Source organism: Canis lupus, chromosome 37 (genome assembly GCF_003254725.2).
Source record: "Canis lupus dingo isolate Sandy chromosome 37, ASM325472v2, whole genome shotgun sequence".
NCBI classification, from domain to species: domain Eukaryota; kingdom Metazoa; phylum Chordata; class Mammalia; order Carnivora; family Canidae; genus Canis; species Canis lupus.
The window spans coordinates 14,907,462-15,195,819 of record NC_064279.1 but is presented as its reverse complement, the minus strand read 5'-3'; the positions used below and the strand labels follow the sequence as shown (position 1 = coordinate 15,195,819).

At 41.7% G+C, this 288,358-nt stretch overlaps 5 protein-coding genes, 2 non-coding genes and 2 pseudogenes across 35 annotated transcripts; 3 read left to right on the top strand and 6 right to left on the bottom strand.

The window, feature by feature from the left end:
• Positions 1-71,888: 71,888 nt before the first annotated feature.
• Positions 71,889-122,167, top strand: CMKLR2 (chemerin chemokine-like receptor 2). Of its 23 annotated transcripts, none has more exons than XM_035710931.2 (5): positions 71,889-72,190; positions 76,730-76,863; positions 97,038-97,114; positions 110,535-110,607; positions 119,877-122,167. In XM_035710931.2, exon 5 carries the CDS (start codon positions 119,903-119,905, stop codon positions 120,968-120,970), a length of 1,068 nt encoding a protein of 355 aa, XP_035566824.1. In that variant the 5' UTR covers positions 71,889-72,190; positions 76,730-76,863; positions 97,038-97,114; positions 110,535-110,607; positions 119,877-119,902; the 3' UTR covers positions 120,971-122,167. The 23 variants fall into 23 exon arrangements, with proteins under 23 accessions (XP_035566824.1, XP_048962427.1, XP_035566830.1 ...); XM_049106470.1 differs by lacking the exon at positions 76,730-76,863 and adding an exon at positions 105,635-105,733 and having other exon boundaries at positions 71,968-72,190; XM_035710937.2 differs by lacking the exon at positions 76,730-76,863 and adding an exon at positions 103,121-103,146 and having other exon boundaries at positions 71,968-72,190.
• Positions 81,586-86,710, bottom strand: LOC125754474 (60S ribosomal protein L36a-like; annotated as a pseudogene).
• An 8,887-nt stretch (positions 122,168-131,054) lies between the features above and the next one.
• EEF1B2 (eukaryotic translation elongation factor 1 beta 2) lies at positions 131,055-134,022 on the bottom strand. The gene is made up of 7 exons (XM_025442285.2): positions 133,884-134,022; positions 133,500-133,648; positions 132,999-133,121; positions 132,243-132,369; positions 131,908-131,974; positions 131,366-131,491; positions 131,055-131,255 (listed from the first exon to the last, which is right to left on the bottom strand). Exons 2-7 carry the CDS (start codon positions 133,577-133,579, stop codon positions 131,101-131,103), a joined length of 678 nt encoding a protein of 225 aa, XP_025298070.1. The 5' UTR covers positions 133,580-133,648; positions 133,884-134,022; the 3' UTR covers positions 131,055-131,100.
• On the bottom strand, positions 131,630-131,762 carry LOC112656829 (small nucleolar RNA SNORA41). The gene has a single exon (XR_003134693.1). It is a non-coding gene; the product is annotated as a small nucleolar RNA SNORA41 (small nucleolar RNA).
• LOC112656828 (small nucleolar RNA SNORD51) lies at positions 132,054-132,131 on the bottom strand. The gene has a single exon (XR_003134692.1). It is a non-coding gene; the product is annotated as a small nucleolar RNA SNORD51 (small nucleolar RNA).
• Positions 134,022-167,028, top strand: NDUFS1 (NADH:ubiquinone oxidoreductase core subunit S1). Of its 4 annotated transcripts, XM_035710929.2 has the most exons (20): positions 134,076-134,238; positions 134,318-134,398; positions 136,991-137,055; positions 137,744-137,835; positions 140,155-140,262; positions 141,171-141,247; positions 141,838-141,919; positions 142,010-142,140; positions 142,591-142,776; positions 145,089-145,223; positions 145,841-145,955; positions 146,909-147,054; positions 148,106-148,234; positions 149,505-149,634; positions 152,670-152,830; positions 158,705-158,859; positions 161,410-161,585; positions 162,344-162,478; positions 162,573-162,645; positions 164,681-167,028. In XM_035710929.2, the coding sequence occupies exons 3-20, from the start codon at positions 136,995-136,997 to the stop codon at positions 164,770-164,772; spliced, it is 2,184 nt and encodes a 727-aa protein (XP_035566822.1). In that variant the 5' UTR covers positions 134,076-134,238; positions 134,318-134,398; positions 136,991-136,994; the 3' UTR covers positions 164,773-167,028. The 4 variants fall into 4 exon arrangements, with proteins under 4 accessions (XP_025298067.1, XP_035566822.1, XP_035566823.1 ...); XM_025442282.3 differs by lacking the exon at positions 134,318-134,398 and having other exon boundaries at positions 134,022-134,238; XM_049106465.1 differs by lacking the exon at positions 134,076-134,238 and having other exon boundaries at positions 134,245-134,398.
• A 4,461-nt stretch (positions 167,029-171,489) lies between these two features.
• LOC118353500 (uncharacterized) lies at positions 171,490-204,264 on the bottom strand. The gene is made up of 5 exons (XM_049106454.1): positions 204,256-204,264; positions 198,992-199,093; positions 198,528-198,904; positions 198,020-198,190; positions 171,490-171,786 (listed from the first exon to the last, which is right to left on the bottom strand). Exons 1-4 carry the CDS (start codon positions 204,262-204,264, stop codon positions 198,040-198,042), a joined length of 639 nt encoding a protein of 212 aa, XP_048962411.1. The 3' UTR covers positions 171,490-171,786; positions 198,020-198,039.
• Positions 199,035-266,288, top strand: INO80D (INO80 complex subunit D). 4 transcript variants are annotated; one of them, XM_035710928.2, is made up of 11 exons: positions 199,063-199,178; positions 217,327-217,419; positions 217,525-217,771; positions 222,190-222,941; positions 229,623-229,731; positions 238,817-239,041; positions 244,614-244,723; positions 246,528-246,661; positions 251,212-251,429; positions 252,145-252,302; positions 254,186-266,288. In XM_035710928.2, exons 3-11 carry the CDS (start codon positions 217,554-217,556, stop codon positions 255,349-255,351), a joined length of 3,090 nt encoding a protein of 1,029 aa, XP_035566821.1. In that variant the 5' UTR covers positions 199,063-199,178; positions 217,327-217,419; positions 217,525-217,553; the 3' UTR covers positions 255,352-266,288. The 4 variants fall into 4 exon arrangements, with proteins under 4 accessions (XP_048962421.1, XP_035566821.1, XP_025297906.1 ...); XM_025442121.3 differs by lacking the exon at positions 199,063-199,178 and adding an exon at positions 199,206-199,328; XM_025442122.3 differs by lacking the exon at positions 199,063-199,178 and adding an exon at positions 199,733-200,040.
• A 21,289-nt stretch (positions 266,289-287,577) lies between these two features.
• LOC112656800 (trafficking protein particle complex subunit 2-like) lies at positions 287,578-288,332 on the bottom strand (annotated as a pseudogene).
• Positions 288,333-288,358: the final 26 nt, after the last annotated feature.

The following is a 288,358-nucleotide window of genomic DNA, read 5'->3' as shown; positions in this document are numbered from 1 at the left end:
CTAATCATCAAGGAAATGCATATCAAAACCTCAGAGATACCTTATCTCACAGTATCAGGATGGCCACTATCAAGAGAACAAACAAATGACAATTGCTCCGGGAGATGGAATGGAGAATGAGGAACACAAGACACTGTTGGTATGAATGTGAATTGCGTATGCCTCCCCCACAGAAAATAGCTTAGAAGTTACTAAAAAAAATATTAAAAGAGAAAATATCACGTGATCCAGGAATTCCACTTGTTGTTGTTTTTTTTAAGATTTTATTTATTCATAGGCACAGAGAGAGAGGGGCAGAGACACAGGCAGAGGGAGAAGCAGGCTCCATGCAGAGAGCCCGATGTGGGACTCGATCCTGGGTCTCCAAGATCACACCCCAGGCTGCAGGCGGCGCCAAACCGCTGCGCCACTGGGGCTGCCCCAGGAATTCCACTTGTATTATCCAGAAATCATGTCGAAAACTTGTTATGACCCCCTTGTTCATCATGACATTGTTCACAATTGCCAAGATGTGGGACTACCCCAAAAGTCAATTGCCAGATGAATGGAGAGACAATGGGGTGTATACACACACAATGCAATAATATGCGCCATCAGGAAAAAAAAAAACTTTTCACTACTACAGCATGAATGCATATCAAGGACATTTCGCTTAGTAAAACAAACCAGTCACAAGAAAGATAAATCTGTTATTCCTACTTGAATAAAGTATGTGGTGTTATTGGTTGGTTCACCAGTGCAGAGAATGGTGCCAAGGTATGGGGGTGCCTTGGTATAGTATACAACAGGGTGCCACATTAAAAGGAAAGTACATTCAATGACACTTGTTAAAAATGGTAACGTAGTTTTCAGTTAGGAGCACAGCAATAGGTATTAGGGACCTCTGCTCTTGGGCTTGACGCCGGGCAAAGACGGGACCCAGCACTGATTACAGCAAAATCAAGTGTACAATTGTTTCTTTGTTTTTAGTTTTTTGGGGTTTTTTTTTCAGCCTGTGTGTGACTATAGCCAGAGAGGATAGAGGACAATGGATTGAACAAAAATCCGAAGAGAAAATGTTGAGGATAAAGAGGGTCCTGGATGAGCCTCCTCCGAGGATTCATGCTAAAGACTGGACAGGCGATCTGACCTCCGCGGAGGATGGTAAGGCTGACAAACCCCATCATTATCAGAAGAGGACGAGGCAGGTTCTGGGTAAAAAGACAGCAAGGTGGGAGTTAACAGTCCATTTGACAAGGGGGTGCGCAGAGAGCCTAAGAGAAGGTTCAGGAGCCGGACCTACTATGAGGAACAAAGTATCCTCCCTATCCCACTGCATCCGAAAGGCCTGGCAAGTGGTGCAAGGTATGCGCAGGGGAACAGCCACAGGACGGTCCCGAGGTAGGCCCGTGATTTGCGGACCGAGGTACGATGCCGCCTCAGGAACCACTTAGGGGCGCGCGTGCTGCGCTGTGCACCCCACTGCTCACGGAGCCACAGGCGGCTGGGGGATGCGGTGTCACCCAGGCTCCCGCTGCGGAGCATCGCGCTGCCCCTGTTCCAGGAAAGGAAAGGAGGATCCATGATGCTCATTCAACATGGAAATGCAGACTGTCGTCAGCATTAGGATAGGGACCCTCCATGGTGTGGGGAAGCCTGAGACCGAATCCAAATACAGCGTGACAAGTGTGCATTGGAGACAAGTTGCTGGTGAGGACTGCTCGTGGAAATTACAAGAGGAAATATTGGTGTAAAAGCATTGGGGCTAAACCCATCTAACAAGAGCCCTGGAGAACACAGAAGGGGGTGACCAAATATCACCTGGGAGATGGGGAGGCAGGAGGATCCTGATTGTGTACTCAGGGTGCCCAGTAATGGAAATTTTGGTGAAAATAAATTAGCAGGGTTCCCTCATACTCAATTTACCAAAAAAGTGCACACACGAACCCTAGTTGAAATTCTAGGAATGTGAATAAAGTGTAGTGAGGTAAAGAACCCTTGTCACCAAGACTACCTTGGGACAGGGCTGCGGTGCAGTAAGGAGAACCATCCGGATGTGGTGCCACCCACCAACCCTAGATGTGGTACCCAGGAGGGGACAGTATGGTGCTGACGGAGGGAGACAGGGAAGGCGCCCCCCCGTAATGCCAGGTCAGGAGCTGGGGTTCAGAACAGGAGTGCATTCCAGAGCTACCTGTTATGCACAGAACTCTCTGAAGATAAAAAATTATAATGACCCTTGTTAAGATGGTTAAGAAGGGCTTTATTTAGGCCCTTTGCTATCCATATAGGGAACCTCTGCCACTGAGATTTGAAACTGGGAAAGATATTAGGCTCACTTCCAAGTACATCCTGCACAGTTGTGACTACAGAACTCCAACATACACAGGGTTTCATTTAAGCCACCGAGCATGTGGCAATTTGTCACACAGTAATAGAAAACTATTAAAGTGGTCAATGTGAAATCCATTAGTATATTTATTACACAAGCCATACGCAAATATTGCCCTTATAAATTTTTGAAAAACAGACAAAAGTATCTACAACACATTTTAAGACATGTGCACATCAAGGGAAGCAATCAACTGAGTAAAGGCGGCTCACACAATGGTTGTCACCCAAAACTACTCAACATAGGATCCTAAAGAGACCCTTGGACCCCCATTTTCCTCACAACATTGTTTCCATAAGTTCAAGCCCCACACTGAATGTGGAGCCTACTTAATAAAAAGACTCTTGCCCATTATTTCCTTTCCTTCACATGCCTGCTGTCTATGACAGGCACTTCCCCAGTGGATCCTCAGCAAAAATTTTTTTTCTTTTTTAAAAGATTTTATTTATTTATTCATGAGAAATGGAGAGAGAGAGAGAGAGGCAGAGACACAGGCAGAGGGAGAAGCAGGCTCCATGCAGGGAGCCCGATGTGGGACTTGATCCTGGGTCTCCAGGATCACGCCCTGGACCGAAGAAGCTGGTGCTAAATCACTGGGCCACCCAGGTTGGCCCTCTGGCAAATGTTACTAAGGGGCTTTGAAATTTCAAAAAGTTTTTCCTTCAGGGCATCATGTTTGTGTCTGTCTCTGTGTTTGTATCTACACAAAACAAGTCTGAGGACTTTTTCAGAACAAATTGGTGAGGTGAGCAGGTAATTTGCACCTGCTGGACATGATACACCAGGGGACTTCGTGTTCTCTTCACTGTACCCAGCAGCCAGGGCCACCACCTAATGGGCACCCCTCCTTGTTGGCATGATTGCTGCTTGATAGAAGCTGCATTTGGTCCCTTTTTTCCAGGTATTACCATGATTTCTCAGCCTAAAATTCGGGAGTTCAAAAAGGCCGATGCTTGCTGAGCAGTTATATACAGAACCACACACCAAGACCTTAAAATAGTGTCTCCTATGCAGCACACAGAGTGCCATCAAGGGGCCCAGTAGGCTAGAGCGTCACGTCAGGAATCATATTGCATTCTTTTCTGGCCACACTGGTATGAAGACAGAAATTATTACTGGGACAAAAAAAGAAAACTTCATAAACTGGTGGAAATTGTACCACAACTCCCACACAACCAATTGGTGAAACTTGTAAACCAAATGGGAATACAAATTATCTTCACGCAATCAGAAATGAAAACACACACACAAAAATGAAAAAGTCTCATAAGAGTTTGTAAGCTACGGCAAAAGCAGCTCTCAGAGGACATTTATACTAAGAACGACTACAGTAGGTATAAGGAACGATCTTAAATCACAACCTACTTTAAGCACAAGAAGAATAGTTAGGACAATTTACTGTATCAAAGATTAATTGTAGGAAGGAAATAATATGGATGGAGCAGAAATCAAGGAAATCTAGATAGAAAGACAATAGAAAGACCAATGGAAAAATGCTCCCTTTAATAAAGATAAACAAAACTGACAATTTTGTTAGACTGCCCAAGACAAAATGACGGAGGAGTCCAACTAATACCATCAGGAATGAAAGAGGAGACATTCCAGCTCCTACATAAGAGTACAAAGCACCAGAAGACACTACCACAATAGTTGCGTGCCAACAAACAGGAAAGCCTGGGGGAAAGTGGTTAAAATCATAAGTTTGTGCATCTCCTTTACCTTGCTTGCTCAGGCCTTCCGGACAAATCCTCCAGGCAGACGCGGGCCCCTCAGTGCCCTCTCCACCCCTGCCTGCGGACCCTGCAGGCTGCTGCCCTGCCAGCTCGGCAGCCTCTCCTGTTTTAGGGGACCATGGGCAGAAAATAAACTTCTTGCTTGGGGGTAATTTTATCCCGTCTCTGTTCTTCTTTCTTTCTGCTTAAAACAATAGCAGGCTCTGTATAAAGAACAACAGGCCTGCAGGCACGTGGATCATCCCACAGACTGGAGGACACGCAGCCCGGGACTGCTCGGGGTCACACACTGGACCCAACAGGAGTGACCATCACCTGAAGGCAGCGCTGCTTGTACCTCCCTCCTGCTTGAGGGTGACCACACAGTGTCCTCTACTGTCCAGTGCGGTCATGACTCCCAGACCAAAATTGGAGAGATAAGAAAGTGGGGTCCCCTTACACTGCCCCAAAGAGTGATGTGATTAGGGTCTAACCCCACAGAGCCCCACTTGGGACCTGCAGGGAAACCAAATACAGCCGAGTGAGGTGCCGCAAGGGTGCCGCCAGTGACCGCTTATGGGGCTCAGGACAGCGTCATGCTGCGTCATGCTGCACCTGGCTGCTCCTCTTGCCTCCATTGAGCCATTGGAAGGAAGAAAATGTTCCGTGACACGTTGAGGATAGTAAGGCGGAGATACTATGATCATAGAAATGGTACCGGGTCCCCTCTAACTGGAACGACACTTCGGGAAGGGAGCACCCTTCACCCCAACTGCAATGAGAGTTATTGCTAAGGATCAGGGTTATAAGGGGGATCGGAAATCCTAAAAGGAAACAGGGGGATTCTGGAAACATGAACCCAACAAGATTCTTGCTAGAAATAGGATGGGGCAATCAGACGTGGAAGATAGGGTTCTGCTCAAAGCTGACACAGCAGGGTTCTTCAAAAAACAGATTTGGAGGGCACACGGGAGTGGCTCAGTGTGTTCTGGCCGTGACTCAGCTCCCAACTCTCGGGTCTAGGATCCAACCTGCTCCGAGCTCAGCAGGAGCCTGTGGAGACTCCCTAGATCCGCCCTCCGCACCCTCGCCCGCGGACACCAGCTCTCTACCTACTACTACACCGTGAGCTAGAGACCCATCCTGCCAAGGAGGTGCGCTGATGAGCCCTGGAGAAAGTTCAGGAGGCCGAGGTAAGGCAAACCGAAAACTCCGTCCCAAGGTGGCCAAGGCCTCCGCCCCAAGGTGCCGGGGGGTGGGGGTGGGGGTGGGGGTGGGGGGGTGCCACACAGGTAGGACCCCACCTGGAGTGAGCGGCACAGTCTCCCCGACGGTGCACAATGCACAGGATGGTGCTTCGTGCGGAGCGGCACTCCTCTGTCGCACACGGGGCCACTTCCCAGGAAACAGGGTCATTGACACTTGTTGGATGATATTCATACTTTATGGGGGACCCGGGCAGTAACTATAGGGAACTCTCACTTAGGAATTCATGATCTAAGAAGGCCCTAGCTCAGTTCTACACACACCCTGGGCAATTGTGACTCCAGACCTTCAACTAACACATCAGCTTCCTCTCGCCCCTTCGTTAGTGCCAACTTTGATCACAGCAACAACAAAATTACAGTAACCCACGGGAAATCAATTAGTGTATTTATCACACAAGCAATAAACAAAGATTGCCGGGATACATTTAAAAAATTGACCTATGATGCCAATATCAACCATTAAGACCTTTGCACTTCATTCAAGAGTCAACGGAGTAAGGGGCAACGTGCACAAAATGAGAACAGATTCCAAATCCTAGAGGTGTAAAGAGGTTCCTTTCCGCATGTCTCAGGAACGTGTGCAACTCAAAAAGATCCACACAGGTAACCTCGCACCACACGCGTGACACGATTATTTGAGCGTCCAAGTCTTGATTTTGGCTCAGGTCATTTTCTCAGAGTCTTGAATTCAAGCATAGAGATGGTCTCTGTGCTCCGCGAGCACCTGCTTGACATTCCTTCTCCTCCTTTTGCCGCTCCTCCAGTTCTCTGTCTCTGTCTCTCTCACTCTCTCTGTCTCACTATAAAATAAATTAGTCTTGTAAAAAGAAAGAGTCTCAAACTACAGACAGAAAATTCAATAGATATTTCTCCGAAGAAGGAATATAGTTTGCCAACAAGCATATGAACAAAGGTCCAGTATCATGATATATCAGGAAAATACACAGGAAAACCACAATGATATATGACCACACGTGTCTCAGGATGGCCCCATCAACAGAACAAGAAAACAGTTATTGCGGAGGGGACCTGTGCGGGGATGCAGAGCTAGGATCATGAGACCACTGCTCCAGGGAATGTGAACTGTGGACCCCTCCCTGCTGGAAAAGAGGTTAGAAGTTAATCAAAAATATGAAAAGAGGGCAGCCCGGGTGGCTCAGTGTTTTAGCACCCCCAGGGCCTGATCCTAGAGACCCAGGATCCAGTCCCATGTTGGGTTCCTGCATGGAGCCTATTTCTCCCTCTGCTAGTGTCTCTGCCTCTGTGTGTGTGTGTCTCTCTCTCATGAATAAATAAATAAAATCTTAAAAAATATATATGAAAAGAGGGAATACCCAGTAAAGTCAAAGAATCCTACTCGTGGAAGTATCCAGAACTACTAAAAGTAGTGTCTGAATCTTATTTGGACCTTATTGATCACACAATTGTTCACAGTAACAAGAGATGGAGCTATCCCAAAAGTCAATTACTGGATGAAAAGAGAGGAAATACAGTGAATACATACAACGCAACACGATGTAGCCTTCAAGAAAAAAAAAAAACAAACAACTGTTCACCTACTATGGCATGAATGCACATTTTACTTAGCAAAGAACATTTTGCTTAGCAAAATAAACCAGAGACAAGAAAGAGAAAACCGTATGTCCCACTTGTATAAAGTGTGATGCTCTGGGGGGTTTGCTAATCTAGAGAATGTCGCCAAGGTGGGGTTGACCCGAAATACGGTGTTCCACAAAGTGAACGGGTTAAAGGGAAACTTACTTCAATGACGTTTGTCAACAGAGGGACTGTGGCTTTCACTGAAGAGCACCCAGTAGGTACAGGGACCTCGAATACTGGGCTTTACCCTGGGGAAGGACAGGACTCAATGCTGAGTATAGCAAGACCAGGTGTGCACATTTCTTTTGACCATGTGTGCAATTGTAGCCAAAGAGCAGGATAGCGGACAGGGGACTGATCCAAAATCCTAAGAGGTGGGGATACCTGGGTGGCGCAGCGGTTTGGCACATGCCTTTGGCCCAGGGCGTGATCCTGGAGACCCCGGATCGAATCCCACGTCGGGCTCCCTGCATGGAGCCTGCTTCTCCCTCTGCCTATGTCTCTGCCTCTCTCTCTCTCTCTCTCTATGACTATCATAAATAAATAAAAATTTAAAAAAAAAGAAAAAAAAGAAAATCCTAAGAGGTGACATCAAAGGTAGAAATGGTTCTACATGAGCCTCCTGGGGAGAGTCATGCCAAGATGGCTCAGGGGTTATCATCTCCGTGGAGGATGGTAAGGTTGACAAACCACATCAATATCAGAAGTGGACGGTGCAGGTTCAGAGCAAAAAGAGTCAGCAAGGTGGGAGATAAAAATTCCACTTGACACGGAGGTGCACAGAGAACCTAAGAGAAGGTTCAGGAGCCTGACCTAGTATGAGGAGCAAGATCCATCCCTATGTCACAGCACCTGAAAGGCCTGGCAAGTGGTGCAAGGGGTGCGCTGCGGAACAGCTGCAGGACGGTCCTGAGGTAGGCCCGTGACTTGCGGACCGAGGTACGATGCCGCCTCGGGAACCACTTAGGGGCGCGCGTGTGGCGCTGTGCACCCCGCTGCTCACGGAGAATTGGATAACCGCGGGTCCAGCAAACTATACATATGGCCACACGGGAATGAAAAGATCGTCACCATCACCGATCATCAGAAAGATGCGCAACAAAGCTCCCACCTGTGTTCTCTTCTATAATAAAGTCTATAAAAATAATTAAAGAAACGAAATTGACAATTTTCGTTAAGCGGATCAAGAGAAAAGAGGGTCGCCTCCAATGACTACCATCAGGGATGAAGGAGGAGACGTCTCCTCTCCCACCAGAGGAGTACAGAGCAGGGGACCCTGGTGGCCCAGCCGGTGAGTGTCTGCCTCTAGCTCAGGGTGAGATCCCGGGTCCCGGATCCATCCCACATCAGGCTCCCTGAAGGAAGCGTGCTTCTCTCTCTGCCTATGGCTCTGCCTCACTCTCTGTATCTCTGATGAATAAATAACTAAGTCAAAAAAAAAATAAAAGAAAAATGAGTACAAATCACCAGGAGACGCTACAACAATTTCCCACCAGCAGAGAGAACGGCCTAGAAGAAGCAGTTAGATCACAGGTGTGTGCATCTCTTACCTCCCATTATTCATCCTTCTCTGCAAATCCTCCAGACAGGCTCTGGCCCCACAGTGCCCTCTCCCCTCTGCCTGCCGACCTTGGGGGCTGACACCCCGCCAGCCCAGCACCTCTGCTACTTTAGGGCACTGTGAGCTTCCTTCGACCTCTTCCTTGGAGGCAATCGTATCCCCTCTGGGATCCAATCTCTCTGCCCAAAACATTTGTAGGCCCCACGTGTCCGACAACTGCCTGTAGCCATGGGGCTCATCCCACAGAGCCGAGGACTCACACGCTGGGAGTGCTGGGGCTGTCGGAGGGGACCCCACAGCAGAGGCCCCCACTAAAAGGCAGCGCTCCCCGCAGCCCCTCCTGCGTGATGGCTCTTGCACGGTGGGGCCTACTGTCCCTGGGAGCAACATTCTGGGCTAAAGAGGGGAGCAAGGAGAGGGGACACCCTGACCGCCGCCTCCTACAGTGCTTGAGTGATGCCAAGCCCCGCAGAGCCCCGCGTGGCCCAGGGAGCCTGAGCCCGCCGTGTGCGGGGTCCAAGGGGGCTGCCTTGATGCCCCTGAGTCCAGGACACAGGCGTCGCACTGGCCACTGCTGTGCCTCCACTGAGCCACCTCGGAGTGTCTGTGACACTGCGAGGGCGGTTGGTGACCCCGGGGGGGGGGGGACAACGGGGACCCTCCACCCGGCTGTCGAGCGGGAGGGGGCAGCAGGACTCAACGACCCTTCCCTCCAACCGCAGCGCAGCAGCGGGTATTTATGTCTGCAAAACCCAGGGACCCAGAGGGACCCGACATCCTCGGAGGAAACAGGGGGATTCTGGAAACAGCCACCCACCGAGATTCTTGCTAGAAATAGGACGGGGAGATTAGACGTGGAAGATGGGGTGCTGCTCAAAGCTGACCCAGAGGGTTCTTCATATAGCTCAGTTTTGGGGAGCATGGGAGCGGCTCAGTGTGTTCTGGCCGAGGCTCAGCTCCCAACTCTCGGATCTAGGATCCAACCCGCTCCGAGCTCAGCGGGAACCTGTGGAGAGACTCCCTCGCTCCGCCCTCCGCACCCTCGCCCGCGGACATCAGCTCTCTACTTATTACTACACCCTGAGTTAGAGACCCATCTTGCCAAGGAGGTGTGCTGGTGAGCCCGGAGAAAGTTCAGGAGACTGAGGTAAGACAAACCAAAAACTTGATCCCGAGGTGGCCAAGGTGCAGGCCTGCGCCCCAAGGTGCCGGAAGTGCCACACAGGTAGGACCCCACCTGGAGTGAGTGGCATGGTCTCCCCAACAAGGCACAATGCACAGGATGGTGCTTCATGCAGAGCGGCGCTCCTCTGTCACACGCAAGGCCACTTCCCAGGAAACAGGGCACTGAGGCTTGTTGGATGATACTCAGACTTTATGGGGGACCCGGGCAGTAAGTATGGGGAACTCTCACTTAGGAATTCATGATCTAAGAAGGCCCTAGCTCAGTTCTACACACACCCTGGGCAATTGTGACTCCAGACCTTCAACTAACACATCAGCTTCCTCTCGCCCCTTCGTTAGCGCCAACTTCGATAACAGAAACAACAAAATTACAGTAACCCACGGGAAATCAATTAGTGTATTTATCACCAAGCCATACACAAAGATTGTCGGGACACATTGTAAAATTGACCTATGATGCCAATATCAACCATTAAGACCTTTGCAGTATATTCAAGAATCAACATAGTGAGGGGCAACTTACACAAAATGAGAATAGATTGCAAATCCTAGAGGTGTAAAGAGGTTCCTTTTCACATGTTTCAGGAACGTGTGCAACAAAAAGGATTCAGACAGGTAACCTCGCGCCACAGTCGTGACACAATTAGTTGAGCATCCAAGACTTGATTTTGGCTCAGGTCATTTTCTCAGAGTCTTTAATTCAAGCGTAGAGATGGTCTCTATGCTCTGCGAGCACCTGCTTGAAATGTTTGTCTTCTTCTCCTATGGTCGCTCCTCCAGTTTCTGTCTCTCTCTCACTCTCTCTGTCTCTCTATAAAATAAAATAGTCTTGTAAAAGAAAGAGTCTCAGTAATCTACGAACAGAAAATTCAATAGATATTTTCCAAAGAAGGCATACAGTAGGCCAGCAAGCATATGAGAATACATCCAACATCCCGATTCATCAGGGAAATGCACTGGAAAACCACAAAAATATATGACCACACGTGCATCAGAATGGCCCTATCAACAGAACAAGAAAAAGACAATTATTGCAGAGGAGACCTGTGCTGGGATGCAGAGCTAGGATCATGACACCACTGCTCCAGGGAATGTGAATTGTGGACCCCTCCCTGCTGGAAAAGAATTTAAAAGCTGAACCAAAAATATGAAAAGAGGGAATACCCAGGAAAGTCCAGGAATGCCACTCATGGAACTATCCAGAACTACTAAACGTAGTATCGGAAACCTATTTGGACCTTTATTGAGCACACAGTTGTTCTCATTTACAAGAGAGGGAGCGATCCCAAAAGTCAATCACTGGATGAAAGACAGAAAATACAGGGAACACATACAATGCAGTAGGATGGAAACGACAAGAAAAAAAAACTGTTCACCTACCATGCATGAATACACATGAAAGACATTTTGCTCAGCAATATAACCCAGTCACAAGAAAGAGCAATCCGTACGTCCCACTTGTATAAAGTGTGATGCTCTGGGGGTTTGCTAATACAGAGGATGTCGCCAAGGTGTGGTTCGCCCGCAATATGGTAGTCATTGGAGGCGACCCTCTTTTCTCTTGATCCGCTTAACGAAAATTGTCAATTTCGTTTATCTTTAATTATTTTTATAGACTTTATTATAGAAGAGAACACAGGTGGGAGCTTTGTTGCACATCTTTCTGATGATCGGTGATGGTGACGATCTTTTCATTCCCGTGTGGCCATATGTATAGTTTGCTGGACCCGCGGTTATCCAATTCTCCGTGAGCAGCGGGGTGCACAGCGCCACACGCGCGCCCCTAAGTGGTTCCCGAGGCGGCATCGTACCTCGGTCCGCAAGTCACGGGACTACCTCGGGACCGTCCTGCAGCTGTTCCCCTGCACGTACTTTGCACCACTTTCCACAGAGAGACCCGGTGAAAGGGAAGTTATTTCAGTGACGCTTGTTAACAGAGGGACTGCGGCTTTCACTGAGAGCACCCAGTAGGTACAGGGACCTCGACTACTGGGCTTTACCCTGGGGAAGGACAGGACTCAATGCTGAGTATAGGAAGACCAAGTGTGCACATTTCTTTTGACCATGTGTGCAATTGTAGCCAAAGAGCAGGATAGCGGACAGGGGACTGATCCAAAATCCTAAGAGGTGACATCAAAGGTAGAAAGGGTTCTACATGAGCCTCCTGGGGAGAGTCATGTAGATGGAGTGTTATCATCTCCATGGAGGATGGTAAGGTTGACAAACCACATCAATATCAGAAGTGGACGGTGCAGGTTCTGGGCAAAACGAGTCAGCAAGGTGGGAGATAAATTGCACTTGACACGGAGGTACACAAAGAACCTAAGAGAAGGTTCAGGAGCCTGACCTAGCTATAGGAGCAAGATCCATCCCTATGTCACAGCACCTGAAAGGCCTGGCAAGTGGTGCAAGGGGTGCGCTGCGGAACAGCAGCAGGACGGTCCCGAGGTAGGCCCGTGACTTGCGGACCGAGGTACGATGCCGCCTCGGGAACCACTTAGGGGCGCGTGTGCGGCGCTGTGCACCCCGCTGCTCACGGAGAATTGGATAACCGCGGGTCCAGCAAACTATACATATGGCCACACGGGAATGAAAAGATCATCACCATCACCGATCATCAGAAAGATGCACAACAAAGCTCCCACCTGTGTTCTCTTCTATAATAAAGTCTATAAAAATAATTAAAGATAAACGAAATTGACAATTTTCGTTAAGCGGATCAAGAGAAAAGAGGGTCGCCTCCGATGACTACCATCAGGGATGAAGGAGGAGACGTCTCCTCTCCCATCAGAGGAGTACAGAGCAGGGGACCCTGGGTGGCCCAGCGGGTGAGTGTCTGCCTCTAGCTCAAGTTGAGATCCTGGGGTCCCGGATCCACCCCACATCAGGCTCACTGCATGGAGCCTGCTTCTCCCTCCAAGGACAACGGCACTGCCTCACTCTCTGTATCTCTGATGAATAAATAAATAAGTCTCAACAAAATAAAAGGAAACGAGTACAAATCACCAGGAGACACTACAACATTTTCCTGCCAGCAGAGAGAAGGGCCTAGAAGAAGCAGTTAGATCACAGGTGTGTGCATCTCTTACCTCCCATTACTCCTCCTTCCCTGCAATTCCTCCAGACAGGCTCTGGCCCCACAGTGCCCTCTCCCTTCTGCCTGCCGACCTTGGGGGCTGACACCCCGCCAGCCCAGCACCTCTGCTACTTTAGGGGACCCCGAGCATCCCCCGACCTCTTCCTTGTAGGCAATCTTTATCCCGTCTGTGCTCCTCTCTCTGTCTGCCCAAAACATTTGTCGGCCCCACTTGTTGTACCACTGCCTGCAGCCAAGGGGATCATCCCACAGAAACGAGGACGCACACGCTGGGAGTGCTGGGGCTGTCGGAGGGGACCCCACAGCAGAGGCCCCCACCAAAGGGCAGCGCTGCCCGCAGCCCCTCCTGTGTGATGGCTCTTGCACGGTGGGGCCTACTGTCCACGGGGGGCGACATTCCGGGCTAAAGAGGGGAGCAAGGAGAGGGGACACCCTGACCGCCGCCTCTTACAGCGCTGGAGTGATGCCAAGCCCCGCAGAGCCCCGCGTGGCACGGGGAGCCTGAGCCCACCATGTGCGGGGCCCAAGGGGGTGCCTTGACGCCCCAGGGTCCAGGACACAGGGGTCGCACTGGTCATGGCTGTGCCTCCGCTGAGCCACCTCGGAGTGTCTGTGACGCTGCGAGTGCGGTTGGTGACCCCGGGCGGGGGGGGGGGGGGGGGACAACGTGGACCCTCCACCCGGCTGTCATGCGGGAGGGGGCAGCAGGGCGCAACGACCCTTCCCTCCAACCGCAGTGCAGCAGCGGGTATTTATGGCTGCAAAACTCGGGGACCAGAGGGATCCGACATCCTCGGAGGAAACAGGGGGATTCTGGAAACAGCCACCCACCGAGATTCTTGCTAGAAATAGGACGGGGAGACCAGACATGGAGGATGGAGTGCTGCTCAAAGCTGACCCAGAAGTTCTTCAAAAAACAGGATTTGGGGGGCACGGGAGTGGCTCAGTGTGTTCTGGCCCCGACTTAGCTCCCAACTCTCGGATCTAGGATCCAACCGCTCTGAGCTCAGCAGGAGCCTGTGGAGACTCCCTCGCTCCGCCCTCCGCACCCTCGCCCGCGGACACCAGCTCTCTACCTACTACTACCCCCTGAGCTAGAGACCCATCCTGCTAAGGAGGTGCGCTGGTGAGCCCGGAGAAACTTCAGGAGGCCGAGGTAAGGCAAACCCAAAACATGGTCCCCAGATGGCCAAGGCCTGCGCCCCAAGGTGCCACACAGGTAGGACCCCACCTGGAGTGAGTGGCATGGTCTCCCCGACAGGGCACAATGCACAGGATAGTGCTTCGTGCAGAGCGGCGCTCCTCTGTCGCACGCGGGGCCACTTCCCAGGAAACAGGGTCATTGACGCTTTGGATGATATTCATACTTTATGGGGGACCCGGGCAATAACTATGGGGAACTCTCACTTAGGAATTCATGATCTAAGAAGGCCCTAGCTCAGCTCTACACATACCCTCAGCAATTGTGACTCCAGACCTTCAACTAACACATCAGCTTCCTCTCGCCCCTATGTTAGTACCAACTTCAATCACAGCATCATCAAAATTACAGTAACCCACGGGGAATCAATCAGTGTATTTATCACACAAGCCATACACAAAGATTGTCGGGACACATCGTAAAACTGACCTATGATGCCAATATCAACCATTAAGACCTTTGCAGTATATTCAAGAATCAACGGAGTAAGGGGCAACTTGCACAAAATGAGAATGGTTTCCAAATCCTAGAGGTGTAAAGAGGTTCCTTTCCACGTGTTTCAGGAACGTGTGCAACTCAAAAAGATCCACACAAGTAACCTCGCGCCACACACGTGACACGATTAGTTGAGTGTCCAAGTCTTGATTTTGGCTCAGGTCATTTTCTCAGAGTCTTGAATGCAAGTGTGGAGATGGTCTCTGTGCTCCGTGAGGACCTGCTTGAAATGTTTGTCTTCTTCTCCTTTTGCCTCTCCTCCAGTTCTCTGTCTCTCTCTCTCTCTCTCTCTCTCTGTCTCTCTATAAAATAAAATAGTCTTGTAAAAAGAAAGAGTCTCAATAAACTACAAACAGAAAATTCAATAGATATTTTCCAAGAAGGCATTCAATTGGCTAGCAAGCATATGGAAATAATCCAACATCCCGATTCATCAGGGAAATGCACTGGAAAACCACAACAATATATGACCACACGTGCATCAGAATGACCCCATTAACAAAACAAGAAAATGACAATTATTGCGGAGGGGACCTGTGCAGGGATGGTGAGCTGGAACATGAGAACCCTGCTCCAGGGAACGTGAATTGTGGACCCCTCCCTGCTGGAAAAGAGGTGAGAAGTTTAATCAAAAATATGAAAAGAGAGAATTACCAGGAAAGTCCAGGAATTCTGCTCATGGAATTATCCAGAACTACTAAACTAGTATCTGAAACTCATTTGGACCCTTATGGATCACACAATTCGCACTTTAACAAGAGATGGAGCTATCCCAAAAGTCAATTACTGGATGAAAGACAGAAAATACAGTTGAATATATACAATGCACTAGCATGGAGTCTTCAAGAAAAGAAAAAAGAAAACTTTCACCTACTATGGTATGATTTTTCTCAGCAATATAACCCAGTCACAAGAAAGAGCAATCCGTACGTCCCACTTGTATAAAGTATGATGCTGTTGGGGGGTTTGCTAACGCAGAGGATGTCGCCAAGGTGGGATTGACCCGCAATACGGTTTTCCACAGAGTGGACCAGTGAAAGGAAAAGTATTTCAGTGACGCTTGTCAACAGAGGGACTGCAGCTTTCACTGAGAGCACCCAGTAGGTACAGGGACTACTGGGCTTTACCCTGGGGAAGGACGGGACTCAATGCTGAATATAGCAAGACCAAGTGTGCACATTTCTTTTGATCATGTGTGCAACTGTAGCCAAAGAGCAGGACAGAGGACAGGGGACTGATCGAAAATCCTAAGAGGAGACATCAAAGGTAGAAAGGGTTCTACATGAGTCTCCTGAGGGGAGTCATGCCAAAGATAGCTCAGGGGTATGACCTTCGTGGAAGACGGTAAGGTTGACAAGCCTCATCAGATATCAGAAGTGGACGGTGCAGGCTCTGGGCAAAAAGACTCAGCAAGGTGGGAGTTAACAGTCCATTTGACAAGGACGTGCACAGAGAGCCTAAGAGAAGTTCAGGGGCCTGACCTACTATGAGGAACAAGATATGACACATTCATACTGCACTTGAAAGGCCTGGAAAGTGGTGCAAGGTATTCGCAGGAAACAGCCGCAGGACGGTCCCCAGGTAGGCTCGTGACATGCGGACCGAGATACGATGCCACCTCGGGAGCCACTAGGGGCACTTGTGCGGCCTTAAGATATACAGTTGGCCAGCACGCTCTGCTGCTCACAGAGCCCCATGCAGCTGAGGAGATGCGATGTCACTCGGGCTCCGGCTGCAGAACTTCGCGCTGCCCCTGTTCCAGGAAAGGAAAGGAAGATTCTATGATCCTTGTTAAATATCAGAATGCAGATTGTCTTTTTTTTTTTTCCAGACTTTCTTTAGCATTAGGGTAGGAGTCTCTCCAGCTGGGACCTCATGGTGCGGGGCAGCCTGGATCCACATCCAAATGCAGCTTGCCAAGTGTGCATGCATGGGAGGCAAGGAGCCCGTGTGGACTGCTCCGGGTATTACGAGAGGAAATACCACTGTAAAGGGCATTAGTGTTATAACCATCTAACAAGAGCCCTGGAGAACACAGAAGGGGGGACCAAATATCACCTGAGCGATGCAGAGGCAGGAGGATCCTGATGGTGTCCTCAGATATGGACACTTGGTGTAAGTAACTTAGCAGGGGTCCCTCGTAGTTAGTTTACAAGAAACTTGCACGCATGAACCCTAGTTTTTGTTTTAGGAACGTGAATACCGTGTTGAGGTAAAGAATATTGTCACCTACACTACCTTGGTACAGGGCGGTGGCGCGGTAAGGAGAACGACCCGTGTGGTGCCACCTACCGACGGGAGTGGTCCATAGGCGCCGCACGGGGCTGAGGGAGGGAGCCAGGGAGGGCGCCCCACATAAGTCCGGGTCAGGTCTCAAGGTTCAGAGCAGCAGTGCATTCCAGAGCTACTTGTTAGGCACCGAACACTCTGAAGATAAATACATATATATTTTACTTATTTATTCATGAGCGCTACGGAGAGAGAGGAAGGGATTTTCAGAGGCAGAAGCAGGCTCTCTGGGGGGGTCCTGATGTGGGACGCAATCCCGGGACGCTGGGATATCATCCTAAACCAAAGACAGTTGCTCAAACCCTGGGCCACCCTGGCGTCCCCATATATGACATTTCTTAGGACGGGACGAGATGCTTTATTCAGGCCCTTTGCAATACACATAGGGACCTCTGCCACTGGGACTGCAAACGTAGGAAGAGACTGGGATCACCTCCAAATACATCCTGCGCAGTTGTGACTATGAACCTCGAACAGAAAAGGTTATCATTTAGGCCACTCGGTGCGTGCCAATGTGTTAGACACTAATAATAATCGATCACGGTAATCGATGTGAAATCCATTAATGTATTTAAATCACAAGCCATAGACAAACACTGGTCTTACGCAGTTTTGAAAATAGACAAAGGTGTCTACAACAAATTTTAAAACATCTGGACGTTAAAGGAGTCAATCAACTGAGTAAAGGCAACTCATAGAATGGATGTTAGTAACTGCAAGTCACACCGCTGATGGGACGCCTCCATCCCGCACATTTCGGGAACCTCTACCCGACCACATGACAACAAGTCACCTGAGAAAATAGGAGCAGTGCATTCCATATCCTATGTTCAAAAAAGGTATACATATGGCCAACGTGTATGAAAATATCGTCAACATCACCGATAATCAGAGGGATGCACCTCAAAACCCCGGCTTGTGCTCTCTCTCTCTCTCTCTCTAATAAATAAATAAAATCTTTTAAAAAATAAATAAAGATAAATGAAATTGACATTTTCGTTAAACACATCAAGACAAAAAGAGGGTGGACTCCAATTACTACCATCAGGAATGAAGGAGGAGACATTTCCTCTCCGACCATAGGAGTACGAGCGCGGGACACCTGGGTGGCTCAGCGGTTGAGCGTCTGCCTTCAGCCCAAGATGAGATCCTGGAGTCCCCGGATCAAGTCCCACATCGGATTCCCTGCATGGAGCCTGCTTCTCTCTCTCTGCCTATTTCGCTTCCATTCTCTCTCTCTCTCTCTCTCTCTCTCTCTCTCTCTCTGCATATCTCTTGAAAAAATAAATAAAACCTTAAAAAAAGTTAACGACCAATCTTTCCAAGAACGTACGCTGATGAGTTCTGGAGAAAGTTCAGGAGGCAGAGGTAAGGCAAAACGAAAACGCGGTCCCGAGGTGGCCGAGGCCTGCGCCCCAAGGTGCCCGGGGTCACTGCACAGGTAGGACTCCATCTGGGGTGAGCGGCACAGTCTCCCGATGGTGCACAATGCACGGGATGGTGCTTCGTGCAGAGCGGCGCTCCTCTGACGCACCGGTGCCACTTCCCAGGAAACGAAGTCACTTGATGCTTGTTGGATGATATTCAGACTTTATGGGGGATCCGGGCAATAACTATAGGGAACTCTCAGTTTGGAATTCATAGATCTAAGAAGGCCCTAGCTCAATTCTACACACACCCTGGGCAATTGTGACTCCAGACATTCAACTAAAATATGAGTTTCTTCCTGCCCCAATGTACTGCCAACTTCTATCACAGTAATAACAAAATTACAGTAATCCATGGGAAATCAATTAGTGTATTTATGACACAAGCAATACACACAGATTGCTGGGACACATTTGAAAAATTGACTTATGATGACAATATCAACCATTAAGAACTTTGCTCTTCATTCTAGAATCAACGGAGTAAGGGGCAACTTACACAAAATAAGAAGGGGTGAGATGACAAATCCTAGAGATGTAAAGGGGTTCCTTTCCAGCATATTTCAGGAACGTGTGCAACTCTACTATATCAAAAGAAATATGCCCAGGCCACTGGGGGGGCTCAATCAGTTGAGACTCCAAGTCTTGATTTTGGCTCAGATCCTTTTCTCATGGTCCTGAGTTCCAGCACTGAGATGGCCCCTGTGCTCAGCGAGGACCTGCTTGAAATTCCTTCTCTTCCTCTCCTTTTCCTACTACTCTGGACCTAAGTCTTTCTCTCACTCTCTCTGTCTCTCTATAAAATAAATTAGTCTTGTAAAAAGAAAGAGTCTCAATAAACTACAAACAGAAAATTCAATAGATATTTTCCCAAAAAGGTATACAGTTAGGCCAGCAAGCATATGAAAAAACGTCCATCATCACGATTCATCAGGGAAATGCACTGGAAAACCACAATGATATGTGACCACACGTGCATCAGAATGGCCCCATCAACAAAACAAGAAAAAGACAATTAGTGCAGAGGGGACCTGTGCAGGGATGCAGAGCTCGGACCATGAGAACCCTGCTTCAGGGAAGGTGAATTGTGGACCCCTCACTGCTGGAGAAGAGTATTGAAGTTAAACCAAAAATATGAAAAGAGGGAATACCCAGGAAAGACCCAGGAATCCCACTCGTACAATTATCCACAACTATTAAAAGTAGTATCTGAAACCTATTTGGATCATTGAGATTCACATAATGTTCACATTACAAAGAGATGGAGCTATCCCAAAAATGAATTGCTGGATGAAAGAAAGAAAATACAGTGAACACATACAATGCAGTTACAGACAGCCTTCAAGGAAAAGAAAAAAAAAAGCTGTTTACATCCCATGGCATGAATGCACACAAAGGACATTTTGCTCAGCAATATAACCCATGTCACAAGAAAGAGCAATCCGTATGTCCCACTTGTATAAAGTATGATGCTCTGGGGGGTTTGCTAACACGGAGGATGTCGCCAAGGTGTGGTTGACCCACAATACGGTTTTCCACAGAGAGAACCGGAGAAAGGGAAAGTTATTTCAATGACGCTGGTTAACAGAGTGACCGCGGCTTTCACTGAAGAGCACCCAGAAGGTACAGGGACCTCGACTACTGGGCTTTACCTGGGGAAGGACGGGACTCAATGCTGAGTATAGCAAGACCGAGTGTGCACATTTCTTTTGACCATGTGTGCAATTGTAGCCAAAGATCAGGAGAGAGGACGGAGGACTGATCGAAAATCCTAAAAGGGGACACCAATGATAGAAAGGCTTCTACATAAGTCTCCTGGGGGGAGTCATGCTAAAGATGGCTCGGGGTTATGACCTCCGTGGCAGATGGTAAGGTTGACAAACCCCACCAGATATCAGAAATGGACGGTGCAGGCTCTGGGCAGACCAACTCGGCAAGGTGGGAGTTAACAGTCCATTTGACAAGGACGTGCACAGAGAGCCTAAGAGAAGGTTCACGAGCCTGACCTAGTATGAGGAACAAGAATCAACCCTATCCCACTGCACCCGAAGGCCTGGAAAGTGGTGCAAGGTACGCGCAGGGGAACAGCAGCAGGACGGTCCCGAGGTAGGCCCGTGACTTGCGGACCGAGGTACGATGCCGCCTCGGGAACCACTTAGGGGCGCGCGTGCTGCGCTGTGCACCCCGCTGCTCACGGGGCCCCACGCGGCTGGGGAGATGGGGTGTCACATGGCTCCCGCTGCAGAGCATCGGGCTGCCCCTGCTCCAGGAAAGGAAAGGAGGGTCCCGTGATGCTTGTTAAATATTGGAATGCAGACTTCCTTTAGCATTAGGACAGGGGTCCCTCCAGCTGGGACCTCATGGTGCAGGGCAGCCTGGATCCACATCCAAATGCAGCGTGCCACGTGTGCAAGGGAGGCAAGGAGCCCGTGTGGACTGCTCCGGGTATTACGAGAGGAAATACCACTGTAGAGGGCATTAGTGTTATAACCATCTAACAAGGGCCCTGGAGAACACAGAAGGGGGGACCGAATATCACCTGAGCGATGCAGAGGCAGGAGGATCCTGATGGTGTCCTCAGATATGGACACTTGGTGTAAGTAACTTAGCAGGGGTCCCTCGTAGTTAGTTTACAAGAAACTTGCACGCATGAACCCTAGTTTTTGTTTTAGGAACGTGAATACCGTGTTGAGGTAAAGAATATTGTCACCTACACTACCTTGGTACAGGGCGGTGGCGCGGTAAGGAGAACGACCCGTGTGGTGCCACCTACCGACGGGAGTGGTCCATAGGCACCGCACGGGGCTGAGGGAGGGAGCCAGGGCGCCCCACGTAAGTCCGTGGCAGGACTCAAGGTTCAGAGCAGCAGTGCATTCCAGAGCTACTTGTTAGGCACCGAACACTCTGAAGATAAATACATATATATTTTACTTATTTATTCATGAGCGCTACGGAGAGAGAGGAAGAGATTTTCAGAGGCAGAAGCAGGCTCTCTGGGGGCGTCCTGATGTGGGACGCAATCCCGGGACGCTGGGATATCATCCTAAACCAAAGACAGTTGCTCAAACCTTGGGCCACCCTGGCGTCCCCATATATGACATTTCTTAGGACGGGATGAGATGCTTTATTCAGGCCCTTTGCAATACACATAGGGACCTCTGCCACTGGGACTGCAAACGTAGGAAGAGACTGGGATCACCTCCAAATACATCCTGCGCAGTTGTGACTATGAACCTCGAACAGAAAAGGTTATCATTTAGGCCACTCGGTGTGTGCCAACGTGTTAGACATTAATAATAATCGATCACGGTAATCGATGTGAAATCCATTAATGTATTTAAATCACAAGCCATAGACAAACACTGGTCTTACGCAGTTTTGAAAATAGACAAAGGTGTCTACAACAAATTTTAAAACATCTGGACGTCAAAGGAGTCAATCAACTGAGTAAAGGCAACTCATAGAATGGATGTTAGTAACTGCAAGTCACACCGCTGATGGGACGCCTCCATCCCGCACATTTCGGGAACCTCTACCCGACCAGATGATAACAAGTCACCTGAGAAAATAGGAGCAGTGCATTCCATATCCTGTGTTCAAAAAAGGTACATATATGGGGCAGCCCCGGTGGCGTGGCAGTTTAGCACTGCCTGCTGCCCAGGGCATGATCCCGGAGACCCTGGATCGAGTCCCAGGTCAGGCTCTCTGCATGAAGCCTGCTTCTCCCTCTGCCTGTGTCTCTGCCTCTCTCTCTCTCTGCATCTCTATGAATAAATAAATAAAACTTTTTTTAAAAAAAGGTTTACATATGGCCACAACGTGTATGAAAAGATCGTCAACATCACCGATCATTTGAGAGATGCACATCAAAAGCCCCGCTTGTGCTCTCTCTCTAATAAATAAATAAAATATTTTATTTTTTTAACAAAATCTTTTAAAAAATAAAGATAAATGCAATTGACAATTTTCATTTAAAAGGATCAAGAGAAAAAGAAGGTCGACTCCAATTAATAATATCAAGAATGAAGGAGGAGACATTTCACCTCCTACCATAGGAGTACAGAGAGCAGAACACCTGGGTCGCTCAGCGATTGAACATTTGCAGTCAGCGCAGGGTGTGATCCTGGAGACACGGAATCGAGTCCCACATCAGGCTCCCTGCATGGAGCCTGCTTTTCCGTCTGCCTTTGTCTCTGCATCTCTTTCTCTCTGCAAATCTCATAAAAAAATAAATAAAATCTTTAAAATAACGACCCAGCAGGGTTCATCATACAACTCAATTTTGGGGGCGCACGGGAGTGGCTCAGTGTGTTCTGGCCGTGACTCAGCTCCCAACTCTCGGATCTAGGATCCAACCCGCTCTGAGCTCAGCGGGAGCCTGTGGAGACTCCCTCGCTCCGCCCTCCGCACCCTCGCCCGCGGACACCAGCTCTCTACCTACTACTACACCGTGAGCTAGAGACCCATCCTGCCAAGGAGGTGCGCTGATGAGCCCTGGAGAAAGTTCAGGAGGCCGAGGTAAGGCAAACCGAAAAGTTGGTCCTGAGGTGGCCAAGGCGCAGGCCTGCGCCCCAAGGAGCCCGGGGTGCCACACAGGTAGGACCCCACCTGGAGTGAGCGGCACAGTCTCCCCGACGGTGCACCACAATGCACAGGATGGTGCTTCGTGCAGAGCAGCGCTCCTCTGTCGCACACGGGACCACTTCCCAGGAAACAGGGTCACTGATGCTTGTTGGATGATACTCAGACTGTATGGGGGACCAGGACAGTAACTATAGGGAACTCTCACTTAGGAATTCATGATCTAAGAAGGCCCTAGCTCAGTTCTACACACACCCTGGGCAATTGTGACTCCAGACCTTCAACTAACACATCAGCTTCCTCTCACCCCTTCGTTAGTGCCAACTTTGATCACAGCAACAACAAAATTACAGTAACCCACGGGAAATCAATCAGTGTATTTATCACACAAGCCATACACAAACATTGCCGGGACACATTGTAAAATTGGCCTATGATGCCAGTATCAACCATTAAGATCCTTACACTTCATTCAAGAATCAACGGAGTGAGGGGCAACTTACACAAAATGAGAATAGATTGCAAATCCTAGAGGTGTAAAGAGGTTCCTTTCCACATGTCTCAGGAACGTGTGCAACTCAAAAAGATCCACACGCGTGACACAATTAGTTGAGTGTCCAAGTCTTGATTTGTCAGGTCATTTTCTCAGAGTCTTGAATTCAAGTGTAGAGATGGTCTCTGTGCTCCGTGAGGACCTGCTTGAAATGTTTCTCTTCCTCTCCTTTGGCGCTCCTCAGTTCTTTCTCTCTCTTTCTAAAATAAATAAGTTTTGGGCATCTGAGTAGCTCAGTTGGTTAAGGCCTGCCTTTGGCTCAGGTCATGATGCTGTGTCCTGGGTTCGAGCCCCATGTCTGGCTTCCTGCTCAGCAGAGAATCTGCTTCTCCCTCTCCCTCTGCCTCTCCCCATGCTTATGCTCTCTCTGTCTCTGTCTCTCTTTCTCTTTCTCTCTCATAAATAAATAAATAAATAAATAAATAAATAAATAAATAAAATATTTTTAAAAATTAAAATAAAATAAATAGGTATTTAAAAAAGAAAACAGCCTCATTAAGCTACAAAATGAAGGTTCAGTAGATATATCTCCAAAGAAAGTATACAAAATGCCCGAACCATATGAAAAAAAAAATGCCCAACATCACTATTCATCAGGGAAATGCAGAGGAAAACCACAATGATACGTGATGACACATGTCTCAGGATGGCCCCATCAACAGAACAAGAAAACAACAATTACTGCAGAGGAGATCTGTGCGGAGATGGAGAGCTAGGAACGCGAGATCACTGCTCCAGGGAATGTGAATTGTGGACCCCTCCCTGCTAGAAAAGACTATAGAAGTTGAATCAAAAATATGAAAAGAGGGAATATCCAGGAAAGATCCAGGAATCCCACTCGTGGAATTATCCAGAACTATTAAAAGTAGTGTCTGAAACCTATTTTGACCCTTGAGGTTCACACAATTGTTGACATTACCAAGAGATGGAGCTATTGCAAGAATCAATCGCTGGATGAATGGAGAGGGAAAATACAGTGAATACATACAATGCAATAGCATGCAGCCTTCAAGAAAAAAAAAAAACAAAACTGTTCACCTACCATGCCATGAACGCCCATGAAGGACTTTTTGCTCAGCAATATAACCCCGTCACAAGAAAGAGCAATCCGTACGTCCCACTTGTATAATGTATGATGCTCTGGGGGGTTTGCTAACGCACAGGATGTCGCCAAGGTGGGATTGACCCGCAATACGGTTTTCCACAGAGTGGACCGGTGAAAGGGAAAGTATTTCAGTGACGCTTGTCAACAGAGGGACTGCAGCTTTCACTGAAGACCCCCCAGTAGGTACAGGGACTATTGGGCTTTACTCTGGGGAAGGACGGGACTCAATGCTGAATATAGCAAGACCAAGTGTGCACATTTCTTTCGACCATGTGCGCAATTGTAGCCAAAGAGCAGGATAGCGGACAGGGGACTGATCGAAAATCCTAAGAGGAACCATCAAAGGTAGAAAGGGTTCTTCTTCTACATGAGCCTCCTGGGAGGAGTCATGCCAAAGATAGCTCAGCGGGGTATGACCTCCGTGGCAGATGGTAAGGTTGACAAACCCCATCATTATCAGAAGTGGACGGTGCAGGCTCTGGGCAAAACGACTCAGCAAGGTGGGAGTTAACAGTCCATTTGACAAGGGGTGCACAGAGAGCCTAAGAGAAGGTTCAGGAGCCGGACCTAGTATGAGGAACAAGAATCAACCCTATCCCACTGCACCCGAAGGCCTGGAAAGTGGTGCAAGGTATGTGCAGGGGAACAGCTGCAGGACGGTCCCGAGGTAGGCTCGTGACTTGTGGACCGAGGTACCGAGGTACGATGCTACCTCGGGAACCACTTAGGGGCGTGCGTGCTGCGCTGTGCACCCCGCTGCTCACGGAGCCCCACACGGCTGGGGAGATGCGGTGTCACATGGCTCCCGCTGCAGAGCATCGCGCTGCCCCTGCTCCAGGAAAGGAAAGGCGGATCCCGTGATGCTCCTTCAACATGGGGATACAGACTTTCTTCAGGACCTCACCATTAGTATAGGGACCCTTCCAACTGGGACCTCATGTTGCGGGACAGCCTGGGACTGAATCCAAATGCCCCGTGGCAAGCGTGCATTGGAGACAAGGAGCCTGTGTGGACTCTGCATGGATAGTTCTAAGAGGAAACATCAGGGTAAAAGGCAAGTGGCTAAACCCATCTAACAAGAGCCCTGGAGAACACGGAAGGGAGGACCGAATATCACCTGGGAGATGCAGAGGCAGGAGGATCCTGATGGTGTCCTCAGATATGGACACTTGGTGAAAATAATTAACAGGGGTCCCTCGTAGTCAGTTTACAAAAAATTGCAGACATGAACCCTAGATGTAGTTTTAGGAACGTGAATACAGTGTAGTGAGGTAAAGAACACTGTCACCTAGACTACCTTGGTACAGGGCGGTGGGGCGGTAAGGAGAACGACCCCATGTGGTGCCACCTACTGATGGGAGTGGTCCATAGGCGCGGCACGGGGCTGAGGGAGGGAGCCAGGGAGGGCGCCCCACGTAAGCCCCAGGCAGGACTCGAGGCTCAGAGCAGCAGTGCATTTCAGAGCTACGTGTTAGGCACCGAACTCTATTAAGATTAAAAAAAAAAATATGTACGTACGACCTTTCTTTTTTGAAAATGATTTTATTTATTTATTCATGACTGACATGGAGAGAGCGAAGGAGATATTCAAAGGGAGAGGCAGGCTCTCTGGGGGGTCCTGATTGGGACTCAATCCCAGGAACCTGGGATATCATCCTGAGCCAAAAACAGATGCTCAAACCCTGGGCCACCAGGTGTCCCCATATATGATATTTCTGAGGACGGGACGAGATGCTTTATTCAGGTCCTTTGCAATACATATAGGGACCTCTGCCACTGGGACTTCAAACTTAGAAGAGACTGGGATCACCTCCAAATACATCCTGCGCAGTTGAGACTACAAAACTCGAAAAAAAGGGTATTATTTAAGCCACTTGGTATGTGCCAATTTGTTACACATTAATAATAGTCTATTACAGTAATCAACAGGCCATACAGAAATATTGCCCTCATACAGTTTTGAAAAATAGACAAAGGTATCTACAACAAATTTTATGACAGCACATTTCAGGAACCTCTATACTCAACCAGATTATAACAAATCACCTGAAATATTAGGAGCAGAGCATTGGATAACCCTGTGTCCAAAAGGTATGAATATGGCCAACACAAACACATGTATGAAAAGTTCAAGAGGTTGCCAACATCACCGATCATCAGAGAGATGCACATCAAACCCCCTAATTTGTGCTCTCTAATAAATTAATAAAATCTTTAAAAAATAAGTAAAGATAAATGAAATTGATAATTAAAGTTATCAAGACAAAAGGAGGAAGGACTCCAATCAGTACAATCAGGAATGAAAGAGGAGACAGTTCAGCTCCTACCATTGGAGTACAAAGCACCAGAAGACACTACAGCAATTTCACGCCAGCAAAGAGAACAGCCTAGAAGAAGCAGTTAGATTATAATTTTTTGCAACTCTTTATCTAAATTCTACACTCCTTCCCAACAAATCCTCCAGACAGGCTCTGGCCCCACAGTGCCCTCTCCCCCTCTGCCTGCTGACCTTGGGGGCTGGTACCCTCCAGCCCAGCACCTCTCCTACTTTAGGGGACCGCGAGCATACCTCCAACTTCTTCCTTCATGGCAATCTATTTCCTGTCTGTGCTCCTCTCTCTCTCTGCCCAAAACATTTGTAGGCCCCATTTGTCAGACAATTGCCTGCAGGCATGGGGATCGTCCCACAGAGCTGAGGACTCCCATCCCTGGACTGCTCAGGCTCACAGAGGGGACTGATAGCAGAGGCCACCCCCTAGAGGGCAACTTAATGGCTACCACACTGTCACTATGGCCTTAGGTGTGGCCACAATTCCCCAGGAGCAAATGGGGAGCTGGGAAAGTGGGATCCCCCTATGCTGCCTCAAAGAGTGTTGTGAATCGTGACAAGCCCCGCAGAGCTCTACAGGGGACTCACAGGAGACCCTAACATGGCCTAATGGGGTGCCACGAGGGGGCCACCTGGGAGCGCTTATGGGAATGAGGACAGCATCGCGGTGCACTCTGGCTGCCTATGGGGAACCACTGCAAGGAAAAAGAACATTCCGTGATGCTTGTTAGGATTTTAAGGTGGGCATACTCGGATCCTAGCAATAGATACAAGGACCTTTCAATGGGAATGTCACTTTGAGAAGGAAGTGCCCTTCACTCCATCTACAGCCCGGGCAAGTGGGATTTATGGCTTAAGAGCAGGGTTACTGAGAGGGGACCGAAAATTACTAGGAGGAATCAAGGGGGGATTCTGGTTAAACCAACGAAAAGGATTCTTGAGCAGAAAACAGGTAGGGAGATCAGATGTGGATGCGGGCGTGTGGTCAAAGCTGTCCCAGCATGCTCCTTGCTAAAACTAGACTTTACAAGGACATGCACAGGTAAGTAAGCCCGGGATGAAGTTCAGGAGACTGACCAAAGTAAGGCAAACCAAAATATGCTGTAACAGAGGAGGTGAAGGTATTGTGTGCAGCAGAGTGCATGAGGTGCTAAGGGTGCTGGGGAGGAAGGATACCACATAGTGTGAGTTGCATGCTCCCCCTCCCCCCACTGCTGCGCACAATGCAGAGTTTGGTGCTAAGTGCAGTGCGGAAGTACAATGTCGATAAAGTGCCACTTTAGAGGAAACATATTTGCTGAAAAAATTCATTCTTTAATTTTTTTAAGTACTCTCTACACCCAATCAGGGCTCGAACTCATGGCCAGGAAACCAACAGTGGTTCCATGGACCAAGATGCCCAGGTGCCCAGCTGACACTTGTTAAGATAATAAGTAAGGGATTAGTCAGGACCTCACCAATTGGTATGTGGACCTCTTCATTTGGGATTTGAGATTAAGGGAGAGTCTCGGCTCAGCTGAAAATACAGCCTACACAATTCTGACTACAAAACTTGAACAAATGAGTTCCCTTTATGCCATAGTTTGTGGCAATTTGTTACACAGCAATATAAAACCATTACACTGGGCAGCCCCGGTGGTGCAGCGGTTTAGTGCCGCCTGCAGCCCAGGGCATGATCCTAGAGACCCTGGATGGAGTCGCACGTCAGGCTCTCTGCATGGAGCCTGCTTCTCCCTCTGCCTGTGTCTCTGCCTCTCTCTCTCTCTCTCTCTCTGCGTCTCTATGAATAAATAAAATCTTTAAAAAAAATTAAAAAATAAAACCATTATACTAATAAATGTGAAATCAATTATTATACTTATTGTGTAAAAAATACACAATGTATTGTTCTTATAAAATTTTTTAAAGATTTTATATATTAGAAGGAGAGAGATAGCTAGAAAGCACGAGGTGGGTAGGAGCCCGATACAGGGCTGGATTCCAAGGTCCTGGGATCATGACCTGAGCCAAAGGCAGACACTTAACCAACTGAGCCACCTAGGCATCCTTCTTTTTTTTTTTTTTTAAGATTTTATTTATTTATTCATGAGAGGCACAGAGATAAAGGCAGAGACATAGGCAAAGGGAGAAGCAGGCCTCCCACAAGGAGCCTGATGTGGGACTTGATCCCAGGACCCCAGGATCATGCCCTGAGCCAAAGGCAGACACTCAACCGCTGAGCCACACAGGCGTCCCCCAGGTACCCTTCTTATAAATTTTTTGAAAAAATTGATTTATGAGACTACATCAAACTCTGAAACTTTTGCATTATCACAAGAAGCAATCAATAGAGTAAAAGGCAACTTACTAGCATGGGAGATAATAATTGTAAATCATATAAGATCATAAGGGATTTTGTTTTGTTTTTAAATATTTATTTACTTGAGAGAGAAAGACAAAACAAGAGCTATGAGAGGTAAGGGGCAGAGGGAGAGACGGTCTTAGGCAGACTCCCTGCTAAGCATGGAGCCCTGAGACCATGACCTGATCCCAAACCAAGATCTGATGCTTAACCAACTGTGCCACCCAGGCACCCCTAAGGCGTTTTTTTCCTATCTTTTTCTTTTCTTTTCTTTTTTTTAAGATTTTATTTATTTATTTGGAGAAAGAGAGCTATCCAGAGACAGCAGATAGGAGGGAGGGGCAGAGAGAGAAGCAGGCCCCTGCTAAGCAGAGAGCTTGAATCAGGACTCGATCCCATCCTGGGATGCTGGACTCATGACCTGAGCAGAAAGTGGACACTTAATGAACTAAGCCACACAGGTGCCCCGAGTGTTGTTTTGTGTTTTGTTTTGTTTTGTTTTTCATCCAGCATATTTCAGGAACCTTTACAAGTAAAAAACAAACCAAACAAAACAAGTAACGTGATTAAATTGCCATTTGCAATGACATGGATGGAGCTAGAGAGTATATATGCTAAGCAAAATGATTAGAAAAAGACAAACACTGTATGATTTCACTTGTATGTGGAGTTTAAGAAACAAAACAACCAAGCAAAGGGGGGAAAAGAGAGAGAAGCAAACCAAGACACAGACTCTTACCTATACAGAACAAACCTGCAGTTGCCAGAGGAGAGTGGGGTGAGGGGGAAGCGTGAAATAGGTGATGGGGATTAAGGAAGGAGCGCATTCGTCATGATGAGCCTGGATGAAAGCCCTGGATCACCACATGGTACACCCGGAAACTAACACTACGCTATATGCTAACCAACTGGAATTTAAATAAAAACTTGAGGAGCCCAGGTGGTGCAGCGGTTTAGCGCCCCCTTCAGCCCAGGGCCTGATCCTGGAGACCCCGGATCAAGTCCCACATCAGGCTCCCGGCATGGAGCCTGCTTCTCCCTCTGCCTGTGTCTCTGCCTCTCTCTCTCTGTGTCTCTCATGAATAAATACAATTTTTTAAATAAATAAATAAATAAATAAATAAATAAATAAATAAATAAATAAATACTTGAGGAAAAAACCCAAATAATGTGACTAAAATATGGGCAGAAGGGGGACTCCTAGGTGGCTCAGTCATGATATTGTCCAGCTCTTGGTTATGGCTCAGTTCATGGTCTTGGGTCGTGGGATCAAGCCCTGCATTGGGCTCTACACTCAGTGCAGATTCTGCTTGTCCCTCTCCCTACTCATGAACTCTCTCTCTCAAATAAATAAAATAAAATAAAATAAAATAAAATAAAATAAAATCTTTGGGACACCTGGGTGGCTCAGTCCATTAAGCATCTGGCTTCAGCTCAGGTCATGATCTCAGAATCTTGGGATGAAGCCCCACATCGGGCTCCCTGTTCCGTCGGGAGCCGGCTTCTCCCCCTCCCTCTGCTGTTCCCCTGCTCCTGCTCTCTCTCTCAAATAAATAAATAAAATCTTTAAAACAAATAAGTAAGATAAAATAAAATCTTTTTAAACAGATATAAGCAGAAGATTGGCTAAACATTTCTACAAAAAAGGTATAAATATAGCCAACGAGTAAATGAAAAGATAGTCAACATGAGGTGCCTGTCTGACTCAGTGTGGGACTCTCGAACTCAGGGTTGGGAGTTCAAGCCCCGTGTTTGGAGTGGAGCCTACTTTTAAAAAATTAAAAATTTGGGATCCCTGGGTGGCTCAGTGGTTGAGCATCTGCCTTCGGTTCAGGGTGTGATCCCGGGATCCTAGGACCCATCGGACTCCCTGCATGGAGCCTGCTTCTCTCTCTGCCAATGTTTCTGCTTGTCTCTTTGTGTCTCTCATGAATAAATAAATAAATAAATTAATTAATTAATTAAAATCTTTTTTAAAAAATTAAAAATGTAAAAATGTTTTTAAAAATGGTCAGCATCACTAGTTATCAGGAAAATGCATATCAAAAGCACAATGAGGGGCACCTGAGTGGCTCAGTGGTTGAGCATCTGCCTTTGGCTCAAGTAGTGATCCCGGGTCCTGGGATCAAGTCCCACATCGGGTTTACTGCAGGGAGCCTACTTCTCAGTCTGCCTGTGTCTCTGCCTCTCTGTGTTTTTCATGAATAAATAAATACAATCTTAAAAAAAAAAAGAAAAGCACAATGATACAAGGATAGCCATTATCAAAAGAGCAGGAAATTATGCTTGTTGCAAGGAAATGGAGTTGGAATACCAGGGCACTGCAGTGTGGATGTAAATAGTGCCCATAATAGAAAACAGTATGGAGGTGACTCAAAAATATAAAAAGAGAGAATGTCATATGATCCTGCAATCCCACGTTGGTATTCATCCAAAATACTCAACATAGGATCTCAAAGAGACATTTGGATCCCTATGTTCTTTGCAACATTATTAATGATTCCAGGAAGTGCACCAATCCAAATGTCCATCACTAGACGAATGGACAGGGAAAACCAGGTGTGTACATACAATGGAATATTACATAGCCTTAAGAAAAAATCTTGTCACATGCTACTGTGTGAACGGACATCAAGATTATGCTAAAAGAAATAAGCCAGTAACAAAAATGACAAATCTTGTATTATCTCAGTGCTATGAAATACCAAAAGTCGTGAAAACCATGGAAACAAAAGTAGAAGGGAGGGAATACTAGTGTTTGTTGGTTATAGGACTACAGCATGAAAAATTTTAGAGAGCCGTTGAACAGCAATGAAAATATACCTAACTCTGACTAACCAAATGCCTAAAAATACTTAAGATGGTACATTTAATGCCATGTACTTTTTACACAATGAAAAAATATCCTTTTTAAAGAAAGAAAAGCCTAAAGGACATAGAGTGATGAGATGACTAACTCTAAGACTGCATCATGGGCTCCACGCTATAGCTTAGTGCCATGGAGAAGAAGCAAGTAGCCACCGGAACATGAATCCTAAGATTCAGGATTTATTAAGAGATCTTCAGACTCTGTGAGATGAAATTTTACAGGAGAACCGTGCTTAGCCTACAGTGAGCCAAAAGTTTTTAAATTCTCTGATAAGTTCATATTTCTTGCCTACCTTGCTTTACTCATTCTCTCCCAAAAAAACCTTCATTAAGATTCCCACCAGCAATTCCCTTCTCTCTCTCTCTGCCTGCTGATCTCGCAGGCTACTTTCCTGGTTGCTCTGCAGAGCCCGCAATGCTTCCAGCCCATGATTATAGTAAAAATATTCTTCCTTCACGACAATTATTTTCACGTCTGTGTCTCTGTTTCTGCTCAAAACAAGTCCAGGGTACATTATTAGAACAATTGGTGCAGTCAGCAGGTGGGTTCCCCAGAAGGAGATGATAAGCCCTTGGACTGCTTGGACTCACCAACTGGACCGAACAGCTGCGGCCACAGCCTAAGGGGCACCACTGGTTGTTGGCACACTTGCTGCTTAATAGCTAGTGCATTTGTTGTTTTTGTCGGGTAGTGCCAAAAAATTACTAGCAGGAGAAAAATTGGAAAATTCATGAACATGTGGAAAATAAACCACAACTCCAGAACAATCAATGGGTCAAAGAGGAAATCAAAAGGGAAATCACAAAGCACCTTGAGACAAATGAAAATAAAAATGCAACATAGCAAAGCTTATGAGATACAGCAAAAGCAGTTCCAAGAGGGGCACTTCTAACACTAAATGCCTGTTGGGAAAAAAGAAAGATCCCAAATAAGCAACCTAACTTTAATCTGAGGAACAACAGAGAGAGGAACACCCTGAGCCCAGAGTTAACAGAGGAAAGAAACAATACAGATTTGAAGAGGTCGGTGAAGTAGAGACTAGAAAGACAACAGAAAAAAAAAATCAACAAAATTAGAGTTGATGTTTTGAAAAGAGACAAAATGGGTAAAATTTTTTGCTAAACTAACAGAAAAAAAGAGGCAGGCCTCAAAATCAGAAATGAAAAAGAAGTCAGTATCACCAACATGAGTGAAATTCAGAGGATTATAAGAGACTATTAAAACAATGGCATGTCAACAAATTGGATACCTTAAAAATTGGATAAATTATAAATGTGTACTCCTTGCTTACCTGCTTCGCACATTTCTTCCCAAGAAAAACTTCCACAAATGCTCCCAGCGACAGTTCTCCTTCCTCTCTCTCTGCCTGCTGGACGTTTCTCTGGTCACCCAGTATGGCCTGCCAGGGTCTCCTGCCATGGTCCTAGGGCACCATGAGTATAACAGAAAACTTCTTCTTTCTATTGCGATCATTTTGGTGTTTGTGTGTTTTACTATTTCTCCTCAATACAAGTCCAGAGCACGTTTTTAGAACAATTGGCGTTGCAAGCAGATGGACAGGACAAATCTATCCTGGACTGCGTGGGCTCATCCACTGGACCTACGAGCAGGGGCCACTGCCTAGGGGCCCCCGCTGGTCATTAGCACCCTTGTCACTTGATGGCTAGTGCATTGTGTCGATTTTTACGGAGTATTGCCATCATTTCCCAGCCTAAAACTCCGAAGCTCCAAACGCTGACGGCGGGAGCTACTATGCAGACTGCCCCTTAGGGTGCCCCCCCCACCTGTGGCCCACCCCCACACCCCCACACCCCCATCCTGCGCTGAGATCTGAATAAGGTGCCGGGAACATTGTCACACGTGGTGCTGAGGCTACAGTGTCCGAAGTCTGAGTGTGTAGGGGTGCTCAATATTTTCTCCACTCTGTGTGCTCCCAGGAGGACTTGAAAAACCTACTTTCCACTTCCTTTTTCTGAGTCAAGTATCAGCCTCCGCAGAGAGGTGAGGGAGTGCCCTCCCCCACCCCCCCACCCCCTTCCTTCAAGCATCTGGAAGATTGCTGTGCGGCTGGGCGGGTCTCTTCAGGAATTCAAGCCTGCTGTGGTCAAGATTGGTGCTCCAACCCAGCAGTGTAAAAGGGGGTTTGTTTATGGAGAAATAAAGACACTCTCAAACAAAAATGGAGAGAGTTCGTTGCTAGTAGACCTGCCTGCAAAAATTGTTAAAAGTTTTCTTTAGAGGAAGGCCTGCATGGCTTCTTCTGTAGAGCATGGGACCCTTGATCTCAAGGTTGCGAGCTGATGCACAGAGTACTCAAAAATAAAATCTTAAAAAAAGAGGTTTTCTTTAGAGAGAGAGAAAATATATATAGCTAGAAACTCAACAGATAGAGACACCTTGGTTGTTCAGTGGTTGCGAATCTACCTTTGGTTCAGGTCGTGATCCCGGGGTCCTGGGATTGAGTTTCACATCGCGCTCCCCAAGGGAAGCCTGCTTCTCCCTCTGCCTGTGTCTCTGCCTCTTTCTCCCTGTCTCTTATGAATGAATAAATAAAGTCTTAAAAAAAAAAAACTCAGAGATAAACATAAAGAGAGGAAAAACATGAAAGGAGTAGTGAAGGTAAAATAAAAACTTTTATTTTTCTTATTCATAATAGAAGTCACAGATAACAGTTTGCTCCCAATATTAATATCAACAATGTATTAATGTATGTGTGCTTATGCATATATTCTGACTGCATATGTGTGTGTGTGTATATATATATACATATATGTGCTTATTTATGTATATATAAGTGAAATGAATGACAGCAATGATACAAAGGACAAAAAGGAATAATTAGGACTCTTTTTTGCTTTTGTAAGATACTTTGTTTTGTAAGATACCAACTATCCCTGGAGTTGTATGGGGTTTTGGGGAAGTGGACTTGGATTTGTTGTAAATGTTTATTGCAGACTTTAGGGCAATCATTAAAAACTCTTTTAAAGATCACTTTTTTTTTTTTTAATTTATTTATTCATGAGAGACACAGGCAGAGGGAGAAGCAGGCTCCATGCAGGGAGCCCAACATGGGACTTGATCCCAGGTCTCCAGGATCACACCCCGGGCTGAAGGCGGTGCTAAACCGCTGAACCACCAGGGCTGCCCAAAGATCACTTTTCAAAGAACTCTTATTTATTTGACACACAAGAGAACAAAAGCAGGGGGAGTGGTGAGCAGAGGGAGAGGGAGAGACAGAGGGAGAGGCAGAGGGAGAGGGAGAGGCAGAGGGAGAAAGAGAAGCAGGTTCCCCTGCTGAGCAAGGAGTCCCATGCTGGATTTGATCCCAGGATCCTGGGATCATGACCTGAGCTGAATGGAGGTGCTTAACCAACTGAGCCACCCAGGTACCCCAAACCTTTTTTTTTCTTTTTCCCCAAACCTTTTTAAAAAAGAAATCAAGTGAGTGAAAAAATCAAGCTAGATACTGAAATTTACTTGAATTTGCAAAAAAAAAAAAGCTACAGAGCATCTATCTTTGGAGCTGTCTATGAGAATAAACATGTCTCTGTACATAACAGATCTGAAATAGTTATTGAATGAGTAAATAAAAACTCAGTCTGAATGAAAAGTTCACATGATCGCTTGCCATTCTTGTTCTAAAATGTTTGATAATTTTAATTCTCCTCCACTCTCTTCCCACCTTGGTTAACCCCTTCCTACTGTGCATTCAGTAGCTGGTGTACTTTCTTGCTTTTATCTGAACAATTATATGTAATACAGCATCCCAGAAACAAACTTCGTTCTATGAAAGGACTAATCCAGTTAAACTTCTCGCAAGAAAAAGCTATGCTTAATTAACTGATTAATTTAAATTTTAAAAACCGGAGCATCTGGTTTGCTCAGTCGGCAGAGCACAAGACTCCTGATCTCAGGGCTGTGAGTTCAAGTCCCGATTTGGGCATAGAGATCACTTAAAAAATAAATTAATAAATACTATTTTTTTAAAAAGTGAATGAATGGAGAAAAATATACCAGTTAACCCTACCAAAAGAAAACAAGGATAGCTATACTTATTTTAGACAGAATGGGCTTCAAAGTAAGAGAATTTATCAGGAATAAAGGAGGGCACTAGAGGTCAATTCTCCAAGAAAATATAACAACCCTTAACGAGTATGCACCCAACAACAGGACGTCAAACTATGTAAGGCAAAAATTAATACAACAACAAAGAAAAATCAATGAATCCACTATCATAGTTGGAGACTTCAGCACCCCTCCATCAGACATGGACGGATTCAATAGGCAGAAAATCAGTATGGATGTGATTGAACTCAACAACATCATCAATCAGCTGGATATAATCAACATCTATAGACGACTTCATCCAACAACAGCAGCAACATTCTCCTCCAGCTCACAGAAAGCATTGACCAAGAGAAACCACATTCTGAGCTATAAAACTACCCTAAACACTTCAAAGAATAGGAATTATGTAGTGTCTACTCTCAGACCACAATGGAATTAAACTGGAAATCAATTACAAAGATAACTGGAAAATTACACACCATGGGGAGATTAAAAAATACACTCCTAGCCTTTCTGTGCTATTCAGAGTGAGGGCTCCACACAGCATTGCTCTGGATTTCCATTATAACATAGAGGGAAACATTCACAAAGTCTGGAGCTTTGCTGTCCTGCAGATACAGGAGGAGGGTGTCCTCAAATTCCTTGCAGAGCAAACCCACTTGAGGCACCTACCACAACTTCCAATTGGAACAGTATCTCTACAACAGGGAAAGTGAGCATCTTCATCAAAAATCTGAAGAGAACTTGAGAGAAGCTTCTGCTGGCAGCTTGTGCCATTGAAAACTCAGCTGATGTCAGAATCCTATCACCCAGGAATACTGGTCAGTGGGCTGTGCTGAAGTTTGCTGCTATCCTGGAGCCGCTCCTATTGCTGGCTGTTTCACTTCTGGAACCTTCACTCACCAGATCCAGGAAGCCTTCTGGGAGCCAGAACTTATGGAGGTTACCGATTCCAGGGCTGAACACCAGCCTCTCACAGAGGTGTCTTTTTTTTTTTTTTTTTATATTTATTTATTTATTTTAGAGAAAGTGGAGAGAGAGGGAGGGGCAGAGGGAGAGAGAGAATCCTAAAGTAGATCCCCCACTGAGCACGGAGCTGGCTGAGGGGCCCACTCTCACCACCCTGAGATCACTACCTGAGCAGAAACCAAGAGCCTGACGCTCAACCAACTGCGCCACCCAGGCGCCCAGTCACCGAGGTGTCTTATGTACACCTGTCTACCACTGCTCTGTGGAACTCCTCTGAGCTAAGTAGTGTTGCCACCTCTTACAAACTACAGAGCTCACTCCACAGGTCTGATGTGGTAAATGCTGACCCAGGAAATTCCATGCACATGTGGCGCCACCTCCTGTGAATGCCCATGGGACATCTTGCCTGATCTCTAGTTCTACAGAGATCCTGAAGAGATTGGAAAGGAAGAGCAGGCCTCTGCTGAAAAGGCTGGGACCTAGGAGAAATTTCTGAGTGGAAAGATTGCTCCAGGTCCCGAATTTACTGCTCTTCAACCTAAGGTCACAGATGAGTCTTGAGGTGCCCTCCGTGGCTGGTTAGCAGTTCCCTGCCGAAGACTGGAGGGTTCAGCCGGCCACTGAAGCCTCGTCTGCAGCTCCCACTGCTCTGCCTGGGTCAGAACAGCCACTGAGTGCACTTCATCTGTTCTTCCACAGACTCTTAAACAGAAAATGGAAATAAGGTGGACAGAAAATCAACTTTTTAAATGTAAAACCAAAACCAAAACCCAAACCAAAAACCCCTCATTTCTAAATAGCACATGGGTCAAAGAAGAAATCTCAAGAGAAATTTCAAAATATCTTGAACTAAAGAAAATGAAAACCACAACGTACCAAAATTTGTGAGATGTAGTGAGAGCAGAGCTTAGAGAGAAATGTGTATAATTGAATGCATAAATTAGAAAGAAAGATCTAAAATCAGTGATCAAAGTTTCCACCTTAGGGATCCCTGGGTGGCGCAGCAGTTTGGTGCCTGCCTTTGGCCCAGAGCGCGATCCTGGAGACCCGGGATCGAATCCCACGTCGGGCTCCCGGTGCATGGAGCCTGCTTCTCCCTCTGCCTGTGTCTCTGCCTCTCTCTCTCTCTCTCTCTCTCTGTGACTACCATAAATAAATAAAAAAAAATTTTAAAAAAAAAAAAAAAACAAAGTTTCCACCTTAGAAAACTAGAAAAAGTAGAGCAAATTAAATCCAAAGTAAGCTAGAGAAGATAATCATAAGAATTAGATCAGAAATCAATGAATATGGGATCAGGAAATCAGTATAGTTGGAGTCCAAATCCAGGTATAAATGACTTCAAAACTGCCCTACTCTATGTGCAGTATGTTTTTTTTTTTTTTTTTTTATGTGCAGTATGTTAAAGATGATTTGAGTCAAACTCAGGACTAGTGCTCTTTACCAATTTTGAAGGCTGGATGCTTTACTTATACAGCAAAATCTACCACTTGAGCCTCATTAGTGGCATTTCTGCTCTAATGTCTACGTGCCTGTGCACATCTAGAAAATCATGGGGTGCTTCTTGCCAGAAATATGTACGCAGAAGGCAATGAAGAGACTTCTGGGAGAAAATTGATCCTAATGAGGAAAGGAGCAGAGATGATGAGGTTTGTCAAATTACAGAGACTTAGTCCTTCACAAGAGAAGGAACCTGAGGAGGCTGGAAGTACTAGGAGACAGGGCTTTGATAAAAGCCCAAGATTTGGCACATGAGTAGCCCTGGTTTCCTACCATACCCCTAACAGACATAGAGAGGCAGCATTCTCTCCACTTGCTGCCTCACACAGACCAGACCTTTCTGCTCCTTGGAGACTGCCTGTTTGTGGGTTACAGAAAGGCTCACATCCTGGCCCAGAATGGCAGTTGTACCTGGAGGAGAGCCTATGCCTAGGATATGGAGGCAGAGGAGAAACTAGTTGCTGGAGAAAGGTCAGCAGTTCTGAGCCAAAGTGGTGGTTTTCAGAAAAGATAGCCCGGAGTAGGAGAGGGAGACCATGGCTAAAGCCATGTTTAAATTAATTAGTTTGGTTGTTAAGCAAATGTCAACACCCTTGGCCACGCCATGAAGTGGAGCTGGGCTTCTGCTCCATTGAGGAAGGGGGCCAGTAAAACCCACAAAAAATACATCCATTACATCACTTATTATTCACAATAATCCCACTCCACTTTGTAGATTTATAAAACGAAATGAGGCTCAAAGAAGATCAAGAACTTGTCAAATTCATACAAAATTTTTAAAATTACATGAAGTCTGTCAGGCTCCCTGCAAGGAGCCTGCTTCTCCCTCTGCCTGTGTCTCTGCTTCTCTCTTTCTCTCTCTCTCTTTGTCTCTCATGAATAAATAAATAAAATCTTTAAAAAAAAATTACATGAAGTCACATCAGCAACACGGAGAAGTAAGAAGCCCTGGAACCTCCTTTCCCCCAAAACACACTGGTTCATCAATAATTCCCTTCGTGAGAAATCAGAAACAAGTGGAAAGGCTCCCACCCCTTGAGACAATAGAGCCACACTCCTCAAAGCTGGGGGGGAGATTCAGGACACCCTCTTGCCAGGACATTGCCCCCTGTACAGTGCCATATGATCAGAAAGAAACCCCATAACTCCCCGATTTGGCCAACTCTCAAGCCTCCCAAAGACTAGCTTCTGTCTGCCAATCTTGAGGCTCTGACCAGTCCAGCACAATCTAGAGTCCCAGGAGAGAGTAGAGGTGGCATCCTGGGCTGGAAAACATGGTAACTCCTGTCTCAGTCCAATCAGGCTGCTGTCGCAGAATGCCATATACTGGCTGGCTTATAAACAACAAAAATGTATTTCTCACAGTTCTGGAAGCTGGGCAGTCCAGATCAAGGTGCTAGCCAATTAGGTGTCTGATGAAGCGCATTTCCTGGTTCTTGGATGGTCATCTTTTCTCCATGTTATCACATCTCAGAGATGGGGCAGAGGAAGTCTCTGGTGCAACTTTTATAAGGGCACTAACGCCATTAATGAGGGTTCAGGCTTTATGATCTAATCACCTCCCAAAGTTCCACCTCCAAGTACCATCTCATTGGGAGTTAGGTTTCAACATATGAATCTGGGGAGGCCACAAGCATTCTGCCTCTGGACCCCAAAGATCCATATCTTTACCAAATGTCAGCCTAAAAATCTAAGTCCGAAGTTTTCTCTAAATACCATCTAAGTCAGCCTGAAGCAAATTCCTCTCCAACTGTGAACCTGTGAGATCAAACATGTTGAATGCTTCCAAAATACAATGGTGAGACTAGCATAGATAGGGTAGACATTCTCATTCAAAAAGGGAGTAATAGGAAAGAAGTAAGGAGTGATGGTTTCCAAGGAAGTTCAAAATCCAAGAGGGCAAACAACATTAAAACTCAAGGCTCAGGGATCCCTGGGTGGCTCAGCGGTTTAGTGCCTGCCTTCAAACAGGGCGTGATCCTGGAGACCCGGGATTAAGTCCCATATCCAGCTTCCTGCATGGAGCCTGCTTCTCCCTCTGCCTGTATCTCTGCCTCTTTCTGTGTGTCTCCCATAAATAAATTAATAAAATCTTAAAAAAAAAAAAAAACTCAAGGCTCATTGGACACCTGAGCGGCTCAGTGGTTGAGCATCTGCCTTTAGCTCAGGTCATGACCCTGAGATGGAGTCCCACATCAGGCTCCCTGCAGGGAGCCTACTTCTCCTCCCTCCCTCTGTGTCTCTGTCTCTGTCTCTCTCTCTCTTTCTCTCAATGTGTCTCTCATGAATTAATAAATAAAATCTTGACAAAACAAACAAACAAAACGCAGGTCTCATGAACAATCTTTGGCTCCATGCTCTACTCACCAGGCCAACTGGGAAGGTGGTCCCACCTTCTGGATCTACTGGAGTGATAGTCATGCCTTATCAGGAAATAAATAAAATAGACACTGGAAAGACAATAAAAAATTAGAATGAAACTAAGGTTGGGGCTTAAAAAAAATTGACCAGCCTTTAGCTAGATTAACCAAGAAAAAGAGAGGACTCAAAGATATAGATGAAACAAGAGACATTGCAACTAATACCACAGAAATACAAAGGATCTTAAGAAGTGACTAGAACAATTATATGTCAACAAAGTGGATAATCTAGGAGAAATGGATAAATTCCTATAAAAATGCAATCAAGATTGAATCACGATAAAATCAAAACCTGAACAACTAATAACAACTAAGGTGATTGAAGCAATAATCCCTACCCTTCCAATGAAGACAAGCACAAACCAAATAGTTTCACTGCTGAATTCTACCAAATATCTAAAGAAGAATTAAAACCAATCCTTCTTAAACTCCCCCAAAAATTTGAAGAAAAAACACTCCCAAACTCATTTAATGAGGCCAGCATTTAATGGTACCAGCATATGATACCAAAGCAGCCAGTTCTCACTGTGAGAAAAAAAACTAGAGGCCAATATCCTGATGAATATAGATGTAAAAATTCTCAACAAAATGCTACTAAACCAAATTTAACTGCACATTAAAGGAATCCTACACTAGGATCAAGTGGATTTTATCTTTAGGATAAAAGGGCATTTCAACATATGCAAATCAGTTAACATGATACACCATATTAATAAAATGAAGGATAAAAATCATATTACCCTCTCAATAGAGAAAAAAATTCACAAATATTCTACACATTTTCATGATAAAAACTCTTAAAAATTGGGTATGGAATGAACATATTTCAACATAATAAAGGCCAATGTATGACAAACCCACAGCTAACATCATACTCAACAGTGAGAGGTTTTCTCAAATATCAGGAACAAGACAAGAGTGCCTACTCTTGCCACTCCTATTCAGCGTAGTACTAGAAGTCCTGTCCAGAGAAATGAGACAAAATAAAAAGATAGATGACAGATAGATAGATAAATCAATGGCATCCAGATCAGAAAGAAAGAAGTAAGATTGTCTCTTTTTGCAGAGGTCTTATATATAAAACCATAAAGATGCCACTGAAAAAAACCATCAGAACTAATCAACAAATTCAGTAAAGTTGCATGATACAAAATCAATGTGCAAAAATTTGATTCTATTTCTATACATTAACGATGAAATACCTGAAAGAAAAATAAACAGCTCCATTTACAATAGAATCAAAAAGAAAAAAATTTTTTAAAAAGAATAAAATAGTTATGAATAAATTTAACCAAAGAGGTGAAAAAGCTATACAATGGAAGCAAGATAGATGGTAGAAGAATTGAGAAAAAAAGCCCAAATCAATGGGAAACATCCCATGTTCATAGATAGAAAGAAATAATATTATTAAAATGTCCATACTACCTAAAATCATTTACAATTTTAATTTATTTTTTAAGATTTTATTTTGTTTTAGGGGCAACTGGGTGGCTTAGTCAGTTAAGCATCCGACTCTTGGTTTCCACACAGGTCATGATCTCAGAGTCATGATATCAAGCCCCAAGTCAGGCTCTGGGCTCAGGGTGGAGTCTCCTTGGGGTTCTCTCTCTCTCCCTCTGCCCTTCCCCCTAGTCACACTCTAAATAAATAGGTTTTTTTTTTTCTTTTTAAATAGGCTCCACATCAAGCATGGAGCCTAATGTGGGACTTGAACTCATGACCCGGAGATCCAGACCTGAGCTGAAATCAAGAGTCAGATGTTTAACCAGCTGAGCCACCCAAATGCCTCTTTTAGATTTTGTTTTTAAGTAATCTCTGCACCCAACGTAGGGCTTTAACTTACAATCCCAAGATCAAGAATCACATGTTCTACCAAGTGAGCCAGCTAGGCACCCCCAAAATCATCTAAAAATTCAATTAAATCCCTATCAAAATTCCAATGTTGTTTCTTACAGGGTAAGCAATCCTAAAATTCATATGGAACAAAAGACCTTGAAGAGCCAAGGCAATCTTGAGAAAGAACAAACCTGAAGGCATCACGCTGCCTGATTTCAAACTATGCCACAAAGCTGTGATAATCATATGGTACTGGCATAAAAACTGATACATAGACCAATAGAATAAATTCAAGAGCCCTGGAATCAATCCAGGCATATATGGTCAAGTTATAATATTTAACAATGGAGTCAAGAACTGAATGGGGAAAAGACAATCCCTTTCAAGCTTTTTTTTGAAAGATTTTATTATTCATGAAAGATACACAGAAAGAGGCAGAGACATACGCAGAGGGGAGAAGCAGGCTCCATGCAGGAAGCGCAATGTGGGACTCAATCCCAGAACTCTGGGATCATGCCCTGAGCCAAAGGCAGATAGATGCTCAACTGCTGAGCCCAGAAAAAAAAAAAGCTCCTTGACTTTGGTCTTGGATATGACACCAAAAGCACAACCAAGAGAAGCAGAAATAAACAAATGGGACTAACATCAAACTAAAAAGATTCTGCACAGCAAAAGAAACAATCAATAGAATTAAAAGGTAACCTATGGGATGGGAGAAAGTATTTGCAAACCATCACTCTGATAAAGGGTTAATATCCAAAATATATTAGGAACTCCCACAGTTCAATAGCAAAAGAAACAAATAACCTGATTTTAAAATGAGCAAAGGACTTGAATAGACACTTCTCCAAAGAAAGGCATACAAATGGACAACAAGTATATGAAAAGATACCCAACATCAACAAGTATATAAAAAGATGCTCAATCATCACAAATCAAAGCCACATTAAAATATCACCTCACATCTCTCTCAGACTGGCTATTATCAAAATAAAAGAAGATAACAAGTGTTGGCAAGAATTTGGAGAAATTGGAAACCTTGGCTACTGTCAAATGATGCGATCACTATGGTAAAGAGTATGGATGCTCCTCAAAAAATTAAAAATAGAACTACCATATGATCCAGTAATCCCACTTCATGTTTATATCCAAGAACTGAAATCAAGATCTTTTTTTTTTAAGATTTTATTTCTTTATTCATGAAAGACATACACAGAGAGGCAGAGACATAGGCAGAGGGAGAAGCAGGCTCCTCACAGGGAGCCCAATTTAGGACTCAATCCTGGGACTCCCGGATCATAACCCGAGCTGAAGGCAGATGCTCAACCACTGAGCCACCCAGGCATCCCTGAAGTCAAGATCTTGAAGAGCTACGTGCACCCCCATGTTCACTGCAGCATTATTCACAATAGTCAGATATGGAAACAAGTTAAATGTTCATTGACAGATGAATAGGTAAAGAAATGTGGTATATACATACAAAGAAATTTTTTTTTTAAGATTTTATTTACTTATTCATGAGAGACACAGAGAGGCAGAGACACAGGCAGAGGTTGCCCGATGTGGGACTTGATCCTGGGACCCCGGGTCACCACCAGAACCAAAGGCAGATGCTCAACTGCTGAACCACCCAGGCGTCGTCCCCAAATTTTTTTTTCAGTATTAAAAAAAGAAGGAAAAAAAAAAAAGAAGACTCATAATATGTAACAGCATGAATGAGCCTGGAGAACATTGTGCCATGTGAAATAATTCTTTTACAGAAGGACAAATACTATAATTCCAATTATATGAGGTATCTAAAACCGTTAAATTTATAGAATCAGAGGGTAGAATGGTAGTTGCTAGGGCTGGGGACAGGCAGGGATGTGAGTTGTTGTTCAATAGAAAAAGTTTAATTTATATAAGGTAAGTTCTGAGATCTGCTGTACAACATAGTGCCTATAGTTAACAATACCGTATTGTGCACTTAAAAGTGGGGTAAATGTCATATCAAATGTTTTGATCACACAAAAAAGGCCTGGGGCATGAGGAAACTTAGAGGTAATGGGTATGTTTGTTACCTTTATTATGGTGCATAGATGTATTCGTATGTCCAAACTCATCAAATTATATATATTAAATATATGCAGTTTTTTGTATATCAATTACACCTCAATAAATCTGTCTCTAAAAAAAATTCAGAGTGGAGCATCTGGGTGGTCAGTGGTTGAGCATCTGCCTTCAGCCCAGGGCGTGATCCTGGAGACCCGGGATCAAGTCCCAAGTCGGGCTCCCTCCGCCTGTGTCTCTCTGCTGCTCTCTTTCTGTGTCTCTCATGAATAAATAACTAAAATCTTTTTTATGTACTACTGAGAAAAAGAATTCTACTTTCTGTGTGCTTTATTTTGCATCAAATTAATGAAAACTTAACATGAATAATACTGAAGACTGGGAAGAATGATAGAAAGAGAAGCATTCTCATATAATGCTAGTGTCAAGCCTTCCTGAAGGGGAATTTCATGGTGTATATAAAACTTAAGGTTGAAGATACCTTTCGATCAAGAAATTCCACTTCTGAGACCTAGGTAAAAGCATTTACACACGCATGCGCTGAGAAATTTATGCTGGTGTTTTTTTTTTCTAAAACATTGCAATAGGAAAAACTATAGGGGCTCCTGGTGGCACAGCCAGTTAAGCATCTGACTCTTAGTTTTGGCTCAGGTCCTGATCTCAGGGTCACGATCTCAGGCTCATGAGATGGAGCTCCGCGACAGGCTCCCTGCTCAGTGGAGAGTAGGCTTGCCATTCTCTCTCCCTCTGCTCTCCCTCCTACTTGCTCTCTCCCTCTCAGATAAATAAAAAGTTATTTTTCTTTTTTTAAGATTTTATTTATTTATTTGAGAGAGAGAGAGAAAGCATCGGGGGAGGAGCAGAGGGAGAAGGAGAAGCCGACTCCACTCTGAGCACAGAGCCAGACAAGGGACTTGATCCCACAACCCTAAGACGATGACCTGAGCTGAAATTAAGAGTTGGACACTCAACCTACTGAGCCACCCAGGCGCCCAATAAAAAAAAAAAAAAAAAAAATCTTAAAAAAAAAAACCTGTAAAGTCTCTAAATTATTTCAGTAAGAAAATTGACAACCCCCTCCACCTAAAATTGTGATGTACTCATACCATAGGACACTATCCAACCATTGAAGAGAACCAGGTAAACTCAAGGGTCAGCAAATTTGTTATGTGGCCTGTTTTGTGTAGCCTCTAAGCTAAGAAGGTTTTTCATAGTTTCTAATGATTGTTAAAACAAACAATAATAACAACAAAAAAGAAGTGACAGAGAATACATGTGGCCCATAAAGGCCTAAAATTATTACTATCTGGCCCTTAGATCTTTATGTTCTGACATGGAAAGATTTCCAAGCAAAGTTATAAGCTGCTGTTACCATACACATGTTTTTTTGCTGTTGTTGTTGTTTTTTACCTCAGATATGTGTGTACCTACATGGAGCGATACATGTCCAGGCAAAAGATTAGGCGGACACAAGGTAAACTGGTGTCAGTGGTTTCCTCTGAGAAATAAGGTGGGAACTGAGGTGAACATTCACATTTTATTCTACAAATTTCTGTGTTGTTTTATCTTCTACAAGGTGAATATATTCATGTATTACTTTTATAATTTAAAATAATAAAAAGAGGGGCACTGGATGGCTCCGTCAGTTGAGCGTCTGCCTTCCGCTCGGGTCAAGATCCCAGGGGCCTGGGATCCCAGGGTCCCACGCTCCTGCTGAGCAGGGAGCCTGTCTGCTTCTCCCTCTGCCTCTCCTCTCGCTTGTGTTCTCTTTCTCTCTCTCTCAAATAAGCAAATAAAATCTTTAAAAATAAATAAAATAATAAAAAGATAACAATATCTTGACAAAACATACTAGAGTGCATATAGCAGAGTAGTGCTCAGTATACATTCCAATGTCTTTCTAGTGTGCCCTCCTATATGAGACAATAAAAAGATTAAAGAAAAAAAAATCCCACATTTTCCAAACCCCCTTGCAGCTAAAGCCCTGGATATGATTTAGATGAGTCAAATCAGGTCATGAGGTAAAAGCCCTGCTTTTATTCTTTCTATGTTTCTGTCTTAAAAATGATCACAGGGATCCCTGGGTGGCGCAGCGGTTTGGCGCCTGCCTTTGGCCCAGGGCGCGATCCTGGAGACCCCGAATCGAATCCCACGTCGGGCTCCCGGTGCACGGAGCCTGCTTCTCCCTCTGCCTGTGTCTCTGCCTCTCTCTCTCTCTCTCTCTCTGTGTGACTATCATTAAAAAAAAAAAAAAAAAAAGATCACAAAGGGGGCATTTGGGTGGCTCAATCAGTTAAGTGTCCACCTCCTAGTTTTGGTTCAGGTCATGATCTCATCAGGCTCTGTACTCAGGAGGGAGCCTGCTTAAGATTCTCACTCTCCTTCTCTCTCTCCCCCTGCTTGTGTGCCCCTCTCTCTAATAAATGAATAATAAAATCTTAAAAATAAATAAAATAAAATAATAAAATGGTTGCAAACGTATGTGTTTTTTCTCCAGACACATTAACAAAGGTCCCAGCATCCAGGCTCTGCTGTCAAAAAGCAGGATTTAGGGGCACCTGGGTGGCTCTGTGGTTGAGCATCTGCCTTTGGCTTAGGTCATGATCCTGGGGTCCTGGGATGGAGTCCAGTATCAGGTTCCCCACAGGGAGCCTGCTTCTCTCTCTGCCTTGTCTCTGCCTCTCTCTGTGTCTCTCAAGAATAAATAAAATAGGGATCCCTGGGTGGCGCAGCGGTTTTGGCGCCTGTCTTTGGCCCAGGGCGCGATCCTGGAGACCCGGGATCAAATCCCACGTCGGGCTCCCCGTGCATGGAGCCTGCTTCTCCCTCTGCCTGTGTCTCTGCCTCTCTCTCTCTCTCTCTCTCTGTGTGTGTGTGACTATCATAAATAAATAAAAATTAAAAAAAAAAATCTTTAAAAAAAAAAAAAGAATAAATAAAATATTTAAAAGAAACCAAAGCCAAACAGGTTTTACTATCACAGGTACGGTGTGGCTCTGAAGCTGGTAGTTGTGGAGACAGGTGTGTATTCAGGATGCCTTCCTGTCTGAAGTAATGATGGTACGACTTCATGGCAATCATTGTGGCAGCTTCCCAGTTTAGTAAATGGCTTCCTGACTAGAACCTGCAGCCACTTCCTCGGTGTCCTGGTTCTACAGTGTGGCTTTGAGATTCCTTTCTAAACGTTCAACGTAGAACCTGTTTCTTCAGTCCTCCAAATTGTGACTACTTTTCTACTCAAATCAGCTGGAGTAGATTCTGTGCTCTATCGGTGAACCCCAATCATTACAGCAGCTTTTCTATATCCCATAAAAAAGGGTTCTGAGAGTAAAGACGGAATTCCAGGGAGGTCACATATGTTCATAACGTCCTCACAGCAACGTATGAGGTAGGATTTCCATTTTAGAGAAAAGAAAACACGCAAAAAGGAAGAAGTTATCGGGTTAAGGTCATATGATTATTAAGTAGCACAATTGGAATTTGATCCCATTACCATATGAGTACAAAACCCATGCTTTCCATACATACAATAGCATGTAAGTCTCCTTGGCAGTCATGATTCTCAGGCTCACTAGGAGGTGGTGGTGATGCTTGTTGCTGTTATCATGATTGTTTTAAGTACAAATCCGTGCAAGAATAGTAACGGGACAGAGGTTGCATGTAGGTAGCTATATATGATTCATGGTATTTCTCTTCTTAAAGCACACCAATAGTTTTTAGTCTTCTAGGGGTCAGATGCCCAAATGAAACTACAAATTCTTTCTTATTTTATTTATATTTCCTTTTCATTATTTATTATTTTTTTCATTATTATTTTTTTAAAGATTTTATTTATTCATAAGAGACACAGGGAGAGAGAGAGAGAGAGACAGGCAGAGACATAGGTAGAGGGAGAAGCAGGCTCCAGGCTCCATGCAGGGAGCCCAATGTGGGACTCGATCCTGGGATTCCAGGATCACACCCTGAGCCAAGACGCTCAACTGCTGAGCCACCCAGGCATCCCTATATTTCTTTTTTTTATTGTTTAATAATCTCTATGTCCAACGTGGGGCTTGAAGCTCACGACCCCAAGATCAAGAGTTGCATGCTCCATTGACTGAGCCAAGTGCCCCTTAATACAAATCCTTTTTTTGAGAAAAAGTTTGCATCCAGTTTTAGGGAGGTTATGTTCCCACATTAAGAACACAGTCAATAAATGTGATTTCTTTGAGTTTCGGTGAGTTCTAAGATTCTCAGAGCTTGCATGGTCTTAGAGTAGCTCTGCATGAATTTGATTCCTTTAAAGAATTAAGTCCCACTATCTCTTTCTTCTGTGGCACTTGGACTTCCAAGGTTCTACCTAAGTTCAAGTATGATGGAGCTCTAGTCTCCTGTTAATACCTCTCATCCTGCTTTGCTTGGTGGGGAAATATCTCTTCGTGTCGGGTTCATCCTGGATGTATCTTTGTGTATCCACTCAGCCAAATGGGGTAATTTAGAGTACATGAGGGGAAAAATCACAGCTGTCTTAGTATCACGCATCATTCTCCAGGCCACACAAGCCAAAGCAGACCTGATCTAAAAGGATAGTCTCGATTCTACTCTCTCCAATGCTGTGAAAATTCCAGCCCTCCCTCGAATTTCTCCCAAAGGGTACTGCTCAGCTCTGGTGGGTGCCCTCAATGTGTATCCTTGAAGCAAGCCTCCCTATGCCTCCCTCAGCAGTTACATGGGGTGCCAGGGCCTCGGAAGCTACCGTGATGTTGCAGCACCTGATGTCCTCTCTGCTCTCACCTCGTGAGTCACTGTGTCCACCACCTGTTCCAGTGGCACCCGATGAGGAGAAACATCCTTTCGGGTGGGAAGTAACCATAGTTAAAGCCAGTTTAAAGCAGTGACTTCTGCCTTTCAAGGGGCCTTGTCTGTGCCCAGCGCCTATCTAGAGACAAAGGAATGTCTTCTCTGCCTCTTTCTACACACACAGACACTGGTGGGGGAGAGAGGAAAAGCAAGACTGAGATTTCAACGCACAGCATCTCTAGGTTGCTAAGCTGCGTGTTACCAAGTAGGTGGTGCATTGCTTTAGCGGAGGTATGAATGCGACATCCGCTGCAATAAGAAAGCCTTGAAGAATAAAGAGAGGTTAGGAAATTTAAATTGGTGGCAAGGCAGGAAAATACAGAGAGTGGGTGTCTTGGCTTACATTTTCCCCAAAAGCAGCCCCTGGGGAGGGGCGTAGGTGCAGGCAGATTATTTGGGAGGTGTTGCTAGGAAGCAGGAGAGAAGGCGGGAGTGAAGCGGGAGCCAGTGAAAGACATGCTAATGAGGGCATTGGCGGTGGGCAAGTTTGGCTCAGGCCTGCCAGGGACCCCTGAGGAGCTGTGCAGAGCTGCCCAGAACTGCCCCACTGCAGGACTGGAAAGCTGGGGCACTCAGCTACCTGTGTCTGCCCCTCATCAGTTGGGGGTTGGCACCAGTGCATTAACCCCCCAGTCCTGGGCCTGAGAAGGCCTTGCAGGCGGCGAGGCATTCAGGGCCTGGAGGTGGAGCACGGGGGCCTGCTTGGGAACTGGCCACCAGAGTGGACGGTGCCCGGGGAGGGCGAGGGGAGCAAGAGTCAGAGGCAGCCCTGGGTGGGGGGGGGAACCAGCCCGTGTGAAGTCAAAAGAGCAGGCTGCTGGGCCACCTAGGGGCTCAGGGGTTGAGCACCTGCCTTTGACTCAGGAGCGTGACCCCGGGGTCCTGGGATGGAGTCCCACATCAGGTTCCCCGCAGGAAGCCTGCCTCTCCCTCTGCCTGTGTCTCTGCCTCTCTGTCTCTCATGAATAAATAAATAAAATCTGGAAGAAAAAAAAAAAGGGGGCAGGTGGCCTCAGATGAGGCTTCAGAGCAGTTTTTTCTCCTGACCCTCCGCGAGTCTTACAGAGGTTAGGAATGGGACAGCTCTTTCCATTTTTCACTTGAAGTCTATATTGCAGCTCCTTCTCCTCCCTGGGACTTGGGGGTGCAGCCCAGGGAGGACAACCTGGGGGGCAGACACCCACCACCATCCTCAGAAGCCCCTGTCCTCCAACACTTGCCCGCTCCCTGTCGTTGAACCAAATCAGTGAATGCATTTCTTTCCATGAGGCTCCTAATGCAGAAAGACCAGCCTCCTGGCACAGGTCAGCCCCCTCTCACCCCCAGATGAGGCCACAGTCAGTGGGCATCCAGGATAAACTGCTGAGGAGGGATCCCTGCCACCTGCCTGCACACCTGCCTGCGGCCAGGGCTCAGCCCCCAGCCCGGGGGGGGGGGGGGGGGGGGGGGGGCGGGGGGGAGGTGATGTGGCGGGGGAGGCTACGGCCCCCATCCACTGTCAGGGCTCAGAGAGCCCTGCAGCGAGCCAGCAGAGCTGCTTTTCTATCCACTGGAAAATATTTCTAAGACAAAGCCTGGTCCTCCGCAGCATTAGCTAGGATTTTGTGCCACGGGCGACTTAATCACATTCCTGCACAGTGGGCTCCACGGGGGAAAGCTGGCAAGGGTTGCTAAGCTACGGCTGCAGCGCCTGAATGACGGCAGCAAGCATAGGGCAGGTCACAAATTCCAGATCCCGCCTGAAGATGGGGAAGGAGGTCCTAATATTCCATCCCGCTTGGTTCTCAGAGTTTCCAGGCCTGGACTGGGTCAGATTTTCCAATCTTTCCTTTCGTTAATCGTGTTCTCTGAAGGCTTACCAAGTCCTCTCTGGGCTTCCTAAAATTTGGAGCCCCTCGTCCTGCAATTGCTTTCATTGTTGTGAAACGACATGTAAAAACCTTCTGTGAAAGCAGAACAGCTGTGCAGGTACTCAAGGAACAGATACAGCAGTTCCCGGAGTCCCCAAACAAAAGTCAACAATGACCTGTCACCGCTCCTGCCGCAGGAGACACAGGGATTGAGAATGCACCGTGGCCGACTTGCACTCCTCCCTGGTGGAGTTGTCTCCAAGTCTCCCTGAGAAAAACTGCTCTCAGGATCCATTAAGCATCCTTCATATTTCATATATATGAAATATATATTTTTTATATATGAAAAAGTGTCCTGTGGGATACCTGGCTGGCTCAATCCATGCAGCATGCAACTCTTGATCTCAGGGTCATGAGTTCAAATCCCACCTTGGAGACATAGAATTTACTTTAAAAAAGTGTATTCCTAAGTCAGATGGGCTGAGTTCTGCTACAACAACAAATAACCCCAAAATGTCAGTGGCTTGAAACAGGAAAGGTTCAGGGGTACCTGGGTGGGTCAGTGTTTGAGCGTCTGCCTTCTGCTCAAGTTGTGATCCCAGGGTCCTGGGAGTGAATCCCACATTGGGCTCCCTGCAGGGAGCCTGCTGCTCCCTCTGCCTGTGTCTCTGCCTCTCTCTGTGTGTGTCTCTCATGAATAAATAAATAAATAAAAATTTTAAATGAATAAATAAATAATCATTAAAAAAAGAAAGATTCAGGGTCGCCTGGGTAGCTCAGTCAGCCCCGCCCCCCAATCTGCCTTTGACTCAAGTCATGATTCCAGGGTCCTGGGATCCAAGCCCACACCCACCTTGGGCTCCCTGCTCAGTGAGGAGCCTGCTTCTCTTTCTCCCTCTGCCCCTCCCCCTCTCATTCATGCGCATGTGCGTGCATGTTTGTGTGTGTGTGTGCATGTCTCCTCTCTTTCTCTCTCTCTTTCTCAAATAAATTCTTTTTAAAAAAAGAGTAAAAGTTCATTCCTCTCTCTCACTACACGTCCACCCTACCTTGGCTGGAAGCTATGCTCCAAGTTTACTTCCTCTGGGACCCAGGGGGCAAGAGCACACACCTTTCTGATTATTACCTGTTTCTGGAAGAAGAAAAGAGAGAGCATGGTATTGTGGACCGAATTATGAAAGAAAGAAATAAAAGAGAGATCCTCTGTTCCTGCTTTTTTTTATTTTAAAGGTTTATTTATTTATTTATGATAGACATAGAGAGAGAGAGAGGCAGAGACACAGGAGGGAGAAGCAGGCTCCATGCAGGAAGCCCGACGTGGGACTCGATCCTGGGACTCCAGGATCGCGCCCTGGGCCAAAGACAGGCGCCAAACCACTGAGCCACCCAGGGATCCCCTCCTCTGTTCCTTCTTATAGCACTGATTTAAATTAAAAAAAAAAAAAAGGCAGAAAAAAAAAAGGCCGCAAACCAACCTTTCTGAAATCCCACTAGTTACTATTACTCTTACAACCACTATTATCATTTCTATCAGTATCTTTCTAGCTCTTTAAAAATAAATCTCACTACCTCAGCTTTCAAAGCCCTGCCTCATTAATTAAATCCCAAATTATCTGGTCTGGATCTTCTTCTTTTTTTTTTTTTCTTTTAAAGATTTTATTTATTTATTCATGAGAGACAGAGAGAGAGAGAGACAGGCAGAGACACAGGCAGAGGGAAAAGCAGGCTCCATGCAGGGAGCCCAATGCAGGACTGGATCCCAGGATCCCAGGATCACAAGCCAAAGGTAGGCATTAAACCGCTGAGCCACCCAGGGATCCCCTGGTCTGGATCTTCTTAAGGTTGCCAATGACTTCCTTATTGCTTAAACCAAAGAACACTTTTCCTATTGTGCCCTACTAGCCACCTCTGAGGCATTCCGCTTGACCTCCCCCTCCTCTTTAAATCTCTTAGTTTAGCATTGGGATGCTGAAGTCTTTTAAATACTCAGGTATCATGAGATTGAAACTGTAAGGACTTCACCATGCACCGAAAACTAGCATAACAATACTTTTCTATTATTGTCCTTTTACTCACTACTAACGTGACATTTTTGATATAACCACCTTTGTCATACCTGATAAAATTAGTAAGGATTCTTTTTACTTATCTAATATCCAGGGCATATTAAAATGTATCTGATTGTCAAAAAAGCAGTCAGGATTCAAATAAGGTCCACACATTTTTTGAGGTTATGATGTCCCTTAAATCTCTTTTATTTTGTAATAGCTTTCCTTACGCCTTTCTTCCTCACACTTACAGATTTGTTGGCAAATCATTTATCCTTTAGAAGTGTTCCACATTTTGAACGTGGCTGATTGCTCTCTCATAATATCATTTAAATTTTTCTCCATCCCTTGCATTTCCTGGAAAGCGCTGGTTAGACCTAGAGGTCTATATCTTAGACAAGATTATTCCATAGGTGATGCTGGGCCAACATCTCTACTAACTAACTCTAGACTGCAGCTTATTTTTTAAAAAAAGATTTTATTTATTTATTCATGAGAGAGAGAGACACACACAGGCAGAGGGAGAAGCAGGCTCCATGCAGGGAGCCCAATGCAGGACTCGATCCCGGGTCTCCAGGATCATGCCCTGAGCTGAAGGCAGACGCTCAACCACTGAGCCACCCAGGCACCCTCTAGACTGCAATTTAAAGCTTCTTGAAGTTCTTAAATTATATTCCATAAGGATGTGCAGGCAAAATACTGTATTTTAAAGTCTCTTAAAGTACTGTACCTTTTTTTCTCTGTGTGGCTGTGCTACCAATTTGATATATAGTTAGGTTCATTAGTTTTAATTTTCTTTCAATTTTCTTTTAGTCAACTCTATGCCCAATGTGAACTCACCACCCCAAGATCAAGAGTCGCATGCCCTGTCAACTGAGTCAGCAGGCACCGCAATTTGTTTTAAATTTTTAAGGATTGTCCTTAAAGGAAACCAGAATATGTCACCCCAATATACGCCATGTGGACATATTGAGTAATTTGGATTAAAGGCATTTAAGAGGGGCAGCCTGGGTGGCTCAGTGGTTTAGCGCTGCCTTCAGCCGGTGGCCTGATCCTGGAGACCTGGGGTCAAGTCCCGCGTTGGGCTCCCTGCATGGAGCCTGCTTCTCCCTCTGCCTGTGTCTCTGCCTCTCTCTCTGTGTCTCTCATGAATACATAAATAAAATCTTAAAAAAAAAGGCATTTAAGAAAGAGCCTGTACAAGAAAACATTCTGACCCTCCTAATGTTCTCCTGAAAGCAGGAGATCTATCTCTCATGTGAAAGATGCCCTTCCTGTGCCAGGAGAAGGGAAGACTTTTTTTTTTTTTTTTTTAAGATTTTATTTATGTATTCATGAGAGACACAGAGAGAGAGCCAGAGACACAGGCAGAGGGAGAAGCAGGCTCCATGCAGGGAGCCCGTCGTGGGGCTCCATCCCAGGTCTCCAGGATCGTGCTGAAGGCAGGCGCTAAACCACTGAGACACCCAGGCTGCCCAAGGGAAGACATTCTTACCAGAAACAGGGAATTTGGGGCCAAGTGATCTGTACAAACAAATCTTGTTAAACTAACTCTTATCTTCCTTGTTTATTCTTCACCATTTCCCACCCTTAGCCCAAACCCTTTGTCTTGCCAGTTTCTCACAAACGTCTACTCTTGTGGTCTAAAAGATATAAAAATCTCTTGCTCTGGCCACATCCAGTCTTCATTCCCTTGTGAAGGCTTCCATGTAAGTGTAAAAACTTACTAAATTTTATACTTTGTCTTGCTAATCTTTCAGGATTATGTCAGTTTAATTCTTGGACCCAGCTAGAGAGCCAAAGAGGATAGAGAATTTTTCCTCCTTTAATATTCTTTTCATTTGATTCAATTCCATTCATTATCAAAAACAAATATAGTCATTAACAGAGATTCTTTGCTCAAACTTTAGTCAAACTCCAAAACTTCTCTTAGGCCCATCTGTGTGCTTCCTTATAAAATCTGGTATTAGCAAGAACCCTGCTAAGTCAGCCTAGTGAGAGTCCCTCATTCTTCATGGGAAGGATCCAAACCACTATTTGTCTAATATATCCCATAATTTACCCTTTGGATGGTGAGTCAGGCTGGGTAGACCATATTAAGGAATTGAGAGGTAGACTTAGGAATGACCAAGCAGCAGCTATCTTGGTGTTTCCAAAGTCCATCTAAGTGAATTAAACATCGCCTTTTTCCTATCCAATTCTTTCTTTCTTTCTTTCTTTCTTTCTTTCTTTCTTTCTTTCTTTCTTTCTTTCTTTCATTTTTAAGATTTTGTTTTTTGGGGGGATACCTGGGCGACTCAGCAGTTGAGTGTCTGCTTTCAATTCAGGGCGTGATCCTGGAGTCCTGGGATCAAGTCCTGCATCTGGCTCCCTGCATGGAGCCTGCTTCTCCCTCTGCCCGTGTCTCTGCCTCTCTCTCTTTCTGTGTCTTTCATGAATAAACATTTTATTTTATTTATTTTATTTTATATTTTAATTTTTTTAATTTAATTTAATTTTATTTATTCATGAGAGACACAGAGAGAGAGGCAGAGACACAGGCAGAGGGAGAAGCAGGCTCCAAGCAGGGAGCCTGATGTGGGACTCGATCTCAGGACCCCAGGATCACAACCTAAGCCAAAGGCAGATGTTCAACTGCTGAGCCACCCAGGTGCCTTATCGAATTCTTTCTGAGACTAAAGTTGTTCTTTGGGCCTTGCAAATCTCTTTATAACTTCCCTAGGAGTCATCCCAAAGAAGTTCTCTCCTTTAAGGAGGGTGAATAATCCCAGCAAGGGTCTAGAGCCTTGAAATGGGACCTAGGGCCATAGTCTCAAGGCTTGGAAACTGCACGGGTTTCTCAAATGGTTGGAGAAGAGTTTGTTAGTTTCACATATATATTAGCTATTTATCATGGTGGAGAATTCTCCTAAGTTGCCTGACCAGGATTCTTGCTAAAACTGGCTTCTACAAAGAAGAATTCTTATTGAGGAGAAGGTTCAGGGAAGCCTGAGTAAAGTTTGGTCAAGCAAAGAACCTTTGTCAATATACACACATATACATACTTATACACATACCCTGTCTTACTCAAAACTTAACACACCCTGATGCATTTCTGGGCCCTTTTTTTTTTTAATTTTTATTTATTTATTTACGATAGACACACACGCACAGAGAGAGAGAGAGAGAGAGAGGGGCAGACAGAGACACAGGCAGAGAGAGAAGCAGGCTCCATGCACCGGCAGCCCGATGTGAGATTCGATCCCGGGTCTCCAGGATCGTGCCCTGAGCCAAAGGCAGGCGCCAAACTGCTGCACCACCCAGGGATCCCCCTGGGCCCATTTTTTTTAAGATTTTATTTATTCATGAAAGACGCAGAGAGAGAGGCAGAGATAATCAGAGGGGGAATCATGCTCTTTCTAGGGGGAAAGCCTGATGCAGGATTTGAACCCAGGACCCCGGGATCATGCCCTGAGCCAAAGGCAGATGCTCAACCACAGAGCCACCCAGGCATCCCTGGACCCATCTTTTTGTAGTTGAATCTATCTTGCTGAACACTCTGTCAGTATATAGAAATACCCTTTTCACCTGCAGAAGACTCCATTGTGCAGAAGTAGCATCATCTCTTTGCTTTAGGTGTGTCCCGTTATTTAGATATACCTATATGCATAGCATTGAGTTAGCTTCTAAAATGTCACCAAATGATTTATAGTTTTAGAATGTGGTTACCAATTCTACGCTATGTATGTATGACCTTTCTATGAATGACTGCCATAGAAAATGTTTCCTTCCACTTCAATTAGGTCATAGTTTGGATAAGCAAGGCAGAGTGCTGGGAAAGCAGTCATCTTATCCTCTATGTGTTTTGCACATCATCTTGGACACTGTGGCTGCGCAATAAGATGCCTTAGGACCCTGCCAAGAATTCTCGGAGCAACCTCTCTCCAAAGTCCAGCGAGACTAAACTTAAGATGAGATAAATATACATTGTCTGGGAGTTGTCTCTGACGTTTTATTGCTCTTTGACAGCTTAACTAAAAACAAGTTAATGCTAAAATAGCTTGGGCCGATACAAAAATGCTCCCCAGCACATGAATTATGAGCTCACTCAGAGCTCTTGGTAGTGATACCCACCTGAAGGCCTCAAAGTCACCCATTTAGCCACATTGACTGCCACAGGTTCAGGTGTAGGTCCCTGTGTGTGTTTCCACCCCTCAAAACTCCACACAGAGCTGCTGAGTTTATTCCGATTCTGTGTTGTGAGTTATAGTTGTAAAACCAGCAACTAGGAGTAGAGAATCAGGAAATGATGAGCTGAGCCATCAAGACTGGGCACAGCTGCACTCTTCCAAATATACATCCTACCTGACATAATCAGTTTAGAACTTAGAGATAGGGTATAATTATATGATTTCCCTCATATCCCACAAAAAACATCAGGAGATTACGAGTTTTTGCCTGGCCCTCTCCGTAAATAGAGATTATTTCTTTTGTGCTTCCAGTCTTATGAGGAAAATCCACTGACTCTCCTTAAAGTCTTGACTTCTCAATCACTTTTGAGCTGAGATCCTCCTGAATAATGAATTCATCAGTCAACGAGTTTAGGAAAATAATAATAATATAGAATGTCAACTGATGAGCTATAAAATTGATCATCCTTGGTTTCTATTCCAAGGACAAAGCACAATTTTTGTCTAGTTTTCTTTCATGATAGCCCTGTAGTGTCAGCTCCTATAAGCCAAATAATCACTACATGCCAGGGACTATATTAGATAAGTCAGTTTATGTGCTTTTTTACAACAACACTGTGAGGTAGAATCTCAGTGAGTTAGGTGTTTTGTTTGTTTCACAAACAAACTTACCCCGGTTACCTTATTTAATGAGACTTTGTTATAATTACCTTGAATGACGAAGGTGTCATCATTTTTCAAGGAGTCTAATACGGTGTGGTATATGTGAGTCACAATTTGGTTTCATAACATATAACAACAAACTCAAAGTAATAGTGGCCTAAAATTCATTAAAGGCTTAGATCTCTTAAGAAACAGTGAGTTTGGGGGTAGAATGTTTTCGGCTTCACTTTAGCGCCTCAAGAATTTCAAGGCTGAGATCTCCAGGATTTTAGAGTTTTTCTAGCTTCTCCCCTGCACTTCTCATTCCTTTATAGTTCCAAAAAGCTGCAGAAGCTTCAGTCATCTTTTGACCTTCCAAGGCATACCTCCAAAGCAGAGCCAGCTTTCCTTGAAACCCCAGCCAACGTTTTTCCACATAAATCGTAGTGGCCATTCTCAGTTTCAGTGGAAGCTGTGAAACGTAGTGTTTTATCTGGATACGTTGCTGTCCTAAATAAAACTGTGGTTCTGATGATGAGAAAAAAGGAAGGAATGGATTTTGAGGAGGCAGTCATCGTCACTGCTACAAAGAGAATAGGTGGTAATAGCACCTCATCAACAGATAATAGAACTGGAAAGTACCTTGAGCAATTCAGGACAAGTAATACTGACACAAAGATTTATGGAGACCTCACTCTTTTTTTTTTTTTTTTTTTTTGGAGACCTCACTCTTTATGTGCTTTACATTTACTGTCTTATGGAAACCTCACAACAACACTATGATGTAGGTAATGCCATTATCATTCTCCAGATAAGAAAACCAGGACTTGGAGAATTTCAGAAACTTGCCTAAAGCCAATCAGTCAGTGGGAAAGCAGCCAGAGCTAGAATCCAGGTTCCCCTAAAGCCCAGCTACTGCAGTCAGTATGTGGTGGTTTCCCCTCTTGACCTGAACCAAGTGACTAATCACAAAATCCAGAATCTCTGTTCTAGGAGCAGAGACCACTCTCAGAAAACATGTGGCCAACACCCCTCTCAGGACACTTTATCTCAAAGTGCAACGTTACTTAACCAATCTGACCCTGCTTTTACTGCCAGCGAATTATTTCGTCAACCCTGCTTCCCTATCGTTTGGCCCATAGGTGCCCTGCTCTTTGCATTCATCACCCTTATGTGTATTGGTACCATAATGACTTGGGGGAAGTTTTCCAGGTAAGTTTCCAAGTGTGACATTTACTGCAACACTTTGATAACTGAAATGACAGGAAAGAAAATAAAATATTAACTATGCTCTTTAAAATGCCATAAATTTGTATTCATTGGCGAGTGTTCCTGGACTCTAACTGAAGCTATAAACTTGCAACTCTGTTGCTAACTGACTCTGGAGGATGCAGGAGAAGCTTTCATTTTTCCACCTAATATGCTTATAATTCAACAAAATTTCTTCTCACTTTGCTTCCTGGACCTCATAAAATTTAAATGGAAATATTAAATGGTTTAATAACTGGGCAACACCAAATAGCATGCTTGGCGTGACTTAGCATTTTTAAAATACAGGAGTCTCATTATATTAAATGTGTCTCATTATTGTAATTATGCTGCTACAAATGTAGTGGATAACACATCACATCATTATTTAATTTTATGGAAAAGCTTTCTAAGTTATTTGTTGACAGAAAAAAGTACCAGATTCTGTTTCTATTTGTTTAAATTGCAGCCTGTGTTACGGTTTTTTTCCCCCTGTGCTAGGGTTTTATATTTCACTGCAGTATTTCATAAAGTGTGCTTATCTTTGGGATCCAGACTGATGGTGCTTTGAGGGAATTGCTTTGAAGACAGCATCACAACTCTTGTGTTCTAGGACGGCAATAAAATTGTCACTTTTAAAATGCTTTAAAGAACATCTGTGATATTATGCAGTCATTAAAAATATGTTCTGGGGGGCCCATGGGTGGCTCAGTGCATTAAGCACTGACTCTTGATCTCAGCTCAGGTCTTGGTCTCAGGGTGTTGAGTTCAAGCCCTGTATTAAGGGTAGGGATCACTTACAAGAATTAATTAATTAATTAATTAATTAAAGTATAGAAATATGCTAAAATATCATGAATTTGGTTCTCTAAATTGTGGCTATTGAGATTATTTTATTTTATTTTATTTTTTTTTTTTTTTAATTTTCTTTTATTTATTTTTGATAGTCACACAGAGAGAGAGAGAGAAAGATGCAGAGACACAGGCAGAGGGAGAAGCAGGCTCCATGCACCGGGAGCCCGACGTGGGACTCGATCCCTGGTCTCCAGGATCGCGCCCTGGTCCAAAGGCAGGCGCTAAACCGCTGCTGCCACCCAGGGATCCCTATTTTATTTTATTTTTTGAGATGATTTTAATTATCATTTTGTGCTCTGTTCTATTTTCTGAAAATTCTATGATAAGCTTGCTACTGTTTAAAAAGATTTATTTATTTATTTGAAAGAGAGAAAGCATGCACACAGGGAGGGGGGTTGGGGGGAGACAGAAGGAGAGGGAAAGAGAAAAGGAAAGAAGCAGACTCCTAGCTGAGCACAGAGCCTGCCAGCCACCAGCTGTGGGGATCCAATTCATGACCCTGAGATCATGACCAAAGCCGAAATCTAGAGTCAGACACTCAACCAACTGAGCCACCCAGGCTCCCCAGCATTCTACTTTTTTAATTTAAAAAAGTTAATTAGGGATCCCTGGGTGGCGCAGCGGTTTAGCGCCTGCCTTTGGCCCAGGGCGTGATCCTGGAGACCCAGGATCGAATCCCACGTCGGGCTCCCGGTGCATGGAGCCTGCTTCTCCCTCTGCCTATGTCTCTGCCTCTCTCTCTCTCTGTGTGACTATCATAAATAAATAAAAATTAAAAAAATAAATAAATAAAATAAAAATAAAAAAGTTAATTAGTTTGGTAGTTACTTTGAATGGGCAGGTGGAAGATGATTTTGGGGTGACATTGACTACAGAGCAATAAAGCCTAAAAAAAGCAGCTGATACCTCATTTCATGGACAGTTTCAGTCCAAGGATACCAAGCATCCTCAAAGACTGTGGTAAAAATAATGGCCTGGACTCCTTTCTGGCCTCTCTAGGAATTTTACCTGGACCTCCACCTCTCCCAGCAAATCAGGTTGTTCCTGGCAGGACCTGCTCACATTGTTCTTTCTATGCACATTATTGTTGACGTTGGCTCCCCTGCTCCTCACTCTGCCTTTCTTCATGCTGGAGACTTAGCCTGAGGTTCCTTCTCTGCCTAATCTGTCCATTGAAATGTTTTTTCGAAAAAATCTTTTTAAAGTAATCTCTACACCCTATGTAGGGTTTGAAATCATGACCCCAAGGTCAAGAGTTGTATGCTTTACCGACTGAGCCAGCCAGGCACCTCTTTTTGAAATGTCTTTTAAAAATTCAGTATGATGGGATGCCTGGGTGGCTCAGCAGTTAAGCGTCTGCCTTTGGCTCAGGGTGTGATCCCGGAGTCCTGGGATTGAGTCCCACATCGGGCTCCCTGCATGGAGCCTGTTTCTCCTTCTGCCTGTGTCTCTGCCTCTCTCCCTGTGCCTCTCATGAATAGATAAATAAAATCTTTAAAATAAATAAATAAAATCTTATAAAACAATAAAAATAAAAATTCAGTATGAAACCAGGAGTTCTTCTCTAATGGGTATAGAGTTGCACATTTGGAAGATTTAAAAGTTATTTTCCACTACTGGGTATTTAACCAAAGAAAATGAAAACACAAATTTGGAAAGATACACCCACCCCTTTGCTTATTGCTGCATTACTTATAATAGCCAAGATATGGGAGCAACCCAAGTGTCCATCGATAAGGAAGATGTGGTACATATATACAATGGAAAATTACTCAGCCATAAAAAAGAATGGATGTGATCTTCATCATTTGTAACTACATGGATGGACCTGAGGTTATTATGCTCAGTGAAATAACTCAGACAGAGAAAGAAAAATTCCATCTGATCTCACTTACATGTGGAATCTAAAAAACAAAACAAATGAACAAACAAAAGCAGAAACAGACCCATAAATATGGGGAGAACTGATGGTTGCCAGAGGGGAGGGAGTTGAGAAGATGGTCAGGAAGGGGTGAAGGGGAGTGGGAGGTAGAGGCCATGCCATAATTCCAGTTATGGAATGAGTGAGTCATGGGGATGAAAGAGACAGCATAGGGAATATAGTCAATGGGACTGTCATAGTGTTGCATAGTGACAGTTGGGAGCTACACTGGAGCTGAGCAGAGCATATGCAGACTTGTTGAATCACTATAGAATAACCCCAGTGATTCTGAACACATCTTGCTGAGTCTGTGAGGTTATTGAAATTTATGCCACCCCCAAATATGCCACTTTGGCCTACGGATTATTTTGGCCTAAAGGCAATTAAGAAACAGCAGACCTAAAAAAATCTTCTTCTGCCTCAAAGCAGGGCCCAAATTCCCTTTGTAAAGGTCGCCAACTTCTCATTTATAAAGGTTATCACCCCGTCGTGGAGCAGGAGGAGGAGAATGCCTCTTATCACTAGTGATGGTACTGACTTGAGTATGTCTCAGTCCCTTCAGGCTGCTGTAAGAAAATATCACAGCCTGCACAGTGTACAAACAATGGAAATTTATTGCTCACAGCTCTGGGGGCTGGGATGTCCAAGGTAGGTGCTGACATGGTCGTGTTCTGGTGAGTGCCCTCTTCCTGGCTCGCAGCTGGCACTTTCTCCCTGTGTCCTCATGCAGTGGAAGGAGCAAGGGGGCTCTCTGAAGCTCTCTTATAAGACCACTAATCCCATTCATGAGGGCCCCACCTCATAACCCAATAACCTCTCAAAGGCCCCCCTCTGCTAATACTAATGCTTTGGGGGGTGAGGACTTAACAGGTGAGTCTTGGCAGGGACACAAACATCCAGACCCCAGCACTTAATGAACGCCCTATCTACCATATATTTCCCAGTCGGCTGCCCCCAATTTATCACCCCTAGAAGCCCACCTCCACCTCTTGTTTTGTCCATCACTTCTCAACAATGTAACACCCTTTGTTAAAGATTTTATTTATTTATTTATTTATTTATTTATTTATTTATTTATTTATTTATGAGAGAGCAGCAGAGTGAGCAAGCATGAGCAGGAGGGAGGGGCAGAGGGAAGGGGAGAAGCAGACTACCTGCTGAGCAGGGAGCCCAAAGCAAGACTTGATTCCAAGACTCTGGGGTCATGACCTGAGCCAAAGGCAGATGCTTAACTGACTGAGTCACCCAGACACCCGTAACACCCTTTGTTAAAATGGTATAGAAGTTCCCAGGCCTGATTACTTTTTCTTTTTTTCTTTTTTTAAAGATTTTCTTTTTCTTTTTCTTTTTTTTTTTTTTTAAGATTTTATTTATGTATTTGAGAGAGAGTGAGCGAGAGCAAGACAGCACAAGCAGGGAGGGGGGAGGGCAGAGGGAGAGGAAGAAGCAGACTCTTCACTGAGTGGGGAGCCTGATGCTGGGCTTGATCTCAGGACTCTAGCTAGGATTGTGACCTGAGCTGAAGGCAGACACCCGAATGACTGAGCCACCCAGGTGCTCCTAAGATTTCCTTTCTTTATTTTAGAGAGAGATAGAGAGAGAGCACAGAGGGAGAAGGAAAGAGAGAAACCCAAGCGGAGTCTGAGCCAAGTGCAGAACCCAACACAGGGCTTAATCCCAGGACCCTGAGATCATGACTTGAGCCGAAATCAAGAGTTGGCTGCTTAACCAACAGAGCCACGGGGGTGCCCCTGCTTCTTTCTATAGCTAACTAACAGTTTGACTCTACACCCTTGGTTGCAGTCTGGTATAATAATATTTTATGCAAATAATTGTCCAATAACAAGGCTCAGGATGTGCTACCTCTAAATACGGCACCTTGACATATTGAATATTTTAATCATAAAGAGATTTCAGAAAGAGCATGTGCAGGAAGAAGCTTCTGACCTTCTCCTGAAGCTGTCCTAAACCCCTCATGTGAGAGATGCCCTCCCTACTACACCTGAGGAAAAGAGCATCCTTATGTCCATGAGGAATTTGAACAAACAGGCCTGGCTATTCCCCCAGTTTATACACTTAGCTCATACCCTTCTTTGCCCTATACATTTTTTCACAAATTTTCATTCTTCACCAAACCTGGCATAAAACACTCTTCAGGGACACCTGCGTGGCTCAGCGGTTGAGCATCTGCCTTCAGCATAGGGCGAGATCCTGGAGTCTTGGGATTGAGTCCCACATCAGGCTCCCTGCATGGGGGCCTGCTTCTCTCTCTGTCTCTGTCTCTCTCTCTCTGTGTGTGTCTCTCATGAATAAATAAACAAAATCTTTAAAAACAAAACAAAAAACACTTCAGGTCTTTGTTTCCTTATGAAAGCTTCCATGTCATATAAAACTTATATTAAATAAATCTGTATGTTTTTCTCTTGTTAATCTGTCTTTTCTTACAAGGGCTCCACCTAAAGGGATAGGAGAAAAAGATACTTTTCCTCTCCTACGGCAATTAATAATTGAGTTTTATTTATTTATTTTTAAAGATTTTATTTATTTATTCATGGGAGAGACACAGAGAGAGGCAGAGACACAGGCAGAGGGAGAAGCAGGCTCCATGCAGGGAGCCCGATGAGGGACTCAATCCCAGGACTCTGGGATCACATCCCCAGCCAAAGGCAGATGCTCAACCATGGAGCCACCTGGGCGTCCCAATAATTGAATTTTAATGAAACTAATCTGTCTACAGAAGGTACAATTAAATCACGTCATTGCTGTAATGCTTTTTACTTCTTGAATCAATCTTTTAAAAATTGTTTTAAAACGATGTTTCTAATGTCTTATTTATTTTTAAGGTTTTATTTTTAAGTAATCTCTCTGCCCAATGTGGGGCTCAAACTTGTAACTCTGACATCAAGAGTCACATGCTCTGGGCAGCCTGGTGGCTCAGCGGTTTAGCGCCGCCTTCAGCCCACCCAGGGCGTGATCCTGGAGTCCCAGGATGGAGTCTCGCGTCAGGCTCCCTGCATGGAAGCTGCTTCTCCCTCTGCCTGTGCCTCTGCCTCTCTCTGTCTCTCATGAATTAATAAATAAAATGTTAAAAAAAAAAAAAAAGGGTCACATGCTCCAGGGACTGAGCCAGCCAGATGCCCCTTAAAACAATTTTTAAAAATGATTTTCAAGGGGTTCCTGGGTGGCTCAATTGGTTAAAAAAGAAAAATGATCTTTTTTTAAGATTATATTTATTTATTTGAAAGAGTGAATGAGAGAGAGAGAGAGAGAGAGAGCATGAGGGGCAGGGAGGGAGAGAGAGAAGCAGACTCCCCCACATGAGGCTCATCCCAGGATCCTGGGATCATGACCTGAACCCAAAAGCAGATGCTTAACTGAGTCACCCAAGCACCCCTAAAAAAAAGATTTTCAGTTTTATAAATATTACCCAAATTCAGTAAAAAAAAAAGTTTGTGAACTAAAATATACATTTGCCAAATAAAATATAGCTCACCTTGCAGCTCTCTTTTTGTCTTAGTGTTTCACATTTTAAATATAGTGAAAAACTCCAAGTCGTACCATGGAATGAAGAAATTGAAATGATTTAAGTTCCATTTCTACATTTTTACCTTGTACTTTTGCTGCGTTTCAAATCTATAGTTTAGATATAAGCATTTGTAGTATCACAGTGGGGAAATACGAACTACCAATGATTTGGAACCATTACCAACTTAATCTCAAAAGAAAGCAGAACCGAGTGCACACATGGCACTGGGGCGTCTCTCTAATAAGGAGTTTTTTCAATTAACTTCCATGTAAACGACATTGTCTATTAAAAAATAAGTAACAAAATTAATTTCATGTTTCATGTAAAACACCTTGTAAAATAGTATGTATGTGTATATACTTATAATCATATAATATTTTATATATATATATATAAAATTAAAACTCATAGTTTCCAAAGCTACTGTTTAGACCTTAAGCCAACAAAAGACTTTTTGAGGGGAGGAGTATTTCATCACTGACCTTGTTTAGAATTGCTGGCACATGGTGATCGCACAGAAAAGCAGAAGGGCTTTAATTGGTTTTATTATTGTTTTTAAATTCCCTACAGACAGTGCACTCCTTTATTGCCTGCACCTGGGCAGATGGCGCCCCAATGCACCTCCTTTGGCATACCGCTGTTCCATAGTTAAGATGGTTAAAGTTGGTTTTGTTAATTTAATCATATGTTGATAATGCATTCAGGTTTTACCAGGGAAATGCAGAGGATTCATTTTTTATTAAAAAAAAGAACAACCCAAAATTTCTCATATAATAAAAATGACTGCCCAATGACTTCTCTTTGTGTACTCAGTGTTCTTAAATTGAAGAAATTCAACAGGAAAAGAATTAGAAAGAAGCACCAGGGTTGAAAGGGCAAATTCCTGGAAGGTCAGACGGACTATTGTCCCTGAGTCAGGAGGGCAGAGGAGAAGGGGATGGACCTGGAGGCAATACCCTGCCAAAAGTGAGCTGACGGTCCTGGGAGCAGCCACTACTCAACTGTATCCTTTTGGGACCCAGGCCCTATTGTTACCCAGATCTGTCCATTTTTTTTCATGAGGAGATGATAATAAGGATGGCTATGTAAGATCTCCTGATTTTTAAATGATGGAAATTAATTCAAACTCTAGAAAACACTGTGCAGCGCAAACAAAACACGTCTCCAGCTGCAGTACGCCCCTAGGCTACCAATTTCCTAATGAAAAATGCAAATAGTGATTGAACCAGTTACAGAAGTCGAGAAAATAGGCTTTATTCTCTGATCCTTTTCCTTTCCCAAAATGTGACATTTTAGAAAAATACAGATGTACTTACATCATACCCATAATCAGCAGTTTAACGAGAAAAGTAGCATAATTAGAGTAGATAGTTGGGAGTGGCCTGAATTCCCAGAGCAGTCCTTTCTCTTGAATGAGGACCAACGATGGTGTCACCCAGATGCCTGTTGACTAAGTGATATACAGCAGATTTATTTAACCACTGGCAAACCACATTTCTTTTTCCAGGGCAATAAGCTAAAAGGTTATTTACTTCCCTTGGTTACAGAAAGAGGAAATAACTTCTTCCAAGAATAGGGTGGCTGCGACCAGTTCAGCCAGAGAAATTATTAACCATGAAGATGACAGAGAGCGCAGAGCCCCTGAGCGTGGGCCCCCTGGCCTCCCAGCAGCCGAGGGCACAGGTACCTTTGGGGAGGTGTTGGCTCTGCCCTCCAAAAGCTCTCCAGGCCCCCCCCAAACATCTGAGATTTGTACTTAAGAAAACCAGTCTAAATCTGTCTATGGAGATCTCATTTGATGTGGCATTTGCCATATTAAAGGAGAAGGTTTATTCAAATTAGCGATAACAATAGAAGCCCTTCGCCACATTTCCACGGGTAATTAGAGCTTTGTGTATTTTAATTAAAAAGATGTATAGCTAAATCCTCTAACAGACTTCCTGAGCATCATCAAGGCTCTGTTCCGGCAGGGGCCATACAGAATTAAAAGCAAGAATTTGGAGAAGGGCTTTGTCCTCAATGGCCTTTCACAATTGTCTGCTTCAAGTGGCCTGCAAGCTGCCCTGTCCGGCCAGGTTAGCCCAGCTCCTCCGTGTGACCTCCCAGGGCCGCGGTCTGCGCCTGTGCCTCCGTTCAGTGTCTAGGAAAAGCTTTGCATGGTTCCGGCCTCACTGTTCAACCCAATAAAGGCCCCAGAGTTTAATCTCTTCCACTGAAGAGACAGGCCTCAGAAGGGCACTTACACAAAGAGTCGTCTCCCTGTATGACAAGAGGGGAAAAAAAGAAAAGAAAAGAAGTGAAGTTCTCCCATTGTTCACAAATCAGCTTCTTTTTTTTTTTTTATTTTTTTAATCAGCTTCTTTAATAAGAAAATGTCTGCTTGTTTATTACCTCTTTCCCAGGGTTCTAGGCTGAATTCTTCCTTTCCTTTTTTTTCTTTTAAATAAAAAAGATTTGAGATGGTCATTAACGAAAAAAATCAATGTGACCTGGCTGTATTTTCCCAATAAACTATTTCTGAAAGTTCTATCATCAGAGAATCTGGGTGTTTGGGGCAAGTAAGCTATTTTAACAACAAACAAGAAAGGAAAAGAATAATGATCTTGATCATATCAACAGACAGGAGGCCAAGCTGCTGACCCCAATTTTTTTTCTGGTGAGGTTGTTGGGGGAAGAGGTGATGACCATCTTAAAATTGCCCAATCCATTCTATTAGAGCTTCACTAGATTAATGCAAAGGTTTTCCTTTAAAATGCCATCTCTTCCAAAGAATGATTCTCTAACTGAGAATGCAAATGGTGAAATTGCAACCATCAGTGAAGAAAAGCTACTCTTGGAAAGAAACATGCCGTTACCCAAAACAATATGATAGAAGCACTGTACAGGGTAGCGGGGGGAGGGAGGGGGTGGGGGGGGGTGGGGGGGTGGGGGGGTTGGCGGGAGGGTGCTCAGTGGTTTAGCAACATCTTTAGCCCAGGGCCTGATCCTGGAGACCCGGGATCAAGTCCCATGTCAGGCTCCCTGCATAGAGCCTGCTTCTCCCTCTGCCCGTTTCTCCCTCTGCCCGTGTCTCTGCCTCTCTCTCAGGAATAAATAAAAATAAAATCTTTTAAAGAAAAAAAAGAAGCACTGTACATCTCCTCCCCTGGGTCCAGTTGGCCCTATAGGCCTGCTTAGGCACACATGCCTCTCCCAAGGGAACCCTTGAAGTCCTAGCCCCAAAAGACCTCAGAAAATTTGCAATGATTTAGAAAGTGATGGAACTGGGATGCCTAGTGGCTCATTGTTTGAGCATCTGCTTTCTGCTCAGGGCATGATCCTTGAGTCTGGGGATCAAGTCCCACATCAGGCTTGCTGCAGGGAACTTGCTTCTCCCTCTGCCTGTGTCTCTGCCTCTCTCTCTGTCTCTCATGAATAAATAAATAAAATCTTTAAAAATAAATAAAGAAAGAAATAAAATCTTAGAAGAAGAAAAAAGAAAGTGGTGGAACTATCCTAAAATCCTCTTATCTGGCAGATAGGAGGATTTTATCTGCCTTTTCCTCCCATTCACTCAATTCTGGAAACATCTCTTCTCATAGAGAGACAGATAGTCTAATGGTTAAGTCTTTCTCTCTCTCTCTCTCTTTTTAAAGATTTATTTATTTATTCATGAGAGACACAGACTGAGAGAGAAAGAGGCAGAGACACAGGCAGAGGGAAAAGCAGGCTCCATGCAGGGAGCCCGACGTGGGACTGGATCCTGAGTCTTCAGGATCACACCCTGGCTGAAGGCGGCGCTTAACCGCTGAGCCACCCGGGCTGCCCAAACTACTCTTGCTTAGTACCTAGTAAATGCTTGCTATCATTTCTCCCTTCTTCTTCTTTCCCTCTCCTTTGCTACTCAGTGCTTCCTGCTCAACTGCCAAAAAATAGAGTCAAAACTATATGGAGCAACCAGAACTTTCCGGAAATTCGCCCAAAAATGTCTTTTTGTGGATGAAATTGTGCTTTGGTGTGATTATAGGAGGTTACAGATGACTGTGAGCAAATATTAATATTGCTGATACAAAGGAGTGGGAACTGGTGCCTAGATACGAGTCTCCAGCAGAGAGCTCGGGCCACGACCTCCTCCTCCTCCTACCATATATATGCTCAGATCATACTGAAAAGAAATATGCAAAGATTATTAATTGTGGTTATTTTCTGTGGAATCTAGGGATGGGGGCAAGTGTGAGAGAGTGTATGTCCTTATGGGGCTGAGGGATATTTGTGTTTTTGTTTAGGTTTTTATTTATTTATTCATGAGAGAACAGAGAGAGGCAGAGACACAGGCAGAGAGAGAAGCAGGTTCCCCACGGGAAGCCAGATGCAGGACTCGATCCTGGGACCTTGGGGTCACAACCTGAGCCAAAGGCAGATGCTCAACCACTCAGCCACCCAGGCACTCGGGATATTTGTATTTTGGAAAGACTTGGACACACGACCCCCAGACCCCCAGGGTTAATGTGATATGCTCCCACCCCACCTCACCCCCCCACACAAGAATTATTACTACTTTAGATTTTCTAGACTTGGTCTTGTAGGGGAGGAAAAAAAATTTTCCCTCTACCTTTCACTGTTCTTGGCTAGGATTTCTTCCTGCTAAAAAGCAACAACAACAAAAGATTAGCAGGAGGAGGGAAAAAAAAAAACCCTATTTTAGTTATGTACAGATAGGAGCCCCACTTGAGTATGAGACTCAAAAAACCCCAGAAGATTGAGGATTACATACCATCCAGAGCTAAGGAAAGGGATGGGGTCTGGGGCCCAAAGCAGGGGAAGGCCATTCACCGGAAGGCAATTCACAGGAAGGTGAGAAGAGGAAATGTTTGGTAAACAAAGGCTGCCTTGCCCAGCAGATAAATCTCTCAGGTGAAAAGTCATCTCTGGCAGTAGCTCTTCCTGCTACAGGCCGCCTTTCTAATGTAAATTTCTTTCATAAATATAGATTTCCCTTACAAAAGGGTAACCTGTATTCTGTTTTCAGAGCTTCTTCAGTGTCTGCAGTGTCTTAAAAATAATCAGCTCAAAATAATCCTTATGCCAAAGAGGCGTATTTTGGGGTGGCGTTTTCTGCTACCTTTCAGTCAAATAGAAAAATCGGGGCAGCCCTGGTGGCTCAGCGGTTTAGCGCCACCTTCAGCCCAGGCCCTGATCCTGGAGACCCAGGATCGAGTCCCACGTCAGGCTCCCTCTCTCTCTGTGTCTCTCATTAATAAATTAATAAAATCTTAAAAAAAGAAAGAAAGAAAGAAAGAAAGAAAAGTCGTGTGCCTCTCTAGGAGTTCACCTAACAATGGTCAATTAGCTGGCCTAACGATGTTTTATGACTTAATAATGTTCAATGTCCAATATCACATGATAGAGCTGATGTTTAGAGCTTACAAAAAAAAAAAAAAAAAAAAAAAAGCAAGTGAGCTCTGCAGGGGAAGCTAACCACGTCCAGGCTTGCCTACCTTCAGCCTCCGAGTCTCTCATGCTCTGAATTTCTGAATTCTGAGCCCTGCCTCAGAGAACACAGATGTGCTCACATCTGCCGAGACCACAGACGGAGAGGAGGGATAAAGAGAATGAAATAAAAAGCAACCCCTTAAGTTCCCCAGATCCTAAAGAGTTCTCTCGCAACCTACCTAGGCAAAGAAATAAAAACTCAGACACCTAATTAACGTGTGATCGCAATTCTTCACCCTCAGAAGCACACGGAAACCCATTAAGTAAAATCCCTCTCTCCTAACGAGCCCTACAGAGTTGGCCGTGCAACTGAAGAGCTCTCCTTTGACATTCCAAGGTTCTTTTCATTCCCTCGTTGGAAAGAAATTTAACTTGACTTTTCATAAGCAAAAGCCCCCCAAACAAAGGAAGGATTGGTGCCTCCCTCATCACTTTTCAGCCTGCGGCACTGCAGCCAATAGCAGGGATCCCCTATTCAAGCAACAAACCTCAGTTACCCACACATGCACGCCGAGCAAAAAGAATTAATTTGGGCAGTATGTTCACTGCTTCCTTTTCTCCTGGAATACGTGATGAATTTTTATGGAGGGTGGTGGAGGAAGGGAAGGACCACATTCAAATGAAACCCAACATCCCTCTCCTACAGTGTCATTTCGAAGGCCAGATAAAAGCCAAATGAGGAGGCTGGGAACGAGTGCACGACGTAGCCGTTCTGCAAACCACCCTCCGTTCCCTTCTGGAGCCGGGAGGTCACACCCAGGCATCAGAATAGCTTCTCTCCTCAAAGTAAATTAACTGGTAAGTGCCTTCTTGTTTGTTTTCCTCCGACTGACACACTCGCAGCTGACCTGATGAGGATTTTCTGCAGATGATTTATTTACAAAACAGTATTTTGACTAACCACCAGCTGGCAAACAAGAAAAAGGACTCCTGATCGCTTAGGAAAAGCCCTACAAGCCGATTCGTTTCTGTTCCCTGGCCCAGGGCTTCGGGAAGGTCCTAACCCGGTTTGCTCGGGCTGCCGATGAAAACAGAAAGGGGGGACCAGGAGGAGGTTGCTGGGCTAAGGGGGTGGGGGGAGGGCCCAAACAACTTTCAGTAATTCCCTCTGCTTTTACCTAGGAAATTACAGCTCATAAATGCGGATTTTAAGTAGTTGTGACTCAGAAATAATCAAACATCATTTGTGGAAAGGCCACTTAGGGAAAACTAGTAGGAGGAAATGGTGCTCTCAGATGAAAATTGATTTTGCCCTCCTTAGATGACAAGGTAGGGAAAAAGTTCTAAATGGAGCTATAATGTGGTTTGGTTGGTTTTTTTTTTTTTCCCTCTCTTTTAAAGATGAATAGCTCGTGGTTTGTCAAAGCAAACATTTCTTTGTTGTTGCTGCATTTTTGAAATCTCATAATCAATTGCCTGTGAGAATAATTGGTACCTAGGCTCTCCTAATGAAGGACAAATGGCTAAATGCGGGGAAATCGCTGGCAGAAAAGGTTCAGCGAACTTGATTGTTCTTGGGGGAGGCAGAGAGCTGTGAGCCCCAATGGCTTTCTGTCTAATAGCTGATCCTTCCCTCTAAGTGAAAGCTAATGAAAACCAAATGAAAAGTTGATAACTTTCATCAGCAATTATTCTTTCAAATTGGCCTTTTTCACTTAAAACCAACTCATTCGTCCAAGCTTCTACAAACTTGTTGCTTAATGGATCCGCCACTATTTTTTGGTTTGTTTTTGAGGGGTTGCGGGGGAGGGAGGGGGAGAAAAAAAGGGCCAAGGGGCCTTCCTCTGGGTCTCCAATTCTAGTTCAGGTCATTCCTCTGACTGAATGAATGCTCATCACGTTTGCACATCTTCCAGACACTAAATGCTAAATGCTTTGTCAGTTTTTTTCACTGCCTTTTTTATGGTTTCACCTGAGACCTCAGGCATTTAATTTATAACAGAATGTCACATATTTTCTGTGTGACTTTACCACTAATTGTCATCTGTCTGAGACAGATATTTAAGTCACATTCCCTTTGTGAAGGCCACAGCAGTCAGAGATGCCCCCATGGAAGTAATTTTAAAAGGAGAAAAGCTTTATGCTCAATTTTTTCCCCAAATTATTCATAATTTTTTAAAAATCAGAAGCAATCAAATATCCAATGGTAGGAGGCTAGTGAAGGAGCTTCTTATGTAGCATCTCAATGAAATATTTTGCAGTCATTGGAATATTATATTTTGGAGGATTATGTAACATCACGGATGAGTGCTTATAATATTAACAATGATTATAATTAGCAAAAAAGTAAATGCAGTTGAGAAAACTGAAGAAAATGCAAAAAAAAAAACTGAAATAGTTGTGTTAAGCCAAAAGTGAGTTTATGATGTGCTGATGGTGAGCTGATGGTATGTTAGGGAAAGAAAAACTTCCCTCTATCCTCTTAGGTTCAGTTCTGAAGGTCTGCAAATTAAACTGACTAGAGACAGATTAGTAAGCAAAAACATCAAATTTAGTCACATATTTTTATGAACCTTTATAGGGAGTTCAGAGAAAAATGTGACTCAAAGAGATGGTTAGAATTTGAGGTTTATATATCATCTTCATAAAAGAAGGGGAAAAGAAGAAAGGACATTTATGGGAAAACAAATGACTTTTTTTTAAGATTTTATTTATTTGTTCATGAGAGACACACAGAGAGGCAGAGACATAGGCAGAGGGAGAAGCAGGCTCCTCACAGGGAACCCATTACAGGCCTCTATCCTAAGACCCCGGGATCAACTACCAGAGCCAAAGGTAGATGCTCAACCACGGAGCCACCCAGGTGCCCTGAAAACAAATGACTTTTTGAGAAGATAAATGGGCTCTTAAAAGAATAGATGCGACTGTGTCTGTTTGGTGTGGTGTGAAGACTTCTCACCTCTGGTGAAGAGTCAGTCTTCCCTGATTGCTCTCCAGGAGGGGCTTTATGACAATTGCATTATTTGGGGGCCTCAAATGCCTTCTGCTCAAAATAATTTTTATGCCACACTGGTGTATGCTAGACCCTTTATGTGATATATCTTCTTTTTCCCCTAAACTTTCTCTAATAATCTATTACTTTCATCATTTAAAACTTCATCATATTGAAAATTCCTATTTTTTTCTTCAGTCTTCAATTTTCATAAAAACCACAAAATTTAAATCCTTTGATTTCATGGGGGCTCTTTAGGTCTAATTCACCTGGTTTCTTTGGTGACATTAACTTTGGAAAAGGTTTCTGCCTCATAAAACTTCTAATGAAAGTAGTGAAAGCCAAGAGTACAATAAAAACGGATAGCATAAAACTTGATAGAAAAAAACATAACTCGTTAAAAGAAGATTGCTAACAGCATTCTCTTAAATCAGACAATGTCCAAATACGCTTCAAATCTATTATTGCACTAAGTCTTCACACTTGATATTTTGATTTTTTTAATTTCATTTAAATTCAATTAATTAACATTTAATGTATTATTGGCTTCAGAGGTAGAGGTCCGTGATTCATCAGTCTTATATAATACTCAGTGCTCATTACATCACGTGTTCTTTTTATTTATTTATTTATTTATTTTAAGATTCTATTTACTTATTCATAGAGGCAGAGAGAGAGAGAGGCCGAGACACAGGCGGAGTGAGAAGCAGGCTCCCGACGTGGGACTCGATCCCAGGCCTCCAGGATCACGCCCCGGGCTGCAGGCGGCGCTAAACCACTGCGCCACTGGGGCTGCCCCCATGTGCTCTCTTTAATGTTCATCACCCACTTACAGTGTCACCCTACTCCCTTACCCTCTAGGGAATATTTTTATTTTGCTGTCACTCCAGAGCTCCAATACCAACTCTCCTTTTAGCTTGTTTCATTGCTTGAGGCAAAACAAACTCTGGACCTCAGTTTCCTTTTCTTCAAAATAAACCAGATAGGCTAGGTTTTCTTCCAATACTACAATCCACCTCCCTCCCCCCACTTTTTTTTTTTTTTTTAGAGTAGGCTCTGCACCCCACATGGAGCTTGAACTCACAACAGTGAGATCAAGACCTGAGCTGAGATCAAGAGTCAGATACTTAACTGACTGAGCCACCCAAACACCCTGTATTCCTTCCTCCCTTCTTAAACCTCTGGTTAAGGCATTGCTCAATGTGACATATTTACTGGATACCTAGCACATATGGTAGGTAGCTAATAAATACTAGTTGATGGGACTCCTGGGTGGCTCAGCGGTTAAGCATCTGTCTTTTTGGCTCAGGGCATGATTCTGAGGTCCTGGGATCCAGTCCCACATCAGGCTCCCTGCATGGCACCTGCTTCTCCCTCTCTCTGCCCTCTCTCTCTCTTATGAATAAATAAATAAAATTTTAAAAAATTACTAGTTGAGACAACTCTTTCATTCAGACTATTTTTTCATATTCTTCAATTATTATAGTATGTTTTCATTATTCCATTGATACTCCAATAAGATGAAAAATGTTCTTCGCTGTTAAAGACAACAGTGTTGGTTGGAACAAAGTATACATGACTCAGGCACAAACATTTTGTTAGAAATCATGCAGTTGTCCTTTCAGCCAAAGTAATATATTGGTCAGATGATTAATTAGAAGGTGGAGGCCAGATGTTAAATAGGGCCTGACTTTGCCTGTGGAAGAGTTTCTTTCCATGAAGGGAACTAACCAAGGGGAGCGCCAACTATCTGATCTTGGCCTCATTGGCCCTTGCTCATTGTTAAAACAATCATCAACTAGCCCGTGGGAACTTGAGTATATGAAATACTGCATAGGGCAGCTCTCTGCAGGACGTGTGCAAGTAAAGACTTGGTTTGTGATAAAAGAATTCACCAAATCAAATAAATAAGGTGTGTTAGGACTTTTTGGATGGTTTAAATATTCTTTTTGTTTAAATATTCTCAGTTTCACCTTCGTGGGGAAGATGGAAGTCGGGGGGACACCTATCTGGCTCAGCTTGTAGAGCATGAAACTCTTTGTTTTTTTAATTTTTAAAAAGATTTTATTTGTTTGTTTATTTATTTATTTATTTATTTAAGAGAGAGACAGCGCATGCACAAGAGTTGGGAGGGGAAGGACAGAGGGAGATGGGGGGGGAGGGGAGCGGAACATGCAGACTCAACGCTGAACATGTTGCCAAGATCTTAATTTCAAGGTTGTAAGTTTGAGCCCCACATTGGTTATAGAGATTACTTTAAAGAAATAAAAATCTTAAGAAAAAGATGAGGTTTGGAAATTTTGTTTATTTATTTGGAAGTCTATTATTTTTCATTTTGTTGGGGGGAAAGGAGTTATTTTTTTAATCATTCACTAAGAGAAGCTGCCTGTACATGTCCTATTCAGTCAAGCAGATACCGACAGGACCCTCGGCTCCAGTGGTAGAAGAGGACACAAGAATTTTAAAGGAAGATCCCTCCCCTCTGAAAGCTTAAAGATGTGCTGCCTTGGGGACAGAATGAAATTATTAAACTAAAAAGGTTTGTTTGTTATGTTTTCAGTAATCTGTATGTTCAATGGGGCTTGAACTCACAACCCTGAGATCAAGAGGCATACTCTCTGCTGACTGAGGCAGCCAGGTGCACTAAACTAAAAAGGTTTAGAAGTTTGGAGTGCCTACAGAGGTGGGGCTTACGAAAGGGAAGGGAGGATGTGAACAGGAGTACGCAAGTTAACACTCATGGAGGAAGTGAGACAGTGGGAGAGGTGGGTACCCATGTACCATCATAAGCCAAAGTGAGATGACAAGATTTGGACCTGACTAACTGATGGGTTGACCCACCAGAAGTCCTCCTCAGCCTGAGGAGTTTGTAGAATAACTTGTTGGGAGGGAGGAGCACAGACCTTGGACCCCCAAGAGGAGAAAGGGCATGGAGCTGCATGCAAGTTTTTCTTGCATGCAAGAAAAACAAAGAGCTGTTTTGGGATTTCCTCTACGAAAAAAAAAATATCCATGAAAGAGAATTCTCCATTCCACTTCATCCTGAACCTCTACCCAGCCTTGACTGGGCAAATAGCCCGGTGTCCTGGCAGCGCACGATGGGAGTTGTGATGCCCAGGGGTCCAAACTTGTACACAAACACATATAATTCACCTCCTGGAGGCCCCGGAAATACTTTTTGGTGAACTCTTCTCAAGTGTGATGTACGTATTGGACAAACACAGTACATGTTACATCTGCCAATGGAGACACCCCCAATGAACCCTGAATTAAAACTAAATACTACCCCATTTGCGCCCACTGTCAACTGGGGAAATTTTCAGGTTACCATAGATATATATTTATATAATACTTAATGTTTTTCAGTGCTCTTTTCAGCAGTACTGCTGACTACTATCCTTAGGAATCCACATCTAACTCAATTCTGCGTTGAAGGTGTTCTCACTTAAGTCCTGAAAACCTGTATTACCAGTGTGGCTGAGCTGTATGAAGTATTTCAGAGTTTAACCATTCCAGTAATACAGACGGTCTCAAAGTCAGACTAACCCAACTAGGACCAGGAAATTCCCAAGCAGACTTTGTTTGGTGTGTACTTTTTATTTTTTTAATTAAAAAATATTTTATTTATTTCTTTTCTTTTTAAAGATTTTATTTATTTATTCATGAGGGACACAAAGAGAGAGAGAGAGAGAGAGAGAGGCAGAGACACAGGCAGAGGGAGAAGCAGGCTCCAAGCTGGGAGCCTGATGCGGTACTCAATCCCGGGTCTCCAGGATCACACCCTGGGCCAAAGGCAGCACTAAACCGCTGAGCCACCCAGGCTGCCCCTTATTTATTTCTTTATTTGACAGAGAGAGAGAGAGAGAGCATGAGAGGGAGGGGAAGAAGCAGACTCCCTGCTCAGTGGGGAGCCCAACATAGGGCTCGATCCTGGGTCTCTGGGCTCATGACCTGAGCCAAAGGCAGGTGCTTAACTTACTGTGCTACCCCGGGACCTCTATACTTTTATTTTTTATTTATTTAAGATTTTATTTTTTTAAGTCCTCCCTACACCCAATATGGGGCTTGGATTCACAGTGCCTGAGATCAAGAGTCACACACTCTGCTGACTGGGGCACCCAGGTGCTCCTGGAGCGTACTTTTTACTTTTTCTTTAAAGATTTTTTTTTTTTTTTAATTTATGATAGTCACAGAGAGAGAGAGAGAGAGAGAGAGAGAGGCAGAGACACAGGCAGAGGGAGAAGCAGGCTCCATGCACCGGGAGCCCGATGTGGGATTCGATCCTGGGTCTCCAGGATCGCGCCCTAGGCCAAAGGCAGGCGCCAAACCGCTGCGCCACCCAGGGATCCCTCTTTAAAGATTTTTATTTATTTATTCATGAGAGACATAGAGAGAGAGGTGGAGAAGCAGGCTCCATGCAGGGAACCCGATGCAGGACTTGATCCTGGGACTCCAGGGTCACACCCTGAGCCAAAGGCAGGCTCTCAACCACTGAACCACCCAGGCATCCCTGGAGTGTACTTTTTAAACTGAAGTTGGAAGTAGAGTAGGAAGTGGATTCAGGCCCATCAGTGGGTTAGGCAGACATTTTAGAACATGAAAAACAGGAGGCCCTGTGGGTATTACTGTCAAAAAGGCAATCTCATGATTAGAAATTTCCGAGTGAGATGAATGAAGCCAAGAAAGTAACTCATTTCATAAAGTTTAACACACAAAGAATTCAATGAGGAGAGGTCAGAGCGTTCCCTCAGGCGTCAGGCAAACAGATTTTACTCTTGCTTAAAATGGCTTCCAGGGTTACTCTCTGAAGCTCTCATTTCTTTTTATGCTCCCCCCCCCCCAAAAAAAAAGAGTTATTAAAGAACTGTCTACGGTCAACCAGTCATCTAGTATAATAACTGAATCAGTTGAGTTTAATTTTGCCATTTCAAATGTTTTGCATAGCTGCGTGTGACAGACCTCGCTATCAACAAGAAGGGATCATCACAAACACATGTGATGTAATCATTGCAAAAGTGTTTGAGGAACACTTGGGGTACGTCAGGGCTTGGGATAAAGGCAGAGTTGCTATTTAAAAGGGAGGACTTCATGGAAAGCCAAGTGTAATAAATGTTTGGGGTTGAATTTTCACTAAGTCTGCACTGTCCCTAATGGCATGAAAAATGATTTGGAGATAGAGTTGGATCCCTGGAGCTAGAACAAAGTGCTCATAGATATGACATCCTTAATCTTTCATAAAACCTTCTCTATGACGGTTTAGAATGATAAACTTCGTTTGAGTAGAAAAAACATGTGGTAACGGAGTATCCTGCTTAATTTTATAGTTAAGGGTTGACATCGATTTTTTAAAAATTAGGTTATACCCTATTAAAAGCGCTGTTATTTGACTTGATCATTTTTGACCTAACAAAATGGAAGTTTCCTATGCTTTAAGAAAAAATATGGATTACTAATTTAATAAAAAAACAGTAAGATATTTATATGTAAGTACTTGTTTTGTTATATAAATATTTGTGTGTTTTACTTATATATGATACAGTTTATTATATTTAACATTAAAACCATAGTAAACATACTATAGTTTTGATGACTAAGAAAGAACTTTCTCCTTCATTCACTAAACTTTTATTGAGCACATATTATATATTTTCTGCCCTCTGCTCTGTACTTGAGACATAGAATGAGTAAAGCATAATCCTTGCCCTTGAGGCCCTCACACTTTAGTAACGGAGGTAAACACGTCCATGGATAATTACTAAAGAAAGGTGTGTACAAGGGTTAAGAAGGAAGTCTCTGAAGCCAGACAGACCCAGAAGTGGTCTGTTTTTGACTCTTTAAGATTTTTTTTATTTGGGATGCTGGGTGGCCCAGTGGTTGGGTAGCTGCCTTCGGCTCAGGTCATGATCCCAGAATCCCGGGATCGGGTCCCGCATCAGGATCCTCAGCATCCTCACAGGAACCTGCTTCTCCCTCTGTCCTGTGTGTGTGTCTCATGAATAAGTAAATAAATCTTTTAAAAAATGTATTTATTTATTCATGATAGACACACAGAGAGAGGCAGAGACATAGGCAGAGGGAGAAGCAGGCTCCCCCAGAATTCGATCCCAGGACCCCAGGATCATGACGTGAGCCAAAGAAGACAGACGCTCAACCGCTGAGCCACCCAGGTGCCCCAGACCCAGAAGTCTTGTTTGAGTTTCAGCACGATTGCTAAATACCCAACCTTTCTTTGCCTCCTGGAAATAATAATAGTACCTCGCAGGGTTGTTGTGAGAATTAAATGTGAAAATGCACGTAAAATTCCTTAGTATTGTGTTGTACTTAACAAGGATGTGGGAAATGTTAGGTATTGCTGTAATGTGTTAAATGCTATTATATAATTAGGCATGCCTGGGATTTCTTCCTTTTGCATGTGGTTAAGTGAACTGGTTTTAATTATGAGTAATACATGATTAGACAACCATGATGGTAAAGAGTGAACCAGTTTGCTCTTGGTAAGATTTTAGAGGAAAATTTCATCACCTTTTCCTGGAAGTAAGACCCATTGTCAACCAAAAGTCCTGTCTAATTAAGTGGTTGAATAGATTTAACACATCCCTCAGAAGTGAGGCTAGCTTTCCTAAGTACTTGACATTCTTTTAACACCTATAACAAAAAAAGAGGAACTGAACACGGGAACTAATGAATTTGATGATAATCAAGAACTTAAATTCTTGCCTCAAACTCACCTTTACCTTCTCAGATAAAAATTATTGTTAGTTATTGTTGAGATGCCACGAGCATAAATACCTTCTATCAAAAACCACTAAGTTGGGTAGCGGGTGGCTCAGCAGTTTAGGGCTGCCTTCGGCCTAGGGTGTGATCCTGAGACCCGGGATCAAATCCTGCATTGGGCTCCCTGCATGGGCCTGCTTCTCCCTCTGCCTCTCTCTTTCTCTCTGTGTCTCTCATGAGTAAATAAATAAAATCTTAAAAAAAAAAAAAAAAAAAAAAAAACTACTGTTGTCTTTCTGCCAGTTAGTAAATATTATCAAGCTCCCCTACTTGCCAGGCACTGTGCTAGGCTCTGAGGATATAAAGGCAAGCAAAAATACAGCCTGCTCAAGGAGAGACATTTATCAAGTAAGTATTCAAATATATAACTAAAAATTATAAGTAAAGCATAGAGAGCGATGACCCTGATTGAGACTGGGGAACAGGCTGGTGGTGGTCAGAGTAGAGCTTATTTAGGAGAGTAACATCAGGGGAGCCTGCTTCTCCCTCTGCCTGTGTCTCTGCCTCTCTCTGTGTGTCTCTCATGAATAAATAAATAAAATCTTTAAATAAATAAATAAATAAATAAATAAATAAATAAATAAATAAATAAAAATTTAAAAAGAATATTCACATTCATTTATTTCAGCCTCAAATAAACAAAAGCCTGATTTTTAAAAACTAGATCTATTTTTTGCCATATTCAATGGAGTCTGCTCACATCCCTGCGTATTCTTTAGTAATTTCTTAAAGAAAGACCATTTCTTCCATTTTATATTTTCCTCAAGCAATCAGTAAATAACTTATTCATCAAACTTGAGAGAATGCCCCAAAAGAATTTCTTTGGAAAAGCTGGTTTTCTTCTTGCTGAGCCAGACAATTACTGTGTTTTCTAGCCAGTTGGATTATAGCAAGTCAGTGAGATCACAGCAAGAAGCCCAGCTATGTTGTACCCGTCTTCATCACAAGAAATGAACTCATCTACACGAATCATTTGGTGCAAAATAAATAAATTCCTTTAGTAGAACATTATCACAGGATCAGAATGTCCTACTTTGGAAAAGAAGGAATGAGCACAATGTAGCTTTACAGTAACAGCAGGAAACCATTATTTTGTTGCTCACAGTGGTATGTTTCAGCCCATGTTTTCTTAGAATGAAACATAAATCCAAAATGTTAGCTAAACTAATCACAAATAATATCAAGTGAGCTCTGATTATAGCCAGTGATCATTACATTAGCTGGAAACCCAGGAATTTGCTACCTTTCAACAAAGTCATGTTAGTAATGTGAATTATTTCATAATACACCCTAATAAGAAGATTAAAGTAAGATGGTAATAATAATATCTCACAATTCTTGAGCTCTTTCCCTAAGCCAGGCACTTTGAGAGACACATATATATGTTGGACAATTCTTTTTTTTTAAGTGAACATAACTTCAAGATTATATTGTCTTCATAATGAAACAAAATAGGACATGTAGAACTAGATCACTTGGCCCCTTCTCTTCTTTTCAAAATGCTTGCTTCTCTTAATAGCCAGTATTCTCTTGAATCCGCAGTTGGGATCAACACCTTCAAGCCTCAGCACAATCTTCTTTGTAGTTTTAGCTTTTTCCCGGAAAATGGGTCCACCCCCCATAGCCACTCTACTTCCTGTCATAATGCTGCTTTCCCTGGGCATGCAGAGAATCCTTGCCCTTCTTGTCATGTGTCACTTTGTGGGGTTGGTGCTTGCCACATTTCTTTCAGAAAATCTGGTGGGTTTTAGGAATGGTCACCATGTTTGTGAGAGCTCTAAGTGGAAAATATCTTGTACAATTCTTAAAACAACCCAGTAGATGGTTTATTGATGGGCTTTCTCCCCAGATGGCAGATGAAGAAACTGAAGTTGACTGTAATAAAAAAAAATGATGTGATACATATGACCACTGTCTTTGATCTGCCATTATAGGGGAAGAAAAAAAGTATATTTTCCTCTTCCTCTTCTCTGAGCTGAGGCCCCTGTAACAAAAGACAGATTATTAAGGGAAAAGCATACAGATTATTTATTTATTTATTTATTTATTTATTTATTTATTTATTTATTTTTTGCATACAGATTTTTTGTTTTTTGTTTTTTTTTTGTTTTGTTTGTTTGTTTTTATGATAGTCACAGAGAGAGAGAGAGAGTCAGAGACACAGGCAGAGGGAGAAGCAGGCTCCACGCACCGGGAGCCCGACGTGGGATTCGATCCCGGGTCTCCAGGATCGCGCCCTGGGCCAAAGGCAGGCGCCAAACTGCTGCGCCACCCAGGGATCCCGCATACAGATTTTTTAAATGGAAGTTTCACATGACATGGAGACTTCATAAGGAAATAACCCAAGGAAACAGTTACACCTGAGTGTTTTTATACTTTGGCCAAAAATAGAGCCTCATGGAAAATGTGCTGGGACAAAGGTTTATGAGCTGAGAGTAGTACAGTGGGGGAAACATAGCAAGGCTTGTTTGTTCAGATTCTTCTGAGTTCCTCCTTCCTCAGAGGTAAAGATGCCCTTCCCTCAGGGTATGTGGAAGGCATGCACGTCTCACGTGATTCTCACAGGACCTGCTTCCAGGAGACCTTCCTGAACCCTGGAAACACACTCCTTCAGCATCAACTATTCAATATACCCAGGTGCCCTATTTTGGGGTAGCATGTCCTGTACTTCAATCCACCATAGATACAGCCACAGTCCCAGCTTTGGACCACAGAAGGAGCAGCAGCTGCCTTCTTGGACGCCTTTCAGAAAGTGGCTGACATGGTGACCAACACAGGAGGGGGCGTCTGGGTGGCTCAGTGGTTGAGTGTCTGCCTTTGGCTCAGGTCATGATCCTGGGTCCTGGGATCAAGTCCCACATTGGGCTCCTCACAGGGAGCCTGCTTCTTCCTTTGCCTCTGTCTGTGCCTCTCTCTGTGTGTCTCTCATGAATAAATAAATAAAATCTTTAAAAAAAATCAGTATCTATGGTAGATTGAGAAAAAATGTGAAATAGTACATACAAATAAGGCAATGGGAAGAGGGATCAGGAGGCAGGGAAAAAAATGGTAATAGTAGCAGATGACTGTATCAGACATGGAACTTCTCTTGACCACCTCATTTCATGCCCACAGCGACCTGGTCGAATAGGTACTCTTCTTATCCTTCTTTTACAGATGGAGAAATTGAGGCTCGGAGCCTTTGACTAACCTCGGCAAGGCCTCACAGGGAGGTAGTAAGTGGAACTGTGATTCCAAACCAGGGTCTGCTTGACCCCAGGGGCCTCGCTCATCACTACCATAAAACACAGCCCCGGGACACCCGTGTGGCTCAGTGGCTGAGCATCTGCCTTCAGCCCAGGGCCTGATCCTAGTCCCACGTTGGGATCTAGTCCCACGTCGGGCTCCCTGCATGGGGCCTGCTTCTCCCTCTGCCTGTGTCTCTGCCTCTCTCTCTCTCTGTGTGTCTCTCATGAATAAATAAATAAAATCTTAAAACAAAACAAAACAAAAAACACGGCCCAGGACTGCTCGTGGTTGCTGGTGGATTTCGTGGAAGCACCTGGTGAGGACAGGCGGCAGGAGAGAGGGCAGTTTAAGAACAGAAGAGACAGGGTGACAGCGAGAGAAGACAGACATGGAAAACTGGAAAGGGGACGTAGAACTACAACTACGTAAGCACCTGGACGTATTTAGGCCTCCCAAGGAAGAGTGGGCAGCAGGGCAGAGACAGAGACCAAGCTGGAGCGTTGCTGGGCCCGGGACTTCTCTCCACCCGGGTGACCCGACATGTGTCCTCGGCTGAGGAGGGGGTTCTGGGTCCTGGAACTGCAGCACTGATGAGGCAAGAGGGCCCGGCACACCAGTTACCTGGAGTGGAGAGGCTGGAGCTCAGGCTTGGCTCCCCTCCTCGGTTGGAGCAGCTGCAGCAGCACTGAAAGTGTCCTGGGTCTGACTGCAAAAAAAAAAAAAGGAAAACCAGAAGGAGAGGAGAGGAGAGCTGCACATCTCTGAGTACCGTATCTGTTCATCTTGCTTATTGGTCTCCCGATTCCAACAGTCCTATTAGGGATCCCACTGCTAACACATAGTCTTCAAGAGGACAGGTGGGGGTGCAGGGAAGAGAGTCTGGAAACCCTAAAGAAAGAATTTGCCTCCGCCATGCCAAACTTGGGGTGCTATCAGAATTCTCTCCCCTGAAGCCCTTCCCTACTGATCTGGAATTCCACTTAGCTCTCCTTCCCTCTGAGGGAGTACTTCCCCAACTTGATGTTCAGTTCCATCATGATCCTAGGAGTGGGAGGTAAATTTAGGTTTAGAAATTGAATGGACCAGAAAGAAACTTCATATACATCTTTTTTTTTTTTTTTTTTTTTTTTTAAGATTCTACTTATTTCTTCATGAGTGACACACACAGAGAGAGGTAGAGACACAGAGGGAGAAGCAGGCTCCATGCAGGGAGCCCGATGTGGGACTTGATCCCAGGACCCCAGGATCATGACCTGAGCCTAAGGCAGATGCTCAACCACCACCCAGGCGTCCCACTTCATATACATTTTTAAAAAATCTTACCTCACTCCCATCCTCCTGTCCCTCTTCATTGTCCTCCCACAGTCAGATCAACACTCTTGGATTTAAGATCTATTAAAAGATCATTTTTTAAAAGATTTTTCTTTTTTTTAAAAAAGATTTTATTTATTTATTTGAGAGAGAGAGTGGAAGATCGAGCACAAGTGCTGGGGAGGGGCAGAGGGAGAGGGGGAAGCAATCAGGGAGCCCCACATGGGTCTTGTAAAGTTGCTCCCGCCCACGGTGATAAGAAAAGAGGCTACAAGGCAAGTGGATCCGAGAGATGAACCTTATTGCAAGCACCCTCGGGTGAGGTTCCACGACTCACGGGGGGGCGGGGGGAGTGTGAGTCGTGGAAGTCGTGGAAGTCGCGCTGGGAGGGAGTTGGCAGGGTCCTTCTATGGGGTTGAGGCAGGACATAGGCTTGTGTCCATATTAGGTAAGGTATGGAGGTCGTGGGGTGGGAGAAGCCCCTGAGGGACAGTTCCCAATTGGGAAGTTCCTGGGTGGAAAACTTCAGTTTCCTGGTGGTGACCTGGAGGCCGCAGTGAAGGTGGCGGGGAGGTCCGCCATCTTGGAGAGGGTTGGCGGGGAGGTCCGCCATCTTGGAGCCCCCGTTTCCCCGCCGCCCGTCATTCCGACCTCTTTATATTTATATTGGTGTCAGGGGGCGTCGACTCTGGCTACTTCCTGCTGGCAGTGGGACGTCGTAGAGGCCATCGGATGTGGGCAGGCGGGAATAGGGCTGTAGGAGGAGTTGGTTGCCTGATACCCTGGTTATTTCTTGCAGGCGCTCCCTAAGCAACGTGTAAGGCAGGGAGCGATTGAGATTAACAGGAGGAGTATACAGAGGGGCGCTGCGAGGGGGAGGAGCCAAGTTACCCAGGCTTGGGGACTGAAGCCCCAGATGGAGTCATCTTGGTGTCTCGCCCGGATCCGGTCTTTGAGTTCTTTGACCTTAGAGGTGACTATGCCGAAGTGGTTGACGAAGTAGCAGCACTCTTCGTTTAAGTAAAGGCATGTTCCCCCTTTTTCGGGGTGAGGAGATCTAGGGCGCGTCGGTTTTGTAGGGTGACGGCGGCTAAGCTGGTGATCTGAGTCTGTAAGGCGGTGAGTCTGTTATTCGTTCCATGTCCTCATTGAGTGCCTGGGAAAGCTTATAATAGAAGTTAATGGAGGTTCCCAGCCCTGCCGCCCCAGTTGCCACACCGATAGTTAGTCCTGCCCCTATTAAGAAGGGAAGGCAGCTGGGAGGTAGGGGACAGTTGAGATAAGAGTTGTTCAGATGAGTAGATGCTGGTGGTAGGAGACAGAAGGATGAGAGTACAATCCAAGGAATCATTGGCAGTTAGGCAGCAATAGATCCCTTTTGGGCAGGAGAAGACGATTCCCGAGGGGGCAGGGGAGAGTGGAGGTGTCTTTCCCTGATAGTAGGACCTGTGCATAGAGGTATAGGCCGAGAAATAGCGTGAGGGAGCTGAGCCCCTCACGCAGTCACATGACTCTGCCTAGATCTGGGGACTCCTGAGGAGTACGAGAAGGAGCCCTAACCAAGCAGAGTTTGGTGGGGCCCACCATCCGGGAGGCCCACTTACTGTCAGAGGGGGCCCGTTTAAGGTTGTTGATGTGCACCCACGGCTGGTGGCCCAGTAGCTTTGCCGCAGTTGGGGTGGTGAGGATGACAGTATGGGGCCCAGTCTACTGCGTCTGTAAGGGACCAGGGTTGCGACTCCTGAGGAGAACCTGGCCCCCCCGGGAGCAGTTTCTGGGAAGGAGTCTCATCATCTTCAGGGTTGTTCCGGGCTGGGGTGACTGAGTCAGCATGAGCTCTCAGGAGAGCCCAGAGCAGAGTGAGGTAAGGCAGATAGGAGAGAAGGGGTGGAGGAACAGCAGGGAGATTGTGATCTATGAGGAAGGGAGGACCCTAGAGGAGTTCAAACGGGCTTAGTCCTGAGGGTCCATGGGGGGGCCGCCCTCAGCCTAGTGAGGGCAAGAGGTAAGAGGGTAGGCCAAGAAAGACAGGTTTCCAAGGTAAGTTTGGTGAGTTGGGCTTTAGGTAGGTCGTTGGCCTTTTCTACTTTACCCGAGGACAGAGGATGGTAAGGGATGTGCAATCTCCAGGAGATGTTGAGACTTTTAGCCACTTGCTGGGTTATGCTGGATATGAAGGCAGGTCCGTTGTCTGACTTGAGGGTTCAGGGCAGTCTGAAACGGGGAATGACGTGTTCAATAAGGATTGCAGCCACCACGTCCGCCATATCGCGGGCAGTGGGATAGGCCTCTATCCAACCTGTGAACGTGTCAACCAGGGTTAGTAGGTAGCGGAGGTTTTTATGACGGGGCATGTTGGTGAAGTCCAGCTGCCAGTCTTCTCCCGGCTGGTGGCCTCGCAATTGGTGGTTAGGTTCTGGCCTGTGGATCCCATCTTGTGCACTGACAGCCGAACAGACAGTGCATGTCCTGTGAACGGTTTCAATGACCTTGGACAGAGAAGGGTGGTAGAAGAGAGGTTGTAAGAATTGAAACAACGCCTTGGGGCCGATATGGAGCGACTGGTGAATTTCTGTGACCAGGGTGTGAGCCAGGTTTTCAGGTATGGCAGTGCAGTTCTGCATGTGGATCCACCCTTTGTTCCCTAGTTTGCCCCCCAACGTTTGGAGTGCTAGCGTCTCTTCCTCGGTGTAACAAGGTTGATGTGCAGTGTTGAGGAAGAGTACAGGGGCAGGAGTGGCGCTAAGGGCCATCTGCCTGGCCACCATATCAGCTTTATTGTTGCCTAGGGAGACCGAGTCAAGGGTAGTTTGGTGTCCCCGGCAGTGGACGATGGCGACCTCGGTGGGTAGGCGTAGGGCCTCGAGGAGCCTGGCAATGAGCGGCCCATTTACGATAGGGATACCTTTGGTAGTCAGGAATCCCCTTTCTTGCCAAATAACTGAATGAGTGTGGGATATGAGGTAAGCATATTTGGAGTCAGTGTAAATGGTGACTCGTTGTCCCTTGGACAGGTGGAGTGCCCGGGTTAGGGCTATCGGCTCCACCTTCTGGGAAGTAGTCCCAAGAGGAAGGGGGGCTGCTTCAACAACTGCCTCAGAGGTAACTACGGCATAGGCGGCGTGGCGTAGGCCATCTGAGGTCAGAAGGGAGCTGCCATCCACAAACAGGATGCGATCAGGGTTAGCCGGAGGTTGGTCAGAGAGTCCAGGGTAAGAGGGGGTAAAGTCCTCCAGAAGTTGAAGGCAAGAGTGAGAAGGGTCAGGGGTAGGTAAGGGTGCAGGCAGTAAAGTCGCAGGGTTTTAGTGGGGGGAGACAGACAGAGATATCTGAGGGTTTTCGACAAATAACAAATGGAATAACTCACCCGGGAGGGAGTCATCTGGGCCAGAGACCGATGGCCAAGGAGGTCCGTGAGTCGGTGGGGGGAGTAGACTGTAAGAGGCTGTCCTAAGGTCAGTTTTAGGACCTCCTTAGTGAGGGAGGCCACGGCAGCCAGCGCCCTGAGACAGGGTTGTCAACCCCGGGTGGTGGGGTCTGTTTGGACAGGTAGGCTACTGCCCTGTATGTAGGCCCGGTGGGCTGGGCTAGAAGGCCGGTGGCCGACTCAGATCGTTCATCTGTGAAGAGATGGAACGGTTTAGCATGGTCTGGGAGAGCCAGAACTGGTTCCTTAATGAGGCAGTCTCAGAGCCTCGAAAATCCATGCTGGATTGAGGCAGGATCAGTTAAGGGACCCTGAGGGGTTTCCTTGGCTGCTTGATATAAAGGCCGGGCCAGGATAGATAAGTTTGGAATCCAGTGTCTAAAAAACCCCACGAGTCCTAGGAAGGAGAGTATCCCATCTGCACTCTGAGGGGAGTTCTTGGAGGAGGTGAATACGGTCCCCAGTAAGGGATTTAGAGGTAGGGGTCAGAGTGATCCCTAGATATGTGACTGATGGGGTACATAGCTGGGCCTTAGACGGGTTGACTCTATACCCCGTAGCTCCCAGGAAGTTTAGTAGGGTAGAGGTATCTTCCTGGGAGGTGAGGAGGGAAGGGCTACAGAGAAGCAGGTCATCTACATACTGTAGCAGGGTACTGGCCTCCAGGAGACATTCCTGGAGGTCAGCTGCCAGGGCCTGGCCGAAAATGTGGGGGCTGTCACAACACCCTTGCGGTAGGACTGTCCAGGTAAGTTGTCCAGAAACATGGGTGTCTGGGTCTTCCCAGGTAAAAGCAAACAGGAAATAGGAGTCAGGATGCAGGGGAATAGTAAAGAATGCATCCTTTAGGTCGAGAACTGTGAAATGAGAGGTGCCGGGAGGGATGTGAGACAGTAGGGTATAGGGGTTGGGGACGACGGGGTGGAGTGGGACAACAGCTTCATTAATGAGCTGTAGGTCCTGTACCAGCCGATAAACCCCTGATGGCTTTCGTACAGCAGGATTGGGGTATTGCAGGGGGAGTTGATAGGAATGAGAAGTCCCTGCTGCTTTAGGTGGTCTATTATAAGTTTGAGACCCCTACGATGGGTAAAGGAGATGGGGAACTGAGCCCTAGAAGAGTATGTGGAGTTATTCTTTAACCGGATATGAACAGGACTGTGGTGGGAGGCGCCGGTGGGTTTGGATGTATCCCAAACTTGGGGATTAACGGTGGGCAGATTTGTAGGGATGGGAGTTGGAGGAGAGGGGAGGAGTGGCAGTAGAAGACACTCCGAAGCTGAAGGAGAAGGAGAGAGACGGATGGTGGCCCGCAGTTTTTGGAGGATATCCCTTCCCAAGAGAGGCACTGGGCAGGTAGGGAGTTGGCAGGGTCCTTCTATGGGGTTGAGGCAGGACATAGGCTTGTGTCCATATTAGGTAAGGTATGGAGGTCGTGGGGTGGGAGAAACCCCTGAGGGACAGTTCCCAATTGGGAAGTTCCTGGGTGGAAAACTTCAGTTTCCTGGTGGTGACCTGGAGGCCGCAGTGAAGGTGGCGGGGAGGTCCGCCATCTTGGAGCCCCCGTTTCCCCGCCAGCCCGTCAGGTCTCAATGCCAGGACCCTGAAATCATAATCTAGCAGAAGTCACATGCTTAAACAACTGAGCCACCCAGGTGCCCCAAGATAATTTTTTAAACAAACGAATCATGACTCATGTATGAATATAAAATTAACATGTCTCAAAGGTTTTATTTAACTCATTAGTGAATGATAGAATCAGTAAGCTGTTACCACTGGTTAAAAGGAGAATTCAAGGGGTGCCAGGTGGCTCTAGTTGAGTGTCTGCCTTTGGCTCAGGTGGTGATCCCGGGGTCCCAGGATCAAGTCCCACATCAGGCTCCGCAAAGGGAGCCTGCTTCTCCCTCTGCCTGTGTCTCTGCCTCTCTCTCTCTCTCTCTCTCTCCCTCTCACTGTATCCCATGAATAAATAAATAAAATATTTTTTTAAAAGAGAGAATTAAAAATCATACATATAGGGGATCCCTGGGTGGCTCGGTGGTTTAGTGCCTGCCATTGGCTCAGGGCGTGATCCTGGAGTCCCGGGATCAAGTCCCACATCGGGCTCCCTGCATGGAGCCTGCTTCTCCCTCTGCCCCTCTCTCTCTCTCTCTCTCATGAATAAATAAATAAAATCTTTAAAAAAAAATCATACATATATAGGCCATCAGGAATGTTGAAATGAGTTTATAAACAGTTGCAAAATTGGCAAAACTGGTTAGTACTTCACAGGCAATAATCTATTGCATTCCACTAGACACAGTTCATATTGCTATGGACAAAGATCATTTGTGTTAGTATAAGTTGTCAACAATGTGTGCAACTGTGAAATATTCATGCAGTAACAGTCAGAGAACCTGAAAAGACACACCAGGATACTCAGAATCTGTCTTCCCATTTCAGTATCCTTCACAATTTTTCCTGACAGGCCCTAAATACTGAAAAAATTATGATCTCCTTTATCATAGATAATTCAACATAAAAATATATGTATATATACTAAACCAAACTCATAAATTAATGAAAGTAAAATAGGTCTTTTTTCCCCCCCAGAATTTTCTTATTGCAAAATTATATACTAATCCATGGAAGTTAAACCTTTTAATGTTTTACTGCCTTTGCTTTGCTGGCATACTAATTTAGTCTGCTTTTGGCCACACTGGTGATATCTTTAGTCAAGTTCTTTTATAGGCGAATAGGCTGAGTATTTTCTAATGAAATAGATCAAAGAAAAAAGAAAGGAAGAAATATTATGTAGTACTGTCACTGTAAATGGGTAAAATATCTGAAATAAAACCCAACCATAGGGGGGCTTGGCTGGCTCAGAAGAATAGGCGACTCTTGATCTTGGGGTTGTGAGTTCAAGCCCCATGCTGGGAGTAGCAAAGACTTAAAAATTTTTTAAAAATCTTAAAAGAACCACAACAACCCTAAGTAATATTTTTCAGGACACCTACATATCACAAATCCTATCTTACACTATACTTCTGTATTAAGACTACTGTAGTGATTTTAATTCTCATGTTCCACTTAAGTGTGTCAAGAGGTTGAGGGGTATGTGTGTGTATTTTTTTGAGCAGTATGATAGGATGCCACCTTGAAAACACTTGAGATATTTGCTGCGTCCGTTAGTTAAAAGAATCATTGTTTTTTAATTATTCAAGGTAAAAAACTAATTACAAATTTAAACAAACTGTTTTAAATACTATTTGCCTAGGGAGCAAGCAGCTTTTCCAGATTTGAAAATGAGAAGGTGGGGATTGGATAGGGGGATAAAGATAAAAAATTGGAGGCTCGTGGTTATACTTTGCTCCATTTGCTCTAACCCTGAGCTGGGAGTAGAAATAGTAAGGACAGTATATAGTCCAGTAGACTATGAAGGGTGCCCGGAGACAACAGCAGCCATGCGTCCCTGGATGACACTTGCCAGCTGGGACTGTTAGCCACTAGCACCATCAGCAAGCCCCAGTGGTTTGCCAGGAGGACTTGAGCATGGGAAGGCTGTTGTTTTGTGGTTAACACTTCCACCCAGCTCCATGTGGCAAACATCCAAATTAGACAAAACTGATGGCCAGGCTACTGCTATTCCACATCTGTTTGGGTTCCTCTTGATTCTCGCTCCAAGCCATGATTTCTACATTCTGACTCCTGGCTGATCTGGTTCCTGCAGCTTTATTTGTTTTTGGTCTTACTGAGTGAGTGTCGGTGCTTGGCCAATAAATAAGCTATAGTCCCTGACGCCTGGCTTCCTATCGCTGGCTGGCTTCATTCCTCTGCATGTGGTAGGACAGCGGTTCTCCGGGAGTCAAGTCTGCTCTACCCTGTGCGGTGAGTCCTCCCTTCCAAGGTCCCCAGCAGCAGCAGCAGCAGCAGCGGAGGCTGCACGTCCTTCAAGGTCACTCTCTACTTCGTGCCCTGACGGGCTTGCTTTCTCAAGGCTCTGCTGCTCCCTCCAGGAGCCCAGCAGCACTACCTCAAAGTATTGCTTGACTCAGGTTTATCCAGATAAACTATTTGATTGCTGAAATAATTCCAGAATTCTGATGCTCCCAACGTGCAATAAGAAAGAGAAAGGAAGCAAAAAAGAGTAAAGCCAAATTTCATTTTGACCATAATGACAGGAGTTGATGTTTAGTAGGTAAAATTATTGACGTATAGCAATGTCTATATTTATTGAAGATCTTCCTCACTTGTTCTTTCAACAGGTGTTTCTTGGGCATATGCAATGTTCTGGGAATTGTTCTAGCAACTAAGGATATAGCAGAGAATTTTAAAAAGACAAAGTTTTGGTACTCAGCTTACATCTAATGGAGTTTCTTAGAGAGAGGAGGTAAATAATTAATGATTTAAAGAGTTCTGCTTTAGAGAGCGGAGAACTTTCAGGGTCTAATTGGTATGCTAATACGTGTTCTCTCACTTAATCGCAGATAAAGTACCCATTTAATTTGTGACCCCTACCTGAAATCAGGGCACAGTGCTCCAAAAGATAAAGTCCCGCAAACCTTGAAGAGTTGAGATATATAGCAAATACCCTGGCTTGTATTTTTTTTCAACTTTTTATTTTTATTTTTTAAAGATTTTATTTATTTATTCATGATAGACAGAGAGAGAGAGAGAGAGAGGCAGAGACACAGGCAGAGGGAGAAGCAGGCTCCATGTAGGGAGCCAGACGTGGGACCCGATCCTGGGTCTCCAGGATCAGGCCCTGGGCCAGAGGCAGGCGCTAAACTGCTGAGCCACCCAGGGATCTCCTTTTTCAACTTTTTATTATGAAGAATTTCAAACATTCAGAAAAGTTGAAATAATATTGCAGAGAATAATTACATACTTATAATCTAGATCGATTACTAACATTTTGCCATATCTGGTTGACCTGTAATTATTTATATATTTTCAACTTATTATTTGAAGATGATCTCATTGCAAAAGAGTTACAAGAAAAATTCAAAGAATCCTCTCAAATCACTTTTACCTCTATTCACCAACTGTTAAAATTTTGTTCCATTTGCATTTATATTCTGTCTCTGTATGTGTGTATGTAGTTTTTCTGAATCATTTGAGAGGAAGTTACATACCTCATGCTCCCTTGTCCTTGTATATTTTAGTGTCTATTTCCTAAGAGCAAGGACATACTTCTACATAATTGCTGCATACTTAATAATCTAAGGAAATTTTAAGTCGATGCAATACTTTTAGCCAATCTCTAATCCACATTCCAGTTCTGTCAATTGATTCAATAATGTTCTTTTTTGCCTTTTATTTTTCTCTAGTATAGGATGCAGCCCAACATCATATATTACATTTAGTTGTCATGTGTCTTTAGTCTGTTTTAATATGGAACATTCCCATGGCCTTTCTTTTTTTTTTTTTTTCCCTTTTTTTTTTTCCCATGGCCTTTCTTTGTCTTTGATGACATTGGCAGTTTTAAAGAAAACAGAACTTAAAGAAAAGTTCCTCATTTAGAGGTTATCTGATACCCATCTCATGTCACAGGTTGAGTTCTTCTAGAAGAAAACTCAGAGACAGTTTATTTATTAAATATTTTATTTATTCATGAGAGACACAGAAAGAGGGGCAGAGACACAATCAGAGGGAGAAGCAGGTTCCCTGTGGGGAGCCCCAGGCAGGAGTTGATCCCGGATCCCGGGATCATACCCTGAGCCAAAGGCAGGTGCTCAACTGCTGAGCCACCCAGGTGTCCCTAAAAAAAAAAAACAAAAAACAAAAAACAAAAAAAAACATAAATGCAAAAAAATCAACATCTAATTAATCGTCACAGATTACATTTTTTTGGCCTTTTTAATTTTTATTTTTTAAGAAAGCTCTAGGGGCACCTGGGTGGTTCAGTCTGTTAAGCATTTGCCTTCCGCTCAGGTCATGATCTCAGGGTCCTGGGATTGAGCCTTGAGTCAGGCTTCTTGCTCAGTGGGGAGACTGCTTCTCCATCTCTCTCTCTGCCCCTCCCCTCTACTCCTGCTCTTGCTTGTGCTCTCTCTCCCAAATAAATAGATAAAATCTTTAAAAAAGAAAAAAAAAGAAAAGAAAGCTCTACACATAATGTGGGTCTTGAACTCATGACCCCGACCCCAGATCAAGGGTTGCATGTTCTACCCACAGCCAGTCAGGTGTCCCTCTTCTCTCTTTTAATCTGGAACTACCCTTTAAAAAAATTATTTAAAAAAAAGATTTTTATTTATTCATTCTTGAGAGACACACAGAGAGAGGCAGAGACATAGACAGAGGGAGAAGCAGACTCCCTGTGGAGAGGCTGATGCCCGACTCAATCCCAGGACCCTGAGATCACAACCTAAGCCAAAGACAAATGTTCAACCCCTGAGCCACCCAGGTGCCCTTGGAATTACCCTTCTATGCGTTTTTCCTTGACAAAGACTAAACAGAACAGGTCTGATGTTGTGAAGAACCTTCCTATTTTTCAGTGTTTTTCAAATTTGAGTCTTGTGACTTTGATATCACAAGAACTGAAGAAAATATGATTTGCTTTTAATTCGATGATTTTAAGTATTAATATAGATAAAACAATTTTCAAAGATGTGGACTATCTTTGCTAGAATAGTCATTGAAGGCCTGCTTTTATATTCATTATTAATAAAGGAGAGTCATAGAAAAGTAAAGAGATAAAATGATTTATGACACCAAATTTATTACACATTTATAAAATCAAGTTAACTCAGTATTTGTGCATGTGTGAGTGTATATACATAGCCAGATAATACTTAACCTTCATATTTTCTTCCCTAGCAAAGAATGAAACAAAAAGCTGCTTTGTGGTTTGTTTGTTTGTTTTTTTTTCTGTAATTTTCTAGTGAAAACAGGAAATGAAAGAATCATATTATCTTGTCCCATCATATTATGTTGTACCCTAATCATATTATATGATATTGTTACTAAAGCTTCTTTAGTCCTTTAAATGTAGCACTCATTATAAGCAGCTCTAATCCTCTTAAAATATTATGACTCATTCATTATAACAAATTAAGGAAGACATGAGACACAAAGATCTTTTCAGATTATTTCCAGACAAGCTTCTTTAACTAATGTCCTTCAATTGAGCTAGTTATAAATTTTCTGATGGAAAATAATTATTTCTGCTATGTATTAGTCAAATACTTTCAAAATTTGTCAGTGGCCACTGCTTTGACAAGGGACAAGAGTACCTTCCTCTTTCTCCTTCTTTTCCCCATCCCTTCTCTATCCTTTTTTCCTTTCCTTTATTGAAAGAATTTACTGCTAAAACTATTTTATAGTATGCATTTTCCACCCAAACCAAGATATGGCCTGTAAACATTAAAGGAAGTGGGAAAATCAGGACGCTTGGGTGGCTCAGAGGTTGAGCATCCACCTTGGGCTCAGGGTGTAATCCCCGAGTTCCAGGATTGAGTCCCACGTCGGGCTTCCTATGTGGAGCCTGCTTTTCCATCTGCCTGTGTCTCTCTCAATAAAACTTAAAAAAAAAAAAGGAAGGAAAATCATTAACATAAAAGTTACAATTTTATTTTTTTTAAAAGATTTTATTTATTCATGAGAGACACAGAAAGAGAGGTAGAGACAGAGGCAGAGGGAGAAGCATGTTCCATACAGGGAGCCCGACATGGGACTTGATCCTAGAACTCCAGGATTATGACCTGAGCTGAAGGCAGATGCTTAACTGTTGAGCCACCCAGGCATCCCAAAGTTACAAATTTATGTGAGATAAATATTAAGCTAAAGATTTAGTCTTATGTGGAGGATAAAATACAGTAGAGAATTGGTCAGTTTTGCCTATTCGAAGCCAATATGCTTTTTGATTCAGCCCCATTCCCTGGATATTTATTGTGTTCAATCCCTGTACTGGATCCTTGAATCACAAATTTGATTGATTGATTCATTGATTGATTGATCGGCTCACTCACTTATTGATTCATTCACTTTTATAGTCTCTACAACTAAAGCAAGTTTATGAAGGAGAAGAAGGTGGTGGAAAGAATATACATGTTTCCATAGCTTTTAACTGGTAAGTGGGCTATATTAGTATACTTAAACTTAATAAGCCTAATTTTTAACCTTTTTTTAAGATTTGTTTATTTATTTTAGAGAGAGAGAGCACAAGCAGGAGAGGTAGAGGAAGATAGGGAATCTCAAGCAGATTCTGGGCTGAGCACAGAGCCCAATTCAGGGTTTGATCTCATGGCCATGAGATCATGACATGAGCTGAAACCAAGAGTCGATCCTTAACCTAGGCCCCTTTAAGCCTAAGTTTTTAAAGAACACCATGCTATTTGGCAACACTACGTGGTTGCCAAATGCACAAAATATGCCTATTCAAACTCCCCATCAAAGTGACATAAGCAAAACTAACAGAGTAGGGACCTCAGAAAACTCTGTCCTCCACAAAGCAACAAGAAACTGGCAAAATGGTCTGAGTCAACTTTTTCAGAACTCTGATATTTATCCAAAGGCTTGCAACAATCTGGGAGTGTTCATTAAAAACAAACAAAAATGGCTCAACTCAGGAGCGCCTGAGTGGCTCAGTCAATTAAGCATCTGCTTTTGACTCAGGTCATGGTCTCAGGGTCCTGGGATTGAGCCCCAAGTCAGGTTCCCTGCTCAGTCTGCTTCCCCCTCTCCTCCTACCCCCTTGTTCCCCAACCCCACGCTAGTTCTCTCTCTCTCAAAATAAATAAATTAAATCTTTTTAAAAAAAGGCTCAATCTCAGTAAAAGAAATGAGCTGTGTGGCATTTGTAACTTAACCCTGTCTTATCCTGCTTTGCAGTATTATTGAAAACTAACAACCCGCATTCTCAGTGAAGACCAGCAGCCTGGTAGCAAATGAAAGGAACAGAATGTAGTTGTGGGACTCCTTAAAAGCTTCCTTCCCAGAGAATTATGTGACCTGTCTGGTGGCTCCCTGGAAAGCCTCACTTGCAAGACTATCTATAGTTGACCTAAGTCAGCTCACCTACAGTGAAAAGCTTTTTCTCCATAGCATTTGTCAAAAATAATAACAGGCAGTTACTTAGCTTTGCAGCTGCCTGAGGAGATGGATTCCAGTTGAAAGAAAGCATTAGACTAACTAAAAGCTTTATTTTTTTAAAAAAGATTTATTTATTCATTTATTTAGGAGAGCAAGAGAGGGCGTAAAGGGAGAGGTAAAGGGGGAGGGAGATGGGGAAAGCAGACTCCCCGCTGAGCAGAGAGCCTGACATGGGGCTCAATCCCAGGACCCTGACACCATGACCTGAGCCAAAACCAAGAGTCAGACTCTTAGCCAAACGAACCACCCAGGCGCCTGTAACCAAAAGCTTTAAAAGAAAGACTGAGAAAGGACACACATAGAGAGGCTTTGAAAAGCTCTGACTTCTACCTGACAATCAAGAAGATGACATTTAAGTCTAGAGCTGTGCTCATGCCCAGGGTCCTGGGCGTTGCCAGGAAAGCCATGCAAAGGCCCTAAGCTTTCCCTTTGGATGACCTTGAGGGTTCTGCAAGCAGAAAATGAAGGCTAAGGCAGAGTTGAAAATGTGCCCCCAACGTGCATATAGTGCCCCTCATCGAAAACAAGATTTATTGGTTCCAGGCATTTAAGGAAATTTCCAGATCTTATATTATACCTTCAGAGCTTTGCATGATGGTAACAACAAAGGAAAGGTTGCATGAGCCATGGCACAGCCTACAGCTTTGATGTTTCTCTGCATTCCTGATCCCTCCATTTCAGTGCAGGCCACTAAGAATTTTCCTTACTTTCCTTCCAGCTCAGCCATACATTTAAGAAGATGATTTTTTATGTTTAGTCCAGTGTTTTTAGAGGTTTTGTAGTGAAATGTGTTTCAAGAATACGTAGAGTACCATATTGCCAGAAACATCACTCCACTTTTGAGCTCTCAGGGAGGCTCTACATACACTGTCATTTCACATTTGAATATGTATCCTAAGTCGCAGGGAGTCCTATAGACTGTGTTGGTGGAGAATCCCACTTGTCTTTTTCTGCTATTCTGCCTCAGAGCCCGGCTGGAAGCAGCTTCTATTTTCTTTCCTACATGAGGAGCTCCAGGAACTCAGACACCTCTCTTTCCCTCAGGAGCTGACTCTGCCCGCTTCTCTTGTTCATCTCTCCAACTGCCATATTCTTTACTCCACAAACATTTATTTTTACCTTTTACCTTTTTACCTAAGTCTCTTACTGTTAGTCACTAGAGGAGTGTAGTAGATAACAGCAACGTGATCAGTATGAAAAATTTCATAGTTTTACAAAAGGTCTTAGAATCATGGTCCTGGTTTCCTTCTAGAGTGAGTTTTTGGCTTCCAATTTTATCCTCTTAAAGAGTTGTTCCATATTTGGGGAAGACCAAAGGGATCCTGTTTCCAAACATGACCCTTCTTCCTAGATTGAAGACAGAGTGGCCTGTGAATGCTATCAGGGCAAAACAATAGGTGTCCCTGTCTTCTCAGGAAGACATTGGGTACCTCTGAGAATCGCCAGATTGAATGGTCCTCAAGTCACTCATCCTCTGTCCTGATCAGGAATATTATGGACGTTATTTTATTATCCTATTTTTTGATGATCAAAACACCCACATACAAACTAGTTTGATTGTGGTCATATTTTTAACCACCTGATTAGCACAAGGCTTTATTCCCTCCTGCCATGCTGATTTGATAATACTTTAGACTATTTGTCTCTGTCCTTTATTTTTTAGCCTTTCTTTACTATTTTCCATCTCACTGTCTATGCTACATTTTAGGTACCCCCTTCAGATATAGCTTCTAGTTTACATTCTCCCTTTGACTGAGTCTAAGCTACAATTTTATGCATCCAATAAAATAAATTTCAGTATTAACTTTGTAATTTCTAGAAGTTCTGCATGATTCTTCATAAAACTTTCTTGGCCCAAAGTAGATACTCTGCCTAAAAGCCTAGTAATTATTAGTGCTTCTGTCTTAGGTATAAAGGGACTTTTTTTTCTACCTCCACCACTCCATATTCAGGTATTTATAAGTATTCTACTAACTCTTTTTTTTTCTCACGTGTAAAATGAAGGGACTAGATTAAATTCTCTCTGACATTTAATTTCACTTTAAGAGACTATGGATTCTATGATCCTTAAAGATTTATTTATTTATTTTAGAGAGAGAGCGCGCACGCATGCTCCTGTGTGAGCGGGGCGGGGGGGGGGGGGGGCGGGGGGGCAGAGGGAGGGAGAAAGAGAATCTCAAGCAGACTCCCCCTGAGCACAGAGCCCAGTGCAGGGCTCATTCCCACGACGACCATGAGACTGTGTATGACCTGAGCCAAAATCAAAATAAAAAGTCTGGCACTTAACCGGCTGAGCCACTCAGGTGCCCCAATAATTCTATGATCTTTGGCCACACTAACTTCACCTTCTTTCAGAGAGATTAAAAAATAGAAATTGGTTTGTAAGGAAAGAAGTCCCCTTCCCCAGCTGGCAATGGCAAGTTGAAAAAGATGAAAACAAATAGAAATGGCTGCTATATCTTTGGGGGTGAAAATGAGGCATAGGAAAATTGTTTCCCTTCATGGTACATTACTTGCCATACATTTATCCTTCATGGCACCCCATCCCTCCACAGACACCTAGTGAAGGCAGCCCTACATATATACATTGATGGGTAGGAGATTATGGCCAAGCCATAGACAGGACTGTACATCCTGACCAATGGATAGGAGAGCCATCAAACTGTATCAGGTGTAACATTATAATTTCAGGGTTGGCAATACTTTAGACATTATCAAGCCTGGTCACACTTAATTCCCGGTTTCTGGGATGCCTGGATGGCTCAGTGGCCGAGTGTCTGCCTTTGGCTCAGGATATGATCCTGTGGTCCCGGGATCGAGTCCCATGTTGGACTCCCTGCATGGAGCCTGCTTCTCCCTCTGCCTGTGTCTCTGCCTCTCTCTGTGTCTCTAATGAATAAATAAATAAAATCTTAAAAAAAAAAATTCCTGGTTTCCTCCTACAAGACCCTCAATTTGTGTCTGCCTCATTAAACACCTCCAAGTATGGGAACCGTGCCATCATCTGACACAGCTTTGCATTAGAATGAAAGCTCCCTGGGTTCTATTCACCACTATTCACTACTGTTTCTTCAGGGCCTAGAACACATAGTAGATGCTCAATAAATATTTTCTAAAATGTTTTTTGATAAATATTTTTTAAATGCATAAACGCCAATTTTTAACAACTATAATCTTTGGAAAGTTTTGCCTTATGCTGAGCTAAGATGTCTTTTTCTCATATCCTTAGTTTTTTCCTCTGGTCAGATAAAAGTTCCCTCATCTGCATACCAGACCTTGAACCATTTGAAAAAAGTTATCCTGCCCTCAGGCACCTGGCTGACTCAATCGGAAGAGCCTGTGATTCTTGATCTCAGGGTCACGAGTTTGAGCCCCATTACAAAAAAAAAAAAGAGAAAGAATGAAAGAGGAAAAGAAAGTTATCCTGTTCTTTCTTTTTTAAAATAAATAGCTTCCACCAATTCATTTAGCATTCGTCACATGATATAGTTTTAAGCTTTCTCTCTGTCCTGTTCTTTCTTTTCTGGACATGCTCAAGTTTATCATTGTTTCTCTGAGACTGTAATTCTCAGAAAACAATATAATACCCCCATGTGCAACCTGACCAGTTCAAGCGGAATTGGACAAACACTCCCTTAATTCTATTAAAACACCTCTAGGGCAAATTCACCTTTTTTCCCTCTTTTTCAAGTAGTCACATCCCTTTGTTGACTCACCTAGAGCTTATGGTCAAGGAAAAGTCTTACATTGGTGCAGAAAGTTAGCATGCCCACATGTCAGAACAGGTTGCCACAGGATATTAATCACAGTGCCTTTGGTGAATGGTACACATGGTGGAAATGTGAGTGGAGGTGGTTCATTGGGACACTGCCCAAGTGGACCACATCCATTCCCTTCTCTTGGATGATAAAAAGACACTGAATAAGCCATTAGCCCATCTCCTTTTTTTTTTTTTTATAGATTTTTAAAAAAAATTTTTTAAGATTGTATTTATTCATAGAGATGCAGAGAGAGAGAGAGGCAGAGACACAGGCAGAGGGAGAAGCAGGCTCCATGCAGAGAGCCTGACGTGGGACTCGATCCCGGGACTCCAGGATCATGCCCTGAGCTGCACGCGGTGCTAAACCGCTGCACCACCGGGGCTGCCCTAGCCCATCTCCTGTATCTTTGATGTAGGCATACCAAATCCGTCTTGGGAAAAAAAATTAGGGCCTGTAATTGCTGCCTAAGCGCATTACCAGCTAGGCCTGTCAGAAGATGATTTGTTTTGTATAGTAACTGGTATAAAGTTCAAAGCAGGTGTTGCTTAACAAGTAAATTCTGAAATGAGAGAAGACAGGTAATTTCTAATGAACATTCTGGATACTACCTTGAAGTCTTATTTTCCAGGTCAGTATGGTGGAATTAGATTTTGTTAGAAGTAGTAGGAAGGCTGTTCTGAATATCTCTTTTTGGAACCTGCAAAACTTGTTGATTATCTTGAATGCGAGCAACACTAAGGTGTCTCAGGCATTCTAGGGTTACTATTAATATGATTCTGCATGGTAGTTTTAAAGATGAACTTAGAATTGCCATGGTTTTTCTGCTTTTAGTAACTTTCTGTAATTGGACTTTAGGCTTAAAATGGTTTATCTAACTTTGCCTTGTTAGAGGAAATCTATGATGAGCAGAAAAGATACAGGAACCTCGTCTAAAAGTAGAATTTAAGTTTTTTTACTGTATCAAGTGGCTCGTTACCGGGTCCCTTCCAAATTCCTTGCCAGGAAATAAACTGCTTATATTACGTTTCTCTGAAGATATATTATGGGGTTTATATAGGTGCCAAGACATTTTTCTGATTTGAGTACCTGGTGAAGCACTTGGCTTTTGAGTCATCCAAAGTACTGAGACAATAGGAGTAGTGCAGATATATGCATATGTCTATTCTTTCTCCTGAACCATTGTACTTAATGACCCTCACAAGATCCCTTTTCTTTTCCTCAAGTACCTGACCTCTGTTTCTGGGACAAGGTGAGTCCTATCAAAGATGAAAGAAATATATTAAATACATGCAAATTATTTTATTATTTTATTTTACTGTGTCCAGAACCAACTTACAAAATAGTATAGTGATGAGACCTCAGAAGTGGTTCTTCCCTTTCATTTCTACCACTGTGAACAATACGTAAATGGAAAAGATGCCTATTATAAAATGAACTAAGGATAAAAGAAAGCCCTTAAAATATAGTCCTATGTTTTACTACTGAACCAGGATCTGATATTCCTCCCTTCCCTCCTTTCTCTTTTCTTTCTTTCATTTTTTTCTTTCTTTCTTAGTCAAGGAAAGAAGAGGGGAAAATATAAATGCTCTCTCTCCTTACCTTCTAGTTATACAAACTTAAAAGTGAAGAACTAGTTAGGAAGTAGAGATTCTATTTCTCCGGTGTGGCGTTCTACAGCCGCTTTGAGCACCACTGCATGTTTATAACCTTTTCTCACAGATGTTACATTTTATGAAATCTGACTCATTCGGGTGGTACTAGTATCTTTAGTACTAGAATTCCCTGAGGGCTGGACTATTACACAAGTTTGCTTCACTCAAAACCTGAAATATTTGAATAGAATATTTCCCGGAAAAAAAAGAGGCAACAAGAATTTGCCATAATTAAATAAATCAGAGAGCAGTGATTTCAAATTCCTTTTTTTTTTTTTTTTTCTGGGAAGAATGAAGGAGGGACAATATTCTTGTTTGGGGAGGTTTCACTTTTATTTGCAGAATGTTTCTAATTTATGTGAGCTTTTCGTTTTGGACCTTGGTCTATAATTTTGTTTCAATGTGCAAAAAAACATTTACTAGAAGACATTTTTTGAATGCCCACTCTGTGCAAAACACCAGATTTGGTGCTTCTTGGAAGCATGGAGAATAGTAAAAGAGCTAGAAGACAATGTCCTGCCATCTTTGCATTTCTCATAAAAATTAAAGTTAAATATCACCTGTATTTTCCAAATGAGACCTCTGGGGTCCCAAGTGAGGTGACTCATCCAGAGCTCTGCAGCTAGTAACGTATAGAACTAAGACTTAAGACCATCTCTCCTTAGTTCCAATGCTTTTTTTAAAAAAAGATTTTGTTAAAAAAAAAAAAAAAGATTTTGTTTATTTATTCATGAGAGACACAGAGAGAGAGGCAGAGACAGAGGCAGAGGGAGAAGCAGGCTCCATGCAGGGAACCCGACACAGGACTCGAACCCGGGACTCCAGGATCATGCCCTGAGCTGAAAGCAATGCCCAACCGCTGAGCCACCCAGGTGTCCCAGTTCTAATGCTTTCTCAACACATTCAACACCAAGACTACTTGGTACCTGTGGACTTAAATGGGGTCAAGTGTTATGGCAAGGCCAACACTAGGATGAAGCAATTGACACAACATTCTAACAAGTACCAAAAATGCCATTAATCACAATGAATGCAAACATCTGCTGAACAAAAAAATCGAAATTTGAAGTGAAGTCAGAATCCAGCCCAGCTCTTATATGACCCTGCCTCACTTACCTTACCCTAATCTTGGCCCTACATCATGCAACTGAACTCTTGGGTAGACTAAGGAGACAAAGAATAAGGAAATACTCCCATGGCTGGGATAGTAGTAAATTATTACTATAATTGTAAGTCGTAACAGAATCCTTAAATGTTTATTTAGAGTCAGATGTCCAGATGTTTGGAGATAGATCATAAACTATCCACAGTGGTATATTAAGGCAAAATGGCTCACATTTATTTTAATAAGAAACAGACTGAGGGGCACCTGGCTGGCTCAACTGGTAGAGCGTGTGGCTCTTGATCTTGGGGTCATGAGTTTGAGCCCCACATTGGGTGTAGAGGTTACTTAAAAATAAAATCTTTAAAAAATAAAAAATAAAGGGGCTCTTTGGTGGCTCTGTCAGTTAAGTGCCTCTTTTTTTTTATTTTTAAGATTTTATTTTATTATTTATTCATGAGAGATACAGAGAGAAGGAGGCTCCATGCAAGGATGCGGGACTCAATCCTGGGACTCCAGGATCACGCCCTGGGCTGAAGGCAGTTGCTAAACCACTGAGCCACCCAGGGATCCCCAAGTGTCTGACTCTTGAGGTTGGCTTAGGTTGCGATCTCAGGTTATGAGATCTAGCCCCAGCTCAAGTCCAGCTTTGCAGTCAGCATAGAATCTGCTTGAGATTCTCACCTCTCCTTATCCCTCCACGCACTCATGCTCACTCTCAAATAAATAAAATCTCTTTAAAAAGAAAACATAAAAACAAAGAAACAGAAGTGCATGGGGGAAAACTTGAGATGTGACAGTGGGTCATGGTAACCTCTGGGGAACACTGTTTCCATATGAACCTGCTTCCTTTCAAAGGCTTGGACAAAATGGAGCCTCACAGTGAGGTTTGGAGGGCTTTGATCAGAAGTAGAAACTGGGTTAAAATTTTTCTTCCCCTTTTTTTGATTTTCTTCTCTCTCATCCATGTTTTATGCCTGAAGTGGTAAGCTAGGACATGGATAGGTACCATTTGAAAGTGCCCTTGCCGTTAGGAAGCCAAGAAGTAATTCCAGTGAATCCAAGAGGAAAGGAGAAGCCAGGTAAATTCAGTCCTCCAGGTTCATATGTGGTCCAGTTCACTTTGCCTGCCATGCAGCAGTGAAGAATTATGCACTTGCCTGAATGTTCTCAGAAATCCAGCTGCCATGGAACTACATGGGAGTTGGTTTAGGTTCCTGGTCAGTTTAGTTCTTCACTTTTCCACATCTTACAGGGACTTTAATAGCAGGGTCAGAATCAGCCCCAGGAACAGAATAGGTTCTGGGTAAATGGGGGCCTATGACACAGGATTAATATGCATCTGTGATGGGAGCTCAGAGTACAACTTGTGCTCATAGGCTGGTCCACTGGGCCTAGAGGTGGGGGTGGCAGGTGGTGAGTGGTGAGAGGAGTCTAAGAAAGAACCCAAACTACTTTCTTACGTCATTCTCGGCTCCCTTCTATCTAGTAATCCTCGTTTGTAGGGAAGAGTGTGTCATTTTTTGTTTCCTTTTGTTTTTTCATGTAGCCACAGGTACAGCTCTAGGAAAGGAAAGCAGACTTATTCTCCAAAGTCAGTGTCATTCTCAGAATCTCTACTGCTTGAGAAAGGATCCTTGTGCCTTGGGTGCCTAAAGGTTAAGAATATGTGCATTCAGACATTTGGATAAGAATTCTAACCATGCCAGCTTGCCAGCTGAATGGTTTTTCCAAGTTCTGCAATTGTTTTCGTCTTTGGTTTCCTAATCAACAGATAGAAAAATAAGGGCTCAAAAAAAAATCTCAAAAACAGTTTTCATAGATTCTTGCTCTTAAAAGATGAAGACCCCCTTCTTTGCCCAACCATCAGCGCCTTCTGGACTTCTCCCCACCCCGCAGCCATGCCGGCTGTGCCTGAACCCCCTCGGTGCTCACTCAGTGAGGAATGCATCTGTTTGCTCCATTTGTTGGCTGGTAGGTTTTTAACATTCTCCGTTAGATTCTTGTTTCTACTAAGCCAAAATTCTTGTTTCTACTAAGCCAAAATTTTCCTGGCTGTTATGCCAACATTTTTTGCCCTAGTTCCAACATGGGAAACATAGAGAATAAATGTCTCAGTTTTTCCTCATCTCCAAGTATCCGAAGACAGCTATCAGACTCCATCAGTTTTCCTTTCTCAATGGTTTCCTTCAAACACTCCAAAAAAGACATAACTTCAAGTACCCTCAGTCTCCTGAGTTGTTCCTTTTACACAGCTTTCACTTTCCAGTGGTCTTCTCAAAATCTGTTTTGCTGACCTCAACAAACTACCTCTAATACAGATTGACCATGACAAAGCAGAGCTGAGGCTGCCAGCTTTGTTTTCATTACCATCGAATAATTTTAAATGTTCCTGACAAATGGCTCTAAACCATCAAAATAATGGTTTTGGCACCCAACTGCTTGATAATGATCGACTGGCAAGACTTTCAACTTATGCTTTATTTTATCTTCTGTGACTACATTTTATCCCACACCCCCTCCTATGTCCTCCGGGGGGGGAAGAAAGGTAAAAAATATTGTCAGGCGTAATCTTACATGAATGGGAGGAAGTTCTAGAATTGTTGCCCTTCCCTCCACCCCCTACATATTTACTGCTGTGTTGAAAAAACAGTTTTGCAACCAAAACAAGTTTCCCTTCCACCTCTTTGACCAAGTTCACTTGCTACTTCTCTGAATGATAAATGGTACTGTTTTGTGAAGTGGCTACAACTTCAGTGTATTCTGGAAGTCCTCTGACTTTTGTTCTTTGTCCTTTAGGGGAATAGCCTTCTCTCTCCTTTTTTTTTTTTTTTTTTAAGATTTATTTATTTTAGAAAGAGCGAGAATGAGAGTATGTGACTGGGGGGAGGGGCAGAGGGAGAGAATCTCAAGCAGACTCCTGGCTCCCAGCCTGAAGAAGGCTCCATCTTCCCACCCTTGAGATCGTGGCCTGGGCGGAAACTGAGTCTGCTGCTTAACCAACTGAGCCAACCAGGCACCTCAGGTATCACTCTCCTTAACAAAGGAAGTATCTTAATATAAATTAAAATAAGAATCCAATGGCTGCCCATTCAGTTTCCACCCTAAACCAGGTATTCCCCTTAGAAATGTCATTGACATTATGTGATTGAGAAGCAAAACGTCAGGGTGCCTGAGTGGCTTGGTGGTTGAGCATTTGCCTTCTGCTCAGGTTGTGATCCCAGGGTGCTGGGATCGAGTCCCGCATCAGGGTCCCTGCATGGAGCCTGCTTCTCCTTTTGCTGTGCCTCTGCCTTTCTGTGTCTCTCTTGAATAAATAAATAAAATCTTAAAAAAAAAAAAAAAGGGAGAGAGAAGCAAAACATCTTCATTGCCAAATAATGATGAATTAGAAAACAGGTATGTTATGGAGGCTGCATAGACTTAACGCTGTGTGCCCTTGACTTTTCTGAATTTAAGCCATGGGTGCTATGGTATGTATTTATGAGAAGTCATGTAATCTGTGGGGTACCCTATTGTGACTCCTGCTTCCAAAATCAGTTCTTCAGGAGACATAACCCTGCCAGAAGACATTAAAAAGGATTAAAGTTTTAGTGTCAACCATTTATACGAATGAAACTATCCAAAACATAAATTGGGAAAATTTGGGTCTCCAGCAGCTGTCTAGTCATATGCCCTACAGAAATAAAGTTACACAAGTCCTGTGTCATCGATGTTTTCAAGTTCAGTACCCACATTCTTTCTCCTAAAAAATTACTTGAAAAATCCCTTTTCAAGGAAATACTCATTTGGGGATTTCTCTTTGCTATGACCAAGGCTTTGAAACATTATATCATTGATGGTGGTGATTCTCCCAGCTTCTGGATAAAACTTGGAAAGAAGTGAGATAAAGACCTAGACTATGTTGGGGTGCCTGGCTGGCTCAGTTGGTAGAGCATGTGAGTCTTGATCTCGACTCTTGATCACGAAGTCATGAATCCAATCCCCATGTTGAGCATAGAGCTTACAATTAAAAAGAAAAAGAAAAAAGAAAAAAAAAAAGATGTAGGCTGTATCCTTATTCAAAAGTAAATAAGTAGCATATTTAAGTTTTAAGTAGCATATGTAGAAGAGAGAAGTAGGGGCACCTGGGTGGCTCAGTCAGTTAATTATCTGCCCTCAGCTCAGGTCAAAATCTCAGAGCCCTGGAATTGAGTCCTGAGTCTGGCTCCCTGCTCAGCAGGGAGTCTGCTTCTCCCTCTGCCCCTCCCCCTGCTCTCTCTCTCTCTCTCAGATAAATAAATAAACTCTTACCAAAAAAAGAGAGAGAGAGAAGAGGAATATAATGCTCTACGGTGTTCCATCTTTTCACTATTCTTGGCCAGATATAGAAATAATAATGGCATCTGAGGGCTAGACACAGGGAGCACCCAATGCGAACACCTTCAAAAGGCAGGCATCTAGCAATGTGTGAACTCCATACAGACTGAATATATTTTTAAAAGATTTTATTTATTTGAGAGAGAAAGAGCACACACAAGCAGTGGGGAGAGGCAGAGGCAGAGGAGAAGCAGACTCCCTGCTGAGCAGGGAGCCAGATGTGAAGAATGTGGGGCTCAGGCTCCCAGGACCCTGAGATCATGCCATAGCCAAAGGCAGACACTTAACTGACTCAGCCCCTCAGGCGCCCAAAACAAAACAAGTTTTTATTTATTTACTTATACTTCTAAAAGTTTTATTTATTTAAGTAATCTCTATACCCATCATGGGGCTTGAACCTCATGATCCTGAGACCAAGGACCACTTACTCCTCTGACCGAGCCAGCCAGGTGCCCCCAAAACAAGTTTTTGTTTTATTTATTAAAAATTTTTTTTTTGAGAAAGAGAGGAAGAGGGAGAGGGAGATCTTAAGCAGGCCCCCTGAGATCATGACCTGAGCTGAAATCAAGAGTTGGATGCTTAACCAACTGAGCCATGCAGGCACCACCCCCCAAACAAGTTTTTAAATCTCTGCTTAAAATTTTCTCACACTTAGTATGCCTGGGCGGCCAGCGGTTTAGTGCCTGCTTTTGGCTCAGGTTGTGATCCCGGGGTCCGGGGATCGAGTCCCATATTGGGCTCCCTGTGGGGAGCCTGCTTCTCTCTCTGCCTATGTCTCTGCTTCTATCTGTGTCTCTGCCTCTCTCTCTCTCTCTCTCTGTCTCTCTGTCTCTCTGTGTCTCTCATGAATAAATAAAATCTTAAAAAAAAAATCTCACATTTCTCATGAAGTAACACACAAACAAGTCCTCCTCTATTACTACACACCCCCATTGTGTACTGCATTTAGTCCTGAACTGGTAATAATCAATAGCTACAATTATTGAGCATGCTTTATGTAACCAGGTGCTAAGCCAACTGCTTTTAGGGATTCCCTTACGTGATCATTGCAGCAACCCCATGAATTAGTGCCGTTAATATACTCATTTTTTCAAAAAAAAGATTATTTATTTATTTATGAGAGACACAGAGAGAGAGGCAGAAACATAGGCAGAGGGAGAAGTAGGCTCCCTGAGGGGAGCCCGACATGGGACTTGATCACGGGACCCCAGGATCATGCCCTGAGCCAAAGGCAGACGCTCAACTGCTGAGCTACCCAGGTGTCCCTTAATATACCCATTTAACAAGTGAGGAAGCTGAGGTTTGAGGTGGTGGGTGATTTATCTAAGATTCCACAGCAAGGAAGGGGTGGCCGGGGTGGCCTGGGATCTGAAGATAGGCGTTGTGGTTCCAGAGCCCATAGACCACTTTATTGCTGGATATTTCAGTTATGCCTGTGTGTCCATTAGCTTAAAGTCTTGCAAAGAAATTAAGCCTGAAGGTTTTTCCCTGACCCAAGGTTAATCATTCACTGTTTTCTCCCAGCAATCCACAGAGCCATACAGATTGTACAAATCCAGACATTAACTTCTGAGCGGAACATTGAAGCAACTGAAACGTAAGTAGGTGTTGACTTTGCAAATAGGTGCTGTGTCCTCTACAACTGTCTGAGTGAAGCCTAGGGGTGAGACTTCCAGTCAGCCCGCAGGTGCTTTTTATAAAAAAAACCTTGATCCCAACAAAGTGAAAATAGGTATCATTTCATTTCTACTTGATTCAATTGCTTTTTTTTTCCACATAAAGGAAGAACTTTCTTTCAACCCCACTGCCTTTAAAAGTGAATAAAACATTTGTATGTCTAAAATTAGTTAGCTTTTCCATCTGAGGTTGATTTTAAAGACAACTCAATAAAAAAGTTATTGTGAAGGTTGTACACAGTTTAGCTAAACTTCCTGAAAGCTTCTATTAATCTCCTAAATGAATGTCTATCAAAGATGTCTCCCTCATCTTTGTTCTCACTCTCATGCCGAAGGCCCTGCCATCTTTGACTTCAATTATGGCAATATTCACCCACACTGCTGCCAGATGATCTTTACAAAAACAAAGGTTCAGTGGTGTCACTCCCTGCTACAAACATTTGTATTTGCTCCCAAATGGCAATGGAATAAAAATCCAAATACTTAAACATGACATTCAGGCACTTCATTACCAGAACACTTCCCTTTTTTTGTCGTCTCTTTGAGCTAAACCAAATACTTTCATCTTCCTTGTATGCCAAGGACTGTTGTTATTTATCTTAATGTCTGACATTAAGTAATAAATGATATAGGAACCACAGATAGGCAAGATGCTTTTCTATTAATGGATATGTGAGGCCAGAGCTTGGGATAGGAGAAGAATGTGATGATCACTGTTCTATCACCTTCCAAACAGCAGGAGCCAGTTGCTAGAGCACTGAAACAACCCAACCTTTACTTCCAGTGTAAGCCTCCTTGCTTCCCTTGACCGAATCAACAGAGTATCTTTATAAAACATCGCTGGACTTCATCCTCTTCCAAGTAGACATTATTCATCCAAAGGGCAGCAAAATATTCCGCTGGTGTCAAACATCTTGAGTACAATCTGGGGTGTGGTATAGAGTTTATATTTGATAGCTAGTGGAAAATACTGAGCAATGCCTCCAAATAACAACCCCCCAACCCCACCCCCACATTCTTTTCAAAATATCTCTCTTTCCTAAGAAGACAGCCCTTGAAAAATAGAGTTTGCTGGGTCGCAGATCTGTGGTTTTCACCAGAGTTTCTCTGTCCTGTCCATCTATTCTTTCTACCCCTTCCTGTCATTCATTCAGGAGCAAAATACATGTTCCCTCGAGGTTTCCACAGGAGGCACCTTCAGCTCTTGAGTTCTTTTTCTAGCGGGGTTTATGGGGAGGTCTACATAGGTGGTCCTCATAGATAATGGATCAGCAACATCAAATCCTTCTCTCTGTTCCAAGTTGATTAGAGATTAGATTTTCTCAAGACTCTGTTAGGTGTACATTTTTGCAATGGTCCATGAAAATCCGTCTAACTACCACTATGGAGCTAAATTAAACCCTTTTGTATTCGCCAAATGTTCTGCCAGAAGGAATCTTTGTGTTTTGTCAAGGTAGATAAACAAAATGTTTCCCTCTATAGCCAAACCACATTTAAAAGTTTAAAAGTTTAAAGCCACATTTAAAAGTTTAATGATACACATTTCTACCAGATGTCCTTCCCCCAAAATCATCTGGGTTTTACAGACTATTTATCACTACACTTTCTGCCAGGACTCTTGCAGTGAAATCTGTTTATTCAGAAAAGAGTTTAGGCTTTGCTATCTATTAAATCTGAAGAGATCAGAAACCAATTTATTTAATTTTTAAAAATAGTTCTGTGCTCCAGGACTAGACATTTGCCACTTGAGTATCTGGGTAAATGTAACCTAGGAATGTGATAACTTGGGTCCTCTCAGAATCCAAATCCCTGCGGTAAACAAGCCTCTTCACATTCTTTGGAAACCAAGCCATGGGCTTCGGGATGGTCCTCTGACCTTTGCTCCACAGCGAGCATTTTTCACGCATTTCTGACAGACTTGGGTGAACTTGCATATGTTCACACACACAGTGCAACCTGGCGCTTACTTAAGTGGCTACTCAAAAGCTGTTATGGTCACGTATATCTTTGCTAGTCTTTATCTTAGTCAGAATAATTTATTTGCCTTTCGGCAGCACATATGGTCTAAGGCAAATACAGTAGCTCTTTCCTCTCTTCAGTCAAGTCTAAAAGTCTCATCCTGGCATTGTTATTGTGCTCTTCGAAGCATTTCCAAATTGAGAAAGCTGTATGAGGTCTCAGTGGAAAGTCACTGCCAGCCAACGTGGTTTGACTCTGTCTGTTTAATAAATGACAGTGTTTCCTTTAAGCCTGGGTTTAAAGACTTAATTTGCTTGCTATTCATCTCCACTTCTGGTGACTGCCCCGCAAGGCTCATTTTCCATTGCCCAGATGTTTCTCCAGTTTCACCACTGCGTCTGATTCCCATCCTTCCCTCACTTCTCAACAGCCATATGTGTATGTGTATATATGCACGTGGATGTGTGTGTGTATCCACATGATTAAACTGAGGACACATTTTCTCATGTTTTCGTTCTGTATCTCCTTTTACCCTTTAAACAAATAAGTTTAACATGACACAATTGATGATACAGCAGAATATCAATTGTTAAAAGTTTAAAAAGTCATCTCTAGGGGTGCCTGCATGGCTCAGTCGGTTGAGCATCCAACTCGTGATTTTGGCTTGGGTCACAGTCTTATTGGTCGTGAGATCGAGCCCCATGTCAGGCTCCACACTCAGCATGGGAGTCTGCTTGTCCCTCTCCCTTTCCTTTCCCTTGTCCCAACTCATCACTGGTCTGCTGTATTAATTGGCAGAAAGTTAAAGTAAGGGTCTCAGGGGAGGCCTTGAGTAGCATTAAGTCATGGTTGCTTCCCTGGGACCAAGGGGCAAATCATTTGCAGAGGCCAATTCAGAGTTCCTATTTCTATTTTAACGTACAGTTTCCTCCTTCACTGTTAAAAGCTCAAAGTTTTCAAGAGTTGGCCTGCTCCAGAGGTCACAGATTTGTAGATGGGCTGAATGTGGTCCGCAGCTGTTTTGTTCTGAAATAGTAATTTAGAAGCTGGAAGCTTTTCACATTAGTAATATAGATATCCAGCCATTCTTCAAAAACTCTGGCAACACTAAGTCCTTATTTCCCACATGAAAACAATTGGCTAGGACCGAGTAGCTGCTGTCCATTGAAAGCGAGTTTGCTGCTCTTTGGTTCCCTCAAATCCCATTGTCTCCCCAACCTGAACAACTGCACCTATTATGGTCACCTGCCCCTGGGACATTTAAATTTGAAATAGAGGGCAGAGGATGTTTATTTTTCGCGGCTTAGGCCCGGCCCAGGAGAGCACGAGATGGCAGAGGATGTTTAACCTCTAATATAGGTCTACTATTGTCATAATTCAAGATCTGCCCCTCATTTCTTTATAAAGTACGAGTCTTATCAGCTCAGCTTATCATAGTCAATTGCAAAACTCCCTCATATTCGATCTCCATGGTTGAAAAGGGTGTTCCTTAAATGACTCTTGCTGAGGTAGAGAGATCCCCATTACAAGGTCAGCTTCTTTCTTTTTTCTGTTGTCCTTAAGGGAAGGTCCTCACTTTCTCTCTCTCCAGAAGTCATCTCCTTTGGTAGGACTAACTCCTTCCTTAAGGTTTCTTACAGCATCTCTTCACAGCACATGAGCACTGCCAGATCTCTACTACAGTGCTTAGGGGGAAGGCCCAGAAAAACTAAGGTAGTTAGGATACAGGTCCTGCTGCTTTAACAAGAGCTTAAAAAGAATAGCAGGGCAAATATGTTCTCACTTAGTAATCCAGAAGGAGGAAGTCCAGAGAGGTAGGGCAGCTGTGCTCCACGAGGTCATCTGAAGACCCAAGCTTCTTCTATCTTATGAAAACATGTGTTTTTCTCATCTACATGGTACAAGACAGCACATCACTGCATCTATATTCTAGCCAATGACACGAGGGATAGGAGAGGGCCTTAGACTCTGATACAGGAGGCCCCAAAGCCTGAGGGTCATTTTCTACTCTTCTCTTTCATATCTGATCCACTATCGATTCTATCTTCAATATATAAATTAGAATACAGTCCATTCCGGGACACCTGGGTGGCTCAGTGGTTGAGCATCTGCCTTTGGCTCAGGGCATGATCCTCGGATCTGAGATCGAGCCCCACATCGGGCTCCTTGCAAGGGAGTCAGCTTCTCCCTCTGCGTATGTCTCTGTCTCTTTGTGTCTCTCATGAATGGATAAATAAAATCTTTTTTTATTTTTTTAAAGATTTTATTTATTTATTCATGAGAGAGAGAGAGAGAGAGAGGCAGAGACGGGGCAGAGGGAGAAGCAGGGTCCATGCTGGGAGCCTGATGTGGGACTCGATCTAGGGTCTCCAGGATTATGCCCTGGGCTAAAGGCAGAGCTAAACTGCTGAGCCACCGGGCTGCCCTAAAATCTTTTTTTTAAAAAAGAATTCAGTCCATTCCTTTTTTATTTAAAGATTTATTGATTTATTTGAGAGAGAACGTGCATGTGAGTGGGTGGGGGGGAGAGGGAGAGAATCTCCAGCAGACTCCATGCTTAGCACAGAGCCCAACCAAGGGGTCAATCCCATGACTCTGAGATCACAACCTGAGTCGGAATCAAGAGGCAGATGATGCTCAACTGCATGAGCCACCCAGGTGCCCCAAATTCATTGCTTTCTCATTACTTTCGCTACCACTCTGATCCAAGCCACCCTCACTTCTGGCTGGGATTATTCCAATAATCTAATTGGTCTTTCTGCTTCTATACTTGCTTGCCCCACTGTCACTGCCATTACCACCACCACCACTACCCAAAACAGTCCATTCTCAACATAGAAAGAGGGATTCATTCCATAATAGAAACAGACTACTTTTCTCCTCTGCTCAGAATCCTTCAGTGGCAGCCCATTTCCCTTAGAGTAAAAGCCAGAGTCCTTCAATGGTCTATAAATGTGTAAAAAGCCAGAGTCCTACAATGGCCTCCCACACATATCCTTGTTGCTTCTTTTCTTCTACTCTTCCCCTTGTTCACTTTGCTCACCCTATTCTACTACCTATTCATACTGGCATCCTTTTACTATTTCTGGAATATGTTAGAAGCAGTCTGCCATAAGGCAGTGGCTGTTCCTCTGCCCAGAAGATTCTTGCCTATAATATCCATCTAACTAATTCCCTTACCTCCCTGAGGCTTTGTGGTTGCCATCTTCTCAATGAGTCTTCTGTCCACCTTACTGAGAATCAGAATCACCTCTCCTTTTCCCTTTATTCTGTTCTCTCCTGCCCCCAGTTTCTCCTTAGCACTTCCCATCTTTCAACACACTATGTAATTTGCTTTTTTATGTTTTTTTTTAAATTTTTTTTATTTTTACTGTCTCCTCTTGCTAGAATCTAAAATCTAAGAGGGAAGAAATAATTCTCTCATTTAGTGAAGAAGCACAATTAAGAATAGTGCCTGAGAAATGTAGGCACTTGCTAAGTAAGTGTTGAATGAATGATTATAATTTGGAAATGGTGGTTACCAGTTCTGGATTAAATTGTGCCCCCCTCAGAAGGATATGTTGAAATCTTAACTCCCAGTATTTCACAATGTGGTCTTTTTTGGAATTAGGGTTTTTACAGAGGTCATCAAGTTTAAAAAAGATCATGAGGGTGGGTTGTAATCCAGTATAACTCATGTCCTTATAGAAGGGGGAAATTTGGACACAAAGACAGACACCATGCGGTGATGAAGGCGGAGATTAGGGTGACACAGGTACAAGCCAAGAAAGGCCAAAGTTTGCTAGCAAATCACCAGAAGCGAGGGAAGAGGCATGGGACAGGTTCTCCCTCACAGACCTCCCTCAGAAGGAAACCACTCTCCCTACTGACTTCAGACTTCTAGCCTCCAGACTATGAGACAATAAATTTCTGTTGTTTAAAAATTTTAATCTTAGAGCACTTTGTCATGTCAGCTCTATAAAACTAATATAGTTGGTCTCTAGATATGTAGGTAGATGTGAGATCTAGAAACTTGCTTAGATCCGCAGGTGCCTATAAACTGTAAAGCAACATATAAACAAGGTATAATAATTAAACAAGAATATGTCCTTTAGGGTTAACTGTGTCTGTCCAGGGACTTAGGGGTTGCTGAATTCTACCTCACTTCTCTTTTCTCCATCCTACCCATATCCCTTACCATCGCCACCACACAGAAACATCTGCTTTAAGTCACAGGGGAATTCTTAGGTTATATTTCCTGTGAAGATTTCAGCTGGGCAGCATTCAGCCAACTCTTGAAGATAGTTCTCCAAGCTTGAACTAACTGGACCTTCTGTCTAATCAACTCATCTGCTTTCTGGAAGATTGGGGACCTCTCTGATACAGAGTTTTCTGTTTGAAGGGATTCTGAAACGGACGAGCTAGGTCACTCATCTCTTGAGGACTCGTCTTCCCCACCCTAACCAAGAGAACTGGGAAAAGAGGTGGTTGGTTTCCTTCAGGACGCCCTGTGATCATTTTGGCCCAGCAGGGGCAGTAATGGCATTAGAAGGGGGAGGCTTCTGACTTTTGGTGAGGAAATGCTTGTAGTGGGATTAGGGGTCTTCCACTGGCTCTCTGTATTTAAGAATGAGGTTCTTTCTACTTTATTGCTTAAGGTTTTGTAAGGTGATTTTAACTGCCACTGGGCCATTTGGCTTCAGCATTCCTAATAGCCTGAAAGGTCATAGGCACCAAGAAGTAAGGGTGTCCCAGTAGATAGGCAGAAAATGGAGACAGGGAATTAAACACTGGGCTAGAAAAGATATGACATTGGGGAGCGTCAGCCACCAAGAGCAGTGGGCAGAGTAAGGTCCCAGACCTGCAAGAAAAGGTCAGAAAGGCGGGAGTCAGGGCGCCTGGGTGGTTCAGTGGGTTAAGCATCTGCCTTTGGCTCAGGTCATGATTCCCAGGTCCTGGGATCGAGCCCCACAATGGGCTCCTTGCTCAGTGGGGATCCCGCTTATCCCTCTGTCTGCCACCCCCCTTGCTTGTGCTCACTTTCTCTCTGTCAAATAAATAAATAAATAAATAAAATCTTGGAAGGAAGGGAGGGAAAGGGGGGAAGGGAGGGAAGGGAGGGGCCAATTCTTGCTCACTGAATAGGATACATGAAGGAAAACACTTGGTGTCAAGAAAAAAGCCGAGATCGGGGATGGAACTGTGGGTCAAGGTCAGAGAGATTCTGGCAGTGACAGTGACTTAGGGGTGAACTCACAAACTATTACATTTGGTTCTGAACAGGATTTGTAGCAGGGCCAATCATTTATTTAGCCCATGTGATATGTTGCGACTTGTTCTAGGCACCTAGAACAAGGTGATTCAGAGATGACAGCCATTGTTCTCAAGGAGTTAAGAGTTTGATAGGACAGAAATGAAAGATAAATGAATGACAATTTTGTGTATTAAGTACAGTAAGGGTATAATATCATACAATGTCACAGTAGCTAAGAACTCAGGCTCTCGGTCCAACAAGTTTGAGTTGAAATCCTAACTCTTCAGTTAGAGGTTGTGTTATCCTGAACAAGTCACTAAGCTTCTGCAAACTTCAGTGACCTTTCTTGTAAATGGGAATAATAATAGTACTACTTACCTACTTCATTTTTTTAAAGCATTTTTATTTATTCATTCTTGAGAGACACAGAAAAAGAGGCAGAGACACAGGCAGAGGGAGAAGCAGGCTCCCCATGGTGAGCCTGATGCGGGACTCAATCCCAGGACCCTGAGATCACGACCTGAGCCAAAGGCTGTTGCTCAACCACTGAGCCACCTAGGCATCCCTACTTTATAAGATTTTTGTAAGGATCAAATTAGACCATTTATGCCTGGCACCAAGATAATTCTCAATAACATTGGCTATTATTTATAATAATAGTATAATTATCTGGGAGAAGGTATTGTCAGGAAATATTTCCAGGAAAAGGTGGCATTTAAGCTGAATATTGAAAAATAAAGAGAAGGTGACTGGGCCTGGGATTGGGAGGATGCTAATGAATTGCTTTTATTTTGTAATTATGTCCTGCCAGATTCCTCAAACAATTTGAGATAGGATGATGAATTCAATGTTAATAGAACAGAATATGAGCTGTCTCTGAGCAACATTAGATATTTTGACCTCTTCATTCTAACCCTACTATAATCCCATATCTTATGTTTGCCCCAGTAATTATTGTAGCTCCATGAAATGAATACAATTATTAATCTCCTTTCTTCTTCATTTTGAATACTAACAAACAGAAATAACACAAAATAAAATTGATGTAGTTAAAATTGTACCTAGTAAATTTGTTTTGATTGTAAAAATGACTTTTACCTCTTCTTAACCCAGAAAAACTGGTCTTGATAGGAGGAAAAAAAAGGCCACAAAAGAAAACTTAACTTTGGGTGAAATTATAATAGATAATTGGGCATGGGCAAGAATAAAATAAAACTGATTAATAGATCACATTTTGTTGTGAATGTAGAAGATAATCTGAATTAATTCGAAACAAAGGAATTTCAGTAAAATAAAAATTTAAATAAAGCTTAGTGGCATTCTATAGAAAATTGATACCAAAATTAAAAGGTCATAATCAATTTTACTCCAAAAGATACTTTTTTTGGTTAAAAAGCCTTCCATACTTATGTAATTCTTATGAACATATTTGCATTCATAAATATAGAATCACACCAAACCATTCATGGGTACAAAATAGTGTGTCAAAATCTCCAGTACTTGCCTGTGACATCTGGATGGGTGGATTGATGAAGCAGTGGGAACTCTCATCTAGAGCTCAGGAAGTCACGGTATAACTGACTTTGAAAGGCTTTGAATCATCACCACCTAAGTATTCACCTGTTTTCTTTTGTATCTTCCATAAAATAATAATGCAGAGTCAGAGCCTACTAAATGCCTATTGAATCTTAGATTTTCTCTAGTCAGGTCTTTAGCATTACAGATAGTGGAATTGTACCTGTAGAGTCAATCGGTTTAATTCAGCACTTACTGAATACTTTGCAAAAATGAGCTCTCCTGGATTTGAGAGTAATGAGAGCAAAACTGAGGTACACCAAGATGTGGATGCCTAGAATATAATAAAAAACCTTACCAAAAATTATACTATTTACATCCAGTACATCAGATGAAGTATTTTTATCCACATGTGTTTTATTCACCAAATGTTTCCTCTTCTTTTAAAAGTTGTTTTCTTTCTTTTTAAATTTGCTTCTATAGATATCTCATTCTCCACTTGACAAGTCATGGAAGATCTAGAGGAAAGATTATTTGAAGAGTTCGAGAACTATTCCTATACTCTGGAATATTACTCCTCGGAGTCTGATTTGGAGGAGAAAGGCCACGTGGGAGCAGTTCATTGGGTCTCCCTGGTGTTATACTGTTTAGCATTTATTCTGGGCATTCCAGGAAATGCCATTGTCATTTGGTTCACGGGGTTCAAGTGGAAGAAGACGGTCACCACTCTCTGGTTCCTCAATCTGGCTATTGCAGATTTCATTTTTCTTCTCTTCCTACCTCTGTACATCTCCTATGTGGCCATGAATTTCCACTGGCCCTTTGGCATCTGGCTGTGCAAGGCCAATTCCTTTATTGCCCAGTTGAACATGTTTGCTAGTGTGTTTTTCCTTACAGTGATCAGCCTGGACCGCTATATCCACTTGATCCATCCTGTCGTATCTCATCGACACCGAACCCTGAAGAACTCCCTGATTGTTATTATATTCATTTGGTTTTTGGCCTCTCTAATGGGTGGTCCTGCGCTATACTTCCGGGACACTCTGGAGTTCGATAACCACACTCTTTGTTATAACAATTTCCATGAGCATGATCCTGACCTTACCTTGATGAGGCACCATGTTCTGACCTGGGTGAAATTTATTGTTGGGTACCTCTTCCCCTTGCTAGCAATGAGCATTTGCTACTTGTGTCTCATCTTCAAGGTGAGGAAGCGAAGCATCCTGGTCTCCAGTAAGCATTTCTGGACCATCCTAGCTGTGGTCATGGCCTTTTTGATTTGCTGGACTCCTTATCACCTGTTTAACATTTGGGAGCTCACAATCCACCACAATAGCCATTTCCACCAGGTGCTTCAGGCCGGCATCCCCCTCTCCACTGGCTTGGCATTCCTTAATAGTTGTTTGAACCCCATTCTTTATGTCCTAATTAGTAAGAAGTTCCAAACTCGCTTCCGGGCCTCAGTTGCTGAAATACTAAAGCACACACTGTGGGAGGTCAGCTGTTCTGGCACAGTGAGTGAACAGCTCAGGAACTCTGAGACCAAGAACCTGTGTCTCCTGGAAACAGCTCAGTGAATTATTATTCTTCCACAAATCAGTATAAGGTTTTTGTGTGGGTTCCCTGACAAATGCTTTCAGGTTATTTGGTTCCAAGGGACAGTACCAACAATCTCTGTTTGTTAATCAGTTTAGTGACATTACATTTTTGTGTGGGTATAGAACTTAGGAAAGATCTTCATTTGTTCGCCTGCAAATTATCTATCACTCTTGCTAATTACACCATTGTGGATTAGTCCCTACTGTTGACGCAATATCAGCTATTATTTTTTTAATCTTAATGACTTTGAAGTCTTAAATCTTAATGCTAAATATATGATTAATTCATTTCAAGAATGTTAACATACGTGCCAAAGCTCACTTTAATTTTGCACTAGTAACCTATTAGATATATTTTTAAAATGCAACATGTACTTAATTTCTTTATTTCATGAAATCTATGTATATACATTTATAAATTAAAGTAATAGTTGGTTATGGTAGTTTAAAACATTGTGAACTATTAATGAACTATTAATGCTTAATGAAGTGTCCCAGAATCTAGTTGCTTAGAATGACAATGCATTATTATAATATTTCACAATTCTGAGTCAGAAATTCAAACAAGGCACAGAAGGGAGGTTCATCTCTCTGCTTCATAAGGTCTGAAGCATCAGCTGGACTGGGATGACCCAAACGGCTTGGGTTTTGGAACAGCTTGTCTCCTCTGCCTTACTATCCCTTCTCTTTTTTTTTCTTCACACAGCTCTTCCAGTATGGCAGCTCAGGGTAGCCAGACTTCTTATATGGCAGTTTAAGTCTCTAGGAGACCAAAGTGGACATTTTTAGTACTCTTAAGGCCTATGCCTGCCCCTGACACAGTATAACATCCACTGTACTCTCTTGGTCAAAGCGGTCACGGGCCAGCTCAGGTTCAAGGGGAGGTGACGTAGACCCCACCAATGGAGCCAATGGAGATATGCTCCTATCTTTAATCCTTCATGATATCATTATAAATACTGTTTTTGGAAAATTCTGGGTACGTGCAAGTATGTATAAGATTGCTGTAAACATAAAACACTGACATCTAGATAGTAGATAGGCCAGCCCAATCTCAGAATGATTTCAGAAAAAGAAAGCATGTATGGCATTGATATATTTCTATCTTCTATTCCTATAACTATATTGATGTAGACACCAGTACAAGACCAATAAAGTATACTTTTAAGTCAGTAACCTCTTCATAGTGCAGGTCTGTTGCATTTTAGACTGTAGTGGTATTTTGACTTCTATTCATTTATTCCTTTTTTTTTTTTTTAAGATTTTATTTATTTATTCATGAGAGACACACACAGAGAGAGAGGCAGAGACACAGGCAGAGGGAGAAGCAGGCTCCATGCAGGGAGCCCGACATGGGACTCGATCCCGGGCTGAAGGTGGCGCTAAACCGCTGAGCCACCTGGGCTGCTCATATTCATTTATTCCTTTAGCAAATAGACGAGTGTCTAAGGGGTATACAGATGCATACGGCACTTAATGGTTTAGAAAGTCTAGAGATTAAACCTGCATAAAAACAATGCTAAAATGAGATGGACAGTAGTCAGTGCCATAAGAAAGCCAAGGAAAGTGTAGATTGTTCGGAGAGAAGAGATAACCCCCGGTACAGAAGGGAAGAAACATTGGGGTTTCTTGCTTTTGGGGTTTCCTAAAATCCTGTTCCTGTCCCTTGTCTCTGCTGGTACCTTTATCTTTTATGACTACAGACTCTGCTACTCACTGTAATTTTAAAAAACATTTAATTTTCCATAATTTGTTGATTTTAATTTTGAAAGTTGGGAGGGGAGCTGTGTTATTTCTTGAGTCAGTATCCTTTTTTCTTTCATCTTTCAGCTTTTGGAAATGATAATCTTGGATCACTTATGTCTATGTTCTTTACTGGTAGCCCATGCAAAAATCAGATCTAGTTTTGGAAGTTATTCCCCCCAAATATGTGGCATAACACAGCATATCCCAAACTTATGTAATTCCCAAATTTCTTGATTTGTGCCATACCAGTATGGAGGGAATTCATGAAGAGAAAGGCTCATTGTGAGTGTCTGTCCCCTCTAACATTGGGGTTTCAAATATTCCACTCTGGGTTCCTCGTCACCTTCAAGGGACAAGCCCTGATTTCCCAGGATCAGGAGAAAAGCTGGAGGATTGAAGACAAAGAGAATTCCTCAGGCTCATCCTTAGTTTCAGCAAATGGAGAGATTGTCAAGGCTGTGGGAGAAAGTGGAAGGCCGAGGAGCAGGAAGGGGATTAAGCAACCAAGGGCAGAAGAAAACGATGGAGGAGGTGGTGTTACCACCTAGTAAGCAGGAGCTTACCAAGGGCCTATGAAAATATTTGAGATCTTTAAAAAAATGATTGGCTCTAGAATACAAAAAAGGGAAACTTTAAAAGTCAAAATTAGTAAGTACTTCATTACACATCTATAAAATATACCTTTATGTCAATTAGTCAAATGAAATATTACATAATTATATAAAAACTTATATTTAAGATGGGCTTTCAGTATGTATTAATGTTTGATATGAGGAGTGGAATCTCCAAAAAGAAATGCTTTACAGACGGTTTACAAAGGTCTTAGAGAACTTGAATTCATTTGAGAATCTAAGGAAAGGGGGATCCCTGGGTGGCGCAGCGGTTTAGCGCCTGCCTTTGGCCCAGGGCGTGATTCTGGAGACCCAGGATTGAATCCCACGTCAGGCTCCCGGTGCATGGAGCCTGCTTCTCCCTCTGCCTATGTCTCTGCCTCTCTCTCTCTCTCTCACTGTGTGCCTATCATAAATAAATAAAATTTTAAAAAAAATCTAAGGAAAGTTACAAGTCCTTTCCCTACAAATATGTTTTTTTTTAAAGCAGTTTCTATGCCCAAAAGTGGAGCTCAAACTCACAACCCCAAGATCAAGACGTGAGTTGCATGTGATGCGACTCCTCTCTAGAAACATGCTTTTTTTTTTTAAGCATGCTTTAAATAAAATATCAGAGAGTCCTTAGACCTTGGGCTAAAATCCCTAGTTTCAGTGGTTTTTAAAATAGTTGATAGTGGGGATGTAATAGAAATCTGCTACTGAAAAGTAGCAACCAGTACAAGTACTTATGGGCAGAGACAGGAGTTAATGTTTAATTCTCAGTTTGAGGGAAGATCCAAAGAGTAGCATTGGACCTAGGACTGGGGACTCTTAAGTCTCCACCCTTGGCAGTTGGAATCTGGTGAGTGGGGCTTTCCAGGGGTCTTATGATTAAGAGCAGGATGAATGAGTATAAGGACAGAGGCTAGAGGACAGGTCAGGCATTGGAGCAATTAGGAAAGGAAGTGAGGGAGCTCAGTGCCCGGCTGGCAGGAGAGCAAAGAATCCCAGGCTCTCAGGGACTGGGGCACAGACATGATGAGATAGACCTGCATCTTCAATGGAAAGCAGCTCTTTAAAGAGGGCAAGTTCCAGATGTTAGATGTCTCAGGACATCTGAGTTTGAATTAAGGCTCCAACACATCATAGGGCTCTGCCATTTGCTAAATTGGGCAGCCCGGGTCGCTCAGCGGCTTAGCGCCACCTTCAGCCCAGGGTCTGATCCTGGAAACCCGGGATCGAGTCCCGGGTCGGGCTCCTTGCAAGGAGCCTGCGTCTCCCTCTGTCTTTGTCTCTGTCTCTGTCTCTCTCTCCCCGTGTCTCTAATATATAAATAAAATCTTAAAAAAAAAAAAACAGGGCTCTGCCATTGGCTAAATAAATTCAATTTTCTAGACCTGTCTCTCCCATTTGCAAGGATAAGAATAGTAGGACCTGCTACATGGGGCTGTTGTAGAAATTAAATGAGGCGATGTGGTAAAGCACTTAGAGGAGTACTTAGCTTTCGAAATAACTTGATCAATATTAGCTGGTATTCATCCGTGAAATTCTTGGCATCTTCTGACCTAGTAAATGTTAAATCCTCTCCTCTTGGATGAATGCAAAATTTCATAGGAACAATAAGGGAACTACACAGCGAACTTTAAAACGAGATAGTAGGGCAGCCTGGGTGGCTCAGTGGTTTGGTGCCACCTTCAGCCCAGGACGTGATCCTGGAGACCCAGGATCGAGTCCCACATCGAGGTCCCTGCATGGAGCCTGCTTCTCCCTCTGCCTGTGTCTCTGTTTCTCTCTATATATATATTTCTCATGAATAAATAAAATCTTTTTTTTTAAATAAATAAAATCTTAAAAAAAAAAAAAAAAAAGGTCGCCTGGGTGGCTCAGCGGTTAAGTGCCTGCCTTTGTTCCAGGGTGTGATCCTAGAGACCCGGGATCATGTCCCACATCAGGCTCCCTGCATGGAGCCTGCTTCTCTCTCTGCTTGTGTCTCTGCCTCTCTGTCTCTATAAGTGCTATCCAAGAATATGTGCCTGGAGGTTGCAAAGGGCAAGAAGCAGAATAAAATATTTCTTGGAAGATGTATTTGAAGTGCATCTCGAAGAATGACTACAATTTAACAAGTGCAGATGAGGAAATAAGGGCTAATGTACAGACAAACACAGATTATGAACAGAAATGTAGTGAAAAAAAAGAAAAAGAAAGGTCCCATTTTCTAGGATGGAGTGAGGATAGAAGATTCACAAGTTGGTGTCTGGCTTGAATAGTAATCCCTAGTTCTTCAGTATTCTTACATATAACAGTTCTTTTGGGAATGAATTTAAGAAGTCCATTACATTTTCCTTTGGTTTTTACTTTATTAAAAGCTATGCAGGCCAATGGCATTCTGAACAACAGATGCTCATTTGGGGCATTTCTTAAATGCAACTATTATCATCCATACAGGGCATGTAATGAATGTGTTTATCTGTCTCAATTTCCATTTTAAATTTACCCTTAGGTGACTCTATCTTCTCACTCTCACTAATTGAGGGTATGAAGCAAGGGTTACATCGATGAAATAGGATTAAATCGTCTAAAAGCACGGATGAAGAAGTTTCTTCATTCAATTGCCAACACATTACCTGGCCAAGGACGTGGGTTTCAGTTCCTCTCTCACTAGGTGAATCATCGGGCAAGTCATCTTTCAGAGTTTAGATTCCTCATCTATAAATGGTGATAACAGTGTCTGCTTTATTTATCTCATAGCTTATAATGGGGTTCAAAATGGACAGTGTGGGGGTACCTGGGTGGCTCAGTGTTTGAGCGTCTGCCTTTGGCTCAGGTCATGATCCCGGGGTCCCAGGACTGAGTTCCTCATCGGGCTCCCCATAGGGAGCCTGCTTCTCCCTCTGCCTATGTCTCTGCTCCTCTCTCTGTGTCTCTCACGAATAAATAAATGAAATCTTAACAACAACAACAACAAAAGGACTGTGTATGAGGCATGTATTTTTTTTTTCTTCTAAGGACAATAATTGCCATTGCCAAATTGTACTTGTTTGGGTGAAAAAAAAAAATACACATAGATCCCAAAACATGAATGCAACTCCTTTTGTATTTGTCTTTGTCCATAAGCTTATCTCTTCATAATAGGGAAAAAACTCCAACATTTTTCAATATTGCTATAGTCTGTCACTTTTTAATTATATTGTTTATAAAATATTTCATGGAGTACATATGCCATAATTTAGCAGTTTCCATTCATGTTAGGATTCTAACAGTCCTTTTATTTGCATGCTTCCATCCACACCACCTCCAGGTCAGAGCTGTCTGCCTTTGTCATTCTCTGGCTCTGAAACCTTCAAGGCTGTCCCCCACCTCCCACACTGCCCTCACAGAAGGAGCCGGCCTGGGTGTGCAACCTGGCCCCACCCTATCTAATCCCAAACAGACACTGCAAAATCCAGCACAATACATCTAATTGCCTCATAAATGTCTCTTTGTCTATTCTTATTCCTGCCTTTTAAATCCCCTCCTGAAATACTGTTTTTTTTATTTAAACAAATCACTGATCGAGGTCCATCCAGCTCAATTCCCAGCTTCTCCAAAATTTTTTTTCTTCAATTCTAGCCTTCCCTAACGCTCTGTACTTTTGGATTACTTGCTTAATCACAAAATGACTAATTTTTAACAATTTTATGTGTGTTTGAGCCACCACCCTATCGTAATTTTCTTGACTCTTTTGTATTTTTATAGCATCTAACATAGTGACACTGAATGAATCATTTTTAATTCCCACACTGTTCCCAGCCTTGTGTTATGGATGCCAAATATGAAAAATAACTGCAGTCTGAGGGACTGTAATCACTTATGAGGCATACAAAAAAAAGGTGGCCTTTTATCTTTTCTTAATACTCCAAAGCCCAACACAAACCAAAAAATCTTTCTCTATGTCTACCTAGGCTTTCTGAGCCCATTGGTTCGAAAACAAGTTATTCAGTATACATGCAAATGTGAGCATTGCTTAGAACAGCAGAAAACCAAAAGGCAATCTGAAGCTCCAATAAATAGAATGGTTAAATAAGATATGAGATAATGGATTATGTAATTGTTAGAAAATGAGAACGCTTTATAAGTACTGACATGGAATATTCAAGATATAATTTCTAAGACATCCAAGTCTGTTTTTCATGGACAAAATAAAAGGTACAAAACAGTTTTCATTGTATGCTACAATTACTCCATCCATGATCTCACACTAGTTGGGAAAGACCTAAGAATCTATTGACGTTGGTTGCTTTTATGTAGGGAAACAGGAGGCCTAGGGTAGGGAGGGCAGAGACTTCACTGTTTAACTTCTTGCTTTGAACTGTGTTACTGTATTATCTATTTTTTAATATAAAATTAAAAGAAAAAAAATAAAATTAAAAGGTATCACCAAATATATTTATGTGAGGCTGTGGGGTCAAGATTTTTAAAGTCACATGCTTCATTTATCATTTTAAGATTTACAAGACAGCTGTGGTTTGAAACGTCCACTCTAAATTTTTTTTACTCCTTTTACTTTTAACCGTATTTTTAATCATTAGTTTTTATCATTTTGTTAATACTTCTTCCAGCTGTTTAGTGCCCAATCCCTTTAACATGATGATTGTGTATGATTTGGGGCTACTATTCGCTGGTTGCTACCTCTCCATCTTTCCATGGCAACATTTCCAGAATCCTTAGGCTCTGGTTCTACAGAAAGTGAAGTGCTGCCCTCTGCTGGCTCACATGACACTGACAACTGGAAATTTTCTCATGACGTTGTAAACACTGCTTAGTGAAGATGAACGTTGTCATCGGTACCTACTATAGGTACCTACGTATTTCTTCCTTCAAAATCGGTGTACTGATTAAATATATTTCTTTAGAATCTAAACAATTTCCCATATTTAGGGTTGTCTCCCAAATAAAGAAAATCAGATTGAGAGGAAAAGAATAGCACTGCCTGGTTTGGCTAGGAAAATTCTGATCTCAAACAAATCATTTAATCTCTGGTCTACAGATTAATCTGAGAACACAAAATAAGACTTTTAGAAGTCATTAATTCCCGAGGTGCCTGAGTGGCTCAATGAGTTAAGCCTCCAACCTTCATTTTGGCTTAGATCTTGATCTAGGGTCTTGAGTTGAAGACTTTCATTGCATTCCACACTTTGGTGTGGAGACTACTTAAAAACAAAAGCTGCCTTCACCTACTTACCTGCAACACTCCTTTTTTATTGAAGACCCTTTACTCCAGTAGGTTCTGATATCCAAATACAAGTAAAATGTCCCACTCAGTCCTCACCTCCACACAAGCCAGGCTTATGAACCACAGCTTTGGAATCAATTACCTGTACAACCTCCTTCCCATGACACAGTGCTACTGAAAAATCATTATCAAAAACACAAAACAAGCTCTCCATCAGGGCACTAGAGTGGCTCAATTGGTTAAGCAAATGCCTTTGGCTCAGTCATTACAGGGTCCTGGGATCAAGGCCCATGTGGGGCTCCTTGCTCAATGGGGAGTCTGTTTCTCCCTCTGCCCCTCCCCACTGCTTGTGCTCTCTCAAAAAAATTTAGGGGTGCCTCAGAGCACCTGGGTAGCTAGTTGAGCATCTTCCTTTGGCTAAGGTTATGATCCCAGGGTTCTGGAATAGAATCCTACATCAGGCTCCCCATAGGGAGCCTGCTTCTCCCTCCGCCTGTCTCTGCCTGTCATGAATAAATAAAATCTTAAAAAAATTAGGGGCACCTGGATGGCTCAGTTAAGCATCTGCCTTTGGCTCAGTGACAACCCTGGAGTCCTGGGATGGAGTCCCACAACAGGCTCCCTACTCAGCAGGGTCTGCTTCTCCCTCAGCCGCTCCCCCTGCTTACGTGTGTGTTTTTTTTAAAAGATTTTAATTTATTCTTGAGAGACACAGAGAGAGGCAGACATAGGCAGAAGGAGAAGCAGGCTCCATGCAGGGAGCCTGATGTGGGACTTGATCCTGGGACTCCAGGATTACGCCCTGTGGGCTGAAGGCAGGCACTTAACGGCTGAGCCACCCAAGCATCCCTGCTTGTACTTCATCAAATAAAACCTTTAGAAAAAAAAAAAAATTGGGAGACACCTGGGTGGCTCAGTCAGTTGGGCATCTGCCTTTGGCTCAGGTCATGATCCTAGAGTCCTGGGATCAGGCCCATCATTGGGCCTTCTGCTCAGTGGTAAGCCTCTTCCTCCTTGTGCTCTGATAAAAAATCTTAAAACAGATTTCTCCCTTTACAGTAAACACGGCATGATGTTTAATTTTCAAAATTTGCCTTGACAAATGGTTAATTTTTAACAAACTTTGGGAATCCTTCCTTTACTTCCCTCCTTTGGGCTTTGGTGTCCATTAGTGAGGTCACACACCCCGTTCCATACCTATTGCGGCTCTCAAGTAGGATTTTTATTTTTTTAAAGACTTTTATTCATGAGAGACGGAGAGAGGCAGAGGGAAAAGCAGGCTCCATGCAAGGATCCCCACGTGGGACTCCATCCTGGGTCTCCAGGATTACAACCTGGGCTGGAGGGATCCCTGGGTGGCGCAGCGGTTTGGCGCCTGCCTTTGGCCCAGGGCGCGATCCTGGAGACCCGGGATCGAATCCCACGTCGGGCTTCCGGTGCATGGAGCCTGCTTCTCCCTCTGCCTATGTCTCTGCCTCTCTCTTTCTCTCTCTGTGACTATCATAAATAAATAAAAATTTAAAAAAAAAAAAAAAAAAAAAAAAAAACAACCTGGGCTGGAGACGGCGCTAAACCGCTGAGCCACCCGGGCTGCCCTCAAGTAGGATTTTTAATTGTGTGGTTTTTCGGTATGGAGAAACACTCAATTTGAAGATCCTAGATAACTACAAATTACTTCAGTCATTGGGCCATCTAACTATTTCCAGCCAACGAAGGACATTCACTGTGGCCAGTAGTGTCTTACACATTTTACATGTATAGACCCATTTTTCATCATTAAGGTACTCCCTAATATTCCCATCAAGGAAAACCAGCCCAGGTTATTACTCCTTGCAAAAAGCCCAAGGTCTGAACCATTGCAAACCTACAGGACTAAAAATCTAGTTGAAATTCTGAATCCACAGTTTCTACAAGTGAAGTTTATCTAATTTCTATTTAAAACAAATATGAGGGCAGCCCGGGTGGCTCAGCAGTTCAGCGCTGCCTTCAGCTCAGGGTGTGATCCTGGAGACCCAGGATGGAGTCCAGCGTCGGGCTCCCTGCATGGAGCCTGCTTCTTCCTCTGCCTGTGTCTCTCATGAATAAATAAAATCTTAAAAAAATAAAACAAATGGGAAATTTGCAATACTATGGTAAAAGCAATATTCCTGTACACTGGGCAGCCCAGGGCGTGATCCTGGAGACCCTGGATCAAGTCCCACGTCAGGCTCTCTGCATGGTGCCTGCTTCTCCCTCTGCCTGTGTCTCTGCATCTCGATGAATAAAAAATCTTTAAAAAAAAATTCCTGTACACGGACAGCAGAAAACATACGAAGATGGAGTCCATTTCTATTTATCAATTCATAAAATCTCAACAACTATATGAATTCATAGTATTTAGAAAGATATTTGTCCTCCCTTTTGGGCTAAATACAAAAATGCTAATCCAAATTTATATTTTTTGTGAATTGAATTGAATTTCTTCCTTCAAAATGGAATATAAAAACTACCCTATGTAAGAGTCAAGAGCCAAGGGTTGTCTTTTAAGCTTTTATTTAAGGACAATGATCTACGATGTAATTTTAGATCTTATTAAAAGCAGCCACGTCCATGGACTGCACATAGTCCTCAAAAGCAGTGATCCGCTCCTCCAGCATATCTGTTCCAACTTTATCATCTTCCACTACACACTGTATTTGAAGTTTTTTAATTCCATATCCCACTGGAACTAGTTTAGCTGAAAAGAACATTAAGAAAAATCTTAGTTAGCAAAGCCCTATTGATTGGCAAACATTTTAACTGTGCAGCTTCCAGATGTCACTTTCAAAAAGCAAAGATTGAACTCACAAGAGCCCCAGACCAAGCCATCTGCCTGAATGCTTCGGACGCACTCCTCTAATTTTGCCATATCTGTCTCATCGTCCCAAGGTTTCACATCTAGTAATATGGAAGACTTGGCAACAAGTGCAGGTTCTAAAAAAAAAAAAAGGTAAAAAGGTACAACCAACGTTATTCAGACACCCAGTGATGTTTTTTCACTTTAGTTGAAGACACCCTTAAAATCTTAATGTTTCTTAATGGATCATCTCAAACAAAACTACAGAATACAACTTATGTTTGTTACTCATATGCCCACTTTCCGTTGTGCTAAGAAAGAGGTGTTTAATTGCATAACAGTTTCTTTCCCACAGAGGAATGCCACAACTGCTACTGTAAGAACAGCTGCAGACCAGTAGCTGTGGAAGTTTTATGAAAAACTACGTATACAGATTTTTAAATACTGAACTAGTCAATGACGTGGAGGCAATTACTTTGGGAATCAAGCTTCAAAAGATTACTCAATTATGAAATGAAATTAAAGCAGCACAAATTTTTAAAAAATGACCTACTTTTGGCTTTCTTTGACTCATACTGTGCAAGGCGTTCCTCTCTTAGCCTCTTTGCTTCTTCACTTTCCTATAAAGAAAAATAGAGTATGTTTCACAAAGACAGTTGTTCCTCAGCTTTAAGCTAGTGAATCCATCACAACAAAGACCAGTTTTATCAGAAAAAGCAAATCCATCAGGAGCTCAGCCGAAAGATGGTGATTTGATTTTATTCATCATATAACCAGTGAGAATTTTTATAAGTCATGAAGTGGGTGAAACCAGAATTCAAATCCAGGCAATTTCACCACAGAGCCTATGATTAAGCTCATCGATCTACACACCAACTTATGCCATACCTCCTCGTCATCAGATCCGAAGAGATCAATATCATCATCGTCTTTACTATCTGTAGCTCCACTTCCTGTGGTGTCTTCCACATTAGCAGGGCCATACTTGCCCAAAGCTTTCTTCACTCCTGGAAGGCTTGGGAAAAAAAAAAAACTTAAGTTCAACCACCACTACGCTGGTACACTCTCAGACAGTACACGAGAACTTGTTTCCATCACTATCCAAAGAGCCCTTAGGTACTAAGAATTTGCCCGTAAACACTCCCAGGTAAATACTGTTGTGCGTTTAACTCCTCACCCAACAAACATTAGCAGCATGTGAGACATTACGTTCGATACTCACTATGATTTACTCTTTCAGTATGAGTATTTCTGTTTGAGATTAAGTATGCTCAGTTCCATTCTTAGTGAACTGGAGTCCACTTCCCCAAACTTCCACCCTTGTTGGCAGTTTCAGAAGAATGGCCAAGGACTGAATCAATGAGCCACCCCTCTCACCCCGGACGCGGGCCCCCCAGGTCAGGGTCCGGGCACAGTGTCAGGGCAGTGTGGGGAAAAGTTGAATTGCTGTGGTCCAGGTTCTACGTGTTCTGTGAAAAAATGCAGGACTTCAGTCTCTCGGCCTTCTCAAGTCACAGAGCTAGTTCAGCTTACATCACCCCAACAAAACTCACGTAGCCTGGGTCCAATTTTGTCACGTGAAAGATCCTGACCTGAAGCTTAGGAAGCCTCCTGTCCTTCAGGTAAACACACAGGTCACTTTACCTGGCCTTTTCCTTCTCGTAAGACTTGATGTGATTGTACCAACGCAGGGCATGATACAAGTCGGCAGGCGGGGGGCCGGAGACTGCTTCAAACACTGCCACATCCGCTTGTGACGGCACGTACCTGCGGGGAGGCAAGTCACACACGCCCTGAGGGGAGGGGCCAAGCGCCACGGCCACCAAGCTGAGCGCTGGGAGCTGGCCCATTTGCCACTGGGCAACCTAAGGTGATTTATTCTCGACGCTAAACTCAAGATCGGGGGCCATGTGTTTGGTTTTCCGCCCTCTCCCGAGGAATCCCTGCCACGTCGTGGACCTCAGAGCTCGCATCTCTGACGGAGACCTACGGGCTTACGTCCACGGGCCGAGCGAAGACGCGGAAAAGGTGGCTGAATCCAGTCAACGCAAAGAAGGCGCCCTTGGAAGCCCTCGGCCCCCAGCTGCGCCCGAGGCCGCGCCACGTGGCCGGCCCAGCCCGGCTCCAGCCCGGGCCCGTCCTCACCCCTCGATGTAGCTCTTGTCCGCTAGGTAGTCGTTGAGCACCTGGAGGCCGGCGGGGCTTTTCAGGTCTCCGAAACCCATAGCGTCGGCGGCTCCAAGAACCGGGCGGCAGCGAAGGAAGAGAAGAGGGGAGGCACCCGGCGCCCAGCGCTAAGAGGGGGGAGAGGAAAAAAGGGCCGCAAAAGGCCGGAAAACGCCTTATATAGAGACGGAGGCGTTTCCTTCTGCCGCACGGGGTCAAAGGTTAAGGGTCAACGTCCTCTAACAGCCTCATTCCTCCACGTAAAACTCGGAAGCTCCGCATTGAACGGCGCACAAATTATCCAGCGGCCTTTCTTCGTGTTTAGAAATAAGCTAATAAAAAGAGTATTCCTTAAACTAGTACCTCCGCGGCTCCGGCACACTACAGGAACCGCCCCTCGAAGCGCCGGAGGTGACCGAAGACGCTCGGCCTCAGGCGCCCGACCACTTCCGGCGGAACTGCGGTTCCCAACCGTCTCTCCCGCCTCCCGCCTCCCGCCTCCGCCCCGCCCCCCCGTCCGGCTGCCGGAAATTGCCGAACTCGCGCTAAGCGGGAAATTCTCGAATCTGAGGTTTCTGGTCCCTCCTGGCTTCCCGTTCTCCAGGGCCGGCGGGCGAGGTTTGCCGAGGACGCCATGTTGAATAAGCAATCGGGCCTCTGAGGGGGCTGGGAAGGTGCGGCGGTTCTGCAGAGCGGCTTTGGCGGCTCCGCCGAGAAGGTGAGGTCGTGGTTGCGGGAGAAGGCTGAGGTGGCCCTTGCCACAGGAGTGGACTTCTTGACGAGACGGTTTCTTGTAGGCCAGGCGACTCCTCCTCCTCTTGCCCTTGACTGGGCGCCGCGTCCCAGCCCGCCTCCTCCGGGACCCCCGGGGCCGGCAGGTGAGCGCCGTTGGCCGCGGTCTCCGGTCTCTTGGGGCGGAAGGCAGGTGGGGAGCCTGGGGGCCCTGGGACCGCGGGCGCGGAGGCAGGCGTGGGAGTGACCTTCCTTCTGCAAGGGAGACGCAGGACGTTCCCGGGAGAGGACTCTGTCAAGTGACTTAGGCCTCAAGGCAGCGGTTTCCCAAGTTAACACACATAATCCAGACGTTGGCCGGCGTTGCCTTAGCAGCCGTCCATGCGTCTGGGGATTTTTGTTGTTGTTGTGTTTTCATTTTTGTCCATTGAGTTATTTTTTTATTCCTTTCCCTGGTGGGTTAAACTGAGGAAAATGGTATTTAAAACCTTTGCCCAAGGTCGCACTGCAGATGACCTAGCTACGTTGTTCAGCCGTGTGGGGCTCTAACATGTACCGTAAGAGCGTGGATTAGGCCCGGCTGTGCTCCAGAATGATTGGAGAGCATTGAAAATGTGAACTGTTTCTGATGAATAAACATCCAAGTTGTTTCGTTAGGGAACGTTCTCTCCCCCCCCCAACCCCCCCCCCACCCCGCCCAATGGCCTGGTGCAGGGTGTTATAAGGCTGTCAGAGGCCTGCGCTTTTTCAGGAAAATTTCTGGCAGAGATTTGAGATATAACTCCTATAGCAGACAGTTATTTTACGTCTGTTATAAATTAGAAATGAGTCCACGAAGAAGAATAAAATGGATGATATGCCTGGGGAGTAGGTTAGGAAATTTAAGATGGGCTGATGAAGGAAAGTTTTGGAAAACTGTCATCTATTGGGGTAATGCACTCTTCCGTTTGATGCTGGATTTTCAAGAGACAACCTAATTCTGGTTGATTTCCTAACTAAAGTGGGCAATACCTTTTTCCTGTATTGGAGACAAAATAATAAAGTGTTTACATTGTTGTATGAAATGTTGATTGTTGATTTTCAGTTTGTCATTACTCTGATTCAGCAAACTCAGATTTACCTTTATATCATCAACAGAATTTAGTAAGGCGGATGGTACTCATTTTGGAACTTGGTGGTAAGATTATTTGATGGTATTTTTACAAGGGCTAGGTCTTCAGAAAAGGGAAATGACCAAATTGCACCATTTCTTTTCAAGGAGCTTACTCTTTAGTAGGTACTAAAATTGGTTACTAATCTATAATTTAGTAGGTGGAATAATAAAGCTATATGCACAATGTGGGCTGTACACAAAGGGGGAGTACCAAGGAAGAGGACTTTGATCTTCAGTGGCTAGTACTGTCTGAATTGAATTCAGATTTAGTTGACATTTATTGCACTCCTACTAATAACACAGCCTAGGAATTTTTTTTTTTTCTTATCTATAGGTGAGGAAGCAGAAACTCTGATTTACCAAAAAAATTACTCAGTAGTGGGTGTTAGAATTCATGTGTACAAATTCAGTGTTACAAGTTCTGAATTAATGAATTTTATGAATTAACTAAAGTGAATTAATGAAGCTTTTAATTATACCTTTTCTATAATAGGTATGTGAAACTTCATGCTTAAAAGTTAGATATAGGTACTATCTTCTACTCTTTTGACCTTTGAAAGTCATGTTGATAAATTATTATCACATTTCCATTTTTAGAAGGTTCAAGTGAAAAATTATAATTTAGTTGCTTAGCCCATTTGATCAAGTGAGTGGACAAAAGAAGTTCAGTACTTAGCCCTTATGATCAAGTGAATGTATAAAAACTCTAAATGTTCAGATAACTTTGCTTTCTGCTTATGTATATCTTTAATTGGTGTTACATAATTCGCTCCAATTTCTTCTAGTAATTCAACAAACTTTTATTATGGGAGACCATCCTATGCTTTGTAGGATGTTTTGCAGCACCCTGGCCTCTACCCTCTAGATGCTATAGTATCTTTCCCCTAGTTGTGACCATAGTGGGTCCCAATGTTGCCAGATGTTCCCTGGGAAACAAAACTGTCCCTGGTTTGAGAACCACTGTTTTAGAGCTTACTGTGTACCAGCCTTGGAAATAGGCACTGAAGACAGAAATATTCAAGAAGTCCATAATAGGGTAGAACAGACATATAATTGCAAATCTATAAGATAAATGTATTAAGCACAGAAAATGGCACTCCAGACGTTTAAAAGGCTGGTATTTGTGAGCCAGCTCAGAATCTCAAAAGCAGTTAGTGGATAGCTGCTTAGAGCACAGAATGTTAGGATGAGTATTGGTAGGAAATGAAGGCAGAAAGGTAGGTATTATTTTACATAGTATTAGTCGTAAGCTCACTGTAATTCTTAGAATTTATCTTACTATAGAGTAGTGTTTTACATTTGATCATTTGTTGATAGTTAAAGAAAACAACACAAAACTGTCATTTACATAGATTTATATACTAGTTGCTCCTTCCTAGCTCCTTAACATTGTACAAGTCAGTTAATCTCTCTGGAACTGAATATTCTCATCTCTAGAATTTGAGGGAAAACATAAGGACCTGTGAATGTTCAATGAAATGAGGTGTGAGAAGTGTTTAAAACTTAGGAGTTATTACCAAAAAGTTTGTAATTAGGGTTTTATTTTTTCCTATGATAATAAAACTCTTCTTCATTTTATTCTTAGCAATATGTTAAGGATACCTCTAAGAAGGGCCTTAGTAGGCCTTTCTAAGTCTCCTAAAGGATGTGGTGAGTATTTTATTTTTATTTGCATTTATAGTTACTGTCTTTGTAAATTGATTGGTTTATCGGAATGTTTCTTGAAAGGACCTAAACTCTAACTTGTTTTAAGTAAAATAGAAACAAATGGTCTTAGTTGAATAGAATTTTTTTTTTTTTTAAGATTTATGTATTTTAGAGAGAGAGCATACAAGCAGGGGGAGGGGCAGAAGGAGAGACTCTCTCAAGCAGATTCCCTCACAGAGCAGGGAGCGTGATGGAGGGCTTGATCTCACAACCCTGAGATCATGACCAGAGCCAAAATCAAGAGTAGGCTGCTTAACTGACTGAGCTACCCAGGCACCGCTAGAGTAATTTTTAAAATAGAACTAAACAGTTTATAGAAGGTGTCATGGAATAGAAAGTAGTAGAAACTGCGTATCAGTGCCAGAATGGAAAAAGCAGTCCTGCTGCTTTTGAAAAGTGGTATTCCCTTGAACATATTTTTAGTAGTATTAAAAGTTTCAACTTAAACTACCACTAAAAGTGGATAGCCATATTCTATCTGGTATTCAGGACTGGAAAAGTTTTGTCTAATTCAGTATTTTACAGGTTTACTATTTTAGGCTTGTAGATTATAGAATTAATCCATTATCTTCTGCTATAATAAATTTAACTCTGTTAATTTATTTCTCATATCAATACTTTTGATGGTCAGTTCGAACAACTGCTACAACAGCAAGCAACTTAATTGAAGTATTTGTTGATGGTCAGTCTGTCATGGTGGAACCAGGAACTACCGTCCTCCAAGTAGGCATATGTTCTTATTCTTTATTTTTGCGTGTGTTCTGGTTTTTAAAAGAATACCAGTTTATTTCTTTTAGGCTGTTTACATCTAAAGTTTTTAAGATCCTTGATAAATACTCATAATACAATTATAGATAGAAAAATTATATGAAATTTTTATAATTATATAAAATTTACCTGAAAATAAGTTGGATTTAAAATCTTGGCGTTTCAAAAAAAATAAAAAATTTAAAAAAATAAAATCTTGGCATTTCAAAGTGAGCTATCATTTATCTGTTTCTGACTTTCATAGTGAATTATAAGTTATTTTGTTGTTCAGTTCTACCTTCCAAGTAAATACCTATTAGAAATTTGAAGTTACCAAAAATAAATTATAAGTTAATATAGGTAAGTTTTGGGAAAAGGTAATCTTTGTTGTGAACCTGCTTGATGCTTTTCACTTTATGTAACTTCGCAGTTTTTAGTAATATTTCTAGGAATGTGTCCTACAAAGCAGGTAAATGGAGGGTAGTCTGTTCTTTTCTTTTTTTTCCCTCCAGGTTTTATTTATTTATTTGAGAGAGAGAGCATGCACAAGCCAGGAGAAGAGGGAGAGGGAGAAGCCGATTCCCCGCTGAGCAGGGAGCCCACTGTGGGGCTCCATCCCAGGACTCTGGGATCATGACCTGAGCTGAAGGCAGATGCCTAACCAGCTGAGCCACCCAGGCACCCCAAGGATAGTTTGTCCTTAAATTCATGCCCTGAATATGTAATTTATCCAGATTCCTTCAGAACTAACAATTGGTCATGGAGAAGTGATGTTTCATTCTATCTGTAAATTGTCAAAAGCTAAAATGCTCTTATTCATGTTAGCAGTCACTTCTAGACTGTCTGCCAGGCACAGAGACATGTAAGCAATAAGCACATATGTTCAGGGTCTGGTGGAGAGTATTTTTGCCAGGTAGAGGAGGTGATAGAGATGTTAGGGGTATCTCAGGTGATCACTGAAGAGATTTTAAAGGATAAGTGTTTGTCTTTGGACAAAGAAGCTTCAAATAGTTTGGTATCTTTGGAACATAAGTTGTATGTAGAAGATGAGATAACAGGAAATCAAATTACTCTGATAGAGAGATCCAGTCATGAAAGAAGATATATGTCATGCTAAAGAGCTTATAGTTTGACCCATCAATAGGTATCATGGCAGTTAAGTAGTAGTATAGTGACTGTAGAGGATGTTGGTTTGGAGAATAACAAGATTGGTGTGAGGGACAAAGGAGTATCTTGCGCTAGTAGAGCAGAAAATGAAAGGCCTAAAATAGTAACAGTGGGAATGAAAATGAGAGGATAGATCGAGGGAGAGTGAGATGTAGACAGACAGACCTTTAGAAACAACGAGGACCAGGGGGATTTTTGTGGTTTCAGGCTTTGTTAGCTTTTTTGGGGATATATCATGGGAGACAGAAATAGGTTGAATTTTAACTGTCTACACATATGCATGCCTATTTAAGTCTAAAGCTTGGAGAAGTGGCAAGTGGTTAGAGCTCAAATAAGGGGTTAGATATAATCATCATCTGCAATGTGAGCTAGTATGAAGGTTAGGAAAGATCTTGCTTCTTACTTACTATACACTCTGTATCTAGCACACAGCAAGACTCCATACATTTGCTAAGTAGTTAAAACATTGGAAATTGAGGAAGTTGCTTTAGAGCCAGGGCTAAAGATGGAAGAACTAACCCCAGGGGAAATTTGAATAGGCTTCGAGAAGGAGGAGTGATAATTAGGAGGGCTGGACTAATCCCCCATACTAGGCATATGTGAACTGAGAAGAGCTTCAACCACAGTGGAAATAGGAGTCCTCAGGTAGGGTATATGGAACCAAATATAGAAGCAGATCATAGCCAGCTAGACAGTGTGAGATGGAATCTAATCCAAAGGAGGAAAGCGAAGCAAAGAGGAAGTCCAAGTATGAAGCCAACCACTGGGAAAGAGTTTGAAGGGATGTCTTTGTTGACAGTGGTTCAGAGTGGAAATAGTCAAACCTTCAGCACAGTCTGAGAGGTTGGTTCATTCAGTTTCTTCCGCATAAGGTTTGTGGAAGAGGCAGCTTCAGAGCAAACGGGTAGGAGAAATCAAGACCAAAGAAGGAAAAAGAAAAAAAAAAAAAAAAAAAGACCAAAGAAGGAGGGAAATCTCTTCAGGGACGAAGAATGGATGAAGCTATAAATATTTATAAACAGGAGTAATAAAGTAGGTGGGGATGACCTTTTCTTTTTTCCTTTTGTGTTTTAGACAAGGATGAGGTCAGGTTATTCTAATGCAAAAAATTTTTTCTTTGTCTTCTAGGCTTGTGAGAAGGTTGGCATGCAGATTCCTCGATTCTGTTATCATGAAAGATTGTCTATTGCTGGAAACTGCAGGATGTGCCTGGTTGAAATTGAGAAAGCTCCTAAGGTACTTGATACCTAAAATTCCATACCATGCAGTAGAAGGTAGAAAACCTTAAATCTTGCAGCAAACTTTATTTAGAACCAGTGTTGTAGTGGAGAAACCTAACCCCGTTTAATTGTATCTATAAATTTATTTTTTTGTTTGTATGCAATTGCGTCTGTTCATTTCAAAGCTGAAAATGCATTGATGAAAGTGCTTTATAAATGCAAGCACTGTATAACTAACAGATTTAGAAATTAAAGGTGATTTCTTATAGCTCCAGTATTTCCAAATGGCTATGTGACACATAGCTAAGATGCAGAGTTGCCAAGCAGCACATTGAAAGTGCCATTCCATTTTCACTAGAGAAAGGGATTGCAGTGAAGAGGTTCACTTTCAGTTTAATTTCATTTTGTCTCATACAGTTCTAATTTAGTACCTGCTAATCAAAACAGTTATTTATTTTTTAATAAATATTTATTATTTATTAAATAATATTTATTTATTTATTTATTTATTTATTTATTTATTTATTTATTTATTTATTTATTTATTTATTCATGGAGACACAGAAAGAGAGAGGCAGAGACACAGGCAGAGAGATAAGCAGGCTCCATACAGGGAGCCTGATGTGGGACTCCATCCTGGTACTCCAGGATCACACCCTGAGCCCAAGGCAGACACACTTAACTGCTGAGCCATCCAGGAGTCCTGAGAATAGAATTTAGAAGTATGATGTCTTATTTTTTTCTAAGTGAAATATAAAGTGTCAGATTATCATATTGTGAATATGAAAACTGAAAAATAGAGTCTTCAACAGTACTGTTCTTTGCTTCTTTTCAAATGTATGATTTAATGTTTTTATATATTGGGTTGCTTATAATTATAAGTAAATATAAGTACTTAAAGGTTTTTTTTTATTGAAATTCCAGGTTGTAGCTGCTTGTGCCATGCCAGTAATGAAAGGTTGGAATATCCTAACAAACTCAGAGAAATCTAAGAAAGCCAGGTACTTTAATGTTACTTAGCATAATAACTTTTCCTATAGCGGAAAATTGCTCATTTCAGAATTTAGACCTCCTATAGATGAAAAATTCAGTAAAAAGCTCTGAAAAAGTTGGCAGGTTGGGCTCATAGGAGCATTGGAAATAAGTACACAGTAAGGAGGTTAAGCCAGGTGTTCATGGTTTTGAGCCTAGAATGGAATTAGCACTAACAGCTCTTATTTAGTAACTTTTTCAACTTGTGATGAATAATGAATCTGGGGCTTATTGAACTGAGATTATTTCAGTAACATGTTACTATATTGTATAGGCACTGATTATATTTCTTTTTGCTGTGCATTTGTTTTTATTTTGAATTAATGTGAATGATTTCTGAAGACCATTCAGCAACTTTGGGTAATTTTGTATTGTTAACAGTCATAATTTTCTATGTTCTATAATGATATTTTATTCCTAGACTTATATAAACATTTTTTTAGATTGTGTCTAATACTAGAATGATGATTGCATTGGCATTTCTGATAATAAATGCAAGTTTAATACTATATGAAAGGATGATACAATATCATTTTACATATTAAAATTTTCCATACAGAGAAGGTGTGATGGAGTTCTTGTTAGCAAATCACCCACTGGACTGTCCTATTTGTGACCAGGGAGGTGAATGTGATCTGCAGGTATGTCGTCTAACTTCATAAATCTTTTTTGGTTGTCTCCGGTTTTGATTTCACTAGCAGCATTAGATTAATTCTCTCAATCTACTTAAGGACCAATCCATGATGTTTGGAAGTGATAGGAGCCGATTTTTAGAGGGAAAACGTGCTGTGGAGGACAAAAACATTGGACCATTGGTAAAGACCATTATGACTAGATGTATACAGTGTACTCGCTGCATCAGGTAATGATTTTCCTTCTATCTTCTGGAATATCATTCACATACTTAATATTCACAAATTTGATGGAATAACAACAATAGAAAAAATGGCAACATTTTTTGGTGGGAGAAGAGGCATGTTTTTAATGTTTCCTGCATAAGTAAATAAAATGAATTGATCGCTTTCAATAAATATCACTTTGCATTGAATTTACAAATCAAAAGCTGTAAGCATTCACTCTGATAACTTGTTGAGCTATATAGGTGATTTGTGCAATTTTCTGTGTGTTACACTGCAATTAACTAACATACAAACATTTATTGAACTCTCTTTTATTCAAGGACTGTTTACCTTTGAAAATATACTTGTGTGTTTTTAGTGTTTTGAAAATCATTATCTCTTTGTGATCATAGATAGGAAAGGAGGTAATTTTGCTGGATTTGACCATTTGACAGTACATTTTTACCTTGCAGGTTTGCAAGTGAGATTGCAGGAGTAGATGATTTGGGAACAACAGGCAGAGGAAATGATATGCAGGTTGGCACGTACATTGAAAAGATGTTCATGTCTGAACTGTCTGGCAATATCATTGACATCTGCCCTGTAGGTGCCCTGACCTCTAAGCCCTATGCTTTTACTGCCCGCCCTTGGGAAACAAGGTATTCATTGTTGATTTTTTGATAATTTGTTTTTTGTCCTTTAATTGACCATTGTTCAAAAAAATTTAAGATTCATGTCCTTCCTATATTCTGATTGTTTTGGTCTGCTAAGTTTTTATGTATTTAAGTACAATCCTCTTACTGGACGGTAAGTAGATAGATTAAAGGACAGGGTGAACCTGTGTAAATCAATTATAGTTTTCTTGGAAATTAATTCCCAAGTACTTAACCACACAATTATTTTATTCACTTGATCTTTCAAAGAGTAAAATGAGCTTGATTTTTAAAAGATAGTCTCCTCATTGTATGTTTTCAACCATGTGCAGATATATTTTAGTCAGTTCCTATTATCAGACATTTAGTTTGTTTCTGTATAGTTGTAAATCTGTGGTAAAAATTGTTATTGTGGTGCCAGGTAGCTCAGTCAGTTTAGCATCCAACTCTTAGCTTTGGCTCAAGGTTTGTGAGACCAAGCCCCACATCCGGCTCTGTGCTCAGCACAGAGTGCTTCAAATTTTCTCTCCCTCTCCTAGCTTTCTCTCTCTCTGTCTCACTCTCCCCTCCCCCCGCCCCATCTCAAATAAATGAATAAAATCTTTAAAAAAAATTGTTAAAAATTTTCTTACATATCTCTGATTTATTTTATTTTTTTTATTTGACAGAGAGTGAGCGCACAAGCAGGGAGAGTGGCAGGCAGAGGGAGAGGGAGAAGCAGGCTCCCTGCAAAACAAGGAGCTCAATAAGGGGGCTCCATCCCTGGACCCTGATCCTAGGAGCCTGGGATGATGACCTGAGCCAAAGGCAGACGCTTAACTGACTGAGCCACCCGGGAGTCCCTATATCTCTGATTCTTCTTACTAAACTGAGAAGTGGAGTAGGTAGTTGCAATGAGTTTGAATATTTTTAAGGTCCTAGAAATATATCATTAAATTACCCTCCTGTTTTTAAACTTCCACTGGAGTATATGAGAATATCTTAGAATTCTAGGTTTTTAACCACGTATTTATGTATATTAAAGGATTACGGGGATGGGGCACAGTATGTACCTGAGATTTTTTTTTTTTAAGATTTTATTTATTTATTCATGAGAATACACAGAGAGGAGAGAGAGAGAGAGGCAGAGACACAGGCAGAGGGAGAAGCAGGCTCAATGCAGGGAGCCCGACGTGGGACTCCATCCAGGGTCTCCAGGATCAGGCCCTGGCCTGAAGGTGGCGCTCAACTGCTGAGCCACCTGAGCTACCCGTAGCTGAGGTGTTTAAGTAGAGATTTTTCTCTTTTTCTTTTAAGACCCCCATAATGCAAGCAGAAAAGAACTTCCATCTCTATAGCTTACCCTAGCCTGATAGAACCTGTTCAAGGTGGGAGGGAAGGGGATGAGAACAGGCCCCAAGCCACACTACCACTGATTTCCACCCTTCTTACTTGAAGTTCAGTAGTTTTGCCTTGCATAAAAGCTTCTCATGGTGGCGTATGCCTTTGGTAACTTCCAAAGTGCTGAATTGGTTGTTTTTGTTAATTTAGTTTTAAATTAACAAAAGTTTTAGTTTTAGTTTTGCTTTTTTGTAGGAAGATTTGTGGGGCTTTTTAATCAGTTATACCAGAAATCTTACCCTCTTGTTACTTATTTTGATAGTCATATTTCCCAGATTTGGCCATTTGGAACCCTTACCATTGGCTTTTGTTTTTTTTGTTTGTTTGTTTTTTGTTTTTACGATTTTATTTATTTATTCATGAGAGACACAGAGAGAGAAAGAGAGAGAGGCAGAGACACAAGCAGAGGGAGAAGCAGGCTCCATGTAGGGAGCCCGACATGGGACTCGATCCCAGGTCTCCAGGATCACACCCTGGGCTGAAGGCAGGCACTAAACCATTGAGCCACCCAGGGACCCCCACCATTGGCTTTTGTATCAGAGAACAGTCTCTAAAGCTTTATTTGTTTTTTTAAAATTTTATTTATTTATAAGAGAGAGAACATGAGTGTGCACAAGTGATTGCAGGGAGAAGCAGAGGGAGAGCAGACTCTGCACACACTATCCTGAGATCATGACCTGAGTCAAAATCAGCAGTCAGACACCCAACCAACCGAGCCACCCAGAAGACCCTAAACCTTTTTTTTTACAGTAGAAATTTGTGTGAGGTAGTCAAAGATGAGGATATTTTTTTAATGGCAATTTCTCTGGGTCCCATTATTTTTAGAAATTCAAAAAAGCAAGTCATTGTAAAAATTTTTTTTTTGATAAGTCAGGTGACAGAAGCTTTGTTCTTATTGCCAAAATCAGCATACTAAATCTATGTGTTTATTTTCTCAGAAAGACGGAATCCATTGATGTCATGGATGCGGTTGGAAGTAATATTGTGGTAAGCACAAGAACAGGAGAGGTGATGAGGATTTTGCCAAGAATGCATGAGGACATCAATGAAGAGTGGATCTCTGATAAAACCAGGTATATGCTGCATTGTTTTCCTTAACTTCTGTGATTGATTTAAAGTGTATTTTATGGTAATTTTCACTATAAAATACTGTTTTAATAATTGCAAATTAGTTAATAAATGTAGACTACTGAAATCTGGACTGTTTATAAGGAGAATTGGACAAAACTGACATTCATATTGCAGGCTTTCATATTAACTTTGACAAATACCATTTTTCCTCCCAGATGGAAAAATTGAAATGGGTTAAGATATTTAATCTGTTCCAGTTTGTTCATTGGAAAAAGGCACTTGAGTTTGCACATCATAATTTTGATAAAACATCGCGATATTCAAATTTTTTAAATAAAAATGATTTGGCTTCTTCAGCTATCAAATTTTTTTGTGTTATGATCTTAAGATTATTCAGGTAGCTGAATACAAATCACTTTTTAGATGATGTTTTAGTTTTAGATGATCAAAAAATATTCTTTAAAAAACTTGGGAGTAATTATTTGTGTCCAAGTATTTGTCAGTTTATTTGACATTTTAACAGGTATTATATTTAAATAATATTTTTTTAGACTTTAAATTTGAAAACTATAAGTTGCCTCTTCAGAATTCCACAAATGGTGTAATTTCTGTTATCTAGATTTGCCTATGATGGGCTAAAACGTCAAAGACTTACTGAGCCGATGGTCAGAAACGAAAAGGGGCTTTTAACCTATACCACCTGGGAGGATGCACTCTCTCGTGTAGCTGGAATGGTAAAAAATTGAAATACAGAGTATATATTATTTGTGATTTTCAAGGAATATCTTTGTAGCAAAGAGGGGGATATGTGTCTCTTCACTTCTTTCCTCTTATCAAGATTGCCTTCCATTTAATAAACATTTATTTTTATGTCTGAACCACATGCCAGACAGACATCATGCTAGAAATAGGGATGTAGAGACCACTAACACATGGTCCCCTTCTTCCCACAATCTTGTAGTAGGGAAAGATGCATAGTCAAATATCATGTGCTACTATGGGGAATCGTGCAGGAAGTGATGTCTGAGAGAGCATTGAGAGGGGTGCCTAACCAGGCTAGCATGTCAGAGATGTCTTTCTACATAAGGTGACTCAGACAAAGTCTAAGAATGAATGCAAACTTGTCAGCAAAAATGTAGGGAATGGTTTCTTTCTTTCTTTTTTTTTTTTTTTTTTTTAAAGATTTTATTTATTTATTTATTCATGAGAGACACACAGAGAGAGGCAGAGGGAGAAGCAGGTCCTATGCAGGGAGCCCAACGTGGGACTCCATCCTGGGTCTCCGGGATCACACCCCGGGCTGAAGGCGGCGCTAAACCGCTGAGCCACCCGGGCTGCCCAGGAATGGCTTTCTAGTCACAGAAAGGCCGTGTACACAAAGGGCTTGAGGGAATGGTAGATACTTCGGAACAAGCTTTAACTGTAATTCACAGTCTTCATCCTCCAAACCTCATCATGAGGCCCATTTGTTCCTAATTTAAAACAAATACCTTTCCTCCAAGCTGGTGGTATTATTAGTCTTGGCCTCACATAGACCTTTGCTTCTCACTTTAGGTTAATAATTAGTCAATTAGTCAAAAGTTCATTGCTTTTTTTAATACCTTAAAATGACTGTTGTTTTGTTTTCTGAAGAGTGGTCTTTGCTGAATGGAAGTTTTTTGGTGATACTCTTTTCATCTGTTTCTAGTTGCAGAGTTTTCAAGGCAAGGATGTAGCAGCAATTGCAGGTGGCTTGGTGGATGCTGAAGCCCTAGTAGCTCTTAAAGATTTGCTTAATAGAGTGGACTCTGACACTTTGTGCACAGAAGAGGTCTTCCCCACTGCAGGAGCTGGGTGAGAACTATGAAGCTAGCATGTAGGCTTGCTTTGTTGTTGTTGTGGTTGTTGTTATACAAGTTGTGTATAAATCAATACATCTGGGATGCCTGGGTGGCTCAGGATGTGATCCCTGTCTGGGGATGGAGTCCTACATTGGGCTCCCTGCGAGGAGCCTGTTTTTCCCTTCTCCCTCTATCTCTCTGCCACTCGGTGTGTCTGGAAATGAATGAATGAATGAATGAATGAATGAATGAATGAATGAATGAATGAATTTAAAAAATCAATATATCTGGTGCGCCTGGCTGGCTCAGTTGGTAGAGTGGGTGACTCTTAATCTTGGGTTTCTAAGTTCAAGCCCATGTTGGTAGTAGAGTTTACTTAAAAAAATAAATAAGTACATCTGTGGCATTAATAAATGATATGTGACAGCTTGGATTTTCCATCATACCCACCAGAGTCTTTTCATGTAGAGACCAAAGTCAAGCCAGGAACGATTAGTAATTAATAACTGGAGTAATTAATAACTGAAGTAATCCAGTTATTAGTAAGTATCTGAATTGTGCCTGGGTGGCTCAGTCCATTAACCATCCAACTCTTGATTTTGGCTCAGGTCATGATCTCAGGGTCCTGGGATTGAGCCCCAAGTATGCCCACCATCTGCTTGTCTCCCTCTGCCCCTTCCCCTGCTTGCATGCGCATGCTGTCTCAAATAAACCTTTTTTTTTTTTTTTTAAGATTTTATTTATTTATTCATGATAGACATGGCGGGGGGGTGGGCTGCACAGAGACACAGGCAGAGGGAGAAGCAGGCTCTATGCGGGTAGCCCAACGCGGGACTCAATCCCGGGACTCCAGGATCACACCCTGGGCCAAAGATAGGCACTAAACCGCACTGCCCTCAAGTAAATCTTTTTTTAAAAAGTATCTGAAACTTTGATGTAATTTAGAAATACTTCATAATAATGTATTGTCTGGGAATACCATGGGTTTGTTGACATGAGAATATTGCATGGATTGGTATTGTGTATTAGTTTTGAAGTAAACCTGTATTTTTATTTATTTCTAGCACAGATTTGCGTTCCAATTATCTTCTTAATACTACAATTGCTGGTGTGGAAGAAGCAGATGTTGTCCTTCTGGTTGGTACAAATCCACGTTTTGAGGCACCACTATTTAATGCTAGAATTCGAAAGAGGTTAGTAATATTCAGGGATTTAAAAATGTTTATATAATAACTTGGCTTACATCCGAAAAGTTACTCTTTTAGTTAATTCCTAATAGTGTTCATGGGAATAAGACTCCAAAAGATAATTGGAGTGCAGCTTCTAACAGATCTGTTCCCTCCCTCTCCTCCTGCCAAACTTATTACTTTGTCTTCTTATTTTGAAGTAATTCAAGATGCACCAATTTTTCTATAATTTCTTTTATAATGATTTTCTTCCTGTCTAGGGTCCAGTCTCCGGTAACACATTGCAGTTAGTGTCATGACTCTTCAGTTTTCTTTTTTGACATTTTTTTTGTAGAGCACAGGCAATTGTTTTGTAGAATATCTCCATCTTTTCATATCTTAGAGACTCATGAATAGGTTGGCATAATTTATTGTTTATACTGTGACACTATTGAGAGTGAAAGGGGCAATTTTTTTTTTTTTAAGATTTTTATTTATTTAATCATGAGAGACACAGAGAGAGAGAGGCAGAGGGAGAAGCAGGCTCCATGCAGGACTCGATCCCAGAGCCCCAGCGTCTTGCCAAAGGCAAGACGCTGAGCCACCCAGGTGTCCCAAGGGGGAATTGTTAATACTGCAGGATACAGATAAAAACCAACACTATCTCAGAGAAACAGAATATATGGTCACCACATTTGTAACTAGTTTTAAAAGAGCTAGATCCATACTTCCCAAAGAGAATAAATATGAGTGATGTAGTTTATATTCATTAACTATATTTAAATTACCTGAATGGATAATTAGATAATTGACTCTGCTGTGTAAATGTAGCAAAATAAAAATTACATAACATTTATTCTAAAATGAAAGTTTTGGTAGCTCGATTAGGGTTAGCATTTTATTTTTTAAGATTTTATTTACTTATTCATGAGAGACAGAGAGAGAGATGCAGAGACAGGCCGAGGGAGAAGCGGACTCCCCACAAGGAGCCCGATGTGGGACTGAACCCCGGGATCACGCCCTGTGCCAAAGGCAGACGCTCAACTGCCAAGCCACCCAGGCGTCCCAAGGGTTCGCATTCTTACACAGCAAATTCACTGACTTGGTGTGGATTTTTACAACACTATTATTTTGAAAGGTACACAGTAATTTCTGTTTATTAAGGCTAAATGTTCTGTGACTGTTTTGTGCTTTTAACATTTGTAACATAAATAGATGTAGCCCCTAGCATTGATGAGACTGGTGACTATCCTAATTTAGTAATTTAGCTCTAAAAATTTTGTTGTTTTTATTTCAGCTGGCTTCACAATGACTTAAAAGTGGCCCTTATTGGCAGCCCAGTGGACCTCACTTACAGATATGACCATCTGGGAGATTCTCCCAAAATTCTTCAAGACATTGCTTTTGGTAGCCATCCATTCAATGAGGTACTCTTGAGTTACACATAACTACTTTTGTTGAGTTTTAAGTATTATTATTTTTAAAAGTTACTGTTTTTGTCATGATATGTGATTACAGCTCAAAATTAGAGCAATATAGAAAAGAAAATGGAAAAAAACATTACCCCACATTCCACCAATCCAAACAAGTATTGATGAAACATCATAATCATCTATTCGTGTATAGAGCAAGATGGATGAATAGATAGACAAAAATAAGATCATAACATACTAGGTATTTTTATATACCAGAGTTTAGGTTTACTTGAAATTATCAGAAAAGAAATTGAAGTAAGGGGCGCCCAGGTGGCTCGGTTTGTTGTCTTTGACTCTTGATCCCAGATCAGGTCATGATCTCAGGGTCATGAGTTCATGTTCCTCCAAGCTGAAGTGAAACTGAAACTTTGAAGTTAAAGGAAATCTTTCTTTACTGTGAGAGTTACTCTTTTTTTTTTTTTTTAATTTTTTATAAGATTTTATTTATTTATTCACGAGAGACACAGAGAAAAAGAGAGAGAATGAGAGAGGCAGAGACATAGGCAGAGGGAGAAGCAGGCTCCATGCAGGGAGCCCGACATGGGACTTGATCCCAGGTCGCCAGGATCGGGCCCTAGGCTGAAGGCGGCGCTAAACCGCTGAGCCACCCGGGCTGCCCTGTGAGAGTTATTCTTAAATTTCACCAGTCCTTTTAATGACTTTTTCATTACCGAGTATTTTATTTATGTTCATTTCATTGTTTGGTATTTATAGGTTTTTATTTACTTTTCCAAGAGGGGCTCGTAAGTACACTATTCTTTGAGTTCTTGCTTGAGAATGTCTTTTTTATTCCTGAAGAAAGCTTTGGTAGAATACAAAGTCCTAGGGTCACACTTTTTTCTTCTGTGAACTTTATCTTATTTACTTATTTATTGGAAGATTTTATTTATTTATTCATGAGAGAGACACAGAGAGAGAGAGAGAGAGAAAGAGTAGAGACCTAGGCAGAGGGAGAAGCAGGCTCCCTGCTGGGAGCCCGATGTGGGGCTTGACCCCAGGACCCTGGGATCACGGCCAGGGCCAAAGGCAGATGCTCACCCACTGAGCCACCCGGGGGTGCCCCTTCTCTCTGAACTTTATAGATCTTGCCTTTTGTTACTGTGGAGAAGCCTGATGTCAGTCATATTTTCTTCCAACCCTGTCCTAATTTTGTTTTTACTATCTATATAATTTGTTTTGAACCCTTATACTGGGTTCTTTAGCTTTGAAATTTAATAATTTCAGAATATGTTTAATGGTGGTTCTCTGTCACTTTTTAATGGAACATGGCAGACCTTTCATTGTGAAAATTTGAGGGTTTTTTTATTTTAGTATTTGTGTATGGGTGATGGAATGCTGATTATTAAAATATGTAAGAGGTTTCTGTTTTTCATATAACAGTTCTAGAGGGTAGGCAGTTGGACAATGTCCAAGGATGTCCTCAAGGAAGGACAGTCCTTCCTGATTTACTGCCTCAGTGCCTTTGCTTATTCATGTGTGTTTGAGTGAGCTTCTCCTCATGGTTCTGAGATGGTGTAGCCTTAGATGTAATCAAGTGGTACAAAGCAGTTAAGCCCTATTTCTTTGTGTTTTTTTTTTTTTTAAGATTTTATTTATTTATTCATGATAGTCACACAGAGAGAGACAGAGAGGCAGAGACACAGGCAGAGGGAGAAGCAGGCTCCATGCTGGGAGCCCGACGTGGGATTCGATCCCAGGTCTCCAGGATCGCGCCCCGGGCCAAAGGCAGGTGCCAAACCGCTGCGCCACCCAGGGATCTATTTCTTTGTTTTTGAGTAGGAAAACCATTATGATTGCAGTGATCAAAAATATTTAAAAATACTTATTGAAAAGTATCCTTCTTGGGGCACCTGAGCAGCATAGTTGGTTAAGCAGCTGCCTGTGGTTCTGGCCATGATCCCAAGGTCAGGGATTGAGCCCCATGTCGGGCCCTCTGAGCCTGCTTCTCCCTCCCCTCTGCCTGGTGCTCTTCAATCTCAATCTCTCTCTCTCTGTGTCAAATAAATAAAATCTTAAAAAACAAGAAATAACAATAAAAAACTAACAGCAATATTGGATCCTCTCTTGTATCTTTTCTGTCATTTTTCTTTGTTCTTTTTCAGTTTGTTTCGTATGATTTCCTGTAACCTGCCTTTCTTGTCCCTGTATTTAAGGTCATATTTTATTTTGTTTTTTATTGTTTCTGGAATGGTGTACATTTCTCGTTTCTTTTCCAGTTCCTTTTTTTTTTAAGTGAGGAGTATGTTTTTCATTTTCTCTAGGGCTATTGAAAACTATTTCTCTGAACTATTCACATTTTCTTGGGAAATTCCCAAGGAGGACGTTTATTCTCCTCTGTAGTATGTAGGCATAATTCTCATGCTGATTCTTTGATTTGGGCCAGTTAATTCAGTGAGGGTGGATAGGAGAGTGAGCTCTGTAGTGTTTAGCTTTACTGTTAAGGTTTCCGCTTTCCGTCCTCCACTAAATCCACAAAGTTTTTCTTTGCTTTTGGGATGTATTATTCCCCCTCAGGTTTTGGCAGTCAGGAAGTTACTGTAGTTTAAAGCAGAACCTTTAGGTATTCTGTGTTGTAGTTCGGTGTTCATTGCTTTCCCTACATCTTCTTCCTTGTCTAGAGCATGGTGAGCCGATAGAAGACTGTATACATGATATACTGGAGTGTGACTTTTTCTGTTAGTACCAACTGAATCTCTGTTGGGACATTGCCCAGTTTTTCTGGAACATACTCATAAATCTGACCAAAGGATATCTGGGAAATGCTTTAATTCCCAGTACTTACTTTTAGAAAATTTATTTTATCTAGTAACTCATTTCACAGTAGCATTAGCGAGATATTTTTGGTTAAATCTTGTTGTATATATATGTCTGTATGTTGACTAGTAAAAATCAAAGACATTCCACATTAAAACTGAAACTTGGGACAACATAGTGTAGATACAAATTTTAAAAATTTTTTTTTAATCGAAGTTTTTTTTTTTAAATAGGTATTAAATGAAGCTAAAAAACCAATGGTGGTTTTAGGCAGTTCTGCACTCCAAAGAAATGATGGGGCAGCAATTCTTGCAGCTGTTTCCAGCATTGCTCAAAAGATTCGGATGAGTAGTGGTGTTACTGGTGATTGGAAAGTTATGAATATCCTTCATAGGTATGTTGAGTAATTGTTGTACATACTGTAAGATTCAAGTAATTTTGTGTACGTGCTTTACTGTTATACTGTCATATTTAGATTTACAAACATTTTTAGCAATGTCTCAGTAGCAGATGCGAAAGAGATAATTTTATTTTCCTTGTGAGAAGAACCCAAGATAATAAATAGTATTTAAAATATTTGAGGGGTATCTGGGTGGTTCAGTTGGTTAAGCATCTGCCTTTGGTTTAGGTTGTAATCCCGGGGCCTGAGATCAAGCCCCATGTTGGGCTCTCTGGTCAGCAGGGAATCTGCTTCTCCCTCTGCCCCGCCCCCCCCCCCCCCCCACGTGCAGGTGCGTGTACACGTGCATCCTCTCTCTCTCTCAAATAAATATAATCTTTAAAAAAGTATTTGAAATAGCAATGCTGAGAAAATCTTGAAAATATGTATATTAGCATACCTTAATTCAAAAATTGCAACAAGCCCTCTGGCTTTGATTAAATGATAAAAATGTAGGCTAACTTGAGAATTCATTGTAAGGGAAGTCTTTTTCTGACTTTATTAATAATAAACATTTGGAACACCTGGGTGGCTTGGTTGGATTAACATCTGACTCTTTTGGGTCAGGTTATAATCTCAGGGGTCGTGAGATGAAGTTCTGAGTTGCACTCTGCTTGAGATCTTCCCCCCACCACCCTGCTGCCCCTCACCACTTGTCAAAAATACATAGTAATACACATGTATTTTAGGAAGTTGGAAAGAGAAAAAAGAATGTGAAAGTGGAAATTATTCTCCTACAGATTATAGATAATTACTATTGCTACTTCCTTCTGGTTCTCTTTTTCCTGTGTAAATATTCTTTAGTTATATAGTTGAAATCATGCTCTGTAAACAGTTTTGTGTTCTGATTTTGATTAGTTTTCATTACCAGATAAAATTTCTTCCTGTAATTGAAAATTTCTTGAAAATGTAAACTTTAATGGCTGTTCATTTATTTTTAAGATTTTATTTATTCATTCATGAGAGAGAGAGGCAGAGACACAGGCAGAGGGAGAAGCAGGCTCCCCATAAGGAGCCCAATGCAGCACTCCATCCTAGACCTCGGGATCACGCCCTGAGTCAAAGGCAAATGTTCAGTCGCTGCCCAGGTATCCCTAATGGCTATTTAATATCATGAATACGTATAATATCTTAGCCACTTCATTTTTTGTTAACATGTAGATCGATGCTAGGTTTTAAACTATAAATAATGTAGTGATACACATATACCTATGAACTTTAGATTATTTTCTTACAGTGGATTTCTAAAAGGAGCTCTTAGGGCAAAAGGATAAACATTTTTTTAAAATATTTTATTTAAATTCGGGATCCCTGGGTGGCGCAGCGGTTTAGCACCTGCTTTTGGCCCAGGGCACGATCCTGGAGACCCGGGATCGAGTCCCATGTCGGGCTCCCAGTGCATGGAGCCTGCTTCTCCCTCTGCGTATGTCTCTGCCTCTCTCTCTCTCTCTCTCTCTCTCTCTCTCTCTCTCTCTCTCTGTGTGACTATCATAAATAAGTAAAAATTTAAAAAATATATTTTTTTTATTTAAATTCATTTTGCCAACATGTTACACCCAGTGCTCATCCCATCAAGTGCCCTCCTTAATGCCTATCACCCAGTTATCCCATCCCCCACCCACTTGTAACCCTTTGTTTCCAGAGTTAGTCTCTCATGGTTTATCTTCCTCTCTAATTTTTCCCCATTTAGGGAAAAGGAGGAGTTTCCCTCCTTTTCCTTTTAGTTCCTCTCACTATTTATTATATTCCACATAAGAGTGAAACCAAATGATAATTGTCTTTCTCTGATTGACTTATTTTACTCAGCATTATACCTTCCAGTTCCATTTACATCGAAGCAAGTGGTAGGTATTCATTCTTTCTGATGGCTGAGTAATATTCTATTGTATCTTCTTTAGGATAAACATTTCTTTTTTTTTTTTTTTTAAGATTTTATTTATTTATTCATGAGAGACACAGAAAGAGAAGCAGTGACACAGGCGGAGGGGAGAGAAGCAGGCTTCATGCAAGGAGCCTAGTGTGGGACTTGATCTCGTGATCTGGGATCAGGCCTGAGCCAAAGGCAGACGCTCAACCGCTGAGCCACCCAGGAGTCCCTACGATAAGCATTTCTGAGGCTCTTAATGCATATTTCCAATTTGTTTTAGAAATGTAACAGTTTTACCTTAATAGATGAAGTTTCCCATTTTGCATAATCCTTTCTACTTTAAGTATTATTTTTCAAATTTGTTTGAGGATTGAGGCTAAAAGCTTTTAAACATGATAGGCAAATTTTTCAAATTTAAAGTGAATATACATTCTTAAGCATTAATTTCAATGTTTTATTTCTTTTTTTTTTTTTTTTAAGGTTTTACTTATTCACGAGAGACAGAGGCAGAGAAATAGAAGGAGAAGCAGGCTCCACCCACAGGGAGCCTGATGTGGGACTGAATCCCAGGACCCCAGGATCATGACCCGAGCCAAAGGCAGACGCTCAACCACTGAGCCACCCAGGCGCCCCATTCTCTTTGGTTTAGTTTGGCATTGTAGATCATCATGTAAACATTTTTTAAAACTTTGTATTTTCAGCGTGCTTGGGTGACTCAGTCAGTTAAGTGTCTGCCTTTGGCTCAGTTCATAATCCCAGGGCCCTCAGATTGAGCCCAGTGTCTGGCTCTCTGCTCAGCAGCGGTCTGCTTCTCTCTCTCTCTCACTCTCTCTCTCTCTCTCTGAAATAAATCTTAAAAAAAAAAACCTTAATATTTTTTAGATAGAGTTTATTTGTATTAATTACTTCTGGATCCTTTCTAGCCACAATTTTTACTTATTTTTAGTTCACTTTTGCATCTGTGACTTTTATTTATGCAGTTCTGTTTTTCTGAATGAGTACCAAAATTAGTAACTTTTTTTTTTTAAAGATTTTATTTATTTATTCATGAGAGAGAGAGGCAGAGATACAGGCAGAGGGAGAAGCAGGCTCCATGCAGGGAGCCTGACATGGTACTCGATCTGGGACTCCAGGATCATGTCCTGAGCCAAAGGCAGGCGCCAAACCGCAGAGCCACCCAGGGATCCCCAAAATTAGTAACTTTTAAAAAAAATTCCCAGATGTCTAACATTGTATTTCTGGTTCCTTCTCACAAATGACTACTTGGGTATAAAGATGACAGTCTTTTTTCCTTTAATACTAAGTATTTTTTCACCTTTTCTTTCATGTAATGTTTTAGAAGGGATCTAATGTAACCTCAGTTTTGTCACTGAGAATGACTGGACTTTGTAGATGTAAGTGTGTTAGTCTGCTCACCCTTTCGGTTCCTTATTTTTGATGTTAAAAAAAAATTCTAGGGCAGCCCAAGTGGCTCAGCGATTTAGCGCTGCCTTCGGCCCAGGGCGTGATCCTGAGTCCCGGGATTGGGTCCCACGTCGGGCACCATGCATGGAGCCTGCTTCTCCCTCTGCCTGTGTCTCTGCTTCTTTCTCTCTCTGCCTGCCTCTTATGAATAAATAAATAGAATCTTTAAAAAAATTAAAAATAAAAAAATTCTACCAGTATATAAGTAGGTGACACTCAGATGTGTCATTACCTGTGCCTGGGAATATCATAGCTACTCCCCATCATCAAATTGAAATAGTTTAATTTTGCTTTTGAGCTCAGAAAAAGGTTATTGGTTTACTTTTACTTAGTTAATGGATCTCATGCAGAAGCTTTTGTTATGCATTGATGGCCTTCAGACTTTTGGCTCTTTTCTCTCATAATTTTCTCATTCTTTGCATTTATAGAAAATTTCTTAACTTTTTTTCCATCATTTTGTGAGTTTTCATTCTGGAGAGCACTATAATTTTTATTAATCTTGTTTTTCTTTTTTTTTTAAAGATTTTATAAGATTTCCTTTTTATGAAAGTTTATTAGGGCACATCTTTTTTTTTTTTTTTTTAAGATTTTATTTACTCATTTACTTGAGAGAGAGCACACAGAAGAGAGAGAAGCAGAGAGAGACAGATAAGTAGACTCCTCACTGAGCGTGTAGTTCCACTCAGGGCTCCCATCCTACAACCCCGAGGCCATTACCTGAGCCGAAACTGAGAGTCGGATGCTCAACCAGCTGAGCCCCAGGTGCCCCAGGATGTATCTTCTGTTGTAAAGACAAACTTAAGCTTACTCAGTTTGCTTTCCAGGATGAGGTGGACTCTCATAAGTTAATGTGAGTCTCTGTCCACATCTTTGAAAGAGATATATCAAGACTTACACTGAGGGAAATTAAGGAAAAACTATTAGGGGCAGAGGGATTAGTTTTGAAATAGGGAAGTATGAGTCCTCCAACTTTGTTTACTTTTATGATAGGTTTGGCTATTCCATATGCTTGTCAGTTTCTATAAAGTATTCGGCTATGATTTTTTATAAGGATTGCACTGAATTTGTAAGGTCAGCTGGGGAGTATTGCCATCTTAACAGTATTGAGTCCTCTAATCCATGAACATGTCTTTAATTTCTTTCAACATTGTTTTTTTTTGTTTTTTTTTTTTAAGATTTTATTTATTCATGAGAGACACATAAAGAGAGAGAGGCAGAGACACAGAGGGAGAAGCAGGCCCTATGCAGGGAGCCTGACGCGGTACTCGATCCCGGGTCCCCAGGATCACACCCTGGTCCAAAGGTGGCGCTAAACCGCTGAGCCACCCAGGCTGCCCTCAACGTTGTTTTGTAGTTTTCATTACATAAATCTTACATTTATTGTTAAGTTTTTTAAGAGCATTTTATGCTTTTGATGTTATCCAATCAGAGTTTGACAGAGTAGTAGCAACTAATAGGAGTTGGTTTGAGCTGCCCTCCTCCCCTAACAAATAGGTAAAACAACAACTTGCTTTATATACAGTAAGGTCCTCACAATGGCCATTTCTAGAAAGAAAGTTAGCGATAACAAACTAGATCACATTCCCAGTTGTTCAGAGTATAGTTATTCCAGACCTCTTTTTTAAAGGATTATTTTCTGCTTATAAGATTTTATCGTTTTCTCCAAGTTACAGTTTTATGACTGATGTTTGAATTTCTCCCTTTTTGGTTTTCAAAATCATCTTGACTTTTTTCTGGTGTTTTTGGCTTATTGTGTGCTTTATATCTTGTCATATTGAGTAAGAATCAATTTAGGACAATTTCAATTGGCATAAAGTTTCCAGAATTATTTTATTAACTAGTATCTCATAAAGTTGGGTGCCTGAGTGGCTCAGTTGTTTCGTATCTGACTCTTAATTTTAGCTCAGGTCATGATCTCAGGGTCATGAGATGAGCCCTGTATCAGGCTCTGTGCTGGGCATGGAACCTGCTTAGGATTCTTCCTCTCCCTGTCCCTCTGCTGTTTCTGCTGCATTTCCCTCCCCTTAAAAAATAAAATAAAATAGGGATCCCTGGGAGGCTCAGTGGTTTGGCGCCTGCCTTTGGCCCAGGGCGCGATCCTGGAGTCCCAGGATCCAGTCCCAGGATCCAGTCCTGCGTCGGGCTCCCGGCATGGAGCCTGCTTCTCCCTCTGCTTGTGTCTCTGCCCCCCCCCACCTCTCTATCATGAATAAATAAATCTTTAAAAACAAATAAATAAAATAAAATAGAATAGAATAAAATAAAATATATCTCATGGAGACAGTGTTCTAAGCATCTTGTTTCTTTGTTTGCTGTTCTTAAAACAGTAAAATATTGCTATTTCTGGTTTTGACATCTATTTTATAATGGGTTAAGAAGATGAGGGAAAGCCTTTGTCAGCATTGAATAGAAAAAGGATTAAGTATCATTTCAAAAATCACTAATTTTTTGTAATGATAACACTGCAGGTATGCTAAAAATCTGTAATTGTTTTACAGGATTGCAAGCCAAGTAGCTGCTTTGGACCTTGGCTATAAACCCGGGGTGGAAGCAATTCGTAAGAACCCTCCCAAAGTGCTATTTCTCCTGGGAGCAGATGGAGGTTGTATCACTCGACAGGATTTGCCAAAGGATTGTTTCATTATTTATCAAGGTAAGTAACATCTGTGACACAGAAACAGAAGAGAATCCAATGTTGTGTAGATTAGAAACTGTATGACAATATATTTAGTGGATTGAATATTTTCCATTCAAGAATTTTAGACACATACCCCCCAATATTTTTTTAAATGCAGATTATAGGTTTTATAAGTTATGTAATTGATACTGTTATTAAGAATTTATTACCTGGTCAGGCACCTGGGTGGTTTAGTCAGTTAAGCATCTGCCTTCCACTCAGGTCATAATCCCAGAGTCCTGACATCAAGCCCTGCACTGGGCTTCCTGCTCAGGGAAGAGCTTGCTTCTCCCTGTCCCCATTCATTCGTTTTCTCTCTCTCTCTCTCTCTCTCTCAAATAAATAAAATCTTAATAAAAAAAAGAATTACTACCTAATGATACTTAATAATAAAGAATTAGAAGAAATCTAAATGCCTCAGCAACAAGAATGGTTAAATTATGGTTTGTTTATATAATCAAGTATTATATAACATTAAATTTCAGCTTTTCAAAGAATATTTAGCATTATTATGTAAGCAGGAAACATTTTTTTTTATTTTTTTTTTTTTAGCAGGAAACATTTTTACATAAATATTTAAAAATTAAAAAAATCGTGAGTGCTGAGTTATAGGGCATTTAATGAAGTATATTTGACAGTACTTTGTTTTATTTTTTTTTAATTTTATTTATTCATGAGAGACACAGAGGCAGAGACATAGGCAGAGGGATAAGCAGGCTCCCCATGGGGAGGATGTGGGACTTGATCCTGGACACCAGAATCATGACCTGAGCTAAAGGCAGATACTCAACCATAGAGCCACAGAGGTGCCCCAGTACTTTGTTTTGTGTTTGACTCATTTTCTTGAACAATCAAGTTTCCCTGGAACAAATGGAGTTCAGAGTATTCTTGGATATTTTACAGAAAAAAAGTATTATATAATTCTCCATTTCATTTCACACAAACACCATAAATTTATAATAGGCTTTTTATTGCCATGGCACATAAGGAGCGTTATATAATACTCTGTATCTTTAGTTTGACAAAGCAAATGTATAAATTATATCCAGTTCCTAGTCCTATCCAGAAATAATCATTGATGATGGCTTTAGAAATGTATGCTTCATGGGCAGTCTGGGTGGCTCAGCAGTTTAGCGCTGCCTTCAGCCCAGGGCCTGATCCTGGAGACCCGGAATCAAGTCCCACGTCAGGCTCCCTGCATGGAGCCTGCTTCTCCCTCTGCCTGTGTCTCTGCCTCTCTCTCTCTCTCTCTCTGTCTCTCACATAAATAAATAAATTAAATCTTTAAAAAAAAGAAAAATGTATGCTTCATATATTTTTCTATGTATATGTGGAAATGTATACAAATGAGATGAGACTTCATATATTGTTTTATAACTTTCTTTCATTTAACTCCAGATTTTTTTCCTTCTAATAGTTTTTGTTAAACTATTAAAATTCTCATTATACTATTTCAGTCATATTGTTTTCTATAATATCCCGTTTATATTCTTTTCAGTATTATCACTGTCATTCCTGTTCTACATTTTTTGTTCCTTTACCATTTCAGTCTATTTAATCAAATTTCACTAACAGCTGAGTATTTCTACTTTGTAATCATCAAAAGAAATAATATACCTAGTCGCCCATGATTATATATGATATTCTACATATTGCTGTATTTACAAAAAATCGTCTGAGAAGATACATAGCAAATTTTTATCAGTAATTTTCTTTGGGAAGGAAGTTGAATTGTGGGTAAAGTGGCCTTTTTTCCCAAAAAAAAAAAAAAACAACCAACTTTTTTTTTTTTTTTTTTTTTTTTTAAGATTTTATTTATTTATTCATGAGAGACACTGAGAGAGGCAGAGACATAGAAGGAGAAGCAGGCTCCTTGCAGGGAGCTCGATGCAGGACTCGATCCCTGGACCAGGATCATACCCTGAGCTGAAGGCAGACATTCAACCACTGAGCCACCTAGGCATCCCCCAAAACTTTTGTATTGTTTTATATATTGTAATTTTGTAAACACTTCTTTTTTTTTTTTAAGATTTATTTATTTATTTATTCATGATAGATACAGAGAGAGAGAGAGAGAGGCAGAGGGAGAAGCAGGCTCCATGCCGGGAGCCCAATGTGGGACTCGATCCCAGGACTCCGGGATCACACCCTGGGCCAAAGGCAGGCGCCAAACCACTGAGCCACCCAGGGATCCCCTTGTAAACACTTCTGTAATACTTAATGGATTTATCTTTATTCTTTTTAAGGATTTTATTTATTTGAGAGAGAAAGCTAGAGAGTACACGAGCAGGGGGAGGGGCAGAAGCAGAGGAAGAAGGAGACTCCCTGCTGAGCAGGGAGCCTAATGTGGAAATCAGATCTCAGGACCCTGGGATCATGACCTAAGCTGAAGGCAGAGGCTTAACCCGACTGAGCTACCCAGGAGCCCTCTTAATGGGATTTTAAAAGGATCTTTCCTATGTTCATGTATAATACCTAATCAATTTTTTGCCAAAATATGGCTTGCCACTTTCCATCTTTTCACAGGACATCATGGTGACGTTGGTGCTCCTATAGCTGATGTTATTCTCCCAGGCGCTGCTTATACGGAGAAATCTGCTACCTATGTCAATACTGAGGGCCGAGCTCAGCAGACTAAAGTAGCAGTGACACCTCCTGGCTTGGCAAGAGAAGACTGGAAAATTCTAAGAGCCCTCTCTGAGGTATTTGTTCTTAGTGATGCTGCTAATAGGATGTTTCACTTGTTAGCTTGTCAAAATGATTTTCAGAGTCAAGAGGATGCAAATCTGATGTGCAGAAATGATTGAATAATCTCCGTAGGACAAATGTATTCAGAAAATGGGTGTTTGATATTGATGTTTTTATCTTTTGGCTTGTTTTGCCTAAAAATACTTAACTCTTTATTTAACTCTTTTTATTATAAAGAGAAAGCATAGATTTAAAATAATGCACAATTGTCTGTAAACTTTGTATATGATCAATATCAGGTTAGCAAAAGCATTCAAGTTTAGTATAGCATTATCTCTCTCTTTTTTTTTTTTTAAGATTTTATGTATTTATTCATGAGAGAGACAGAGAGAGGTGGAGACATAGGCAGAGGGAGAAGCATGCTCCCTGTGGGAAGCCTGATGTGGGACTTGATCCCAGAACCCTGGGATCACTCCCTGAGCAGAAGGCAGATGCTCAACCACTGAGCCACTCAGGTGTCCTGCATTATCTCTTTAATCATTTATTTCATACTTAGTCTAATTTCTAAAGAGAAATTACTATGTACTGATAGCTGTTTATGAATTAGAATTTTTGACATTTGTGTTCTCCACTTAACCACTTAATGTACATGCTAATGGACACTGATAGAATTTTCACTACTACAACATTTCACTATAGTGTCAATTACGTATTATTTGAATTTTTTAAGTACTAAAGCTCTGTGTCAATTCTGGGAACCTGATAATTATAGATTGCAGGTATGACCCTTCCATATGATACTCTGGATCAAGTAAGGCACAGATTGGAAGAAGTCTCTCCTAATCTTGTCCGATATGATGATGTGGAAGGAGCCAATTATTTCCAGCAAGCAAATGAGCTCTCCAAGGTAAAAACTTGCCTGTATGTAGTTTTCATACTAGTAAATCCTAGGATGTTAGTTTTCAGTTCTGTCATTGATCTCATAATCCCTTTTTTTGCAGCTAGTGAACCAGCAACTTCTTGCTGATCCACTTGTTCCACCTCAGCTAACAATAAAAGACTTCTACATGACAGGTATGCATTTGTTAGCATGATTGCCAAATATGAAAGGCGGGAAGGAATGAGATCACCTAATTTAGCATTACAGTTCCAACCTGTTAATGAGAATATTTGATATTTTTATTTAACCTTTGAAAATTTTGAAACATCAGAAGTAATGTTCATTTTCTTTTTTTTTTAATGTTCATTTTCTGATTTTATTCTAATTTCCTTTATTTCTGAAATGTAAGCAGATTTTTTTTTTTAAAGATTTGTATTTATTTTTGAGAGACACAGAAAGAGAGACAGAGACACAGGCAGAGGGAGGAGAAGCAGACTCCATGCAGGGAGTCTGATGTGGGACTCAATCCTGATCCCAGGAATCCAGGATCACGCCCTGAGCTGAAGGGAGATGCCCAACCGCTGAGCCACCCAGGCGTCCCTAAGCAGATTTTAAATATAAAATTTACTGTTGTGTGTAAAATCATCATATAGCAATTTAGGGAGATTTTTTTGTAAGTGACAACTCTGAAAGTTTTTCTGAGAATTACATTAGAAACACAAAACACTTAAATGTGAAGTATGTTAGAGTGCTTCTGATGGACATTGTTAGGGATGTTTTTAAGGAATGTGGACTTACTGAAACTTGTTTACTGAATATCTTACCTTTGATATAACACTTGATATTGCATCTGTGTTATGAAGTAGTTGAGGATTTTAAATTTTCTATCTAAAAGCAGATATATATATTTTTTTAAATTTAAGATTATTTTTATTTGGGTTTTTTAGTTATAAAAGTTATGTTTGGGGGATCCCTGGGTGGCACAGCGGTTTGGCTTCTGCCTTTGGCCCAGGGCGCGATCCTGGAGACCCGGGATCGAATCCCAAGTCGGGTTCCCTGCTTCTCCCTCTGCCTATGTCTCTGCCTCTCTCTCTCTCTCTCTCTGTGTGACTATCATAAATTAAAAATAAAAATAAAAAAATAAAATAAAAGTTATGTTTGTTGTAGAATGTGTACCTAAGCCCAAAGAGCAAAGAACAGTTACTATGATCTCACTATCTAGAAATTACTTTTATTTTTTTGACATCTTGTCAATCATATAGGGATATACAAATATTTATTTAAACAAAAAATATGATTATTCATTTACCAGCGGGGAGGGGTTGACAGTTTTATTGAAATACGATTCACAGGCAGCCTGGGGGGCTCAGTGGTTTAGTGGTGCCTTCAGTCCAGGGCCTAATCCTGGAGTCCCAGGATCGAGTCCCATGTCGGGCTCCCTGCATGGAGCCTGCTTCTCCCCCTGCCTATGTCTCTGCCTCTCTCTCTCTCTCTCTCTCTCTCTCTTTCTCTTTCTCTGTGTGTCTCTCATGGATAAATAAAATCCAAAAAATAATAATAATAAATAAATAAATAAATAGATAAAATCCTTTTTTAAAAAATTAAAAGAAAAGAAATACGATTCACATACCATAAAATTCACTGGATTCAGTGGATTTTAGTACACATACTATTTTATAAACTTTTTTCAGTGACAGTATTGTGTACATATTTGTCCTGTCTAGTACTTCTCTATAGTATTTATAATGGTTACATACTGGCATATTATATGGCTGTATGTGATTATTTAATCATTCCTAGGAGTACTTATTAAAAACATTTAGCTTATTTTCTGAATTTGTTTCTCTCACATATTTTTACATAGAATTTTTTAAGACGACATTTTAGGTCTCCAGCCATTTTATGGTTGTTGTTGTTTTTTTTTTTTTTTTTTTTTTTTTTTAATTCATGAGAGACACAGAGAGAGGCAGAGCAGGCAGAGCAGGCAGAGCAGGCAGAGAGAGAAGCAGGCTCCTCTCAAAGAGCCCGATATGGGACTCGGATTCCGGGACTCTGGGACCATGCCCTGAGCCAAAGGCAGTCAACCACTGAACCACCCATGTGTCCCTATTTACATAGAATTTTATAGTCTTTTTTTGTTGTTGTTCCTAAATGTGTGCAACAAAGTTTTACTATGTGCTTTTAAAAAAAATCATGTTATCAAAATGCAAATTTTTTAATATCTTTCAGACTCCATTAGCAGAGCCTCACAGACAATGGCTAAATGTGTCAAAGCTGTCACAGAGGGTGCCCAGGCAATAGAGGAACCATCCATATGCTGAAACTTCTATTAGGAACCCCATTTTGTTACAAATAATTAATGGACAGTTATGTTGGAGTGATCTCCTACAGGTTTATCTCTTTAAAAAATAATCTGAATAATGTAATATTTAAGGTTGTACCTTGCTTATTTGAAAATGATGCTGCAATTATCAGTGAACTTTGAGGTTTCAAAGACATTTATGTATTTTGTGTAAACATTGTTAAATAGTTCAATAAACATGTATACAGATGCTCTTTCACATAAAAATATTGGCAATTTTTGTGACACAGAATTCTTAAAATGTGAGTTTTTGTTCATTTTCATTGATCATTTATGTTTGTAAAATGGATGAAATAAAAAGAACTTCCATTAGGACCCACTGTTTTCTAGTGCTAAAGTGAAGATTTGAGCATTCTGTCAAGCTGAGTAAATAGAATATGTATAATATTATCATATATCAGATATGTATCTTGGACAACTATAATAATCATAATAATGATAGGTAATGATTATTCAGCTTTTTCTCTGTGCTAAGCACTCTGGTTTTACATGTATTATCTTGTTTTGTCCTTGCTGCAGCTCTGTGAGGTAGTGTTATCTCATTTTACAGATGAAGAAACTGAAGTTTAGGGATATTTGGTAGCTTGCCTAAGGTCACAGCAAAATTCAAGGACTGGAGCCTAGTTCTTTCTGACTCCAAAGCCTATTGTTCTTACCTGCTACACATAATTCCCTCCCATTAATACAGATATTATAGGTTGTTACTTCTAAGAATTAGCATTGAGAAGCTTATTGGATAGCACATTTTTCTGTTTTCTCTGATTCTGTTCATATGTCATGGTGATTTATGTGACATTTTTCTTTGTGTAAGAGATTATACACACATGCACCACTGGAGTGAGGGAGTTAAGGGATATAATTTAGGTCTTTGTTGATGTTCCATATTCATTATATAACACCATCTGCGGTTTTAAGTCAACTAAATTATTCCAATAATAGAAGACAAAACTAACAGCTTTCATAATTTTCAGTTGTCAAAACAAAAAGGAGGTAAAACTTTTATAATTAATTAATCTAGAAGATAATTTAAAGCCACATAAAATTTTTTTCAAAATCTATGGTCAGAATCCGTTTGCTCTGTAATCCTTATTCCTACTTTCACTAAAGACAGCCCAATTATAGGATGCAGTATTCCTGATACAACAATAAAGGTTTTTCAAATAACACTACGACATTAATACTTTATCTTCAAAAACTGTACAAAATTTGTCACTTGTAACTTTTTTCCCAAACTTTATTTTTTCTTTAGCGATACATTATGAAGTGTATCTTGCTTAAAGTATTTAAAATTATAAGTTGCCTGAAATTGTACAAATTCTTCCTGAAAGTCTTTGAATTCAATACAAACCTTTTGCACCCTATATTTTCTTTACTCTTTAATACTGTAGCTGATCTCTAGGGGGCAGATGCTGCCAATTTCATATTTTACATAGTACTTTTCAGTGCATGTGTGTAGACTTCATAGGCTTGTTGCTGAAGGAATATTGTGTTCACATGGAGAAGAGGTAATGTATGACCAAGAGGGTCCACAATCCTTGGGTTGCCATCTAGGCAACATGTGAACTTGTAATCCTATAAAGAATACCTTGTCTGGGGTAAGTAGTGCTCAATAAAATTGGCTGTTTTTTATGTAAAGTAAACATGCAGGTCTGTCTAATGGGCACCTATTAATCACGTAATGCTAAATATTAAGGTTATTGTGAACATAAACGTTAAAGGTAGTTGCTAGGGGAAAAAAGTTTTTTTGTAGAAGAGCCCCCAGATAGAAGAAAAATACATATAGGGGAGAATAACTTGACTGATGGAATTATGATTCTAAGTAATGAAAGAGGTCTGCAAGGGCTTACGGGCCAGGTCCCTTTGGATGAAGAAGGCAGTCTGGAAATAGCCTCTCATTTAAGGAGGACCTTCTAGATATGTATCACTAAAGCATTAAGTATATTATGTCTAGTTTTCACAAAAACCCTGCAAACAATAGGTATTGAGACCCAAGAAATAGCAAATAACTTGCCTAAAGCTACAGAGTTAGAGACTAAAGGCAAGGGAGTTTGACTTATTGTCCCATATTGCCTCAAATGTAAACCTCATGGACAGCTATGAAAATTGAATAGATGTACAAGAAAGATCTTAAAGCCTAAGCTCTATACAAAATGCTTCCCAAATTTATTGTGAATTGTATTATAACAAACTAATAAAAAGTATGATGCCTTCTTAATACCCAGCATATAGTTGTTTATTATTGTTTGTTGTGGAGTTGTTTAAACATCACCTCCTGTCTGGTCAGACAGATCTAGTTCATCTTTGGAAAAGTTACTAAGAAAAAATTTTTAATTATTTCCTCATTTGTAAAATGGGGATAAAAATCGAATAATTTTATTTACCTCTACCTAGTAATGTTATTATGAGGATCAGGTCAGAAAACCTATGGAAATCCTAGCTTACTTCCTGACATACAGTAAGTGTTCAATGTGCTTAATAACTGAAGACCATCATTATAGGAAAACGTGTATTCAAAATTTTGCTCACAGTTTCAGGAGGTTGCCGCTAGCCCTCCATGGGAGTTTTGTTGTTTTTTAACTAAGCACTGGGGCAGCCCAGGTGGCTCAGCGGGTTAGCGCCGCCTTCAGCCCAGGGCCTGATCCTGGAGACCAGGGATTGAGTACCACGTTGGGCTCCCTGCATGGAGCCTGCTTCTCCCTCTGTGTGTGTCTCTGCACCTCTCTCTCTCTCTCTCATAAATAAATAAATAAAAATCTTAAAAAAAAAAAAAAAAAAGTAAAACTAAGCTCTGTACCCAACATGGGGCTCAAACTCACAAAACAGTAAAAGTCACTCTACTGACTGAACCAGTCAGATGCCCCATGGGAGTTTTTGATCCTAAAATTAATTAAAAGTCCCCATTCTAAATGAATGAAGTGAAAAACTCAAACTATTGGTTGTAGGGAAAGGCATCCCAAGTATAATCTCCATCTTTTGTTTTTCTAAAGAAATGCATTCCAGGGAATTAAATGACTTATCCAAGGTCAACCTGACCAAAACACCAAAGCTGTGAAAATTTATTATGCAGAAGTCTGCTTTTTTAAAAAAATATATTTTATTTATTCATGAGAGAGAGAGTCAGAGACACAGGCAGAGGGAGAAGCAGGCTTCATACAGGGAGCCCGATGTGGGACTCAATCCCCGGTCTCCAGGATCAGGCCCTGGGCTGAAGGCCGCGCTAAACCACTGAGCCACCCGGGCTGCCCAAGTCTGCTTTTTTTGATGGAACTTTCAGTAGTTGTAGATTTACCAAGTCTGTTGGGTTCTAATCCTTTAAAGAGATTACTTTTTTTTTTTTTAAGATTTGATTTATTTATTTGACAGAGCAAGAGAGAGAGCACAGCAGAGGGCAGAGGGAGAAGCAGATGCTGCACTGAGCAGGGAGTCTGATGCGGGTCTTGATCCAAGGACCCTGGGATCATGACCTGAGCTGAAGGCAGACGCTTAGCCAATTGAGCCACCCAAGTGCCCCAAAAGAGATTTTTTTTTTCAAATAAATTTATTTAAAAGAGATTATTTCTAAGAGCAAAACCATAAAAACAGGGCTATCAGAAGAGGGAAGATTATTTGCTAGTGGTAGAAAGGGTACTGAAAGAGGGTTAAAGCTACTGATATGTACAAAGGGTGGCCGGCCAGTAGATTCTTTTGCCGACATAAACTTTTGATCAGTATAAAATGTCAGACTTCTGTTACTCAAGTCACCCTACCACTATTCAATACCTAAGAAGAACTAAAGCAGCTTAAAGAAGTGGTAAGAGGTGTGTTTTAAAATGTTAGCGTGTCATGACTTCTGTTCAGATGTCACTAGTAATACTGCAAATCCCTAGTTAGCAAAGGTCTGGTATGGTTGTGAAAATGAGGGCTCAAGCAGAGATTCTGGTATGCAGGAGTAGGACAAGCTATTTTTTAGGACATTTTGTGAGGCTAGTCCTATATTACTAGCATGGCTAGACCTCATGTTTGTGATTGACTCCGTGTTCAGAAACAGTGGGCATAAAAATAATCTGATAAAGATCTATTGGAACAAAAAATTGTTTATAGATGTATATATGGCCACAGTTTAATAATGATGAAGATAGCTGGTAACTCCCTAACAATTTTAATGACCAATATTTTAAAGAAGCAATTGCATAGTACTTTAATTAATTTGCTTATTTAGGGATGCCTGGGTGGCTCAGCGGTTAAGCGCCTGCCTTTGGCTCAGGGCATGATCGTGGGGTCCCGGGATCGAGTCCCACGTCAGGCTCCCTGCATGGAGCCTGCTTCTGTCTCTGCCTCTCTCTCTCTGTGTGTGTCTCTCATAAATAAATAAAATCTTTAAAAAAAAAATTTGCTTATTGAATTCAACCCAAGAGGGGCACCTGGGTTACTCATTCAGGTAAGCTTTTGCCATTGGCCCAGGTCATGATCCCAGAGTCCTAGGATCAAGCGCCACATCAGGCATCAGTGAGGAGTCTGGTTCTCCTCTCTCTGCCCCTCACCCTTGTGCTCCCTCTCTCTCAAATAAATAAAATCTTTAAAATAATTTGGCCCAAGAGACAGTAACAAAACTATGATTAGACTTAAGGTCTAGATTTTTTTTTTTTTTTTTTTTTGGTAAGGTCTAGATTTTAATAGAACAAGGATCTTGGAACCAAATACCTTTTCCTTGAAGTGTTTGTAGATTTTACAATGGAAAATTCTAAAAATATTTGATATCTTAATATTTTTAAAACAACTTACACTGAAAAACGTGGTACTGAAAAATATGGTGAAGATTGCTTTAGGACTAGTGATTAGTTTCTTGAATTTTGAATTGGCATGTAAAGAAATCACAAGATGAATAACAATTTCCTTCTTAGAAGCATATAATTTGGGGTCTGAAAAGGACTGTAGAAAGAAATCTAGTTTATTTTTTTAAGTAGGCTCCACACTCAGTAGTATGGAGCTCAACTTGGAGCTTGAACTTGCCACCCTGAGATCAAGATCTGAACTGAGATCAAGAGCCAGATGCTCAACTGACTGAGCCACCCCAGTGCCCCAAGAAAAATCTAGTATTACACATGCATTTTGTAATTGTGGAAATGGAAGCCAGAGAGAATTAGGGGCTGGTTTTTTGGTTTGAACCACCTCTTCTGACTCCTAGTTCAGGGGCATCTCAAAGCCTTAAAGTCAACTCCAATTTATTAAACGTTTGCAGAGTATTGTGTGCCAAATCCAATGCTAAGAGAAATGCACTTTAGTTGGTGTCCTCAGGAAGCTAACAGTGTAGTAAAAGATCTGTAAACATCAATTAAAGTCATGTCAGGACATTTGACTACAGGTATGTACATAAAACAGTGGTGGCCACAGCTAAACCTAACAAAATTTTAAAATTTACTAATACCCAGTGTTAGCCATTACCTAGGGAAACAGATACACTCAGTCACTGTACAATAATCATCAAAATGTTTTTATATTTTAAAAGATTTTTTAATTTTTTTCAATTTTTTAAAAGATTTTATTTATTTATTCATGAGAGACAGAGAGAGAGAGAGAGGCAGAGACACAGGCAGAGGGAGAAGCAGGCTCCATGCAGGGAGCCTGATATGGATGGGACTTGATCCCAGGACTCCAGGATCATACCCTGGGCTGAAGGGGGTGCTAAACCGCTGAGCCACCCAGGGATCCCTGATTTTTAAATTTTTTAAAAAGATTTTATTTATTTGAAAGAGAACATGTGTACGCATGAACTCGGGGAGAGGCAGAGAGAGACAAGCAGACTCCCTGCTGAGCCAGGAGCCTGATGCGGGCAATCCCAGGACCCTGAGATCATGACCTGAGCTAAAGGCAGATGCTTAACTGACTGAGCCACCCAGGCTCCCCTAAAACAAAAAAATGTCTATTAATGGAGGACATAAAATATTATTGGTACAATCATAAAATATACAAATGTTAGAATGATTTAGATCTCCACTTGCTGATATGGAAAGAGCTCCAAGATACATAAAGAACATTAAGATGCAAACAAAAACAAAAACAAAACAAACCCAAAAACCATTAAGATGCAATAATATGTATCTTAATATATAGATGTAAATATATAGATGTTAATATATATATATATAAATATATATATTTACTTATGTGTGAAATGTATTTCAGCAGACACCTCTGGGTAGTTTCTCTATAATGAGGATAAAGAAAAGGATTTTACATCTCTACCATTGGAACATTTGAGTTTTTACAGCAAAAATATTTTGCTTTTATTATTGTTTTGTAGATTTTATTTATTTGAGAAAAGGAGAGAGTATGAGTAGGATTTGGGGCAAAGAGAGAAGCACGCTCCCTGCCGAGCTGGGAGCCCCACATGCGGCTCCATCCTAGGACCCTGGGATCGTGACCCAAGCCAAAGGCAGACGCTTAACCAACTGAGCCACCCAGATGCCCTTGCTTTTATAATTTGTAAACACATAGCTTAGATGAAGAATACGGGGCAAAACAAAACATGTAAACTGATGAAAACTAAAAATAGGAGACCAAATTGTGTGCGTGTTAGGTGTGGTAGGCAGCTTCTAAGATGGCCCCAGTGATCTCTGCCTCCTGGGATCCATGCCCTTCTGTAATCCCCTCCGTGAGTGTGGGCTGGACTTAAACGGACTCACTTGTACTCATCTGGGATGTCCCGGCTGAGTTTTTATTTTTATTTTTAAATTTTTTTTTTAAGATTTTATTTATTTATTCTTGAGAGACAGAGAGGCAGAGACACAAGCAGAGGGAGGAGCAGGCCCCATGCAGGGAGCCGGTCGTGGGACTCCATCCCGGGACTCCAGGATCGGGCCCTGGGCTGCAGGCGGCGCTATACCGCTGAGCCCCCCGCCCCCGCTGAGTGTTTGAAAGTGGCTTCCATGTTGGGCGTTGTCTGGTTCTCGCCCTCGGGTCACCGCCTGCCATGTTGTGGGGATGCATAAGCAGCCTGTGGAAAGGACCTTGTGGTGAGGACGAGCACTACCTTCCAGCAACCACCGGAGTGAGCTGATGCTTTGGCCCCAAACTGGGTTGAGATGACCCCTACCTCTACACTTCTGGATCCCTGACCCCCGGAAACTGAGATATTAAATGTCTGTTGTCTTTAGCCATTAGGTTTTTGGCTATTTTGTCATGTAATAATAGACAAGCAGTCTGCTGTAGTCCTGACCTAGTGAAAGCAGACGGCAGGACGGCCTACATCCGACGGCTGATCCATGGGGGCGTACAGAGGCCTGACCTTCTAGACCCCCTGACCGGGTCAACTCCGAAGGGCTGGCTCAGCTCCGAAGCTCTGCGGGGAGCGCTGGGACCTGGGACCGTCACTGGGCCCGGCCTGCACTACGGCCTGCACTTCGGCTCCGCTTCGCTCTGCCCAGTCCTGCTTTCTTTCACTCCCTTACAGTGCTGACCTCCAGGGAACTCATTAATACAGTTGTGTACACTAAACTGTCCCAGAGTCCGCCACCTGAGGCATCCGTGACAGCCGCCCGGAGTATCCCGGATCCCAGATAGCTGCTCCAATTATCAGTCTCAGCCGGCAAGACGTGGGTGAGAGGCACGAATGGGGGACAAGCCGCTAGCATTGTATTGACGTGACTTGGACACTGCATCGTTTCTAGTCCAGTATCATAGGTAAGACAGCCACATTCACCTGCCAGAGAGGAGGCTGGGAAATGGGACTTCTAGGTGTGTAGCCACCTACCCAACTAAAACATTGTAAGAGAAGTGTTCTAGTTATTCTCTGCTGTGTAACAAACTACCCCAAAATTTAATGGTGTGAAACAACAACCGTCTTATTACGCTCATGAGATAATCCCATGAGTGCAGAATACAGAAAGGGCACAGCGGAGATGGGGGCGACTCCCTGTTCTGTAAGGCTGGAGCCTCAGCTGGATGCTGGAAGGCCAGGGCTTGACTCAGCGGCGGGCCGGAGCGGCTCGAGTGGGGACACCCAGCTCCCAGACAGCATCTCCGCTCACAAGCTTGGCTCCTGGGCCGGAATGGTTGAAAGACGGATCCAGAGGGGACGGTCTTCCAGAGCATCTACCTGTGGTCTATTCAGCAGGACAGTCCCAGGATAATTGTACTGGTAGGGCTTGCTCGGGGCTCAGAGAGCTAGACCAAGGAGGAAGCCGCAAGGTGTTTTAGGACAACCTTGGAAGTTACACAGCGTCACTTCCACTGTCCTTTATTGGCCAAGCCAGTCTCAGAGCCCACCCAGATTCAAGGGGAGGAAGCATGGGGGGACACTGCATGGGGGGAGTGTCAAAGAATTTAAAACCACCGCAAGGGTAGAGATTGGGGGACAATCAGTTCCTGCGAAAGGCCCTATATCTGTACCACAGCAATGAAGAGGGAGACACAGAGGAAAAAAGAGAGACCACTAACAACTACAAAAGTCTCTTTTCTTTTTAAATTATTTTTTAATTATTATTATTTAGAGAGGGGGAGTGAGGGAGAGGGAGAGGAAGAGAATGTGGGGTAGCAGGAGAGGGAGAGAGAGAGAAAAAATATATATATATATTTTTAATTTTTCCCCTTTTAGAAAGAGAGATGGGTGGGAGGGAGAGGGAGAGAGAATCCCAAGCAGCCTCCACAGCCAGCACGGAGTCTGACACGAGGCTCCATCTCACAACCCTGAGATCACAACCTGAGCTGAAATCAAGAGGCAGAAGCTTAACCGGCTGAGTCACCCAGGTGCCCCAAACGAAGTTTCTATAACATACCAATTAATCTGTAGCTATTTTCTAATTACCACATCCACAACTCCCCTGCTTTGTATCCAGTATAGAGTGGCTAAGTCCCCTATCATATAGAGGATAGAGTTGAGGCCCTTTCCTTGGGCTCAAATTTTTTAAGCTTTCAAATATAACTCAAGGACCTTCGCATAGGGAACTGAAATGTTTTTTTTGTTTGTTTGCTTGTTTTTGTGGGATGAAAGCTATTTATAGGAGGAAATGAGTCTTTGTTAGGGTGTTTACAGATTCTCCAGCCTGGGTTGCTATACATTGGGTAACTGTTGAGTCCAAACAAAGTAGTGTTCCTCAAGTAACATATTTACCATCACAGTTTGAGTACCATAGTGGGACCCAAACTAGTTCTCTAGAGTCTTCCATTCATTTCCATTTTACAGGATTTACCATATTATTCAGCAGGATAAGTAACCTCCCTGCCAAACAATGTACTGAACATTATTAATATATAATTCTTTTTCTGAATTAAAAAAAAGTTTTTTAATCACAAGGGAAAAACTAGGACAGGAACTAGGCCTATTGAGATCTTTACTCTTCCAAGACTTTAGGATTTTCCTCATGTTCTTACGAGTAGGGTGACCTTGCCCCATTGCTCTAGAACAGAAGCATCTACTTTGCTGTTGGGCAGTCCTGGGATAATGGTGGAAATCTAAACGGAGCAGTAAAGCATGACTCAATTTCATTAATCTCAATTTCTCCTGTCAAGAAGAATAAAGGCCACAATTTTTTTTTTTTTTTTGCTTCTTTCTTTCTTTTCTTTCCTTTTCTTTTTTTTAGGATTTTATTTATTCATGAGAGACACAGAAACAAGGACCTGTTTCTATTTCTTTTTTAAGACTAGGAGCAACCTGGTCTTGATCCGAGGTGCAATATTACGTGGATAAAGTTAAATAATAGGATAATACATGCCTTCCTGTAGCTCCACAAACCCCAAACAATTCCCATAAAGCATGAAGTGGACATGGATTGTTTGCTTAGTAGCAGGAACTAAACAGCCACATCGCTGCGTGGGATTGGGCTTGTTTTGTACCTGCAAACCCGGAGGGAATGAGGAGGGAAGGGTAGTGTACCCCTGGGCAGCAGTTTGTTACAAGGAGATGCCATGTGGTCCTTACTCCTTTCACTCTATCTCTAGTGCTCTACCCAATATTTCCCTCTCATATCATCCCACTCAGACATGAGGTACATTTTCTACCGGTTCAGATTTATCATTGTCCTCCCATGTACTCTGCACCTCTTCTTCACCGTGACTCAATATACAAAATGTGTTGCAGTTTGGTAAAACCAGAATGATTTATCATCCAAAACTGGACTATGAGGACAAATAACTTGTAAGGGAATAGCTTTAGGAACCTGTGGTGCACTATATAAATTAATCAATGGCCAGAAAAGAGATACCTAATCAATTTTAATAATATATTTGAGTCTTGAAAATCTACATTTTTTTTAAGATTTATTTATTTTTATTTTTTTTATTTTTTTTAAGATTTATTTATTTGACAGAGAGAGAGAGAGAACACAAGCAGGGGGAATGGCAGAGGTGGGGTGAGAGGGAGAAGCAAGCAGGCTCCCCGCTAAGCAGGGAGCCCAATATGGGACTCGATCCCAGGACTCTGGGATCATGACCTGGGCTGAAGGTAGACGTTTAACTGACTGAGGCACTCAAGTACCCTGAGAATCCACATCTCATTCCACTGTGAACTTTTTTTAAATTTTTATTTATTTATGATAGTCACAGAGAGAGAGAGAGAGAGAGAGGCAGAGACACAGGCAGAGGGAGAAGCAGGCTCCATGCACCAGGAGCCCGACGTGGGATTCGATCCCGGGTCTCCAGGATCGCGCCCTGGGCCAAAAGGCAGGCGCCAAACCACTGCGCCACCCAGGGATCCCCACTGTGAACTTTTCGATTGGGATTGATTCTTCCATTCATGTTTTATGGTTTAATTCATTAAGTCCTTGTACAAGAAAAGCACTTTTAAGAAGGAAAATGAAAAAGTAAATTAAAAATTAAAAAAAAAATTTTTAATTAAAAAAAAGAAGGAAAATGAAAAACACCCTAAGTGGGTGGGAAACCATTCTGTTAGGTGAACCACCAAAGAGATTATTAGGGGCTTCTATGCTTTTAACAGCTTCCTGCTAATATTCGTAGTAGCTTGACAAATAAGGCTACTAGGCAAGGGCTGTGCCGATTCAGTTTTATTCCCTGGGTGGCACCCAACATGCTCTGTTTTTAAAAATTATTATTATTTTTTTACAATTTTATTTATTTGAGAGAGAGAGTGCGAGTGAGAGAGTGAGAGAGCACAGTGAGGGGAGGAGAAGAAGCAGACTCCCCGCTGAACAGGTAGCCTGACTCGGGGCTCCATCCCAGGACCCCAAGATCATGACCTGAGCTGAAGGCAGATGCCTGACCAACTGACCACCCAGGTGCCCTCCAACACGCTCTATACATTTGAACATCTTGATGTTAACTCAAGTTATTATGCCCAATCCTCAAGGTTGAGTAGAACAAGTCAACTGCTCACCCCTGGGAATAATAGGTACTTTTCCCCAGGCACAAAGCTATATGATTAGGGCACTGGGCAAGATTTTCCTGAATTGGCCCATCTGCCCAGAAGAGGTCATTCCTTTCCCCGTGTGAGCACCTTGCTCCCAGAGAGCTCTGTAGACTCACCCACTGACTCAGCATGATTGCAAACAATAAATGGTTGAGAAATTATTGTCCCTGCTAAGAGTTTCTGATGCAGTAAAGCACATGGATGCAGTCAGTGACCAAAAAGATACCAGATCTCAATTTCTGATAGGGCCCATGGTTCTTTCCCTGAACGCATTCACAAAGCATAGACATCACAAGTGTTGGCTACCCTTTTCTCTCCTCACACTCCTGCTGCTCCAAAATCTTTCGTCTTCCTTCCCCAAAACTCCCAAATAGTTTTTCTACCAGAGTTCAAAGAATTTGCTCCTTGTTCTTCAATATATATGCACCAAGTTTAGCCAAGTTAAGTTTAGCCAGATTTTTTTCTTGGGCATCGGAAGGAGGGAGACTGAATTGGCAGAGGTTATACTTTCTGGTTAAGTAGAGTACACAGTGCACACCTTTTCAAACAGTTGCCTAACGTTCCACTGTGTACCTCTACCAAAATTTATCCCAATTCTCTATCAGTAACAACTAAAATGTATTGAGCATATGCTGCGGCTTAGGCATGGTTCTAACTATCACAGCCCAGTGACAAATTCTGTTCTTAGCTCCACTTTACAGATGGGTAGACCAAAAGCACGGTGGGGTAATTTGTCCATGATCACACAGCTAGTAAGCTGTGGAGCTGGGACTGGAATCCAAGCAATTCTTAGCCACTATGCTCTATGCTTCCCTATCAATGGGGTAGATGCTCCAGATTTTTTAAGTTACAGATCATGAGGTAATGAATATCCTTGTACATAAATATTTGCATACTTTTCTAAGTATATCAGTAAGGACAAATTCCTTGAAATGACATTACGGGGTCAAAGAGCAGCACATTTTTCTTTGAACAGAAAATATTTCTCCTCCAAACTTATCATTTGTTTTGGGGAGGCAGCATTTTATCAGAGGCAACAAGCCACTCTTTCACTATATTTAGAATTTTAGTAGCAAAAATACTAGAAAGTCATCCTAGTACTTAAGCTGAGGGAGTATTAACTAGGTGGTCCTTTCCTCATATCCTTTGTTATTATTTTTTTAATATATATATTTTAAAGATTCTATTTATTTATTCATGAGAGACAGAGAGAGAGAGAGAGAGGCAGAGACACAGGCAGAGGGAGAAGCAGGCTCCATGCAGAGAGTCTGACGTGGAACTCGATCCCGGGTCTCCAGGATCACGTCCTGGGCCAAAGGCAGGCGCTGAACCGCTGAGCCACCCAGGCTGCCCCCTTTCTGTTATTTGATTAGGGAGTGCAGACAGATAAACTGAAAGCCAAGCCAAGGAGCCTGGACTAGGGCCTGGGTCATGGTAGTTCAGGGATTGAATTAAATGACTAGGTCTTTGACTTTTTTTTTTTAATCTGTAAAATGGGGATTTTAAGTACTACCTACTTTATATCCCACCTTTGATGTAAAGACATAGCTATGAATGTATATGTTTAAACGTGATCACTAAGAACGCTTGTAATGGAGGGATACCCATCTGGAACCAGGGAAAGAAGTGTGGAGCCAAATAGGGAACTGAGATCTGGTATCTTTTTGATCACTAAATGTGTACATGTGCTTTACTCATACATGTGCATCAGAAACCCTGGGAGAGACAATAATTTCTCAGCCACTTCGTGTGTGTCACCATCTGTGTCTTAGTATACTTCCAGCAGCTAGGCTCAATATAAACATTTTATAAATACATTAATGAACAAAGTTTGCAAGGCTGCTCCTTTAGTTTTCCAAAGCTAAGACTAATATCCTCTCTCAAAAAAATAATTTTTAGCACTTTGTTTTTCCCCGAAATAATGAGTATCTTATGTCTTCTTTAGAGAACTATGTTCATAACATGGCTTAAGGTCTTAAAATTTGATCTTGGGTAACTAATAAACAAATCACCCAGAAGAGAACCTGAAGTTATCTAGTTTGTCAAATGTTGAGTAACTGCCTTTCTATAAATTTGGAAAATACAGAAATGTAGAAAAACAATCCATTTATTGATTAGTAACCATTACACCGTATAATTTATTGGGCCTAGGGGATCCCTGGGTGGCTCAGCGGTTTAGCGCCACCTCCCGCCCAGGGTGTGATCCTAGAGTCCTGGGATCGGGTCCTGCGTTGGGCGGCCTGCTTCTGTCTCTGCCTGTGTCTCTGCCTCTCTCTGTGTGTGTGTCTCTCATGAATAAATAAATAAGATCTTAAAAAAAATCTAAATTCAATCTATTTCCCACTTTCCAACATATATATTTTTCTTTTCTCTGTTTTTTTTTTTTTTTAAGATTTTATTTATTTATTCATGAGAAAGACACAGGCAGAGGGAGAAGCAAGCTCCCTGTGGCGAGCCGGATGCAGGACTCGATTCCAGGACTCCGGGATCATGCCCTGAGGCAGACGTTCAACCACTGAGCAACCAAGGCATCCCTCTTTTTCTTTCTTTCTTTCTTTTTCCTTTTCTTTTTCTTTTTTCTTTATAATCTCCACACCCAAATGGGGCTCGAATTCAGGACCCTGAGATGAAGAGTCACATGCTCTTCTGACTGAGCCAGTCAGGTACCCCTAGAATTATATATAGATTTAAACTTGGTTGGGAAATATCTATGAATTTCAACATGAAAATATTTTAGTCTTGAGTGTTCTGGGACAGAAAAACTACATATTTTTATGAATGACATTTATGCATACTCAAATATAGAAATTAAATAAACATGTAAAACATTCTGATCAGGTGTGAATAGAATATATTTTTAAGAATCTATCACTAGGCAGCCAAATTTTATTTACTGAAGAGTTTCCTTTCAGGATTTTGCCAGGAACTGGAAAAATAATATTGTTTTAGTCTGTTTGGGTTGCTATAACAAAATACCGCAGACTGGATAGCTTATAAACAGATTTATTTTTCACAGTTCCAGAGCCTGGAAGTTCCACCATTAGGGTGCCAGCATGGTCAGGTTCTGGTGAAGGCCCTTTCCAGGTTGCAGACGGCCACCTCTTGCTCTGCCTCACAGGATAGAAGGGAGTAGGGAGCTTCTGAGGTCTCTTTCGTAAAAGCACTAGTCCCATTCATGAAAGCCCCATCCTCATAACATAAGCACCTCCCAAAGGCCCTGCCTCCTAAATCATCACACTGGGCATTGGGATGTCAACATATGAATTTTGAAGGGGCGCAAACATTCAAATCATAACAAATACCTAAATTCACAGTAGTCCTCCTCAGTTATGGGAAAGTAATCGCCAATGGCAAAACAGATGCTAGTATATAGTTCTACTCTACTCTGAATAACTGTGCTGGGAGCTATATTCTCTCTGAGTCATGGTATCAAAGAGACAATAAACTCAATGATGAACTTAAGTTGGCCAGGTCCCAGCTTCTAGCGATTGTATGTGTACCCAACAGGTCTATGATTTATTTACTAAGTCTCTGTAGCATTGGGACTGTTCCTAAAATTTCTGTTCACTCTATGTATCACAATCCATTAAGATTATAATTTTTCAACTATATTCCAAAGTTGAGAAAATTAATCAACTTATGACAAGGATTCGGAGCAATCATTATATCCAACACTATTTACTGAGTGGAGACACCATGTAATATTGTACACACTGACTTGTATGTTTAGGGAGAAAGTTCTGGAATCAGTTTCCCAGATTTAAATCCTGGCTCTACCACTTACCAACTATGTCATCTCTATCACTATTACCAGCTGAAATAGGGATGATAATGATAACACCCGCCTCATAGAATTAACTAATATGTGTAAAGCACAAAGCATGAGTAAGTTCTTGGTGTTAGTTGTTACTTCCTCCTTTATTTTTTTTTTTAAGATTTTATTTATTTATTCATAGACACACACACACACACACACACACACACAGACACAGAGGCAGAGACACAGGCAGAGGGAGAAGCGGGCTCCATGCAGGGAGCCTGACGTGCGACTCGATCCCGGGTCTCCAGGATCACACCCCGGGCTGAAGGCAGCGCTAAACCGCTGCGCCACTGGGGCTGCCCTTACTTCCTCCTTTAAAAAAAAAAATACGGAAAATGTATACCTAGGGGTGCCTGGCTGGCTCATTTGGTAGAGCAACCAACTCTTGATCTTGGAGTTGTAAGTTTGAGCCCCACATTGGGTGTAGAGAGGACTTAAAAATAAAATGTGTATCCAGAAACCTGTGATTTTAGTGTGCAACCAATCTATAGTTTGGTACTAGAATAGAAAGCATTATGGCTTTTTCCACATCATACTTTACATCAAAAATTTTACTTCTAGTCAGTTTTAAAGTAATAAGAATGGGAAAACCTAGGCAGCCTGGGTGGCTTAGCGGTTTAGCGCTGCCTTCAGCCCAGGGTGTGATCCTGGAGACCCGGGATCCAGTCCCACATTGGGCTCCCTGCATGGAGCCTGCTTCTCCCTCTGCCTGTGTCTCTGCCTCTTTCTCGCTCTCTCTGGTCTCTCATGAATAAATAAAATCTTAAAAAAAAAAATAAAAAAAGAATGGGCAAACCTTGGCTTTAGAAATAACCTTTTAGACAGAAAATAAGTATATAAACATTAGATATTTGAATTACTCGAGGTTTAGCTACTAAAAGCAATATCAAAAAAAAAAAAAAGCAATAATCCCCTATTTTGAATCCTGATTTATTTCATGCCCAGTAATAATAGTCATCATTAATATCTAATGCAGTATATTGCACAGTCAGGTACTCAAACATTTGCTCAATAAATTAATGAATAAAAAGTAAATTCACAGTTATAGCTGAGAGTATGAAGAGAACATTTAATTTTTTTTTTCATTTAGCTCTAGCAATGTAATTCCTAGCCAGCAAAGTGCACACAGTTTATATAAATCAAGCTGTTTGGTCCAGAGAGTAATGCATCATGGGAAATTATAATCACTGCTTTTACAACTGGGTATGATCCTGTGAAATTCTGTCTGTGCTCTTGGTGAGAAAGGAAGGAGGAGGACAGACAGATCAGAAGGACAGATGGATCAATCCTGCTGGAGAACAAATCAAAACCAATGTTCTACTAATGGAAGATTACTGACATTTACTTTTATGAAGGACTTAGAGAAGTTTGCAAACATACTGCGATTTTTAAAAAGATGACTTACTGAGTTATGAAGAAAAAAGTAAAAAAGGACCTGTTATTAAAAAGATATTTTCCTTGGGGCACCTGGGTGGCTCAGCCAGTTAAGCGTCCAACTCTTGATTTTGGCTCAGGTCATGGTCTTGGGGTTGTGAGATCAAGCCCTGTGCTGGGTGTCTGGGTGTCAGGCTCCATCCACCCTGAGCATAGAGCTTCTTTGAGATTCTCTCTCTCTTTCCCTCTGCTCCCCACCCCCACCCCCTCAAAAAAGACATTTGCCTTTTGCCTGATGAATGTGGACTGGTTGTCCCATTAGTTCATATATACTATTAGTCTAAATATATTCTGTGGTAGACTGAATAATGGCCCCCAAATATGTACATGTCTTCATTCCTTGAATACACAAATGTTACCCTACATGGCAAAACAGATTTTGTAGATATGATTAAGTTAAGGATCTTGAGTTGGGGAGATTATTCTAGATTATCTGGATGGGGACAACGCAATCAAAAGGATCCTAGTAAGAGCGAAGCAGGAGGACAAAAGTCAGAGGAGACTGGAAGACACTGTGCTACTGGTTTTAAAGATGTAGGAGGGGATCATGAGTCAAGGAATGCAAGTAGTACCTTCTAGAAACTGCAAAAGGCAAAGGAACAGCTAGCTTGTCCCCTGGAGTGTCCAAAGGAATGCAACCCTGCTGATAGCTTAATTTCAGCCCAATAAAACCCATTTAGGACTTCTGACCCGCGAAACTGTAAGATAATAAACTGTGTTGTGTTAAGTCACTAAATTTGTAGCACTTTGTTAGGACAGCACGTTTCCATTAATACATTCATTAATCTGCACCTAACCTATGGAGACACTAATTTGAAATCAACAGGAAAGAGCTTTACTTCTAGTTCTCTTGGATTACAGCCGGAACTATCCTAGGAAAAGTGATTTATTTTAGGTTAGGGGTAGGAAAAAAGATAAGATGAATCGAGAGAGCATCTTTTGGTATCAGAAAGTGGAGAATTCAAAGAGAAAGAAAGAAAGAAAGAAAGAAAGAAAGAAAGAAAGAAAGAAAGAAAGAAAGAAAGAGAGAGAGAGAGAGAGAGAGAGAGAGAGAAAGAAAGAAAGAAAGAAAGAAAGAAAGAAAGAAAGAAAGAAAGAAAGAAAGAAAAAGAGAAAGAAAGGAAGGAAGGAAGGAAGGAAGGAAGGAAGAAAGAAAAAAAGAAAGAAAGAAAGAAAGAAAGAAAGAAAGAAAGAAAGAAAGACAGACAGAAAGAAAGAAGAAAGGAAGAAAGGAAAGAAAGAAAGTGGAGAATTGCTCAAAAAGGATTGGGGGTAGATCAAAAGGGTACAGATACTAACCTGAAAAAGCTACCTATGGCTAAAGCTCCAGCAAGTTGAACAACAAAATAACGATGGATTATAACTCCCCAAATGAAATATATGTACTTATGTGTCTACAATGAAATAAATAAATAGACACATGAAGAATGGACAATTCCATTGAATTATGTTGAAATTAATATGGGAAAAGGGTGCCTGGGTGGCTCATCGGTAAAGTGTCTGCCTTCAGCTCAGGTCATGATCCTGGGGTCCTCGGATGGGGCCCTGACCCTGTCGTGGTCAGGCTCCCTGCCCAGTAGAGTCTGCTTTTGCCTCTCCCTCTGCCCCTACCCCCACCTCATGCACATTCTCTTGCAAATAAATAAAATCTTTAAAAAGAATGAATATGGGAAAGTTTGAGGAAGAGCAGACTATTTGCAGTGCTCAAAGTATGCCTCCCAAAATACATTTTAATTACACGCGAAATACAGTACGTCTACAGTGGAGAAGCCCAGAAGACACCAGCTTAACCAAGTAATCAAGATTAATAATCACTAGTGTGGCAAGCAGTATTCTAAGATGCCAGCTCATTCCCTCTGTCCTCCTTACCTTTGTTTTTGTCTTTAAAGATTTTATTTATTTATTTGAAAGAGAGAGAGAGAGTGCACAGGCAGGGGGTAGGGGCAGAGGGAGGGGAAGAAGCAGGATCCTGGATCAACAATCCCATGACCTGGGCCGAAGGGAGATGTTCAACTGACAGAGCCCCCCGGGCACCCCTGTCCTCTCTTCCTTTGATATATATGCTTTGCACCCAGGCTGTGAATATAATGGATCTTAATCCTGTAATTAGGTTATATGATGTGACAGTCGATTTACGAATGGGAGATTATCAGTTCAGGACCTAATCATAAGGGCCTTTAAACCTGGGCCTAGGAGTCAGAGTTTGGAGGTGTGACAGGGATTGTCTGGGAGCTTCCCCTCTCCCCCTGTAGATGGAGGTGCCATACAACTAGAATGTGAGAGGGGCCTCCAGGGAAGGGAATGACCCCTGCCTGCCAGACAGCCAGAAAAGAGTTGGGTCCTATAATCAAGAAACCAAAGTCAGCTAACAGCCTGAACGGGCTGGCAAGAGGACTACCAGTTACAAATGTGAACGCGACTCAGCCAACACCTTCATTTCAGCCTTATAAGACCCTGAGCAGAGAGCCCAGCCACACTCTGCCTGGACCTCTCACCTCTAGGAACCTCGAGATAATACATGGGTGGTGTTTCACGGTGCTGGGTCTGTGGTGATTTACTCCAACAGCAGAAGAAAACGATACAACCAGCCGTAACACATCTTAACATCACACCCCTGATAGGGTGCTCTGAAAAGGACACATCACGTCTGCCAAAACTACATTACCTCTTCTGATCATGAGAAAACCTAAGAGAAATCCAAATTGAGAGACATTCTACAAAATGACTGACCACTACTCTTCAAAACGGTCAAGGTCATAAGAGAAAAAAAGACTGAGTGGAGTGGAAAAGGGACATTAGTGGTAAATTGATGAAATCTGAATAAAGTCTGTAGTTTAGTGATAACAACAACAAAATAAAACACCTGGACCTAGCTATTTCCTTCTAGAACTGGGCTAGTCTATGTAACCATAAGCAATTTACTTGCTAGAACTTGGTTTTTCCAATTGTTAGGAAACACGAAAAGCATATTTATAATGGGACTTTAAGATGCTGAGCTGAGGAGGGCCTGGGTGGCTCAGTCGGTTGAACATCTGCCTTGGGTTCAGGTCGTGATCTCAGGGTCCTGGGATCAAGTCCTGCCTCGGGCTCCCTGCTCAGTGGGGAGCTGCTCTCCCTCTCCTGCTTGCTCTCTCTGTCAAATAAATAAAATCTCTCAAAAAAAAAAAAATTCTTAGCTGAAATAGTAACAGTCATGTTGCTTTTTATTTGTTTTTAAGTAATTCTATTTTCTTTTAACATAGCTTAATTTTGGAAGAGTTGGTGTGTTTTGGAAGACAGTATGCTTCAATATTGTAATGATTTTGATGCAATATTACAAATTAATGAAAGCAAATACAATTTGTTTTGTTTTAGAGAGAGGGTGTGTGCACGGGCGTTGGGGGGGAGGGGGAGAGGGAGAGAGAGAATCTGAAATCAAGAGACAGATGCTTAACCAACTGAGCCAGCCAGGTGCCCCTAAACCAAATACTATTAATGAATATAATCCAAAAATGAAAATCTGGACAGCTTAGTACACTGTGGAGGCTTTTTGTGGCTGTTGCTTTAAGGTTTGCTTTTTTCTTTTACTTCAAATTAAGGAGTTGGCATAAACAAATACACAAAATCTTTTTGCGGTTCAAATGAATATTAGGTGATGGGAAGTGGGGTAACTGGATGATGGGCATTAAGGAGGTCATGTGATGTAATGAGCACTGCATGTTTTTATTTATTTATTTATTTATTTATTTATTTATTTATTTATTTATTTATGATAGTTACACACACAGAGAGAGAGAGAGAGAGGCAGAGACATAGGCAGAGGGAGAAGCAGGCTCCATACACGGGGAGGCTGACGTGGGATTCGATCCCAGGTCTCCAGGATCGCTTCCCGGGCCAAAGGCAGGCGCTAAACAGCTGCACCACCCAGGGATCCCAAGCACTGCGTGTTATATAAGACTGATGAGGGGGATCCCTGGGTGGCTCAGCAGTTTAGCGCCTGCCTTTGGCCCAGGGGGTGATCCTGGAGTGCTGGGATCAAGTCCCACGTCGGGCTCCCTGTATGGAGCCTGCTTCTCCCTCTGTGTCTCTGCCTCTCTCTCTCTGTGTCTCTCATGAATAAATAAATAAAACCTTTAAAAGAAAAAAAAAAAAGACTGATGAATCACTGAACTCTACCTCTGAAACTAATACATTTTATGTTTATCAATCGGATTTAAATTTAAAAAACACTAGGTGTTATTGCAAAAACCAAATAAAGGAATTAACATTTCAGAAATTTTCTGAACTCAAGTTAGGATAAAGAGAGGGGAGCAAAGAAAGATTCAGTAACACACCATTCAAACAGTTTGATTCAGAAAAGATAGAAGCCTGGGGCAGCTGGGTGGTTCAGTAAGTTAAGCGGCTGCCTTTGGCTCAGGTCATGATGCCAGGGTCCCAGGATCCAGTCCCACACTGGGCTCCCTGCTCAGCGGGGAGCCTACTTCTCCCTTTGCCCCTACCTCTGCTTGTGCTTTCTCTCTTAAATAAATAAAATCTTAAAAAAAAAAAAAGAGGGAATCTTCCAATTGAAAGAAATAAAGGATAAATGGCCTGCAAAGACTATTTAAGTGAGCTACATGATACTAAGTATCATGAGTCTCTTTCCCTACAATTTTTTCTGTTAGCTTTATTTCAGAGAGATGGACACCTAATGTAAGGACTGAATGATAATTTATCACATCATCAGCGATCACTGTGTAGAATATTCTAAACTTTGCTGCTTATACATTTTAGGTACATAATTCTTCCCTCCTTCCTCCACAGACAGAAACATAATGCTTACCATTTCTAGCTCAAGACTGGCTTAACGGCCTCCTCTGAGGTTAATGTTAACATCGTTCTGGACAGAGTAACAGGAAGCATCTGGGTATCTTACCACAAACTGAGATGATCCCTTCTTTCGCCATTTGAAGTACAAATTCTGTTGGTATTAAATTACTTAATTCCTTCTACTTTATTCATTAATACATTAAAACATTCAGATATATAAAACATCATAAAAGCTCTGGGAAAACCAAAATGATTTATGACTATGTAAACATTTATTTTGTCCTTCCCAGTTGGTCAATATTGATTTTTTTCTATTTACTTATTTTTAAAGTTTTAATTTTAATTCCAGTTACTTAACATATAGTTATATTAGTTTCAGGCGCACAATACAGTGATTCAACCCTTCCAGACATCAGCCAGTGCTTATGACAAGTCCACTCCTTAACCCCTGTCACCTATCTCACCCATTCGCCTCACCCTCTCCCCATGAAAGCTATTCTTACAAATCTTTTGTTTTTATTTCTAGAACCATCTATGGCTACAGGAAAATTCAGGGAATAATGTTAGTCAATTAACAGCTGCCACGTTACCTAGGGGAGCAGATGGTATAATTGATCATGTCCTACAAAACGGGGGAAGGGAATACTTAAAAACAGTTCCTCAAATATGCCACAGAGTTTCCACACAAAAGGCAATAATGAAAACCATATTTTTCTCTTGTATGTTTGGTTTTACTTCAGGTGATATTCTTAGACTGTATTTTTTATTTTTAACCTGTAGGTTTTTCAATATTAAGTGACATTAGTCATTTAAAAAGAGAGTTTACATACAGATTAGTCATTTAAAAAGAGTTTTTAGCAATAAAAAATGTACAACAAGGGGCAGCTGGGTGGTTCAGTGGCTGAGCATCTATCTGCCTTTGGCTCAGGTCATGATCCCAGGGTCCTGGGATCGAGTCCTGCATCAGGCTCTCCACAGTGAGCCTGCTTCTCCCTCTGCTTACGTCTTTTGCCTCTCTCTGCCTCTCATGAATAAATAAAATCTTAAAGGGGCAGCCAGGGTGGCTCAGCGGTTTAGCGCCGCCTTTGGTCCAGGGCACCATCCCGGAGTCCCCGGATCGAGTCCCACATCGGGCTCCCTGCATGGAGCCTGCTTCTCCCTCTGCCTGTGTCTCTGCCTCTCTGTCTCTCTGTCTCTCATGAATAAATAAATAAAATCTTTAAGAAAAAAATAAAAAATAAAAAAATAAAAAAAAAATAAAATCTTAAAGAAAAAAAAAGAATGTACAACAGAAATAACCCAGCAGAAAAATGTAGCATACTTAGCACCACTCCCAGATTTTTTAGCTAGACTATAATAATGGACAATTGGAATATAATCCTTAAGGGTGACTGGCATAGTTAGAATTGTACAGATACTATTTTACTCATCACCTTGGACTCTGAGATTGACAGATAGTCCACATATGCTTTCTTAGTACCCTTCTCATTTAACCTATTGACTAACTCTATTTTTATTTTATTTATTTATTTTTTTTAATTTTTATTTATTTATGATAGGCACACAGTGAGAGAGAGAGAGAGGCAGAGACACAGGCAGAGGGAGAAGCAGGCTCCATGCACCAGGAGCCTGACGTGGGATTTGATCCTGGGTCTCCAGGATCATGCCCTGGGCCAAAGGCAGGCGCTAAACCGCTGCGCCACCCAGGGATCCCTAACTCTATCTTTATTATACAATTGTCTCAAAGCCATTGAACTGGTGAAGAATTCAAAATCTCAAATATTAATTTAATAAATATGGTGCATATTTTGTGGCAAACACTGTTCTAGATGCTTAGTGAACAAAATTTTTAAAAAAAGAAAAGGAGGGGTGCCTGGTTGGCTCAGCTGGTAAAGCATCTGACTTTTGATCTCCAGGTCATGAGTTCAAGCCCCATGTTGGATGTGAAGCCTAGTTTAAAAAAAAATAATAAAATTTAAAAAATTTTTTAAAGATTTTATTTATTTATTCATGAGAGACACACAGAGAGAGGCAGAGACACAGGCAGAGGGAGAAGCAGACTCCCCACAGAAAGTCCGATGTGGGACTCAATCCTGGGACCTCGGGATCATGACCTGAGCCAAAAGCAGACACTCAACCACTGAGCTACCAGGCACCCTAAAATTTTTTTTAAAAGGGGGAGGGAATACCCTAGCTTTCATGGAACATAAGTGTATGTTCTCCCAGTGTGGAGCTCAACACAAGGCTTGAATTCCTGACTCTGAGATCAAGACCTGAGCTGAGATCAGGAGCCACCCAGGCACCGCAGAACTTACATTTTTTAAGTGGGATCTGTATAAAATAAAACATCTCCAAAACAGTAATTCTTTTCTCTCTTGCCAGACAGAAGCCACTTGAGGGGAGAGGCTACTGTTTCCCCAATATCCTAATCATAGTGCCTCGCACACCATGATTCATAGGTACTCCTTGAATAATTAAATAGCAGAAGATCCTTTTTACTTAAATATAAATAATAGTTCTTCATAGCCTGTCGTATCCGTTCGAATTTTTCAGCTTGCCTTTCAAAGTCCCCTTAATTGGGCCCTCCCCTATGTCTTTTCAGCACACAATTTGTTGTACTACAGAGAAGATATACTCACTCCTGCTTTATTTACCATATGCCACTTCCTCTGCCCCAGGCAACTAAAAACCTTCTCCATTTATTTTATTTTTAAATATTCTATTTACCTATTTTACAGAGAGAGAAACAAGCAGGTGGAGCAACAGAGGAAGAAGGAAAAGCAGGCTTCTCGCCAAGCAGGGAGCCTGACTCAGGGCTCGATCCCAAGACTCCTGGGTCATGATCTGAGCAGAAAGCACTCTTAACCCACTGAACCACTCACATGCCCCTAAAACCTTCTCCATTGAGATTCAACAAACACTGATCTAGGGTCTTCTGTGTGCCAGGGCTGTGCTAGAGATTTCCATATATCTTCTTGGATCTACATAAGCGTACTCTCACATTCTAGGGAGAGAAAGACTTGGCTCTGAGATCTGAGAGTGGCCCAGCTACTATGAGGCAGGCCTGAACTTCGACAACAATCTGGAGCACCTTTCGCTCCTTGCTCTGCCCCTTTGGTTCCCTATTATGAGCCCTTGCTTGTTCTCCTGGGCTTCCCTGATCATACCTACCTTTGCAGCTAGATTATAAGCTCCCTGTGCCCAACTGGGTACCATATTTTACTACCCTACAGAGCCTGAGTGCCATGCCCAGCAAGCACTCAGTAAATACTTCACTAATTGAAGGAAGGCTAACCAATTTGGGCTGAGTATCCTATTTTCATAACCTTTGCAATAAAATCCAGCTTTTTTTTTCTTTAAAAATTTCATTTCTAAGTAATCTGTACATTCAACGTGGGGCTTGAACTCACAACCCCAAGATCAAGAGTCACATGCTCTATGAAGGAACTAGCCTGATACCCAACAAATTCCATCTTTCAAATTAAGTTTCACAGGGTCAGAACTTGATGTGTGAAAAAACAGCAACTTTTTTCCTTTTAGTTTTAAATACCTCACTTGAGATTTTAGTTATCTCTGGCTTACAGGTAAACAACTTAAAGTTCAGCTCATCTTCCTTCACTGCCTTTCATCACAACCCTGTTCAGTTTATTTTCCAAGCATGGAGGTCCTAGTGTTTCCAGGTTTTCTATCCTTCTTGGACCACACAATGGCCTCTTCACGTGGTCATGAGTTCCAACATGGTAAAACTGCACAGCAACTTGCATTTTCATGAGATAACCTAGCCAGTGTCATGTGTTCTCATCAGCCAGTAGACGTGTCCTCAACATGTTTAGCTTGGCCAGCAGTTGAGAAAAAAATAAGAAACTTAGTATTTTTAAGCCTAGTGGTCTCAAGTTCCTCCCGGGTTCCACCACTCCCTACAGTCTTCACCCCGGTCAGTTTGGACCTTTATCCTATATGTCAACTGTAAACAACGAGAGGACAGGGCCTGTCTGCTTCACTTTTTAACCACTGCAGGACCCTACAAATTTCAGCCTGATTAATACATAGCAGTAGTAGCTCTTCAACTTCTTGTCCCAATCCACTGTAAAGATACATATATCTGTATCTCATAACTGAAAAGAACTGTTTCATGAAATAAACTTTGACCACAATGACTCTGGATATTTTCTATTCTCTAGTATTCTATTCTTTAGTAGGTCATTAGCTGCAAAGTTGATTTCCTAAGTTCCCTGTTTCAAACACAACATGCCACAGAGGTTGAGGTCAGTTCTCTTGGCACTGCATCACCTAGTACAAGAAGACCCCTGTGATCATTTTCCGTTAGGGTCAAGTGCTAGGGAAATGCTTAGCAGTCTGGCACATAGCTGAGTAAATACATGTTTGTGGCTTTGTGTTGACTGAGACTGTTCCTACTGTGAAAATATATACTTCAATCACATTTTTAAAAATTAAACTTTCATTTCATCAAAAGTACTAATAACTTTTTTTTAGTACTAAGAACTTCAAAGAGAAATCTCACACAAATCCTCCAAGAAAATAGTCAATATGTAAATAGGGTTTTAATTAACATATCTGTTCCTCAATACTTTGGAAATCGATTCTAGAGCAAAGCCCCTTTTCAGTTTTTTTTTTTTTTAAAGGTTTTATTTATTTATTCATGAGAGACACACAGAGAGAGGCAGAGATTCAAGCAGAGGGAGAAGCAGGCTCCATGCAAGGGAGCCTGATGTGGGACTTGATCCCGGGTCTCCAGGATCATGCCCTGGGCTGAAGGTGGCACTAAACTGCTGAACCACCCCGGCTGCCCTGTTTTCAGTTTTCTAATTAAAGTCCTACTTTGATTCCAGTCACTTTCTATAAATTCAGGGAAAAGAAATAGAAATATTCAGTGAATGGAGTGGCTGTTAGGTGTCAGGTAGTATACTACATATGGTCCTCTAAGTCATCTTATTCAAGCAGTAGTCTTAAGAATGAGGGCACTGAGGCCTGAGAGTTTAGGGAACTTGCCTGTTTGTATAGCTAGTGAATAAATATTAGCTACGGGATTCACACATGGTTTTCTAAACCCCACACTTTAACCTAACACTGTGTTTGCATTTTAAAACAATGAACTAATACCTGTCTGATAAAACTGCTAGTTGGAAATGTTGTATGTGTCAAACATCCACTATTTCCTTTGTGGGGTTGCTCTTTTTGGAGATATTTCATAATCTGGGGTGTCTCAGTGATGTCTGGTCGGTCAGGCATCCGACTCTTGGTTTGGGCTCAGGTTGTGATCTCAGCGTCATGAGATTGAGCCCCTTATTAGGCTCTGGGCTCAGCATGGAGTTGGCTGAAGATTCTCTCTCCCTTTCCCTCTGCCCCTAAACGCTAAGCTCTCTCTCTCAAATAAAATAAGTAAATCTTGGGATGCCTGGGTAGCTCAGTGGTTGAGCGTCTGCCTTCAACTCTGATTGTAACCCTGGTGTCCCGGGATCCAGTTCTGCATCAGGCTCCCTGCGAGAAGCCTGCTTCTCCCTCTGCTTATGTCTCTGCCTCTCTCTGTGTGTCTGTCATGAAAAAATCAATAAAATCTTTAAGAAAAAAAAAAGTAAATCATTAAACAAAAAGATATTTTATAATCTTTTTATGCTTATCAGAAAAATCTTTGTTAAATACCTCCTATGGAAACTTTTTTTTTTTTAAAGGATTTTACTTATTCATGAAAGACACGAGAGAGAGGCAGAGACACAGGCAGAGGGAGAGAAGCAGGCTCCCACACAGTGTGCCCCAAGTAGGACTTGATCCAGGTACCCCGGGATCACGCCCTGAACCAAACACTCAACCACTGATCCACCCAGGTGCCCCCCTCATATTGAAACTTAAATGCATCTCATTCTTTAGAATGGTTAATGAATGAGGGTTTAACTAGTCACAATATTCTGTTGTGCATTCTGTGGGTACTCTTCCTGTACCCCATTTTATATTTAACACTTTGATTAAATCTGAAGGACACACCAAAATCTCAGCTAAACCTAGAATTCTTTATTGTAGACTGTCAACTATGTGGGTATTCAAAACTATCTCGAGGGGCACCCACCTGGCTCAGTAGGTAAAGCATGAAACTCTTGATCGTGGCGTTGTAAGTTCCAGCTCCATGATGGGTGTAGAGATTACTTAAAAATAAAATCTTAAAAACAAAACTATCTGGAAAAAAAAAAAATCAATGGACTGTTTCTGTTGTAATGTAGATATTTGGTATGCCATAATCTTAGTCTCCTTTCATCTTTTTCTGTGTTGAGGTCAACTTGTGACTAGTGCTGCTAAGCCCACTGTCTTGGTAGTGTTTCAAAACAAAACAAAAAACAAAACCCGCACTCCCTGACCTTGAGCCATACTGCCTGTAAGGTGTTTAATGGCAAGCAACCAAAAAGGGCAGTTAACCTTTACATAACACTTATTACCTGCCGTGGGTCTCACAGGCACTTAACACTGAATCTTAGGACAATACAGTAAGGTAGGTACTATTATTACTTTCATTTTGACAAATGAGGAAACTGAGAGGTTAAATAGCTTGCCCAGGATCACACTACCAAAGAAAGTGGTAAAGCCAATTTCCTAAACCAGATGGCCTTGACTGGAGATTAAGCTCCTAACCACTTCACGCTCTTTTGCACAGAAGGAACAGGCATGGAAACAAATAAGCAAACTCCCCCTAAAGAACCTAGAAAACAATGCATTAAATTAAGAATAAGGTCACTGTAGACTCAGGTTGGCACCAGAAGGCTTTTGGGGTAAGATTTTGAGGAAGGCATCAAAGCAGAGTGGGAATAGGGGCATCAAGACAAGAATGGCCATGGCTTGCTGTGTGGGGCAAAAAACCAGCCTCAGCCTAATAGAAGGATGAGGTTGGATAATTTTTAGTACAATCTTTTTTTTTTCTTTTAAGATTTTATTTATCTATTCATGAGAGACACACAGAGAGAGGTAGAGAGATGGGCAGAAGGAGAAGCAGGCTTCCCGTGGGGAGCCTGATGCAGGACTCGATCCCAGGATCCCGGGATCCCGACCTGAGCCAAAGACAGACGCTCAACCACTGAACCACCCAAGCGTCCCAATTTTTAGTGGAATCTTATTTGAAGTAAATAATAATAAAATAAAATAATAAAATGAAATGCAAATACCTACTTGTAAGCTCACATAGCACCCAAACATGTATAAAATAAACACTATATAGTTAAGGTAAAAAGTACAATTTTTGGTTACGGAGGTCTTCCCTCCTGGTGTACAACTGGCCTTACCCTTTAATAATTAATCAGCTTATTTTCCTCACCTGAATTTGAATCAAGCTACTTGAGTTGTGTTAATAGTAATTTCTTATTGGGGTGCCTGGGTGGCACAGCTGGAGAAGAGCCTGACTCTTGGTTTCGGCTCAGGTCAGAATCTCATGGGTCCTGAGATGCAGCTCCAAGTGGGGAATCCGCACTCAGCTGAGAGTCTGCTCCAGATTCTCTTCCCTGCATCCCATCCCACCCGCGCCTCTCACGCTCTCTAAAATAAATAAATATTTTTTAAAAAATAGTAACTGTTTACTTTAATTGAATGAAAAAATCTCCCCCTTTTCCCCCACCCTTACTACTGAATTCTGGTGGTCTCTATCAAATATATGGCAAAGATGTTACAGTACAGGAAGTCCAGGGTTACTAATGAACATGTTCCAGAACATCACTGTCCATTAGCTGTTTCGAACCTGGAATTTATTTTCCCACGGACATAGTGGTTAAGTTCCCAGTGGGTCTACATAAGCTCCCTTAACCAGGAATGCAGCAGAAATGAACACTGTAATCTTTGTGTTGACCTCTGCCTGTTATTCTGAGGGCTCTATGGATTTCTCTTCTTACTACAAGGTCTTAGCTAACAACCACTTTGAGGACAGTTTTTCATTGTGAATTATAGAAAAGGCTGACAATCATTTATAATTCTAACGTAAATCCAATCATTCATACTGCTTTTGGGTGCTTCCTTTTACTAATCATTACTTAAAATGCAACTTCAGTTAGAGTTGTTTTCCTTAACGTAGGTTAATAGTCTATAGACCACCCCCAGAATGCCGACAGCCGAGGCTAGGAGGTTACATTCTTCTGCCTATGGCATGATAAGGTGGCTAAATGGCACCAGGGACACGTCTTGCCCCTGCTGCTGCCGGTGACCAACAGGGTCCTGGAAGGTATCTTTTGGACCTTGTGGGAATTAAAAAAGAAACAAACAAAAAACCCCAAGATTTTCGTGGTTTCTGGCTTGGCATCAGGTAGTAATTCTCAGGTACCCTGGGTTAGGTGTTAGGACTTGAGAGATTACCTGATCATGTGTGTTTTGACTACAGTTGAATCCATATTACAGAAATTTCATACTTAAATCATCTAAAGCCATGTTGTGGACGTCTGCCAAACATGCTGGTCTCAGAAACATTTTCTTACAGGGCACAGTAACCACAATAAAACCAAATCTTTGTTTCAGATAGATATATTACCAACAAATGTTTCCAAAACAGAAATGCTTAAAGTGAAAAAAAAAAAATTGTGTCTATGGCCATTGTAATAGTATGGTTTTAAAAAAAACTTTTAGGCTCTGTACACACGCCCTACTTCTACCTTTTCACCTCCTTGGGAATTTTCACACCGGTAGGGACTTCTGATGTGACTTTAGAGTCTGTCTTTAGAAATGTTATGATAAATATCTATATAATTAGGGAAGGTTTATATCCATACCCTTTTTCTCCCACAAAAACCCCATGTATAATTTGTATAACCACGTCTGCTGTCAGGGTTTTGTTTTGTTTTTTTTTTAGATTTTATTTATTTATTCATGAGAGATACATGGAAAGAGGCAGAGACATACGCAGAGGGAGAAGCAGCAGGCTCCTTGGAGGGAGCCCAACTCAGGACTCCATCCTAGGACCTCGTATTCACACCCTGAGCCGAAGGCAGATGCTCAACCACTGAGGCACCCAGGTGCCCCAGTCAGTGACTTTTTAAACACTTAATGATTCTGTCAGCAAACATTTGTCAACAAAGGCATGGTTTTATTGCTTAAAGACATCTAATACATTAAACATGCATAAATCTTTCATTTAAATTTACAGTCTATGAATGAGATGTTTTAAGGCTATAGGTGGTGTTTCCTTAATAACTTCACTATAAGTGTTCATAATAGGTGGTTAATTTTTACAATAATAATTAATACCAAAATGCAGATCAGTGAAAGATTCTAATATAGCAAAAACATTAAGGCAAACATTTCCTGTTTCAACTAAAGGCCAAACTGCTTGTGAAATTAAGACACAGTAACAGAATGAATGAAACACTACTGCTTCAAGTATCATTTCAGTAAAACTCAATTGACAATTTGCATTCCTCAAAAGAACAGAGACCTAGTTACTAGACCTCAGCAAGGTGAGACAGGCCATTGGTTGCCACTAATGAAGGGAGCTCCCATTGCTGGCTACTCAAAATTTGGTTTTGGCATAGAGCATGAGGCAGGAATTTAGCATTTCCAGATAGAGCTGTGATAGGCACCTCGGAAATTCTAAAGCACAAGAATTTGAAATCTTTTTTAGAAAGTTTTAAAGCCAAGGTCTACGCCCCTTGAAATGTAGACAGTTCTCCTAACTGTATTTAAATAAAGAAAGGAGGAGGAGGGGGCAGCCCAGGTGGCTCAGCCGTTTAGCACCACCTTCGGCCCAGGTTGAGATTCTGGAGACCTGGGGTGGAGTCCCATGTGGGAGCCTGCTTCTCCCTCTCCCTCTGTCTCTGCCTCTCTCTCTCTCTCTCTCTGTGTCTCTCATGAATAAATAAATAAATAAAATATTAAAAAAAAAAGGAGGAGGAGGAGAAAAAGGAGGGAGCTCTTGCGGGTATTAAATGAGAGCACAGATATGAAGTGTTTGGCAAGGTTACCAAAATGCAGTAGGGGCTCAATAATATTAGCCAAATTTGAGTACTGGGAATTTTACTAGGCAAAAAATCGGTTTATTTAAGATTAATTATGGCAGTAGTTTGTTGTTTTTTTAAAAGATTCAACTTATTTATTTGAGAGAGAGAGAGAGAGAGGCAGACTCCTTGCTGAACAGGGAGCCTGAGTTGGGGCTCGATCCCAGGACCCTGAGATCATGATTTGAGCCAAAGTCCCCCACTTAACTGACTGAGCCACCCACGAACCCTAGTTGTCAGTAGTTTTGTTACCATTTGCAGCTTCTAGGAATTATGGAGACCCAGCACCTAATAGGAGTTTAATGATCGACTAAAATACTGACCAATCAAATTCACCAATATTGCAAATATAGTGAGACTTCTTCTTGGTTAGGCTGTAATTCCCCAAATCTGGGTTATTTAGCTCAATTGGTGGATAAACATGATGGATTATAGCCATATACACACCAAGCTTTATAGAGAGAAAGACACTGACATGCTAAGATTATGCATCATATCCCATATCCCTATCATGCAAATAAGTTTGCGGGACACAACAGGGATTGCAGAAAAGGGTGCAGTCAGCTTAAAGTGAACACATCTTAATTTCTTGAAAAATGCAAAGCATACCTATAAAGTCACATCATATAGAAGAACAAGTTTGAAACACGTTTTTCAAGTCTACTGGAGTTCTGCGTTAAGGGAAGTAATTTCCTTGTTAGACCAACGTGCTTGATCTCCAAATGTTTTTTCAAAAACTCGTAGATAGGCAGCCCGGGTGGCTCAGCGGTTTAGCGCCACCTTCAGCCCCGGGACTGATCCTGGAGACCCAGGATCGAGTCCTCCCTGCATGGAGCCTGCTTCTCCCTCTGCCTCTCTCTCTCTATCTCTGTGTGTGTGTCTTTCATGAATAAATAAATAAAATCTCTTAAAAAGAATCCTTAACTTAAAAAAAAAAATGTAGATAGAACACAACTTCACAGTTGAGGCTTCCAAGACGACAGGAATCCGTTTTCTTTCATTACTTTAGATTTTTCTACTAAGGAAACAACAACAAAGAAGACCTCTAAAGAAAACCCAACCTACTCAGGTACTATATTCAAATTTAGATGATAAAGATGGGGGTCAACATGAAAGTAATAAATATCTGATATATGCAGTATCTGAACTCACTTTAACATTATGGGAACTTCCAAATTTGGAAGCTCAAAAAAGAAATATTTTTAAGTGGAGTCACCAACTGATGACTAAGTGCTTTGCAATACATTTTAAATAAGAGAAATGAAATATTCTGCTGATTCAAGGCACAAATTTGACAAATCCATTCCCACTGGGCTAGCCAACATATGTCAGAAAAAAGTTAACTTTTAGTCCAAGATTTGATCCATCATTCCCTATAGAACATCCAAAAAGATCCTCTGGTCACTTTCTAGTATTCTTCTCTTTTTTTTGCAAAAATAGAAAAGCATCTCTGTAATAATTTCTTCTCCTCCAATAATAAGAGTTCTATGGGAATTGTTGCAGGGGGCGGCACTGGTCTTCTCTCACCTGCCTCAGTTTTGTGTGACTTTGATCCCACTAAGCTTAGCTCATTAAAAAAAAAGTAGACCCGTGACATCCCCTGCAACATCTTAAAAGTAATTTATACAGGCTGGAAGCACGCTGGGAGTCACCAACTAACAACACAGCAACTCCAACAGAAAGAGTTTTCTCCGTCTGCGACACAGAAAGTGGACAGCAACATGTGCGATGCACCCAAGATCCAGGGAATCCAACTAGGAAACCCAGTATCGGGATCTAACCAGCACATTTTTCTTAATAAAAGCAATTCTAAAGAAAGTCTAAAGCTGTCTTTCACATCTATTTCCAGTTTTACCTTTCTTCCTGGGTAGACCATCACAGAATCAGAATCATTTCCAGGACCGTGGTCAGAGATGCTTCGGTCCTATTTAACCTCTCCCGTGATCTCTGCCTCGGTGGGCACTGTGCAAGACCAACAGCTGTATCCTGCCTTCCTGGAACACTTAATAGGCTTGATTCCCATTGCCTTGAGAAAAGGGAGACAAAAGAAGGCACCCCTTAACCATGGTCTTTTATGCCATCTCAGTGTTGAGGCCAACACCTAATACCCATTTTCCTACACAAGGCAACCTGTAAATAGGTAAAAACACACAGACAGACGAAGTGGCTAGTGCAAATGTATAAACTGACCCCTACCTCCCCCCCCCCCCCCCCCCAGACATAGAACTTGGCTCTGCAATGGAGAAAAAAATCATGGTCAGTTAGCCTGGAAAAATAAAATTAAAATTAAAACCCCACTCCCAACGACATAGACCCCCCCCCAAATTTTTTTTTTAAATAGAAAATAGAAAAACAATAATCACCGGAAAACCTGTGTCTTGTAAAGATTTCTTTCCAGCAGAAGATGCAGAAACATCCCCCCTCTCCCCCCGGTGGTGCAAAGGAAAGGGTTTTTCTCAAGCACCCCCGGGTCTTCCCCGCTCCCCCCGCCCCAGGCGCCGGTGTAGACGGCCGGTGTGGACGGTTTTCCGGAGATGAGAAGTCGAGATGTGTACTTTATCGGGAGCGGGTGCACTTTTCCCCCCGGCCCCCCTTTGCTCGGCCTCCAAGATGGTAGGAAAGTTGTCGTTTCGGAGGCCGAGGAGCGGCTCTCTGGTGTTATGTCCTCGCAGTGCCTGTAGTGGTGCTGTAGGAGGCTGCCGCCTCTTCTAGTGCGGCCCCGGCAGCCCTGCCTTCTTGGCTGCAGAGTATATTCAGGGATTTCCCCTTAATAATCACCGACCCCGGGAGCACTTTTGAGTTTCCAAAATAAAAATATGATCCTCACCCCTCTTGCCTGACCGGGAAAGGCTCCCGCCGGAGCCCAGGGGGGAGCAGCAGCAGCGGCAGCCGAGCCTCCCGGTCCATCGCCAGCGCCTCTCACTCCGATCTGTCAGCCCGGCCGAGGGAAAAAGGGGGGAAGGAGGAGAAGAGAAAAAAAAAAAAAAAAAAAAAAAAAAAAAAGCAGCTGAAAGGTAAGCAGAGGCGGCCCGAGGCCCGGCCCACATCCCCGGGCTCCCGTAGGGCGGCGGGCAGGGCCGCGCGGGCAGGGCGGGCGGCGAGCGCGCTTACGTGAGGCCGGGGATCCGCCGGCCCGCGTCAGGCCCCGGGCAGAGGATGAAAGGGTGAGAGGGGCCGGCGCCGGGGCGGCGGGGCGGCGGGGCGGCGGGGGCGCGGGGGGCGCGGGGGGCGGCCCCGCGGGGCCGGGGGGCGGCCGGGGCCCGGGCGGGCGGCGCGGCCTGCGCGGGCCGGGGTGTGTGTGGGGGGTGCGCCGGGGCGGGGGGTGGCGGCGGCCGGCTAGGCCTCGGGCGGCCGGGCCCCTCAGCGGCCGCGCCCTGCCCCGCGCCCCGGGCCTCCGCGCGGCCCCCCGGCTCCCCCGGGGCCTGCGGGCGGGACGGCGGCGCTGAGGGGCCCGGGGCGCCCGGCCGGGAGGCTCCCCGCGGGGCGGCAGGCCTCGCAGTGGGCGATGGGCGCCCGCCCGCCCCTTCCCCCCGGCCTCCCGCACCCCCTCCTCCCCTTCCTCCCCTTCCTCCTCTTCCTCCTCTCCCCCCCCCCCCCCGGGATTCCGGTAATAGTTGAATTTATTTATCCCCCCTCGGCGCTCCGGGCGGCCGGGCCGGGGCGGGGCGGGCGGCCTGGCGGGCGTGGGGTGGGGTGGAGGGGCGGTGAGGAGTCAGGTGCAGCCGCGGCCCGGAAAGTTTCCTCTCAGGCCCGAATTGGGGGCTGCCCTCCTGGCGGGGAGCCCCGGTCCTAGCGCCCGCGACCCCCGACCCCCGAGGGCGCGGGGGGCAGCACTCGGCTAGTGGGCAACTCTGTGCCAGTTCCCGTGCGTCCAAGGTACTCCGCCCCTGCACCCCTCGCCCGCGCCCGCGCCCCACCCCGCTCCCCGGCGAGCCCTTCCCGGGCGGCCCCTGCGGCCCGCGCCCCCGCGCCCCCGCGCCCCGCCGCCCCGCCGCCCCGGCTGGGGAGGGGGCCCGCTCTGCCCCTTCGGAAAAAGTTTTCCAGGGAATTTTTTTTTTTTTTTTTTTTTTTTTTTTGCTTATTAGTTAGTGACTGGGCTTTTGCTGTGGGAGAGGAGGAGGTAAATTCAGGTGGTATTTCTACAGGGCAGGCTCTCCTAATCGCCTCTCTCTCTCTCTCTCTCTCTTTTTTTTTTTCTTTTAAAAAGCTCTTAGTCCCCGAAAGCGGGGGTGTTGGCTTCTGAGGAAGCACCCGCCGCCCCGCGTCCCTCCCGGACTCGCGTGGGTCTCGAGCCCCCGTCCTGGGCGGTCCCCGCGGAGGGAACGACGTAGGGAGCGGCGGGGAGACTGACAGGAGAGGGGGCTGCGCTGCGGCGGCGGCGGCCCCCACCCCCACCCTCCCCTCCCCTCCCCTCCCCACCCCCACCCTCCCCTCCCCACCCCCACCCTCCCCTCCCCAGGCCTAGGAGTTTCCTGCCCTCTGTGGTCAGGGGCTGGTAATAAATCCGCCCCAGGAGTGGAGCCCAAGGGTGGGGTGGGGTGCGGTGCGGTGCGGTGAGGTGTGTGTGGGGGGGAGACCCTGGTTGTCAGAACCCTCAGGAAGCCTTAAAAAAGATCAGGAGGAGGGAGAGGAGGTGGGCAGGGCAGCTCCTGACACAAGGTCTAACAGTTTAAGGATGAGTGGTTGATTTATCCTGACAATAATAACTCTTCGGATTTGTGGGATAGCCTTGCGTTCGATGGCTAGAGCTAAAAAAAAAAGGGGGGGGGGGTTTAAGGAGAATTTGTTATTGCCCCCAACTCAGAAGGGTCGGTGGAAGAGCCTCCCCCCCCCCCCCCCCCCAGGGAACTGAACATATCTGACACAAGTGTGGTTTGGGTAAAAATTCTTTTTTTTTTTTTTTCTATGTTTAAACGGATTTAATTTTAGCTTGATTTCTGGTGCCATGAGCTTTGAAAGTTGCAAAAAAAAAAAAAAAAAGTCAAAAAACTTAAAATTTCCAAATCTAGATTTCCTGGTTTTCAGGGATGGGATGTTTCCTGTGGCTACACTTAACCTCCTTCTGGTTGTTCTTTAGTATGGAAGTGGAAATGTTAATGGGCCCTGCCCCCACCACCAGCTCCCGGTGTGGGCAACTTTGGAGGTTATTTTTCCTCTTTTCATTTGTTCCTTTTTTACTGCCCACCCTCCCCCCCCCCTTTTTTTTTAGGGGACCTGGGGCATTATGTTCTGTGGTTGTGAGTGTGTCCTGCCCCGTGTGGCAGGCTGTAGTTCCCTGGCGGAGGTGTTCCACGTTCTGGCCGCACAACCCCCAGAGCACTGTTACCTAGTGAAAAGCTGGCACTTGCAGGGCAATAGATAACCCATGACTTGGTCTGACTTCTGTCAGGCGTGGAAGTGAGACTCCTTCTGTGATTCTTACTAAGTGTGGCTTTCTTTTCCTTTTGTCTGCCTAAAATAAAACTCCTTCTGTCTCTCCACCATGACAGATATCCAGCCATTTAGCATTTTGCTTAAGAAAAGCTTGGTATTTGAGGTTGTATGGATTTCATACCAAAAAATGCAAATTACATTTAATGGTTGTTTAACTTTATTGATTAACTGAAATTGCTTATTGACTTGGGCATTTTCATATACTTGCGCACCCAGAATTGCTACTTCTGTTATAGCTCGCCCTTATTTTTAGAGCATGTTGGATGGGAGAAAATCGTTCAGTGAGTCTCTTTTCCTAGAATATGTGAGGATTTAAAAAGATCTCTTTGCCCCATAATTCGATATCTTTAAGGGATATTGTGGACTTCTGAGCTTTCAAAAGCCTTACGTGTGTACAAATCCCAAAAGTTTTCTACTTTTCCCGGTCCTGTCCCAAACCTACATAAATTTCCTAATCTAATCGCCTCATGGGCTACTTTATTCTTGAGGGAATGGGAGGATTTGATTTTTTTTAAAAAGTTACATTTTATTTGAAACTACTGAGACTTTCAGGGCAAATATTGAATTAATTTTAAATTGCCAGGGTAATATATTTTTCACCATTAAATATTTAGTTTCGAAATCAAAAGTAGATGTTTAAGTTGTAAGTCTGAAATAAGCATGTTCTATTTCCTCTGAAAGATGGTATAAGGAAATTTGTATACTCCCACCCCAGCTATTTTCCTCAGCGAGTGATTTTAGAGAAACCAAATACTACTATTTTAGAGACATGAATTTTAGTTTATACGGATTTTAAAATTTTGAAGTCAGAGCACAGAAAATTAAACCTGTCATTTCAAAAGAAGTGCTGATCCATTCATTCTTACCTGAGATGTTTCCCAAGGGTTCGAGGCTCTCACTATCCAGGTTTGGAACAGTAGTTCTAAATAATGAGAGGTCATTTATCTCTGAATGCAGTTGGCAATATTCTCAGACATGTAACACCCCGTTTCTCCCCACATACACCTGGTAACTTGTAAACAATAGATGAATAGGTGAGACTGGGTCGGAGGCAGCCAATTGTCCCCAAAGCAGATACTCTGCTGCATATACAATGGAGTCACATTTAAGTCCTTGTAACTCATGCTAATGCCATTCTGCTTTGCAAAACAAACAGCAATGGAATCTCCTTCCCACTCCCATCAGGTACCAGTCTGTCCCAGAGTCCTCACAGTCATGGCTGATTTTAGAGATCATGCTTCTGGCTCTTTTGAGATACTTGCAGAGATAACTCTTGACTAAAGCTTAAAGTTAAAACCTTAAGCCTCTATCTTTTCCCACCTTCACTTAATATGTCAGGCTACGTCGTTCTGATTCTTTCCCAGATTGTAGTTTGTTTTTAAACAGCTTCTCAGTTAACTTTTATTTGTAGTGTGGTATCCTGCAGTTAGACACATTTGGACTGGGCTTTGGGTTCTTTTTTTTTTTTTTTTAAGATTTTATTGATTTATTCATGAGAGACACAGAGAGGCAGAGACACTGGCAGAGGGGGGGGAAGCAGGCTCCCTGTGGGGAGCTCAGTGTGGGACTCTATCCCAGGACCCCAGGATCACGACCTGACCCCAAGGCAGAACAGACCCTCAACCACTGAACCACCCAAGCGTCCCTGGGCTTTGGGTTCTAATCCTAGCTCTTCCACTGGGTGGGTCACGTACTCTTTGGTTTCGTTATCTGTAAAATGAAATGTAACATTTTTTTATAGAAGTATTAGACAAGATAGCCCATGTGCGTGGCTCTTAGTAGGTGCTCATGAACTAGTCCCCTAGCCCACCTTAACCTTTTTTTTTATTAAAACATTTAAATACTGTCTCTCTTATTTGCCTGTTTGTTTTTTTCTGACTAAAAGTCATGCTCATATTCATCCTGCCCAGACCTTATTTTTCACACTCAGGAGACAACCACTGTTAACATTTTTTGTTGTGTTCTCTCTCCTTGTGTGATTTTGTGTGTGTGTGTGTACTTGCAACACACTCTTAGGATCTTGCATTTAACAGTATTGTGTAGTTTTGTGTTGGTTAAGCGCTTGGGCTCTGAAGTCAAACAGGCCTCAAATCTCATGTGACTGGGACAAATTACTTAATCTCATGAAGTCTCGGTCTCTTCATCTGTGAAAAGGGGTGATAATAACACTTTTTTATAGGGTTGCCGTGGCTATTAAATGAGGAATCGCACATAGTTTTTAGAATGGTGGCTGATGCGTGACTTTTATATAATATTTTTTCCCTCTGAAGGTTTTTGCTATTCTGGATGTGAGATTTTTCAGTGTGAATAAGTTCTTGGCTCCATAGGTATTACTAATACCAGTAAGCATTTGAGTACAGGTAGAATATTATAATTATCTTCATGGGGCAAATAAATGTTTTTGTGCCAATAAAAAGTTGGCAGTATATTCATAGAAGCCTCAGCAGCTTGATGGTGGTCTAGCTGTTGAATTCTGGGAGTTGGCGGATGTAAAGGACTGGTAAGTGCACCAGCAGGCAAAAGAAAGTGGGGTTACTTCTGGTTGCTTCTTTGACACACTTGGCAGTTCTTGGCCTGCTGGCAAGTGTGCCACATAGCTTTGAGGAAGCCCTAGTCCGGGACTTAGGTGGGTTTATCCTGGGAGGGTGGGGTGTTTACCTGAGACATGATGGGAGTTGCCAGGACCGGTGTAGTTTCATTCATTTACTGGATTGGCTTCCTATTGGTCACAGCGGCCTCCTTATACGGAGACACATTCTCTGCCCTTGAGGAGTTTTTAGTCTAGTGAGGGGAAAAAAAAAAAAAAAGGATGCCATTTACCACATTGAATGATAAGGGATAGATTAGCCTGGAGGAAGAAAACCTATTTATTCTGGCCTAGGGGTAAATCTTAAAGAGAAGTAGGACTTTCCAGGATTTCTAGACTTTTAGAGTTTCTGCCCTAAGCGATTGGGAGGAGTTAGAAAGGCATTCCAAGAGGTGGGACCTGCTAGTATGAATAAATGCCTGAGGACAAAAGAGTATTCTGTGTTGCAAATTGTAGGAGTGTAGGAATAGGAATAAATAGTGGGAGGTCTCCAAGGCTGGGTCCTGAGGAGTTTATGAGGTGGGCTCAGGAGTTTCGGTTCCTTTTATGTTCCTACCAGACCCTTAAGGCCTTTGGCCAAGTAAATTATTTGCGTTTTAGAGGATCCGGGTTGTACGGAGTAGAGTGAAGGAAGGCAAGACTGGAACAGGCCAGTGAGGCAGCTGCAAAGATGGAAGGTTTGAACTGAGGCCGTGGCATTGACAGTGGAGATGGAGAGAAGTCAGTGGAGAGGCTGCTCACAGAGGTAAAGTGGTCTGCATAGGCTGGCCAGACGTAAATTGGGGGATCATCCTTTCAGACATGACAGCTGAAGCTGTAGAAGCAGAAACATTTGGCTTAGTCTGGTTCTTAATCTTTTGGGGGAATCTGATGAACTCTGGATACTTCTCCAGAAGAATGCATTTATGTGTGTTTACAATTCGTGCATGTTGTTTAAAACTCTGGAATCATAACCCGTAGTCTTGGGGTAGATGTGGAGTGGAAGATAAAATGAAAGGCTGCAGAAATGTTTTGTTTGATACACTTTTTATATGTCTGTGGCTTTATTACCATTTCATAGATGAGGAAACAGATTTATGAAGTAACTTGCTCAAGGTCAGGCATCTCTAACAATGGGCTGCTGATACTTTATGGGAAGGAGATTTTGTGGGGAAATCTGGATTCTACCTTATGAAAATTTGCTAAGATTAAAACCGTAGATCTGCGTTTTTCTTTTTCTTTTCTCTTCATCAGGACAACTGGGACACCTGGGTGGCTCAGCGGTTGAGCATCTGCCTTTGGCTCAGGGCATGATCCCAGATCCGGGAATCGAGCCCCACATTGGGCTCCCTTTGAGAAGCCCACTTCTCTCCCTCAGCCTCTGCCTCTCTCTTTATCTATCATGAATAAACAAAATCTTAAAAAAAGAAAAATCAGTACAACTTGCTGGAAGTGGTTTGAGTGAGCCACCTTTAGATGAGCAAAGTTGGCGGCCAGCCTGCCCCTGGCCCACCCCTGTGGCACTGCACATATAGGCATTTCATCTTGCATCCCTCCAAAACAAGAATAAGAAAATCTTGGGAAACATCAATATTTTACGTGTCGGAGCAAGAGAAAGGAAGCCACTGAGCTGCCAGAAAGAGATTTTCAAGAAAGAGAAAGTGGTCAACAGTGTCAAATGCTGCAGAGAGGTTAAGTAAGATAAAGATGGAAAAGTGTATATGGAATTTAGCAACAGAGACCATCAGTTTCAGATTCTTAGAACAAAAGAACTTTGAGGACTATAGCTATAACTTAGTTTTTCTTCTGGTCCTACAATATAGGGTTTCTGCAACAATTGAGAGTGACTGTGGCATGAATAGGGACACAGAAAGCATTTGTTGTAAAGGACTATTAAGTGGAGCTCATAAATGCTGTGACCAAACGAGCGCTGCTCATTGTTTTTTTTTTTTTTTTTTAAGAATTTATTTATTTATTCGTGAGACACACAGAGAGAGAGAGGCAGAGACACAGGCAGAGGGAGAAGCAGGCTCCATGCAGGGAGCCTGACATGGGACTCGATCCCTGGTCTCCAGGATCATGCTCTGGACTGAAGGCGGCGCTAAACCGCTGAGCCACCGGGGCTGCCCAAAAAGATGTTTCTTAACGTTGGATTCTTAATATGGATTATAGGAAACAATTCTTAGTGGATTCTGTTAACTCTAGCCCCAAGAAGTTTGGGAGGGTCTGACTTAATGGAGAATTACCCTGTACCATTCAGAAAAGCACTAGCAGCTGGAGAGTGCATTTTAGCCCTGCAGATTCTAGATTAAAATGATAATACCAATAAACTACTACTTACTGCTTCTAATAGTAGTTAAGATTAAGTGATTACTATGTGCTGGGTACCATGCTAAGTACGGTTCATGAAATACCTAATTTAATTCTCCTAAACGACTCAATGAGGTACATGCTATTATAGTCCTCTCTTTACATCTGAGAAAACTCAAACCTAAATAGTTTGCCCAAGGTCACACACCTAGTAATTGGCAGAACCAGGTTGGACCATCACCTTTGATACGCACCAGAGCCGAAGGGTGCTTTCACCTGCTTGGTAAACCAGCCTTACTTTCTCATGAATCAGCTGAGGAACTCAACCAGCGTAAAGGCCATTTTAATTTAAATTCATTATGCAGACTGATTTGTACAGTGCTGTTTGAGCACGGTGTTAGGCACATAATCGATGTTCAGTGAGCACTTACTTACTTTATTTTATTTTGAACTTTAGTTGTGCTGAGTATTATTTATATTTGGAGGTGATAGACAATTTTTCTCTCTGATCTTTCTCTTCAGATCACATCAGTGGGCAGATTTTCATCACTTCCGCATCTAATTTTACCACTTTCCATGTTGATATGTGGGATGTTAGGTTTTTGTTTTTGTTTTTTTAATGAGCATGCTCAACTGTTTAGAATCTCATTACCTTTTTGAGCTCCGTGAAGTTGAGCTAAAACTTATTTCAAAAAAAGCTTAAAATGGGGAGAAAAGTTTTTTAAGACCTAAAAGTATAGGACTCTGGGATAAGTGAATGTGTTTTTCATTGTGTTAATGAATATATTAGAAAGCTAGCATTCTGGAAATTTAGGTGCCGGATTTACAAAAATTGTAAGGTATGTTGTTGATCTAGATCTGAAACGGGGATAGAATATAAAATTACAGATAGCAATTAGGGGAAAATGCTGTGGCAGTGAAATGAACATGCTTCTGAAACACGAGACTCAAAAGAACAGTAATGACATGCAGAGTTTCCACATGGATGTGGTACAGTGGTAGTCCCAAAGAGACTAATGTTCATATCTTGGTCAGATTGCTTTGTGTGTTGCTTTGGGGAGACTGAAAGGGCCATAGGTTGCTTTTGTGAAAAGCTTGTCTTCCTTTTCTCCCTGCTAATGTCTTATTCCTCTGTAATTGCAAAGAAGAAACTATGGAAAGGACTTGCTTTTTTATTTTCCAGTTAAACTCAGCATATAATATCAAGGAAGGTGTTTTTAAGATTTTTACACCTAACCATTATTCCCTGCTTTTGAATTCCAGTATATGGATATGTTTGCTGTGGAAATATTCATTCTGTGAGACTATTCTCAGTAATCGTTACTCTTGCCTTTTGGTAATGAATAAGGGTGTATATTCTGCTGCTGCTCTAAAGTGCTTAATTACTTGCATTCTCTTCTTTAAGGGAGCATAGATCCACTTATATTCCAAACAAGTTATTTCCGCAGCTGAAGATAACATCTACAGTTGCTGGTTAGGATTTTTTCTTCTATTTTGAAGTGATACTGATCATGCGTAAAAAAGTAGAGCTTAGGGCACAGCTTTTCTTCTTCATGGATTAGGCCGTGCGATAGGGTTTAAAATGTTAGGGTCTGTAAGAATTTGATTAAGATCATGTGGACTTTATACGTTTCTTCTCTTTATATCTTTTTAAGATTTTTTATTAGAAAGCATGAGCGGGGGGGCGGGGAGGGAGAAGCAGACTCCCCACAAGCAGGGATCCCCACTGGAGGTGGGGTTCCATCTCTGGACCTTGAGATCCTGACCTGAGCTGGAGGCAGACACTTAACCAGCTGAACCACCCAGGCACCCCTCCTCTCTTTGTATCTTACTACAAATGTTACATGAAGGCTCCCTGAATTTCACCTTTGGAGTTGGGGTAAAGAACTTCAATTGTATGAGGCTCCATGTAAAAATAAAGAGAAAAGTAGTGTTTTTTCTGAGATCTGCCTTAGTGCTCGTTATGATTTCTTTTTTAATTAAAAAGAAAAACTCATTGATGTAGAGAAGACCAGATGAATGATTGTTTCCAGTTTATAGACAAAGTGATTTTGATATTAAATAACACTCATTTAGTAGGAAGTTCGATTTTGAAGCAGGGAGCCATTTTCCTCCAAGATTCGTTACCTAAAGTGAGTCTTAATACTTTAGGGAATTGGAAATATTAAGTATGAAGATTAAATTGAGCTTTTTTTTTTTTTTTTTTTTTTTTAGAGAGCAAGAACATGAGCTGTGGGGGAGGGACGGAGAGGGAGAATCTTTTTTTTTTTTTAGATTTGTTTATTTATTCATGGGAGGCACACAGAGAGAGAGGCAGAGACACAGGCAGAGGGAGAAGTAGGCTCCATGCAGGGAGCCTGATGTGGGACTCGATCCCAGATCCCGGGATCACACTATGAGCCAAAGACAGACACCCAACCACTGAGCCACCCAGGCTTCCTGGGAGAGAATCTTAAGGAGCCTCCACATCGAGCCTCAAGCCTAATGCAGGGCTGTATCTCACAACCCTGAGAGCATGACCTGAGTGTGGAAATCAAGAGTCGGTCACTTAACTCTGAGAACCACCTAGGCACCCCTAAATTGAACATTTAATAGAGGGATTTGAAAATCAAGTGTTGGTTGATTTAAAAAAAAAAAAAAGGAAGATGGAAAGAATTATACAGAGTTAGCTTTTAGTAGGATTTTAAAATATTAAAAATCAAAGAAATGGGAAGAAAATTAATCACAGAAAAAAAATTAAGATCGAAGAGAAGTTGTTTATAAGATGTTGAAATTAAACACCTCTTTATAATGTCATAGAGGTGATTAGTGAGAGTTTTGGCAACTTGTCACAAATACTGAAAGTGCAGTTGGGTAGATTAGTGAATTCTTTGAGTTAGATGTTGAATAGGCAGATTTAATGCATTCTTATATATTTTTCAAACATTATTTGCTGAATAGCAATTTCGTGACATCTATTTGATGTTCATGAGATGTACTGGAATATTTAAAAGTTTTCAAGTTTTAAATTATACTTTGTCTTGCTGTATGACCATGGCTATTAGAAATCATTGTGTAGACTATCTGAAGTCCTAATTTGGTGATTTTTTAAAAAATTAATGGTCCCTGAGTGAATCTAGTAACTGTTGTTTCAGGTTGACCACCAGGAATTAAAGAGTTAACCATCACAGGGATGCCTGGGTGGCTCAGAGGTTGGGTTGCCTTTGGCTCGGGGCGTGATCCCGGGATCCTGGGATCAAGTCCCGCATTGGTCTCCCTGCATGGAGCCTGCTTCTCCCTCTGCCTGTGTCTCTGCTCCTCTCCCTCTCTCTCTCTCTGTCTCTCATGAATGAATAAATAAAATCTTAAAAAAAAAAGAGAGAGATTCAATGAGACCAGAAGTCTGGGTGCTCAGAGCTGTGGGTGAGGTCCTATGTGCTTCTTTTTGAATGCATCTCATCTTATAGACTATATCTTCTAAAGGAGAAAATTCTGTCTTTTTTTCAGTTTGTCTTTATTTTAATTCCAGTTAACACACAGTGTTATATTAGTTATATTAGTTAAAACTTGTCTTTTAGTAATAATATATTTCCCATTTTCTGAGAAAATGATGGGCTTTTCAGAAATGTTTAATAAATAGTGAAATGAATTGAGTCAAACTTATTAACTTTTTTAAGCTTATTAACTTTTTCTCTTTTTTTTTTTTAATTTTTATTTATTTATGATAGTCACAGAGAGAGAGAGAGAGAGGCAGAGACACAGGCAGAGGGAGAAGCAGGCTCCATGCACTGGGAGCCTGATGTGGGATTCGATCCTAAGTCTCCAGGATCGCACCCTAGGCCAAAGGCAGGCGCCAAACCGCTGCGCCACCTAGGGATCCCGCTTATTAACTTTTTAATAGCATATTGATTCTTTAAAAAACTAGATTACAGAAGTAATATGTTGTAAAAATTAGATAAGACATTTGTTTTGTGATTTTAATTTTAATTTTGATGTATTTTACTATACAGAATTTTAAAATGTATTTCTGGTTAATGATGGTGAAGTACTGACATCTTTGTTCTCTAAACCAACTAGAAATAAATAAGGAGTGCAAGAAACAGAAAAGCAGCTCATTCTTTGATAACTAACGAAACCTTAGATACCAGAGTATGTGAATTAGTGCTGGTATTTGCAGTGGAAATTGAACTGAGGCAGGAAGAAGGATGGCAGGGGAGCATGAACTCAGGCAGAGTGAGGGTGCAACTTTCTCCCAAGTGGCTGACACACCATGGGAACCAAACCCATAAGCTGCCTATGTGCAATGGCAAAGTTGGGATGTACATTGGGCTTCCCTGAGTGGCAAGAGGTGGGGCTGAATTACAGGCTGTGCCGTCATACTGTTTCACCAAGAAGTTTAGAATGAAGGAGAAACTGGCAACAGGTAGCCTTAGAGCTGCTGATCTTGGTCAACTGAAGAGAAATAAAGCCTCCATTATCATCCCCTGAAAATCTATGGCGTGTGGGCCTCTGTGAGTTGGGGAGACGAGGGCAGCATTCAAGGGAAGAGTGTTGGTGATAATCCTTTTCAGAAACAGCACAGCAAGTGAAAATTATAAACAGTTCCCTATAGTGGGAGGTGGCATGTGGAGTTGGGGGTGAGATATGGGTCCTCTGAGGCAGGAGTCTAAAGATGAGACACAAAAGCTCAAGAAATCAATGATAAGACAACAGGAAGAGATAAGAGTGAACTGATGGAACCAGGTTACAAAAGAAAAGAATGTAGTCCTTATAGAAATGAAGGTCACTTTCAAAGCAGCAGATATACACTCTAGCTGGGAATAATGGAAGTAAGCTTGAGAGATCTGAGCAATCCAAAATGGAAACCAGTAAAAATTAAGAAAGAGGGCAGCCTCTGTGGCTCAGCGGTTTAGTGCCGCCTTCAGCCCAGGGTGTGATCCTAGAAACCCGGGATCAAGTCCCACGTCAGGCTCCCTGCATGGAGCCTGCTTCTCCCTCTGCCTGTGTCTCTCACGAATAAATAAATAAAATCTTAAAAAAAAAAAAATTGGAAAGACTAGAGGGTAATAGATTTGAAACACAGTGAATTCTTTTTTTTTCTTTTTTTTGAGAGAGACAGTGGGAGAGAACAGAGGGAGGGGGAGAAGCAGACTCTCCGCTGAGCAGGGAGCCCCATGTGGGGCTAGATCCTAGGACCCCAAGACCATGACTTGAGCTGAAGGCAGATGCTTGACCGACTGGGCCACCGAGGTACCCCTGAAACACAGTGAATTTAGCATACCAATAATTGACACCCCTGACATACAGAATCATTGAAGTAGAAAGAATTTGTCAAGTCATTAATAAGAGTTCCCCACAATTAAAATTCTAGAATGGTTTCTAGTCTTTAAATGTAAAGACTATTGTTAGATCAAAATGAGGGAAAAAAATCAAGTCTCATATGAAATAAAGAGGCTGGCCTTACAGGCTTTTCCATTCTGTAAGATGTGGGAAAAAAGATGCAAAGTCACTAGTCAAGAAAAATATGACCCAAGAATTTTATGTCCAGGCAAGCTATAGTTTAATATCAGTTGACATATTTCCAAACAGAAAAACCACAGCTTAGTTCTTATAAGTCAGTCAGGCAGGTGGGATGTGGGGGTTGAGGGGGCAGGACTGGTGAAGGGAGGTGACTCTTGAATCAAGACATGAATTGAAAACTACGTTAAAAGGATTAGTGATTAATATTAAATGAACTTAAGTGTAGAACTAATATTAATACTGTGGCAATGTAGAAATATAAGGGAAAAATTCAGAGTTGGGGATTGGGTAGATGGTTACAGAAATGAAAATTTTTCTCGTTCATAGCATGAGATCAATCACAATAATACTAAGTCCAGCTGACCCTTGAACAACATGGTTTGAACTGTGCAGGTCCAAACTGGGATTTTTTTTGTATAAATACAGTATTGTAAATGTATTTTCCTTATGACTTCATTAATATTTTCTTTGGCTTTATTGTAAAAATATAGTATATACTATGTATAACATGCGAAATATGTGTTAACTGTTTACATTATCAGTAAGGCTTTTGGTCAGCAGTAGGCAAAAGTTGTATTTGGATTTTTGACTATGTAGGATATTGGTGCACCTAATTCCTGCATTGTTCAGGGGTCAACTGTATACTAATTTTCTTAGTGTGGAGTAAAGAGATGTTATCTTAAGGATATAGACTATAAATCTTTTTTTTTTTTTTTAAGATTTCATTTATTTATTCATGAGAGACTAGAGGCTGAGACACAGGCAGAGGGAGACGCAGGCTCCCTGTGAGAAGCCTCATGTGGGACTCGATTCCAGGATCCTGGGATCATGACCTGATCCAAAGGCAGACGCTCAACCACTGAGCCACCCAGGTGCCCCATAGACTATAAATCTTCCAAGAAAACAGACTGTATAGTGAAATATGTAATAAAAAATTAAAAGCTAAAAGGGTTACCAAAAAAATAAGATGAAATTATGACAAACTATCATAAGCAAATAGAAAATTGTAAATTGTCTATTCTCATTTATTAGTAGAGAAGGACAGATTGGAGCAAAAAAGTTAAATCCACTAAGAGCTGCATCTGAAAAGAGATCAGCAAGTAATATTTTAGTGAACTTATTATTTATTTATTTATTTTAGTGAAATTTTTTTAGGTGTCCTGACCATACAATCTCTTTTGCAACTACTCAGCTCTACTGTTAACAGTGTGAAAGCAGCCATAGACAACATGTAAATCAATGAATAGCTCAGCGTTCCAGTAAAACTATTTACAAAAACAGGTAGTGGGCCAAATTTGCCCTTTAAAACCAGTTTGCTGACCCATGATCTAAAACAGTGCTTCAGAAGACTTTAAATAAAAAGGTTAATAACATGATACATAGAATAACAAATAACATACCCTGGAAACAATGAATACTCTTTTTCAAGCGTACTTATTAGACCCCAAAGAAAATATCAGTCAGATCCAAAAAGCAGAGATAAATGCAGATTATGCTCTTTATTCTTTTTTTTCTAAGATTTTATTTATTTATTTATTTGTTTGTTTGTTTGTTTTTTTAAAGATTTTATTTATTTATTCATGAGAATACACAGAGAGGAGAGAGAAGCAGAGACACAGGCAGAGGGAGAAGCAGGCTCCATGCAGGGAGCCCGATGTGGGACTCGATCCGGGGTCTCCAGGATCACACCCTGGGCTGAAGGCGGCGCCAAACCGCTGAGCCACCGGGGCTGCCCCAGATTTTATTTATTTATTAATGAGAGACACACAGAGAGAGGCAGAGACACAGGCAGAGAGAGAAGCAGTCTCCATGCAGGGAGCCCGATGTGGGACTTGATCTCAGATCTCCAGGATCATGCCCTGGGCCAAAGATAGGCGCTCAACCATTGAGCCATCCAGGCGTCCCTATGCTCTTTATTCCTAACTAAAACTAAAGCAAAAGAAACTATAAAACTTTGCCATCTAAGAAAATTAAAAAGCTCTTGGGCCAAAGGAAAAATTGAGAAATCGACTCCAAATCAACTAGAAAGTACTAATAATTAAAATTCTGTGTTAGTGCCTATGGGATATGACTAAAGCAGTACTCAGGAAAATAAATATAAATAACTAAGCAAGAAAGCATGATACAGTAAAATAATTCAGCTCAGGAAGTTACCGAAAAACAAATAAGTAAAGAAATAAATGGAAAGGAAGCAGAAAGAAGGTATTGGCAAACATAAAAGCGGAAATTAATGAATTTAGAAAAAACAAACAAACACGGAGGTACTAATAAAGCCAAGAGATTTGGACTTACCTATTTATTTGAAAATGCTGGTAACAGTTTTAAACAGATAAACTATTGAGGCTAATCATGAACAAAAGGGAGAGTGCACAAATGTCACCTGTGTATGAATACACAGAATATAAGAGTGAATCACAGATATTTAGGAAATTGAGTGTGAGTGGTCATGTTGCTAAATTGTGTTCAGGTAAATTTTAAGACCTGATGTGCGTTGAAAGGCAGTATGAGGCCCAGGCAACCTTCTGAGGAACATTAGCTGCAGTGATGTTTAAGTTGTTCCAGAAATGTTTTGTTGTTGTTGTTTGTTGTTGTTGTTGTTGTTTGTTTTTTAAGATTTTATTTGAGCATGAAAGAGCACAGGCAGGGGGAGCAGCAGAGGGAGAGGGAGAAGCAGGCATTCTGCTAAGCGCGGAGCCCCATGCGGGCAATCTCAGGACTCTGGGATCATGACCTGAGCCAAAGGCAGATGCTTAACTGACTGAGCCACCCAAGTGACCCCGGGAAAGATTTCCAAATAATTTTTTGAAATACTATTTTGATACCAAGTTCTGAAAAACAAAAAAACTAAGCTTCTAGACCATTCTCAAATTTAAAAATCCTAAAAATTAGCAAGTATAACTTAGCAACACATTAAAAAAAATAATACACAGTGACCAAGTTCCCAGGATAAAGTATCAGGAGATCAGGAAATACAAAATACATCAGTATTAGGAAATACTAAAAGCCACATTTTTAACAGTACAAGGGAAAAAAATGATTTTCTCTCAAGAAGCTGAAAAAGAATTTGGTAAAATTTAACCATCAATTCTGAGGGTTGTTTTTTTTTTTTTTTTTGAAAGCAACAACTCTTAGTAAAACAGGAATTACTTGATATTTCCTTAACATAACAGGAAATATGTCTTATGATGAAAGTCTGCATTATTCCACCCATTGACAATAAGCAGTTCTTATTTAACAGGCATAACAGTGGGTGCCTTTTTAAATTTTTTTAAAAGATTTTATTTATTTATTCATGATAGACATAGAAGGAGAGAGAGAGGCAGAGACACAGGCAGAGGGAGAAGCAGGCTCCATGCCAGGAGCCCGACGCGGGACTGACTCCATCCCGGGACTCCAGAATCGTGCTCTGGGCCAAAGGCAGGCGCTAAACCACTGAGCCACCCAGGGATCCCTCAGTGGTCGCCTTATTACTAACATTATTCCAGCAGTTCTGGCAAATTCAAAAGGGGGAAATAAAAGATGTATAAAAATTGGAAAGAAAGAGGAAATCATCAGTCTAGATATATCACATCTGATTGTAGACCTAGAATATGTCTTAAAAGTGAAGGTTGTCCTTCTCTATCCCTCTACCCTGCCCCATTCTTCTTTCTGTGGCTTATAAAATATTCTCGTACAGATACATATATTTTCATTTAAATCCAGTGTATTTTTTTTTAAGATTTCATTTATTTATCCATGAGAGACACAGAGAGAGGCAGAGACATAGGCAGAGAGAAGCAGGTTCCCCGAGGGAAACCTGTTGTGGGACTCGATCCCAGGACCCTGGGATCACGCCCTGAAACATCCAAAAGAAACAGCATGGGTTTGCTTCAAAATATTTCCTGTCCTTGAACAACTAGACCTTTAGGGCAGTTAAATTAAAAATTTTAATACAACTTTTTCCCCTTGTATCCTAATAAAGTAAAAAGGGAAAGCTCTTACTTTTGAATTACATTGATATCTCATTAGGTTTACTTGGTAATGAATGTGATTCTTATTAACTAAACTAGTATTTCAGGTGTCTTTCTGCTATAGTAAGTGAAATACTCAGAGGCAATACAGATTCTCTACCTATATTAGGTAGAATGTAAATAATAAGCATTGACATTTTCTTTTCTTTCTTTTTTTTTTTTTTTGCATTGACATTTTCTAATAACTTCATTTGTTCAGTGCTGAACGTGCACTAGGCAAGGTAGTTGGGGTGTTGCATGCTTTGTATCACTTGATCCTTAGAGCAACCTGATGATAACACAGCTGCTATTATTCCAATTTTACAGACAAGAAAACTGAGGTTGCATTATTTATTCAAGGTAACACTAAGAAGCAGATTTTGGGAAACATGTCTTCTGACCTTTAAGTGTATATGTGTCTTGACATTCATGGGTGTGAGGAATTTCATATTTAATAGTTTTGTAAAGAAGAGAGTATTGAGTTTTTCTGTGGCTGATATCCAGGCTACTCTGCCAAGCCATCTGGGTGATGTGTAGATTCTGGAGAAAGTGGGTAGACCACATCAGCCCATTACAGTTCTGACTTGATACTGCAGTTGGTCCAGTTTCATTGTAGACTGGTGTTATAATATGTAAATGTTTCTGCTGGACATTGTGTGTGCAGAGAAGTAGTGGGTATTACGTGATTTCTTGCTTCCATTTTGTTACTAAAACTCCAAACATTCCCTAAGTCATGATTGTTATCCTGTTTAGTGTAATTGGGTGCAGCATGTGGATAGCAGTGCACTAAAAGGTGGCGGTATAGTCTTTAGGCTCAAGAAGTTTATAGTTCGGATGGGATAAATGTGGGGAAATATTACAGGGAAAAAAGGTCTTTTAAAAGAGGAATTTGCCCCTTCCCTTTTGGTATTTCATAGAAACGTTTGTTGCAAATTGCCAAATATTTTGCCAATACGTAAAAAAAATGTGGAACTTCTGAGGGATATTTTAGGTCTGTAGGTTCATTCTAATGGTATTGTGAAGAGATTTGTGTTCTGAAAATAGATACAACATTCGATCACCAGTAATGAAATAAAAAGACCTGCCACCTTATGACATTTGTTTGGTGGAAGAGCCCTGCTGCTTTGAGGTACTTAAAAGACTTAATCAGAATAAAAGTTACTTAGTACAATTTGGAGGGGTAATACCTGGTATTTAACGTGGTATTTCATAATGTCTCTTGTTATTTGAATTTAATGTTGGGATGATGGATTACAAGGAAGAATCCATCCCATTAGGAAGGGTGATACCCTAGTATTTCATGTCCCAGGTAAGCAAGCCTTTCTTGTTTCTTTTTGTTAACTAGGCCTTTTGATATTTTTGTAGACAATCTGCTTCATCTTGATTCTGCAGCATTCCAAACTGTGGTATCCCTGGGGTTCTCTTAACATTGCTATGGTGCAGAAGATTTAAAATCAGGTATGGCTGTGGGGCCAGAAGTCCCTCAGTGAAATTGTCAACTTACCTCTGCCTTATACTCTCTGATTTATCATTTGGGTTTCTTTTTTTGTGGTGGTCTTTTAGCTGATGTTCACAAGGAATAGAGTCACGTGATGTATGAAGGGAAACATATACACTTCTCTGAGGTTGACAATAAGCCCTTGTGCTCATATAGCCCCAAACTGTGCAAGCAGCGGCGACTCAACGGGTACGCTTTCTGTATCAGACACGTTCTGGAGGACAAGACTGCCCCCTTCAAGCAATGTGAATATGTGGCCAAGTATAACAGCCAACGCTGCACCAACCCCATCCCCAAATCAGAGGATCGTAGGTAAGAGCTAATCATGGGAATCCATCTTTGATTTCATTTGTAGGCTTGGAAATTTTCTTGGCCTTTTTTTTTTTTTTTTTTTTTTTTTTTTTTTTTAATGTGGTGAATTTAAACATTGAGTTCTGGGGTAATCTAAGTAAACCTTGAAAGGTTTCTAAAGACAATAGATGGCAGTTTGAAAAAAATGGAATAGTAAACTTGGGGAATTATTTGAAAAGTATGTTTGACTTTTTTGATTTTATTTAATAGACTTTTAAGAGATTTTTTTTCATCAATCATTGTGTTTGGTTTGCAGTCTTATAAAGTAGTTCTTGATTATGATAGAAATCTGCTTAAACAACAGGTATTATAGGAATTACTTAGGTGTTGTAATTAATGGTAATAATTTTGGAATTTTTTAATCTGTGCTTGAAAGGTAGCAAGGGGTATGTACTTATTGAAAAATAATTATTCATAAGAATGATTACTTGAATTATTGAGAAGATTTACTTTCTATTAGACTTAAGCAGTGTTTAGCATTGTTCTATAATCTTGCTTCTTTTGGTTAAAAGAGTTCCATGTAGAGTATGTTTACCATAATTAAGAAATGGGACGTGCATAGTAAGAGTAGCCTTTATCACTAGGATAGTGAATTTTTACTTGGCTGAATTAAGAAACATAGAGGTATTTTTAGAGAAAGAATCTTATGATATTTATCTTTTATATTCTCAGGAAAATTCACACTATTTCATATATAATCTCTTTGTCATTTCTTTTTCAATTCTCCAGAAACCATGTGGATCATTGTAGAGTATTAGAGAGAGATGCACAATTATTTTCCCAAAACTTAAATACTTGTTACCTTCAGGTAGAAAATGTGAACTTTTTACTTTTATCTTTAAAATATGTATACACATAACCTTCATCCTTGTTCCTATGTGTAAGCAGATGTCACCTGCATAAATTGGTTGAAAAGAAGTCATGTTTTGAGCAACTTTTACACTTTTAGGGTAAAATAAATAATTTGTGTTGATAGAGCTCCTACCTAAATGAGTGTAGCATCATGTGGTGATTTGGGAATACTCTCTTAGAATTTCTAATGAGCACTTAAAGTTTCACATTACAATACCTGAAAGTTAGAAGCAGCTGTTCAGTGAGGTAAGGAATAAAATTTTAATCTGAGGTGAGAAAGGGACCACTGGACCTGACAAACTAAACATATCTGTCCAGCTGGTTCTAGCCATCTTAACATGACCATTTCTTATCCCTGGCCTTTTTTAACTTGAAGAATTGATGAACTTGGATTCATTTTTTTACTTCAAAGTCCATTGTAAATGCATCTATAATTTTGCCCCCTCCCCCTTTTTAAGTTTATTTATTTAAGTAATCTCCACCCATTGTAGGGCTCAAACTCATGACCCCAAGATCAGTGGTCACAGGCTCCTCCAACTGTGCTAGCCAGGCACACCTATAATTATGTATTAAATTCAGTTTACCACATTGCACCCTGGATTTGTTTTTTCATTTTAGCGGAAACAAGTTCTATCTTAATAGCTGGAGCAAGAAGTAAAACAGAGTTGCTCTGAATTTCTCCAGAATATTAATTCTCTGAATCATAGGTCTTCACCTTGATATTCAAAGTAATTTCCTCTTTTTAGAACAAGATAAAAAGGGGAAGGACTTTTGTGTGGCTTTGTCAAGAGAAACTATACTTTAAGTACTAAGTTGCATATTTTTTCAAAATTGGTTCAAACCCGATGCAAATGATATTACTATTTTCATTATTTGTAAGATTGTTTGGAAATAGATTAAAGTAGACTTCAGTAAGAGGTAATATTCTGATGTTACCTCAAGAAATCCAGGTTGAATTCATATAAGCCCTAAACATGTATATAAGTATTGATAGTTACAACTACACTATATGACATGATGTCGAAAAGATTGATATTCTTTTGAAAATAAAAAGTAAATTTCATTTTCTAATATACTTGTACAGTGGGAACTATGGCTTATTACTGTAGCTTTGGTTTCTCAGAGATAAGTGGTTATATTAGGTTGGTTATTTTATATAATATTCTATATATTTTTAGCGTTTTCCTATTTGCCAGGAAGTTTTCTGTATGCTTATACTTTTCTGAAACAGCTTAAGATATAATTCACATCTGATACAATCTGCTCATTTGAAGTACACTTCAGTACTTTTTAGTATATTCACAGGCTTGCACAACAATCATTACGGTCTAATTTACAACATTTTTCATCCCCTCCAAAGAACCTGTGAGCAGTCACTCCCTTGAATTGTCATTCATTCAGTTCATATTTGCATACTTCTTTTAAACATTGATCGTAACTGAGTAAGCTATTGTTAATTCTAGCTATGAAAAAAATTTTCCCTCTTAAAAGAGGGAAGTGTTTTTACAAGTTCAGACTCTGTGTGGTGGTAGCGCTGGCAGGGCAGGTGGCTGGAGCAGGAGTTGGTGGTGAGGCTGAAGGAGGGCTGTACATGCCCACAGCCTCTGCCCTGTTACATGAGGTGGCACCAAGCGGGCTCAGTTCGTGACCTGCTCAGGCTGCCCATTTGTACTGAGTAGAAGAATTGCATTCCTAAATTTAAAAACTATCCCACCTCATTTCTCTCCACTAATCTTTTTGTTAATTTAAAAATGACTGGGCAGGGCAGCCCTGGTGGCCCAGCGGTTTAGCGCCGCCTTCGGCCCAGGGCCTGATCCTGGAGACCCGGGATCAAGTCCCATGTCGGGCTCCCTGCATGGAGCCTGCTTCTCCCTCTGCCTGTGTCTCTGACTCTCTCTCTCTGTCTCTCATGAATAAATAAATTTAAAAATCTTTAAAAATGACTTAAAAACAACAAAAATCACGCAGTTATCCCTGAAACTTTTTTCCTTCTTGGCCACAGCTTTATAAATCTATTTGGTTTAAGGTATATGTGTGACCTAGCCCAAACCATGCACACACACACGGTGTAGATTCTCTTTATAGTCCAGAAAGTTTTTCCTTAATAGTCTTGTTAAAATTGAGGCGTGCCTCTGATAGATGTATTTCTAAGACAAACCAACAAAACCATGTCTCCTAATTGTTTGGTGAGTCCATATTCTTTTTTTTTTTTTTTTTTTAATTTTTATTTATTTATTTTTTGTGAGTCCATATTCACAGTGATTTAAAAATTTGTTTGATGCAGTCCAATGATTTTGAGGATTGACATTAATTATTTACCTTATTGCCTTTTTCCCCAAACTGTACTGTGGAGATATCACAGGTGCACTACAATAAAAATAGATACCATTTCCAAATAAGTTTGGGAAACACTGCCACCTTGAAGCATAATGTACATTATCTTACAAAATGCTTTGAGAAGCTGTTCAGCAGAAACAAACAACAAAATCATTGTCTAATTCTGTTGAAGCCAGCATTTTCCAAATTTATTTAAGCATGGAATACTCTTTATTGGCACACTTGTTAATCTTCTGAACTGCATGAGGAATACCGGTCTGGAAAACACAACTTTTCTACTGGTTGAAAGCCTCCATAGGTTTTCAGTGTGGTTTATGAGAACAACACGCATTCTACTTTCTTATTAAGTAGTAGAGTCTGTCCTTTTTAGTATTTTTAGAATACCATTTACATTACAAAAGTAACCTGCCTGCTGAAGACTACTTCAGCATGAGGATTCTTCTTAGAGTCTCAGCTGTCAGTTTCCAGATGGGGGATTTGGGGCAAGTTACTTCATTTTTATCAAGTTCTAGCTTCCTCATCTGTATAAAGGGAATTATTTTAGTACCTACTGCAGGTAGAAACATGTACTTCTCTCAGGGAGTTGTGGAACTCATTTCATCTATAATCCCACTAACTAGTTTTATTATTTTACCTTCTCCTTCCATGTTCTCTTTATCTCTCTCAATCTCTGTGTGTGTGTAGATATACTGTAGACACTTGACGTTCTTAGGGATTATGTCATAAGATCTTTGTGAATCTACAAATACTTGAGTGACATTGGAATGCATATATGTATATATATGTACGTGTATATATGTATATATCCCCTTCATAAGAGTTTTAAGTGATCCTTTAGACTTGCTGAAGTTACTTTGTATGCTCTGAATACAAAATGACAGAGCAGAGCACAATGAGAAGCAATAGCTTGATGGTTATCTAGGGCCACTCAGTATTTGAGTGACTTGCTTCTATCTGGCAACCTCTGCGCAGACACAACTCACATATTGGCCTCAGGAAAGTTGCAGGCTTTGAAGATGGCTTGAGAGTAGTGGAAGTGTTTATATTAAATCTGTGCATGCCATGAGTTCCCGTGGTCATGCTATTTTTATATACTTGGTAGGATTCACATTTAATGGTATGTAGTTTTATAGTCTGCTTTTCTTACTATACATCATAAACATTTTCCTGTGTATGTGTGTTTTTCAAAGGTACTGCAACAGCCACTTGCAGGTACTTGGCTTTATCCCGAAAAAAGAGAGGAAGAAAAAGAATGATCCTATAGATGAGGTGAAGGTCAGGCACCAGATGGATACCATGGCCTTTAGCCTCGCGGTGCCCCCGCTGGCCTTGAAGATGCCCAATGGACTGGATGGAATGTCCCTCTCTCCACCTGGGGCTAGGGTCCCTCTCCACTACCTGGAAACCGAGTTGGAAGACCCATTTGCTTTCAACGAGGAAGATGATGACCTAAAGAAAGGGGCAACTGTGAGAAAGAAGTTGCAGAGCAAGTTGGCCCAGAATCGGCAGCGTCAGAGAGAGACCGAGATTTTAAAAGTTCGACAAGAGCACTTTAGTCCCCCTCCTGCGCCTTCACAGCAGCAGCCCCCGCAGCAGCACTCCCACCTGTCACCGTTATCCACTTCTCTAAAACCTCCAGCGCCACCGCCACCACAGGGGTTAGTCTGCAAGTCACCTCCACCTCCGAACACCAGCCTACCAATGCAGGGAGTGGCCCCCACCACACACACTATAGCACAAGCAAGGCAGTTGTCCCACAAGAGGCCGCTGCCCCTCCTGCCATCCAGTAGGGCTCCCGCCGCGGACCCGCCCAGGACTGACCGGGTCCTCATGAAAGCCACAGCCTTCTCTCCACACTTCTCCTGTATAAGTCGCCTGCAGAGACTGGTGAAACTGTGCACCCAGAAACATCAGTTGGACACTGATCTCTTTCCCCATTTAGGTGAGTTACCTCCTTTAACCAAGTCACATGCACATAATGTAACAACACGTGCCCTCTCACGCGAGGCTTTGTGTTCAGAGCTGCCGTGTCTGTGACAGCAGTGGAAGACACTGGGACCGAGTGGTCCAGCGAAGGAGTCTGCATTTAGGTAGGCCATCGTGAAGGAGATATGCCAGTGGAGAGGATCATCCTTGGTGGATGGGATACAGAAGTTGGAGTTGGGAAATTTGGGATCCCAGTCTCAGCTTCTAGTTAGTGGTGGTAGCAGCAGTCTCTGAGCTCAGCACCTGGGTCTATGAAGTTTTCAACATGTCTTATCATAGGACTTTGGAATAATGATAGTATTGTTAATACCGAGCTGACAGTTTAAAAAAAAATTGTAAAAAAAAGTTCCCAAAGCAATACCTGTTCATGATTTAAAAGTGAAAAAAGATAGGCAAAACTTTAATGTAGTAAAATATCTGTCTTTTCTTTATTGCTTCTGAATTTTTTTGCTCAAGAAAATCTTTCTGATCCCAAGTTTTTATAGGTATTTTGCTTTCTTATTGATACTTTATTCTGTTATTTAAACCTTTAGTTCATTTGGAATGTATTCGTGAATATGGCGTGAGCTGTGATTCTAACTTTAGAAAAAATCATTTGCATGACATGATAGCAGTAGAAAAATAGGAAAAGGATGGGAATAGAGGAAGAAGAAATATAAATGGTCGGCAGACCAATGAAAACCTCAATCCCCTTAGCAGGTGAGAAAATGCAAGTTAAAATAACAATGAATTACTGTCAGATTGGCAAAAATTATATCCAGTGTTAATGAGGCTTATACATTGCTGGTGAGTAATGTAACAATATTTACCAATTAAGAATGTGTGTGTGTGTGTGTGTGTGTGTGTGTGGGTGAGTTTGCCAGCAAACTCACTTTTGGGACTCTATTCCTATGAGTGAAAAAAATCAATATAAGGATGCATGTTCAAGGATGTTTATTGCAACATTGCTTGGAGTATTAAAAATCCACAACTAACCTTTATAACCAATAGGAGACCTTGAGTAGATTATGGTAGATACATGTCTTATAAAGTATTATGTAACTACTAAAAAGAATGAAATCTGTATCTTTTTTTTTTTTATATCTGTATCTTTTAACTAGATGTATTTATGTTATATTAGCAAGTAGAAAAAAATCAAGAGGTATCGTATTACCCCATTTTTGTTAAAAAGAAAGTAAATAAACAAGGGGCATCAATGTATCTGTTGATCAAGTCTATGGACAGATAGATTTTGCCTATTGGGTGTGAATGGTTATACACTACCCGGCTGTTAACACTGGCTATCAAGAGGAGGGCAGAACCGGACAAGGATGTGTTTTTTCGGAGATGGGAATGGTAACTCTTCTTATGTTAAGAGTTTTATATTGTTTCACCTGTTATTAAACCATGTGTGACTTCTGATAATTAAAACAACTAATAAAACTTAAAAGGTATAGAGAAAAATAATAAATTAAAGCACCCAAACCTAATTGATACCCATTTGTTAATGCCTTGGTATATATCAGATCTATAAAATTAGGTTCCTGCTATACATAACAGTTTTATAACCTGTTTTAAAATTTTTTGTAGTATACTATGAAGGTAGTAATTTTCCATACACAACATAATTTGTCACAGCTGAATTCATTCTCTAATTTAGGTTGTTTCCAGTTTATATCATTATAAAGTGTTATAGCCGCATAGCCTCATAGTAAAATAATTACTGTCACATCTTTAATTTTTCCTTCAAATAGATTCCTAGAAGCAGAATTGTTGATTCCAAGCATTTACATTTTTTAAAAAGCTTTTTGATACGTTGTCAAATTTTCCTTCAGAACTATTTTGTCACATTACCCTTCTTTCAGCGGGGTATGAGAATGACAGTTTCTCTACATCTTTACTGTATTGGATATTGGTTGTTATTGTGTCTTTGCAAATTTGATAGAAAATTTGCTTTAATTTGCATACCTTAGATTAGTGTTTCTCAAATTCTTTGACTTTAGAATCCCTTTACACTTAAAAATTATTGAGGAGGACAGGGCAGCCCCAGTGGCCCAGCAGTTTAGTGCCACCTTCAGCCCAGGGCATGATCTTGAAGACCTGGGATCGAGTCCCACATCAGGCTCCCTACATGGAGCCTGCTTCTCCCTCTGCCTATGTCTCTGCCCCTCTCTCTCTCTCTCTCTCTCTCTTTCTCTCTGTTCTCTCATGAATGAATAAATAATAAATAAAAAAAATTATTGAGGACACCATAGAGCCTTTGTATGTGAGTTACATTTCTTGATATTTACTGAATTGAAGCTAAGACTGAGAAATTTTAAAATATTAATGCATTTAAAGATAAAGGGGGCAGCCCGGGTGGCTCAGCGATTTAGCACCGCCTTCAGCCCAGGGCGTGATCCTGGAGACCCGGGATCAAGTCCCATGTCAGGCTCCCTGCATGGAGCCTGCTTCTCCCTCTGCCTGTGTTGCCCCTCTCTCTCTGTTTCTAATGAATAAATAAATAAAGTCTTTAAAAAAAAATAAAGTTCCCACATAGTAACATATTCTTTTTATGAAGTAGGATTTCCCAAAAGAAAAAAAAAGAAATAAAATGAAGAGCAGCATTATTTTACGTTGTTTGTAAATCTTAATGTGTGGTTTGCTGGAAGACAGCTAACTTGTCCTATCTGCTTCTGTATTCAATCTGTCGTGGTATGTGGTTTTGATTAGTATGTGAAAATATGGCCTTACAAGTTTGTTGGAAGTTGGAAAAGGGAAGAATACTAGCTTGTAAAAAATAATTGTGGATATTCTTATTTGGTTCTACACCACAATTTGACAAATGAGAGATTCTTAAAGATTACTTGCAGTTTGAAATCTGAAACCATATCAAGGAATTTTGCAAACACTACATCAATGGATTTTACATTGACCTGCTTTGCACCTTGAATGGATCTTTTAACCCATGCATGGTTTTGTAACATAATAAATATATTGTCCATTTGGAAAATACTGGTTTACCTAGTGAAACCTATGTTCCAAATGTGGACATACTTCATTATGCAAAATTTTAAAAATCATATCCATGGGATGCCTGGGTGGCTCAGTTGTTAAAACATCCAACTCAATCTCAGCTTAGGTCTTGATCTCAGGGTCATGGCTTCAAGCCTGGTGTTGGGCTCCATGCTAGTTGTGGAGCCTACTTAAAACAAAGTTATATTCATTAATATTACCACCAATCTCATTAGAAAAGTCTATTAGAAAGTTGTCATAGACTCACTGATGACTTCAAGTTTAAAGAAAATATCAAACTTTCAAGTGAAAATTTGAATCTCATTGTTGGCAACAAATATTGTACATTGTTTTCCTTGAAGTTATAGTTTCACTGTTCATTTTAGAAAAAATGACTGTCGGATATCCAAGTCTTAATAACCATAGTTTGTCAGTCATTGGTTCAAATAAAAATGATGTTGAATGAAAAGAAAGCCGCTAGTTCAGGTCACAGAACAGTGGTGTAAGACAACCACTGTACTTACTTGCTGTGCGGCAGAGGTGCTTTATGACTTCATATGATCACAAAGACTGCTGTAAAGATGTGTAAAGAACTAAGATTTCTTTTTTTAAGATTTTATTTATTCATGAGAGACAGAGAGAGAGAAGCGGCTCCATGCAGGGAGCCCGATATGGGACTCCATCCTAGGACTCCAGGATCACGCCCTGGGCCAAAGGCAGATGCTCAACTGTTGAGCCACCCAGGCGTCCCAAGAACTAAGATTTAATAAACAGTCTTTGATATATAGTGCTTTGTCAAGGATATTCTTAAAACTGTTTATTTAAAAAAAAAAAATTTAACCACAAGTCATGGTGTGAAACATAGAATGTCTGCTAGTATGGTTGGTGCCACTGTGCTGAGTGCCACTCAGGTTTACCTACCTGGTGCCAATTCGTGCCGAGGTGCCAGCAGGTTTACCTACCATGGGTTTTTTGTTGTTTTCTTTCTTTCTTTCCTTTTTACTATTAGTGCCAACACCAACATAGTGAAAAAAGCTAAAGATGTCTAAACACACATCTAATAGTGTTGACCTAAGGAACTCCCTTAGAGGATTTCAGGGACCCCTTGAGATCTTTGGACCATTCTTTAAGTGAGAACTGCTATTTTGAATTAGTAATGTAGCTTTGAATATTTGTTTATAATGCTTTGTGGACATTTGTATTTCTTGTTTATTTTACATTTTGAGTTTTTTCACTCATTTTTATTGAAGGGCTTCTTTTTATTGATTTGGTGAGATCTTTTTATACATATTTCATGTTTTTTTGCAAAGTCTCCTCCCATTTGTTATCTTTGAAATACCTATGATAATGATTTTGGAATTTAGGAGTTAAAATTGTTTATATTTTCTACTTTTTTAGAATTTCTTCCTTTTGAATCAGGTGTTTTATTTTGTTTTGTTTCTTGTTTGGGCTCCAAAAGTATGTAATATATTCACCCATATTTTCTTTAAGTCCTTTTATTTATATCAAATGGTTATTTACATTGTAGTCCTCTATTTGGAATTCATTAGGTTTTAGTTTTGAGACAGACATCTAACTTTATTTCTTCCCAAATGTTTGCCTCTCATTCCACAATGTACCCACATCATCTACTAAATACTGATTTATACTTTTGTGTATTTATGGATGTTGGCAATATTTTTAGCTATAGAAACAAACAGTATGTTGTTTGTTGGGAGATGGTTTTCTGTCATTTTGAACAAAATGAAAACTTGCTTTTTTTTTTTTTGAATTCCAGCATATTAGGGGGCCTAGGTTTTCAAAACAAAGGTTACTTTGGAAAAGCCAGAAATCATAATGTACCATTAGGACCAAGTATAGTCTGCATTCATGTCAGCAAAGAATGCTTTTAGAAAAATTCAGTCTTAAAAATAAATTAAAAAGAAAAAAAAATTCAGTCTTGTAATCACCTTTTAAAGTACAGTCTTGTCTGGGCTGGTTATCTCAGTTAGTTATATTAAAACTAGTGATAATGAAGCCAAGATCAAAGGTTTGCTTTATTGGACAGTTAATTTCACAAGAGAAACAATTCCAACTTAGTTCTTACGACTTAGATTTTGACTTTTTGAGAGAAGGAATAGATGACTTAGCATTGATTATTACTAATTACACAAAAACAATGAAAGATAACTCATATTTTATTTTTAAAAGGTCCTTTTAGGTGTCACTTTGTGTTTAAAAGACCTCGCCTTTCAATATCCTATCCTGAAGCTAATGCTATTGTGGTTACTTGTTTTTTTTTTTACGCTTTTTTTTTTTTATCACTATTTTAGTTGAGAAAAAGTACCTTTTTTTTTTTTTAAGTAAGTTACTTTTTAAGGTAACATTCGGATAGTCACCTTGGAACTAGATTTGAGGCTTCTTTATTCCAGTGGCAATGTATTACTTGATTTTAAGCATTTATAATTTGCATTTCGATTAACCTTTTCTTAATTTCCCTGTTTGGCACATGTAAACTCATTTAAATTTATAGAAGGAACCTGTGAGGTTCTTTCTAACATAACTGCCTAATGAAGAAGGTCTTTTGATTTTTGAGGGTCTCCAGAAGGAAGACTGAATCCTAGCTACCAAGGAATCTAATTCAAGTCTCCTAGTGGTATGAGTATATTAAAGTTATGTATGTTAGACTGTGTAACATCGGTATTTTTCAAGATACAAAACTTCTAAAAAGGCAAAACCTTTATGTTAGTAGCTAGTAATTATCCAGCCATTAAAAATAGTAGCATTTGACAAAATAAGTTAGCATTGTTCACACTCTGGTTTTCTATTTATCCCTCTAAACTTGTTTTTCAAAATGCCATGAAATGTGGCAGCTCTCGTTGAAAAGAATTAAAAGAAACCCCAAGCCACCTTAGAAATAGAATATTGTCTTACCATCACTCTTCCTGCAGAGGGCAAGAGCCAGGGCATGGCCCTGCCTGATGGATGGAGTCCTTTTCCCCGGAGGTGTTGAGAAAGGGCATGAAGTGTCAGCCTTTGACAACTTATTCTAGGGCCCTTCTTTGTGGAAGTATGGAGTGAATCCACAAGTACCTTTTGACCCTTTTTTTTTTTTTAAGATTCTATTTATTTATTAATCAGAGAGAGAGAGGTAGTCAGAGGGAGAAGCCGGCTCCCTGTAGGAAGCCTGATGGAGGACTCGATCCTAGGACCCGGGGATCAAGCCCTGAGCCAAAGGCAAACCCTCAACCGCTGAGTCACCCAGGCATCCTGCTTTTGTCTTCTTTTATACCTAAACATACATTAGCCTCCTCTGCCCACCATCTTGAATATGTTTTATTTTTTTCTGACAGGTTTAATGTATGATATTTTGATACCTAAGAAATTCTACCTTTTTGCGGGGAGAAGGGACTTGAACTCTGCTTATGTTTCTACTCTGAAGTATCTAACAGAAGTTCATCCTTGGAATATAGCTTTTTTGCTCTAATGCCAGTACTTTAAACCTGCGTATATATCAGAGGCTCATTATTAATATTTTTGTCATAATAGGGATGAACCTCCTCAGGAGGCATTTATTCACACTGTGATAGTATGTGCTATGGATTTGGATCTTTTTTCCTAAATTTTAAATGAAAATACTTTTTTTTTTTTTTCCTAACTTGCAATATCCTCTCCTATGTCCCAGGGTTGGACTGGTCGGAAGAGAGCGGAGAGGAACTGGAGGACTCAGAGCAGGCCTCGCCATACCAGGTGGCGTGGTCCATCCGAGAAACCCTCAGATATGAAAGACACACGTAAGTCTTCCTCTTTGTTTTTATTCTTAAATTACCCTTGCAGTGGCCTGATTTTTCGCTCTATATTTTAATGTTCTTTTATCGCATTGGATCTCGTTTGATTGTAATGGAAGTAAAATAAATTCCTCTTGGGAAGAATCGTACTATATTGTTTGAGGGAAGCTACTCTTCAGTTTTCTTGGTAAATTTGCTTCTGTACCTTTCCCATTTATTACTGAAGGAACCAACTATAATAGAATTTAGAATTGAAAAGGGACCTTAGAGATTAGTCTATCTCATTTTATAGAAGAGGACACCAAGGCCCAGCCAAGTGGAGGAACTGGCCTGTGGTCCCAGGGCTACTTGGAGTCCCACTGCCTGACTTCTGGATATTCTTAGACCCTATCCCTATACAGAGTAGCTGGGAACATTTTACTTCACCACTGTCTTCTACAAGATTGATCTGTTCTTTTTAGGCATTTAACGTGTGCTAAAATGTTTTTTGAGATAATTTCATTAGAGGTTCTTGGTATCTGCCTTATCAGAAGGCTGTAGAGTGACGAATGCACAGCCCCTTCCATGATAGAAAGCTTTCTGTTTCAGGGCACTGACTTAGGGATCCACTTAGTTCAGTGGGGCCATCCCAAGATAGATCCCTGTCTGTGGAGCTAAAAGATGAGTTTCAGACTCCACTAATGTTGTTGTTGTTGTTGTTGTTTTTAAGTATTGTCATTTGAATGGATCTTTGGTAAGATAGAGGGGAGACCAGTTCTCTATCTGCCCCATTTTATGTATCATTCAAGACTGCTTCCTTACCATTAGCATTTTTTTTTCAGATAAAGTACAGTTGCACTTTCACCATTATAGATACCACTAGTCATGCTTCCTCAGGGGGATGTTCATGCCAGCTTAACCTGATAGGGGATATTTTGAGTTAATTTTACAAATTGCTGTCATTGAGGTAGCATGAGTAAATGCTTAGCACAATAGCTGGTACCCGGGAGATGAATGATAAATGGTAGTACAGATTCCTGTTGGAATTCTCAGGATGACCCGAACATCCGGATGGGATATATTTGCTCCTCTATTCTTGCAGACTTTTCAGGATATTTCTTTTGTTGTTTTAGACTTGCAACCATCATATTTTTCTTCATCCCTGCGGCATTTTACTTCCTTGGTTGCTTCTGCTAACTGGCTTGCTCTTTGCCTTACCATGATACTCGTTTCCTCGTTCTTCTTTTCCTTCATATTTGTCTTCTTTTCACATAGCTATCCTTCTTGTCCAGCTGTCACTTTAGTCTCCTTCCTTCCTTCCTTCCTTCTTTCCCTCCTTCCCTCCTTCCCTCCTTCCCTCCTTCCCAGATTCAGGATATTCTTGTAGAACTCGTGTTGTGCGAGGCATGGAGCGCTTCATGTTGGTTCCCTGGAGTGAAACTTGATTGACATAGTTCCCCATCCTTTTCTTGTCTGTGTCTACCACTGTGCCCCTCTCATGGGAATCTTTGTCCTGCATTGAAACCACCCATAGAATAACCTTATTCCAGTTTCTTGTTGCAGCTACTTGTCATTTATTTTACCTTGTGCTTAGTGCAGTAGAAAATGGAAAGCTGTAGAAAATTGGCCCTACCTTGCCTGTCCATAATATCTTCAAGAAGTTTTTGGCATTTAAAATTTCTCAAAATGTTTTACCATTTAAATTCCTCTGAGTTCATTGAATTTTTGGAAGAAGAACTGGTAGTGGTCTGATTACCATTCTCTGCCACCCACCTACCCACCTGCTTACCCCCCAAACCTCCTTTTTGTGAGTTTTCTTGCTAAATCAGGATTATACTTGAAGAAATCTTAGGGAGAAAGTTTGGCTTTTTTTTTTTTTTTTTTTTTTTTTTTTTTTTTAAGTAAGCTTTATGCCCAGCAAGGGGCTTGAATTCACAATCCAGAGATCAGGAGCCAAATGTTCTACTGACTGAGCCAACCAGGTACCCCTGGCCTTGTTTTGGGAAAGATTTTTGGTTAGTTTAACTGTAGATGCATGTGCTGAAGGAGATCTTTCAGGCTCTTATATCTCAATAACAGAAAAAAGTTGGTATCTTAAATTCATTATTAACTGTAATTATTCCTAGTAACTGCTTACCTTTTCACATTCTTGATTGTGTCTTTGATAGAAAATGGTTCTTAATTTTTTTTAAAGATTTATTTTTAGAGAGAGACAGGCAGAGCGTGAGTGGAAGCAGGGACAGAGGGATCTTTAAGACTGCATGCTGAGCGTGGAGTCCAATGTAGGACTCTGTCCCATGACCCATGAAATCGTGAACTAAGTTGAGAGACCCAGAGTTGGATGCTTAAACAGCTGAGTCATCCAAGCGCCCCTAGTTCTTAATTTTAATGAGTACCATTTATTGGTCTTCTTTATGGATAATGTATTTGTGGCCCTTTAAGAAATCATTGCTTACCCCACAGTCATGAAGCTCTTCCCTAATACTATATTCTAGAAACTTTGTTTTACTAATAATCTTTGCAGAATTTATTCTTCTATAATTTGTATATAATGTGAGGTGCAGTGCTAAGGATCATTTTTTTCTGCGTGGATCTTCTGTTTAACCAACGCTATTGAAAAGCCTGTTGATCTTGCATTGTAACCCTTGGTATGTACATGTATGTTTATTTGTGCATTTTCTATATTTATTGGTCTTTTTAAAGAACCAGCTTTTGGTTTCATTGAGTTTTCTTTTAGCTTCATTTCATTGCTTTCTGTTCTTTGTTATTTCTTTCTATTATGTTCTTCTATTCTTTCCTCCTTTGTTTGAATTTGTTTCTCTTTCTCAGGTAGGTGATAGCTTAAATTAGGTAAACCTGAGGTCTTCCTTGTTTTCTGACACGTGGTGCTATACATGTCCCTCAACATTTGTTATAACCCCCGTAATATAATGCTGTTGTGTTTAAGCAGTTACTTATCTTTTAAGGGGATTGAAAAGAGAAATATTTACAATTTCTAGGGATTTTTTCTTTGAATAGTTCCCTATTTCCATCTGATGTCATTTTCTTTCTGTGTGAATGGTTTACTTGAATGTTTCTTGTAGTGCTGCTCTTCTGGTAATGAATTCTTTCAGTTTTATGTCTGGAAGAAGTCTTGATTTTGTCTTCATTTTTAAAATTTTCACTGAGGTATAATGGACTATGCCTTTTTAGAGGGGAATGGGAGGGCAGAGGGAGAGGGAGCCCAGTTTGGAGCCTGACGTGGGACTTGATCTCACAACCCTGTTTATGACCGGAGCCAAAATCAAGAGTCAGACACCTAACTAACTGAGCCACCCAGGCATCCCTATGCCTTTTTTATTTAATTGAAGTACAACTGACACAGTGTTACATTAATTCCAGGTATATAACAGAGTGATTTGACAAGCCTGTACGTTTGCTCTGTTCACCACAAGTGTAGCTCCCATCTGTCAGAATACAACCCTAATACTATTGACTGTATCCCCTGTGCTGTACTTTTTATTCCCATAATTTACTGCATAACTTGGAGTCTGCACCTCCCTCTCCCCTTCACCCCATTTTGCCTATGTCCCTATCCCCTGCCCTCTGGCAAGCACCAGTTTGTCCTCTATTTATAGGTATGTTTCTGCTTTGATTTGTTTTTTTAGATTCCACATGTTAGTGATCATATGGTATTTGTCTTCTCTGACTTATTTCCCTTATGCCTTCTAGGTCCATCCATGTTTGAAAGATGTATGCCTTCATTTTTGAAATATATTTTTTGCTGGCATAAAATCCTAGGTTGACAGTTTTTATTTCAGTATTTAAGGGTGCTGCTTACATGTCCTGCATTATTTCTGATGAGAAGTTAGCTATCCTTCACATCTTTGGTCCAAGGAATGTTATGTATCTTTTTTTTCCTAAGATTTTTCTCTTTATATTAATAGTTTTAAACCATTTGTATAGTTCATTTTCTTTATGTTTCTTGTCCTTGACAATGTTTCTTGTTCATTGACTTTTTTGGATCTGTAGGTTTATAATTTTCATGAAATTTAGAAAAATTTTGCCCTAGTCTTCAATTATTTTTCTTCCCCTTTCAATTTCAGAGACTTAGTTATACATATTTTAGGCTGCTTGAAATGATCACACAGCTTATTGATATTTACTTTTTTCCCAGTGTGTTTTTTCCTTTCTGTGTTTCATTTTGGAAAATTTCTATTACTGTCTTCAGGCTCCTTGATGTTTTATGGTCCCTAACCAGCCATCAATCCCATTCAATATATTTTTCATATTAGACATTGTATTTTTCATCCCTAGAAGTCTGTTTTGGGTCTTTTTAATATTGTCCATGTCTCTCCTTGACCTGGTCTTGATGATTCTACATTCTCAAACGTGTGAGATATGGTTAGAATAACTGTTTTTTGGGTTTTTTTCAAAGATTTTATTCATCCATGAGAGACACAGAGAGAGAGGCAGAGACATAGGCAGAGGAAGAAGCAGGTACTCTGCGGGGAGCCCGATGCAGCATTCGATCCCGAGACCGGGATCACAACCTGAGCCAAAGGCAGATGCTCAACCACTGAGCCACCCAGGTGCCCCTAATAACTGTTCTTTGATTCTTGGTTTACTAATTCTGTCATCTATATCATTTCTGGATCTGTTTTTGTTGATTAATTTTTCTCCTCGTGGGTTCTAGTTCCCTGTTTCTTTGAATGTCTGATAATTTCTAACTAAATGCCAGGCATCGTTAATTTTACTTATTTGATTCTGGCATTTTTGTCTTCCTTTAAGAGCATTGTTTAGGGACATAGTTAACTTACTTAGAAATAGTTTTCAAGGCTTGCTTTTTAAATTTTGTGATATGGGGCCACAGCAGCCTTTAATTGAGGGCCGATTATACCCCCCACTACTGAGGCAGTCTCCTCCTGGGTGGTCTACCCTGTGCCCTGCACTTTTGTGGGGTTTTCCCCCTCTAGATGGTAGGATCTCAAACTAAGTCTGCCCTGTGTGAGCCACTGGGACTGGTGCAGCCTCCTCTTTTCAGATAGCTCTTTCCTGGCCTCAGATATTCGTATACACTCTTGCACTGATCAGTACTCAAGTGAAGAACTGAGAGAGGAACATTCTGTACATTGTCCTCAGAGTGCTTCTCTGTGCACCTCTCTCCTTTCTAGTACTCTGTCCTAATTCCAGCATTCCTTAGTTAGTTGGATGTGGGTGAGCACCCCAAATCAATATCTTGTGTCTGAAATATAATTGTTAGGTATCATCTAGAGAACAAACTTGTGTCTTCAGTATTTCAGTGATGTTGAAGTTCTGAAGATAAAAGGAAAAGTAGAATAGGTTTTTTGCAGAAGAGAGGTCTAGTAAGATTGGATTGAAAAATAGTTGTGTTCTACATTAGTTAACCCAGATTGGCTATTTCTTTTTTTTATATATATTCTGTTAGATTCAACTTACTAATGCTTTTTGACTCTAAGATCATAAATTTTTTATTTATTTATTTATTCATGAGAGACACAAAGAGAGAGAGAGAGAGAATGAGAGAAGCAGAGGGAGAAGCAGGCTCCATGCAGAGCCCGACGTGGGACTCGATCCCCGGTCTCCAGGATCACGCCCTGGGCTGAAGGCGGCGCTAAACTGCTGAGCCACCTGGGCTGCCCTGACTCTAAGATCATTAATAAGATTTTCCTACAGGGCAGCTGGGTGGCTCAGCCAGTTAATCATCTGTCTTTGTCTCAGGTCATGATCCTGGATCGAGCCCCACATCGGACTTCCCTGTTCATTGGGGGGTCTGCTTCTCCCTCTCTCCTAACTGTCCCCACTATTGTACTCTCTTTCAATAAATAAAATATTAAAAGAAAAAAAGATTTTCCTTTTGTCATATTGTCCTTATTAATAAGTGGGGTTTGTTTTTTTGTTTGTTTTTTTTTTTGCAATCCTTTTTTTTTTTTTTTTTTTTTTTTAAAGAATCTTCCTTTCTTTTCTGACATCTGGAATATTTTGTGTATGATTGGAATCATTTTTTCTTTGACTATTCTTGATAGAGCTCATGATAGAACCGTTTAGGCCAGGAGTTTTGTGTATTTCAGAAGTGATTTAATTTTAGTTAATGGATATAGATTTTGGTATCTAATAATACTACCTGTACTTATATTGTCATTTCAGATAGGTCATTTCTTTTTGTTCTCTTCACAACCTTGGGAGATAGGCGAACCAGCTCTTATGATTTCACAGGTGAGGAAAGCAGCATAGTGAGAATACAGTAGGTGGCAGGCCTGTCACTGCTGGTAAATGATGGCCACTGGCTTTTCTCTGCCCCGTCTGCTACTCTTCATCCACAACCAGGTGTGAAATATAGATGTTACAGCATGTTAGAAGTGGGAGGCATGTTGAGATTGTCTAGTTAGGGACCACAGGTCCCATAGACCTGTGCAGGTCTGCAAACTAGATCAGCTCAGAGCTTCAGAATACACTTTGGAAACTTGTATGATAATGATGGAACATGCCGCAACATCCAGGTGCATCTGTCCATTTGTTGTCAACTTGAGAACTGCTGACCTGTTCTGTCCTCCCCACCATTACAGAGTGTTTTCAAACAATTGCTTTGGCAAGTGACTCTTACCTGAACTTTACTTTCCCTTTAAGACTAGCTGTTTCTCCTCTCTTTCTATTAATAACCCTTCCATTCCCCTAGTTATGCAAGTTCAAAGTCATTGAGTCATTATTGACTTTCTTATCCTTCATATGCAGTCACCAAATTGAGTTCATTCTTTTATGATAATGGCCCTCATAGGTCTTGTTCTTTCTATTATCTCTGGGGCCTTTTCCTTAGTCACTCCCTTGCCCTTCAGTTGCTCGGTGTTGGCTGTGAAATCTGTAGTCCTTCCTGCACTGTGCTCCTGTTTATCATTTCCAACGGTTTTTCCCACTCTGCCTTCGAGGCCTCAGCTGTACTTTAAATCCTTTATGTCTGAGATGGAATTTATTTCCTGCCCCAGATCTGCTCTTGCTCCTGTTCCATGATCTTCCACTCATTTCTTTTTTTTTTTTTCTTTTCCTCTTCCTCATTTCTACCTGATGACGGCGTAATCTTTCTCACGCATGGCTCTATTAGTGTTATCTATTGTTTTCAAACTGTGAAGTTCTCTACCACCGGTAGAATAAAGATTAAACTCTTTCATCTGGTGTTTAGGTTTAGAAAGTTCTCCTTACTCGCCGTCATTCACTTATGTGTGCCAGCCACATCTTAGCCAAAGCAAGCTACTTAGTACTTGTGTTACCTGTTCGTCTCTGAAGCCAGCCTTGTATTCCTTTATCCTTGTAAGATATCCTTTTTCTTCTCTTCAAATTCTACACCCTCTTGATGATTCAGTTCTTTTCTCTTTTTTTAAGATTTTATTTATTCATGAGAGACACAAAGAGAGAGAGGCAGAGACATAGGCAGAGGGAGAAGCAGGCAAGCAGGCTCCCTCTGGGGAGCCTGATACAGGACTCGATCCCAGGACCCGGGGTCATGCCCTGGGCCAAAGGCAGACACACTCAACCACTGAGCCACCCAGGGGTCCCGACAGTTCAGTTCTGTTGGCATCTCCTCTACAAAGCCCCTCATCCTGCAGTCTTGCTAGTGAACTTCAGTAGCACTTTAGCCATATCTGTACCTCTCTCTGTCACTTATTGTTCTCTGCCTCACATCAAAGGTTATTTATAGTACCTCCTGGCTCTACTAGAATTCCCAAATGAAAACCTGCTATGGGACTTCGGGGAACAATTCAAAATAAAGATTCCTGGGTCCCATTCCATGGAAATTCTGGTTCAGTAGATCTCAAAGTGTGAAAAGCTCCTGGATTTTTCTAATGGAAGGTCAGATACTTGAATCCTCAGGCAGCCTGCTCCACGGTTTTAGTTACTGATTCAATCTTTTGAATTGTTTAACTTTGGCAATGTGTTTATCTTGTCTAAACTGCATTGTAAGCCGCTTAAATTTTTTTCTCCTTTATAGTACTCAACATAGTAGATATACAGCAAATGTTGAATGCTAAATAAATGAAAAGATTGAAGTAAGAGCCTTCAGTTGGTATATTTGTAGTAGTCAATCTACTGAAGAGAAATACTTCTTAGGACTTATTTTTTAGACCAGAAGTTTGCGAAGTAACCTATATGGGCTATTCTGAAGGAAAAGAGAATGAAACCACTTAATAAAGTTGAGAGAAACCAAGCAATGATTTACAGAAGATTGGTAGTGTATGGTTGGTAGTATCACGTGTGTGCCATTTAAAGAAGGTAAAATAACACCAGTTTTCAAGTCTAGTGTATATTATCCTTAACAGTAAAAAGTGATATTACATTTATTCCATAAAAAAGTGACCTTTGTAATCTCACTGGGGGCAGACATAGTGACTAACCATTGACTCTCTCGTGGAGTCTAGACGTGGTCTCAGCATCTTTTCAAGGTAGCACTCTAGTGCGGTCCGCCAGTCGGTCACAGTAGCATGATGCACAGCCACCTCTGTGTAATCCCTGGCGTATGCGGTGTTGTTTAAGGTATCTCCTGTGTTAAAAATAAAAACAATAGTAATAATAATAAATACTCTAGAATGATTACAACCCACATTCTGTAAGTGCTTGGCAAGAAAAGGGTAGTTAAAGCCAGTACATCTGAAAGGGCAGCTCTTTGATAAGACACTGGTGGAATTCAGTGCTCTATTTCTGGTACGACCTCTCTTTAATGAAATGATGCTGAGTGTTTCCTCATCCCCGCCCTGTCATTTACTCAGACTTTGTAGTCAGCAAAGGTAAAGGAATGATTTTCTTCCTGAGAACCCCCTAGTCTCTTAAAATTCAGAAGAGCCTGATGTATGAAGTATTTTAACTGTAACATGCGGAGCAAGGGAAGCATCTGAAGGCGTTGGGTGGTCTCTGCTGCCTTATTTATTGTTGACATACTGTACTTGCCTTCAGCTCTGGAAAGCCCCTCCTTGGTGACATTGGTGGTCACCTGCCACAGATTTTAACCCCTTTGCACCCGATCAGCTTCCTAACCCCGCCCCCCCCCCCCCCCCCCCCCCCCACACACACACACACTGAGCCTAACTTTTAATCGGTTTCTCACTTCTCTCCCTGCGCTTTCCAGGTCAGATGACGATGATACGGAGAGTAGGAGCTCCAGGGTGACCCAACTTTGCACTTACTTTCAGCAGAAATATAAGCACCTCTGCCGCCTGGAACGGGCAGAATCGCGTCAAAAGAAATGCCGGCACACGTTTAGGAAAGCCTTGCTGCAGGCGGCCAGCCGGGAGCCCGAGAGCACTGGGCAGCTGATGCAGGACCTGCGCAGAGCGGCGTGCCGCCGCACCAGGTGAGCGCCCCGCCTCTCGGCACCTCGCCTCGGCTCTGTATTTGTGGGTTTGTTTTGTTTTGTTTTGTTTAAGATTTTAAAAAAAGTTTATTGGGCAGCCCAGGTGGCTCCGCGGTTTAGCGCCGCCTTCAGCCCAGGGCGTGATCCTGGAGACCCGGGATCGAGTTTCGCGTCGGGCTCCCTGCATGGAGCCTGCTTCTCCCTCTGCCTGTGTCTCTGCCTCTCTCTGTGTGTGTCTCTGTGTGTCTCTCATGAATAAATAAAATCTTAAAAAAAAATTATTCATGAGACAGAGAGAGGGAGGCACAGACAGACAGTAGGAGAAGCAGGCTCCACGCAGGGAGCCCGACGCGGGACTCAATCCCGAGACCCTGGGGTCAAACCCTGGGCCAGAGGCAGACACTCAAGCAGTGAGTCGCGGAGCCACCCAGGCGCCCGCGTATTCTGTGTTTCGAGGGCATCGTTGAGACACAGTGGGCAGTGGGCGTTTAAGCCTGAAATAATCAGGTGTTGGCATTTTGGGTTTGTGGCTCAGATAAAGTTCTACACACGGCAGAAGAACAGAGCCACAAGCTGTCAGTAAAAGCCTGGCTGTTACTTTGCCAGAGTTTGACTAGAATTTATTCAGTAACATATTTGGGAATGTTACCTGTCTTTAAAAAGATAACAATGCTTAAAAATTTCATGTATTAGAAGTAATATTTATAGTTGTTGGGGTTTTTGTTTTGTTTTGTTTTGTTTTACTACAGAAGTAGTACTTTAGATTTCTTAAATTATTTTAAAGTTTTCTTTCTAGCGTATTTCCTGTCTTCAGAATACTACATTGCATTTCTTTTTGGGGGGGAAATCTTTTCTGTTTGTAGTCCAGGTATTTGCTTGTTATAAATTTGAAAAAATAGAACATAAAGAAGGGAGACATTTCCACGATATCACTGCACAAAACCAAGAATGAGTACTATGAGCATTTTGATTGTTTCCTTCTAGTCTTTTTTTCTTCATGTGTGTGTATGCGTGTGTAAGGAATCCTCAGTGAGCCATGATTATGTATTAAAGCGCAAAATTGAGGTCAAGCCATGTGCATAATATATTTTCTCCTTTTTTCCATTTAATATTGGAATATGACATTTTTCTCATAATAATAATTCTTTAAAACATGGCTTTTAATGGCTTTATAATATGACGTCACTCCTTGGACTGTTTCTGTTTTATGTATGTATTTAAGTAAAACTGGGTCTGTATACTTTAACAGCTGTGTCCAGTTTTTTTCCCTTAAAAATATATTATAGCTATCCCCCTATATTCTTAGAAATTATTATGAAAACATGATTTTTAATGTGTGTGTACTATTTTCTTGACTAAAATTCCATATATTGGATATGTAGAGTTATCTGATTTTTCAGTGAAGAAATTATGGTGTTATTACCATTTTGGAAATTAGGTGGTGAAGACTAAATAATTACTTATTTAGGTTATGTACCTTTTAAAAATACTAGCTTAATTGGATTGAAATATTCCAAAGTATCTTCATATTTAATTAAAGAAATAATTTTACAATTTAGAAGGCATAGTTCTTTATGGAGTTTATTGTTTCACACTTTTTTTTTTTCACATAACAGCCTTCAGGTATACACACACATACACACACACACATTTTTAGGAGCTTTTATACCAAAATATTAGCAGTGGCTATCTCTAGAGGGTGGGATTATTGATAAAGTTAAAAAAAATAAGTAGTCTGTTTGTTCTAATTTTTGTATAGTGATCACGAATCAGAGGAAAAGGGTTTAAAACAAAACTAAAAAAAGATAACCTTTGTTTTATAGCTACTGATCATATTTTTTAGCAGATATTTTTGAAATTTCATTTTGCTTTTCTGTATTTTGGTGTTCATTATATTTGTCATAAAAAGAATAACCTGTTTTTCAAATGCATATATTAAAAACTACTATGCCCTTAAGAATTTTCTGTTGCTTGGCATATTCAGACTTGTTTGAAACTTTGTATGTGGTCTAATATGCCTACATAATGATTGCTGCCTGCAGTATATTCCCTCACTCTAGGAGCCCCCACTCCTGTGTAGGGGAGAAGGTAGTGTCTATTCTAGAACATCTTTTAAGTATTAGCTTATTTACTGAGAGACTTATTTTCTCAGAGAAACATTCCCAGGTTCCCCTATGTTAGGATACCCTCTTATATGTGCCTGTTGTGCTCTGTACCCTGCTTCATTGTAGAATTGTATACTAATATTTCTGTCAGGCTAGACAGTCATTTTTTTTTTTTTTAAGATTTTATTTATTTGAGAGAGAGAATACAAGCAGTGGGGAATGGGGGGGCGGCCAGCAGAGAGAGAAAGACTCCCCGCTGAGCAGGGAGCCCCACGCCAGGCTGGATCCCAGGATCCTGAGATCATGATCCAAGCTGAAGACAGATGCTCAACCAACAGAGCCACTCAGGCGCCCCAAGCTAGACAGTCATTTTTGTGAGGGCAGGAGCAATGTACTTTATTTTTAATCTCTAGCATTGATGAATAAATGGATAGAATTAAATAAGTGAAGAGACACTTGTTCTCTATTTGAAAGAATTCACTGGTTTGACATAGGTTTTAAAATAATGATACCTAACATTTATGTTAGTTAAGGCTTTCAAGTGTACAATTTCAGTAGAGACTTCGTTTTGTCCAGCTTGAAGCAATCTGTATGTAGAGCATTGTGTACATTGAATCTAGTATATTATTATGACCTTGTCAAAGGTGTAAGTAAGGGACTGTACTCTTTTGAGTTTGAGACAATTTGGTATTTGTGTAGAAAACTGTATTTATCTATGATTTTTAACCGGCAGAATCAATCCCCCACCACACACTCCTGCTTTTTTTCAAAACATTTACACAAACCATCATCAGTGATTTGGGAAGAAAAAAAAATTTCATGATAACTAAATTACTAAACAGATACCAAGGTGAACTCTAATATTCAGTTCTCAAATTTATTTGATGTCATTTGGTTATGTCACTCATGTTTAATAAAAGGTTTATTCCCCAGTGCCTCCCTGATAATCGTTTAACAGTGAGCCATAATCATTTGTTGGTGATTGGTAGTGTAGTACTTTATATTTTAGGCTCAAAAAATCAGCTGTCAGCTATTTGATATTTTTGCTTTCAAAGACTAATTTCACAAAAGACTTTTTGGTTTTTTTTTATTCATGAGAGAAAGAGGCAGAGACATAGGCAGAGGGAGAAGCAGGCTCCCTGCAGGAAGCCCGATGTGGGACTCGATCCCGGAACCCCGGGATCACGCCAAGTCAAAGTCAGATGCTCAACACTTAGCCACCCAGGCACCCCTCAAAAGACATTTAAAAAGTTGCTTTTAGATGTTTTAGAAGTTAAAACTTTAATGACTGCTTTTTTTTTTAATTTTTTTTTTTAATTTTTATTTATTTATGATAGTTACAGAGAGAGAGAGGCAGAGACACAGGCATAGGGAGAAGCAGGCTCCATGCATCGGGAGCCCGATGTGGGATTCGATCCCGGGTCTCCAGGATCACGCCCTGGGCCAAAGGCAGGCGCCAAACCGCTGCGCCACCCAGGGATCCCTAATGACTGCTTTTTAATAGATATTCTTTAATATACAGTTTGAATATAAACTGAGTAACATTATTGTTTCTCATCTAATAGCTTTGTCATATATATTGGTGAATATGTGGAATAAGCCACTGAAATAGGTTAAGTATATAAACTCAAATCTGAGTATCTTGTAGCCAACAATCCTGCAGAGGCTAGTGTTGTTTGTGTAGAAACTATTGTGAAGGGAGAGGATCTAATCATACAAAAGGGAACCTTCTAGTAGGTGTTTTCACATTAAAAAACATCAAAATGTTTTGGTAAATTCTCCCTTTGTTTTGTTGGGATTATCTGGATAATAAAATCTGTCTAACATCAGGCATTTTTACCTCAATTATCCAGGGGGGTATTGAAATTCTGACTTAGTTTATTTTACTGTTTAAGAGAAAGATTGATGAGTTGGAACATATCAGTTTTACAAAATGAAACCAGTAGTTCCCTCTGAAGTCTAGGTTAGATAAAAATGAGGGAATGTGTTATACGCTAGGCTTGGTAGATGGCTGAACAGATTACTGAAGTGTCCCACAAAAATAATCCATTCAATATAGAGAACTGCCTTCTATTTAATCTAGACCAAGAGAATGGGATAAACTGCAGCCATAGTACAGCTTCATTTGAAATTGTGTATCCTTTTTACAGACCTAACTTAATTAATGGCTCACTTCCCAGCTCTTGTGATTCTGATGTATCTTGCAGAACTTACTTTTTTTTCCCCAGATCTCTTAGTTAAAGCAACTTTGATGGCAGCTCCTGGTTCTCTGTTTGCATTGATTGTGTATATGAAAGTTATAGTAGAAATTTTGTTTAGAATTTCTGTAAATTCATATGTAATTTGGGTTCTATATGACCTTCTAATCAGTATAAATCATTCCACTGAAATTCTTAGGTACAGAAACAATTCAAAAGATAATTTTGATGCCTCATGCGTGATTTTAGTATATTATGTAGATGCTTTTTCTACCTCAGACATGTGTAAAGTCCTACCAGTTTGTGATGCATAAGAGAGTCAAATAAACAGGATAGTTTTATGCTTCTAAGAACTTCATTATGTTTATTTTTATTTTTTAATGTTTGTATAAAACTATGGAAAGATCAAATAAACTAATGAAATGAATACTTAATATAGAAGGACTGGGAACTGGCAAATTGGGACAAGGGTAGAAAGGAGACTCTTTGCTGCCTAACTTTTTATTCTTTGGTGTTTCTGGAACCATGTGAATGCATCAAATATTTAAATGTTGAATATACAGAGTGGAAATAACATTTAATGAAAGATGGAGTTGCACATATTATAAAAAGTTTTAAAAATATATCCAAAGTGAGTTCATTTTGGAGAGCAAATCAGTTACTTCTGCAGGTCATTATCCCCTTCCTCCTATATTAGATCAAGTTTTTTGCAGCTTGACATGACCAAAATCTCATGAGGATAATGATACCAGCAACTAACAACCATTGATCATTTACTAGGTATTATACTATCTACTATATGTGGTAAGTATTTTAGATGTGTTGTATCTTTTGGTGCTTACCTATCAGTCAAAAGTATTCTTATCTTCACTTGATAGGTGAGAAAGTTGATGCTTAAGCAAGGCTAAGTAACTTGCCCAGGATCACGCAGCCGGAGGAGGTAGAGCTGAGATTCAGAATTAGGCCTGACTGATCTAGGCTCGTGTTTATCACTTTTTTGTTTACTCACTGCCTCTTAGTAAAAGGAACCAGAAATAATACTTAAAATAGGAAAAAAACAGGGATAGTTGAAATCAATAATAATACAATAATTGTTTTGTCAATAGATTGGGGAGATACTGGAACTGGTCATTATAACTCCTCTATTTACCTTTAGTTGATGAACATAGGTAAAATGTTGGTGTTACGATCTGCTAACATAGTGCTGAAAAGTTGCCCTGGATTCTTAAAGCATTTTTCAAAGTTAATTTTGTCTCTTTGCTTTCTTAGCATAAGCCGGACCAAGTCGAGGGAGGTAGAGCCAGCAGCATGCAGTGGAACCATGAAGGGTGAACGGTGCCCTAACAAAGCCCTTCCATTCACCAGACATTGTTTCCAGCGTATCCTCTTAACTGAATTGAATGTGCATTGAAAAGTATTCACTTATTGGGTGCTAGTATTTCATTCTTAAGCTAAGGGAATGACTTCTATAATCAGAACTATTTTATGTTTAAAATTTTTATACAACTTCTCTTTGTCATGATGTCTTCCTAATAATTTTTTCTCTGCTTCTGTCATTGTGACTCTTTATTCAAGAATTACATTAGAATCTGCGAAACCGATACCAAGTAGCAGATTTCTTTCGTGGCCATCACTTAAATTAAAAGAATTCTGGTTCTTGCAGTGGTTCTAAGTAGTTTGTGAGAAGCAACTATAACACTCATTGATGGAGAAATCATGTCCTATTATTCAAAAACTGATTTTAGTCTTCCAAGAAAGTTACGCACAATGTGCCTTTTGGTCTGGGAATAATTTCTTTTTATGGAGCACAGTGCTGATTTGAAATGAAAGAAAGATAAACATCACTGACTAGGAAAGAAGATACATTAAGACAGAATATACTTGAGGAAAACCTGTGTGGTAAAGGGCTTCAGGCTGGTTATGAAATCTTATTACTCTCACTTTTATTAAACATTTAAAATTCGGTAGCATTTAAAAAATTTATACAGTAGCAATTACTTGTTCTTCTTTATTATCTTTGACTTTTTTGCCCTCCTTTCTGTTCTTTGGCATTAAATTTTCACAACTTTTTTAGCAGCCCTTTCTGCACAGCAAAGGTTTTATAAATAGCCTTAACTATAAAAGCATAAAGGTAAAACAGTAAGGTACCTTCTTGATAGGTGTAAAGTATGTCTTGTGCTAGGGGCTAAAAGTTTGGATGCTTAGAAATGTTGACAAAGTAAAGGTGATGTTCCAGTTTTTTGTTTTTGTTTTTTTTTTTTTTAATTTTTTTTTTAATTTATTTATGATAGTCACAGAGAGAGAAAGAGAGAGAGGCAGAGACATAGGCAGAGGGAGAAGCAGGCTCCATGCACCGGAAGCCCGATGTGGGATTCGATCCCGGGTCTCCAGGATCGCGCCCTGGGCCAAAGGCAGGCGCCAAATCGCTGCGCCACCCAGGGATCCCATGATGTTCCAGTTTTAATGGTAAAGTTTTGATATAAAAGTAATTTTTCATAAGTTATAAATTTGAATTTTGTGTTGGAAATGGGAAATGGAAAATCAAATTTGGATAGATGAGCTTTTTTTAATTATATCTTAAAATTTTTATTCTTCTTGATGAGAATTATATGTGAAAGTTTTCCTTAAAAGAGAGTGATTTTTTTCTAACCATTGTAGTGGAATTTTTAGGAGATAGTGTATTTAAACAACCCTCTGTTTTCCAAATAACAAAAATCAGAATGTCCATAAAGGAGACTCCTATTCGGAGCCCTTAGCAAAATAGTCTCCGTTAGTAATATCTTCTGATAAATTCAACAATGATCATTTCCCATATCAGTAGTGGGGGTTGGTCCTTCAGCTTTAAAGGATAAGAAAATTTATTACTTACAAATAGAAGTAAGGGAAGAAGCAGATTTTTTTTCCTTAAAGGTTAATTTCTTTATTTTGAGAGAGCGTGTTTGTGCATGCTGCAGGAGAGAGGGAGAAGGTGAGAGAATCTCAAGTAGACTCCCCACTGAGCATGGAGCCCCAGATGGGCTCAAACCCACGACCCTGAAATCACAACCTGAGTCAAAACCAGAGTCGGGTGCTAAACTGACTCTGCCACCCAGGTATTCCAGGAGCAGATTTTATATAAAAATTTAAAACTTAATAAATAATTTGAGTTTCAGTGCATTATATTCCTAACTTTGAAAACCACAGATATCCTCTTGAACCGCTCTCAGCAGCTTTTCTCAAGTTGCACGGCCAAGTTTGCAGACGGACAGCAGTGCTCTGTGCCCGTGTTTGACATTACACACCAGACCCCTCTGTGTGAAGAACATGCCAAAAAAATGGTGAGTTCAGATTTTATTTTCTGCAGCTGAGGCTTTCAAACTTCTGATAGCAATCCACAGTAGAAAATATTTTTTAACTTAGTACAAACTGTGTGTAAATGTATATATTAATATATAAATATGTATATAAAATATTAATATATATGCTGATCATGAGCCACTGGATTAATTTCATAGCCTCATTTAAAAAAAAAAAAGTTCTAGGAGGTATTTAGTAGTTACTCACATATGATTATTTTATTGTCTATCCCTATTCTTTACTTCCCTTCTCATTAAGGTACATTTTCTTACTACTTAACAGGTTTTTCAAGCTTTCTTTGCCCCATTTCTTTAGATTTTTTGCTTTTTTTATATGCAATTTTGTGAATGTCTTAGATATTTGATGAAGTTTCAGCCAAAAACCAATCCTTTCTATACTTCTATTGAACTTAATTATTGCTTTTGTTAATGTATCATAAGCCCTTCAGAATAATTTGAAGGAGAGGTATGTCTGAACTAGTAGACTATCTGAATTCTATCATTACTTAAAAGAAGTGCTTTTTTACTGTTTTTACCCTGATACTTGCTGAGTCCTGTTATTTGCAAGGTAGTGTGTACCTTATACATATACCTTATGTATTAAAAAGCTGAATAAGACCATTTTTTCCCTCTGTAAGCATTTTGCAGTTTCAGGGGTGCATCAGGGTAACTGAATGGCCATTGGACCAGGACTTAATAGTATAAGCTGTGATCCTGGTGTTGCAACCAGTTAAATGTATAACAAGGACTGTTTAAGTTAAAAATTACAGCTGAGTATAGCAAACATCTGTAGCCTATCAGTCCCACAGTGAGAGACTCACACTGGGTGAAAAGAACTGGACAGATCTCTTGATTTTACTTTCAAACTGTCTTGAATCCAAACACATTGTGCCAGCTTGGCTGGTACATTCTAGCCTTGGTCATCACCTTTGCCTGGATTACTATAATAGTCTCCTAATTGGTCTCCCTTCTTCTTGCCATGCACCCCACCTGGACATATTCACATACCAGCCAGAGTAGGCTGTGTGTGTTCCACTTAACCTTTGAGTTTATATGCAATAAAAATCACTGTTTTTGGTCTATGGTTTTGAGTTTGACAATGCACACAGTCCTGTAACCACTACATAATGAGATATGTCACTAACACCCTAAATTCTCTTGTGCTCCCCTTCTGCAGTCTACTTCTTCCTCCATCTCCACTGTCTTCCTGTCCCTGTGATTTTACATTTTCTAGAATGTCTTATAATTGGAATCTATAGTATGTGCCCATTAGAGCAAGCCTTTGATAATATTCATGTGGTCATTTTAGTTTCCTGGTCAGAGCCTTCCAGTGGCTTTCCATCAGATCCAGAATCAAATCCACGATTCTTACCATGGCCTTTGAGACTTCCCCATCTGGTCTTTGCAATCTCTCCTGCTTCACCTTGTACCTTCCCCTTATTTCTGGAGTTCTAGCAGCATCAGCCTTCTTGCTTCTGCTTCAACACCCCCAACTCATGGGCTTTCCACTTGTTTTGCTCTTTTCCTAGGATGTTCTTTTCCTCCATTTCTACCTCCTTCCCTCCCTCATTCAGGTTTCCAATCAGTTGTCACTTCATCAAAGAAGTCTTCCACCTCCCCTCTACCCTGTCATTTTTTTTTAAGATTTTATTTATTCATGAGAGAAAGAGAGAGAGGCAGGGGGAGAAGCAGGCTCCATGCAGGGATCCCTATGTGGGACTCGATCCCAGGACTCCAGGATCATACCCTGGGCTGAAGGCAGTGCTAAACCTCTGAGCCACCCGGGCTGCCCCTACCCTGTCATTTTTTATCCTCATACTCTACCTTGCTTTTCTTCCTAACATTGGTATCAGCCTAATATCATACTATTAACTAATAGTTTATTGCTAGTATCCCTCTACTAAAATGTAAATTTTACAAAAGCAGGAACATTTTTTGTTCATTGCTATATCCTCAGTGCTTAGAACAGATGCTCAATTAAGTAATTGCTGAATAACAGAAGCATGGCTGGGAAAGGTTGAAATTTGGAATTAGATTCCACTGGACAGAGTAGCCATTGGTAGAAGAAGCTCAAGCTTCAGGAAGTCCAGGCTGTCACACAGAACATGGTATTTGATGAGTATGAGCCCATACAATGGATGGTAAGTTAGTAAAGGCAGTGTCCTGGCACGTAAGTAGAATGAGACAGCAAGTTGGCAGGGAATGGTGTTTACAAATAGCGTAGGCAATGGACAGTTGGCATTAGGAAAGGCCCTAGGGTGCAGGGGCTCCAGTTTTCCAGAGGAGCTTTGTGGTGGACTACCAAGAGCATGGTGGGACCTCAGTCGAGGGTAGTTCTGTGTGGAGTACCTGGCCCATTACCAAAAACGTTGGCCTACGAGGTTTAAGTTAAGGAGAATAAGACAGACACCTAGCACTAGAATTAGGTGATATGAGAGTGTCTTTAAAGTAGGACACGTGTATCTTGGGCCAAAGTTTCCCTCACCTAACATCTGTACTGGTCCTAGAGGGAGAGCCTGGGATGGTACTGGTGGTTGCTCAGACTCTCTTTGTTGAATTACATAGTGGATATAATAAAAGTAGACCTCAAGTATCAAGCCAGAGAGCTACAGAGGCTGGGAAATAGCCTTTCTTTTTTTGGTTTGTTTTACAAATTTATACATTTATGACTTGAGTCTGTGTTTAGATTCAAGTATTTGGCTCATATTAAACTTCTTTTAGATTTCTTGAATTGATACTTTAATCTTATTCTTTCTTGTCTTGAATTTGTTTGCTAGCATTAATAACTGTTAATGCTATTGATTATTATTAGTTTTCAAATACTGTTGTCCGTACTCTTTTTATGTATTTAGTTTTGGGTTACTACTGAATTTATTAAAGGTGATGTCAATTGTAAAAACCACAATTGTTTTTACATACCACCAGGAAATAAGAAAAACACAGCACAGTGCATTTCTTGTCACCTATAATTTTTGTTTTATATTTATCAAAATAGCTTCTGTAGACTTAATTGGACATAGATTTTTTTTTAATCTTCCCTAATGCTGAATTACTTTCCTTCGTTTCCGCTGAATTCCTTGACATGGAAAAGGCAGTATTGTCTATGTACATCAACTATAACACAGCTTTGTCTACTTTGTGGTTATGTTCCTTTCTCAAAAACAAACAAACAAAAAACCCACAAAGGAATCATGGTCATGTCTTCAATAATGAGTATTTGCTTCACTGATGGCAGTTTTATACCCTATTGCTCAACTTTTTGCACACACAACAGTTTTTCTTTCCTCTTCGTGTTAAACCAACAATGTCCATATCTTGACTCAAACAGTGACAGTACCAAGAACTTTTCTCACCCTTGCACATATGTAGGCAGTGCCAGCTACAGTGACCATCCCTGGGCCCAACAGCAATTGTTGTAAAAGCCACCTCAATTGCAGAGATACTAAAATATGTATCTTGGAATTAGTGAAATGCAATATTCAGATTGAAGGGTTGCGGCTGAAGAAAACTGGTTATATTTATTGTTAATTTCTTGTTCTTCCTTGCTGGTTCTTTCTCAGACGTCTGCTTACTTAATTGAAACCGTTTTATAAAACTGCAGTCTGGTTGTCTTCTCTCCTCTCTCTACCGTATCTTCCTGGCCTGTGTAAATTATCTGAAGGACTTTTACTTTGTCATGATTTCTGAGGCTACGTGTCCATCCCATTCTTTATCCCTCATGCTGTTTTTTCCTATCTCCTAGAAAATCTTCATACCCCAAATTGTTTGTGAGCCAAACTGAACTTCTTACCTTTTCTTCTGAATCCTTATTCCACTCTGCGCTCTGTTCCAGCAAATGGTATCATCTAACAGTCATCCAACCTAGAAACCTCAGAGACGTCTTCAGGTGCTCTCTTCCTTTCATCCTCACCACATCCAAGGAGCTCTCAGATCTTGACAATTCTGTGCCTACGGGGCATTGCTTTTCCATTCCCCGCTCACATCGCCCTTAGCCCTTTATCTTGTGTTGACTGCTGAAGTGACTCTCCGGAAATAACACCCCAGTGACTTAAAATCCAACTTTTCTTTTAATCACACAAAACTAAAAAGAATTGATTTTCCTTCTATATACCCATAGAAGGTACTTATGTCATTATTGACCTATTTTCATTGTATATTTAAGTATACTTGTATTCATGTTTTTCCTGTGGAAGAGTAAGTTTTTTTAGGTTGCAATTTCATTCATTGTATTTTTACCCTACATACCTATCCCACTGTCTTTTTTTCCCCATCCTTTCTACCCACCCACATCTCTCCCTTGACCTATTACAGTTTCATGCTGTCTTTAAGTGGGGGATGAACTGTATGTATATATTGAATTGATTTAAATTAAAAAATGAATTCTTTTTTTCTCATTTACTTATTGTTAGGCATAGTTGTAGGCATGTTTTAAGCGTTCCATAGAATGTTAAGAGATATATTTTCTTTCAGGTAGCTGTTGGGTTTTTCACAAGCAATCTCAGTTTAAAAATCCCTATTTCTTCATTCTAAAGGATAATTTCTTGAGAGGAGATAGCTCCCGTAAAGTTCAGCACCAGCAGCAGAGGAAACCCAGGAAAAAAACCAAGCCTCCTGCACTTACCAAAAAACATAAGAAAAAGAGAAGGCGTGGACCTCGTCGACCCCAAAAACCCATTCCCCCTGCAGTGCCCCAAGGAAACCTCAGCATGCCCACCAGCGTCTCACTGCCAGTGGAGGCTGCCCAGATCCGGTCAGTAACAGCACCGAAGCTTATGTTTCCTTTCTATGTTCTGATAGCTCTCAGAGCACTTAGCCTTACTTTCTTCTCTAGCCTTGTGGCTGGGCTACAGAAGCCATTCGATAGATCAGCCTAGACTTTGTAGTTTTCATTCTAATTTCTACCAGATATTTGATTGAGTGAGATCTGAAATAAAGCTTTTGGCTATAACATAGAAAGCAGATGCTGAAATTAAGAATTTAATTGTCCATTCTCAGATTGTTCTGTTTTAACAGAAATCCCATGTATGTTTTAACAGAAATACTACATCAGAAATCTGGTGCATTACCAATTTTGGCAGGGGTTAGCCAAATGAATGAGGCTTCTGTTTCAGCTAAGCATTTTCCCTTTTTTCTGTTTATTTCATTTTTTTAAGTTATTATTTTGACTAGATTTGAAATTTACTAAAAAGTATTAAAACACAGTACACAAAATGGTAATTCATTCTACTAATGAAGTAAACATATTATCTCAAAATGATTGCCTTAATACATGGGTACAAGCCAGAGAACTACATGACTGTGTATGGTGAGATCTTCCTTTTGCTATCACATTCCCTTCTCTGAAAGTAGGAAAAGGAGACATTTGAGTTAGGATTTCACATCTTCATGTTTGATGAACTTGTTTCTGGGACACTGGTGTGAAGGTAAAAGGGGAGTGGTGAGGCCAACCGTGTCCTCTTCCCCAGGAGCCCGTCCACGCCAGAGCTGAGTGCTGATGAGTTGCCGGATGACATTGCCAATGAGATCACTGACATTCCACATGACTTGGAATTGAACCAGGAGGACTTTTCAGACGTCCTGCCACGGCTACCTGATGACTTACAAGATTTTGATTTTTTTGAAGGTATGGTCAACATTTTGATTCAAGTCCAGTTTTTGTGTTTTTTTAAATGAGTTTTTTAAAAAAGGAAATCGTGTTTTCGAGATGTGTTTGAAGTGCTCCTCATACATACTGTCTTTCACTGTCAATGGCAAATGCAGCGCTGCTAAAGCTATTTTACCCATTTCACAAGGCAGGGATGTGCACTTTGTGTTCACCATTACTATAGGCTTAGGAGATTAATGATTCGATTGTTAGGTTTTAACGTTGTTGCTTTAAAATGAGTCATTTTACTTGATTTTTTTCAACAAAAACATTTAAATTTGAGTTTATTGAAGCCTTTTAGGATTTCTCCTAATCTTAATACCTCACCCTGTACTTCAGTTGAAGTGTATTTTCCCAAAACAAAGTTTGCTTAATCCCACCAGTTCTCTGGTGCTTTCAGGGGAAACCTGTTTTTGTACTCTTAGAATGTTCCTTTCACCATTAAAAACAGTATTTTTGTGAAGATTAGTCAAGTTCCCAAATATATAGATTTTTTATATAGGAAATGAAATTAACAGCAGCCCATGGGCTTCTGTTTTATGAAAACTAGAATGAGAGGAGCAGGATTAACGGGTCACACAAAAGCGTTTTAAAAGATAATGGGGGAGTGGAGCGGATTGCAGAGTGTTGTGCTCACATGCACGCATGAATCTCTGTATTCTAGTCTTCCACAGCCACCCTCTGGCTGGAGGAAGGCGTTTAAGAGCAGAAGAACCAAGGGGGACTCCTACACAGCCTTTTGTCTCCCGGCTGAACCAATATGACACATCTTCTATTTTAATGATTTTGACATAAGTTTATGTAAAAACCCATGTGTGGTCAGACAGTTACCATGCATTTTAAGTTAGTATTGCTTAGAATCCTTAATTTAATGCCTCAATGAGATGAGTTTAGGGAGTGCTGTGAATAACTAAAGATGGGATACAGGTTCCAGGACAGCTCAACCTTTCAGGCCTGTCCTACAGATTAATATTTCACTCTTTCCTTCCAGTCCAGTCCTGGGAAGCTTCTCTATTCCAGTATTTCATTTTGTTTAGTTTTTTCTTAAAGATCTATTTATTTGGGGGAGAGAGTTTGGGCATGTGTAGGGGAGAGGGGTAGAGAGAGAGGAGAGAGAGTCTCAAGCAGACTCCCTGCTAAGTGCAGAGCCCACTGCGGGGCTCAATCCCACAAGCCTGAGATCAAAATCAAGAGTCAGATGCTTAATTTGACTGAGTCACCCAGGCACCTGGTTTTATTTTGTTTTGATTTTTAAAGGTTTTATTTATTTATCAGAGAGAGAGGGGCGCCTGGGTGGCTCAGTTGCTTAAGCGCCTGCCTTTGGCTCAGGTCATGATCCCCAGGGTCCTGGGATCGAGCCCCACATGGGCTCCCTGCTCCGGGGGGAGCCTGCTTCTCTCTCCTCTGCCTCTGCTTGTTTGCTTACTCTCTCTGTCAAGTAAATAAATAAAATCTTTATAAAAAAAACAAAAACAGAGAGAGCGAGGATGAGCATAGAGCCTGAATGGGGCTTGATCCCAGGACCCTGGGATCATGACCTGAGCCAAAGGCAGATGCTTAACTGACTGAGCCACCCAGGTGCCCCATTTTTTTTTTTTTTAAAGATTTACTTATTTGAGAGAGAGAGAGAGAGAGAGAAATTTAAGCAGACTCGCCACTGAGCGTGGAGCTTGATGCAAGGCTCGATCCCACTCCCTGAGATTTTGACCTGAGCTAAAACCAAGAGTCAGACGCTCAACTGACTGAGCTGCCCAGGCACCCCGTTAATAGAATATTGCTAAAAAATAATTTAGACGTGTGATTTCTGTGGTATGGGACAAGTAAAAACTCTGCTGATTCTTGACGGCTTTTGTTTTACTCAGGAAAGAATGGAGACCTCCTTCCAACTACCGAAGAGGCCGAGGAACTTGAACGGGCCTTACAGGCTGTAACTTCTCTCGAGTGCCTGAGTACCATTGGGGTACTTACTCAGTCAGATGGTGTGCCAGTCCAGGAGTTGTCAGATAGAGGAATAGGGGTGTTCTCCACAGGTACTGGAGCTTCAGGAATTCAGTCCTTGAGCCGAGAAGTAAACACGGACCTAGGGGAGCTACTGAATGGGCGCATAGTACATGATAATTTTTCTAGTCTAGAGCTGGATGAGAACCTGCTCCGTTCTGCTACCTTGTCTAACCCACCTACACCCCTGGCAGGGCAGATCCAGGGGCAGTTCTCTGCCCCAGCCAACGTCGGCCTTACTTCTGCCACTCTGATGAGCCAGAGTGCACTTGGGGAGAGAGCCTTCCCAGGACAGTTTCATGGACTACATGATGGCAGCCATGCCTCCCAGAGGCCACATCCTGCCCAGCTGCTGAGCAAGGCAGATGACCTAATCACCTCACGACAGCAATACAGCAGTGATCATTCACACTCCTCGCCCCATGGAAGCCATTATGATAGTGAGCACGTGCCGTCTCCCTATAGTGACCATATCACCTCTCCCCACACGACATCTTACTCTGGTGATAATATGGCAGCTACCTTTTCAGCAGAGATGCCCATCATGGCGCAGCACTTGCTCCCAACCCCACTCGAGGTGCCACTTGGAGGAGTCGTAAACCCCAGAACTCACTGGGGCAATCTCCCTGTCAACCTTGGAGACCCCTCTCCATTTAGCAACCTTCTCGGCGCAGATGGACATCTTCTTTCCACTTCCCTATCCACGCCACCCACCACTTCGAACTCAGAGACCACACAGCCTGCCTTCGCCACCGTGACCCCCAGCAGCTCCAGCGTGCTTCCGGGGTTACCGCAGACCAGCTTCAGTGGCATGGGGCCTTCTGCTGAACTCATGGCCTCCACCTCTCCCAAGCAGCAGCTCCCTCAGTTCAGCGCAGCCTTCGGCCACCAGCTGGGTTCTCACAGTGGCATTCCTAAGGACCTGCAGCCCAGCCACAGCTCGATAGCCCCTCCTACAGGCTTCACAGTAACAGGTGCCACAGCTACAAGTACCAATAATGCATCTTCTCCCTTTACCTCCCCTAACTGAGCGTGTCTGTGGGTTTGCAGGCAGGTGGGGAACCTGGTGTTTTCTATCTTTGTTTCCTGTTTCTCATCCCTTTCCCCCTTTTCCTAAAGAAGATTTTAAAAATCACAGGTGGGGACGAAAGGGGGAACGCTCCCTTTTCCAGTTAAACAAGTAACCCCGCGGTGGACCTTGCTTCAGTGTTCACATGTGCTCCTTTGCACTGGTGCTCATTCCCTCCTGGCAGGTTCACTCTACCCCAGTGGTTTCCTCAGTGGCTCAGCACCGTGACTGGATAGAATTGATTTTTAGCAGCAAGTCCTAGAAGTGGAAGATACCTCAGATTACCAGTGCCCTTTACTATTTCCTAGTATTCAGATCAATGCTTTCCATTCTATGACCAGGTCTTCACAGAGGTGGTTCTAGATAGAATGGTCCTATCCATTGAGTTCCCGTCTACGTGATAGCAGATGGTGCGTAGGGGAGTAGATCAAGGCTCTGACTTCACACCAACTGCTAAACACTGCACGAGGCCAGGATTCCATTCCTAATTGTGATCATGTCAATTTAAAAAGAAAAAAATTTTAGTCTTTTGACCGCCTGTGTGTATGTGCACCCACGTGTGTGTTTTTGTGCAGGGCAGGAAGCACCTGTCCCATCGTCGTTGTCGTTTCTTTTTTTTCCTAATGAGTCTAAGGCTCTTCTCCTTTCCCACATCTCACAACCCCAATCAGGTTGGCCATTTTCTCCCCGCTGTATTAACTCAGTCTCCCGCATAGAGAGGGTGGTGGTCCGACCAGGCGAGTTACACGACCCTGTTCTGCTAAGTCACCCAGGAGCGCAGCGGGCCGCATTCACGTCGGGGCTGTGGGGATGTCACTAAGTTACCCAGCTCGTGCGGTGTGACTGCAGGGTTGCTGAGATTCTGAGGTCTGGTTGTTATTTTTGCCTTTTTAGACGAGCATTTGTTTCTCCATCCCTCTCTCACGGAATACATTCATGAGATGTAATTATAAAAAAAGACCATATTTTGATGTGAAAAAGCAGGAGAGGTCAGATAGATTTGGAAAGATGGGATCTCTGAACTCTTTGATCCGTCTTTTACTTTTGACTTTCATGTTTACAGTAGTGATTCTTCGGTAAGATTTGTAAAATGTTGAAGACACTTGTAGAATCAATGTATCAGTTGTGAAGTGATGTGTAATATCTGAAGGATACACATTTTAAAGTCTTTCAAAGCGGAATATGGAAACGAGACATAAATTTTACCCATACCCTTTGGTACTTTTAAAATAATTGAAGTGCTTAGGTTTAAGTTCGGGGACTTTTTTTTTTTTTTTTAAGTACCAGGATTTTAGGGTTAAAAATCATATTGGGTAGTTTAGTAAGTTGGTGACTATGAAATAAATCTGTGAGGTTTCTTTTTACCTGCCTTCTCCCCTGCCCCCTCCCCAAGGGTGGAACTAGATTCTAAAGGCATCTGTGCTCTGCTTTTGCTGAGAAGTTTCACTGTCCCCTGAGATACCATTGGCTATTTATACCTGAGTCGAGTCTAATTTACATATATATATTTTAAAAGATGAGTAGAGAACATATCTATTAATGATGTGATATAATAATTCATTTGTCAGGGAATATTTGATCTTAATTCCTTTTCAATAGGTAAAGATTTGGATGTATTTTCCTACTTCCTATATGTATTCTCTTTATGCCATGCTAATTCTAACCAGTCCCTTCTTTTGAAAGCTTTTCTTTCTCTGCTTTTTAAAGGAATGATGGTGATCAGCAGGCATTATGTAGATACCATGTGCCTGAGATTATGGAGGGGAAATGTCACGTGACTGTATGAAATCATTATATGCCCTAGTTTGTATTTATTGAAGTTTCTTTTTGTGGGCCAAAAATACATTTGTAATATATTTAGTTTGTTTTTTTTTAATCATGATAATTGATTGGAAGATTTATTTTTTAATAGCTTTGCCTTTTTTGCAGATTGAGAAATTTCTAAATTATAAATTATGTCACAAAGCAAAATTATATTTGGTATCACCATAAATTTCTATTCTGAGTGGTGAGAACAGATCATTTGAGTATTTCTCACCTGTGAAACCTATGTTAGTAAGCTTTTTTATTTTAATGTACTGTAATGAAATGATTACGAGTAGTTACCTCTGCTCAAAAGTATCACTTAGTTTGCGCCACTCTTTCACTTCCCGTTACAATCATCACTAGAAAACTGTCCATTCCCAGCAATTCGATCTAGTCTCCACTGTGTACAAATTCAAGGTTGTAGCAGAGCAGCAGCACACTGACTATCTTATCTATCGGCCCTTCTTTGACAGCAAAGGGAAAGTCACGGGTAGTCGGTTTGAACTTTTCTGGCTATTTGTCCCTCGTGGTAGCTGCTTAAAATTCTTCAGTTATCAAAACTGAGTTTGCAGTAAGTTGCACATTTTCTTGTTTGCAATTTTCTGTTCTATGTGCATTGAAAAGCCCTTTTCCTGCTTTCTAGTAAGGAGGCATGAAATGATCAGGAATGTTGCCAGTTAACAGCTTCACACCAAAAACTTTGAGTAAATTCATTTTTGTTTAGATGCCCCCAGTGATAGCCGAAGCAGGGGCACCCGTAGAGAGTACCAGCATAGGTCTGGGGAATTAGCAAAAAAACACAAATTTGTCCTCTCCTTTCATCTCTGTCAAAACAAATAGCCAAGCTTGCGATTCGCTTTGCTCTTGCGGTTTCTTGTGAGTCCCTTTTTGGAAGCGAGAAGAACGTCTGTGAACCCAGAGATACCGGTCCCGTTTTTCTTTTAGCTGACACGGAACAATTCTAGTCTATTAGTTGTAGGTGTGCTGTTAATGTGTAGAGAAAGAAATGAAGTGTCTTTTACTCCAGAAATAGGAAAATTAGTGTCTTTTAAATAGCACTTATGCTATCATAAGGCAATACTGGAATCAAAAACAAATTTTACATAAGGTCCTAATTAGGTGGAAACTAGCTTTTATTCTAGTGTGAAATGAGAAATAGTGGCAGAGAAGTTCACTCTGTCTCTGCAGTTCTTTGGGACCATTTATAAAGGCCAGTTAGATTGTGTTAATGTGATTTACTTACAAAGTTGCTGCAGTTCATGGATACATTCTGTGCTTGGAGAATCTGAATTCCATTCTAAGGAATGATACTCACTGGCTGTGATCTTATAGCATCGAAGGAAAGATGTGTTTTCTCTCCTTTACTCTCTCTACATAATTGTTAATATTATTTTAATTAAAGTACTTAAGACATTGTTTTCTCCTCTGTAAAAATGGCTTAGTAATTTGCACATCTGCGTAGGTTATGTAGCTAGTAAACAATTCACAGTAGTAAATAGCAATTACACTTAACCCACCAAATGACAGACTATGCAATGGAAAATTTTGTAATTATCGTCACATAGCTTATATGGTGAAGGATTTTTTTTTTCCCTCTCTCTCTAGTAACCTACCACATGAGATAGAACTGCTTTATAAATGACTTCCTGAGCAATTTCATGCTGGCAGGCAGTGTGGTGTGTCTAGTGTCCCTCCACGAAGAGATTATAATTTAATGAGAAGCAAATAGTAGGTATGGACATAAAGTTGGAAAATGTGTCTGGTTTTTTGTTTTGTTTTTCTTAAAATTGTAGTTACCGTCTTGAGTGGCATCAGGCTAAGGAAAGCTAATACTTTATCTTTGCCAAATAATTATTTATAAGATTAATTTCTTCAATAGGCCCAGTCTCTCAACTGCAAGCTAAGAGTCCTCACTTTCTGTGACTAACACTAAAGCTTTGCCTTATCAGAGCTCGCTTGCAGTCCATGATCACAACCCAGAGGCAAAGACAGTGCTTTGATTTGGAAGGAAATGGTGTCTGTGATACATTCCCGATTTGTAAGCTTTCTTCTTATGAAAAAGAATTTATATTTCTATTGACCTGTACCATTCAGTTTTGCTTTGTTTTTTTTTAGTTTAAGTAGGTTCCACACCTAATGTGGGGCTTGAACTCACAACCCTGAGATCGAGAGTCACATGCGCTACCAGCTGAGCCAGCCACATACCCCTGTACCATTCGGTTTTTATCCCTTGGCCCTAGAATTTGAGCATATGTAGGTAACTCCCATGCCCTTGGTTCGTGTTACTTGCCCGCAATCTCTCCTGCACCCCTGCATCACAGGGGCGGTGGTGGTGGTCGTGGGCTGCATCAGCAATGTTTGTGTGAGGCAATCGCCTTCCCTCCAAGTTCAGTAGGTTGTTGTGGATTGGTATTGTAAAAAGATGAGGATATTCATAACACTAAACTAGTTATTTTGATGGGTTTGGAATTCATTTTTAAAAATTAGCTATCTAGTTTCCACATTCTTCAACCTCTTCTTTTTAGCCTTTTAACATCCTACTAAGTTCTGTTTTTAATCTGGTATAATAGATTAGTCTAATACAGTGGTCTTCTACATGGTCAACAGAACTCTGCAGGCAAATGAGGCGATTTCAAGGATTCCTTAAAAGAAAATGTCATACTGAATAGTCTTCATTTATCTCTTTCATCACCAACACCTACATCGTTCCAAGGATTTTTTTTTCCTGATGAGAAATACATTCCTTGGGGGTGAGGTAGGAGGTGGAAATATATATATGATAGAACATAGATATCCCCCCCTCTCACAATACATTGAAAATACGGAATCTTTACTGGCATTCTAAAGAAAGGTTAAACAATGACTTCTTAATATCTGCAGCCTTATGAGCTTCCCAGTATCCTGTTCCGCATGGAACCAGAATTCATGTTTAGTAGATTAAAGTGACATTTTCAATGCTACCTTTCAAAAGATTTGAAATAAGATACCAGTGAAGAACATATTTGGGGTATCTGTTCAGCGTTTCCCCCTGACCAGTGAGTTAGGAAAGAAAACCTAAAATGCAAGTGAATAGTTATGTCTCCTAATAGCCAGTGTCATTAATGCAAAAATTGTGGGGCCGACTTAGCCTCTTTTCTAAATAGCAAAAATTCTCTTTGCCCTCAGCTCTAACTTCTCTTAGCCTCCCTCTCTCTGCACTGTGATCCAGAGCCAATAAAGGACATGTCGTATTTCAGGGAGAGAGAGCAAATTTGGTATGACTTTCTTTACCAGAAACTAGGTTCCCAGATCTTGGGGATGTCTGACTACTTAGAGTGGCGGAGTTTTGGGGGATCTAAAGTTGAGTCTGAAAAACAATGTTGTAAGAGAAGAGTTGTCTAACTCTTAGTAAGCCTCTGTCGGGCAGCCCAGCTCTCCTTCCCTTTGCCCTCCTGCCTGCTGGCCTCAGTACTCCCCTACACCCCCTTCTCAAGCCTACATGCATACACCCCTGATCTGCCCTGATCCTGGCCTAAGAGTCATAGACACCACCTCTTTCACTTGTTTTTGTTTTGTTTTATTTTGTTTTTTGTTTTCGTTTGAGCTGGGGACCACTGAAGTAAGCTCTATATGCACCCAAAGTTCCCCTTGGGAAAATGTTCACCATGCACTGTAGAAGCTTCCAGTGCAGCGAAACCATACCAGTGCTTTTGCCTGGGGAATAGACTGATTGCCCTGAACTGACTCCACCCTGCATCGGTAAGGCCCCGTGGGCACCAGCAGATAAGCGTGCAAGTGATGGGAAGCTGGATGCTGGTGACATTGTCTTCATCTGCTCGGAAGGGTTGCAATCAGTCCCTCTTCGCAGTGATTCTTCTTTTCACTGTATAGTGTTGAGTATGTCTCAGGGATTCCTTGTGGAAATTAGGGCAGTTTGTAAAATAAGAAACTAGTTTTAAGAGAAACTAAAGGTGACTCATTGAAGAGAGCGCAAGAAAGAGAAAGCGTTCGGTTTTGTAGCCCACCGTGTCTCGCATAGGACCTCTTTCCTTTCTCCTTCAGGCTCTCATCTCCGCTTCAGCAAACAGAATCCTTTCCCATCACGCACAGCTTTAAAAGTTTTATTTAAAAGTTTCCTTCCCCAATGAGCTTTCAGAATACTTATTGTAGATTTTAAGAGAAAAGGTATATTAATTTATACTATTAACATCACCTCATAAATTATAAGTTTTATACTAAAGCTGTATTGAGTGTAATGAATTATGTTGCCTATGTGTTTTAATAGCTTAAGAAATTATATATGAGCTTTTTGGGTTTTTTGTTTTTTTTTTTTTTGTTTTTGTTTTTTGTTTTTTTAACAAAACAAACTAGTGAAGCACCTTTTTACACTGGATCTCTGCCGTGTCAAGGTGTATAGCTATCCTTTGCTACCTTGCAGATATATAAAATAAAAGGATATCCTGGGGCCTCAATGTAGAACACCTTTAGACCATTTATTACTGCTCATAGAACTGTTGGGAATCGTGTTTCTCTAGTAAATGATCTGTGGTTTACACTTAAGACGGCTAGAAGCTTAGTTACAGGGTAAATAGAAATACATAGATCAAGCAAAACTCCCAACTACTGTAGCTGGAATTTGTAAACTAAGTTTTTAAGACCTCTTTTATTTGCTATGGAGTTATTCTTTAATTTACAGTTCCTTCTGTAAGTTGGGAAGTAAAATAGAAAAAATAATAAATTTAGATGTTCTCAGTGTCTTATTCAGGAACTTTTTTACCCCTCCTCACTAAGGAATTCCCACTGTGACTTAAAAATAGAATTAAATTACTTGTGTGCTTGTCTCCGTCTGTGTTTTTACACACATGCAAAAATATACATTGGGGGCACGTGTGTGAGAGAGATGAATGTGTGCTTAGGTTAAAAATAGAAGAAGGTAACAATGTATTGTAGAAATACGGTTTATTTAGATGAGGCTATCAAGAGTTATTTTCTCATCGTCTCTGTAGTAAAAATACACCAAATTCTTCATTATGCTATTTTATGTTAAAAGGCTAGCTCTGATATCATGTGCATTTTATTTTAACCTTTTGATTAACTTATGCTATGTTTTTAAAATGACATGAGAAACAGGTTCAAAGACCAGCCTCTCACTTTTGAGCATAAAAATATGAGAGAGAGAGAGAGAGAGACAAACCAGACATAGAGAGACAAACCAGACATGAGCTGTGTTTATCTGCTGGGGTGATGGGACCAGATCAGTTGAAACAACTTTTTTTATGTTAATAATATATTTCTTTGTATTCTGAGTTAGAAAATCTTATTGATCATCTTTTCTTGGTGAAGTTAAGAAAATTATAAGCTTTTAATAAAGAATGCCATTTTTTGAAGGGACTGCTTTGTTGAAAGAGTTGGTGGGATCATTTCACCATGTATACTTCAAAGCTGGGATGATTTCAGTTATTTCCAAAAATTAAAAAAAAAATTACTCCGTTGTGCTATTTATGAAGTTAGCGTGCCCCCGACCCCCGTATTTTGGTTATAGGAAAAATTATGCTACCCTTGACTTTTACCTGATTCATATGGAATTAAAAAAGATACATTCCTATATTTTAAGTTTTGTCATTTTGCTATACTACACATTCAGTACTGGAGTATCTGGTGGTCTAACATAGCCAAAACTAGAGTTGTTATTAAATGCTCCAATCACATTTAATTTTACTATAAAAAAAAATCATGTACTTTGATATATGTCAAAACAACTTCTGATAACACACCAGAATTTGTAGTTCTCTTTGAAGCCTCATTCATCTTAGGTATAGTCAAGACCTAGGAAAGCTTTACATGTCGTTCCTTTTATAGTTGTATTTCTGCATCTCCCAGTTTCATTCACTCTTGCTTTATGGATTTTTTAAAAATCTGCATATTTCTTGTACATATGCATGCAAATGAAAGAAGGGAGTTTGTATTGGTGCCATTTCTCCCTTCAGTTACTCTGGTTAATGGGATTTGCTAGAATAAACTCCCCCTGATTGAAGGGTGAAAATAAACCCTTTTGTGTATATCTGTACAGAGATGTGTATATGGGATGTGGTGGCACTTTGCTGAATGTGAACTTGCCTTGTCAATGGAAAGATTGAAAAGTATTATGTTTATTTATACATTTGTATAAATCTATATATACACGTATGTATATGTGTGTGTATAGATAAAGCTATATACATATATTTCCCTAAAAAATGTGTGTGTGTAATAGATAAACAGCCTTTGTTAAAGCAAGATTATACGTCGATGGAAAACTCGATGATTCTGTAAGCAAGAGGAGGTGACAGCCTAGAGCACACCATCGGTGCATACGAAGATGGGAGTCCTTTGGATTATAGTCTTGTTTATGGTTATTATAATTGAATTCCTGCTAGAACTCTTACCAGTTCCATTGTTCTTCATCTTCACTGCCTTCTAAATCAATCTCATCACACTTCATTGTATTTCCCCCCCTTTATTATGTCCTTCCTAGCCGAAAGCATTTGGCTTAAGCATAATTCATTAACTTCTCAGTCATTTCTTTTAAAGATCTTTATCTCTGAAATTTTCCTGAAGATGTAGATTTTGGTAATAGTTTGTCTAGTAATTTTGAGGATTGGGTATTCATCTTCATCTCAAAAATAAACAGAAAACCAACATTCAAACAAGGCTAATCTGAAAGTTACCTAGATCATTTGGAGACATTTTACTCACGTTGGAAAAGAGCATAATTATAATCTTATTGGTAACAGCGTTTGGTTTATTTCCCCATTTACTGTCTTCAATCTGTCATTTAAAAATGTGGTTTACTTTGTGTCTTAATCATAAACTTACCATTTTCATTTTAATGGAAAGCATACAAAATCACATAAACCTCTTGAATTCTACAACTAACTCATTTTGCTCATAAAACTGCTTTAACAAATTCTTAAGTAATGAATTTTGCTGTATTTCCTTTTGACTTTTTCCACATTTGTGACATTCTGTTTTAACTTTGCTGCAGCTCTCTAGAAAACTTGCATCCCTATATATTGTGCCTTTAAAGCTCTTATGCACACACAGACAAAAGTGTATATATACATGTCAGAGCATGTGTACATATACTTTCGTATATACTCACACAGTATGTCTCATATTGTGGGAGTGAATATATAGATATTCAAAGGCAATGAAATGTTGCTTTCTAGATATATATGTATATAAATAGTGTTGATATACTGTATATACACATGTATATGTATGAGTTTTAAATGGCAATCTTTTACATTTAGCAAAATGCTGCCCCTACTGGAATATTGTCACTGCAGTGGCAGTTGTATGTAATGATTTAAAATACATTATCGAAAATTATTTAAAGAACATTTAAAAGTCTCATCTAAAGACATCCACACATTATTTATTTATCTTTTCCTTTTTATTGTTACTTTTTTTTTTTTAACTGAAAGGGAGACTCTCATTTTTTAAAATGCCACCTGTCCTATGGGAGAAAGAGAGAGAGAGAGAGCCGGGGATTCACTTGGGAACCTCGTGCATTTTCCCTCTCTCTGAAATGGAGATGTACCACAAACCAGCCTGTTTGTTTCAGTTGTAAAGCAATCCTAACATTTCCATTAGCGTATGTCCTCCACCATCTTCCAGATCAACTTAATTCACCAATCTGCCTCTTCCTTTCATTAATAAATAATGATCATTGAGATCATTTTGCCTGGGGGAAGTTAACTACTCTAGCTGCAGGGAAATCTATCACCTAACTGTTATGCTGCCTTGTTCAAAATTCAACTTTGAGGGGAGGCAGCTCTCATGAAGCTGTCTTAAGCATGTTTTGCATATATTTAGTTAAAGGTCTTCCCAGACGCTTTTTTCTTGTTAAAGAGCTCGGAGTCTGCATGCACCTGCCGTAGATTCAATCCCTATTCCCCACCGCTTCAGGTGTTTTCATTAATATATCAGTTTGACGCACTGAACGACAGACTAGGAAGAAAAAAAAACATTAAATCTTTAATTTTGCGATGAGTTGGCAACCGATTACATTTCAAGACCTTCCAGAAAAAAAAAAAAGACCTTCCAGAGAGAGGAACATAGATGGACAATCCTAAATTGTAAGATGTTAACAAAAAGCAAAAGAGAACCAAGAACCAACAGTGGAGTAAGAGTCCCCCCTGAAGACCAGAACCGAGAGGTTGGGGTTTGAGTGATTTTACAGAGTAGTTTAGCTGGAACTTGATATCAGAAGCAGCCTTTAACAAAAAGCCTCTTGGCAATCATAGGGTAGGTACTAACTGGAGAACTGAGGTATAAATTGAAACCAAGTTGCAGTGGGAAATCACAGGTGAGGTGGTCTCTTCTTTGGATCCTGTTAAGTGACAAGACAGGTTGCACAGATTTAAAATCTCTTCTTACAAAGTAACTGCACGGTAGCAAGGACTAGCAGTTCTCAAAGCCCTTCTTTTTCAGTGTTCTCATTCACCTTGGCACACAAGTATGTTTAACAGGCCATACATTAAAAATATTTACAAAAAAAAAAAAAGCTGCTTAAAGGGAACTTACAAACTGAGGATCTTGTCTGGATTTGCGTGAATAGTGGCTAGAAGTTTAGTTATATGCACAAAAGCCAAGGGGCCACTCGTTTCTGCACAGACTGTAGCAGCAAGATGAGGAGGTTGGCAGGTTTATTGGTAAGAGCCCCCCGTCCCCACCGTTGTGGCGGAAAGGCATGTCTGATTTTGAGTGGTGTTGCTGGGTGGGGGCGGGGAACCACATTTTGGGAGGTGATGGGCTTTTGGTTTGTAATTTCCCTTTAAACATGAAGAGATGGCTCACATTTTCCATATATATCTCAATGAATGTACTGTATTACTGTTTTAAAAATTTGATGAAATAATAATGGATTGGTCTCCTTTTGTTATCTGGTCCTTGTTTAATTTGTTTAAGGGTTTTTGTATACAAAAGTTTACATTTTTATGTATATTTTTCTTGTGTAAAAACTGATGTAATATGTGTATAAAACACTGTATGTATTATCTGTATATAGTGTGACAAAATGATTTTTCTTTCTTTCTTTTGGATGTATTAATAAATCTTGCTGTGAAGTAGCTTTGTTTCGGGTATAATTTCCTTTGCCTGGATATAGATCGAAGCTGCAAATCCAGGGTAGGCATTTTCCCCCTTTTGTTATTTAAGTAGAGTGATTTTTCAAGATCTATTTTATCAAGAATTCTGGGGATATAAATTCATGGCTCTTTATGGTTAGATCAACGATTAATATTTGCAATAGCTATGGACCAAGTAAATGCTAGGTGAGCTTTATGTGGTTATCTAGAACCTTGAAATCCAACCAGAAGTTGCATTGGAAATTGTTACATGTTGGGACGCCTGGGTGGCTCAGTGGTTGAGTCCTGGAGTCCCAGGATCGAGTTCCGCGTCGGGCTCCCTGCATGGAGCCTGCTTCCCCCTCTGCCTGTGTCTCTGCCTCTATCTCTCATGAATAAATAAATAAAATCTTAAAAAAAAAAAAAGTGTTACATGTCATGATGGAGGTCTTCCAAGCCAATTTCTATGTCATTTAATCAGAAGGCCTTTCTTTTTATAGCTTTAGAAGTATAAGAACTTTATGCTATATAACCAAAAGTTAAAAAAAAGAAAAGAAAAAAACCTCAAACATTCTTTTCCTTTCAAGCATTGCCAAGTGTCTTCCTTGTATCCCCTTGGAACTTAATTGTTACTTTTTTTTTTTTTTTTTTTTAGGATTTTATTTATTCATGAGAGACAGAGAGGCAGAGACAGGCAGAGGGAGAAGCAGGCTCCATGCAGGGAGCCCGACGCGGGACTCGATCCCGGGTCTCCAGGATCACGCCCTGGACTGAAGGCAGCGCCAAACCGCTGAGCCACCGGGGCTGTCCTTTTACTTTATTTTTTAATATGTAGACTGGAACATTTCCTCTGCTGTCTTGTTGCCAAAGGATTTTGTGGTACACATAGAGGCTAGGATAAAATTCATAAAGAAATATTAGTAATCTAATTACACATTGCTTTTACTAGAGATTTACTATTCTTCGTTCTTGTGGGGCATTTAGGCTAGTTTTGCTTCTCCAAAAAAAGGTAACATTTTGAGACTAGCAGCAAATGCCCATAATACTGGTAAAATGGCTGGCGTCCCCAGCTCTACTTCTGAAATTGACAATATATGAAGAACAATGCTCGAAATTGATCTGTCCATTTCTTTGGCTATATGATAGTTGATTTTAAACTCTTGTTTACTTCTATTAAGGATGCTCCTTTTCTAAATATATGCACAAATGACAAGCTTTTGAGATTGTGCTGGCTCAGTTCTGGATTGATTATTTATTTATTTATTTACTTATTTATTTATTTAGTGAGGGAGAGAGCGAGAATCTCAAGCAGGTTCCACTCCCAGCACGGAGCCCCACACAGGGCTCCATCTCCCTACTCTGAGAACATAACCTGAGCCGAAATCGAGTCAATTGCTTAACAACTGAGACCCCCAGGCTCTCCACTTGATTAATTTTTTTTAATAGCAGCCTAAGGAGACAAGCTTTGGAGGGAAATGTTTGGGTTGAAGCTACATGTTTAAAAGCGTGGTATTGAGAGCCTGTGGTCACCAAGTAAAAGCAAAAAATAGGATTTATAAGAGAATCTATTTTCTTAACTCTTCATTGACATATCTTCACCCCCTTGCTCTTTTCCTGTTTCATTAATAATAATATATATTTTTTAAGTATGCTCCATACCCAACATTGGTATGGAGCTTACTTAAAAAACTACGTTTTTTTTTTTTGTTTTTTTTGTTTTTTTAACTTCCGGACTTGAAGTCATGATCAAGAGTTGCATGCTCTACCAACTGAGCCAGCTGGGCACCCCATTAACAGTAAATAATTCTTGGGAGAATAAAGCCTATATTATTTAAAAATCTGCTAATCTGCATTAATAGTACCTTTCTGCAATGTGTGGATATGAACGTTAAGGTGGTATTATTTTGTTCCTTTCACATAACTGGCTTCCTGGAAAATCCTTTAACTGACATGCTGTGACTGTAGTCAGTTATTTTTCCTCCTTGAAATCCCTGTGATGGAGAGATGTCTACTGTGGTGTGTGGTTGTCATTTCTGTTCTTCCATCTTTCCGATCTTTTGTCTTTCAGGTCTTCCATTCATTTTCTTATTCACTTTGTTATATTTTTGAGCACTCTGTGTAGAGACAGTGGGACACCTAAAAATGAATCACACCTGGATTCTACAGCCGAAGACTTTGCCATGTAGTGGAAGAGAGAAGACGGGTAACTAAACAGACAAGGTAGGAGTTGCTCCGAAGAGTGTTCTGTAAGTTCATGTTGGAAAGAGATGATTTCCAATCAAAGGAGAGAAAACTTTGTAGAGGACAGTACATGTGTGCATTCAAGGCCAGACGGTGCTGGGACATTGAGAAATGGAGAGTGTTCCAGATGGAGGAGCAGTGTAAGCAGTTTGTGCAAGAGCAGGGAGCAGCTGAACTCGGACAGGCGTGAAATGCATGTAGGAGAGAGGTGAAGAATGGAGTGGAGAAGCCAATGGTAGGGATGGAGCGGAGAAGCCAATGGCAATTGCATAGGGAGCATGGAAGGCAGAACAGGCAGGGTTAGGATACTTAAGGAAGTAGAAACTAGTCATGGCAGTAAAAATACAAAGGAGGGAGAAATTCAAAGACTGGGAAACAGACTGATGAGATGGTGGGGCAAGAGAGGAGGTGGAATCAAAAGGAGCTTCACCCAGACTTCTGGAAGAGCGCTGCTGCCAGGGGCAGAAGTGGGCAGCACCACTCAAGGCCAAGGGTTGTGAGAGAGCCAGTGAGTTTGCATATACATATATTTTAGAGAGAGAGCAGAGAAGGGGCAGAGGGAGATGGAGAGAGGGAATCTCCAACAGGCCTCATGCCCAGTGCAGAGCCTGATGCAGGGCTTGATCTCAAAACCCTGAGATCTGTGTCCTGAGCTGAAATCAAAGGGTTGGCCGATTAAGCGACTGAGCCACCCAGGTGTCCTGAGCCAGTGAGTTTTAGATTTATGAAGTTAGGAGTTGGAAGCAGGGGCATCCGGTGGGCATGGGCAACCAGGAGGGCAGTGAGGACTCAGGAGAAAGAGAGGTATAAACGTTAATGGGCGTGGAGTTCATTGTGGAAGCCAGGTGTAAATGATGGAGGAAGAAAGCTAAGGGCAGATTTCGGGGAGCAGCACTGTGCAATCATTTCTGTATTTTATTTACAGCCCAGAAAGAGCTCCAACACTTGCCCAGTCTCCCACCCAGGGAACACGGAGCTGGTATTCAGAGGCTGGCAGGCTGACCTGCATCCTTCGCCTGGTATTGAGGAACGTCAGCGCCCTCGCGCCATCCCTGCCCAGCAAGGGCCTGCGGGTGTGCAGGCCTCACCCCCACACTCCTTGTTTGCCTCACAGTGCATTTTACTGAATGAGGTCAGTAACATCAAGTCGTTTGTGAATAGAAGGAAGGCAGATCTCAGGAGACTTAGAGCATCTGGTAAGAGGCAGTGCAGCGATTGGTTAGGGCTGTGGACTTTGGACAAGACTTCCTTAGTCCTAACGTTGACTCCGTTATGAACTGTGTGACCTCAGGTAAGTCCCCTAACCTCTCCCTGCTTCAGTTTCCTTATCTGTAAAATGCACTGTGAGGATTACAGGACACAGTCTGAGAGCGCCCTGAGAAGGGTCCCTGGCACCTACTAAGCACTTGGGACATTTTAGTTATGCTCATTTTATAACCAGAGGACACGACTGAAGATACCCACAACATAGGCCCCTTCCTAAAATAAGCATCTGGGGGAAAATGAACAAAGAGGAGGTGTGGAGGAGGAGCACGGGGATAGACAAGGAGCCCAGGCAAGACCTTCTGATGAGGGAGTGCTGACAGTTTGCAATACGAGAGGACACAAGCAACCAACAGACAGGCACTTCCAAAATACTCTAGGATGCAATCAGTTACTAAAATCCAGTTAACTGAAATACAACTTTGCCTTTTGCTTTGTGACTTTAAAAAATTCTCCCACGTTTCATCTTACATAGCAAAGCGTTTTGAGGGACAAAGAGACAAAATGTATCATTGTATCCTGACTTGGAGAATACGTGTTGGGTTAAAAAGTATTTAAGAAAATAAAAGTATAAAGAACTAGTAGAAGGGCCTTTATTAAAATCTGTGCCTGTCACCTGCTAACCTTAAAAACTGAGATAAAATTTAAAGAGCCAGACTAGGGGAGGGATGTACAAGTTTGAATATACATTATAAAGCTTATTTTCCTCTTTTGTTTTACCCAGACAAAATTTTCAAAATAAAAGAAATTAAAAATCAAAAATCAATCAATCAATAAATAGCCAGACCAGATATCACCTTCACGGTCTGCAGAGGCTAAATATGGTGCCCGGGGCACTTAACCCTCTTAACCGTGGAAATTTCTTTAAGACTGAAATGTTCCCTTTACTTTCTTTTCCCTTCAAATGCTGTCGTTTCTTTTTCCTGCTAGACATTATACTTGCTCTTCCCACCATTATCCCTTGATCCATTGCAATTTAGCTTTCACCTTGTCATTTTCCTGAAGCCGTTCTTGCTGAGGTCTTACCAGTGACCTTGGCTGTCCTCCTCTCTAACCTCTCTGAACCAGTCAGCACTGACCACCAGTCATTGTCCTGTTTCCCCACTAAATTTTCTTTCTTTCTTTTTTTTTTTTTAAGATTTTATTTATTTATTCTTGAAAGACACAGAGAGAGCGGCAGAGACACAGGCAGAGGGAGAAGCAGGCTCCACGCAGGGAGCCCAACGTGGGACTCAATCCTGGGTCTCCAGGGTCAGTCCCTGGGCCGAAGGCAGCGCTAAACCGCTGAGCCACCTGGGCTGCCCTCTCCACTTAATTTTCACGTGTCCTTTCTGGGTTCTTTGTTAGTTCCAACTCTCTTCTCCCTCAGTCTGAACAGGTCTCAAATGCATTCTTCAACCTTCCCCATCGTTCTTCCTCTGCACACGAGCTCTCTGGGTGTTTGTTTTCCACTGCAGGATCCTTCTACTCCCGAGGCCTAAACGCTGACCTCCCTGGAGATTAACTCCAAACCTACATCTGTAGCTCTGATGGCTCTCAGACTTCAGCCTTACATCTCCTCCTGCTTCCTGAGGCCCTCCACTTTCATGTCTGACCATCACTGAGTTTAGTTTGTCTAAATCCAAACTTAACTTTCCCCTTTTTAAAAGTTTTTATTTAAATTCCAGTTTTAACATACAGTGTAATATTAGTTTCAGGGGTACACCATACATACTTCCCATACAATACCTGGTGCTCATAACTGCTCACCTTAATCCCCATCACTTATTTCATCCATTCTCCTACCTGCCTCCCCCCTGGTAACCATCAGTTTGTTCACTAAAGATTATGTTTCTTGGTTTGCTTCTCTCTCTCTCACTCTTTTTTTTTTTTTTTTTTTACCTTTGCTTGCTTGTTTGGTTTCTTAAATTTCACATATGAGTAAAATTATATGGCATTTGTCTTTCTCTGACTTATTTCACTTAGCATAATAGCTCTCTAGCTTCATCTATATTCTTGCAAATGGCAAGATTTTGTTCTTTTTTATGACTGACTAATGTTTACATACATACACCACATTTTCTTTATCCATTCGTCAGTCAATAGACATTTGGGCTCTTTCCAAAATTTGGCTACTGTAGATAAAGCTGCTATAAACTTCGGGTGCACATAACTCTTTGAATTAGTATTTTTATATTCTTTGGATAAATACCTAATAGTGAGATTACTGACTGGATCATAGGGTAGTCCTATTTTTGACTTTTTGAGGAATCTCCATCCTATTTTCCAGAGTCACTCGTTTTTCCCTTTTAAGCCAGTTCTCACCTTGAATTTTTGGCCTTGTTCATTTGTTCACTTATTCATTCAGCAAACAAAGACTCCAAGTTACCCACACTAGAATTTCCAGTCATCTTGATTTCTCCCAGTTTCTTCCAGCTTTTTATCACTTGGGGGCTAAACCAGCACAGTAGTTTCCTAGCTAGTAACCTTGCTTCCAACCTCTCCTCCTTGCAATCAGCGCTTTACAAACACTCCTGCCAGACTGATCTTCCCAGGACACTCCAAAACCGGCTGAGAGTAATTTGTGATTTCAGATCTGAACCTCCTTCAATCTCCTTCCATCCACCATTGGAAGGTCCCAACATGGGTTGATTCTCAAGGCTCCTCATAATGTTTTTTATAACCGACTTGAGCCACATTTCATTGTGTGATCATCAACAGCAAATGTACTTCCCTTCACAGGCCCTCTTCCAGCCAGACTTCTGTGCACACCCACCACCCTGTGTAGACCATCCCTTTGCTTACCTAAGTACTACCTTCTTTCCAGCCTGCTTTCAAGCCATCCTGCCCGCCAGAAGACTTCCCTTTCCAGAGAAACCCTCAGTCACTGTTCCTTGGCAGCACTCATTGCCTTGGAACACTAACTTGCTGCAGAACAAGCTTCCTTGACTTATATCTATCTTTGTACATCCACTGCCTCCTCAAGAAGACCAAGCCACATTAGGATAAAGACCTCTCTTTTTAAAATCTTTATTGCTTGGAATGTGGCACAGCACACACATAGAAGAAACTTAATAAATTGTTGCTTATTATGATGCCAGCAGAAGCTAAATAATACATCTGATTTCTTTGGGTAGGAGGAGGATGAGGAACCTTCAAATATATCTTGATATTTAAAAATTGGTGATCTCGTCTCTAACAATCATTTGTCACAGCATATGCTAGATTGTCAGCATTTCAATTTATCCATGTCCTATCTCCCTTAAAATATGTGCAGAGTGAGGTGCCTGGGTGGCTCAGTTGGTTAATGGGCTGCTTCTGGCTCAGGTCATGATCCCCGGGGTGCTAGGATCCAGCCCCGCCTCGAGTCCAAGTCTGGCTCCTGGCTCAGCAGGGAGTCTGCTTTTACCTCTTCCTTTGCCCCTCTCCTGTCTCCCATCCCACTTGTGTGGTTTCTCTCTCTCTCATGCACTCGCTCTCCAATGAATAAATTCTTTTAAAATATAGATGCAAAGTAATAATCCTTTAAAAAGCATATCATATCTTTTTTTGATTTTTATATGCTGATGGACTAGCATGCCAAAACTGTATTTGATTTTTTTTTAAGATTTCATTTATTTATTCATGAGAGACACAGAGAGAGAGGCAGAGACACAGGCAGAGGGAGAAGCAGGCTCCATGTAGGGAGCTTGATACGGGACTTGATCCCAGGACCCCGGGATCACAACCTGAGCCCAAGGCAGACGCTCAACCACTGAGCTACCCAGGCGTCCCAAAATTTGAATTTTGATATTTAAAGTATAACATTGGGATTCCTGGGTGGCTCAGCAGTTAAGCATCTCCCTTGGGCTCAGGTCATGATCCCGGAGTCCTGGGATCGATTCCCACATTGGGCTTCCTGCATGGAGCCTGCTTCTCCCTCTGCCTATGTCTCTGTCTCTCTGTGTGTGTGTCTCTCATGAATAAATAAATAAAATCTTAAAGAAATAAAGTATAACATCTTTGGGAGGCCTGGCTGGCTCAGTCAGCAGAGTATGCAATTCTTGGTCTCAGGATCATGAGTTCAAGCCCCAAGTTAGGCGTAGAGCCTGCTAGAAAGAAGAAAAGAAGGAAGGAAGGAAGGAAGGAAGGAAGGAAGGAAGGAAGGAAGGAAGGAAGGAAGGAAGAAAGAAACAAAGAAAGAAAGAAAGAAAGAAAGAAAGAAAGAAAGAAAGAAAGAAAGAAAAAGAAAGAAAGAAAGAAAGGAATACCTTTTTGTGTTCATGGCTATTACTTACAACATTTATTTCTGAATATAATAAGAAACTTGGGGCTGTAATTTGTTTGTTTTATTATCATTTGTTTCCCTTATCATATTTCTATTTAATTAATAGACTACTTGACAAAATAAATTTATTCCTGAAAAGTTGGCAGTTAATCTGATCTATATTAATTAATCATATTTTCTTGTTGACATAAATTACCAAACTGGAGATGCTCTTCTTTGGGAAGTGTTTTGGGTCTAAGATTAAATAAAAACCTTGCTAGAAAACGCAACAAAACATTAAAATCACATACAGGCATACCTCGGAGATACTGCTGGTTCAGTTCCAGACCACTGCAATAAAGTGAATATTGCCATAAAACAAGTCAATGGTGTTTTTTGGCTTCCCAGTGCATATAAAAATTATATTTATAACTATAGTAAAATCTACTAAGTGCGCAATAGCATGATGTTTAAAAAAAACCCACATACAGACATTAATTAAATTATACTTTATTGCTAAAAAAACAATGCCAACCATCTTCTGAGCTTTCAGTGAGTCGACATCATTTTGCTGCTGGAGGGTCTTGCCTCGATGTTGATGGCTGCTGATTGACCAGCGTGCTGGTTGCTGAAGGTCGGGATGGCTGTGACAATTTGTTAAAGTAAGACAACAATGAATTTGGCCACATTGACTGAGTCTTTCTTGCGCAACGATTTCTCTGTAAGCATGTGATGCTGCTTCGTAGCATGTCACTCACAGTAGAGCTTCTTTCAAAATTGGAGTCGATCCTCTCAAACCCTGCTGCTACTTTATCAACTAAGTTTCTGTAATATTCTAAATCCTTTGCTGTCGTTTCAACAGTCTTTACACCCTCTTCACTAGGAGTAGGTGCCATCTCCAGAAACCATTCTTTGCTCATCAGACAAACACCACTATACGTGAGGAAGTGCTCAGGAGTCCGAGCTGTCTCTACAGTAGAAGTTTGGGACATCTAGGTGGCTCAGCAGTTGAGCGTCTGCCTTTGGCTCAGGTCATGACCCCAGGGTCCTGGGATAGAGCAGGGAGCTTGCTTCTCTCTCTGCCTGTGTCCCTGCCTCTCTCTCTCTCTCTCTCTCTCTCTCTCTCTCTGTGTGTGTGTGTGTGTGTGTGTCTCATGAATAAATAAATAAAATCTTAAAAAAAACAACAACCCAAAACTAGAAGTTTAATCTTGGGAAAATAACCCCGGCATCTTCGTTTCCCTGTCCATAAACAGGGAACTCGGCTAGAAGACTGGTTTCTAAACTTTGCTCTGTAAGGTCCTTGAGGGTCCTCAGAGAGGTGAGTGGGACCACAAACTGGAGTGGGATGACCCTTCAGGCTCCATGCTCCCCTCATTTTTCATGGGCTTTTGTGTGGCCAGTGAGTTCTGGAGCTAGAAATTTTATTTTATTTTATTTTATTTTATTTTATTTTATTTTATTTTATTATTTTATTATTTTTAAGATTTTATTTATTCATGAGAGGCAGGGAGAGAGAGAGAGAGGCAGAGACACAGGCAGAGGGAGAAGCAGGCTCCTTGCAGGGAGCCCAACATGGGTCTCAATCCCGAGACTCCAGGATCACATCTTGGGCCAAAGGCAGGCGCCAAACCATTGAGCCACCCGGGCGTCCCAGGAGCTAGAAATTTTAAATGTTTGAAACTCTTCTGATTATACGATCTCCCAGATTCCTTCTAACTCCGAAATTCTAACAGCTCTTATTTTTTTGTTTTGAAAATAATGTCTTCCCTCTGAAGTACAGATATGCTAAGCTAACTGTTTTGGATTCTTTTTTTAAAAATCATACTTTTCCCTCCTTATGCCACTAGATTCTAGCTTTGGAGGGTCTTGAAGATTAGGAAGATCCAAATTCTAACAAAGTCTGTTGAGTACAGTAATTAGGGATCATCATGCCGTGACAGAAACTCTTCAAATGCATATTCATGTACCATAACATGACCGTATCCTGGAAGTATTTTGTGATTTTGTTTGTTAGCCTTTAAAAATTCCTTGTTCTGAAAAGCTTAAAACCTTCTATTTTTAGATTTGTTGATCTAAAGTGATGTTTCCAGGTCCCTGACAGGCTGGGGATGCTCTGGACTCTCCTGTTATGTTGTGTCCAGTGGGTTTTTTCCTTAGCTCCTCACCCCTAACAGATCCCATCTCAGGGAACCAATGCAGCCGCTGCAAGCTCCTTCCCTTGCTGACTAACCACTGCCTCTCCTTCCTCATCAGAGCCCTTTTGGCTACTTTTACTGACTTCTGCATCCCTCTCTTTCATGATCTTTCCCAAGAGACTATTTATTTAATTTTTTTAAGGTATATATTTTTTTAAAGATTTTATTTATTTATTCATGAGAGACACACAGAGAGAGAGGCAGAGACACAGGCAGAGGGAGAAGCAGGCTGCTCGCAGGGAGCCCAACGTGGGACTCGATCCCAGGTCTCCAGGATCAGGCCGTGGGCTGAAGGCAGATGCTCAGCCACTGAGCCACCCGGGCTGCCTCTGATTGTATTTTAAAGACACCTCTGCTGCGGCAATTCCTATTTGTTGGAATAGTAATTTATTCGTCATTTCTAAGCAGTGTTTCCTTTGGAGCAACCTTATAATCCCTTCACTGGTTGGCACTGGGAAAATGTTTGGATTAGTTTTAATGCCATTAATAATGTTTGTCCGAGTAATAGCCTTAAAGCTTAAGTTCATCAATTATTCAAGGGCTAATTATCTGTTCTGTTTATTACCCAAGCTCCTGAGGTCTCCCTCCTCTTCCTCTGGCTACTTGTTTTACCAGCATTTCATGCTGTACCCATGTGCCCCAGTGTGGGTAGGGGAAGCAAGGAACTTCAGTTAGTTCTGATACTTCAAGAGTTGTAAGTGACGAATTTAGGGGAGGAGGCTTTTTTTTTTAAAGATTGATTTTATTCATTCATTCATTCATTCATTTAGAGAGCACGTGAGTGGGGGGAGAGGCGGACGGAGGAGAGAATCTCCAACAGGCTCCGCACTGAGCAAGGAGCTGGACGTGGGGGACGGTGCTTGATCTCATCACCCTGAGATCCTCACCTGAGCTGAAACCAGGGGTCGGGAACTCAACGGACTGAGCCACCAGGGGCCCAGGGAGGAGTTTTATAAGAGGGCTGTGGGCCTTGGTTATTGGTAATCCCAACGCTGCCCTGGCTGCCCTGGCATTCCTTTTCTCCTAGCCTGTGCACACTTCCATTCGAAGTGTAGAACGTCAGAAGTGGAAGCATAATTTAGATTTAATGTAGGAACCATTCTTCACTGCTCTTAAAAGATGCCTTCCACCTTCACTCCCTCAGGTAGCCCAGGCTATTCTTGTACATCTCTCCTAAGACGATGTCATATGCAGTGGAACCCTATACATTCCAGCCATTCCTGCGTCTTCTGTACTTGGGGGACATGCCTGTCATGCTTTCATTCTCTCCCCCCACAATAAAGGTATGGGTTCTACCAATACCCCATTTAGGGACCTTGTTTAGCAAATGTCCTAATTTCCTTGAGCTTCTATTTCCTTCTCTATGAAAGAAAGAAGTCGAATGATAATATTTAAAGTGGCTTCCAATTCGGAAAGTCTAGGCTATTCTGATTTTAGTAGTGACTCAGTATTTCCATTAATTGATTCCTAGTTATTCTTAAAAATAGAATTATAAATAGTAGGTCTCAAACATGATTTCTGGTCACTAAATTCAAGCATACCCTTAATGCTGCCTAGCAAAAAAAGTATTCCTTTTACTCTTCTCTCCTTTTCCTAAGAGGATAAGTTCATACTCGGCCTTACTTTGAGCGGATATCCTTGCTTCCTATTTCACTAAGAAAAGCAAAGCAATCAAAGACCAGTCCTACATGTTCCTCTGACACTCCTACTTCATTGGTAGGTGTCTCTGTTCCCCTTAACTCCACCTTCTTCCTTGGTACTGGAGAAGATGTGTCTGTGCCCCCAGCAAGGGCCTCCCCTTCCCCTTGGACTTGGGGCCCCTTTCATTTACCCGGAGCCACTGCTCCAGTAACTTCCCCTCCTCTTTCCTATTGTTTCCTGATCTACAGGATCATTTCCACTTTCATTTACATACAAACATGCTGGATGTTTCACATCTTAAAAGAAAAAAAAAAAAAGGGCCACTCTAGCTTCCTCATCTCTAGCTCTTTTTTCCATTATTCTTCTAACCCTTGGAGCAGATCTTGAAAGAATCTTATATGCTGGTAGTCTGCACTTTATCTTCTCCCATTCTCTCTGGAACCTACTCCTATGAGACTCTCACTGCTGCCTCCTGCCCTCTGGGCCACAGAACTGTCTTTTCAAGGTCATTTTCACATCCATGTTGCTAAATCAGCCCTCACTCCTCACTTTTCTTAGCTTAGCGGTAGCACTAGACACAGCGGACCATGCCCTCCGTCTTAAAACTCTTTTTACAGTGATCTCTATTTACATTTAGGACCCTAGATTCTCTTGGGCTTTTTTCACTGGTGCTTCTCACTCTCTCTGGATCCTCCTCTTCTCCCCGCCCCTTTAACACTAGGTACTCCACACTCTTCTCTCCACACTCACAATCTAGTGACTTCTCCAGCTCTTGGCTCTTAGTTCCATCTATTTGATTGCTCATGATTTATATCTGATAAAAAAAAAATAAGAAGAAGAAGACAACAGGCTCCGAATGGAGTCACTTATGCTAAGCCCGTATCACCAAAATGAGCTTTAGCTTAATCACAGTTTTGGCTCTCTCAGAAATGGGATCTTAGATCAATTCAGAGTTGTCTGATCAGCACTAGTTAGGTCATCTGCCTGCTAGGTCCCTCCTCTCCCCAGTAAGGAAAGTAACCTTATAACCAATAACCAATAATCAATCCACTGTTTTGCCTAGTATAACTTCCTTGTTCCTACCCCCTTCTGCCTATAAAAGTCTTTCATTTTGTACAGCTCCTTGGAGCTCCTTTCTACCTGCTGATTGGATGCTGCCCAATTCATTAATCACTGAGTAAAGCCAGTAAGATCTTCAAGTTTACTCAGTTGGATTTTGTTTTTTAACATATCTATCTGGTACCTTTCTTTGTATTTCTAGACACATATACCTGTGTTTTTGACATCTCTATTTGATTGTCCAAAAGGTTTTCAAATTCAGTGTTCGAAATCCTTATTCCCCTCTTTCTCTTATCCCCTGTGTCTAGTTCATGGGCAAACCCTGAGGGCCGTGCTCTCACAATATACTCTTGGGCCACTAACAGTAGGTCATCTGATTAGCCACCTCCACTGGTTACTGCACTGTTCCAAGCCACTGTCATCTCTTGCTTGGATTATTTCAGTGGCCACCTGGTCACCCTACTTCTGTCCCCATCCCACTTGTCTGTTCTCAACATAGCAGAGTGGTTCTATTAAGACCTACATGGGATCATATAAGTCCTCTGCTCAGAGACCTGTGTGGCTGCCCATCCTAAGTTGATGCAATGCCCTACTGGTTTGGCCAAAACTCTGACCTTGTACCCTCTCCCTACACCCTCCATGCCAGCCATGCTGGGTTCTCTGGTATTTCTTGAATGTGGGCCATGCTCCTGCCTTGGGGTCTTTGTAATAAATCTCTTTTGACTTGGGACACTTTTTCCGCAGACACCTAGATAGAGCTCATCCCTGTACCTACTCAGGTCTGTATTCAAATGCTACCTTCTCATGAGGCTTTCCCTGACAATCTTACCTAAAATTTCAATCTCCCCCAAAACTTGCTACTCTTTCCCTGCTTTTTTTTTTTCTCCTTACCATTTGTCACTACTAATATACTATATTTTTACTAATTTGTTTTTTTTTATTTTTTTAAATTTTTATTTATTTATGATAGTCACACAGAGAGAGAGAGAGAGAGGCAGAGACATAGTCAGAGGGAGAAGCAGGCTCCATGCACTGGGAGCCCGACGTGGGATTCGATCCCAGGTCTCCAGGATCGCACCCTGGGCCAAAGGCAGGCGCCAAACCGCTGCGCCACTCAGGGATACCACTAATTTGTTTTTTAATGTCTGTCTCTTCATTGGAATGTAAGTTTCAGAGAGCAGGAATTATTGTCTGTCTTGTACTTACAGCTGCACCTAGAAGAGTGGCGTCTAGTAAGTATTCATTCATTGAACGAACAAATGAATGATTTGTCATTGCTCCTTATCTGCTGTGAGGACTGGCTATAATTTATATTTATTTATATTAAACATTATTTAATGCTATTGTACAAGTACCACATGCTCGTAGAGAAGAAGAAGCTTAACGTGGTTAAGCAAGAAGACAAAAACATCTGTAATGCCTTCATTCATAAATAACCACGGTGACATTTTAGAGTGTATTCCTCTAGACTTTTCTCTCTGTAAAACTATACTTATAGATTAAAATAAATAAGATTCTACTATCCATATGGTTTGCTAGCCTGCCTTTTAATTACTTAACATACGGTGAAAGTCTTCCAGTGTCAATAAATCTACATCCCCATTATCATTTTTAAATGGCTGTATAATAATTCATTGTGTGAATGTACTGAAATTTATTTAACTAATCCTCTTTCTGGGCACTTATACTATACATACTGGTATTGAATGATGTAAAGGTGTTGGCAGACTTGAACAGCAAGAGATCGAGGACAAGCATGCCAGAACAGCTGTCTTCAATTATTTAAGAATAAGGATGACAAGTAGTTTGTGTAGTTCCGGAACTAGGACTTGGATTAGTGGATGAACTTTAAGTGAAACTAAATTTCAGCTTGATAGAAATGACTTTGTCAGACTTCTTAAAAAATGGAAAAGGATGTCTTCTTGAGGTAGTAAACCCTTTGTGGAAGTTTTCAAGGAAACACTGGCTGTCCTCGTTTCTGAAATAATTCCTGCCTTGCAGGGAGTTTGAAGTCAACGGTCGTCCAGTTCTGTGACTTCCCTAAGCAGATGCTGGCTTTATGTGGCTAAATGCTTTGGCTTCAGGCCTCCTCCTGTCTCTAGGCAAAGGCAGGAAAATCAAGTTCCAAGATTTATCTTTCCGTGTATAGCCTGGGAACTAAGAGTGAGAAAGCCAAAAGGGGTTAAGTGTTTAGAAGTGTTTTTCTTTCTCTTGCAATTCTTTTATGTCCTGCTAACCTTTCTTTACATTTTTTAAAAAAAATTATTCATTTATTCTAGAGACAAGGGGTAGATAGGGGCACAGGGGGAGGGAGATACAATCTCAAGCAGACTCCCCACTGAGTGCAGAGCCTGACATGAGGTTCCATCCATCTCACAACCTTGGGTTCATGATCTGAGCCAAAATCAAGAGTTGGCTGCTCAACCGACTGAGCCACCCAGATGCCCCACCTCATCTTCCATTTGTATCTTTTTAAAAATCTTTACTTTATCCTTTAAACATTTTTTTTTCCTTCCCTCCTTAACTTCATTTTTGCTACTAAATGCAAGCTACAGGGTTGATAAGTTCGGCTGTGGTTAAAGGGTCGGGTCCAGGATGGATGGCAAAGGGTCAGGGGATGAGCAAGTAGTGAAAGAGCCCTGGGGCCTCTGCCCTGCCTCTCATCCATTGGATTCAGCCTCTCCCAGCTTCCCATTGTACTGGCTACATTCCCCGTTGGAAACCTTCTCATTGCAAATACCCTCTTTCCTCTCTTACAATCATGCCCCTTCCTGTTTCTGATAAGTAGACCTCAAAAGACTAGGCATTTCTTATCTCCATTTATGAGTCTGTAAGGCCCTTGAGTGTACCTCTCACTAGTAGAAAAGGAGAGTCGACTGAGAATCATTTCCCTCAGTGTGGGCTGCTTGTGCTATGCCTGTCTAGGTACTTCAGACCACTTGAGGAGGACCCTAGAGCTCCTACACAGCAGCCACTGGTCATATGGGACTTCCGGGCCCTTGAAACATGACCAGTTGGATTGAGATGTGCTGTGAGTATAAAATACATACCAATTTTTTAAAGGTTTTATTTATTTATAAATAAAAATCACAGAGAGAGAGAGAGAGAGGCAGAGACACAGGCAGAGGGAGAAGCAGGCTCCATGCAGGGAGCCCGACGTGGGACCTGATCCAGGGACTCCAGGATCGCACCCTGGGCTGAAGGCAGACGCCCAACCACTGAGCCACGCAGGCATCCCCATACCAAATTCTGAATGCTTAACGGGAACAAAAGAATGTAGAACATCTCATAAATAAATTCTCATATCAGTTACATATTGAAATCGTATTTTGAATTATTGGGTTAAGTAAAAGTGTATTGTTAAAATTAATTTTATCTATTTCTTTTTACTTTTTTAATGTAGCTACTGGAAAATTTAAAGTGTGTCTGTGGCTCGCATTCTTGCAGCAGCCTACATTTCTCCTGAACAGGGCTGCTCTAGAACGTTGCTACCTGAAGTGTGGTCGCTGTACTAGCAGCAGCAGCAGCATTTCCTGAGCTTGTTAGAGATGCAGCCTCTCAGAGCTCACCCCAGACCTAATGGGTAAGGCTCTGTATTTTATTCAGATCCACAGGTGATTCAGGTACAAATTCAAGTCTGAGAAGCACCTCTTCCAGGGCTTCCTGCAGGCTTAGCAGACCTCTCAGCTACCAGGAATGCACTGGAGCATGGCCCTGCCACGTGGCTGCTAAACAACACGCAAAAAGGCTCTCCCACGATGCTACCACCTTGGCTTGGGCTTTCCAAAGGTGTTACCCAGATCTTCTTTTTCTTTCTTTTCTCTCTCTCTCTCTCTCTTTTTAGGTCTCCAGCATGGACTGTTTAGTCTGAGTTGGACTTCCACAGTGAGGCTGCCCTCTGATAACACCTAGCACGGTGGGCTGGGAGGTGGGCTGGGCAAAGGCAGGTGTGTCAGGGGAGAGGGGCCAAGCATTTGAGATCCCTGTTTGGCCTCAAGGTAATGGTTAACTTACCATGGAGAAAGAAGCAATTGAGACCGTGGACTTTAGTTTCTGGTTCTTTTTCTACAAACTTCCGTGGCCTTGGTTTAATTATCCTCCCATCTTGGAGTAGAGCAAACACTGAGGATAGGCGGGACCCTTTTATATCCAAGTGTCATGAATGAGGACACTGAGCCAAGGAGAGCAAGGTGTGGGCTTTTCATCGTGGTCTGGTTTCCTCCCAGTCTCCAAATGAGCCGACAAGTCATTTAGCTTCTTGGAACCTCTGTGAGATCTCCCACCAAGAAATGTGGATTTGGAAAAAATCCACACACACACACACAAAACAACAACGAACAAAAAACAAAAAATGTGGATGTGGATTTGGGTTTTGAAAATAGTAATGAGTGGATGACTCAAGTAGATTTTTTTTTTAACAGTTTTATTGAATATCTCAGTTGGTTTGGGCTTCTATCATATAGTACGATAGACTGAGTGGCTTACAAAAACCAGAATTTTTTTTAAAAGATTTTATTTATTTATTCATGAGAGACAGAGAGAGGCAGAAACATAGGCAGAGGGAGAAGCAGGCTCCCTGTGAGGAGCCCGATGGAGGACTCAATCCCAGGACCCCAGGATCACCACCTGAGCCAAAGGCAGGCGCTCAACCACTGAGCCACCAGGCACTCCCAGAAATTTATTTCTCACAGTTCTGGAGGCTGGAAACCTGACATGAGGGTGCCAGCATGGTCAGAGTTCTGGAGAAGGCTCTCTTGCGGATACCCACCTCCTTGAAACCTCCCCTGGTAGAGAACAGAGGGAAGCAAGGTCTCTCTTCCCTCTCCTTTGGGCATTCATCCCATTCATGAATACACAGCCCCCATGGTGTCATCTACCCCTTTTTACCGCCCAAAGCCCACATTGAAGGGTAGGGGTTCAACATGTGATTTTTGGGCAAACACAGTCAGGCCATAACATTGAGACATAATTTGCATGCCATAAAATTTACCCATTTTAAGTGTATGATACCACTAGAATTTTTATTATAACTAAGAAGAAAAGCAATGACACTTTCCTGAGTCCTCCTTCATTAGATTCAGTCAGACAAAATTGTCGATGTTTAACTGTTTTTGACCTACAACGTGACTCAAACTTACCTCTGAAATGCTATTTGTCAAAATTCTTTTAGAATGGAAGAATAAATTTCCAGTTAGTGTGATGTTATTCCATATTTTAAATCTCTCTTCACAGTAAATTGCAGTAGCAGCTATTTTACACAACTCTCGATTTGATATTTCTATTTTTTACAAATAACTCTTTTCATACTATAATTCATTCTACACTGGGAAAATGGATTTTTTTTATCCAATAAACAAATCTAATCAACTTTTTCTGATAAAGATATTTTTTTAATATTCAGAAAAAAGAATTAAGAGACCTGAGGGAGAACTAGAATGGATATTTCGCTGTGTGTAGAAATTATGGTTTTCATAAAGAAAATAAATATACATGCAATAAAAAGCAGAGATGTAACAGAGAAATCAGTAACCAGCACACAGTAAGTAGCAGACCCAGGCTGGCTCATGCCCAATTAACTCCTCAGGCTGAAAATGAAATGTGAATATTAACACTCTATTTTATCTCCTACTCTCACTTTCTTCATAACATAATTGAGAAATACATATTTGAGGAATAGAAATACCCATTTCATTTATATATATCTGTGTATATTCTTTTCTTGGTTAGAAAGAAATGTCTTATTCTAGCCTTCAGGGTTTCTTTTTTTCTTTCTCTTTTCATTTCCTGAAATATTTTAATATTTTAAAATCATTTTTACCTTTTAAGCAAAATTATAAATGGACATGGTTTAAAATTTCAGGTATTTCAAGGCTTGTTATGAAAAAAGAGCAGAACTCACTGCCTTCCCATTATCTCTTTCCAGACTCAAACTTTATTATTTATTAGGTAATCCCATTTTACAGGTGAGAAAACAGAGGCTTGGAGGGGTCCATTGATACACCCAATTTCATGTGGATAGGAAGTGACAAAACTAGGGTCGGAATTCAAATTTGTTTGACTCCAGAGCTGGACCTCTGAGCTATATTGCTTCTCAGTTACAAAGTGTCTGGGACTCTGCTGTTTCTGACAGGACTTTTCCTTAGGCATCTTACACACACACACATCCCATCAGGCAGAAAGGAAAGGGAAAAATACAAAGTTAGTAAAATCAAGCCTCCCTGGACTCTAGGTGGATGAAGTCTGCTGTTGATTCCAGAAGTGCTGGGAGGAACCAGGGCCCTGGCAGTGGATGTTCCCGTCCTTCTCTGTTGGGGAGTCACTGCTTTGCTTTCCTCCACCCTATCCAATGCTTCTTTTTTCTTTTCTTTTCTTTTCTTTTCTTTTCTTTTCTTTTCTTTTCTTTTCTTTTCTTTTCTTTTCTTTTCTTTTCTTTCTTTTCTTTTCTTCTCTTTTCTTTTCTTTTCTTTCTTTTCTTTTTTCTTTTCTTTCTCTTTTCTTTTCTTTTCTTTTTTCTTTTCTCTTTTCTTTTCTTCTTTCTTTCTTTCTTCTTCTTTTTCTTTTCTTCTTTCTCTTCTTTCTTCAGTTTTAATGTCTCAGTTGGTTATTTTGCTTTAGAAGGGTCCAAAATATTTTTTTATATCTAATACAATGATGACGTTGACTTTTTTTTGTATATTTTTTTATTGGAGTTCGATTTGCCAACATATAGCCTAACACCCAGTGCTCATCCCATCAAGTGCCCCCCTCAGTGCCCATCACCCAGTCACCCCATCCCCCTGCTCGTCTCCCCTTCTACAACTCCTTGTTTCATTTCCCAGAGTTAGGAGTCTCTCATGTTCTGTCTCCCTCACTGATATTTCCCATTCATTTTCTCTCCTTTCCCCTTTATTCCCTTTCACTACTTTTTATATTCCCCAAATGAATGAGACCACATAATGTTTGTCCTTCTCCGATTGACTTATTTCACTCAGCATAATACCCTCCAGTTCCATCCACGTCGAAGCAAATGGTGGGTATTTGTCGTTTCTAATGGCTGAGGAATATTCCATTGTATACATAGACCACAGCTTCCCTATCCGTCATCTTTCAATGGACACCGAGGCTCCTTCCACAGTTTGGCTGCTGTGGCCATTGCTGCTACAAACATCGGGGTGCAGGTGTCCTGCCGTGTCACTGCATCTGTGTCTTTGGGGTCAATCCCAGCAGTGCAATTGCTGGGTGGTAGGTAGTTCCCGTTGCTCTCTTACCCTGTAGTGTTGCAAAGCTCGGGCAGTCCCTGGGCAGCTGCTCACGCAGGTGCACCATCAAGGTATCTTCAAGGTTGCCTGGGTGAACTTTTTGGCTGGAGCATGGAGTGTATAGGGCGGAAAAAGCCTTAAAAATAGGTGTCTGGTAGAAAAAAATCCTCACAAAAATGAAAGGAAGGACCCCCCCCCTTGAAGTCTTTCTTGGGGGACAGCTTGACCCTGTGGCCTCAGTGGGGAAGCTCGGGGGCACCAGGCTGCCACCTGGCCGGGCTCTGTCATCTGGATCCAGGCTTCCCTCCTTCCCACCCACCTGCCGGCTCCCCCCCCCCCCAGAGCCGCTTTCAGGGCCACGGCGCAGCCGGGGGGTCATCGGAAATGAGGGGGGCTGTCGAGGAGCAGGCTGCTGCCGCGCACGTTGGAGGCGGTCAGGCCCACAGATGCCACAGTCCTTCGCTTCCCCTTTAATCTCCCACGAATCCAGCCCCAGGTACCCGATGGCGGCCGGCCCGGCCACCCTTCCCCAGGCGGCGCCCAGAGCTCGGCCGCCCCGGGTGGACCCGACCCCGGGCCCTCGGCCTGCGCCCCCCGCCCCCCGCCCGCGCCCACGGCCCGCGCCCCTCCCGCGGCGAAAACTCGGCGTGTTTCCGACCAAGAGTTCCTCTTCCGGGGTGACCGAGGACGCCCGTGTCGTTGGGCCTCGGCCCAGGGCAGGTGAGGGAGGGGGGAGGGACGGGGGAGGGAGGGGGAGGGAGGAGGGGGGAGGGAGGGGGAGGGGGAAGGGGGAGGGACGGGGGAGGGACGGGGAAGGGGGAGGGAGGAGGAGGGGAGGGGGAGGGGGAAGGGGAGGAGGGGGAAGGACGGGGGAGGAGGGGGGAGGAGGGATGGAGGGGGAGGGCTGCCCCCGCCCCCGCCCCGCGCGCCTCTCCCTGCGCCGGCTCCTCCTCGTGCGCTCTCGGCGCGCACTCGGGGGCGGGGGGCGGGGGTGGGGGACCCGGGGTGGGGCCTCGGCGGCGGCCCGAGCCCCAGCACGCTCGCCGGCCCCGCGCCTCTCCGGGAGCCGGGAAGCTGCTCCACAGGCTCCTGCCTCCGACGAGGCCCGGGCTCCCGGGTCGCTGGGCGCGCTCGCTCGCTTCTCCTCCCCCCTTCTTTGCTTTCTCCCCCTCCCTCCCTCATTCCCTTCCTCCCTCCCTCCCTTCCTTCCTGATAGTCCTTCCTTTCCTTCCTTTCCTTCCTCCCTCCCTCCCTCCCTCCATTACTTCCTCCCTCCTTTCTCCTCCCTCATTCCTTCCTGCCTTCCTTATACTCCTTTCCCTTCCCTTCCCTTCCCTTCCCTTCCTTTCCTTCTTTTCCCTCCCTCCCTCCCTTCCTCCCTTTCCCTTCCTCTCTCCCTCCCTCCCTCCCTCCCTTCCTTCCTTTCCTTCCTTCCTTCTCTCTTTCCTTCACCTTTCCAGGCTATTTAATCAAGCTACTTACAATGTACTCATTCCTAAGAATACCCCATGGTAGTGACATTGTTTATTTCCAAATTTTTCTGCATTCAACCTAAAAGGTATTTCTTCCCAAGAAACTGAACTTTTCTGTTAAATGCACTTGATCACGTAGGAGAATTGGGTTCATAAAATCAATTCATTGCAAACTTTATGTATGAATCATAGATATCAGTAAAGAAGTTCTTCCCTTATGTCATGGAGCCTAATAAATCCCACATGACCTGCAGTAACCAAGGCTGAAACAAGCCACTCATTGACCTTGTCCATGGTTTTCAAGTACATGTCATCGGACAAGCCACAGATTCTCATCTACAAGGTCAAGAGCTATGAACTGGTTCAGACGACGATGACCAGCTTCGGACTCTGCTTTCAAAAACTCCCTTTCAGAAACTGGATTATCATGATGGACAACAACTACAAAATAGAAGCTTCCAGACGTTGTCTTCAATATATAGCTCCTAGATATATATATATATCTCCCCTGCAGGGAGACACTAGCTACAGAAACGGCCAGTCGGCTCCCACCTTAGACCCTGCTCCTGGAGGATGCTGTTTTGATTATTGATGAGAAGAAATTGTGGCCGGAAGGAAGGCCAGGGGGTGGAGAGTCCAGGATTTGGTTTCTCTTTTCAGGTTTACTTTGGGCAGGTTGGTGTTTTCTTAAATTGGTGGTAAATTTTCATTTAAGTTTTTGAAACCACTATTGAGT

Excerpts from the sequence above, each read along its gene's own strand:
- CMKLR2 (XM_035710931.2), top strand. The coding sequence starts at position 119,903 with ATGGAAGATCTAGAGGAAAGATTATTTGAAGAGTTCGAGAACTATTCC.
- EEF1B2 (XM_025442285.2), bottom strand. The coding sequence starts at position 133,579 with ATGGGTTTCGGAGACCTGAAAAGCCCCGCCGGCCTCCAGGTGCTCAAC. Across the intron at positions 133,122-133,499 it reads GACAAGAGCTACATCGAGGG|GTACGTGCCGTCACAAGCGG; the intron begins GTGAGGACGGGC and ends GCCTCCCCGCAG. Across the intron at positions 131,492-131,907 it reads TGAGTCAAAGAAAGCCAAAA|AACCTGCACTTGTTGCCAAG; the intron begins GTAGGTCATTTT and ends TTTTTTTTTTAG.
- NDUFS1 (XM_025442282.3), top strand. The coding sequence starts at position 136,995 with ATGTTAAGGATACCTCTAAGAAGGGCCTTAGTAGGCCTTTCTAAGTCT. Across the intron at positions 137,056-137,743 it reads TAAGTCTCCTAAAGGATGTG|TTCGAACAACTGCTACAACA; the intron begins GTGAGTATTTTA and ends TTTGATGGTCAG. Across the intron at positions 145,224-145,840 it reads TGGATCTCTGATAAAACCAG|ATTTGCCTATGATGGGCTAA; the intron begins GTATATGCTGCA and ends TCTGTTATCTAG.
- LOC118353500 (XM_049106454.1), bottom strand. Across the intron at positions 198,905-198,991 it reads TTCCCGGTCAGGCAAGAGGG|CCAAGAAGGCAGGGCTGCCG; the intron begins GTGAGGATCATA and ends TATACTCTGCAG. Across the intron at positions 198,191-198,527 it reads TACAAGACACAGGTTTTCCG|GCAATGGGAATCAAGCCTAT; the intron begins GTGATTATTGTT and ends CCTTTTCTCAAG.
- INO80D (XM_049106464.1), top strand. The coding sequence starts at position 217,554 with ATGTATGAAGGGAAACATATACACTTCTCTGAGGTTGACAATAAGCCC. Across the intron at positions 217,772-222,189 it reads CCCAAATCAGAGGATCGTAG|GTACTGCAACAGCCACTTGC; the intron begins GTAAGAGCTAAT and ends TGTTTTTCAAAG. Across the intron at positions 222,942-229,622 it reads TGATCTCTTTCCCCATTTAG|GGTTGGACTGGTCGGAAGAG; the intron begins GTGAGTTACCTC and ends CCTATGTCCCAG.